This window comes from Chanos chanos, chromosome 5, assembly GCF_902362185.1.
Source record: "Chanos chanos chromosome 5, fChaCha1.1, whole genome shotgun sequence".
Taxonomy (NCBI): Eukaryota; Metazoa; Chordata; class Actinopteri; order Gonorynchiformes; family Chanidae; genus Chanos; species Chanos chanos.
Window position 1 is genome coordinate 16,127,958 of NC_044499.1, and position 288,358 is coordinate 16,416,315.

The window sequence follows — 288,358 nt, forward strand, 5'->3', positions numbered from 1 at the left end:
ATTAGCGGCTCAATAAGAAGGGTGATTTCCCTTTTAATCGTTGCTTTTGCAACATCCTATGCAGTTTAACATAAGTAATTCACTAACCAGCATTAGGCTATGCGGTGGAAATTCAGTTACTTGTGAAATCCTGATGGTTTTGAAGTGTGTGTGTGTCACTGCTAAGTAGAGAAAAAAAACCAAACAAACTGTGATTCACGTGTCTTCAGGTGTCATGATCTGTCTGCACTTGGATGTCAACTCACATCTGTCTGTTTATTCTCTCTTAAGACTTTAATTGTAACAGCTTGTCTCACATATTATCAGAGATGATTGAAGGTGGGGAAGCAGGGTAGATAGCAGCTTGCTCTCTTCCTGACACTTTGATAATTGGATCATTTTAACCTCGTTGTGCTTAGACATCAACTGTGCCAAGGCCTCGCGGTCGGCAGGAAACCTTTCTCTCCGAAAGACGTTCGTGTCATTGAGGAAAGCAGACGATCTGTTAGATTACGTTTTTAAAGTTATTACCACAGTGTGAACTCTCTTTGTGGTTTTAGGAAAGACGTCCGTGTTATTGAAGAAAACAAATGATCTGTTAGATGATATTTTTTAAAGGTTTTACCACAGTGTAAACTCTCTATGTGGCTTAGGAGCGTGTTTTGTTTTTTTTCAAAGTAGGATTAGAGTGCAGTAGGATTGTGATGCCAGACTTTATTTAACTGTTAGGAACATAAAATCTTGACAGCTTTTGCTCAGCTGCTCTGTTCTGTCATATTTGAGCTTTGCCTAGTTCTCTTTTTCTCATTGTGTGAGTCTGGATCCTGGGGCAGAATACAGACAAGCAGAGGAAGCCTGACGGGTGGCCCCTGTCCCAGATGGATGAAACAGTCCTTAAGCTTTTTCAACCAACCAATCTTTTTTCTTTTTTTCTTTTTTTTTCCCATGTGTGACACTGACCAGCTGGTCACCATTACGCCACAGAGCTCACCAGTAATAACGCCTCACTCTTAAGCTCCCTGCCTGTTCTGTTTTTTTGGGAGTTTTTTTAATGAGTGCATTTGTATGTATGTGTATTGTGTGTGTGTGTGTGTGTGTGTTTTTATGAGAGCAGTATTGCATTGTGCAGTTCCACACACTTGGAAACAAAGCTGATGGGCTACATTCTCCAGGCAACTCCTCTTAACCTGTTCCATGTTATGATGATCTTTTGGGGAATTATAGTTATTTTGAAGCCAGTCAGATTTTAGTAGAAAGAGGCAACGGGGAACTTTAAAGTTATATCTAGAAGCCTTAAAAACACCACCATGGTTATCCTGCCTGCTTTCCTCCTTTTGAGTGTAATGTTGTTTGCTTTAAAGTGAGAGCAGTCTACCTTTAATGGGCATGTTATTTAGATTTGTCCGCTGTCGTGTCTCAGCATCTGTAACTGAGCCAAAGGCAAGTTGGTATCTGTTCCACGGGTCACATGACAGAGGGCACAGTTTTGGAAACAGTGTTTTGTTCTGTGAAGTTGTTGCGAAGATAGACATCTGTTCAGGCCTCCCTGAAAGGAGAACTCCACGTACCATATCAGAAAGAGAGAGAGAGCTGAGATAGTGCCAACTTGGCAGCGCCTTGGACGTATTGTATTTGGATTAGACGTCGAACTGCTGGTGCTGAGCACAGTTTTTTTTGTTAACGGTTAACAGTAGACGTCCTCTTTGCAGCGTGCTCCATCTTACTGAGAGCCCGTGGCGAGCTCCTGATATTTGAGGAGACGTTATTGCCTGCAGGCACTTAACGCCGCTCCGTGGCCTTCGGCGTGCCGGTTCGCTCCGACATGTCCTGCCACACACTCCCGTCCTTTGATCTCTCCAGATCGGCTTGCGGACTCTTAATGATACCGACCCGTGATCTAATGACAAAACAGCGTCCTGCTGCGTGTGACGGGTATTTTTGGAAGAAAGTGTGTGCAGTGGGGAAGCCGTGTGTCAGAGAGGGCTTTAAATGTCATTTGTGAACTTTAGACGCTAAAGGCCTGATGAGGGACTTCCACGGTTAGTTTTTGAATCACGTGCCCTTCACTCCAGCATTTGACTCAACAGGCAGAGTACATCAGCAGAAACACTAGGGGCAAAGATGAAGGGAGAGAGAGAGAGGGAGAGAGAGAGAGGGAGAGAGGGTGCTGGGTTGTAGACACTTGTAAGTAATGGATTATAGCTGCAGAGTGAGTATTTTGGAGTCTGCTTTGATGTCTGTGGCTCTCCAAAAGGTCTAACCGTATTAGGTAGTGTTGCTTAGGGTTATTTTTGTTCAGTCTTGGCCTTTATAGGCAAAATAATACCATATCATGGCATCTTTAGACCTTTATCAATCCCCAGTATCTCCATGATTCAGTGAAAAGCCCTGCTTGTGAGAATTTTGAATCTTGAGTCAGCATAGCACTAGCATAATTGTGTGTGTTCATTGTATTTTATCTGCCTGTTCAAGCAAGAATCTTAGACAGGAATACAACTCAGTTGTAATTACAAGGTAACACTCATAATGAGGAGCCCTTTTTTGTAAAAAGAAAGAAAGAAAAAAACATTGGAAAGGACTGGTTTTATTTATATACACCTATGACCACACACTGTCTTAGCTATGCAAAAAATCCTTCCTTTTTGTGGGTTTTCTCCTCTCCATAGTTATATTTATGCTTTGACTTAGCGTGAAAATATGGCCACGGTAAATGGCACTCTTATACATTATTTACGCCGTCAGCTGTGAAAACACCAATTATGTCAGACAACATCTGTCCCTCTGCCAGCGCAGGCTTGGCGTCTCTCTGCATGAGCATTTGGAGCGACAAAGAGAATTTTTAAGTCTGAACGGGGGAAAAAAAAAAAAAGAAAACCCCGAACAAACAGAAATTAGGCTAGATGTTTAACTTACAAACCAAAAAAAAATAAGAAAGAAAAACCCTGAAATAGACTCAGCCCTCTTCATCAGAGCTGCTCATTTTAGTCTCTCCATTCCACTCAGAGTGATCTGGCTCTCCTACTGAGTTTACTCCCCTCCGCTCCCCTCCCCTCCCCTCCCCTCTCCCTCAATCTCCATTTTGTGAAGGACTGCAGCGAGGCAGCCATGACTGCTGCTGGGACGTGACAATACAACAAAAGCACTTCTCTTCTTCTTCTTCCCCTGTTGGCTGTCACCAGCGTGGCTGTGGAAACTCCCTGCCTGCACGCTCTTAAAAAGGTGACATTGGAACAGGGGGGGCAGGAGGGAGTCAGGGAAATGATGTAAAAGAGTATGGGAAGTTGGAATAAGGGGTGAGGGTTTTTTTTTTGTTTTTTTTTTTTGCCTTGCTTATGATGAAGCAGTAAAAACAGAGCACAGTGCTTGCTTGCTTCGTTAAATCCCATTTCCCAATGGTGCTGCCTCACCACTGGTTGTTACCTTAGTCTTCTACATCCAGCACCAGCTGCTGCCCCATAGCTCCACACAGAAAAAGAGAGAAAGAAAGAAAGAAGGGGAGAGGGAGGAAAGAAATGAAATAAATGAATAAAAAAAGGAAGGAGACAAGAGAACAAGACTCTGCATCTGTCACTTTTAGTGCACTGCTAAAAGAATGACATGTCTTTTAATGCACTGCAAAAAGAATGACATGTCTTTTAGTGCACTGCTAAAAGAATGACATGTCTTTTAATGCACTGCAAAAAGAATGACATGTCTTTTAGTGCACTGCTAAAAGAATGCTATGTCTTTTAGTGCACTGCTAAAAGAATGCTATGTCTTTTAGTGCACTGCTAAAAGAATGACATGTCTTTTTGTGCACTGCTAAAGGAATGCTATGTCTTTTAGTGCACTGGCAAAAGGAATGACATGTCTTTTAGTGCACTGCAAAAAGAATGACATGTCTTTTAGTGCACTGCTAAAAGAATGCTATGTCTTTTAGTGCACTGCTAAAAGAATGACATGTCTTTTAGTGCACTGCTAAAAGAATGACATGTCTTTTAGTGCACTGCTAAAAGAATGCTATGTCTTTTAGTGCACTGCAAAAAAAATGCTATGTCTTTTAGTGCACTGCTAAAAGAATGACATGTCTTTTTGTGCACTGCTAAAGGAATGCTATGTCTTTTAGTGCACTGGCAAAAGGAATGACATGTCTTTTAGTGCACTGCTAAAAGAATGCTATGTCTTTTAGTGCACTGCTAAAAGAATGCTATTTCACCACTAATATGTCCACTCTCATACTTCTGGCTAGACACGCATGAAAAGTAAAGCTGGAAGGAAATCAGTGTCTACACCAACAGCCAGGCAGTTTTAAATGAATTCAATCTCCTCCTTAGAGCCCTAATAGACTTTTACTCAGCCGTCGTTTGTCTGGTTAATGACAGACGGCTCTGTTCACCGTCTACCTGTAATTGCACTTTCACTGAATGAATCCAAACGATCTTGATTATGGTAAACGTCTTAATGTCTTTTCTCTGTTTGTGCTGTGGTGTACACATGAGGGGAGATGGAAGAGTGCAGCATTGTGCTGTAATTTAACTGATTCTCGCATAAAATGCATCATCCTCTCAGCGTTAGATGTTTCTCTGGTTTTCCTCTGTTGCCACAGGTGTGAGTGACTTAACTCATTAATATGGTGCTGTTCAAGTCTGGATGAGCACCGAAATATCGTTTATAATGATTTTTGTCTCCCTTGCCCGACTGTTCTTATTAATCACAGAGACTACCGAATGTAATTGATTGAAAGTTTGCACGTGGGTCATTTAATGTGTAAAGTGTTCACTCATTTTCACAGTAGAGATTAAGTCACAGTGACAAAACATGTTTGAGGTGTTTATTTAGTTATTTGGTTAATGTGTGATCTCTAACATAGAGAAATAACTATAATTTACACTAGAAAGTCATGTCAGCTAAATGACTGAAATCAAATTGCTCCAAATAAATGCTGTATTAGAGCTGGCATTTAGCATATGTACATATATATATATATATATATATATGGAATATGATTTTATATGATTTTATATAACAGAGAGAAGAGACTGAGATGTAATCCCTGAGTATGTTGTGATGGTGTGTGCAGTGTGGTGTGTGAGTACTGAGGTAAAAGTCGTGGGATCTCTTACTTCTGCTGTCAGTTTCAGTCATATTGGGGAAGAGTCAGTAAGGGCCATCCTTAAATGTCATCTTAGCTTAGGTTAGGCTTTGTCCATTGTCGGCGTTGGATATATTCATTAGTCATGTGGTGTCCTCTTCCTGTCACTGCACAATTAGATTTTATCACAACTTGCTTCTCAGGCAGGGCGCGATTTTTTTTTTTTTTTATAGAAGCGATAATAAAACAGATGGACAACCTCTATGGACGGCTCAGTCTCACTTCACTGCTGTTTATGAATTTTTAGAACATACATCCCACTCAACATGATCAAAGCTGAAAAATTCTCAATGGGCAGTTATAATGAATCAGTCGCGGTGACTAAAGCAAGCACTGTTATCAAGCTCTCTGCAAGTCAGCTTTCACCCTCACCTGTTTGGAGATTTTGTGTGAATTCGTTTACAGAGGGCTTTTTTTCCCGAAAGGAGCAGAAACGGCTCCTTTGCAAACATGTTGAATAAAAAATGAGAAGTGAAAATATTGTAATAGGCCCTACATTTTGTGAACCATGCTTCTCTTCTCTTCTCTTCTCTTCTCTTCTCTTCTCTTCTCTTCTCTTCTCTTCTCTTCTCTTCTCTTCTCTTCTCTAGTGTCTACCCGTGTGTGTGTGTGTGTGTGTGTGTGTGTGTGTGTGTGTGTGCGCGCACGTGTGCAGATTTACTCTTGTCTGCCTAGCTGTCTTACTCTTACTCTTGTCAGCCCCTCCCTTTCCTGCTTCCTGTGGTATTCTTTTCTCACAGGTAAATGGGCCTTTATATCTCCATGTCCAACTCACAGCCTACTTATTCAAACACAGCCCAGTGTTCTCTCCTGTTTACACTCTCTCTTATAAACTAAGTCCACAGATGACATACTGTAAACTGACTCAGTCAGACCTGTGGTTCTGTCTTACACAAACAAGGTCTCTGCAGTTGTGAATCTGAAGGTTTTTCTGATAAGTAAATTAATCTAATTATGTTAAAAAGCAAAAAGAATGTGCCAGTGTAAATGTATGTGGTTCTGGCCAGATGGAAAAATAAAATGAATTTAAAACCATAAAGAAATTGTGGTCATATGTTGTCAAGTGTTGTATTTGATGAATGGGAGGTTTCAGATCATGTTTATTGGCACTTTACAGAGAAGAAAATAAACAGTCTATTATAATGGAGTCATGTGTTCATATAAATGATAATAAGCAATGTGTTAGATTATAATTATTATAATTATAGTAATGTGTTATATTATCGTGTCACTTGCACCTTGATCTAAGTGATGCATCTTGATCTTAGTGATCTTAGACTGTATTGTGCTACAAGAAAAACAAACACAGGAGATGTTTCCCCTGTTATTAGACTGGGAACAGAAAAACTCATTTTTTTATGGTTTAATAATGGGTACTTCTTTGTTTGTGTAGGTGGTCTCAAGGTTCAGATATCCAACTCTCTTCTGCAGTTTGAGAACACCATGTTATACAACCCATAATAACCCAAAATATCCATCTGTATTTCTCTCCCTCAGTATTCGGGGACTTTTCAGGATGTTACATTTTACCATCATTTGAAAACATTGTTTTGCGTTTTAGTTTGAGCCAAAGTGTCTTCTTTTTTTTTTTTTTTTCTTCCATACTTAGAATTTGTTTCAGTAATACTTTTTATCTGATGATAACACCGGTGCGAGATCACAGGAACTGTGCCACGTATGTGTATGCGGAGATGAAACACGGGTGTATTTTTACTGTCTCTCTAAGCTCCTCTAGGGGAGAACACTAATGAGTGACTTGTGTTTGTGAGGAGGTAGAAAGGTTAGTGCTGCTTCATTGTCCTTTTCCTCTCGCTCAGTCGACGTGTTTTTCACCATGGCTTTGCTGTTGGCAGACCAGTCCTACACAGACCACAGTTAAATGATGTGATCAGTTTTTTTTTTTCTTTTTTCCCTTGAGCACCGCTCTTCTCTCACACTCAGCTGATTGGTTTTTAATGGGTGCTCTCTCAGTGCCAAGGCTGTGTGATTGCTGCAGTTAAGACGGACCAATCCCAGGAGACCTGTGAGCCTCTCCAAGTGCGACTGTACAACCAAATCTATCAGCCAGCAGTGGACTCAACACACACACACACACACACACACACACACAAAAAGCCCCGGATGGGTGGAAATGGTTGTAATAACAGTTATGTTAGGAAAAGACGGTGGCGTAGAGGTGTGGAGTGACATGCCTTGTGTTTAATCTGTAACGTTATAATTGTGAATCTCCTCTGTTTTGTCTAAATGGCCAAGATGAGATTTGTTTCGTTCATCCCATGATGAAACTTTTTTTTTTTTTTTTTGGTGAAATATTTGATTTGCTTATTCAGTCCTTTATATCAGGCTACATTTTCATCCCGTTCAATTCCACATCCTCACAGTAATGCACTTACCTGTGGTTAGGTAAGATTTGTTCATGGTTCATCTGGACACAAAATGATATTTGAACTTCAGTATTCTTTAATTGAAATTTTTGAAAATTTTATCTTATGAGCACGCACCATTTAGGCTACATGTCTTTTGACTGTGAGTGAATAAATGTCACCCCGTCCGTCTTTACAAATGACATTTTAAAGAAGGAGTTTGATTGTGTTGAGGATCTTAGCTTCAGATATCACATTTGAATATATGAATATAGTTCTGCTTTGGCTTAAATTTTAACGTGTAACTGACAGCAAGGCTCAGCCCACCAGGAAGGTTCTAATGTCGGATTCGTTAAATAAAAAACTCAGACCAGATTTTATTTTAATGAAATGAATCCAAATTTTCCAAATTTCACAGTAGCATTAGCAACATTAGCATTTCTAGGAGGGCGTGTTGTTTGCAGTCCTGATTTTTGCTATGGCTGCTCTGTTTGTTTTTGCTTAAATCCTGTTAGTGGGTCATATAATAGTCTGGTGTGTGTGTTTGTGTGTGTGTGGATTACGGAAGAAACTGTAAATGCATCCAGAGAAGCTTATGCCCTTCAGCAAGGCTATTGTGCAATACATGTGGTGCACAGAGGTTGAGCAGTACACGCCTGTGTCTTAAATAAATGATGTTAGCATACATAGATCAGTGTGTCATAGGCTCTCTCATGACAACCTCACAAAACAATCTATTTGTAATGTTCAGTTTACATTTACAACCCTCATTCATGCCTGTTCCACATTAGTCCATCTGTGGCCAGCAGATTAATTGTGCGCGCGCGTGTGTGTCTGTTTCTGTGTCTGTGTTTGTGTGTGTGGGAGAGAGAGACAGACAGAATGAGAATGAATGTAAGTGTGGTCTGCGTTTGCGCATGTGTCGCCTACTGTAAGGCACTTAACATGCATGACATGTATTCCAGAAGGCAGGCGTTGCCATGGCAACTCCTGTAGGTCATAAGCTCCATTTTGATTTGATTGGCTGAGTATAGACACATGCACACGGGAGAGATCAGTAAGCACACAGGCCTGTGTTTTACATTGCCAAGGAATGGTGTTTATCTGCAGGATGTCTTGCCTTGATCTGACCATTTTTTCTCAGATTTTTAAGACCAATGAATTATAGTGTCGGTATTACAGAGGGCTCATTGCCTTCCTTTGCCTAAACTACATGTTTCATAATAGCACTTAGGAACCTATTCAATAATGTGTGCCATTGTATGTGGAAGCACTTAGCTTAAAATGAATGAATTCTCACCAATACCATTGAAATCTCTCTTAGATGTTAGATTTTTTTTTCAATAATATCTGAAATGTATTTTTAACAAATTTGAGAATAAAAGATAAAGGCAATAGAAAAAGAGAAATATTTTTCTGTTGCCTGTGAAAATATTTCAGGCGTAGCAGAGAATTTCATTCAGGTACATATTCACTCTCAGCAGAGTTGACCTCGGAGTTCTTCGGGTTCATGTTTGTCTGTCAGAACTGAATGCTGAAAAGAACATTATTTGTTTGTATATTATGCACCAATCTTGTTTTGACATCAGTCATGTCTAGAGTGATAGAGATCTAAGTATAATCTCAAGAGTGTAAGCAAAAAGTTTTCATGTGTATTATTAACCTAACTTGTAACATTCTCTACCGGAGCAGCCTTTCTCATTTTTTGTGTGAATGGAAGAGTACATTTGGACACCACTCCAAATAATTTATGACCTCATAGCCACAGCTGAGTTATGGAGAGTGTGTGACTGTGTTTGAGATGTACTATAAAGATGCGCATGCAGACACACACACACACACACACACAGAGTTGAAAACTCCAGGCTTACATGAATATTCTCATTTGCAGTGAGGCGTAGCAGCCAAGGATAGAGACCATACTTGTCTTGTTATTGAACACCATTCCACCCCCACTCTCTGTCTCTATGCTCTCATCTTCTGTTCAGTTTGACAGTTAAGGAGCCAGATACAGGAGAAGTGATGTGTTTCTAATGAAATACATATGCCGGTGTGATCACAAACATTTTGCCCAAACCCCTAAGTCCTTCTCATTAAAATTTCATGTTTCACTTGTGAAATAATCTCAAAGTGAGATCAGAAGTACTTAGTGTATCACCAGGGCACTAATCTCACTGTTTTCTTCCAACCCTTTTCATAATCGTTCCTATTTATACGGGTGTTGATGCAGGACATATGAGTGAGTTTCTAATATAAGAAAGCTTTGTGGTGAAGTGAGATTTGGGATGAAAATGTGAGCTGAGATGTAGATACATCAAGGGTCTGTGTCTTATTATAAAAATCCACAGCCTCGCAGGCCATTCCCTGAAGGAAACTCTCTTTCTGCCTCTTCGTTGTGTTACAACTTTGAATAAAGTGCTGGTTACGCTGTATGGTGTCATGCCTTGAAGTGTGGTGAACTGGATAACTGTAAAATTTTCAGATATAACGGCTTGATCCACCACTAAGGCATATCTATGGGTGTTTACATCCTTTTTGGGTTTGTTTGTTTGTTTTCCCCATTGAACAGTTTAAGGTTGAAATTTTGTTTCCTGCCGGTTTCTTAAAAGTAGACGCAAAGAGCTCTCACAATAATTCTTCAGAAAACAACGCACTTCACCAGGTGTCTCGTCGCCTCAGCTGTTCAGACGGGCGTAAAGTCAGTTTCCGGCGGCGCGCCGAGCGTTTTTCTCTCCAGCATTAGTGGCGGCCTGAGGAGATGTTGAGCATACTAACGGTTCCGCTGCACCTGTCGTGACACAATGCAAAACATCCGTCTCTTCCCCCCTTTTTTTTAAATTTTTTTTTTTATTTTTGAATCTCGTTTGTTCAGTACTTGAGATACTGAGTGATAGGCCATCAGCAGTCACCATTCTCCCGAGTGTTCTGGCATCAGCCGTCCAGTAGGTCAGGGATGTGAGTCAGGTTTCTGAAGCACAGCCCATCAGTAGTGCTGTAAGGGCAAAAGAGCATAAGGAAAATAGTCTGTTTATTGAAGATGACTGTATTAGTCCCTTAGTTAAGGCCTAATGGTGGCGGACAGATGTCAGACTCAGCCTAAGAAGTCAGTGGTATTCATTTCACTTATTGAGCTGCTGAGTGGCTATCGTATCAGGAAGCTCTCACTGCTTTGCTTTCTGCATTTTGATTGAGGTTTCCACATTTGATTGAAGGATTTTAAAGATTGGAATTCAGTTTATGGCTGATAATATTGTCTGCTCTTGGCCGGGCAGTCGTTTAATGCTGGCAGGGAGTATATCATTGGAAAAGGGCAACGAGAGAGTTTTTCCTTTAAGAGAGTGAGGCTGTTCTATCACACAGTACTAGTCAATTCCATTATACTGTTGTTCAAAGCTATTACACACTAACAATGTCTCATGTTTGATTTACAGGAATTCATAATGTACGTGCTGACAAAATAAACCGTTTATAATTTTGCCAGTCCAAATATTTGTGATACTCCTTGGTCTTTGGCCAGCGCAGTACGTCATTTGGTTCTTTATATTGTTCAGAGCAGTACTAGCAGTGCCGTATGAATGAATGGGGATTTAACTGATCAGGGGGGGACCATGCATTGGATTTGATGAGGATTAAAGGTAGTAATAGGAGTGTGAGGTTCATATGAAGAGCTGTCTCAGGGTGAATATTGGCAATGAGACTTCGCTCCCAGAGAGTAGTGTCTGCTCTCCTCTCTAAATGTCTCCATCAATCATATGTACTAGTTACTCTCAACACCATGAGGAACGGTTATGTGTGAAAGATGATCTACACTGAATTATTCACCTGCATTAATGTTGCTTAATTTTCTTCGTAATTTAAAATATTACGCAGATGTAACTGTATTTTCAGATCAGTAATTTGCATCTTGTTGCCGAAGATTTGTGGAATCAGTGATTGTTTTACATGAGCACAAACATTGTGCCATATTTATACCTATATATATCGATCCATTAGAACTTTTATGGGATCATGTGAGATGACTCATCTTCATGATGATGTAGTCAACCCAGAAACTCTATGACAACAACAAGAAATCAATAAAACACAAGCCCTGACTCAGATACACTTCTGGAAATAGGACTGAACTCTGGGACCTCTGTTTATTTCATGCCTTCCTGGCAATCGAGAGCAAACATTTTTGTGTGAAACTGAAGTGTGAGGGGGGAAAAAAAACAGGAACAGAAAAACACACGTTTGTCATGATTGTACCGGACCATTACCACAAATGACCCCCCGTTCAATGTAAGCTTCAAACCACCGCTGCCAGAGATGAAAGCATTTGCATAACTCAGTCAGCCGCAAATGTTTGCGTCAGCAAAACAAACTGATAAGTAAGGGCAGTCATAGAGATAAGCCTGCATGTTTATAGCGCGGACTAACTGTCATACGTGTTGGCTCTGGGGACAGCTAGGACCAGTGCAGCGCTTTGATATGAGGTGGGGGAGGGGAGAGATGAGAAAGTGAGACAGAGGTCATTCAATAGAGAGCAGCCCCTGTCTGTCACAGCCCAGAGGACAGGGTGACAGGGTTACCTCAGCCTGCCTCTGCCCTTTGTAATCCTTTGGCAAAGAGAGAGAGAGGGAGACGCTGTATTGAGCTGTAGATCTCTGCTTTTCAGTTTGAACTGAACAAACAGATCCTGCTCTCACACACTCTGTCTTTTTTTCCCTCTTTTTTCAGAGCGCATGCTTCTTCATAAGACAGTGGACTTGCATTCTGCTTGTGCTCTACACTTCAGTTGCTGTGTGTGTGTGTGTGTACGTGTGTGTGAGAGAGAGTGAGAGGGAGAGGGAGAAAGAGAGAGAGAGAGTGTGAGAGGGTCATTAATATTCCATGGTTGTGTGTCGGAGGCAGAGTAGCCTCTGTACCTGTGGGGCTAAGTACTCCAAACTTATTCACCTACCGTGTACAGCCATCTAGTGGCAGGCTATAGGGGCTAGGCTCCAACTCACCTTCTGAGGCCAGACAAAGTATCTCTTCATCCTTTGAAGTACAGTCCTCATGGGTGAAAAAAAAGAACCGCTCTATCATTCCTCTCAGAGTTCATTTAAACTCACTCACTGTGTAGGCCAGTTCATGTTTAGGTTTCTGAGTTTGGGTCAGTCTTCACTCTGTCTAAGTCTGCATTATCATCACTAATATTTCATGAGTACATTTTAAAACTTGTCCTCATATTTTCCATTTCTGTAGCAGACAGAGTTTATGCTGATGTATACTACTGTAATAAAACTTGGTAGTGACATATTTCTTCCCTAAATCTCTCCCTAAGTCTAAGTGAAAGGATAACATTTTAATGAAAACTTTCTTAGCCTGCCCCCTACTGTTGCCCAAGCACTGCCTTAGCTGCAATGAAAATCTCCAGTTTCCCAGAATGAAAATACTGACTTAAATCTATACTCTTGTGCGCAAAATTGCCTACCAGGCTTATTGACTATTTAAACCGTAATTTAAATCTGCCATTTACATACCACAAGTGCATGTTAATGATCACATTATCAAGTCACTCAGTTTCAAATACTTCATGGTTCATAGTGCCCCTAGTGGCAATGTGAAAAACTATGGTATTCAGCTGCCCAACGTGAAAAACTTCATTATCCTAAATAGTACCAGAGGCTTTTTATTATGCAATATAATACAATCTGTCATCTGTCCCTTATTCTAGATTTCTACTACAACTGATGAGTTGTGTTATAAAGCTATAATGATGAAATTATGACTTGCTGTAAACTTTGTATAATTTATTAAGTATTATTTACCCTGTGCAGTTTTTTACTGTAATGATTTATGATATTAGTGTTGTAAATTTGATACAATGCATACGATTTACACCAAATTTACAGTGCTTACACACATGTAGCTGACTGAGACCTTTGTAAGACATAAAGCGCATATTAAAACCTTGCTGTGTAATTTATGGATGTAGTAATGTGTCATGTGCAGTAATTGCTTTCATTGTCTTTTCTATTGTCTATGGGTACATGAGTTGATGTGATTCTTAATGTGGTGTTGCAGTTCACAAAATGGCCAGTTGGTGTCTCCATCTGTCTTTTTATTATTTCATTACCAGCCCTTTGCATTCTGGAATGTGGCTATATTTTCAGATTCTGTGCATACCTGTTTATTTTGTCATATTTATATCATTATGAGCCAAATTATAATCTCTTCCAAGTCTGGTGTGCTTCTGTAGGGTTTGAAGAACTGCCATTACCAATATCCGGAAGAAGGACAAATGTTTAGGTCTCTTTTTTTTCTCTTTTCCTCTCTTTCAGGGACATGTCTTATCTGAGGGTACTCTGTCAGTGTGCCTCGTCATCCTCACATCAACACTGAGGAAAAAAAGAGTGAGAGAGAGAGAGAGAGAGAGGCCTGGCCATAGCAGGCACAGTGTATATTAGAAGAGCTGACATACACAGTGCTACTGTGAACCCTCTCAGAGATCCACAGACAGTGTCCTTCTCTGCCAACACACCATGATCACCTCGGAGCTCCCTGTCCTACAGTCAGTTTCATGTTCTGACACGTTAAGTGTTTACCAGTCTATAGAGCGCACAGCGGATGTTTGTGGGCTGTGTGTTTTTGTCTTTGTCCTCTTCCATCACTGACTTGTTTATGTCACCCACAGGGACTCATCTAATGAGTCTGGCCAGGCTGACTCTGTCAATCTGAACATGAGTGTCAGCGAACTGGATGAAACAGGAGAAGGCAGGGCCAAGAAGAAAAGAGGAAGGCCTGCCAGACCAACCGTACGTCTGGGAAGAAAAAAAAATGCTCCGAATTTGTTTGAAAAATAAACAGAGTCCTTATTTGTTTGCTTTGACATCTAAACACATTAGAATGGGTGAACTTGCCCGTTGTTTACATCCTGTCTTAATTGGAACAATCTGGTTTGTCTCCAGACGGCCAATAAGAAGCCACGCAAGTCTCCTACAGACAAGGGCTCAGTGGTAGTAGCGCGGGGAAGGAAAGCCAATGGAATGGCCCAACAGAATGGGGAGGGAGACCCCGTTACTCTTTTTGAGGTGGTCAAACTGGGCAAGAGCGCCATGCAGGTATTCACCACAGATGACATTGTCAAGCAGTTTGTCAGATATTAAACTCACTTTAAACAGACAACGGCAGTTTGGAGCTTATTTGTGTGTGTTTTGTTCAGTCAGTAGTAGATGACTGGATAGAGTCTTACAAGCAGGACAGAGACATAGCACTTCTGGACCTAATCAACTTCTTCATCCAGTGCTCTGGTTGCAAAGGTACCTGTTTCGAATGACATGTATCAGAAAAACTCGTTTTTCATTTCACAGACTTGTCAGGATGTAAAAATTGGGACTATCCCTTATCCAATATGTGATTTTCTTCCTCATCACAGGCACAGTAAGGATTGAAATGTTTCGCAACATGCAAAATGCCGAAATTATCCGGAAAATGACAGAGGAGTTTGATGAGGTAGTTAATCCTGTCTCTGGTATGAATCAGTCAGAACAGTAAAACACTGTCACTCTGAAGTGAACATAATGAATGAATGCATGGATACATTTACATTTTGATGATTCCTCATTCCTGAATTGCTCACACTTTTCAAGACATAAACACGATCCTGTACTCATGTAATGCAGGACAGCGGAGACTACCCTCTCACCATGCCTGGCCCCCTGTGGAAGAAATTTCGCTATAACTTCTGTGAGTTCATCAGCGTTCTGATTCGTCAGTGCCAGTACAGCATCATCTACGATGAATACATGATGGACACGGTCATCTCTCTGCTCACCGGCCTCTCCGACTCACAAGTCCGGGCCTTCAGACATACCAGCACGCTAGCAGGCAAGCACCATTCTGGAAATGACTCCCCCTTAACCACCCTGCCCCCCCCCCCCACTGAAAGACAGAGGAACAGTTTCCTAAAAAACCAAATGCGTTGTTTTTCTATTTATGTGATGGGAGGTCTTTAGAATGGTTCCCAGAAAGGGACCCATCCTGTCTAAACCCCTCTTCCCCTGTATTTCTCCCTCACGTAGCTATGAAGCTCATGACAGCGCTGGTGAACGTGGCGTTGAACCTGAGCATCCACCAGGACAACACACAGAGACAGTACGAGGCAGAGCGGAACAAGATGGCAGGCAAGAGGGCCAACGAGAAACTGGAGCTTCTCCTGCAGAAGAGGAAAGAGGTAGTTTGGCAGGCTGAGTTTGGCAGGCTGTGTAAAGCCCTTGCAGTAACATGCCGGCCCAAGTTTATGAAACAGTTTTTCTCTGTTGTGCCATTCTGTTTATCTCTGGTTCATTCGGCGGTTTATCTGTTTGGTCTGCCTCCTGAAATCCGAGCCTCATTTCCACTCATTAATGAGCGCATGTATCCAAGTGACCTTCTAATATAAAACCTTCATGTTCTCTGTGATGTATCTTTTTGTCTCTTTTACTCACTATGGAATTATGGTTTGATAATTCCCTAGCTTCAGGAAAACCAGGATGAAATTGAAAACATGATGAACTCCATCTTCAAGGGTATTTTTGTTCACCGTTACAGGTAAACGCTTATTCCCTATTGATAAACAGTGTGAAATTTATCAGTGAATTGTGATTATAAACTGCTATGCTTTTTACAGGGATGCCATTGCTGAGATCAGAGCCATATGCATTGAAGAAATCGGAGTTTGGATGAAGATGTACAGTGATGCCTTTCTCAATGACAGTTACCTTAAATATGTGGGATGGACCTTACATGACCGAGTATGTTTTGAATCAGTATTTTTTGGGACTATCATTCAATACCATGCTGATGTTTGTTTTTTTTTTTTGATGATTTCTTTGTGTAAATAATCATCTGTTTTCCTCACAGCAAGGCGAAGTGCGATTGAAGTGCTTAAAAGCGCTTCAGAACCTCTACACTAACCGGGAACTCTTCCCCAAACTGGAACTCTTCACAAACAGGTTCAAGGTATGAAAGGCCGGACTAGTCATAAAGCAGGGATGAACCGTGAGAGACCTTGTCTCCATTCTTTGACATTGCTTTAAGTGCCATGATAGAAATGTACTGTCTTCAATCAAATACACGATAACTGCAAGGGAAGTGATGGTCTCGTTTTAAGATATAATTTGATTACTTTTTAAGTCAGATCTTACAGCTGTAGCATAAACAGGGTAAATCGAAGAGAATTTTGCTCATACTAAGTAGTCCCTAATGTCTGCCTCTTGCAGGATCGCATCGTGTCAATGACTCTGGATAAAGAGTATGATGTGGCGGTGGAAGCTATCCGGCTGGTTACGTTAATCCTTCAGTGAGTATTGCTGAGATAAAACCACAGCGCAGCAAGAAAATAAAAGAACATTTTTTTTTTTTAATCCGTTCTCTTTGTCCCTGCCAAAATCACTGCCTTCGTGTCTGTGTACCCCCTCTTCATTAGTTTAACTGATGTTCTCGTCGTGTCTGCTCATTCAGAGGCAGCGAGGATGCTCTGTCTAATGAGGACTGTGAGAACGTTTATCACCTGGTCTACTCAGCACACAGGCCTGTTGCCGTGGCAGCAGGGGAGTTTCTCCATCGAAAGTGAGTCAGCGCTCTGCCTCACAGTAACACGTAGTGCTCTCTTCACACCTCTTAAAAAACTGTAAAGTCCTGGTGTCTCTGTAGTATTGTTATTACCTTTGCAGTGCTAATGTCTCGTCTCATCTTTTGTGCCATTGTAACAGTGAAGTTTATAGAACGTTAAGTAAGTGAATCATTTGAAATAAATACAGCCGTGTATTTTGTGCAGTCATGTGGTCCAGTAGTGCGTTCAGAATGTCGTTGTTTTTTTTTCCCTCACTTACTGAATTTGATAAGGTGAAAAGACAAGTTTTTCATGGAACGGAGGTGTAAACTCTAGACTGGTTGAGGTTGTGTGCGGTGTGTGAGGGTAGCCTTAAGCAGGGCTTTGTGCTGGATTTGTATGCAGGTTGTTCAGCAGACACGACCCCCAGGCCGAGGAGGCTCTGGCTAAACGCAGGGGAAGGAGCAGCCCCAACGGAAACCTCATCAGGATGCTGGTGCTCTTCTTCTTAGAGAGCGAGGTTAGGAAATATTCTTCACATCATTCTCCTGTGAGAAGTGACTGTTCCAACACACTTCGGTAACCCCACCAAGCTCAAAATACCACACTTCATGTGTAATGAAATATTTTGTGCTAGGTATGATATTTGGGTGCTGAAACATTCAATGTGTGGTTTCAGTACACACGTTGTATTATGAACTTAATTTTATATTTACATAATGCTTTACTTTTGTTGATGCTGAGTTTGTGTGTGTGTGTGTGTGTACTGCCAGCTACACGAGCATGCGGCGTACCTGGTGGACAGCCTGTGGGAGAGTTCTCAGGAGTTACTGAAGGACTGGGAGTGTATGACGGAGCTGCTGCTAGAGGAGCCAGTGCAGGGAGAGGAAGGTACTGAATCACTTCCAACTAGCTACTCCAGTCTGTTGGAGCTCAGGTTCTGTCCTTGTTGTTCTGTGCCTCATTACTTTCTGAATCATCTCTCCTCCTCCTTCGTCGTTTTGCTCTGTGCAGTGCTCTCGGACAGGCAGGAGAGTGCCCTGATTGAGCTGACAGTGTGTACCATTCGCCAAGCTGCTGAGGCCCATCCACCTGTGGGGAGAGGAACGGGCAAAAGAGTAAGAAGCCTGTCCCTCCTCCCTCGTCCAAACAGAACAAAGCCTTTTAGCAAATTAGCATGTACCGTAAGATTTTCAAAACGCCATATGTGGGGGTTGTGAAGCAGTTTGAGAGGTGCAAGTGACGTTAAACCGTAGAAGCTGTCAGATTTCATTTTCATGGCCTAACCCATGATTCCAAAATGATGGCAGACACTTTTTTTTTTTTTTTAAACACCGTCAGGTTTTAACTGCAAAAGAGAGAAAGACACAAATTGATGACAAAAACAAGCTGACAGAGCACTTCATCATGGCTCTACCCATGCTACTTTCGAAGGTAAAAGCCCTTCTCATTCGGACGTACACATGCTTATTTTGGTTTTAACCACAGAGATTGAGCAAACCCTTGATTGTCAGGTGGAATAACATTTCCTCTTGTTTGTGTTCTATGTTTTCCATTGACAGTACCAAACTGACTCTGAGAAAGTTGCCAACCTTCTGCAGATTCCACAGTACTTTGACCTAGACGTCTACAGTGCTGGACGGATGGAAAAAGTAAGAATGGAATCATTTGAAGAACCATATTATACCAAGACTCTATCATAGTTCTTTTTCACCATTATGAAAATATTCTTTGTGTTTGTGTGCGTATGCAGCATCTGGACGCCCTGCTGAAGCAGATTAAGTTTGTGGTGGAGAAGCACACAGAGATGGAGGTGTTGGAGGCATGCAGTAAGACGTACAGTATCCTGTGCAGCGAAGAGTACACCATCATGAATCGTGTGGACATTGCCCGGAGCCAGCTCATCGATGAGATGGCTGACCGCTTCAGCCATTCTGTGGAGGACCTCCTGCAGGAGGTAGGTCTGGCCCTGGGACGTGAGGAGGGAGAGAGCTCTGAATAACATTTCCAAAACAGCACTGACCTGAAGGATTATGCCTGATATGTGAGCTACTTTTTCTGCTACTTCGTGACAGCAAAATTGACTTTTCAACCCATTGAATTCCTATTGAAGAAACCATACCTCCCTCTTCATAAATTCCAGTCCCTTATTACTGTCTTTGGAGATATTTGTCAACCATAAAGACAGTAAGAGCAAGCCTGTCATGTCATATCAGTATAGAAGCACAAGAGTCCTTTGAGTGAGTCTTCGTGCGGGCTGATTTGGCAGACAGGAACAGGTTGTTTTGAAGAAGCTCCAGACAGTGGCTCATTCATAAACACATGAGCATGTGGTGCTAGATGACTCATCCACGCTGAGATCCCTCACTAAACTTTCTCGCTCGCTCTTGTGAATTTTCTGAATGGCCTGTGTGCAGTTGGATCAAAGCCACTCTTTCAAACTGCTTCTCTTTTTCTCTAGGGCGAGGAAGCGGATGATGATGACATCTACAACGTGCTCTCCACGCTCAAAAGACTCACTGCCTTCCACAAGTATGTTTTGGTCCTCATTTATTGATAGAATAATGGACTCTATCTGCCTTTCCTTTCTTGCAAAGTAATGACTTTGTCTCTCTGTTCTGTCAGTGCTCATGATTTGACTCGATGGGACTTGTTTGGGAACTGTTACCGACTGCTCAGGACTGGCATAGAACAAGGCTCCATGCCAGAGCAAGTGAGTTTTATTCAACAGAAATCTTTTTGAGACATGCCATATCTTTAGAGGTGGTATGTTTTAACAAGTCAGAGAAGTTGTTTTATTTGTCACACCTTGTTTTCTATCTGAGGTTTTCCTGGCAGGTTTTGGTGTTCGTGTCTGATATGAGAATGTCTTTGTCGTGACTTGTCTAGATTGCGGTTCAGGCACTGCAGTGTTCTCATTACTCTATCTTGTGGCAGCTGGTGAAGATAACGGAAGGCTCTCCATCCAAGGTTTGACACACACAACCTATTCATTCATTCCTCTGTTTGATATGCTAGACACGCAAACATGTCCTCAGACATTTAACAAACAGCCAGAGCAGCCGTGAAGAGTGAAAGTGGATTTAGTTTTCATGTAGGGCAAATCTGAAAAGAGGGAGTGTCTTAATCCCACGTAAAACACTCAATGCGTGTAGAAGGATCACTAGTCATATTATCTCTGTTCTTTGTCTCTTTGTAGGATGATCTTGTTGCGCTAAGGAGAGTGGTCAAGTCATTTCTTGCTGTCTGCCAACAGTGTTTATCAAACGTCAACACTCCAGTCAAAGAGCAGGTACATTACTTGGCCTTTTTTAATGTGTGCAGAGGAGGATGCTTGTGCAACGAGAGTAACAAATTTGAAAAAAATACCTTCAACCCACCCCCCCCCCCCTTTGCTTCTCTTTATTAAGGCATTCATGTTGCTGTGTGACCTGCTGATGATCTTCAGTCACCAGCTGACCACGGGAAGCAGAGAGGGGCTACAGCCTTTGGTATTTAACCCAGACAGCACTTTACAGAATGAACTGCTCAACTTTGTCCTGGACCATGTCTTCATCGACCAGGACGACGAGAACCAGAGCATGGGTGAGTTTACACAAAGTCATAAAAGTCCCACCGAGACAGTCAGGCGAAATCAGAGAAAACGAGACAAAACCTTGTCAACAGCAAACGCTCTGAACTGCAGATTTCATAACCGTCTGTGACCACTCAGGGGCGTTGCTGCTCTTTGTATTTTGCAAACAGAGGGTGATGAGGAAGATGAAGCCAATAAGATTGAGGCCTTACACAAGAGGAGGAATCTGCTGGCTGCCTTCTGCAAACTCATTGTGTATGACATTGTGGACATGCCTGCAGCTGCAGATATATTCAAGCACTACATGAAGGTGAGATACTTAGGGGGCCACCCCACCACAAATAATCTAAATAAAATGGTCTTTTCAAAGCTCAGTCGCTCTTTTGAGGTTGGTGTAAATTGCTTTGTTGATGTGTTCACACCTCTTTTTAGTACTATAATGATTATGGAGACATCATTAAAGAGACTCTAAGCAAGACCAGGCAGACAGACAAGATCCTGTGTGCCAAGACGCTCATCCTCAGCTTACAACAAGTAAGGCCCAGAGGACATTTTATGCTCATTTTTTAATGAGGTTTTTGCACAGTTCTACCTGTAACGCCTTCTTAAATACGAGGAGTGTTTCTTGTTTCTTCAGTGTTGAAATTCTGTTGTTTGTCTTCTGCTGTGTTGCCAAGCTCTTTAACGAGCTGCTTCAGGATCAGGGGCCTAATTTGGACAGGACCTCCTCGCACGTCAGCGGCATTAAGGAGCTGGCTCGCCGTTTTGCTCTCACCTTTGGCCTCGACCAGATCAAAACCAGGGAGGCTGTGGCCACACTGCACAAGTATGCATAGCACTGTAGTTTCCCAGTTTTGTTGTGAGTTGAATTGACTTGCGATATTGTTAACTGTGGGCTTGACTGATCGCATGCTTGCTGTGCGTAGGGATGGAATTGAATTTGCTTTCAAGTATCAGAATCCCAAAGGACCAGAGTATCCTCCTACAAATCTGGCGTTCCTCGAAGTACTCTGTGAATTCTCATCCAAGCTCCTTCGACAAGACAAGAAAACAGTGTAGGTTACCCCAGTCTTTTTTTTCTTTTTCTTTTTTTTTGAGGAGAAAGGGCATCTCAGACACAATCCACTGCACACTGTGCCATCATGCATTGATTTGCAGCAGTTTGTTTTGTGACAGTTTGATTTATATATTTCTGGGTCACGCATTTATATGTTGTTACGAGCCCTGATGTATAGTTCCACTTTCCTGCTTGCGTTTGCGTTTGACTCTGCGCCGTGCTCTTTGCAGCCACGCGTATCTGGAGAAGTTTATGACGGAGCAGATGATGGAGAGGAGAGAGGACATCTGGCTGCCACTCATCTCCTATAGAAACTCTCTGCTGACAGGTGGAGACGAGGACCGCATGTCTGTGACCAGCGGGAGCAGCAGCAGTAAGGCAGGCTCGGTACGCAGCAAGAAGGGCCGACCGTCCGTACACAAGAAACGCATCGAAGGTGAGCCTGACACCCACGGTTATCCGCTGAAACATTTCTCAACCAATGAGAAACAGCCGTTCATGGGACGTTTGAATGTCGTTGTAGAGGAGAGTGTGGAAGGCTCATGGATGATGAGGAACGACACGCTACAGACCCCTGGAGCTCTTCAAACTCCTCAACTCACCTCCACCGTGCTCAGAGAGAATCCCCGCCAAGCCGCAGAACACATCCCAGATCAGGACTCTGAGCCTGGCTCTGAATCCGACTACGTCCACAAGTGAGAACCTCTGTCACACAAGATCTTTGTTTGGAAACTGGCAGTTACGCTTACTCAGTCTCTCACTCTCTCTCTCTCTCTCTCTTTCTTTCAGCCCCCAGATGCAGATGTCTTGGCTTGGACAGCAGAAAATGGATGAGGTGAACAGAAAAGAACGCACGTCCATGAATTACATGAAGGCCAGAAGCGGTGGAGTGCGACAGACTGTGTAAGTGTCTACCACAGCCCAAAACGCTTCTGCGTCTCGGGCCAGCATGTCCTCCGTCTGTGAAGACCAGGCTAACAGTTTCATGAATATGACAGTAGACAGAGATCAGGCATCGGTGGATGTTTTGCCGGATAAATACCAAAAGCCCAATCTTGTTTGGTTTTTAAGAGATTCAGTTTGTGTGCTCTAGGCGCGGGCTTATGGAGGATGATGCAGAACCAATCTTTGAGGATGTGATGATGTCATCTCGTGGACAGCTAGAGGACATGAGTGAGGAGTTTGAAGACACTATGGTCATTGACCTCGTGAGTATCACGCTCTTTACCTAAGGGATTGTTTTATGGCATAGGTACAGTAAAGGTAATATATTAATTTTTCCTCAACAGCTGGACTTCAGATCTCACTTGCATGTAAAGAATATTGTAATAAGGCAGTTGGGTTGGAGAAACTGGATAAGAGCCATGGGAGGATGTTTTCATGGCGATCAGTCAGTTTAGTCAGACCTCTGTGAAGGAATAATAGTTTAGGCCAGTGCACTGGGACAAAGGTCAGTAAATGGTCGCGTTTTACTGCACTGACTCACCTCGCCCCGGCGTTTGTCCTAATAATAACATTTTATCTTCTGCCCCTTTTGTATTACCTCCCTGTGAGGCAGTTGGCTTAAAGGCCATCACTATGCAGTTAGGATTGGCTTATAGTATGTCTTGGAGAAGTATCCATGGAAACAAGAACAAAGTTACAGAAGCTGTTGTGACTCCAAGAACTTGATGTTCTCATTCTGTCTAATGTGATATATTTTAAATGTTGGGCAAGAGATTTCAAGTCTCAGCAGTACTAGTATGGAGAGGACAGTGTCCACTTCCATACTTAGTGTCTTCATCTCACGCACTGCTCACATGATCAGCTTCTCCTCTGACTCCTGCCGAGACCCAAGTGGAATGTAGAGAGGGAGAGACAGAGAGAGAGACACACAGAAAAGAAAAAGAGAAATAAAAATAATATTCATGCTCAAAAAAGAGTGAAGTCAGATATACTGAATAATTAGTTAAAATGGTCCGTCTTAAAAAGGATTTTTAGCATAGCAGACTTCCACACTGTCTTGCTACGTAAACATGTCATATTCTGAAACTCAAAATCATTGTTGTATTTGTAAAAACACACCCCCCCTCCCCCCACCCCCCTTATCCTTGCTCTATAGCCTCCATCAAGGAACAGACGTGAGAGAGCAGAGCTTAGACCAGACTTCTTTGATTCTGCAGCCATGATTGAAGATGAATCTGTGAGTAGACTGCTCCAATCAGTGCCACAGCTTTCTCCTCTCATTATCTTCACTCTGTTTATCTAGGGTTCACACTCCACTCCTGCCTAACTGCAGTCTACATTATTGAAGCCATGGTTACATTAGAGATAATAACTTCAGTCTTTATCCGACTCACTTTTCAGGGCTTCACCATGCCTATGTTCTGAGCTGCATGGATTAAGGAAGAAACGCGTATGAAGTACGGTGTGGAGTAAAGGGCTTCTTAGCGACGGATGCTTGCGAGATCCTCACAGAAGAACAACCATTGCTCTTTATCAAAAAAAAGTGTCGGCGTTCAGCTGATATGGTGACAGAGACAAGCCCACCCCTTTTATCGCCGGAAGATTGGTTTTTACTTCTTCGTAACAGTATTTTACCCAACAGGTTGCAAGAAATCCAGATCTGATCGGGTCACAAAAGTGAAGTGTTGCTACACTGCCTGTCAGCACCATTACTCAAGTCAGCTCAAGTGAATTCACACTGGATTGGGTTTACATTGTGGTACGTTTTTATCATGGTGGAATGTATGGTCCAACGTTTTAAAGATGTACATATTTGTGTTTATGCCCCTCACTATGTAAGTGCACTGTACAGTTACACTATAGTGTGTTTTTAATCTGGTCAGCAAATTCCTCTTTCACCTGAAATGCATTATCATCACTAACTGAAATAAACCTCAATTCTTTTGAAATCTTTCACTTCAGTGGGGACAGTTCTCTTGTGTTTTCTTTACATGTGGACTGGACCAAAGAGAGGAAAATAAGGTTTTTTTTTTTGTAGGATTGATGCAAAGTTATTGTCATCATTTGATTACAAAGCCCAAAAGAAGCGTATAAGGAGTGGATCAGAATTAGGGAATCTAGAAATACAACAGGCATAACTCTTTTTTTTTTTTTAATGAGACACACATGGTTAAAACGTCAGAGTGCTACACACTTGTTTTTCAAACTGCATAACATGTGTTGGCCTTTTAAACAATTGCGTTAATACGTACCCTCCTTAACACCGTAGATTCGAGTAGCTTTAGTATCAAGTTTTTAATCAAGTGAAAGATTTTGTCAAATGTTTTGTACAGGTCTGTTTGAAGATTGCCAAATTGAGGAACCGATTTTCACTGCATTCGAGGCTCCTCCCATACTGGAGGAATAGAAGAGCTAAGCTTGTAACGTTGGTCACGTAGTCGAACAGCCAGCCACAAAAAGAGGGCGATTCAAGCATAGTGTTACTTCAATGAAATACTTCCTAGTTTAAGTGAATTATGCTTGTGTGTTTTTATATTAAAAAAAAGTAAATAAATGAATAAATAAATGTTGAACTGTCAAGCAACACAACATGAGTGTCATATCAGAGTAACTCCATGATTGTCATTGAAGGTTTTGACTTCTTTCTATCCCATGTGCCCCCGGTTGGTTTTGCTAGTTCTCCTGTATATTGTACATTTTCAATATAAAAAAAAAATGGTTTTCTTTTGTACAATCTAGAGCTGATGTATTTCTTTCCCTTTTAATGGAAAACTGTTCTAAAACTTTTTTTCTGTGAACTTATGGAGATTCTCCTTTTTTAAAATAAAACCAGTAATCATGTCTTTATTTATCATCAGACTCTTTTAATGCTTTCATTTACACATTGAGTATCTCACATTTTAATTGGTATAAGGCACAGTCAATCATGCTTATCACATGATTTCTCTCTCGGTGGAAGGGGAGTGTAATTAACTCTATAACTAAAAGCAAATGTTCTAGTAAAATGTCTCCAAAAAAAAAAATCCATTCGGATGAAAATTTACAAGGGAATATTGGCATGTTTCTTCCAGGGGTTTGTCTGCTTCTTACTGGCCAGGACTTCCAAGTCCCTGCAGATCCTCTTCCGTGTGGTAGAAGGCTGAATGATGTCATCCACAAAGCCTATAAAACACCAACAACGTGGTGAAATCACCAGACATGCCTGTCTTAATTGTGCGTTTTAACAATGTTTTAGTTTCCTTAGACCCTTCACATAAGGGTTTGAGAAAACACTACACGAATAATTACATCCCATTTGAATATTTCTAACAGTAGAGCCCTGGTACTGCACAACACCATCATACAGTTGAACAAAAATCATATTCAATGATCATAATCAAATCCTGGATAGACATGAGTTATGATCTTGAACAGTCAAATGAATCTATTAAGTCATTCACTTAGCCAATGGTGGTGTCAGTGATAACTGACATTACACCTTAAATTGATTAAAAGCACATTTATGCTTTTTTTAATTGTGGTTTTCCGGCGTATAGAACTATACCTCTGACAGCGGCAGGAAAGGGGTTGGCAAATTTTTCCACATATTCTGCTTCAGCCTCTGCCTGGTTCTCCTTACCCCTAAAAATGATCTGAACAGCCCCCTGGAAAAAAAGGGCAAGAATTCATCCACAAAAAGCCAGATTTACATTGTCTTAAGCAGGCAAACTTATTGAATGGAAAAAAGAAAAATAATGATTCAATCACTGATCTGTCAAAAAACTAAACCTGCAACTTAGCACTGGTCTCCCACTAGAGAGATACAGGCTATATTACACCTGTAGTGGAGATTTACCTTGGCACCCATAACGGCCACTTCAGCTGAGGGCCAAGCATAGTTCACATCTCCTCTGAGGTGTTTGGAGCTCATCACATCATAAGCACCTCCATACGCCTTCAAGGCAAGAGACAGAGCTTTAGACAACAGAAAGTCCACACGCTTAGATATCAAAAACATCAGCAAAAAAAAAACAAACAAAAAACATCAGCAACGTAATTACCTTTCTTGTGATTACAGTGATCTTTGGTACAGTTGCCTCAGCAAATGCGAAAAGCAGTTTGGCTCCATGTCTAATGATACCACCGTACTCTTGGGCTGTGCCTGTGATGTCACAGAGATTGTTAACTCCCCTTGTTAGGCATTGGCTTCATTAAATGATAAAAATAACTGGCATCAGATAAGAGACCTATCCAATGTATCAATAATGTCAAGGAGGACATCTGTTCATCTGACACTTGTAAACCAACTGTCACATTCATCTCCATAGTGAGAAGTGACTTGTGCATGAAGGATGGTTGAGGACAAGGAAAAAAAAAAAATCCAAATAGTATCCAATAATAAATCAGTCAGTACCAGGCAGGAATCCAGGCACATCCACAAATGTAATGATGGGAATGTTGAAGGCATCACAAAAACGGACAAAGCGTGCCCCTTTCACTGAGGAGTTGATGTCCAAGCAGCCTGAGTATGGCAAGGAAAAGACAACAAAGACAGTTATATATAAATGTTACTTGTTTATAATAAGCAGCTACAATATATGCTTGAAAAATTATGGCTCATCAACCTTAAACAAGAATTACCGAAGATCAAGACATCAAGGTTTTTAAACTGCTTACCAGATGCCACTTTCGGCTGGTTACCCACAATGCCTACAGTGCGTCCATTCATCCTAGCAAACCCCACCACGATATTTTTAGCATAGTTTGGCATGATTTCAAAAAATTCCCTCTCATCTACTATCTGTGGGAGAAAGGTAAGCATTATGTTAAATAAAACAGTAGATCAGCATGTATCTCGGCATACTGAGTCTCTCTGAATAGGTTCATGGTACATACACCATGAATGATGTCCAGCATGTCATAGGCTTTGGTGCTTTCAAATGGAACCAGCGTATCCAGACCAGGTACCAGCCGATCGCTTGTGGAGAGTGAAAAGACACAAGTTAGTCAGTTAATCTGACCAGTTCCTGAAATAAAAGGACATTAGTCAGTAAGTCAACCAAATTCCTTAGTGCCTGATGAAAAGGAAGGGGACTGTATGTTAACACATTGACACCATCTGAAGGCCTTGCTTGTGTGGAGACACCTTGGTAATTGTTCATTGGGCGACTTCCCTATATAATCAACTCTCCCTTACCTGGGATCATGACACTCAGTGACAGGGGCTGGGTCTTTGTTACTCAAAGGAAGGAAGTTGAAAAAGTCTCTGAGGTTCAGGAGGGCGTCAACATCATTCTCAAAGGCCCGGTGAGCTACGCCTGTGAGAGAGAAAAGAAAGAAATAAAGATGAGCTGAGATTTAAAATATAAAGTCTTTCATCACCAAGACAAATATAGGGTGAAACTGCTTTAGTTATGAATTTGTTTGATATACATTTGATACATTAGTACTTTTGAGTGTGACAATGAATAAACAATGTCTGTAAAATTCACACTGAAGACACAAGCAATATAACAATCAGTATATAAATATTCATCAACATCTTCCGATCAATCAAATGTACCATTGGGTTACCCTGATCACACAGGATGCCTCGTACTAATCTGTTTGCATCTTGCTCGTTAATCCTTCAGCATTGGAAAATTCCCTTACCTGACACAGCAGTGTGAGTCTTTGCTCCTCCAAGTTCCTCCTGGGTCACATCCTCATTTGTGACGGACTTCACAACATCTGGCCCAGTGATGAACAGATAGGAGGTGTCCTGTAAACACAGATTAGTTTATCAGTCTGGAACCGGAAAATATATGTGTCATCCTAAACATATTCTGAGTTTATGTCAAATCATGACCTACAAGCAAGTAACATGAATAGGAGCAGTTCTGGGAGCTTCGGTGCAGTTCTGACCTTAACCATGAAGGTGAAGTCTGTTAGGGCAGGTGAGTACACAGCTCCTCCTGCACATGGGCCCATGATGAGAGAGATCTGTGGCACTACTCCAGAAGCCATCACGTTCCGCTGGGATCAAATAATAGCCAAGGTAAGAATCAAACCAAAATGCTCTTGATGTAAAAAAACAATTCTGTTGGACCAAAAGCTACTTTCATCCAGACAAACACATTTCCATTTACCAAAAAAATGTCAGCGTATCCTGCGAGGGATTCAACTCCTTCCTGAATACGGGCTCCTCCGGAATCATTAAGACCGATAACTGGGGCACCCACCATCATTGCTTGGTCCATAATCTACAAGACAAAACTAGAGGTTCATGATGGTCTTGGTCTATCACACAGTTTGATAGCCCAGTGTCATCTCTAGTGAACGGAATAGGCCATTTCTTGTGAATGTGCAAAGACCTTACCGCTCTGACTCTACTTAAAAACATCCATGCTCAGTTGGAAAGTGGAAATATGAACCTTAAAAATCATTCACCTGGAGAGCCTTACCCAGGTATTATGCAGACGTATTAAACAGAGCAATTCAAACTGCTTCTAGAACATATGCTAATACAGGAAACACACACAGCCTGTGAATAACTGATAAATCAATTGTGGGCTTACCTTACAAATCTTCTGAGCATGGGCTCCAGACAAACTACCTCCAAAAACAGTGAAATCCTATGGAGAGGCAAGGAATGCAATTAAACAGCCATGCAGCTGGTCGACAACAAATATATTTGACAGCGCATGCTGGGAAAATGAAAATCTGAACATACCTGACTGAAAACATACACCAATCTGCCATTTATCCTGCCCTGTCCAGTCACCACACTGTCACCAGGATACTGGGCATGTGCAAAGAGAGAAATGTGAGAAAGCTAAATACTACATTGCTTTAAACTATGAACTTCTGTCAAAGGAAGTAGTAGTTTATCCTTTTGCTGTCAGTAAGTAAACCTCTTATTAACATGCATTAGTACATAAATCTCTTATTAACATGCAGAAGGGTTTAGTTTTAGTTTAAGAGTTTATTTGTCATATGTAGGTTAACACAGGGTCAACGGTACAATGAAATGTGTGAGACGAGAGAAACAGGTCAACTCAGCAATAAGAGCACACTAGTCGTAAGAATAAAAGCACAGTAAGGGATTTAAATAAATAAAGAGTAAGACACTAAGGAGTAGAAGAGCAAAATAGGGGATTAAAAAAATAAGAGTATGAGAATAAGGGAATAAGGAGTTAACCAAGAAAAAAAAAAAAAAAAAAAATATATATATATATATATATATATATATATATATATATAAAAGAGAGGTATGAGCAATGAACAATAAGGTACAAGAGGGGTGCGCAATAAATATAACAGAATATGGAATAGAATATGAAATATACACTATATACATGTGAAGGAGGCTTAAAATTAAAGTTTTAAGTGGCGAGAGTGAACAACGGTATTGCACATGGGGGATGTACAGCTTTTGTACCAGTGTAGTGTCAGTGCAGTATCATGTAAACATTGTGAATCATAGTAGCCTGTGTAGGTAAACAGTGCAGTGCAAGTTAGTAGTTGAGTAACAGTGCACTTGAGCAGTGGACAGTGCAACAAGCAGGTAGTCCAGTCTCCAATGGGGAGGGGGGGGGGGGGGGGGGGGGTACTGCGTGGACTGGTGTTTTCAACTATGAAAGAAAGGTATTTTATCTAGATGTTAAAGGTGACACACACACACACACACACATACATACACACACATATATATGTATGTATATATATATATGTATGTATGTATGTATGTGTGTGTGTGTGTGTGTGTGTATGTGTATATATATATATATAAGACAGAGATTACATAAGACTGCCCTCCTCTGACAAAAGAGAAACGGCATTCGCATACCTTATTATGGTCTGCCTCCATACCAAAATCTGAACACCGGTGTTCAACAAACATGTCATACTCGACAAAGCTGTCTGGATCCAGCAGCAGCTCCACTCTCTCTCTTGCAGTCAGTTTTCCCTGAGGAGAAAACACCGTTCGCAATAACAACCAGTTTAGTTGGGTTCAAAACACTTTTTGTATGAACGAAACGCATAATTTAAAACGTGTAACAGGTTTATCTACGCAATTTTGCATATGCTTACCCTTTTATGTTGTGCATCTATCCTCTTTTGACCACCTCCAACAAGCGCTGCTTGTCGTTTCTTCTCAATTCGTTCTTGTACAGTGAGGTGACCAAGAGAATAACACCTTGCATTTTGCAGCAACCGCGATTGTGCAACTACAGAAGCGGTAGTTCCTCGATTAATTTGTGTTAGCCCCTTCACTGAACATTTTAGGACATTTAAAATTCCACAATTAGTTCTCAACAACGCGGACGCCGCCATCTTTCTTTGCACCCGCCTACTGGACACAGAAAGCGGCTAATGTCCCAAGCCAATCGCCGCTATGTGACGACTTTGGATATCCAATCGCTAAGACGGAACTCTGAGGGTGTGAATATGGAAACCAATAAAGTCAGAGATGTGCAGTTTCAAGCAAACTTTAGAAGTGTAGTTCTTCGGTTGTCGTCTGAATGTCACTGATCAAAGACTACACTTCCCATATATTCCTTTCAAAGAGGTATTTATCATTTCATTTTATTTCCCCAAAATTAACAGAACACTTTTGTTTTACCATATTCATAATGTAATTTTGTACAACACAGATATAAATGTTTGCAAACACTTAAGGACAGCACCACCCAAAAGGATAATATGTTAATATACATAAATGGTTTAAAGGTGTGATTAGAAATATTTTTTTAGTATAAAATCGATTAAATATTCAGTGAAATGGAGAGACATTTTGGAATTTTACCACAGGATACCCCAAGATTACTCTTTTGCGACCTTGTAAATTTTGCTACGAACGTAATAATTATATTTTACCAGTAGGGGGCAATCGCCTCCTCAAGAGTGGGTCTGTGAGGTTGGTATTTGAATCCAAATCAGGAAAACAAGTGGTTCTGAGATAGCAAAGACGTCCGTATCCCATCGGCAGTGGCATTCTAGTCTCGACTGGAGAATAAACTAATTCACAGTTTAAAGGCACATGCATTCCTGAAGTCGGAGCCGCTGGGCCACAAGAGGAGGAAAAGAACCTCTACAAACTAGAAGACTAAGCCAGTCTTCACAGCACGAAATTGTTAGAGAGGGAGAACAGTGGTCCGCTTTATTTCAAGATATACATGTCCACGGAATGTTGTTTGGAAAGATTTAATTTAGTTAATGTTTATATTTTGGTATACTTCGCGAATAACGTGTCGCTGTTGCTTACTAATAACAGTTTGATTTTCCTTGTCGCGAATAACAAAGCTAACGCTAGCTTTCCTCATTTTCATGAATTGGTTGTGCACAGCTGGGTTAGCAAAGTTAGCTAGTTAGCCGAAACGGGGCCTGCTTTGTTTTTGCACCAGGCCAGCTTGAGGAAATATTTGGGAAAAAACAGAATTCCCCTTTTTTTACTTTTCCAAAGGCAAAGAGAAGTGCCGTTGAACGACCATTGCAGGATTCAAAGAACAGATATGAAGGGAGTTCTCACCTAGCTACTTGATTTTGACTTCAACTTGAAAATGCTAAGTTAGCCAATATGCTATATTGATTAGCAACTTGGGGCGCACTAGCTACAATTTGAATTTCATGCAGGGAGAGATGAAGGAACAACAGCAACAATGGAGCCTGTTACTATTGTTGGCCGTCACGTCTGTGAATGGTTATCAGGAAGCGACTGACACGTGTCCCTCCGCTCATATTTTGCGCTGAGGCACCTAATTAACCAAGTTGGTAATCTGCCTAATTTTCACTGCTACGTGGTGCAAATTTGCTGAGATGAACCCGGTGAATGCAACCACTCTCTACCTGTCAGCGTGTCGCTCCACGTTTAAGTGCGATCCACAGGATCCAGAGACATACTCAGAATTGTTCACCGTCCTACCGTTCTTCAGAGATTCACTATCCTGCCGTGTATGTGGTGAGTAAGAAAGCAGTTTTAAATTCGGTTCATCGTACGATGCTCTATTTGCTGTTGTGTTGTGTAAGATTAAATGAATGTAAGGAATGTTGTCGCAGATTTGCTACAGCTGTTTTGCAACGATTTAACGGGAGATTTTAGGCTGCAGTGTTTGAAAATCCGTTAATTTCCTTCATGATAGAAGCTGAGACATAGACGGAAGAGCAAACAAGATGTGAAATTGTCTACACATCCCTACATTTTTGATAATGTCTACAATTAATGCCAGTTATCGACTCGTGCCATGTGTCATATGTAGTACAGTGTTTCATCAGTCAGTTAAAATCGGTTAACATTTCTTTAATTTTTCACCCACTGTCTCCTTCTCTTCGTCAGATCATTTGCTTCAAAATCCAGTATCCCCAGCTAATTCGAGTTGCCTGCACTACGTGTGCAAGGATTGCAGAGGTAAAAGGATGTTATTGAAGCGAGCGTGCAGCTGGTGTAAGGACTTTGAACGGTTTGAAGAGAACAAACAGCTTTCAATTTTGGTGGAATGTTACAGAAAACTATGCGAGTATATTTCAGCGTCGCTCTCAGTGGAACAGGCTGCGTCTACAGTCAGAGGTTACCCCGAAGTCATGAGAATGTTGCAAGAGGTACTGGATTTAAAAGAGAAACCAGAGGGACTCTGTAATGCAGACACATCAAATGTGACGCAGAATCAAGCTCTATCCACTTCAGAGAGCCACAGTGTCTCTTGGCTTAAAACTGTGACAGATCCTCCTCAGTGTTCCTCAAACAAGAGCTCAAATGACATAGATATTTTATCTGTTGACAAAGTAACGGTGTGTGCACCGTCGTCTTTGGACACAGTGGTTGATTTGGAACCGCCCCGGTCAGAGATGGCTCCTGTCCATGAACCGCTGACCGTGGAAGAGTTCTATAGTGACACTGTGGCAATAAAAGTTTTAAATGACAACAGCAAAACAGAGAAAGAAAACGGTTCAAAAGCAGTTTGTGCTCAGGAAGTTCTTGAGACCCCTGACACACTGCAGCACAAGTCTGAAGCTTCAGGCAGACAGGACAGAACATTAGCTGTGCCCAGTCAGCAGTTTTCACATCCCCAGAACTCTGAATCTCTCCCGTCAAATCACCCTCAGCAACCGTCAACCGGGATCACCGCGGCAACGCACAGGAAAGTACGGCTGAGCCGAAAACGCTCTCGTTCAGAGAGCGACAGCGAGACAGTGCAGCCTCTGCCTCTCACGTGCTTCATTCAGGGACCACCTGTGGCTGCCACGGCCCCCCCTAAAGTAGCATGTGAACCGAACCCCCCCGCTCAGCCCGCTGCAGCGGTTCCTAATGGGGGGGTACTCAAGGTCAACAAGGCTCTGCTGGATTCCTGCAAGAACATCCAGAAAAGCGTCGACACTCACAGCAGTAAGAAGGGTCACGCAAAGAGTAAACCCAGCGTCGCCAAACCCAAGGTCAAAACAAAGAGCCGGGTTATCGCAGGGGGAGAGACCCCGGGACAACCCCCCAAAACCGTGTACAAAAAGTCTCAAGAGAAGAAGGGCTGCAAGTGCGGCCGAGCGACCCAGAATCCAAGTGTTCTTACGTGCAGGGGCCAACGGTGTCCGTGCTACTCCAACCGTAAAGCCTGTCTGGACTGTATCTGCAGAGGCTGCCAGAACTCGTACATGGCCAACGGGGAAAAGAAACTGGAAGCCTTCGCCGTTCCAGAGAAAGCCCTGGAACAGACACGCCTGACGCTGGGCATCAACGTGACCAGTATATCGGTCCGAAACGCAGGCGCGAACGCAGGGGTTCTCAGTCTTACCACCGGATCTCCCATGGCATCATTTCTTGACACCAGCCCACACGAGGACCAAAACTTTGAAGACTCCTTAGAAATGCAGTTTGATTGTTGAGTGTGTTTCTTTTCTTTTGTGTGTGTTTTTTTTTTTTTTTTTTCTCCTGCTGATGTTGCTCTTGGAACGGTTATAACTAAAAGGCAGCTACAGTTCTGTTCCTATGTAGTTGGTTTGCCAAAGCTTGTGCCCTTACATTTGTTGTACCGTTTGTGTTTTCTTACACACACTGCTGTATTTTTAAGTTACTGTAATATTGAGTATTAACATCTTTTACAACTTTTATTTAGAGGGCACCAGTATATGGTTCATATATGTGTGTATATGGTTTTGGGAACATTAACAAATCAGTGCTCGTTCCTTTGGCAATACATTACTTGACATATTGGCACCTGTAAAGGCCAAAGGAGAATTTTTTTTTGTTTTAACTTCTGTCTCTCACAAATCTGTTTAACAAACATCTGTTTTTACATCCTTTAACAGTTAATGCCAACCAACAACACTTTCTTTTTTTCATAGTTAAAAAAAAAAAAAAATCAGGTTTTTTCTTATCAACACGACCTAGGTTGGATTAGAAAAGTTGCAGAGAGTAATAGCACTTAGAATGATGGGCTTTGCGAAATCTTTTCCCCTGTCCCTGTTTTGAGTCATAGTTTGTAGTGTTGTGAAACAACACAGGCTGTGAGGGAAATGTGAAGGCCTTTGAATAAACTGCCTGTGTGTCTGCATGAGGAGAGACTGACGTATGGAAGACTATCCGTAAAGTCTACTGAGACTCCCATAGTTAGCCCCGAAAATGGCTAAAGCAGATGGAAGCAGCAACAAGATGTTGTAAATTAATTTTCAATGTAGCAGCAATGACTAAACGTTTTTTTTAACGGAATAAAATAAAGAAAATAACATCATTACATAAGCTAATGGATCCTCATTGATCTCTGCTGGTTTTCACTTTGGAGCCTGTTTAATTTGGCGTGTGTCATGCCAGTCTGAGGTCCACGTGTACAAGAACAAATGAATGTAAAGCATTGACAGATAGAGGCCACAGCACACCCAGGTTGACTTTACTTGTGAATTGGTCCCAACAGTGTTTTTTCTTTGTTTCTTTTTTCCCTAGTAGTAGTTGTAGTAAATTGGTAAAGCATCAGCTGTGTCATGATTTGTCAGTTTATTATACCTGCTACATCTAAATTCTGGTGCGTACTTTATATACATGTTTTTGTTTTGTTTTTTTTTTTTGTTTTGGTTAATGTTGCAAAAATGGTATTTTCATTTTTTGAAAAGCACCTTTTTTGGGTCCCAGTGTTACCTCAATATGTTCATTTCCAGTAATGGTACAGTTTTGCAGTTGTACTCTTAGTCCTGTTTTAGTGACCAAAACAAAACAAAAAAAAAATCGTGTGAGATGAAAAAGAATTCTGAAACTTAACAGTAATCTGTTTACAGCCACACTGTGCTTCTTTCACTTCTAATATGAGCAGTGTAGGTATCAGCTCTTTAACCATTAGTTTAAAATGCTTGAAAACACTGTTATTAGGGCTTTGACCAAATATCCAAGATGTTTTCTGTAGTTCAATCTAGATGAAGTAAAATGTGTTATATTTTGCCAGTAGATTATTAGAACAGCTTTGTTCCTGTCTCTTTTTTTTTTTTCCTTGGTCATACTTGAACTCTCATTCTAGTATCTTTACTCTGAACTGAGCACCTCCTGTTGTTGCTGGTGTATTCACTGCCACATTTGAATAATGTAATGCTACAATAAATAAATTATAGTTTTCTACTTCCTATTTTTCAACTGGTGTATGCCTGACTTCCATGATTGAACTCCAGTGTGGGAAGGGCCTGAGGAATGAGGCATCAACTTACATTACCGTTTCCCCACAGTGAATTCAAGAAAGACAAGTATATATCCAGAATGTGAAATATGATACTGTTTTTGCATCTCTGTCTGGGTACTGATCATCTGGAGGTTGCTGATTCTGATGAAGGATAATTTAGATGCAAGTCCCAGAAAGACTTTATTCACAATCACCACAAGGGGGCACAATAACCTTATGTTCATGTACCATAAGAAGACAGATGGGTTTACAGACAGTACACTCTGTGAGCCATCAAGGGGGTTAAGGAAACAACAACAAAATCCCATTCAAAATTCATTTTACTCTTGCATATTAATACAAGAGCTGTGCGTTACCCACAATATTATCGACTACGTTGGCATGTATTGCGTTTCAACGTCCAATCATGTATTTCTAGAGCTCTTTCCCTCTGCTGACTGCTAACACTTGGTTAATAGATAGAAATAGATGTTCTTCTGTCACCAATGTTCTACATTTACAATTTATCTTTTTGAACAGGTTTAATGATCTGGGATTTAAAACAATGTGAAGGTTAAAAAATTCCCAATTTTATTGTTATATGTAATACTGCACTTGAGCACACATAGTTTAACCGCAACAACAATAATAATAATAAAAGACAACCATGTTGTTCCTCTTGTTGGTCAACACTACCTTTGGCTGGATTCTAAACTGAGTATATTAGATTTACTAATGTAAGACCAATGGACGCAATTGTTGTGTAATTGGGTCTCTGTCAAAGTTCATTTCTCCCTGCCCACAAATGAAGTTTAACAGGAATGACTAATTTGTCTTCTCTGTGTGTCTATAAGAGTCTGGGTGGGACCTGTAACACCAGTCAGGTTACAAGAAGTTAAGTTTCCAGTTTTTTTCCAGGTGCCTGAGACTGAAATTCCATCGGGAGATGCATGTTAAACTGATTTTGTAAATCATAGACCATATTGACCATGGCAAAAATTACATTTTGGTTTGGTTAAGTTTGATGTTCTTTGACAGTAATCTCCAAAATAATTTTCTGTCTGAGCTCTTAGATTTTTCACAGTTTCCACAATTATTGTGGATGTTTATTATACTCACTACATTTTAACAGCTGTTTTGATCAGTGTTTTGAATGCTGAGTAATTTCATATTTGTTTTTTATATCAAAGAGCTATGTTAATTTTAGTAGCAAATGTATAGCATAAAGTCTAACACTATGTTCTTTAATAAAAGTTTATATATATATATATAAACATTTATCAGTGCATATCACACTACATTTCCCTGGAGTAATGAAATCATTGTTTGCACCAGATGACTGCTGTGCAAAACATAATTGTAAACATCCATTCATTCAACTTTTACAGGAAAATATTACAGAATGTACAATACAAATGCACATCACAGTGAACTGAGAGGACATTTTGCTTCACGTGGCACACCATCAAACACAGCTAACAGACTGCTAACAGTGTGACTTTTCATTACAGACAGGATGTTTGATATTTGGGTGCTTCAGCCACAGATGATGCAATCTACTCTCAGAAGTGAGTGTGTTTCTGCCTATAGGGCAAAAGGCGTTCCAGGCCCTGCCTTGTGCTGTAGTTCATCAGTGAATCAGTGTTCTGACTTGCTTTTCTCACCTCAATAGACACATTCTTTTGAAGCTTTTTAGGGAAACTTTACATTACAGCAATACACGTAATACATGTGAGTTATGCAAATAAAATTGCTTTATAGTAAATCATAAAGTGACTTAAGATACCAATATAAAATATATGTAAGTATTTTAATATGAAAACTGTGCAAAACTAATACTAAGTGTGTCTTAGTAGCGGTGGCACAGTATTTTTTTCTATGCTTTTTAAAGTAGTCATGTGACTTTTTGTTAAGCGTGCAGTTTGCCTTAGTGCATTTGGAATGCTTCATTAAGAGCTTAAAACAAAAGCTTGTAACTCCCTCTGTATGTACATATTCGTCTATGACTGAACAACTTTTTTCATATCAGTATTACTTTAAATACGAAATGTCAAATTGATGTTCAAAGAAACCAAGCAAGGGACCATTTTTGGTCTGTCTGTGGTCATGGCAAGTAGTGAAAGGTTTTAAAGATTTTCATCAAGCCAAGCTATGTAATTCTGCACGGCCCGTATTCCTACCGAGAAATAACATGGCCAGAAAGCAAAGCTCACACAGCCGTGAAAGCCATCCTGGAGGTGGTCGCTTGTGACGTGGACGCCGGCCTGTTCCAGTCTCCGCCCATACATGAGCCCATCGTCCCTCAGAACGTCATGTTCGCAGGTCAGGATGTAGGCACGTGGTGCCATCCTCAGCCTGTCCTCTTCAGCCAGCAGCGGAGCTGCCCTCACATCCAGTAAAGCCGGCAGCTTCTCCAGGATCTCAGGTGATCCGGTCTCCTTCACCACAGGCTTATAGTCTTTCTTTATGCTCTGAGGGAGTAAGGTGGTCCAGTCGAGCTTGGCACGGTGCGCTGATCCCCGTACGTGGTCTTTGGCCGTGTGGTTGTTGATCAGCATTGGGTGAACGTGATCGAGGTTGGCGCCGAGATACTCCAGCCAGAAGCGGGCCATGAGTCTGCGGTACAGAATAGGAACATCCTGGTTCTGCTGATAGGATGGAGTGTTAAAATCCAATGCCTGGAGCACCGGGTAGATCAAGACCTGAGCCTTAAATTTGACTGAGCTGTCATTGTCTACTCCAATCTGGTCAAAGAGAAGAAAGGCAAAGACAGTGCATGAATCCTTAGAAAAGGTTCTAATACGTGGTTGGTTAAATTCTTCTCACTGGACACAAACAGGTGAAAATTATTACACACAGTCGAGGTCTTAGCAACAAATAATGTAAGTGGACGATGCCCTTTACTGTTCAGCTGTACCTGCTGAGATACTGCTGCTGCTAGGTTGCCTCCTGCACTGTCTCCACATACAGCAACACGCTCAGGATCGACTGAATATTGGGCTAACACCTCTGGCTTCAGAAAATGCTGAGTGGCATGGAGACATTCTTCATACTGCACTGGGAAGTGTACCTCAGGGGCCATTCGATAACTGCAGAGTAAAAAGAGATATTTGTAGCTAATCAAAATTAAGGGTTACATTTTTTGAAAATGATTTGCAAATTACTAAAAACACTTACTCCACCGTCACGACAACTGCATTTAGATCACTTGCCATCTTCTTGCAAAGAAGATCGTAAGAGCCCAGCTCTGATAGTAAAGAGAAAGAGTGGTCACATAGAGAAACATATGTAAACACTGCTGCTCATGTCCACATTAGTGTTTATGTTCTGATTTCCGTTTAATTATGTATACGATTCAAACAGAAATTAAACAGATATTTGTGAAATACAGCTGAATATATACTTTAACTCTATGGCCATCAACAATACACACAAACAGCACTCACTTGGAGCACCTATCGACCATCCACCTCCATGGAAGAAGACCACCCCTCTCCTCAATTGGTTCTTTTCTTTTTGACTTGGCTGGTAAACACGGACCTGGACTCCATCAAAGTGAGTGTCCTGGACCTGAATTCCCTCACAGGACACTGGGACCAGCATTTCTACGCCATTAATAGCATAGTTCAAAACATGGATACGATGGGTGAGACCCAAGTGATGAGCCATGTCTCCCTAAGAAGAGATAGCATAGATGATTGCCCATGAATGTGAACCTTTGTCTCCAAGTAGCTATGGGATACACCCTGAGGATTTCTGCAATTCATTTGTCACAATGAATTTTGAAACAAATTGCATCAGGCCCGTGCAAATGTGTGAAATCAGGGTGAAGTGCATGCTAGGAGAAAGGAACACACTGAGTGAGTTTATTAGGGTAGTGGATTCTATATTTATGCCAAGTTGAACAAAGTTCATAAACACCGATCAGAACTCGTGACAGTCACATATATAAACCAAATGAGCTTTTGCTTAGATTGTGGTTCACTTTGAATGTCCCTTAGCGGTGGCACTTATGCAACAGACTGCTCCTTCTGACTATATGTTTGTTTGTATGCTGCCTCTCTTTGTATATATGTGTCTGCTAAATGAATAAATGTAGTGTAAATGCAATTAAACAGACAGTGAAATGTGACAGAACGTTAACATCTCAGAGAAACTGTTCATCAGAATCCTGTAAAACCAGAGGAAGTGCGACATGCACATTAAAATAAGTGAGAATCCAGAAAATGCTCTAGAAAAACAGGCTGTACCAGACTGACTGTACAGTAACACATTGAAACTTGACTTAAACAAAGAGAAAGCAACATGTTCCAATTAGGCTTTGTATTGAGGCAGAGCAACTGAAAACACTCCACGGATGATCGTTCTTGATAATCACTGCGGGAACGGCGTGATATTTGTTCTTATCATTTGAGATTAACCGTACAGACATTGGTATACCTTAGATATCGTGCACTGTTAGTCACCTGCAACTGTCAAGTACCTGCTCTGAGTGAGACGGCGTGTACAGCAGCAGTACAGAGACAGAAAAGACAACGGAAGAAAAACATTTCATTTTCGAATCACTAATATTTGCATTTGGCGTGTCATTAGGATTAAATGCCCATTCTTACCAACTGTGTGACACAGCGGAAGGCAGCATCTAACAGCATGAGTTTCCATGGTTCTGAAATCGTCCTAGGCAGTGGAATATAAATGTGATAGGCAACAGTAACGACAAGTAACAGACTGATGCCACAAAGTAGCTTCATCACGGAACGTTGTGTATATTCCTGAAGAGCTTTCACACCAGCTGAGTAGGACAGAATAACCTCGAGACATTACTTAAACTATCCCTTTATTTACTTAGTTAGCCTGTCACAATGAGGAAGGTCAAGTCTGGAAACGTAGTCTTACTGAAACGCCCACTTTTGTAAGGGAGACAATAGTGGACCATTTTGATCAGATCCTCGCGATCACGCTTTCATCCTTTTTCCCCTGTGTAATTTGTCCCCCAGTGTCCTTTTGACACTGATCGTATGTTAGTGTAACCTGTTAAAAACAACATCCAAAAAATAAATAAATGAATAAAGCGCATCTATGAAACTGAAACATGAGATTAGTGATGGTTTTCGGGGAAGGAACACTTGATGTCACTGTTGTACGTATGTTAGACGCACACTTGTCACAGTAGTCAACTAGCCATCGGCTGCACAATCAGCAACCGGGAAAGCAAAAGTTAAACAAGAATTGCAGTAGTCTGTCGCAAACACCATTCAGATTTGCAAAAGATATTTGTACTCCAGTTACAACAAACACAAGCGTTGACACGTAAAGAAGTAAACAAACAAAACCTTTTATGAGCCTGACTTGTCATTTACCATCAAGGAGTTAAACATCAGGTTGGTGTCAAGAGCGATCCACCAGAGGGCAGTGTTGTCATGCGTGATCCGTTTAAACCTGTGACAAGTTGCAAACATATTTAGCACAGAAACGATGAGGGGGGAAACAAATGAGGAGAAAATCTAAACGTACACTCACTCAGTATAGTGCATTTATTGAAGAAAAACTACGATGTTTAAGAACACGAAAACGAGCTAATCAACCCTGTATGTTTCATATTATTTAGGAGTTCTTGACGTAATCTTCACATTTTTGTGGATATTGCTACGAGATCAGTGCTCAGCTTTCTGATGTGGGTGTACTGTACATAGGTCGTATGTCAGGTCATTACGCGTGCAGCCTTGACATGGATCAGAATTTCCCCGAGGCCGCAAATATCCGTCTTATTTGAAATTCATGTCATGAGTCTGTAGTCTCACTCATAAAATCTAATAACAGATCAGTTACGCCATTCATTTCCATTTCTGAATTTGCATCATGGTTGTCGGCGTTTAATAATTCAGGTGGCCGTTCCTGATTTTTTAGCTTGGTTCTTGTACATACGACAATGTCGCATATGAGGACAGCATGTTGCCTTGCAAACGAAGAAGCGTGTCCATCATATCCCTGCCTAATTCCTATATCTTGCAGACTCGCATTCCTTGGAAATTAATTCTCGAGTATGCCTACTTTCCCACTTCCTTCCTCCTTCCTCCATATTCTCTGTTCATATGATTTTCTTGGAATAGAAATCCACCTCTTTCAGGCACGTGTGAGGTAAACCTTTGCTGACGTCATACTGAGCTGTTGATGTGTGCTGAATTTTCAGTTGGTCCGATAACTGAATGAATGAAAAAGGTATGACTGTTGCAAGCCAGCGTTGTCAATGAAATCCTATTTCATCACTACCTTGTGTAAATGGCTTTCTAAGTCTCTGCTATTGTATTTAGAGCACAGTTTATTGGGTTAGGTTAATGCACAATTAGAACATCGGTCTAGTTCCCTATAAATGATTTGGCGTTAACAGCAATCATTCAACGTAAGTGAATGCAAGACCCTGTCACATTTAATAAATGCAGCAGCCTGAATGGTGGGTCAGTTAGTCGGGGTTACCTCTGGTGGTTTGGGGTTTTTCTTACCTCTCCACAGTAATAACTATAATTTGAAAGAGACTGTGGCTAGTGCACAACAGAATGCCAAGTCCTGCAGCAAAAGGGAAAGGACAACGAGAGTTTTTCTTTCCCTATTTCATGTGTTTGGCTGTGTTACGCTGGGCCATAAGCGCCGTTTCTGCATTATCAATCAACCTCTCTCCCACATAATGAGACAAAATGAGACTTTATGCCTCAGAGCTCTTTGCTTTTGTCAGAGGACCATGATTATGGCAGAATTAAAAATATCTGACCAAACTCACAGAGGGGATTCAGTATTCAAAATGGGCACTGCTATATATATATGGCTTAAAAAAAATGAGAATAGTATAGTTATAGAATATTAGGTTTGCAGTCATATTAAAGCAACATGCATCTTCACTATTCCTATAATGTTTTATTCATCATTTTGTAACCAAAGCAATAGTGGCTAGAAAATTGCAGTTTTTCTTAGGGGCCCCCTCCCCTTTGTGACACATTCAAAAACATTCAAATTTGCTGAAATGAAAGCACCTTGACATCCAAGATATTATGAATAATATTTTGGTGTAGCAATACCCTTATGAAATTTTTTATTTACTTTTTTTTGGCTGTGCCAACACTGAAAATGTAGTACTACTGGACTCTGGTCCATGTTTCTGAGGAAAGCAGACAAAGGCATGTATCACAGTGAAAACCATCTGCAGTGTGGAATCATTGACTTCCTGGGTGAAAGATATTTGGAAGCTTTTTACCACTTAGGGAGAAGAATAATACAGAACACGAGCTACCCAGTTATGACAGCAACCACTCACCACACATTGTCTCAGAGAAATACTCCTAATGCCAGCCACAGAAAAGGCCTGTAATAAAGTATTCATGAATGTAATTCTTACACCACTGAAGCAAAAGACAGCATAGCTTTTCAGACTAGTCTTATGGTAGACTAGCCTGTGTTTATTTTCTGATGTCTTTTGTAGAATTAAGAGTAAAATACCCATAACTCTCTAAGTCCAAATTTACAGCAACTGTTTCTTCCTTCTAAAACGCAAATTAATCAAAGGGCCATTGTTAGGGGTGTGAGCAGTGAGACAGGTCACAAGTAGCTATATGAAACAAGGAGGAGACCATATGCCTATGCCCACACATGTTTCCGTAATTCAACATAATCGCTTGGTTATCTACCCAAGGAACAATATGTAGTTGCTGTTATGTGTCAGCATAGGCTGTGTAATGACAATGTGCCATTAGACTAAGGCTGGCTGCTAGAGGATCAGTGATATTCATTCAGTTCATTTCTGTTTTCGCTTGGAAGTTGGTTTATTATGTTCATAGAATATTAGGCTATGTTCATTTTTTTTCACCTGATACTAAAAGGATTATACAAAAATATGACATGGATGTTTGTCTCTGCTGGTGACATTCAGAGAATTAGAGAGGAATCACATTCACAATAATGTTCTAGAGAATGTATAACTTGAAGTAACAAGGTCAATGAGGATATCCTGCACATTCTTCTCAAAGCTCTCTCAGGTCTGTAGAATAGGGCTTATGAACCAACGGAAAAGATGTTGTAAGAGATGTTTTGATGGTTACTCAGATCACCTTTGACCTCCACACATGGTAGCAAGTTCTATGTTGGAGAAACAAGCAGCAAGAAGACATAGAGATGGTGCTTCTGGGGTCATAGGTGGCTCCAAAATTTGCCCTGGCACTGACAGGATGAGCGATTTGACTCCCGCCACGTCAGACGGGAGCGTCAAATCTTGAAGCTTTACATCAGGATTTGAAATATGGCGAGGTTAAACTCTGAGCTCCTCCATGACTCCCAAAGCCCTTGCCTGAAATAACGACCATCTGAAACAGACATTTCACTAGTACATGTTCAAATCCAACACCCTTAGTGCGGCTCCCTTGTTTTTCCAACATAAAAAGTTTGAGTGAGTAGTCTTGGATAAGTCTTAAATAAGTATCATATTTAATAATAACATATTTAACACATAACCATTGGAGTCAGTCCTTGAACGTTCTTTGTTGAGCGAGCCCATGAGAAAAGATAAAGACATGCACTTTTTACTGCATGCACCTCATGGTTGAAAAATTTGAATGAATTAACGTGGTGCAAAGAGGTCAGAATCCCCGTAACCCTCTTGATGGTTTTAATGGCTTAAAGATGTGAAAATGGACTTGTTTTCTGATTTTTCTTCTTTAGATTTTCGTACCTCAAGCCCATATAATCCACAAACAAATCTCGGCTCTGGAATCTCATATGCTTTGAAGTAACCTTAGCTTTGCTCATTTGTACTCTAATGATTAAAGGCACAGCTGATGAAGGAGTTTTCCCGCTGAGAATGTCCTTTTCCTTTGGGGGGGGTGGTAAAGAGAGGGGGGAGAAAGCATGTTTTAGAAATCAACTGACAATCACTTCAGTATTTGTATAATTACTCTGTTGCTGTAACGCCCTTTTTTTTGGCTTTTTATCATTAAAAAAAGTCCCTAAAACCACATATGAGTCTGGAGAGGAGACAGAAATCACAGTCAAATAGCAAACCCTGGCTTTCATAATCTCTCGTAATGTCATTTGGAAAAGGGTGTGTAAAGGAACTGAAGGGAAACAAGAGAGGAGAAAGCAAGAGAAAAAGAAATCTCTTGGCTAAGTAATTTAATGCACATGGCGCTACTTGGATCAAGAGACACCAGTTCTGAACAGCTGGGAGCAGCCTGCAGAACTAACAGGAGGCTGACCCCCCCATCCAAGCCCCCCCCCCCCCCCCCCCCCCCCCCCACCACCATACAGACCATCTTTTAAACGCCGTGGCTTGCTTCTCAGACAGTCTTGCTCTGGTGACCTCATCCCTCATCATGTTCCTCGGAGCTGAATCTGAACTGGGCTTTATCGCAATGGAAAGCGGCCCCTTGTTTTCCAACTCTAATTTACTGAAGCCATATTTGGTGGGAGAAACAAAAGTCAAGAGTGAGACCTCAAAAACTCAAACAGTCTTTTGTTTTTACCCCATCTCGCCTTACAGTAAATATGGAAAACGCAAACCCTTTGATTTATGAGTTTTGCCATTGTATTAGAGCGTCGCATGTGATATATTCTTTTTTAAGTGTGTGATGACAGCTTAAGGTTGAAGGCTGCTTCCATTGTTAAATAGGAATTTCAAATGTTTGAGGAATATTAGGATCAATTAGAGCTACAGTGAATTTAACTGAAGCCACTGAGGCTCTGGCCAAAAGACACCAGGACCAGGGTTTTCAAGCTCTGGGCAATGGAATGACAGATATGAGGGCTGATTGCTAAAAATAATCAAGACAAAAATGAACTGTGTTCTCGTCCGTTGGCTATTCACATGTTGACCCTGTGACCAATATCAACATCTACATTTTGACGTGGATGGTGTGCCTAAATCTGTGTACCAGTTTTATACATGGAGCAGTGTTATGGTACCCTATGTATAAGATATCTAAGATGTCAATTAAAAATGTACTTAGAAAAACATCTTTACATTAAGAAAATGTTTACACTTAGAATGTATGTAAGTGTGCACTCACTAAACACAAAATGAAACATACAGAACTGGAGAGTTTGTTACTGAGCATAATGTCTCTTTGCTGATGAGCCCTTGATGTCCACATGATACGATATCAAAAATAATCTGAAGTTGCTCCGCAGAAGTATTGCAGCTATATGAATAGATACCAGTATTTTATAACATTTTCTAACGTAAATACTTTACTCTCTACAAAACAAGCTTATAGATATTTTGAAGATACAGACAAATGAAAGTCAGTTTATTTGCACTTTTTTTTTTAATGTGGACTAATTTCTGGGGCAGTGATTTTCAGCATATTCTGGGATAATCTGCTGTTGTTGCTGTTTTTTTTTAGATAAAGGGATGTCACTATCAAGAGAGTTCTATTTTGGTTAATTATCCAAAGCTTTGACTACCAGAGAAAAACTGCTTTCCCATCTCAGCAGTGGTTTTGTTGAGTGAAACAGAGGTTCATTTGTTTAGGTTTAAAAGGGAAGACATTTAGCACTATTAAGGTTCATGTTCATTTGAAACATTCTTGTGCTTTTTGCTATAGTTTCAGAATTTCAAGTTTATTTAGAGCCCAGCATCACTGTTTAAAGTCTCAAAGGGCTTAACATGCCCACAGCAAACAAAACAGGATGGCACCCCCATGACTTAATCCTCTAGAGATGTTCCATTTCACAGCTGTATTTTTCTTCATACAACAGCGCAGAACCCTTGTCTTCTAAGAGAATTTAAAAGTGAAATTGGTTGAACTGGGTTGAACTACGATACTACACATCATTCTTCATAACCTTTTAAAAGAGAGCCTTTGGGTATCTAACAGACGCCACGCTACACCTGCCATTACTGTCATTAGCAACATGTCCGTACAAACCTGTGTTTGCATTCCATTTGAGAGTCCAATATCAACGTCGAATGTTGAGTTACCTAATCATGGCTTTGAATTAGGTCAAGATTAAGAAAGTTCACAGGTCAATTTTGCAACATTGTTATTCAAAAACTTAAAAATCAAGAAGGGCAACTATCTAGCACCATCTTATAACCTGATTCTTGTTCATTCACAATAGTGTCCGTTACATTTAATACACATCACTAAATAAGCTGGAGAGGCATGCCTGCTACATCTCTCTACCATACAGAAACTGCTAAGAGAAACATTATTAAGGGTTACTTTGTGTAAAAAAACACACACACACACAAGCATGGATGTCTGATGGGGAAATTGGCATCTGTCATGTGTTGCACTCATAGTGACGTGTGACTGAAAATTCATAAATATCCAAAAGTTTTTATGATGATAAGATTGATTATTGGCTTTGATGTATGAAGCCATAATTCACCCCAAAAATTCCGCATAAAACTAAACCGTCAGATCAGGGTGGTGATGTAAGCACTGACGGAGGCACACATCTGCTGCTGTTTACCAGAGAAGGCGCTGTCTTGTCTGGGCTGCACTGACTTCCTGCTCCACCTCAGGAGCTGACAATTACATCTGCTGTGGTCAAAGTGCCTACATACATGTAAACGCACCTTTTACTTCTAACTTCTTTTAGCTTATCTACCAAACAAGGAGTTGCCCATGCAATGATCTGTCTTTAAAAAAAAAAAAAAAAAAAAAGGAGAAGGGTTAGAGTTTGAAAGTTTACAAATTTCAAAATACACCCCATCACCCATCCACACATCCACCTACTCACACCCTTCTTGAGGATTCACCATGTGACAGATCTTGAATCCTGTCCCTTTTATTATAGTGCACATTGTTCCTGAATGGGCAGGACAGCCACTGATGAGCACATCTCTCTTCCCCTCTTCCACAGCAACTCTTTGATCCGATGGCAGAGAGGGTTAAGTGAGGGAAGGAGAGGCATAGAATACTTGTTAGGTGCATGTTGCCCCATCTGTTTTGGGACTACGCCAGCTAATGCCACTGTAGCTTTGCTCTACGTTAGATCCACACAAAAGAGTGTTTCATGAAAGCAAAGGTGATCTTGTATATGCTCATTCATATCAGATTCCAGCACATTCCACGCCGACGCTCCCTTTGGCAAGCCGGCCTCATTGTGCCTCACGTCTCAGTGTAATCAAAGGTTTGATGAGAAAAAAGACAAGTGCATGACTTTCAGGTTTTCTGTACTTCAAAGGCGGTTTTGATGTTGTCATGTAAAATATGTCATTTTCTTTTTTTAAAAAAACAAAAAAACAAAAAAACAATTGTGATATCAAATGAAACGTTTCCCTTAGATTTTTAGCCTCAACTATTACTTTAAAATTTAACACAGCCTTCTATTGTAATAAGCAGTATTATAAAAAAAAATCACAGCAAACCTGTTTTATCAAAAAAACAAAAAACAACAAAAAAAAAAACAACAACAACCTTTTGATTGTTGATTGTGTTCTTTTTTCTTTTCTTTTGTCCCCCCCCCCCCCCCCCCCCCGTTTGTTTTTTGATGTTGTTGTGATGGGTCTCTGCAGTAAGTGTTTGAGGTTTTAACTGAGGGAAAGAGTGTTAAAGCTGCAGTAGTAAGAGTGGCGGTTCCAGCAGAGGCTTCAGTGTGTGCATTCTGCAGAGACAGAGAGAGAGAGAGAGAGAGAGTATTTATGAGTGTGGGAGCTGGGAGTAGTCTGGCTCTGGGCCTCGCACACATCACTGTAGACATTCATCAGCAAAGCACAGACGCTCCACTCGCAAACCACCTATATCTGCCAGCTGCCCTTTCCTCAATCACTCCTTCAGCACTCCCTTTAACTCTGGCCCTTTATCTCTTCTCTGTCTACTTCTCTGTCTGCCTCTCTCTTCCTTTCTCTCTCTATTTCTCTCTCTCTCTCTCTCTCTCTCTCTCTCTCCTTTTAATACCTCTGAATATCGCCTTCTATGTTTTTTTTTTTTTTTCGTCTCCTTGGTTTTCACCTGTTTTGAGTTTCACTGAGTTTGTCCTTGTTCACCCACATTATTCTTGTTAGACAACTTTTCCACATTCGTTAACACTGTTGACGTTTCTACTGCATGAAATCAGCTTGTGCTGCATGAGGCACTGTTCATTTGTTGAGATGACTTCATGGTTTTCAGTGATAGTGGCAGTTGTGATTTAGCAGCCCCGAAACACTCCTTTCAGGTTGGTCTGCAGAAGGAGACAGCTCGGCTGCAAGACCTTCAACTCGGAGCTGCAAGCCCAAAGTCAATGATTTATGCTTATGTACTCTGGCTCCAAATTGGGTTACACTCTACAGTGTGGGATAAGAAGCTGCATGGGTCTTTCCAGGTCATGTGGAGTGGAACTTTAAAGAATTACAGTTTTCCCTGTGATAATTACACAGTGCCATTTCAATATAGAGCTGTTATATGAAACAAAAGCCAGAGCCTAATTTATAGAAGTGCAATAAGAAAGAAAGAGTTAGCTGTCACATTCGCTAAGCTGTGAAACAAGTGAAGCTCTACAGAGCGGAAGAGCAGTCTTCACTTTTTAAAACCTAATCAAAATGAATACTGAAATGCAGCGTGTTTTATTCTTCATTTTTTTTCTGTATTCAACTTCTGTTTTACTATAGCGACGTCCTTCTCCGTCTGATGTTTTCCTGGTTCCTCCAGTGTCGTCCGTAGTCTAGTCACAACATACTCAATACCTACATGTCATAAATGTCATACACCACAAACCTCTTCATCTAAACGGGGTTCTGGGGCATTCGGTGCAGAAGGACAGTATGTCTACGTCTGTTTTATGGACATTTCAATATCACATAACTACCTGACAGACTGACATGCTTGACAGAAGACATCATTTGATGCCATTCATTCTGAACTGTGCTCTGAGCAGTAGCTCTCTCCACTTTAGTCATATGTTCACACGTCAGGATCAAGGGCTTTTTATACACAGGAGCTGCAGACAGTCATGAAGTGCATTACATAAGCATACTGTATACCAACATGAATGTGGCCTTCAAATAGGTCCATAGTTTCCATTCTCCTTGTACTCCGTCTGTCCCTCTTTATGGTGAACATTCCCACCACTGGATTTGGAGCAATTTTATATGCATGTTGTCAGGGTTTTATTAATAAGCCTCAAAGTCGGAATGTGTCGGAGCAGCTACTGCTCGGGGCTTTGACCAGAGCTATGTCTCTAACACTTTTGCATGGAAAGACAATGTGTTCCTCATTCTCTGATTTGTCTAGCAGATGTTTTCAGGGGCATTATGGCTATGAATCAGGATGCTTTGATTAAAATAGTAGTCTCTGGCTTTCAGATGGAAATCCTGGCTGGTGTCTCTAAGCAGACTGCTAAAGACAGACCAGAAAAAGTCATCCTGTGTTTAAAGAAGCTGAGTCACCGTCGAGGTTTAACCCAGACTGCGGTGGAACATTCTGTGTGTACCTTATATTAGCAACTACTGACTTACACGCGTGGTTAATAACAGGGCATAAAGAGGGATCTGCTTTTATTTGATGAGATTTATTGTTTCAAGACTAAGAAGAGTATGTATTAAGATTTTCAAAAAATGTGTGTAGAATCAGTGCCACCAGAAACAATAGAATTAATAGAATAAAAATGTTACTATTCTGAGACAGGATCGCTATAATGATGATGGCTACATGATAACGGCTGTGGGCTGGGAGGACCAAACAAACACACACACACACACACACACACACACACACACTGAAAAGGAAAACACACTGAAAAGGAAAAAAAACCCAAACCCAATTCATTTGTCCATTATTATAAAAACATGTAACTGGAGAACAGTCTATACCTGCTTTGGATGACCTTTGGCTTTGTTTCTGAGGAATATTAAAAGAATTTTTTATAACCACCACTCAGTGCACACAGGCACAAGGCTGTTTGTTCAGCTTTCCACTTTACTGTCAAAGTTTAAAAGCTAATGGTGGCAAGATGTGAAGCACTCAGGACAGAAAGTCAGCAGCTAAGAACTTTCCACTGAAAAACACTTCTCACTTCTCATTTGCTGTTGTGAAAAATATGCTCTTGAGGGTCAAGAATGAAAAACGTTTTGGAGCTTTAACATACTGACTTAAAAGAGATTGAATAATGCTTTTGCTCTCCAATAATTAAGGAATATCACAAGAATATACCTCGTTTGAATTTCATACTATAGAGCATGCTCATTTTTCAGCCAGATAATATCAAAAGAACAGGTGCAGTGCACAGAGACAGTCAAGTATGAGAGGAACTCTGACAGCCTGAAAGCCTCCATCTAAACCCTCTGCCACACTCTCCAAATCTCAGACATTTTAACCCTCAGGGGGCTTAAGCTTCACCTTCGCCCAATTTGAACAACAGTTAGTGTGACTGTACCACCTGATCACTAAAGAAGTGAAGGCAATTGTATAAGGAAACCAGCTCAAAGTCATTTTCGATGCTTTTATTCACTTTCCTCTTTTAATGGAAATGCCGTGGATTTATCCACTCTATATCCCATTACTAATCAAAGTCTGCAGTGAAAGGCCACTATCAAACTTTAAGCAATAGCTGCGAAATGGAGAAATTTCTCTACTTAAATATATAATTTCATCGAGTCGGACTACCCTGAGACTCAATTTGTCTCAAGAGAAATGAGGAGAGGGTGTGAAAGAGGTAAATTAATGGACTGATAACTATTATTTCAGGAATTCAGTTAGGCTTAGAGCAGGGTGTAAAAAAAAAAAAAGATTTTAACCCTCACACTTAAAACGTGATGTCTGTTTCATCCCTCTCAGGAAAAACATTGGCAAAAGTCACATCGCAACGCTGACACTTTTAAACACTTGGTAAAATAAAAGTCAGCTTGGAGTGAGTACCACTGTCAGGGCGTTATATGTACCAGTTTTCCTGGTAAATGTCAGGTTTGTGTCTGCACAACTGATCCTTTCAAACTTCTCTACACACCTTTTAACAGATACATCGGAATGCAGATCATCAGCGGCCACAATAAATTAGCCTCCAAACTCGTCTAGACCGCACTATTCTTCACACCTAAGTGTGCTTTCCACTGTTGTTTTTCACCCATCACTCACACTTGACAGAGGAGATCAAATGCTACAACACTATCTTATTGGTAATGTCCTCTTCTACTCAAATGGTCCCTTTTAACAAGTTCCAGTCTTGAGTATTTTGTGTGAAGAGCTCATTTTATACAAGCGCAGTAATCAGCAGGGAGGAGGGGAAACCTCTTTGTAGAACATAGCTCATTAAAAGGCCGTAGGCAGAATAGCTCCTGTTCATTAGCCAACTTCACAGAGCACTGTGTGGAACCCAGTAGTTTTTTAACCAGAGGATATTTTGGGGTAGAGGGGTCGTGTCATTTCTTTTTTTTTTTTTTTTTTTTTTTTGGGAGTCCAAATCCTCCGCTCTGATCTGGATGAACTCATGCCGCCGTGCTAACCCCTGACCTTGCCCCTACAAAGGCCGCTGTGTTTCTTTGCCAGTGGGTTGCAAAAGTCCAGTGGCTTGACTCTGGCCTTGTTGCATAGAACACAACACTGAAGAGGCAGTGTTCCAGATTCTTGACATTTACTCCTGTCCCTGAGAGAGAGAAAGAGACCTCTCACTTCCTCCCCTCTCTCAATCTCCCCCAGATGATGTGTCTCTTTTTTGGCCGCTTCCAACAAGCTCCTCCAGGGCTTAATTGAAGCCTGATGTTTGGGGCCGTTCCCCTCTTCAGCCCAGCTCCAGGCTGATGGGCCCCCTTCCCCTGCTGAAAATGTGGCTTTTACCAAGGGGCTCACGCCCCACCCCAGCTGGCACGTTGAAGAGCAAAGAACAGGCAGCTGCTGCAAAAAGAAAGCTGGGTCGGGGGAATTCGGTAAGGAGATCTTGGAGAGCAAAAAAAAAAAAAAAAAAAAGAGCCTTGGAAGACAAACAAGGTCATGAAAAGACATGGAAAAGAAAGTGAAAAAATATGACTGGTTTTATTTCCTTCCACACTGCGGAGAGAGATTAAAAATATATCTATATCCATCTAAGACAGTTGGTGTTAATAGAAACAACACATCTGACATGGAATGTAAACCTATGACTTTTGTTTTGATATGTTTCAATGTAAAATCCATTTACATTGCTCTTATCGTACAACATCTGAGTTCTGTATTAAGAGAGTACATTTACTGATTATAGCAGAAGTTGCAGCTGTGATAACAAATGTTAAACTGTGGCTGGACACTATAATTGTCCAGAGGGTGATATTTGTTAGATGAAAGGCCAAAACCTGTCTTGTCAGACAGCAATCCCCTGATTTGATTTGACAGCATATTACGTCTGATGCTCACAAAACCAAGTCATGTTAGTTTAATTAAAGCTAGACAGCCTAATTGGAATCATCCTGCTGAAGGTTGGAGTTACCCCGCAGAGTGGTGCGAGTTCCTCCTCTCCCCTGCTGCAGATGGTGTTTGTGGGTGATGGGCTGACCTCATAACCCATCACTCACTGTTTTCTGCCTGAAAGGAAGATTCTGAAGTCTGTTCACTGCTCTACTCCTCTCTACTCATTTCCATTTTATTTCACTTTTCAGAAAGATCCAGATCATTATGCATTGTTGCATACTGCTCTGCCCAGCATCACTGAGATATTAATATTACTGGCTACTGCTTTATGGATGTTCACAATAAATGTATTATATGTATCTTATTATATAAGACCAAACACGTGCTCAGGTCTCAAGCTTTGTACAGATGTGGTTACATGGCTATTAAATGCTGGGAAGGCTGACATGTTAACAGTATTATGGACATCGCAGGATGACACTGTCTGACCAGTTTTAGGAACTTATGTTTTACCTCCAATGTGTCATTTGTACAGACATCAAAATTCAAGCTAATTGGAATTAGTAACATTAAAATGTCAGGGCCTATAGTAACATGCCCAGATATGACAGATGACTTGAACTTCAACTTTGTACCGATGAACTATGCCTTGAAATATGACATATGAATATAAAAGTATTTGCAAGGTGAATAGGCAATTCCCCCCCAGTTTCCAGAAACATGCATGATAATGGACAGGCCTGTCTGACAGACGATAGAATGTCATTATCATGCCACAGAAATTGTACGTAATACAGAATTGTACATAATATACAGGCCTGACAGGGGGTCTGGTTGCCTAACCTAATTAAAACTTCCACTCTGAAGAAGAAGAAATACAGGTTTAGGGAGGAAATTAAGCCATGAAGGTAGAGGAAATGGACTTGACCTTTGGTTGACCTTACAGGGAGTATACAGTTCTCTCTTTTGACTAGTCATTAAAGAACAGCAAATAATGTTCGGTGTGAACACTCAAGTGCTTTCACACTACTTTGCACGCATACACACACACACACACACACACATATTCAAACACTACTTAATTACAAGAGAAAACATTACTTTAAACGAAGTAGTGAAAAACATGGTATTTTGATAATTAAAATTTCAGAGCTGCTATCTTTGTTGGAGAGTAAATGATCATGTTAGATGTTGAGAGTAAGGAATGGTACAAAGAGACTTCTAAAATAAGATGTTTGGATTTTTCCTCCCAAGTCGTCCCTGAAGTCATATGTGCCACTGAATATCTGGGTAGGCTCCCGGTCTGAAGTGGCTATGACACTGGCGTCCTTGTTTTGCAACTGACAGTGTGTGAGGCCGTGTTTTTGGCATGCCACGATGTGTTCAAGGGCTCAGATGCTAATACTGTGGCTTGTGCCTGGAGGTAGACGGCGTTAGACTGGGCCCTGAGAATGCCCGACGCTGGCTGATGTCTGATCCGTCTGGAAACATCCTGTCTCGTCGCGTCTGTGCGACAATGTGCAGAGAGCAGCAAGGGCACCGAGGTGCTGAGAGACAGGAGCTCTCCTCCTCCATCAACAGCAGGGCGTGTAAGTGTCAACCACAGCTGGGACCTGATCCTCCTCTCTCCACCATTCCTTTTCTCATTTGAGTGTCTCACCTGTAACTGAAACCTAAGGGCTGAGCTAGTTTCAGTGAACTTAAAGGCCTCCTAAACTGAAAAGAATCCAACTCACCTTGACACATGACTGTTTAGCAATGATTCTCTGTCAAAAGACACAGCAGAGGACAGACAAATGGACTTTCATTTAATTATTTCAGTTTTTCCTTCACCATAATTCTTGACTAGTTCGTCATTTGCTTATTATGCTGTTAATGAGTGATTATGTACTTTTTAAAGATACTATGCGTTAGTTTGGATCTATTTTGACTGCATGTGTTTTTTTTTTGGTAATAAGATCATTGAGATAATATCACACTCACTCCAGTTGTCCACTCACCGCTATCCACTTATGAAATGCTTTCCCATCCTAAGAGGAATGACTGGCCTGTCAACGCAATGACGGTTTTAGCCACAGCGCGGCAGACAGGGCAATTAAATATCACCTCAGCATACAGATCCCACAACTTTGTCTAAAGCTATGATTAATGCGCTTTGTCCAGAGACATATGTAATGTGCTTTGTCTATAGCTAAGCCTAACGCTCTTTGTCTAGAGCTATGGCTGAAGTATGGGAGCTGAAACACTATAGGTCCCTGAGGGATTGCAAGACGAAGAAGGATATGGATGAATGTGAGTAAGTGTGAAATTCAGGGTACACAGCACTGTTCTAATTCTCTGTTTCACACTAACCCTGGTAATGAATAATGCAGTTCTAAGGAATAGTTCTTAGGAGATGCTGTATTTGCTTCTGTTCCTGTTTCTCTCTACTGCTGCCATCGTTACAGTCACAGAATGTAATAGAGTGTAATTGGAAGCCTTGCAGTGGTGCCCTGTGAGTTCTTCTCTGACAAAAAGCATTTATGGGTGCCTCGCTAATGACTGCCTCTACTCTCCATACAGAATTAGTGTAGGATTAACGAATGTGATGTGAAGTATAATTACCATCTAATTAGGTTAGTCTACTTAACATTTTATGAGTAGGATGCTGAGAATCATTTGATATTTTAAATACTTGTATTCTGATACTTAAATTCACTTAACGCATTACTGACAATATTTTTTGGGGAGTCCCGTGAAAGGTTACAATGTAAGTCTTTACATTTTGAGGTTGCAATGGGGAGCATCTTGGTTATATTTCATTCATTGCCTCTGTAGTGAAATATCACTGGGGATCAGAAAACCTAAATGATGCATAACTGTGAAAACATCGGAGAAAAAAAAAATTGCATTGGTATAAGGTCATTACTTGTCTTCAGCCATGTTTACACAGTTCCACTTGGATAGATAAAATAAATATTATATGATGCTAAGTGCTCAGAGAAAAGGCTCAAAATAAACACCAGGACACTTATTTTAGAGCTAGCTTTCAGTTCTGTCTGGCTAGAGCGTCAGACTAATCAAACAGGCCAGGTGCCAAAAAGTTTAAACACATCTCAAGCGTCATGTGATGCCGAGCGTCTTGTGACCCCTGATGTTGTTATGGGAGCCACATTCCTGCAGGGATAGGCGAGGGATCTGAGGCATGCTCTAAATCACAGACCCTGCACATTGTCCATCAGCAGGACCAGGTCGTGCTCATCTGTGTGAAACCTCACACCACACTCCCTACAGCTCTGGATGAACAGGGGTGGAACACGCACAGGCTTATGGGGTGTTGGATCCCGGCAGTAACTTCTTCAAGATGTTAATTTTAAACACTCTATCAACTAATACACAGTTGTATCAATTAAAAGCCTATCTCCCCTAATATCAGCCACGAACAACGTCTGATTAATATTTACTGACTATGCAAACTGGATGTTAAACTAATTTATTTAAATATGTATGTATTTATGTATCCTCTATCTTTCATGAAAAATACGCACGAACGCACACACACGCACGCACTCACAATACAAACACACAGACACACATACACACTCACACAGCACACACGCACGCTTACAAAAAACATCAGTTTGGAGCTATGGTATGTTTTTTTAAATGAACATTTTTACACATTCGAGGAAAAAGCTTCGATTCCAGCATAACACCATCGCCAAAATGCTTTTTGTACTTTCCACACAAAATAATTAACATATTGTTTACTTTAGGTAGCTAATTTGACTGTACCGGTATCCAAAATGTCATCGTTTAGAAATTCCCGCCCCAATTTGGTTGTCAGATACTCCCCCTCGGGTTCCCGGTCGCTTTTCATTTTCTCCTCAGGTTGTCAGCACTCAGTGTAGCAGCTCATTCTCGACGGAGGGGCGTTTCGTTGTCGCTTCAGAAAACACCCTTACTCGAGCTCGCTGACATTCTAGAAATAAAACTATCACACCGAATGGATATTTGACTGCCTCTACTAGCCTTAACTCGTCCTCAGGTCGGAGAGAAAAGGTATGTGTGGTAGAGCGAGTTTCTTACTCCTCACTCTTTTGGATTATTACAGCTGTAAGTGTACGTTATGTAGCGTATGGTTCTCAAATGTAAACGTATTCTGCTGTTGAAGGCAAAACTTTCCTTATAGATCTGTACTTGTGGAGGGGGTAACGCAAACATTCAGTGGAAGTATTTAATTCTCTCTGTCACGGTGTCTTCGGAAAGGCGTGAGAGTCTCGTACTTTGAATGCAGCACATAGATTTACATTGACAGCGCGAGTCGGATGGACTCATTGTGCTTACGCACTGCCGTGTCTGTTACATTGTATAAAACTCGCTTTTATATTTGTGTGTTGCATTGACACAATAGGAACCTCCCTTCAGCCAGTTCACAGCCTTTGAAATGGTTATGTTGTACAGGTTCAATACAACGTGACAGCGTACTGGAATAAAAAAAACAATACAGCAGTGAAAACCTTAACGTCTTCCACGGCACTCGCTCTAAACTTTTTTTGTTTGTTTATTTTGGGTTGTGGGAAGTTTATTTTCATTTCGCTCTAAAATGTCTGATTTTCATGTTACCTTTATCATGTTGCCACGTTAACTTAATATCAATGTATATCCCGAGACAATGTGTAAGTTGTACACACGGTAAATCAAGATTGTCTGGCTGAGTTTAGGCTCTTCAGCTGTTTAATTTAGAATAATGAATACTTCCTATAACAGAGATGGTGTTTAGCTCATCTCCGTCTTCACAGCAGGCAGTGGCACACTCCTCAAGTCTTTTACATCCCAGGAAGATCAGATCTCTGTCATGCTGTCTTTATAAATACATCGGTGGGGGTCTCTCTCCTGTAGGCGTAATTGGGCATCCCGCCGGCACAAAATGCCTGCCTGTCTTCCCCAAGTGGAACCTTGGGCTCTGTTCTGCTCTGTCTCACCGCTCTGATAACTTGACAGATATTGAGCGGCTGGTTAGTCATTGGATCGTTTCCTCTGTAATTATGCCAATATAGAACCAGATCCAAGCAATGAGGTCTTTCAAGCTAATCACCTCTTTGGAGCAGCATTGATCCGTTTGATTTGGTTCAGTTAAAGATGCTTGTTTTCTACACAAACAGTTTTTTTGTACTGAGTAACATCCATGAGATTACATCTTCCAGTCGTTGAATAATGGAGTGAAAGACTTTCAGACAAGGATTGTGCGATTATCTCATACACAGGGTAGTTGATCACCCTATCTGATTATCCCTAAAAGTGTTCCCCTAATGATTGCACTGACTCAGTGAGCTGCCAGTTAGTCACAGCGGAGTGCTTTAGTCAGTCTGTGGTCAGCCACAGATTCTAGTGTTTCCCAGTGTAGCCCATCCTCCCTCATATTGTCAGGGAGGGTTTTTAAGGGTTTAAAAGAGTGACTCCTCTGCATTTCTTAGTGTTTCTTTGATACATGTGTAGGGTATTTTTTTCAGACTGGATTTTTATTCTAAGACAGAATTATACATTCATGAAAGATTTCACACTATGGGACACTTTTACTGAAATAATTCCTCATGTGACTCACCTTTCACCTACAGTCTGACTGGGAGGGATACTGAACGCAACGCAAATAAATTAACATAAATATTCACCCTACTATCTGTTACTTAACCTCTGGGTTATCTGCATAATTTTCCACAGGTTTCCACAGAAACCGAGCCTGTTTAAGTGAAAAGGATGAAATGTGTTTCATGTGTTTCAAACTTATCAATCTTATGTGTGTCAAGTGTTTCAAAACTTATCATTCAGAATTTATGCTCCTTTGTGAGAATAGTGCATCCTTAATTATGAGTTGGATAATTATAAATCAAAATAAATGTTTTAGTAAAACATATTTTGGTCACTGTGTTACTGTTCTCCTAGGCATGTGTTAGGAAACACAGAAACTCATGCAAGACTCATGCATACCAATTTTGGAGACATGCTGTTATGCTGTTTACATGGTCAAGCTGTTTCCTCCTGTCCTTGTTTTATTCCAGTAAAGCAAACCTCCTAATTTTTAGAAACACTGTGTTTGCCCATGTAGTTTATTTCTGACTTTACTACTTACAGTTTTACTCTTTGTTCAAGTGCTTAGTTTAGACAGCCCGTCAGTGGAAGGCGGGCCACAATAAGCGAGGCATTCACTGTCAGATCAGTATAAACCATAGTGGATCTCCTTTTAGACCATGTAAACTGTTTGGTTGAGAGTGTTAGGAAATTGGCCAGTACTTGAAGCACACTCTCTCCGTAATCGCAGTATAGAATTATCCACCGAGTGAATTCAAACCGTGTTACTATGTGGATTCCACATGGTTTTCCAAGGACAGACGAGAGCAGATGGAATGTGATAACCCCCATGTTGTCCATACCTGGACAAGATCTTCAGGAAGACCAGACAGCTCTGTGCAACATTCACGCACTCACAGACACACACATGCCTGCAGGCAGGCTGCTGCTAAAAATTCACCACAACACAATCTGGTAAACCTGAGGAAGATACAAAAATGGCCATTTTTTTTGTATGATAGAGAAGACATTTGAAAAACTCACTCTCATAAAAGTTCACGACCATTTGTTGGAAAGGAGTAGTAAAACTGGACAGACTATATGAGTAGCTTTTTCAAATCACTGTTGAAACAGTCATCTAAAACGTAGTGCACGAAAATGGGTATGCTGTAGCCTCGAAGACCGACTTTTGTTGTGGAGTTGACACATATTGTATGCGATACACTCCGAGGAAACAGATTGCCAAGGAGTTGCATAATGTGTGTCAAATTACTGTAACTCATTTCAGCTTTAATGAAAACCTTAAGGTTATAGCAAAATATTAAACAACCCCCCCCCCCCCCCCCCCATTTCCATCACGAAACATTTGCTCTTCCAGCCTATCCCCCTTACTTTCCTTCATTTTTTTTTTACAGAATTAAAAGCTGCAATTCATCTCATTTTAGAATATATTTTATTTTATTGTTGTTTAGAAAGCTTTTAAATTCCTCTGATAATCAATCAGAAAAATGACCGATTTAAATGAAGGCACTTGGTTGTATTCTGTTCAGTTCGGTGCCCTACATAGACACTGAGGCCTGAGTTTCATGTGCGTGGCAGAGACTGCATATCATCCAGGATCTGAGGTAAACAGAACAAGATATGACAGATCTCCAATAATGTTCAGTTCAGCTGCAGTCGAGCAGTTATGGCCCAGTTTTTGACAGAGTCATGCATAAGCCATAACATCCTCAGAGACTCCGAAACCTCCTAAATTATTGCAGTAAGAGACTGTTTCTGTAGTTTGTTCTCTGGAGAACCGAATAGCACATGGCAGAAAAGGTGTGGTTCGGGAATGTGTGTCAGTGGCGTGAACTGGGTCATGGTTGTCTGTGTTTTCGTGATGACTGAGATATTCTTCTCACACTGCTTTACAGATTTCTCTCTTTTTGCAAGTTCTCTTGGCTCCATGAAAAAGGGAGGATGTTTTTTTGTATCCTTGTTGGTTAGTATGCAGACTGTTTGGGTTGGAGTTGGTCCACCATCTCACCCTCATGTCAAAGAAAGGCCAGAGGCCTACTTGAGGTTTTAAAATGTACAATCTGCTTCAGTCCTTTTGGTTAAATTATAATCTCCTTTGACACAGAAAGGTTTTTCTTTCTTATTTTTTAGCCATGGTGCGTGGACGTCACTGATGGACTTACATATAATGTGTATCATTTTACATTTAATTTCTTCAATCAAATACTCCAATTCCATTTACTAAAAAAAACAAAAAACGCCAAAACTTTGATTCATGCTTTTCATTGCTCTAAGTAATACGTTGCCATGACGAAGATGTGATTTTTTTGAGATTAACAGTGTTTGTCTTTATGTGGGAAGTGTTCACCTACAGTACAAGGTGTTTTTGACACACAGTCAAACTCTTCTGCTTTTAAGACTAGATACAGACCTGTATATTGCAGTTCCTCCCTCCCATAACTCAAATCCTGTCATTGCGTCTTATCTTTTAAATCAGAGGTGGCTTGGAAAGAATCCCTCTCGGCACAGGGGGATGTACTGAAGGCATTTAGAGTGCTTTACGGACGAGAAGAATACCTGCATAAAGTGAGCGCTGCTGTTTGGAACTTATTTCAAACTGAGTCATTGCCATAGTAACTGCCTGTCTGTTCTGAACCAGCGAACATCTATAAGTGGAACTCACATTACCTGTGATTGAGCTGGATATTTTTTGAAGACACGAAATGTCTCAAGTCATGATTCTAGTGCTTTTGTCAAATGGCACTTCATCACAATTATTGTACTCACTTATATATAGCAGCATTATTTTTTAGAGACATTAGAATGGTGGCAACTGTTTGAGAGCTACCGTCTCATGTTACAGCAATATTGTAGAGCAAAAAAACATCTAAGGGCATCATCTTTTTTCTAATTTGCATCACTTTAAGAAGTGACTGTTGTATCATGTTCCCACTGTCTACTTAACCAGATTCTGCTCTCTAGTACAAGCCAAGCTGCTAACAGGACTGTTAATGGAGGAGTTTGTCTCTGGGGCATAGTGTGCTTCTTCAGGAAGATACAAAGCTGTAACAACAATAGAAAGAGTGATATCCATTCCTCTCGAGCAGTAAATTACAATGGTTACTAACAGAGTGCTTGAGGTTTATTGGCCGATGCATAGCGTCATGTTAAATTGCTGTTTTGCTTTTGCTGCCGCTCCCTTCTCCTCCCCTAGTATGTACACACACACACACACACACACACACGCACACACACACACACACACCCTCTCTCTCTCTCTCTCTGTCTCTCTATCTCTCTCTCCCTCTCTCTATCTCTCTCTCCCTCTCACACACACACACACACACACACACACTCTCTCTCTCTCTGTCTCTCTACCCCCCCCCCGTCTCTCTATCTCTCTCTCTCGACACACACACTCACACTCTCTCTCTCTCTCTCTCTCTCACACACACACACACACACACTCTCTCTCTCTCCCTCTCTCTCTCTCTATCTCACACACACACACACACACACACACACACACATACACATACTATAAGATAAAGTAATGACCATAGGGGCAGTGATATCCTGGCAGTGCCCTGCACTCCACTAACAGTGTGTTTTCTTCTGTCCTTCACTGGAATAACACAAAAGGCTTTATGGCCACACCTGTAAATATCTTATTATGAAGTCTTTCCTTATCAACCCCTCTGATAACTTTGAACCCCACACCCTCTTTCATACTGGACCCTACACCCTCTGACTGACATGTTCTGAGTTCATGACCTTGACTGTAACCCTTATACAGACATGTAAGATGTGGACTTTGGTAGTTTCTTATTTTCCCACAGCGTCATCCAAACTGTCTTTTTCGCTGCGAGGCCGTGTTGAGAGAATAGTTAATGCTGACCTGAAGAAAACCGCTTTTGGCTGTTACCCGTCTTTCATTGGGTTATTATGCTGTTTTCCTTCCTGAAGAGGTGAGATATTTGCTTTTAGTGTTACTTTGTCCTTTTGGAAAATGTCCCATGTGTAGGGAATGAAAAAACTTGGACAGATTCTTTCAACGAAGAATAGCTGGGTGAATGCAAGCTCAGTTATTGTGAAGACGTGAGTTCTGAACGCATGTCTTATCCCATCTACAGTGGTGACACATCTGTTTGTTTCACATTTGAACAAAAGGCACCTTTGTATTTTGTTTGTAATGTTGTGCAGTTTCTGTATCCAGTCTATCCAAGAAAGCTCACTGACAAAACAGCTCAAATCCAGCTACGCCTCTCTCCCCGTTCCTCTGGGGTGGTCGTTTTGACAGTGGTCCCATTTTCTAAAAATCAACTTTATTGCGTGTGCATTTGTTGTACAAACACAGACTCTCTTTTGAAGGACTAGTTTGCAACTCTGTGAAATGGGTGGTCTCTCTCTGCAGATAATATGTGTATGTACGATTTCATTTTGCAAAAGAAGAAATGTGCGGAGCAGAGCCTGTTTTCTGAGGTTCCCTAAACACCCCCCCCCCCCCCCCCCCCGGTACGGTGCGGTGCGGTGCGGTGGGGAGTCGTGGTTGGTGTGTAAGTCCCGGGTTAGCCTGAGTGTCACAGCACTGCATGGTGAGTGTGTGGAATGCGGCTGGATGAGTAAATGGCTATCCAGTGAGTGGTCGATTGTTGTCCCCTGCCTCAACACTGGCCCTCTTTGTGTGACTTGCTCAGGCACAGAAGCACAGGCATTCTTCCAGTGCCAGGAGCACTGCCAAGTGCAGCAGAGGAAAATTATAAAGGAAGGAGAGAGGGGGAAAAAAATAAAGGGATAAGAACAAAGCTATTGTGTAGCCTCGGTTATATACTTCCCGTATTGGCCCCGTTGCTGTATATGAATGAGAAAATAATTCATGGGCTTTATTTTTAATTTGTATTTAAAGGCTTTTATAGCAGCGAATTTTGTACAATGACTGTTAATGAAACTTGGCATGGTTTAGGCCTGTTATATATACTAAGCTAAATAAAGAGACCAAAACTATAACCGGTTGTCAAACAGTTTAATTGATAGGGTGTTTGTGATTTTTTTTTCTCTTTTTAAATGAAGGAGCACATATGACTTCTAAGCGTATGGAATAGCAATTCCAGAGAGAGAGAGAGAGAGAGAGAAAAGGGTTACCGCCCCATTTCCTTGTTTATTTTCTTTCCTAGCGTCACTGCTGCAGCAAAACACAATGAGCGGCAGATGTCTGTGTTAAACTCTTTAGCACATGTAAGAGAAACCACCACCTCTTGTTCCAAAATATGAATCTTTTCCATCCAGCTCTCCACACCTCCCGTGTCGGGGTGGGGCAGGACCGGTGACTTTCCCTACAGTCATTGCTAACCTCCACTCTCTTTTTCCTTCTCTCCCCTCCTCCCTTTTCTCAATCTATTCCTACACCATCTTTTTCCACCTTGTTTTCATGGAAACTGCTTAAAGGAAAATAGTGAAGACATGCGAAAGTCCTGTTGTTCAGAGCTCCTTAACAGCTGTGCATGTGTGTGTGTGTGTATGTCTGTGTGTGGTGGTGGGAGGGAGGGGGTTTGGGGGGGGGGGCAAAATGCGGCCCTCTTGCTCCAGCGGGGAAACTATGCTCTCTGTGTAAGTCCATTCTGTTTAGCCTAAATGGCCTCCCCTTTTGGGAAAGGGAGATGGAGCAAAGATCATAAATTAGTCAATTCCCAAAGGTCCGACAGAAAAACAAGCGAAAAAAAACCCTCTTTATCGCTTTCCATAAATACAGGCCATGTCAGCTTCAGGACTGTTTATAAACACTACTTTAGCCTGAAATGGATATCTCAGAAAATGAGAAGGATCAGCAACAGTCGTTGTCTAGTGATCGTAGGGTTTTATTGGCTGCGGAGAATGCTCTGACGTGTCGTGTTTAGGATCGTACTGTGGTGGCAGCGGCTTGAGAGATGGAGGGGTGAAGGGGAGCAGAGCTGTGGACCACTCAGCCTCAAAGGCTCGTGAACAAACCACCGGCCCGGCTTTCTGCCAAGGCCAAATGCCACAGCCTGGCCTCCATTCAGTAATGGTACCCATGGGAAGGAGAGGTGATACAGCACCTAGAGGGATCTGTAATACTCTGTTTGTTATGGCCCTCGCAGTGGACTAGCCTAACAGTTACTTTTTGGAACAGAATGCCTATATTTGGAAGTGGAGTGGACCTCTCTTTTATTTTTTTTTTTTTTACTTTTTTTTTCTTGCTTAGGAAAATGACAAAAGCTATTTATAAAACAATCAACTTTACGAAATCCTCCGAGGACCGGTCTTAAAAGCTACGGCATTTCCTGTGAAAGTTAATGTCGCATATCCTGCTGATTTCTAAACACTTTCAACTTTTCAAAATTTCAATGATCCATTAACAGTCTTCCAGAGATTTTGAAAGATTTTTGAATAATGTTACAGTCTGTTTAATCTGTGAAGGAGAGAAGGCACAGTGAGGACAGAGATTTCGTTTTTTTTAAGGCACGGAGACAGTCATCACATCTAATTGCAGCGTGAGAGAAAAAAAAAAAAGCCCTCCCTGTTTGGAACTGACATCGTTAGAGGGAACACTGTGTTACTGGGAGTACAAGGGAAACTTGAAACATGTTTGCATCACCGTCTCACACACGAATTCATAGGCTGACCTAGTGTAGCATTGAGTAGCGTTCAAAGAGCTCACCTGTGAACAGGAGAGTGAAGTAGACAGGGTTTCGACTGTTCTCTGAGAATACATTATCGGTCTATTCCTGCTTGAAACAAAAGACCCTCCCGATTTACTGCAAGCTTTATTTCTGTGACCTCAGAGCCCCTCTTGGTCAAGACTGGTCTGTATTTTGCTGCCAGAGTTTTTTTTTTTTTCTTGTTCTCTCATTAAGTATGAATAAAATACAACACTGACACACTTCCCTCAGGCAGCGTTTAAGTAGTTTCCATGGCTACAAACGCGCTTGCAGCTGGATGGGTAAGTATGAAATGAGCAGAGAGCTCAGGAGGCAGTGTGTCCATGCTGAAGCAGCAGAGAAGTATTTCAATAGCTCTCTCCCTCTCTCTCACTCTCCCTCCTCTCTCGCTCTCTCATTCATATACCGTCTCAGTTTCTTGGCAAGGATATGCATTCTGTACAAAGCTGTACATGTGGCATGGTAGGGAACACATTGGAGCCATACACTATAAAGGTAAGAGCAAGGAAACTTGAAACATGAATCACACTAGAGGATTTTAATACAAGCTAACATAATGAGATCATTTGTCAACGAGTAGTTTCTTTTAACTTTAGACTCGTGTGACGTAATGTGTGAAAACTATCGGAATGGCTTTAGAGGATGTAGCAAGCTTGATTTATGATGGCTCTATGATAGTAATGTAATACGAAATCAGCTGGTGTAGGAAGAATGATTTTAGCTTAGTTGCCTATTTGTATCATGGTTGGTGAAAATGCAGCCTTTGAAAATCTGAATGTCACACTTATGGTAGCCTACAAAATGGGATTAATATGAAACGTGCCTCATTCAATTTGATTTTCAATTCGATTTTCATTTTTCAAAGATTTCTGAAGATGCCTATGTTCCTATATAATTAGTGCAACCTTTCATGTCATATCTCCTTAGTCTTAAGATTATTCTGATACCTGTGATCAAACAGCCATAAAAAGACCCTTTCAGCTGAAATTCTTAAAGTGTCAATAAAGGCAACAAAGCAACCACCTCGAAACAGAAACCACAAGGACATGAGTGCAAACATCTGAACAGAAGAAAATACCTTCTGGTCTTTGATTAATGATTGTTGAGTAGTTGCATGGAAACAACCCTCTCAGCCAGCCCTCAGTCTTTCTTTGGTTTACAGTTTATAAGTGTATCCTGTTTTATTAGTGATTTGGTGGACAATAGAACTAGAATTTAAGGGTATTATTTACAAGTAGAAATGTGGTTAAAGGTCTGTCTGGAGAGCTTAATTAATCACAGCTTAGCGGTCACAAATAAGAAAGAGATGCGGTTTGTCTTCTGTCAAGCCCAATTAAAATAGAGTGAAACCAAACAGTGATTTTCTTCAGAAATTTCAGCTGCATGTCTGTGATAACAGAAAAGAAGAAGAGACAGAGCTTGACTTTGTTACTTTCACTTTTTCTTGAACAGCTATGTGTTCTGTGTATGAGCAGCACTGTACTTGGATGAGGGCACATTTGTAAATGTGCATGTATGTGCATGTGCAGTAAGAGACACTCCTGTAATGACCACACCTAGGATATAATTTTGTTTTGTAATGGGTAGATTAAAGAGATGACGATTAACACCTGCCTAATTGCCCTTGTTAACCAAGCTGGGATGTGGTCTTTGTCAACACTCATGCTATAGTTGTTGGGTGTACCCAAAACCCCTGACCAATACAATGACGAATCATCCCTTTTGTGGTTTGGAACAGGTTTTTTCAAGTTGCTGGTGCCAGTCTTGGTGTATTTATTTATCATAATGTCTGCTTAAAAAACTCAAGAGACATGTATTAGCAAAGAAGTCTGCATACTTGTGATAGCTTGCCGTGGATTGCCTGAGAGGGGTAACCTATAGGTGTATGGTTACCAATGGCCATATCAACCTCAGCCCATTTCTCATGTCACTCGGAATCACTAATGAGGTTTTGCCAAAATGTGCTTAGATTCCTTCTCACATTTGTTACTTTTTTTGTTTATAATGATATTATTCTCTTTTTAACAAATTTCTAATTTCGAGAATATTTTTGCTTCATTTCAGTCATTTAAGAATACTTTGTTTATACGTATAAGATATCTTGCATTTTTCTAATGAAACCCTAAATTTGCATGCTCACCTGTAGGTCAGGTAAACAACCTAGCACGTAGCACATTTGAACTTTGTACAGTAGCATCCCCACTGCGCCTCTGATCTTTACTTCTGTTTGGTCTCATGGGGAATGCTTACTCTTTTTGCAAACCCTCAAGGAGTATTGATGAATTTGGATTTACTTTTTCTACTGAACATTGTTACTGTTTAGAGCAGCAGGGGCTCAGATGCATAAACTCCCTTTTTTTTCTCTCTCTCTAAAGATCCTCAGATCCACTACTTGACCTTTGTTTATAAATGTGGCTTGTGATATACTGTGACACTGCATCTAGAACATTCAAAGTTATTTGGCCTTTAATGAGTTTTAGTCATAGTCTCGTTGGTGATAAATAAGACGTAGGGCTGCATGCCAAGTATAATAACCCCCCAAAGTTCTGAGGTTTGGACTCTGACCAATATAAATATATGAGTGGAACAGGGTAGTCTTACACCTACTCAGTCATGCTCTTTTTTCATGCTTTTGACTCATAGAGTCTGCCATGTCCTCTGCTATGACCACTGGAGCCAGTTGAAACTATCCCAGTTGAAATCAGGATATCCAAACCTAGTGCTAAATTTACTAACTGTGCACACAGAGATGTTCTCTGTCACCTTAACCAGAGCAGTAGAAACATTCCAGGAAGTCATGAACCACTTGAGCTTTCTTTCTTTTCTTTTTTTTTGTAGCCATGTTTTACGTTCTTATAATTTATCCGAGTACATAGGCAGGTCATAAACACATGAGTGCTCTCCTTATTTATATTCAAGACAAAGCTCTGGGGCTTATTCAGATGATTCAGATAAATGCACATTTTCGACGGTTTGTAAACAGATGGTTTCAAGATTAAACCTCGCATGACATTGAACATACCTGTTCTTAGAATGAAGTAAAATATGGACATTAGATGAGGGTAGTGTTTAAAATACAAAGAAGATAACATAAAGAACATTGTTTTAGTGATACATTTTAATTAATTAATTGTTTTGTGTTATATTTTAAAATATGTTTGAAATATTTATTTAGAATATTGATATCTATATTCATTAGGTGTGTATGCTAAGGTATTTTTTATTATCAGGAGCTTGTATGAAGTTATTGCTGAAAATATCTTAATAATGCTGCTATTTTGTTGCTTTTGCATGTAATGGTTTGATTTGTTTTTACAGTTATGGCTAGTTATGTAATTAATTATCAAGCCTCTCAATACATGCTTGTTATGTTGCATATGCTTCCAGGAAACAGAAACACTAATGAGAGGTGCTTCTGACCTCACTAGTGCTATGGTTTTGTTACATATTATGCACTAGGCTTTCTTCAACGTTTATACAAGGCTTTGGCACTGTGCTTGAGTTGCTGAAAGACAAAGATCCATAGATTATGCCACTTATCCTCATCCTTCTCTTTTTTTGTGTGCTCATAGAACTGAACGAGAAAACCCGCTGGAGCTGTGAGAGACTTATGGCGTCTGTGCACAACTGCCTCTAAACAAGCAGGTAACTAAAGACATGCTCTTAACACTGCTTAATGACCATTGTTTGATTTCCCTTTTAATTCAGCCAAGTCAGAGGCACATCTCTCTTTTCAGCTTAGTTGTTTATTATTTATTGCTGTGGTCACTGATGCAGCACATCTAAAATTCCTGCCGACATTTGAACCGTTGGCTTAGAAAAACCAAGCCCCTAAAGCATAATACCACACACCTGTGTGATTCCCCTCTGAGTAATAACCTATTTTGCCATCATTTTACACGATGGCGTACGTGAGACGTCAGACTCGGGTCCATTTAAATGGTGGTGAGTCAACTGAAACATGACCGTAATGACAAGGTCTATACTTCCCGACAGTATTTACTTTTAGCCTTTCCATTGAAAGCCTCTGTCAGATGAAAAAGAGAACTCTCTGAGGAGAGCTAAAACACAGCTATACGTTGCTCTGAACTTATAAATCAGACTGCTTTGTGTAAAACACCGTAGATCTGACTTGAATGTAGCCATCCTGCAGAACCGTGCGTGGGAGTTGCACGCGTTTTAACGGTAAAAGTCGAACAAGTTCTCTTCAGTCTCACGGGACATTCTTGAGGAGTGAGGTAAAGTCGACCCGGGAAACCTTTCTGCGTTTTATTCTTTGGAATATTTCTCCTAGTGGGAAATATAGTCACCACTCCCTTTCATCAAAGATCCCTTCGAGGGAAAGTGAAAGTCAACAAAAGGGGAGAGAGCAGAAGACTGAGTTTACCTGCTCTTTCCATTGCTTGGTCTACAGCAGTCTTGTTCTAATATATTTTTCTGCTTCAACCTTCAGAACTAATACGATTAAATCAACTCACCAAGCAGTCATGAAGCTCTTCATTACTCACATGAAATGTGTACAGCATATCTATGTAAACTCAGTATTCAGTAGATTTTGAGAAACTTTAGAGAGAGAGAGACGAAGTGTTGTGGTACAATGGCTATTGAGTTAATGAGATAAAATGATTTAGATATTAAGTGAATGAGTGATTTTTTTTTTTAGCATATTACAAATGTCTACAAAGTTTTTGATAAAAGCAATCAAATGGAAGTGGCCTATAGAATATTCTGTTCCTGCTGATATTTGCTTTAGTCAGCCCTTTTTCTTTCAGAGATATTTCATTGTGTGGTCAGCAAATATTTATTAGAAAGATTTTTTTCCCCACATGAATTCTCCAGATGGTCATAAGGACTCATGTGTTAGAATATGAAGTAGGCCTACTGGTCTAATCGATCGCTTTTGTGGTTTCTTTCACACATGTAGATTAATTTTTGTTCCCTTACTATAATATCCTTTGTCAAATGGAATGGAATCTGACTCTGATGTGCCTATGTTACAGCCACAATATGTAATATGTGGTTCCATATTGATAGTGTGAGTGATGTATGCTTTTCCTGCCAACAAAGAGTGGGCGGTATGGTTTTTGTGCCAATAGAACATTTGTAAAATGTTCATTTGATATATTGGGTAGTCTTCCTCTGAATTCCTTGTCATATTTTAAATCATAGCCAGCTTTGATGAGCCATAGTAAGTCAGACACTTTGATTCTTTTCCTACCTTGATTTTTGCCCTACTGATGTGATCAAAGGGTTACTATACAGCTTGCCTCAGGTCACCTGTATATTTTCATTCACCGAGAATTTTGTGTGGGGGAGTAGTCCATGGATCATATAACAACTTTTACAACTCCTAGAATCGTGCTTGTTCTTGCAGGAAGAAAGGATAAAGCTTTCTTGCCATGACTTTCTTTTGCTTACCCTTTGAAAAAATATTTTATAGATGGTCTTGTGACCTATTAGCTAAGACACGTGGAACTTTTTTTTCACTTTTTCACATAACATTTTAGGCGTCCTCACAAATCTTAACTTATGTACCTTCCGGATAGCCTCTGAGTATTGTGTAATATGTACACTGTGATAGGGGAAAGCCCCGCCAAAAGAATGAGCTCCATGACTATGAGTGAAAATCAAACTTTTTGTCCATCTGGTTAGAGGCTGGTCTTGTTGGACCGTCAGACTGTGAGGAAGAATATCTGGCAGTGAATTTGAGGCAGGCCTACTCACTGCCCCATGGGAATGTGGGGAAAGAAGAACAGTCTTTGTGTTCCGTTGGCATTATGTTTAATGGTTATATGTAAAAAGCCCATTGTCACCCAGATACCCATGATTCAGTGGATTTCAGTGAGACTGAATGCTTCTCATACTCTCCGGCACGGTACTCATGTCATATTTCCAGTCTTAGTGGACACGATGGCTGTGAGCCTAAGTCTGCATTTCTGCGGATGGAACAAGGGGGTTGTGGTACACACTGTCAAGCTAATAAATAACAGCTCTGTACTGAGTGTGCATGTTGTTCATCTGTGTGCTTCATTTCACCTCTCCTTAAATCACTCTAAATGTCTCAGCAGACAAACAGCCCATGGTGGGTGGGTGGGGGGGGGAGGTCAGACTCCAAAAGCACACAGTTCTGTCCTTCACCCCCTACCTGGTCTTATTACTGAACAGATTTAATGTACTCACTGCAGACGCTGATGGGCAGCTGCCCTCTGCAGCCACATACCACCTTAATGACTGAAACTGAAGCTGAGTACGATGTACCTTACATGACTCTGCGGTTTAGGAGCGTTGGTGAGGGACTAGGGAGACCGAGACTCTAAAGCAGTGTGCGTGATTGGGAGGGGGGATACAATAAAACTTGACCGCAGGTTTCTGTCTGGTGGGTTATAGCCTGAGGCCAGTGGAGCCAGTTTGTCTCCGTCAGCCAGCTAAGAAGGGAGTATGTGAAGCCCTTCTGCTCTTTCCTGAAGGGCCAAGTTCTCTGGACTTCAGCTGGGCATCACATGCATCAACACAACCCTAAGAATAGATTATAAACATTGTGGCTTTCGTTAAATGGTAGTGGTGATGGGGTGATATATACAAAAATAGCCACGTTGCTTTTTTTGGGTGAGAGTGCATTTAAAGTGGTAAGTGGTAAGTGGTATATTCCGATGTTTACAAGGACCCACAGGTCTCTCCCTCTCTCTCTCTCTCTCTCTCTCTCTCTCTCTCTCTCTCACACACACACACACACACACACACACAAACATCAAGGCTTCCTGACCAGAGTGCCACTGCAGATACTAGTGTCCTCAACCAGCCAGGCATGTAACTGAAAATATCGTTCTAACCTGTGTTATCGCTAATAATTGGCTTTTATTTCCAAAAATGTGTCGACTCTATCTGAAATATGGTTTTGTATTCATTTCTACTCTGTGTGTTATTGAAACCAGTAATAATTAGCCATCTCAGATTTTGCTTAGTTTAACTTTGAGGCATCTCGAAAGTATTTATTGTCCCCTTACAAACAAGCTTGTAAAACGAGCCCCGCCCCACATCGTCAGCGTGCTTACGTATTGGACGCCTGTGCGACATACATTCCGAGAGTGTCAGATCTCATAATAAAACATAACACTGGCACCGCGGTGAAGCCCTTCCTGTGCCTTCGCAGGAGCCCAGCCACATGTATGTGCTCCTGTTTAAATTAGCCTCATTACTGCTCTCATTAGAGCCCCTCACTGTGATTCAGAAAAGAGAAGCCTGCTGAGAGGCCTGTTCATGCACACCTCAGGAGCTACACTCAGAAGTCTATACGGCCTGGACACTGGAGATTATGGACACTTGATACTTTTTTAAATCTTTCTTGAAACAAACTTGTAGTTTTTCAAGTGCCGTGATGCTAATGGATGCTCATCCACATAGTTTGCTGTGGTACTTCATTCCCTAGGGTTTGATTTACAGTGACGTGATTTTGATTTACAATGAGATGATTTACATCATTTTTAGCAATTAGTTGAACATTTCTGTGCTCTGTGTTGTTTGATGCATACCGAACCATAAATAAGACTGAATTATGAAATGTAGCCCTACACTGTACAGTGAGTGGATCAGTCAAAGAATAAAGTAACTAAATGTCCTCATGGGAAAAGAGACCATTAGAGAAGATGTTGGACAATAATGAGTCCTTTCAAGAAAGGCCAGAGACTATGACATGTGTCTCTCATAAACTCATGGCAGTCTAAGGTCGGGTGAAGGAGTTTTATGGCTCCATGAGGACTCTAGCTGAGGGAAAAATTGCTATGGGCTGCCAGCTCTCCCCTTAGAACCCAAACCGAAAAATCATTTTACCTGCCAGCTGCCTTCAATCAACCATACTATAGACCATGGCAATATTGACGTTTACATTGGCAGGTTAAACCATTTTCAGAATAATGATCAGATTTGTGACATATCTTGTATAATCTTTCCAATGGAATTATAAGGTTAATCAGAAGAAGTCAATGTGAAGGAAATGGATGATTGAGAAAACCTTTGGTCGACATAAATCTGTTCACTTCCTCTGCTCAATGTACTTTTGCCAGGCCAATTAGATTTATGATTCGTGACTGTTCATGTAGCTATTGCCTTGACTCTAAACCTTTGATATACACGTATACAGAGTTATAAATCTACAGAGCTATCTGATGTATTTCTCAAGGGCACCCTACATCAGTCCTGCTCTACCAACCTAATAGCGTTCAGTGGGACTCAGCTAAAGTGTCTTTTCTCCCCTTGGTTCCAGCCCTGTGTCAGAGTCATTACTGTTAGCCTTAATTACACGTGAAAACCATAGCAATCCTTCAAGACCACTGTCCTGTCTCATTAAATGCACTGCGGTACAGCCAAAGCCCATAGGTCCTTGCAAGGGAAAGCAATTCGATTGAAATTGTAACGATTGCCACCGCCTCTGCGTCCCTGCAGAAGGGCAGACACAGATTGAATTTTGGGTGCGAGACTCTTAACTCTTATCTTCTCCATGGAGAGACACTTAGAATAGCATTAAGGAGATGCTCTGCTTGTACTATGGCGCTCAGAGAAAGACCCTACGTAGACATGGCTGGCATTGGAATTGGAGATGAGTCAAAGTGTCTGGGCAAGGCACCAGGGCTGTCACTGGGTCAGGAGGAGGCGTGCGACGCCCCAGAAGTGTTTCAGGAGTCAAGCATCTTTTTCATTTACCTATTACTCCCTATGTCTGGCTGGTCTGGTTACATGATTACAGACAGAGACAGTCTCTCTCTCTCTCTCTCTCTCTCTCTCTCTCTCCTTCTCTCTTCTCTTCTCCTCTCTCAGCTTCACTCCCCTGCTGAGTTACGGGATGCATGTTAATGTTTTTTAATACTAAGACTCAGATGGATTTACAGCCAGTCTCATCTTATGTCACTCCTCACATGCCAAAGCAGGGCTGGAGCAGAGAACCATGCTGGGACGCTGTCTTTGAGTGTGACAAACACCTGTCACACATGCCACGCCTTAGTCTCACACTTTACACACACATAGCTTGACTCCAGCGGTGTGATCTGCATCAGAGCTGTTAATATTGCTTCCAGTATTTGTCATTATGCATGTGGATTTGGTTAAAGGTTCGCCCAGTGGACTTACCCTTATTACAATGAGAATTTTTAGTCTTTTTCTGGAAGGTACACCAAGTTATGCCTGAACCAGGGTGTAATTCATGGGCACTGCTATAGAAACAAAGAATGTAGCATATATGAGAGCAGAAGTAATTATCTGACTGAGCATTGTTGAACAACTTGAAGAATGGGAGAAATACTCAATATCCAAGTGAAGGTGATATGTTTAACTTTGCCATGACTACATATTCTGTATATATTCTGCTGTAAAAATATTTTGAGTTGTAGGGGACCACTGATATATCTATCAGACAATGGAAGTAAGATAAAGGCTTTTTTCATGAACCGTCCAGAGCAGTATGGATAGCTGCATTTAAGGAAATGTGCTAATTTATTATCTAGCCAAAGCCTTCAAGGAAGAGAGAAAAATAAACCAGATGTCATGCAATCCAATCACTGGCTCATTTTTGTCTTTTAAGGCAGGTGTTTCCTGAGGCCCTGCAGCCCTTCCATTCTGCAGCTGTTTCAATCAGAAAGAGAGAATTTTTCTCTATGTAATTAAATTCTTAGTCAACCATCTAATGTATGTTGTTTTGGGTTGTTAATGGGGTCAGTGGCTGTATTTTGAAGTCATGTAATGGGACCTGTTAATTATGACACATTCAGAATGATAGACTCTCACCTTCCAGAAAAGACTAATTGTGACAGATTTTGTTCAGTTTATGAGAGTGCATTTACGAGACAGAAAACCCTGGAGTTAAACCTCAGGTCTTTTCAGAGAAGCATATTTCCAACTTGTCTGAAAGCTCAAGCTAATTATTCAGTCTGAATTACTAACGGGATGTAAAAAGCTTGGATGTTTTTTTTTTTGACTGAATTATTCCATTTATTGTGGTGTTTGTGTTTTATCGTTTCATGTGTGTTTTAATGGAGGTCTCCTGAGTGTTGCTCTAACGTTGTTTACAAAAATGCTCTATCCAGAGAGGAGACTGTCTGGTGTCGAATGTTTGTTTTTTGTTTTCTGCATGATATGATAAAAAAAAAAATCAGACCTGGGAAAAGCAACAGAAAATAAATAAATAACTCAATACATTCACTCTAAGTTCCCAAGCAAAGCCAGGAGTGATGGTTGTGTATTCCACATTTGCTAAATACAGTCAGATCCATTTAATGTTTAGGAGAATGTTACAACAGGAATCTGTTTAATTGCTTCTATCATTCATTTTAAAACGCTATTATCTGTTGTGCAGTGAATTTTCAGTAATATTACCCTGAAGCATAGTTTAAGTAAATCTGATGAGGCCAGCTCTTGATATTTCCTTTTAACATTACTTTAATTGTCTCTGTATTTTCAGCTTTGTGAAACTGAAGTCGTACAACATGCAATTCCTCTCTGTTTTGTTGGCCCTAGAGAGCTGAATGGAATTGCATCAGGTCTCTCCAATCCCTATGGCAGATTGGTGAGATCTAGCACTGGCCTAGATCCCTGGAGATGACAGGAATTGATCTCTAATGGGCTCTCACGGTCGCACAGTAATGTGGCTGTAAATAAACCGGGTCTCTTGAAGACAGTTTTAGAGACCTGGCTTTTATCTGCCTTTACCCCAGCCAATGTGTCGTCAATCAGGGATCCATAGATAGTCTTCATTGCCATCACTCTGCTTCCCATCAGTGCACTGAGGAATTCTGTTTTGGGTATCCACTTTAATGAACTAAGGACTTACTTTGCCACTCAATGGGGCAGACGTCAAGGAGCAGAATTTACACACCTGTATTATTGATACCTTGAGATTTCCTATGTTATAAAACTGTATTGGCATTAATTACATGGTATAAATAGCAATCAAGGAACCAATGCTTTTTTGGGAGGGATGAAGACTCCTAAAGTGGGAACCAAGCCCAGTTTACATGAATCTGTGACTCTCGTGTTGCCTTCCCTGAAGTCTCCTGCATGGCGGGACACGTCAGCCCCTTTCTGTGGTTAGAATGCTAAATGTGACGAGCGTGGGGGGGGGGGGGGGGGGCAGCCACAGTGGCTGTCACTCCAGATGAGGAGACGAGAGGCGTCCGAGGAGATGTCTGCTTCTCATGTGATCCTGTGGAAGTGCCCTTGGAGGCTCGGCTGATGGATGGGAACAGCCGCGCTAGACCTTAAGCACCCTCCACACTCTCTCAAAAATGACCATTTTGGGAGCCCCCCCTCCCCCCCCACTTCTTCCATATTCCCTGTGAGTCTTAACACTGGACATAATAGAATGCTGTAGTGAAACTTAAATGGCAGGGTATGTTAAAAAAATATCATGCTACAACATAGGAACCATATTTAGTCAAATATATGATTCAGCATGGCAATGAGCAAGTTAAAATAAACTAACTGCACTTATAAGATACACTATTGGATTTATAGGCTTACTTTATGGAAAATGTGCGTCTAGTTGGATTTTACAGTAGCTTGAACACTGTCAGCAAGTCCAAAGTAAGCTCTAGGAAGACATAAAAACATTTTTAGAATAGGCATGATGTACAATCTCAGTATAAGCATAACTGATGAGAGAGGACACGTAGTTTTAAAATATTTATATATGTATACATGTATGTATGTGTGAGAGGTAAGATGGATAGAGCCAGTAGCAAAGAAATGCCAGACTTATTAACTCCGTGTGTGTGTGTGTGTGGGTGGGTGTGTTTGTGTGTGTGTGAGAGAGAGAAAATAAAAGAGGAGACTGGATTTAGTACTTTTGGTGTGAGTCGGTACAAACCGAGGAGAGAGATTGATTCTAGGAGACTGAGGTCATTTGCCGGTCACAAAGTCTGTATTCAATTCCTGTCTCTTGAAATGCTCTGCTGCATGAGGAGACTTCGCTCTGAGGGAAAATTCAGATGTGTTTATTTGCTGTTTGGATGAGGAAGAGGAACTCAGCTTAAGAGCTGTCAGCAGTTTTTACTGCCATCTCCGCCGCTCCTCAGTTACTGGAATGAACGCTTTTATCAGACTGCTCCTCAGTCACTGGAATGAACGCTTTTATCAGACTGCTCCTCAGTCACTGGAATGAACGCTTTTATCAGACTGCTCCTCAGGAGATCACCAGAACTGATGATAGTGCTGTAAAGTTCAGCTCAACAAAAAAGTTCATTTTTCTTTGCCATCGCAAGATGGTAGATCACTTCTAAACCAAATGAATTCATGTGCGCTGCATTAATATCTACTCCCGTATGTGGAAGGACTGTGAGCTGAGCTCCTTGTGGAATTTGGAGCTGGTCATGAAGAGGTTAAGGCCCTGATGCACGCTTGCTACAAATCTGAAGTGATCCAGACAAATTCAGGTCAGCTGTCGGACAAGATTATGACTGAGAAAGGGGAGAAAAGCTCCTGCTTGCTGGAAATTTCACTTCTGCGCATTGCTCCCTGTTGTCTTCATGCACGTACATACACACATTCACACGTGCACACACACACACACACACACACACATGCATACCCTTAGACACATGCTAACAAATTCTCACTCAAAGGCTGATTCTCTCTCTCCTTCTGTCTCCCTCTTTCTGCTATGTTGTCCTGAGACTGTAGTGAAGGAAGCATTCTCTACTCTTGTATTGCTTTTGTCCTGTGTGTGTTTGTGTGTGTGTGTGTGTGTGTGTGTGTGTGTGTGTGTGTGTGTGTGTGTGCGTGTGTGTGTGTGTGTGTGTGCGTGCGTGTGTGTGTATGTTTGTGCATGTGTGTGAGAGTGTGTGTGTGTGTGTGTGTGTGAGAGTGTGTGTGTGTGTGTGCGGGTGTGTGTATGTGTCTCTCTGTGTGTGGATCTCTGCAGTACTCTTGCCCTGTGTGTTTTTATTGTCCCTCCTTCCTGTCTCATAAAGCAGTGTGGTGCTGGTTGGTCAGGGAGAGAGCTGTGAGTGAAGGAGCTGCTTTTATGAGTGCTGTAGGTTTTCTCAACCCACCCTGCTGCAGGTGGCTGCTGAAGTAGAACATCCACACATGTGAAAGTAGTCTCTTACTTCAGACTAAAGTACTTCATTTACATTTACTGTGTAAGTAACCTGAAAAGGGAAATCAAAACATCCAAATGAATGTGATTAGAACTCTGAGTGCCGGTCCCTTTAAAAGATAATTCGCCACAATATGAATGAATGAACATAGAGCCATTCATACCAGCAGTGTTCTGGCCTCTCGGTATCTCTCTGGCTTTTTTTTTTTCAGAGACAAGTTGACAGTGAGCGTCTGCTGTGAAAAGTAATGACTTCAATGACCCTGCTGCCTGGGGAAGGAAGTCACGCAAAACCACAGAGATAAATATGTATTTTTAACCCTTCTGTTTTTCTCTTGACCTGTGATGGCTTTGGTCCCTTATCTGCCGGCTCTCAAAAATTCAAATTGTGCATTGACTCGAACTCCTCCTTGAAAGCACTACAACACAATGCTGAAAATATGAAGAATTTAAAGTCTTCAAACCCAGTTAAAGTGGAAGTGGTGTTGAACTCTGTTTGGCAGTGTTGATGTTTCTGTGGTTTATAATGGGACCTCACTGATTTTCAGTGACTGTGTTTTGTAGGGATATTTAGAACGCTGGAGCGAGCAGCGGAGGGAAGCAAAGACAGAGAGTTTTTTGTGCAGCTGATGTAAAGTTAAATGGGGCCTGCTCTTACGTGTCCAAAGAGGACAGTTATTTATGAAGGCACTGTTTTGTTGGATTTTTTTTTTTGTCCTTGGAGAAGGAAGGAAGAGTGATTCCCGTAGACCTTATAAGGTTGAACTCTTTTGTAGACTTCAGGAAAGACTGGATAAGAAAAGATGTGACTCACTCTCTAGTTGTGAACAGAAACAAAGCCAAAATAAATCAGACATTGTTTGCACAGGATAAAGCTGTTGCACTTCGTTTGCATAGTCAATCATCTAGTGTATGCTCTTTCAGAATAACAGGGCATTTCACCCCTCACTCACGAGCGTCTCAGGGATGAAAGTGTCCGCTTCTTTGTGTACTCATGTTACATCCAGCATGACTGTAATATGACTATAATTTTTTTTTTTTTTGGCATCTCTGATGTTCCAAACAGGCTATAAAATCCATCAGTCAGCCTCTTCTTTTCGCTCAACCCTCTATTTTAGGCAACGTAATTCCTACAGTTTCATTTCTACAAGTGGAAAAATACGTTTGAAATAATAATAAACCATAGCCTCATATCTGCAGAATAGATTAATGAGGTTCTGTGCTGGTCAGCATTGGAGGGGCAATGAGGGAAACCATGCTTAAACTTTCTTCATGCTTCTAGAAAAAGCTTCCATTTCCCTTTGCCATGCATTTGGCTTAGCTGTTTTTTATGATTGTGAAACATACTCACTGACTATACATAAAGACTGTCAGACTCTGTCTTGACTTTTTCTTTTCTTTTTCTTTCTTTTTTTTTTTTACGGGATTTTACTACTTCAATTGAAAGCATTAAAAAAAATCATTAATTGGTCATGGACTTGAGCAATGATGACATTGTAGCGGACACAGTTTTTTTTTTACCCTCCTCCTCCTGTTTTTGGCTGGTAGGTTTTTTAACTAGTATTGGCCTGTCCTTTGGCCTTCTCCAGACTTGCTGCTCTTGAGACTCAAAACCTTTTAAATCGGCTATTTCTATTTCTATGTCTGGCACAGCTGGAAGAGCAGCCGTGTGACGTGAGCTCTGGTACATGTTCAGAACAGATGGAAAGATATTGCCATGCTCTAATAGAGCAGGAAATGCTCAAACTAATCCAAGGCCCAGCTTTTGAACCAAGAGTTACTACCCAAACTGGAACATAGTCAGTTACAATGAACAGTTGGACATTTGAACTACTCCCTCTGTCTCTTACCTGTTGCCTTTCATTCATGACAAGATGTCTGACATGACTGGATGAGTGAAAGCAATATTGAGGAAGCCCAACCCATCACCAAGTGCTATCACCAATACAGCTCTCTCCACCAATGCAGCCATTAAGAAGGTACAAATATATATTTGACCAAAGTCGGCTTTCAGTAGAGGAACTGACACCGTGGCGGACTCTGAGAGAGACTTCATGGCCTGGGGCCGGGTAAAGTGTGAGAGAAGAATTAGTGTGCCATTACACTCACTCTTCACAGTGGGGCTGTGAAAGGGCCTCAGAGATGCTGGTATGTTAATGATTGGCGCTCACAGTAAACATGAGAGTGAGAGGATCAAAGCCAGACTACAGTATTAAGCCTCACTTCACATGGAGGTGAAATAGGCCATGACAGCAGCAGGGTTTTCTCCCCTCTTCTCAGTACAGACATGGCAGCCAACCAGCATTGCCCTGACTGCTAACATTCCTGTCACTCTGACTTACGAGCCGCCGCGAAGCTTCAAAAAGACACATAGCAAAGCTTCAGACTAGGCCTCACGCATTCAACATTACTTCTTCTGGTTTTCGCTCTCCATTCTCTCTCTCTCTCTCTCTCTCTCTCTCTCTCTCTCATTCTCTCTCTCTCTCTCTCCCTCTCTGTCTCTCTCCTCACAGAAAAACATTTTCTGCTCTTAAGTTGTAGTGTTGTGGGCTTTGCCTACATTTATAAGTTGGTGACTTAAGTTAGCCAGAAATAAGAGGTTCTGCATAGTTCTCAATGGAAAGTGGTTACATCATGGAGAATTTCTTTGTCTGTGTGCCTATGTACAGCTGTTTGCAGCTGTCTGTATGGAGGTCTGCTGAGTTTGAGGGAAATGAAGTTCTCTGTCTGGCCACATTGTCTGACCAAGTATACCAAACTGAGTGTTTTGGGTGACGCCCAATACATTTCTCACCACAAATCACCCTTGTCTTAGCATCTCTCATCAGACTGTTGGCAGAGACTGTTGACTCAACATCCCTTTAAACTTGTTGTAAGGACCACCTACCCATTGCCATTTCCAACAATGACTTCTTTGGACCGTTAATGTAGATCTGGGTGGTGTTTGTTTCAGAACATCTTTCTGCTCATTCTCCATCATAACTGTGAGGGCAGGATATATAGTATTTAGGCTCTGGGCCTGGTGCAGGTTTAGTGTGGTTATGTATTGCCACATAAACCTTCATAATTGAATGTCCATGAAACTCTAGAGGAGCCCAGAACTAAGGGGAAATGCCTGTGGAGACTGGTGTGTTTGTGAAAGCATAGACTGTAATCAGCTGATAATTGCAAGGCTAAAGTCCACTGGAAAATATAGTTTACAGAGTAAGTCATTTTTCCTTAGTCTTATATACTCCTGTTTGACTGAGCAATTGCTGTCTCTTGGCTAGAAAAGTGATTATTTTCATTGGTTTACACAACACTCCCATGTGATAGGTCCTATGTAGACATTGTCTCAGTGCTTAGAGTTTCACTCTTACAGTGTGACTATATCACTGCTGACAAGATTTATGAATAGTCTAATTTCCTCCTCGAGCAGGTTGACAGAACTCCTTGGAGGAGAGTGTAATAGAGGCCAGTTTTAACCCATACCTTAAGAAATTCCCTTAAAAAGGAGGTGGACACCATGTCGATACCTTATAGGGAGTTGTGTCTGAAATCATGAGTCCTGGACAACCACAGAAGAGACATGAATTATCCTGACTTGTCACTGACACTCTTTGCTCTCTTTTTGTCATTATAAATGGCTGTGGTAAGCCTACCTTCTGTGTATTTTGGTTAAGCTAAGTGGTTTGTGGGGCAAGTATTTATGGGCTGTCATACTATTGGAGCTCACATTTGTTAACCACATGAATGCATAAACCTCCGAACAAGACTTTAAAGAAAAATGGAGTACTTTTAGGTTATTAAGGGGCTACTGTAGTACACTTTTCAAACAATTCTCTGCAACTTTGTTTTTTTTTTCCCTCAGCTGAAAGTATGAATCATTTATCATTTCAATACATCACTTTTTGGAATTTGAGAACATTTAAATGATTTATTTTATAATTATTATTTTTTTAGGTAACTGTTTTGGGATCTATAACTGCCTGTATGTATGTTACAGCTACAACTTAATGTAACAGAAGACATAAACTGCAGGCAACTAAGACTAATTACCATCTCATATGTGTGCGCCTTGCTGTCGAATTCTCATCCCCCGATATGTCATACAATCGATATCCGATCCCAGCTCTGAGAAGTAACGGGCCTGCTCATGCAGGTGCCAAGTTTCTCAGCGCACTGGAGCGGTGCCCTGCTGTGAAGCTCATTGCACCTGGCCCCTCTAACAAGGAGCGAAGCTGTTATTGCCCAGCCTTAGCTAGCAGCATGAGCTAAAGGAGTCCATGATTCACCCAGGGGATGAGACACCCCTAAGCCTTGTGAAGAAGTCAAGGTTGTTGTTTTTTTTCTAGGTGTTGGGAATGTGGCAGATTGGGGGCAAAGATGTCCAGCTCATTCTGAGTCGGCCCCTTTTTTCCCATCAGGGGAGAGTCACCGTGAATAATGAGGAAAGGATTTGGACAGCTGCAGGACTGACACCCACCCACAGATCCCCCCCTCCTCCAATTTAGGCTCAGCTTGTGGGAAATATCCAGCAGATCTAGCTCACCTCTAGGCCTTCTGCCTCTCACTTCATGCTCCTTATTGGCCCAGAAGGGAGTGTCTCTCAAATGGCATGTTTTCAGGGCAAGAGCTGAGGATGGGTTCAGGCCCAGGGTGAGTCAGCAATGCTCTGCATTCCCAGCCTGGACACTGATGTGTCTATGCGGTTAGGCTGTGTCATCAGAGCAACGCTCTGCTGTGGTTGTCCATCAGCCCAAACTGACGCCTGGACCATACTGTCACCAGGGTGGCAAGGCGCTAGGGCACTGGGAGCCAAGCTCAGGTTACTGACTGTTAGGCGCCAGCCTCTCCTCTGGCTTTTCATTGCCTCCTTCTTCTAGCTGATGGCCATTAGATCCGTGATATATTTAAGCACAGTACTGCTTGAAGCGAGCATGAAGACATGAGGCGGTCATGCGACAAGATGGTCTGCATATCGCGCCGGCACATCTAAATGCATAAGTACACGTAGATCATTTCGAGGTGGCTGCCAGTTTATTGATAGATGATGGAGACCAATGGGGCTTGTGGGAGGCTGACTTCATTTGGAAAGAGTCTCTTCCTGTTCCATTTTGAGAATACAGATTTGGACCTATCATGCATACATCAACAAACTCCTTGGTGACAACTCAAATGTCCCATCTGTGTTATGTAATAAAGTTGTGCTTTAATTTTCCAGTGCAGAGGTCAAGACACTGTGACGTGCACACAGGCACCGTTCTGTTCTCAAGGAAACATGAAACCAGCACCACAAATTCCATGTTCATACTTTTTTGCACGCTTACAAAGACGCCATTTGGATATTTCCTCACAATGGAGATGAATTAGATGAATTAGAAAGGAAGTGTATGTATGACAGATGGAATGTCATACCGTTCCTCGAGCATTGTCTTGGAGAGGAGAAATATGCCTGGTTTTGGAGGTCTGACCCACAAGCACTCCTTCAGTTAAAGCTGGAGGCCTAAAAGGAGGTCGGGGACTACACTGTTCCCAGGCTGCATGTTGTCTTTATCAAGAGGTTTTTTTTTTTTTTCAGCAGTAAGTGTCTACTCCTCTAAATCCCATAAGAGGCCTCTAGGAGAAAGGGAGGGGAAAAAAGAACAGAGCAGAGCCAGTCAAAAGGCTGAACAAGTGATCTGACACATCTGCTTTGGGGAAGCAGTCTAGATTTTTGATTTTTCAGATCAATGACGTGGGAATCCCCCAGACCACGACAATTTGTCTGCACACCATGATTAGACAATGGGTGTGTCTCTTTTCCTCTCTCTTCTTTTTTTCTTCTTGGTCTGTTCCCTATGTGTTCATGCTATGACTGTCCAAAAGAGGACTTTGTGTGCTCCAGGCAGTTTGTCAGAGGGCTCTTTGATGCACAGGCAGTCTGTGAAGGATATGAGGGCCTGAGCTTGATAAGATAGCATGAAGGTGCACAATGAGCACAGCCTCTCTGCAGATACACTACGTATGTGTCATATCTATATCATGGCTAGGAATATTTCTACAGCATTACATTTCCATTGAGGTCCATTGCTGATTGTCTCTTCTGACATAGATGTTTTCACAAGAGCTATTTAAGGGTGTGAATTTGATTATCAGAGAGGTCTAAACAACCTGGTGATAATGTGGAAAAAGAATCTAATAACATTATAGTTAAGTCAGAATATTTTCCGTTTGACAGACGAAGCAAAGTGGAATATAATTCTGTGTTTTGTTGTCGTGACTGACGGATGAAAATATTGGCACAGATTCAATGCGCGATGCATTATCTTCTCTTTTCTTAGGAAACACTTTTGTAGTGTTGTGTCTTGTGTTAACAGAACTTGATCATTTTTTTTTCAAGGGTGCAATTATGAATATCAGTCCTCCACCACAGTCAGCTGTTTTGTTGCACCCATGCTATAGATTCTGTGGTTGCAATCCTAGGTTTTTATGGTATATTTAGTATGTTTATCCATTGCAGATCCTGCTTTAACCATCTGTGCTGTTTATAATTTGGTTTTGTTTTTCTCAGTGGCTCAGTCTGCTTTCTCATTTTTCAGCCTTCAAGGCACTGAAGGGTTAAGGATGCATCCTGAGTGAGGAGGGAAGTATCCAGAGATCATGTAATCCCTCTTTTATTAACTTATTGTTGTTGCACAGGCCAAGTTCCCCCCTCAAAGTGAGGGCTTTTAAAAGTCATTACTCAAGCTGAGACAAACGAAGTCATTGGCTAGCCCCAGTTTGGCAGACTGAGCACAAAAACAAGACTGGGCATGACGACTCACAAAAGAAGCCCTATACAAGTACCATCTCCCCCCCCCCCCCCTTTTTTCTTTCTTTCACATAAACAGATCTTTTTTCCAGAGGTCTACAAACCCCCTCCAAGGTTTCCGGCTGCACAGAATACACATTCAGGTCTACTTGACACTGTAGCTAGTTCTCCTCCCCCTCCAGTGCCCTCTGAATTATTGGGCCAAATATGACCAGATGACCATGTCGTGATTTATTGCTTCATGGGGCAAAAGTAACAAGATCTGCTTCCTTGCTGAGAACAGGGCGTTTGAGGCATGATTTCCCATTTTTGGGTGTGAGAGAGATTTGCCCTGTCTGAGCAGCCAGCATTTTCTAGCCCAGGGTCATTGATTCAGTGAATGGAAACCAAATACCTCAAGGTAAAAACATTTCTTTAGCTGGGTAATGTAACTGTGTAATTAAATGTGAGACAAATGTGGAGGAGGCTTGAGAGCGATGTAGACTAAGATATTACATCTGCCAACGAGTCCCACTACAACCACAGACTCTAACATTTATCTCCTTTGACTTAAATGCATCATACACAGATTTTTTCCTCGTTTAGTTTATGTTTTTGTGTCGGTCTAACACAAAGACTATGAGCCATTATGTGCAGTCTGATAGTCAAATAACTCGCTTTGCTGATCATGCTTGCTATGCTAATAATGCTTGCTATGCTGATAATTGCAGGGTTTTCTACCAAGAGCAGCCATCCCTTCATACAGTGCTTGTCATACCTCTAATTCACTTTGAAATCATGTCTATCCAGAGTAATTGTTCTCATGTGGCTCTCTTATGTATATGGCTCGACTAAACTGTAGACCAACAGCTTTGGTCCCTTTCTGGGAATACAACCGCCCCCCCCCAACCAACGAGACACAACAGGTTAATAGAGCCATGACACTCATATGTTGAACAGCTCATTAAAAACTTTGATAAAGCGATAAAGCTATGGCTTAGCTAATCGTTGCACTCCTCTTACAATGTGAATTCAGTGATGTTGTGTTTGACTGGTCACCAGAGAGTTTGTTACATGGGGCTATAGATAGTACTCGAAATCCTGTTGTTATCCTGTATCATAAACAGTCATAACATCATGTAGGAAGCTGCATCTGGGTAAACTCATGCTGGGCAAGGGCAAACAAGGTTTTATGGGAGGTTAAATGGGAGCACAGGTCCCAGGCCCCGTTCTATACACCGCTAGTCCTCTCTCTGGAATATACAGTAGCGGTAAGTTTGAACAACCACTCTCAAAATGTTAGAGCATCCTTTTCCTATAACATTGACTATTTTAGGGTTGGCCCAGAATAAAGCTGAACATGTAATGCTCTTTAGAGTAAGGTTTACTGGGAGGATAGAATCAGTCACTTTAACCTATTAGTTTGTACTGAGTGGGGAACAGAAAAAACCTCCCCCTGAAAACGCCATGACTTCTTAAGGTGTTAGCTTCTTGTAAGAAAGAGGCACTCAATTTGCCAGTGAAAATTAGTATATTCCTAGAAAAGGACAGGCCTGGAGCACATGGGCAGTACCTCTGAGGTAAAGTGTTATCCTCTCAGTCCTGTTTCAGGTAGACTGATTTTTCTATGTATGTTTTATGCTGTATCATTTGCCTTGTAGCAAAAGGCCTGAACATGTTAGCTTTTTCCAGCAGGCCAGAACAGTGCTAATGTCTCTCCTTGGGCCTCTGGAGAGGTGTTTCCAAATGAGTTTGCTGGTGCAGTCAGTTCTGCACAGCTTGGTCTTTCCATTTTTTCTGCTGTTTCAGAGTGTGGAGGGAACAGCAGACACTTCCCATAAAACGTTTTTGCAGGTACTACCTCTCTTGGGCCTCACTGTAAAACACCACTCTGAAAAAACACTTACTTTTTTCATTTCAGAAATTTCCTGTAAATATTTAAAACTGTATTTGTTAAATAAAGTGATGTGATTGGTGTGAATCCCCCATTTAACTATTATTGCATTGCCTCTCTCCATTCACCTTGGATGACTTCCCATGGATATTTTACTCAGAGAATATTTTTTTATTTGTTATCTAAGTGTTAGAATTGTTGCACCCCTGTGAATGTCACAGTTAATGGCCATTTGCTGGGTTCATATAAGGTGAAGTTTAGAGAGGAGCACAAACCTCAAAGAAATGGGATCCAACTCCTACACTGTTTTGTGGCAACAACAGAGAAAATAGACAACAATTAATGAGTCCAGACATGTGAAAGAGAAGAAGAACAGAGTTAATACAGGAGCTTGGAACAAAGTGAGAGAAAAGGAGAAAATGGTGTGTGAGATAGAGAGAGAGAGAGAGAGAGAGACAGAGAGAGAGCAGAGCAGAGAGGAGAGTACTTTGAGTGTGAGTGAATGAACATTTCTTCAATAACCATTCTCTCTCTCTCTCTCTCTCTCTCTCTCTCTTTCTCTCTCTCTCTCTCTCTCTCTCTCTCTCTCCTCTCTCTCTCTCTCTCTCTCTCTCTCTCTCCTCTCTCTCTCTCTCTGTCTGTGCATCCTGAATTGATGTTTGTGGTCTTACAGTGACTCATCAGTTTGTTCAGTTATCATTAGTGTGAAAGAGGCAGAAAGTCTCAATGGACCAGAAACATCCAAAATGTGCTTATGTAGTCTGTCTAAATCCTAAGCAGGCTTTCCCTCACGGAGGCATATTTCTGCCTTGATCAAATTTTGATCAAGCGAGCAAGTTCTTTGAAAGTTTCATTCAAAAGCATTATATTCATGAGCAAAAGGTAGGTGGATAAAGTAATGTGACTCAATTTTTTCTCTCTCTCTTTTCTTTGGTCTCTGCAGAAGTTAATAGTCTTGTGATAGGGGTGAATGTAGAAAAGACAGACATCTACCGTATGATACATGGAATGACTTAAGCGGTCAGAGAATAAAAATGTATATATGTGAATAGAACTATTTGTACTCGTGACAGCGTGTACTCCAGCAAGTGTGTGCATGTTAAAATGTGTGCGTTCTTAGGACTTTTATATGTACATGTATAATGTGAGTGTTTTTGCTCTATGGAGTGTGCTTGTTTTTGTCATTTCCAGGCCTCTTTCACAGCTTAGAGTGTTTGACGATGGCTTAGAGGCCACATTTTGATAACACAGGAGACTTGTGATAACTTTATCAGTTTTAAGTGTCTTTTTAACCACAAGGCAGTCTTCAGCTTGAGCTAAGGTATTATTCTACAGCACTTTGTTCTGTTTTTCAATCCTTCTTTGATGGCTGATGTGTCTTTTTCTGCCTCACTGCTTTTTCTCTTTGTAGTATTCATTACGTACCAGCATTCTCTTTCATCTTGCTCAGATAGACTGGCAAGATGTTAAGAAGGTTAAGAGGACTCCTATTGAGATGGGGGGGGAAAGGCAGTTAATTGTGCAGGTGTTTGCTTTTGAAAATAAATGAATATGTATGTCCATTAAAAAAATGATTCAATAATTGGAACCGTCGATAATCTGAAACACCGTTCATAGAAAAATATATGTGCCTCTCAGTTTGATGAGAGAGTGAGTAGGCCTCAGACTTTTTGTTACTCATACAACGATTTGACTATAAACAAAGCATCCCATGAGAGCTGGCATCTTGTCTACCACATTCTCTCTTTTTTCATGTCTTTTGATCTCTGATGAAGAGCTACATGTGTGTGGTTAGAGGCTATTTTGACATACCAGGGCAGGAAGTTCAGTGCAGTTTATAGCTTACATGATAAACGCTTAAGCTCCTTTTATATCTCCTGTCATCAGCTTGGTTGAGGGAGTGCTAACACAGTTTCTAGACACAGTGACCTGCTATATGACGATAAACTCTAAACAAATACTGTTTATCTCCCCCCCTCCTTCCTCTTTGTCTCTTGACCCACAGGTGGCGTTTTCATTGGATTCCCGAACATCTGACACACGATACAGAGAGAGAGAGAGAGAGAGAGAGAGAGAGAGAAAGAGTGGAAGGAACATCTGTGAAAGACATCAAGGCAGAGCTGTCACCAGGTGGGCTGTGTGTTCTGCAGGCCGAAGAGGGGTGTGGAGGACAACTTCATGCCCGCAGGCCTCCGCCATCCACAGGGGGGATGATCTTGGACACGGCACACAGGCCTTTCATTAGGCCATTGGGCCCTGTGCTCAGGAATGGATAGCCCTGCCACACTGCAATTACATTTTTAACTATGGGGCACCAACTGAAGATTGGTGGTTAGATTGTCTTTTCCTCCTCTTCTTTTTTCAAAACCACCAGAAGTAGCAGAAATTGGAGTCCCCCTTTATTATTGTTTGCCTCAGCAAAAGAATACTACTTTCATTTTTGTTTTGTTGTTTTTGAATATGGACTTAAAGCCCCTTACTGATCTTTTGGACAGTATTTATTGAACGAAGACTATGATTGCTTTTTAAGAGACTTAATTCTGGATTGTATGAACCGGCTTGAGGAATTGTAAAGAGACAAAGACTATGGCTGCCACATATCGCATTGTGGTAAGCAGTGTGAACTGCTATAACAGTGTAGTGATTGACCGCCGTGTCCAGCACACTGTACACTACTGTAATGGTCCATGTGGCGCACTCAAACATGGGCTAAACTGTACCGTGGCCCACCGGAGCACCTGCGCGGAGCTTCTGGAGGGTCCTATCACCCAGTCCTTCTCAGACCAGTCCATTAGCTTTCACGAGCCTGCCAGTAAGACGGTAGAGAATGGCATTGCTGCACCTGGAACCCTTTGTGAATATTACCACCAGGTGATCCCACGTGTCAAAAAAGGATCAGCCATCCAAAGCTCAGCCAGCCTCAAAGACATCACAGGAGAGGCAATCAACCTGGCTAGTGGCAAAATCAAAGAATTTTCTTTTGAGAAGATCAAGTACTCGTCCAGCCATGTGACCTTCAGGAAGGGTCGAAAGGTCAGGCCAGACTCCTTCAGCCGGAGGTCCACGGATCTGGACATCATTTATGGCCACTTTTCCGGGAATGACGAAAACTGTCCCCCATTTGGCATGTTGCAAAAATCCGTACTGGAAGAGCACAAGCTGAGTCGGAGTGCCTCCTTGGAGCAGAACCTCAACAACGTGGCTACGCATTACTTAAACAATTTGACAGAGGAGGGCCTGATTGCCCGCATACTGGAGAAGACCAAGACAGACAGCAACACCTCAGGGGAAGACATTAAAGCCTGTCTGGACATCCTGTTGAAGTGTTCTGAGGATTTGAAGAAGTGCACTGACATAATTAAACAGTGCATCAAGAGGAAGTCCATGGGGGGTGACAGTGAAAACTCAGGAAATCCTGAGGTTATCTACAAGAACGTGATGGCACGGCTTTCCAACTACCTGAAAAGGCTACCACTGGAACTAGAGCAAGGTCAGCCTGGGAAGCAGGAACACAGTGAACTGGCTGAGCTGGTCAACAGCCTTCATGGTCTGCAACAAAACTCCTTCTCCCCCATTTTTGGAAATGAGCAGCCTCCTCGCTATGAGGATGTTGTCCATTCCCCCCCTCTGGCTAAGCCTGTACCCAATTCCGCCCCCTCCCAGCCCGATTCTCATGAAAGTCCCAAGGAACTTACAGGCAATACAAAATCTACCCAGGGTCTCACTGGCATGCCAACCCGAGCATCTCAACCTGCTAATGGGTTGCAGCACAACAGCTTGCCCAATGTCTCCACCAGTAGTGTTGCAACTGGCAACTTGCATCACAGTGTTTCCACCAGTAGACATGATCCATTTTCCTCTGCAAACTCTCTGCTGTCTTGCAGCACTGACAGCCTTTGCAAAGATACCATGGAGGCATTGTACATAGAAGAGGAGGCTGATGTGTGTAGGGCACCGGACAGGACGGTAAAAGGGGATGGTAAACACAGTCTTGGCTTCTCAGAGGCCAAACACATCCCTAAGAAGCCCAGTGCCCACTCTGAGCCCTGTATCAATGTTAGTGCCACTATTTCAGACAAACTTCCGGAAATGAACAGGAATGGGATTGCATTCAAGAATAAACTGGAGCCTGGGGCCAACCAGATGTACACATCCCCAAAGAGCACGGAACCTCTCGTAAAACCAGCCCAACACATGAGCAGAGGAGGGGATGATGATATAGATAAACTTCTCATGGACCTTGAGTGCCTCTCCCAAAAAATGGAGAAGGAACCACCTCTGCCACCTAAGATGAAAAGTTCAGAACTGAGGAACTGTGCTCAACAGACAGGCTCCCCTCAGAATGTGAGTGGTGACTCAGGAGCCAACATCTTGTCAACATTAGACACTCCTATCTCTTCTCAGGCCAAGCCGTCAGAAGGTGCAGTCGAGGAAGTTACTGAAGAAGATGATGGAGCACTGCTGCTCAGGATTCTGGAGAGCATTGAGAGTTTTGCTCAGGAGCTGGTCGAGAGCGGGACCGGCACTGGCACCGGCACCCAGTCTAAAGAGCGGGAGGTGATGCGTCTCCTCCAGGACACACTGGCTAGCACCAAAACAGAGACAACACCAGAGACTGTTCCTGTTCCCATGCCCATGCCCATGCCCATGCCCATGCCCACACCTTTGCCTGCAGCAATGCCATTACTTGCATTGACTCCCACACCCGCCTCCACGCCTGCAGCGAGCCCTTGTCCAGTTCCTACAATGGGTGACCCAGGGTCCACCCTGCTGATCCAGCAGACACCTGAAGTCATCAGGGTGAGTTTTATAGTTGTATTATTAAGTAGAGACAAAAATAAGTCACTTCTCTGCATTGCACTAATAGGTCAAGGAACTAATGTTTGTGTAAGTTAAAGTGTGGCTATGAGACAAAAGGGTTCTGTTTGTCAATGGAGAAAGAGATTTATGAGACAGTGAATAGACTTGTTTCATTTTGGTGGTGACTGTGTGGAACATTGATGGTATGATGCATTGGCCCATACTGAATAAATTAATAGATTAATGTGTCGGTGAATTAATAAAGTAAATTAATGGATGGATGGAAGAGTGAATAATAGCAGTATTATCTATTATTTATAATGTTATGTAGTTTCCCTGAGGTGTATTTACAATGTGTCTTTAGGTTTTCTGTCAAACTGTCAGGGAGTTTTTGTGCTTTGTGGAATAGAGGCAAATGTAATTGAGGTGGAAAATTAATTTCACCATCCACTGAGGCGCAAAATGTAGGTGTTCACAGTTAACTGGCATAGGATCAAACTCATCTAAAGAAAATGCATAGCATTACACACTTCTGAAAATTAGGGCAAGTGTGCCTTGAGGGGTGGGTTGAAGGTCTATTATCCACCAAAGCAAAGCTGATTGTTGAATGGTGGTTAAATAATTGTTTTGGAGTATGCACTTAGCTGAAATGTTGGACTGTGTTACTGTACTGTATATTTGAACTGTTGTTTCAGTATACAGTAGTATTATAGTGTGCAGTAATGAAGAAAGGTGACTGTTAACTGCTGACTAGCATGCAGAATGGCCTTGTTTTTGTAAAAGCTGACATGTTTATTGAATGATTGAAACAAAACAAAACAACTCTTGCCAAAAATGTCTAGCTAAAAATATGTATGTATCTAATGTGAAAGCATGCATCAGGGTTGTACCTCAGGTTAGTGCTCCACCCCATGCACAAGATTGCAGAGTAATACTTGACAGTTAGAAGTTGAATCAAGGTTAGTGTGTATTTCTCAATAGCCTGTCAACATTTGGCCATTTTCCTGAACTTTACCACTGAAGCAGGTGGGAAGGACAATTGCAATTTGATTATGTTGATATAGTTTGAACAAATCAGTGCTCATCCTTCACTATTATATTGTGTATCTACATATTTTAATTCCCAAAGTAAGATCAGTTTTAATCTCTATGGCAACTCGTCTCATGTCACCAATGTGGCAGAGTGTGTTTCCAGTGGTGGTTGTCCTGTCTCATATTTATCTCTCACTTTCCCTCTATATCACAGCCCTCTCTCACTCTTTCTTTCTTTTCTCTCCTGAGCTAAATCCTCACGTTTATTTACCAGGCTTTGTAAACCAACACCAGCATACCAGTTATCTAGGGCACTCTATTTATGACGTTGCCATGACACCTGTCAAGAGTGGAACCCCCCGGTGATGGCAGCTCCTCCTGCCTCCCTATATCTGTTCACATGGATAACCAAACATAACCAAGAACTCTTTAGCAGATCAGCCTTACTATAGACAAACACATACACACGCGCACACACACACACACACACACACACACACACACACACACACACAGGCTGTGACGTGGTTGCTATTGCAGTCATTTGGATGTGTATGACTCAGAGGACAGTGGTGATATTGTCACATTGACAGGATCACCATCCCTATAGTCTTTGTCCTGCTTTTCTGACTAATGATAAATGTACACATTTCCATCACACTGTGCAGGTGTCATCCATGTGTGTTTTCAAGCTGACTGCTTTAGTGGACAATATTAAAGTGCAATTTGTCAGCATTAAGTAAACTCTGTGGTTCTTCCTCAAGAAAGGAACTCACAAGAGAAATATCAGAGCAGGGGGAGTAGTCATATGACTTAAGAGGCAGCATACCATGCATACTCTATGTCTCAATGATTAAGCAGTTCCTTATTGGAAAAAAAATAATCTGCATTTCATAACAAAAAGTTTGTCGCTCCTCAGTAAGGTCACTCATTGGTTCATGTGTTATTTTAGGACTGGCCCAGGCTGTTGTAACCATGCAGTTGTTGTGCTGGAGGCAGAGTCCCTCTGCAGAGTCCCGATAGGTCAAAGCATGAGCGGGTAGCCAGTCTGTTGGCACTGGGTCTGTTAATGGTGTCGCTTTGCCCTGGGCACCCACCTCCTTGTCGTCTGCAGACAAAGGTGTCAGAGGGGCCCTAAATCGGTTTACTCCCACCCCTCCAATCCCCCCACCCCTTCTCCCCTACTATGGCATTCTGCTAAGAGACTCACTGTCGCCACAGGGAAAACGGACCCAGCAGTGCTGCAGGGGTCACAGCTAAGTTTGGTAGTAGCTCTCCGTTAACCTGATCTCCCCTCTGGCACCTAGGGGAGCTATACAAATAAGAGACCCACGCCAAACGCCTTGCTCAATGCCCCTAATTAAACACAAAGCTGCCAATCACAGGGGGTAAACAAGGTGGCAGAGACATGCTGCCATGCATGTTCACACTTAAAAGTTGTTTTGTTAGGTCTGTTTTCTGTTAATGACTGGAGACTGAAAGTAGCTGCATCTGTAGGGCACAGCTGAGCACAAAGCTGGAGCTGATTGGTGTTTTTCTGTCACTGGTCTTCCGGTTAGTGTCATCACAAACACACACAAGAAGCATTGAGTGGATCAAGCTGTGCCCCATCTGTCAGCTCTCGTCTTGTTGAATCACTGCCTAAACTGATGGTTGGTTGTCTCTGTGTGGCTGTGGTCTTGAGCAAGGCCTATGTTTCTGAAGGCCTCTGTTCTCCTCTGATTGCTAGTCTAAACAGTAGGTGAAGTTTAAAAAAGAAGGTCAGCAGGATTGGGCCTCCATGCTGCTGTTGTTTAGCGCTGACAGGGTAACCCTGGAGGCTAAGGACCAAAACAGTCTTCAGAGATCAGTCTTGTGTTGGTCTCACACAAACAGAATGGTAGCAACACTGAACAAGTATATTAATTAGTAATTTAACGCTGACGGGAGAATCGAGAGATGTGGGAGGATATTTAAAATGCAGAAGTTTATGATATACAGCGCTGTTGGGAAGCTTCCGGAAAAAAGCCGAGCGTGAATCTATGAGTTGCGTCTTCTTTGTTGGACGGAAGACCCTGTCCTGTTGGTTTTACTGTGAGGTGCTGACAAGGCAATATGTCCTTCTCCTGCACCTGTCAGGAAGTACCATTAATCTCCATGGTGACAGTGAACCCCTGGTGGGCAGTAGAGGAATTGCAGTTAACATAAATCAGCTAGATTTCTTCCAAGCCCAGATTGCTGGCCGGCTAATGCACAGTTGCAGATGGAGAAACTGAAAGTTAACTCACTGATGTTTTCCTACTAAAGCCTGAAAAATACAGTGAAACAATGATGATGACTTAATCGAGAGATGCTATTCCCTGAGGAAAGTGCAATCTATGTCAGTATTCTCATGCAAAAGAAGGAAATAAAGTAAAATGAAATAATAATTAAGATTTTTTTAAAAAAGGGTTCCACAAGTAGCTTTTATACAGATGGAAATGCATACCATATTATAGCTTTTGCACAGACAGATATCTTACCACGCTGCAATGTTTTGATGCATTTGTTTGAACAACCAGATACACAGACACTCAATGAAGAAAAAGACTCTTCCTTTTTCATTTATTGGTGTTGCTTTATTGTCCTCTACTCAATACGGTTTTCTTTGAGGCTATGTAGAATAGGGGGCTTTTTGCATTCTATTTATGCCCTCATTAGACTGACTGATCTGACTGATGAATCTCCTCTGTGGGTTAGAAGACACTAGTAGTAGTAGTAATAGTAGTAGTAGTAGTAATAGTAGTAGTAGTAGTAATAATAATAATAATAATAATAATAATAATAATAATAATAATAATAATAATAATAATAATAATAATAATAACAACAACAACAACAACAATAATAATAATAGCAATAACAACAACAATAATAATAATAATAATAATCAGCATGTGAGTACCCATAGCAGTCAGTGCACCTGTACCCTACAGCTGAAGTCTAAAGAATACATCAGTAATTGGTGGTATGAAGAAACACAGCTGGTTAATGAATGTAAGTCAATGCCTGAGTAGCAGTAAATGAGAGACAGAGATGGTGTCATTAGAGTATATATTTTGGTTTTCAATTAACAGTATGAATCAATGCAGAAAACAGCTGCACTCCAGTGTATGTTAATTGGTCTCTGTTAATAATCAAATCCCTTTCATCTAAGTAGCTTTTCCATTGTACCACTGCATATACAGCACTGTGCCACATGTTTTCAAAACACTTTTCATCTTTGTACAGCCAATGAATCATTCATGAGACTCTTCGCCTGCTCATGACTGTAGGGTTTCTTCGCCTGATTTCTGAGGTGCAGTGAAAGTGGGGTGTGGAAGGGTTTGCAATGCTTGGTACACCTCCTGTGTTTGCCCTTTTTTTTCCCAGAGTTGTTTACTCAGGGTCAACAGAGAATTACATCACCATTGCTGCTGCCTCACTCTGAGAGGAAATGAAGTCACACCAGCAAGCTGCGCCAAGGTCTGCAAGAAACCCCCTCGCACAACACCCCACTGAGCAGGAGGGCCTGTTGCTATTTGTGAAGGGTTTCCAATACAAAAATCTAAAGGCAAGGGCCGGACTTCCATAATAAAGCGATGTGTAACTACATGGCAACTGGACAACAACCTGCACTAAACAGAGAAAAGTGTAATATGTAACAGCCTATAGACAGAGACGAACCCCAGAATGACGTCGGAAGGTTTCCCTTGTGCTTTCTGGGAGTCTGGCTTGTAGTCATTTTTCCCAGCGTTTGAGTTGCCAGTAGCATTGTAGTGCTATAGAAGTGTCCCTCCCATGGCTTCTGAAATCCTTTTTTTTGGCACACTGAGCTGGCACAAGGAGAATGGACAGCCTCAGTGTTGTTCTTTGCCCTATGACCATCAACCCTGCATGGAATAGCGCTTCCCATTTTGTTACAATGTAACTAAGTTCCCATTCAGCTCATTCATACATCTCAGCTCCTCTTTGGTTAAAGGATTGTCAACAGGGAAAGAATCAAAACTCATATCCACTGTAGATTTTTTTTTTACATAAATATAGCATTATGCTTTGAACAGGGCGTGTACACATTTTGTGAGACAGTAAACAGAATAAACATTAAATTAGGAAAGGAAAATAATCAAGAGGCCTTAAGCAGTCAATTTGAGGAACTCTGTAGGAGAATTTCTGAAAATTTGGATAGTCTTCAAAAGAAATGTCAGACTGTTGTCAGTGTGAGCTTCAAAGCTGAATGTGTGACATGCAAAATGAAATAGACGGTAAAGCGGGTAAGGCAGCTTTCAAAGGGCTTGATTGGAGTTTGGGGGTAGCCTGAAAGAGGTTTGTTTGAGGTTGTTGTGGGGCTTGGAAGATGTTAGTCTGTGTTTATACATCTGTGGATGAAGTGTTAGTCAGCTGTGGCCCCACTCCCAGCTCCGCTGGGCTGCCTGTCAGACGCAGTCTGGCTTTCCAGTATGAGCCAAGTGGTGCAGAGGCCCGCAGCTTTGATTCTGTTTCACCACTTATCCCGTTTTCCTTCAAATGAGTTTGAGAGAAAATGAGCATGTTCAGGTATTTAAAATGAGAAAGCCAGAGAGTAGTGTTTCTGGGTTGTTGGGTATTGATTTGACTTAAAAGGGGATGAAGTCAGGATAGCAATAACTTAATCTAAAATGGTCGGCATGCCAAATTGTTCCTCAAAAGGTCACTGGAAAGTGTAAAATTCCGTTAAAAATGTTTTTTGATTAGTCATTAACATTTTTTAACCTTTTCCACACATTTTTAACCAGTGGCTCAGACACTTTGGCAAGGATTTTTGTCTCATAGCATCCTCTCCTGACATTTCGTTAATTATTCCTCAGTACAGTGTGTATGTGACATTCTCCTAGAGCCTGGAAAATGGAACAAAAAGATGTTCATGGAGCATTTGCTCATAACATTCTCAACATTCCAGAAATCTTTAGGGAAGCCATGTTGTTCTCTGGACTGGTTGGGTTTTGCTGTTGAACTGATATGCCATATCCTAGCTTCTTTTTATTAATGGACCAGGCTAATGATATTTCAACATCCATTACAGTTTGACATAGTGTGGGATTCATGTTAAATGTTCTAGAAATGCTGATGTTGCTGCCATGATAGTAACCTCAGTTATTATGTATCATTATATTATATAAAATTACATTGCAGTCGTGTAATTAATGGTATTTGATGTGAGTAGATGATTACTTTTTGCTGCAATATTTAAGCACCATTAACATGTTCTTGCTTTGTACTGTCTAGACACACTTCTCTCTGTTAGGTTGCACGGATGAACCAATGCCATGCCTCTTGTGCTGTGGAAAAATGGAAAGGTGTGTCTTTTAGACAGGGTGGGCCTCTGACTAAGACACAGTCTGCAAGTCTTTATCCAAGAGATTACCCATTTTACCGTGAGCTGAGACAGAAAGGATGCCAGAAATCACACCGAGGGAGAAATCTCAGTTGGGAAAGCTTCTTGTTTATCCAATCAGAGCATCGATACGTGGAGCTTCTTTCACTGAAGCCCAGCTCAGACTAGAACAGTCAAAAGGGCCAAGATTTTGCTGGCCAGTTTTCAGTTGAGTTTTATGCCTGAGTGAACACCTTTCTTTTGAGTCAAAGAGTCCACAGACACTCTTATCTGCTGTAGAATGATCAGTTTTTTTTTTCTCAAACCATTCACTAGCTGATGAGTTTTTATATATACCATAAGTTTCAATCGTTGAGTCGAGTCATTAGGTTACTGAATTAGTCATAGTTTTTTGTCTCTTCCTGTATTAGCCAGTGACACCTCATGGTCAAGTTGACTTGTCTGTTACTTTTCTTTATCTCACGGAAGTATTTGAAGTGAATAGGCCTACTTGTGAAAAGGGAATTCGTCATACACTCGAAGGTACCATAACTTCTGAACAACAAATACTCCTAGTAATTTCTGCATGGTTAATAAAGCAATAATTTCCCCACAGCTGTGAAGATATGTCTTAACACAACATTGGGCTATTAGTAATATTTCAACAAGTTGATTTATGACCTATATCCAGACAGAGAACACAAGGCTCTGGCATAATTCTGTTTTAAGGATTGGTTGCCAGTGGCTCTGACAGATCCATGTCAGGTTGCTCTCTAACTAGGTGCATTTGTTGTTCCAGCTGGTTCTGCTGGTGGGAGTGTCCGACTTAGTCAAGACTCATGGAGGAGGGGAAAAGAAAGGGGGAGGGCTGGGTGCAGACTGAAAAACAAAGTCTTAAGATGAAATTTGGTCCCTGTAACTGGTTTTGGAAACTCAATACTTTGCAAACGTCAGAGAGTGTTGACAGTGAGGTAGACAGTGGATAGCCCCCCATATAATAGACAGACAGTCTCATACATTTCCATAACTCAATTCCCTATGGGCTGACTAGCCACTTCTGGTCTAGGGAGGAGAAAAAAAAAACATCTGAGTGAAGCTATTATTCAACATGACCAATTTATTATGACTCAGCTTTGAAACGAACAAATGTTCATGCATCTCAGGCCTCTGAAAACTGTGTGCATTCAACAATATACCTGTAAACCTACCTCACCGTGAACGTAATACGCAATTCACAAAATTTATGTTTAATCATTTAAGGATGAAGTGCCTTGATAACATCTTTAGGTATTGGTGGTTTTATAACGGAAGAAAAATTTGGAAGGAAAAATCTCATTAGTACTAGTTTGACTTGTAGAATTAAGGATGAAAGTCTGCCATCTAGTGTTCCAATTAGAGAGAAGATATTTGTACAAAAAATTCATAACAACTCATTTTTGGAAAATTACACATTCCCTTACCAAGCCTTTCTGAGTAAGCTTTATTTGCACTGCTTTGTACCTGGCCATATTTTCCATTTGTGCCCCAGTTCAGGGGAGACATAATGAACTCAGTCTATGAGAGCTTTGTCCTTGTCACAAATCTCACCTCACACCTTACTTTGTGCCTCATAGCCCTCTCATCGCTAAGTGGACCAGAGTTTCTGTCAGGGGCTAAGTGGGGCAGGAAGTGTGAGACGTGACCCGTCGCATTTTGGAAACACTTGAGCCCAAACTAATGCTTTCTCCCCCTCTCCAAATCAAAGTCCTGACAAACTAAAGGGCTCCACAATGACCCTGATGAGCTACAATGCCTCTGGCCTCAATCTGTCCCAACAACAAGAGCAATTGGTTGAGGGTAAGATGTGGGCAGGGTGTGAGATGGGTGAGATGGCTCTTTTCCCTCAAGGTCGTGACCTTGTTGCTTTCCCGGGCAGGAAATAGCATGGCTTTGAGTAGGGTGAGACAGGTCTGACCTCCACTTCCAGTATAACACTGAATCCAACAGGTGTGTGTGGAGTGGGATGACCCTCTGAGTCTTATTTCAAAGGCCCGCTCTAAACGCCCATCATGCGCAGCCCTCTGCCTGCTTGACAGGAGGCATGTTTGACATTCTGTCACATGCTTTGTCAAATTTATTATTTGTTGCTTCTTCTATGTGTGTTACCGCATGTGGGGCACTTTTGAATTTTTGATATGGGAAAGGCTTTGTGGCCTCTTTGAAATTCTGAGAGACTGCTTACTCATAAGTATAGTCAGTAATGGCAGACATCTGTTTCTGTTGATCAGGTTCAAGATGGGTGTCCTTATTGTGTCATACTTTCATGGTCTTAATTTTAAGTTATCTACCTCCATCTGCTGGCTAAAAATGAGTATTGCAAGTCTTATTCTGACAGTTGTACATGGTCACCCTCATGAATAGATTACCAAGTGCCACTGAACAGCGTTAGATGATTTCATTAACAGGTCCACTGCTGATTTTTGTAGCTCTAACTTGTAACCAACTGCCACTAAATTTGGTTAGTTTTTCAAAATGACCAAAGATTGCAAAGGAATGACTGATGATCCATTTGTTTGTTAGATTAACAACCAACCAAATACTCAGAGAGAGAGAGAGAGAGAGGGAGAGAGAGAGAGAGAGAGAGAGAGAGAGAGAGAGAAAGAGAGAGGGAGTGGAGGGGGAGGGTCTCTCAGCCCAAATAGAGATTGGAGAGAATCGTAATCTGCTTTTCAGGGCACTCTGCTTTTTGGGTCTTAAAACGTTAGACAGCACGGCCAAGAGCCAAGTCCAGCGCCATGATGTGCTCTGAATAGATATTAGCAAAAGGGTAAACAAGAACATGTGGATATCGCATTGAGCAAGAGAAGGGGAGGGGAGGAAGACACTGACAGACAGCACAACTAGGGGTGTAATTAATTACGACAATCCACACATACCCTTTCCTTGCTGTCTTTTATGGGAATCCTCCGGGCATTTTGCTGCCTCAAGCTCATCCAGTACGTTACACATTTTATTAATTCAGCGCCCAGAGATGGTACAATTTTGCTGATTAATCATTAAAGTGAAAATGATGACACATTAAGCAATAGATTTGTATCATTTTATTTGATGGTGCGCCGTTCGTAACTGAAACGGAATGAGTCTCAGTTTGCTCCCTCTCTTTTACTTCAAAAGCGCACACGCGGTGAGGCAGACTGAGAATGTTAATTAAATAGAAAGGTGATCAGTTCCTAGACACTAGCAGTCTGTTCCATGGCATTTGGAGAACTCTGAGTGCAAAGTAAATAGACCGACTTCGTAACAGCCTCGCTGTCCTCCGCGGCCTTCGTTGCATTTACGAGCTGTAATTGAATGGTGGAGTCTTTGGTAGCTTTGCTGTTTGCCTTTTCATAGAGGGGGTCCAGCCTGGAATAGAATAGGCCCTCATAAAATCGACTTCCTCATGCTGGCTCAAAGCAGCATGTGTGGAAATAAGGCGTCTTTCGTAGCCAAACATTCCAAAGTGCCTCTTTCAGTCCAGGTAAAGGGTTATCGCCATGGTGATGGTATTTGGCGTTTCTATTTTCAAACGGACTGGAAGCATAGTGTGTGTGTGTGTGTGCACACGCGCACGTATATGTTTGTGTGTGTGTGTTTCGTGTGTGTTCCGTGTGTGTATTTTGGAGTGTTTCTAAAGTCTGCCTGGTGCCTGTTGCAGAAATAAACTGCAAATTAGAAGCTTTATCTGCAGGGATCATTTTACACACATGGCAGAGGCTTCTGCAGAGTGTCTGTGTGTGTGTGTGTGTGTGTGTATTGGGGGGGCAGGGCTGGGGCGGGAAGATGGATGGTTTGTCCTGCCCGGCCCACTCTGAGAACCTGCCGGGATGTACGCGGCTATGTGTCTCAGTTACTTTCTTGCTCGTGGTGCATGCTACAATGATATAACACCCTGTACGTGTGGTGCTCCTTTAGACCAGCAGCAGGCAATCTGCTTTCTGGGGAGTTTGCAAGATTTTATTTAAACCATATACCAACACACCTGGTGCTGCTTGTTAAGGCCTCCATGAGCCTCTGAATATTAAATTCACATGTACTACATTTGGACGAGAGCAAATCCAGCAAATGGTTATCCCTACCCCGGGAATTTCTACGATTTCTTTAATCAGTAGATCTGTACAAGATCTCTGCATTATAGACCAGCAGAACAATGTGATAATATTGCCATAACAGGCATCTCCAACAATCATAGCAGTTAGTGTCAACAAAAACTATCTATACAAAAATTATCAAAGCACATTCATGTACACTATGTTGTGGAAGAGTAACAAAGGCCATGATAGCATGTGAAGAAGTGATGTTTAATTACATTTGATCGCAGATTTTGAAATTGAAACTTTGTCATGACCAGGCTATTCAAACCCTGGTTGGTCATGAGATCATGAGAATCTGATGCATACACTGCTTTAGTAGTGGAGGTATGGGGTGTTCACATTGCTTATTGCTTCCTTGAAAGTTGCTTAAAAGTGCATTGAAGGCAGGGAGCAGTGTTCCTGGACATGCATAGTACTCGGAGGCTCTAGGCATCCTTAACCTGCTGGAGACGCAACATTATAATCACTAGATTACCATCATATTAAACCAGCTCAGGCTCAAGGCTGGAGCAGCTGAGGGGTATAAATTATACCTCTATCACCCCTCCTCTCTCTCTCTCTCCCTCTCTTTCCCTCCCCCTCTCTCTGTCTGTCTGTCTGTCTGCCCCAGTACTCAATATTCAGAGAGCCGAGTATTCTGGGGTCCTTTTTACAGTCAGAGGAGGTTGATGACACTGCCGAGGCGGAAACAGCGGACTCAGAATAACCCCAGAGCCCGCCTGTACCCGCACGGCTCTGTCGGACCAAGCTTTAACCCAGCTCTAATGTCACAATGATCCTCTGATCTGGACCCTCAAACCTCCTAGGCCTAAACTGCACTTGTTCCAGCATAAATCAAAATGTTAAGTGCAGCTTGAAAAGGTGAAATGAAAGCCTAAACAGCTGGTACTAGGCAGCCGTGTACTTTCTCTCATGTCTTTTTTGGGATGGCAGGAAAAACTGTGGGATAGATCAGGCCTGAAGTGCATCTTAATGTGACTATATGACTGCCGGAAAGGGACAGTGGGGTTGGGCCAGGGTGGGACGGTGGCATTTTGGGGTTATGATGTTGGAGGCATCCCAGTACTGTGCAACTGAATCCTAAAGGAAATTAATGGAATGAAAACATTGTTATTCCCTCAAATTCTGGAGGTGCCATGGCTCGTTTTGTCCATGTAGGACCGATAACGTGTTTGATTTTTTTTTTCCACATGCAAAACAACACATCAGAACAGCTAAGGTCACACAGAAAGGTCACTGGAAAAGAAATCATGGAAAATGAAATTAAGGCCCTCAGAGAGCACAGATTCTCCACGGTGCTCGTTGAGTAGTCAGTGTTAATTGAAAATGGAGGCTAAGGATTGGTTATTGGCTCAGCGGTGATGAGATGAGTTAGAGACAGGTGGTCAGTCATCTCCATTAGCCTGTCTCAATGTGGGAACAGAACTCCAGCCACTCCAGAGCCAGTTACAGCACGTCCCGGAACCGTCCGACCTACGCAGGCCAGTGCAGACAGGTGTGCTGCTGACGCTGAAGAGAGCAGGGTGTAAACGGAGTTCTGGGTATTAACTGTCCCTACTCATAGGGTTTCCCAGCACAGCGTCTACATTGCTTATCTCAGCGAATGCACTCACACCCCAGCAGTGACAAGCCCCCTGCCCCGACTCCACCTACAGACACCTCGCAACTATTTCATAACATGGAAAACTAATTAGCCTGAAACGGTGAACAGACTTATGCGGGGCAGGATTTGCGCATGCAGACAGGTGTCTCTCTTTGACTCTAAGGTCTGCTTTAACTTTACCAAGACTAATGGTAAAGACACTCATGCCAGATCTTCAAATTTATTTACACTCAGACACTTTTTTACACTTAAGTATTTCTTCACTGCGTTGGATTAACAGAGGGAAAGTCATGCTTGATGGCAAGCTCTTTAAAAAATAAGATATAAACATCGTCAATGGGGGTTAGATCTTTGTTACTGTGCTTTAGTGCTTTTCTTAAATCGGGAGGAAGTACATGGGCTAGTTCTTTCAACAGAAGCTTGCGCTCTCAATCCAATTTTCAATCCAGTACTACTGCAAATGCAGTTACACAACAAAATGAAAAACGATTGGTTAATGCATAAGGGTTGCCACATGAAATGCAATTAAGTCTATCAATATGAGCTATTACTGATTATATCAGATCATATCTGACTTCAGTATCTCCCCAGTTACATGCTTCAGCTGTTAAAATACTATCGTTATCCTTTTTTTTTTCACAAATTGCACAGGTTTTTCTGGCCACGCTGAGAGATATCCCCACATATTACACAACAGTAAGAGTCATGGAGACATTTTTGTGGTATTGCAGCCTCCAGTAACAGATGTGAGGCTGTGGGGTCATTTCTGAGAACGGCAGGCGTTTCATACAGCAAAGGTGTTAAGAATGTAACCTTGGTTCCAACGCAAGCTACACTTGTTTTCCAAAGAATCCACACACATGCAAGGTGACTTAGTCGTGATATTGTTGTGGAGTGAGTGATACCAAGTCCAGGCCCAGGCTAGTGTTTCTTGGCTCACTGCCTTAGTGTTTTAGACAGCAACATCAGCAGGAGATCTAATCAGCCTAAAAATACACAGACCTCAGGATTGCACTCTTCCTCATACAATGCGTGCTTCATCTTCCTGTAATAATTCACATGCTTAGCTTGACCTGTCAATTGCCAACAACAGTGCCTTGTAAAACGTGCTCCTTTTAGAGGTCGCCCAAGTCATGCATGCATGCTGTGCGTTGTCTTAATTGAGAATGTAGATTAGAGCCTTTCTGTCAGCTGTCAAATGTGTCCAACACTGTATCATTCTCAGTTTATGGTCTCTCATGCATGTACATGTAAAGACAGAGACAGAGAGAGAAGCATAATTAGTGGAGAATGTATGCCATTTCTATTTATAACATATTCAATTACAAATACTACATCAATACAACTTTGTACGGGAAAGTGCAGCTGAGGTTGATAGTGGAATGGTCAGAACACGTCTGTTCCATTCAGAGCTCTCGTCAGACACTCTCAACACCTCTCACTGATACCTTGCTGAAGCTGCAATACAGTCTGTATTGAATTTGCCATCAAAAAAAAAAAAAAAAGATTGTCATCAAAATATGCAAGCCTATTATAATTAAACACAGCATTCATTAAGAAGAGAAATGTAGCATAGCCTGTTCAGTCAAATCGAAATTTATTTTAGTACAACTCTAATGCTGAAAAGAAAGATGGGAGGCTAAGATTACTTTGTACCAGTGTAGGGTTCAATGCTGAGCTGATTTGGGACATAATAGTTATTTTTAGTTCACTTCTTTGAAACTGAATTGGAATTGAAATTGATACTCCTTTCTGGGGTTGCAGGATTGGAACTGAATTGAATTTACAGGTGAATTACAACTGAATACATTAACATGAAATCCCATAAAATGACACATCCTAGATGGGATATTGTCTGTAATTGCTAAACCTAAATTACGTCAAGTAAGAGGCCATCAAATAAGATCTAATGCATTTTTAAAGCAGCCCTTTAAAGGCTGTTTGTGCGATGGCTAAAAAAACAACTAAAGAAGTATGAACATTACTGGATATCAGTTAAGCAGAAGCACAAGAAAATTGAAACATTGTGACAAAAATGAGATTTTGCTGTAATTTAATGGTAATCTATGCGTTCTTTGAGAATTGTGCTGTAATTTATTGAGAGTTCAAAAATGTTCTTTTTTACTTTTTTTTCACATACTACACTGCTGGAATGCCTCCCCTCTTGGCTTGCTAACATGAATTTAACAATGTGTATTTGCACTTCTTTTTCCCTTAAGCTCTAATGTAGCTAAGTGGAAACCAATGACTATTTAATCTCAGAAATTAGTCCAGGGACCTGTCCAAATAATAAAGATAGTCAATCAAGCCCTGATTCATTTTGTTAAATTGATAAAAGATAATTAAATGATTCCGTTATGAAGAGATTTAAAAAAAAAAAAGAAACAAAAAAAACCCCAAATTAGAATGCACAGAATGTTTAATGGTTACTTTTTTTCTTCTTTTTGATTGGTACGGATTTAATGTTCAGTAAAAATAAAAACACTTTCAGAAATCTAAATTTACCACGTAGAAGACAAATAACAAAACTGGTTCAAAATGTGGGAGCTGTACTCCTGATTCCAAGTGGAATGACCTGATTCCAAATGGAATGGAATTTAGTTCAGTGACTGTACTTGAAATTAATTTATAAATATGATTTTTAATTTTTTTTCCTTGTCTCAATTCAAAATTCAAACCACTTGTTTGAATTATAATTGAAGGAATTTACCACAATGTTGCTAAATACACGGTCTATTTGCAATGCATACTTTCTTTTTGCCTCTAAAGGGTTGATCAGTTAGAGGGGGCTGGCGGACGATAGGGCTCTTAATGTCCCCTCAGCCCTGCCCAATGTGGAATCTTGATGTGTTTGATATTCTCCCAACAGCTGCCAGAGACAGGGCAGGGAATTCTGGGATTGCAATGTGCAGCTGAAATGTCAGGAGGCCTCCTCTGTGGTGGGGGGTTATTTATAAGGGTGATACTGTGGGGGGTTTCAGAGGTGGGGAGGTGTGTGTGTGTGTGTGTGTGTGTGTGTGTGTGTGTGTGTGGGGAGGAGGGTGTTGTGCGAGAGTTTAGTTATGCATCAGCATGTGCTTCCGTCATATTTCTGGTTTGTATAATGTTTGAAAGTTATCAGCCTCATATCCAAATACAACATGAAAAGAAAGTAGAACCACTGTGAAAATTGGTTGTTCCGTTATACTTGGCACCATTAAGATCCTAGTAGTCTCAGCCATCAGGTAATGAGTATATTTAGACACTAGATGTCACTCTACCTTTCTCCACAGTTTTTTTTTATCTAGATAAAATTTGTGAACTTCAACATGGTAAAATTTAATTCTTGGATTATCTCTACCTGTTCAGCCTCAAATTACACATTACACATATCAAATTACGCATTACAAATATTGGATAAATGTTGTATTTCTGGCCTTTCCACTCTTCACTACTTTTTCTGGCGTTTTCAATAAGAAAAAGATTCAATCCTGTTGTCTTGTTTACTACAGCCACAACATCCATTCACTATTTTCTTCCACTGAGTCAGTGAACTAAGGTACTAAGGTTAACACTTTAGGGATAGCTCTGCTTTCCTAGAGGTCTTCTCTCGTTATGGATGGATAGTTGTTTGACCAATGAGAGCCCTTTCGCCTGTTGAGGTGCCAGTGTTGTGAGCATTATAATTAGATTGTGGACAGCACTACAAAGTAGCCAGGGGGCCTCTCGGCATTCTTCCCATATATACCCTTCAGTGCTGGAGATCTTTCATTCAGCTTGTTTGTGGCTAAATCTGTAACTTGAGCATCAGGGGTGGAAAAGCACATAGGCTTCATTGGATTTGTCACAAGACAGCTTTGTGAATACTGCACTATAATGTCCCTGTTTGGACTCTGTGTTACAGCCTGGATGCAGTGTTGGTGTAATTTCACTTTGACTCCTCTCTCCAACCCCACAGTGCACCCTGTGAACCTTCTGGCTCAATGTTATGCCAAGTTGTGAGACGATCTGCTCAATCTCTTCATTCTCTTCATTCTCTCTCTCTCTCTCTCTCTCTCTCGCTTTCTCTCTCTTCCTGACATTCTCCCACAATTTCTCTCTCTCTCCGTCTCTCTGTCTCTCTCCCTGATGCTCTCTTTACTCTCTCTCTCTCTCTCTCTCGCTTTCTCTCTCTTCCTGACATTCTCCCACAATTTCTCTCTCTCTCCGTCTCTCTGTCTCTCTCCCTGATGCTCTCTTTACTCTCTCTCTCTCTCTCTCTCTCGCTTTCTCTCTCTTCCTGACATTCTCCCACAATTTCTCTCTCTCTCTGTCTCTCTGTCTCTCTCCCTGATGCTCTCTCCACTCTCTCTCTCTCTCTGTTTCTCTCTCTCCCTCTCTCTTGCTCTCTGGGCCATGTGTAAACAAAGTCATGATCACCAGCAATTTGCACTTCATCTGTGCAGCATCTAACTTTAACTGCCCTGTTGAGAGGTAGGAGGGGGCTACCTTTCCCACAATGCTCCCTAAACATTTGGGCACACACACACACACACACACACATAGACATTTGACACATCTAACCCCCCTTCTCTGCCCACATTTTCGTTCAGCCCCCTGCCTGTCAGGACAGTGGCAGAGTGGTGACTTGTCCGGGAGGCAGACCCCAGTGTGGGTCATGTTTCGGTGAGCTGGGAGCCAGTGGCTGTGGAGCTGAGATTTGTTTTGTAGTTTTTGAAAGCCGGCTGGGAGACTCACCGCTGGGCCTCTCTTTTACAATGCTCCAGCACACAGGGCTTCTCACTAGCAGACACTACTCTGGGAATCCTTCTATGCACCAAGACATAACTGGTTTACTTCTCTGGACAGAAACCTCCAAGTGAGAGTTTTTTGCAAGTTTTGTGTGTGTGCGTCTGTATGTGTGTGTGTGTGTGTATATGAGAAAGAGAGAGAAGATATTGAGGAACGAAGATTAAGAAAGAGGGCCATTGGCTACACAAGGACCACAGGAGTTCCTTGCAGCCTCTTTGTGGAAGGGTTGGAGAAGGTTGGAGTATCTCGTATACACTCGTGTTCTCTTTTCTGCTTACTGACGTTTTCTGAGGCCTGATTTCAACTATGATGATCAAGGAGACCTCGCTGAGGGGGGATCCCGATTTACGTGGGGAGCTGGCTTTTCTAGCCAGAGGATGTGACTTTGTCCTCCCTTCACGATTTAAGAAGAGGCTTAAGTCTTTCCAGCAAGCCCAGGTCAGTAGCCATAGCTTTGAGTCGGGGCTTCACTGGGTCTACAGAGCTTTGTGGCTAGGTTTCACATGCCAGGGAAGACAAACTATTCACAGTCAGATACCAACAAGTCTATTAATAGTGGTGTAAGGGGGAGGGGTGCTGGGTTGGGGGGGACAGGAATACAGTGTCAGAATGAATGTTGCGTACAGAAGTATAGAGAGCTGGTGGGGGTGGTCGGTTGGGGGGGGGGGGTGGTTGAGGTTCACTGGGGGGGGGGGGGGGGGGTTCACTGCCACAGCTGTTCTGTTCAATACATACTGTATGCTAGCTCACTTTGTCCTTAGGCCAAAATTCTACAGAGGCTCGGTGCTGCCACCCATTTCACAAACATCTAGAATATGCCATAGAGCTTGAGGAGTAGGACGGTAAAATCTTGAGAATATAGCATCAAAACCGCGGAGCACGTAATACTCTGTGTGTGCTATATACATGACTGAGGAATGTTGAACCTTCGGCTGGAGCTGCCACTGCTTTGGTGGGAGAATGTGTTTGAAGTCAGACTTTAGTACTCTTTCATGAGTGCTGTCAGTGACCTGAGGCGTCCAGTGTGTAAATTAGGCCGTATGCATGCAATGTGTAAGATTAAAATGGCACATTGTGTTCCCAACTCTGGCTGTCAAAGCCAAAGGGAGACAGAGAGAGAGAGTGTACTATGATTGTCACCATGGATAAACCTTTAACAGGGCCAGTTGAAAATTCCCCTGCTGACAAGTGCTTTGCTATGTGGGATATCGCTAAGAAATACACTCAGAAGAACAAAAATAACCCACCCCCTCAAATAAAGACACTCTATCTGTAAGTTATTATGGGATAACCTGTCAGGAAGGCCTCCCTCATTTGTGCAGAGGAGCTCTTGTCAGTGCATCTTTAGGAAAGCTGGTGCTGCAACCTATGGCTTTGCCTGTAATCCACTGTAGCCCATTCTTATGAATATGATAGTGGAATGGAATAGCTCAGTAAGCCAGGAGCCGTGTACCAAGTACAGCTGGAAATAACTCGTAAACTTCACACAAACCTATTTATCTCCAAAGTCATCATCACTAGGCTTCAGGCACTGACAGGTAGGCTTATAGCCTGGAGCGATGGGTATGGCACTTGTTGCTGATAGTGATACAGAGGTTCAGATTGTATACATCCACTCAGGCTCCTACAGATCTCCTTTCACTGCATTTCAGCAAAAAGCTGGTACCACCAAAATATTGTTTCTGTTCGGGATTTCTGTTTTGTTTTCGTTTCAACAGTAATTGTTTCACTCCTTTTTTCTCATTAATTGTATTGTATTTTAATTCGTTTAAATGTTTTCTGATAATTTTATCTGTCTCTCTATAACCAGAAATCCCATATAGGCATCGCGATATTTAGATGGACTTGAATGTGTTAGGGCTCTGGATAGCAGTATAACTACTGAATTACACTGAATTGTGTTGCTTATGTTACAAGCCTTTTTTTGATGTTCTTCTGAATGCCTGTCTCTATGACTTCCATCCTGTCCTCACATACACCTCTCATACACCATCACTTTCATGAGCTTTCATGAGCTTGGTGTTGACTTATGTCCTAGCTACTGAGGAAAATTAGAAGAGTTATATCCTTCATTTCTGTCAGTTTCCAATATGTGTGAATGAGAGTAGGTAGTAATCCCTATGAATGGTCTCATATGCAAAAGATCAACCTGAATACAAATATTAACCTTAATACACATATCTAAATTAAGGGCAATGCCACATTCATAAACCTTTGAGATAATAGATAGAACTTTTCATTTACTCTCTTCAGATACAAAACAAACCTGAGAAAAAACCTGGAACCCCCCCTCTGACTCCTGCGCCTGCACCTTCCACACCAACTCCACGACCTCCAACCCCTCCGCCAGAAAAAGTGGTGGACACGCCCCCTCCTGCCTCCATAAACATTCCACGCTTCTACTTCCCCAGAGGGTTTCCAAACTGCGCTGCCAACTATGACGAGGCCATTGCCAAAATCGAGGCAGCCTTCACTGAGTTCGAGGAGGAGAAAGCTGACATTTATGAAATGGGGAAGATTGCAAAGGTGCACATGGAATGAATTATGTTGTTGTGTCTCTAGGAAACCTTTCACATGGCTGTGGTCCTTAAGTTTTCACAAAACCTTGGCTTTGGCCTTCATTCAGTCGATATCACAAAACTCTCTAGTGGGATTATTCTACAGTGTGCCAAATATTTTTCATTTCTTCCATGGAATGACAGAAAGTGACTACAGCTTGGTAATTAGAAAAAGAAAATGAAGGGGACAAAATCCAATATAATTAATTACACGAAAAGCATTCTTATCAGTTTAATTTCTTCTTACCTACACTACCTGGAACATAGAATTTTTACATTTTCAAAGCCTGAATTTTTATAAAATACCTGTATGGTATATAATCCTTAAAGCTCTTTTATAGTAGTTATTGGTTACGTACAATATGTAAATTTAATGTATAGGTAAATGAATAGGTCTTAAGGATATCTGATATCATCTGTTTTCCATTATGAGCGTGCAAGTGTGAAAACTTTTTTTTTTTTTCCTTTGCAGGCTTGTGGGTGTCCTCTTTACTGGAAGGCCCCGATGTTTAATTGCGCTGGGGGGGAAAGGACTGGCTTTGTGTCTGTTCACTCATTCATTGCAACATGGAGAAAGTAAGCTTTCTAACGTCAACAGCAGCTCCAAATACCTTTTCACAAACAGTCTTTTCAGCATGCTGTTTCTAGTCTTAAGTCACTTTGATTTTTTTATATGTTCCCTCAATTTTTCTCCACAGGTTGTTGCACAGCTGCTATGATGACGCATCCAAGTTTGTTTACTTGTTAGCCAAGCCTGGCTGCAGTTACCTGGAACAAGAAGATTTTATCCCTCTATTACAGGTTAAGACAATACCCTTAGGTGCTTTTCATCCATTTAAATCATCTGTCATATCTGAAACATATCTGTGATAGGTATAACAGTGTGTTCTTCAGTGTCTACATAGGGGCAAACTGTACTGACAAGTACAGACTATTGTATTGGCAGCTTGAAAGCATTTTTGAATTTCTAAAGTTGTCATGCTAGACTAAGGCTTGTAAGTATATCTCATCTGGTAATGATCTGTATGTACAGGACATTGTGGACACTCATCCAGGGCTTACATTTTTGAAGGATGCCCCAGAATTCCATTCCCGCTACATCACAACAGTAAGTGACCTTTCTGTCTAAGCCTCTGTGTTGGCAGTCTAATGAAAGATTTCTGGCAGAGTGCTAGTAAATCCTGCCACAAATTTCTGAACCGATTTCAGTTTGAAGAAGTGATTTATGAATAGAATTTTAATCAATCATTACACATGATAGCAGTGGGATTGTAGCGGGAACATCATCTTTGGAACTAATATGCTGTAGCTAATTGAAAAGTGTATAAAAAGCAGAAGTCAGAGTTGTGCAGGAGTTTAAACTGGTAGAGAGTACCCACAGCATGGCATGCCATCTGTCCGTCTCTGTAAGGGGACAGCTGTAACACGTGTTGGAGTGGGTACTGGGGGCGGGGTAATGAGTTGGCGTCAGTAGGCCTGACATCACGGAAAGACTGATACCACTAAGCAGTCCGACGGCTGAGGCCGCGTACACGCCCATATTTAGGCACTTCCTCTAGCTTTGACCATCACGCCCTTTTACCCATCTCCTCTGGGACTAATACATGTTAATCCACATTACGCCAGCTCCGTTTCTGCATGAAACCTGAGACAAGGGCTATTGTTACCACTTCAGGCATTTTCTTTCTTTGATTCCCTTTAGAGCACAGTAGCCTGATGTAGAGGGCACAGACCTCACACATACACACACACACACACACACACACACACACACTGCCCTCTGAGAGCCTGACATCAAGAGCCTTAATTCTGAGTCACGTAGTCTTTGTATAGATTCAAAGGGGCTCCAGACTTTGAATGTACGTGTGCAAACCTGTAATAGACATGGCCTAAAGTTGCCTGCACAGCCTTGTGAAGAACTTGTCCTGATCAAAGAGTCCTAATAAAAGTGGTGTACTTACCTATTTTACTTACTTGTCTCAGTCGGTCTGTTTGATTTATAGCTATTTCATTATTACATCAAATAAACAATCTTGCTTTTACAAGTGATGCTATTAGCGAAATCCTGAAAAACTCTGTCACAAACTTTTCTTGTAATAGGAGGAATATATATTCATATGGTCAAAACAAGGCAAAGTTTCTTGAACAGACTAATGGAAATCTACTTTTCCACAGAAAAACTTATCTCTTTCCATGACACTTATCTCTTTCTATGTAAGTATAGCAGTGCTACATAGAGGAGACTAGTTCTAACTTTAGATTTAATGGAACTCGAGAGTATTACTAAACTAAGATCCTCTCAGAGGGACTCTGGCTCCTATGTTTCAAAATCTCTCCTCACAAGCTTGTCACTGTTGCCTAGGTGATTCAGCGGATATTCTACACAGTCAACCGCTCCTGGACCGGAAAAATCACCATGACAGAGCTGAGAAGAAGCAACTTCCTACAGGTCTGCCTTCAAACACCCCCCCCCCCCCCCCCCCCCCCGATTCCTCCCCTCACTTTAGTTTACTGTTTACACGCAGAATAATGTTATATATGATACAATACCATAACGTCAGTGATAAAGCTTGAAGTAGTAACAACAACGATAAAAAAGAGGAAAATCAGAAGACTTAAAGTGAACCGTTACCACATTTGAAAGACGAGCTAGAGGTTATTGGATAAATATTTGTAACTAAATGAACTAAATAAACATATGCCTTCTCATTACACCTTTAGAAACTGGCACTGCTGTGTCTCAACAAACTCTTCTAACATTCTCACTTACGGTCTCTTTCTCTGCCTCTTCTCTCTCAGACTCTTGCCCTCCTGGAGGAGGAGGATGACATCAACCAGATCACAGACTATTTCTCCTACGAGCACTTCTATGTCATTTACTGTAAGTTCTGGGAGCTGGACACTGACCATGACCTCTTCATTGACCCTAAGGACTTGGCCAGGTACAACGATCATGGTAAGTGCAAAATGATAAGAACTCAGCTGAAATTACATGGAAACATGTACCCTTACTCTTTCTACTTTATGAATTGTTGTGAATTACAGTGTAATTTTTTTTTTGGTTGCATAAGTTTTTAATGTTGTTTTTCCTTGTCTTATCTTCCAGCATCATCCAATAGAATTATCGACAGGCTGTTCTCAGGGGCTGTCACAAGGTAAAGTCCAAGTACTGAAATTAAATTCACAACCCCATTGCAGTACATATAGTATTCTTTCAAATGTTTTATGCATTATAGCATTTTTTGTTTGTTTAACTGAGCAATGTTTTTTTTATATATATGTCTGAATGAACAGGAGATGTAAAAAGCCCTTCTGAAGATTACTGTATGACTAATCACTCTTGGGGCTTTGGTTTTCTTTATGCTTGTCATTCCTTGGATTACTTCCCAAACTTTTGTAATACCTTAGCTTTTTATGTATGTATTTATTTAAAGGCTTTATGCTTGACTTTGGCTTGACATTTCTACAAAAGATGAGCCATGTTTTCATTTTTTTGTTCAGTAATTGGAAACTTAAAAGACTAAAAGTTCCTTTTCTCTCTCTCTCTCTCTCTCTCTCTCTCTCTCTCGTTTCTCAGAGGGAATTCTGTGCAGCGAGAAGGGAGGATGAGCTACGCTGAGTTTGTATGGTTCCTCATCTCTGAAGAGGATAAAAAGAATCCAACCAGGTAATGAATGGCCAAATCACAGGCGCTCCAGTTTCACCTTTCCCTGAATAATCTGTTCAAGTTAAGTTATTTGTGTGTTGAAGCCCTGTGAGTTGGTCTAAGAAAACTTTTTAAACCAACAGGTTCAGGGTGAGCTGAAGCCATCATAAATTTTACTGTGTTTGTAAAGGTTGTGTGAAATTCACAGGCTCTCTGACATGTCCCCTCTCTTTAGTGTGGAGTACTGGTTCCGCTGCATGGATCTGGATGGAGATGGCGTTCTCTCCATGTATGAGCTGGAATACTTCTATGAGGAACAGTGTGAGCGTATGGAGGGCATGGGCATTGAGCCTCTGCCCTTTCAGGACTTGCTGTGTCAAATGCTGGACCTGGTCAAGCCAGAATGCCCAGGTGAGTGCCACCATCTCTCTTTAGCCTTCTTATTTCACTCTAAATCTTCTAAAGCTCCTATTTTACTCACGCATGGTCTTTTGGCATCTTACAGTTAAAATCAGGCAAAGCCAGGATTTTTAGCAGAGTTCTTTTTTGCTGTATATATTTTGGCTGTGTATCTGTATACTCATGTGATATCTACTGGGGGTTTTTTTGCCCTTAGCGTGCTGTTGCTTATGATCATGATAACTCTTGACAGGTAAAATTACTCTTCGTGACTTGAAACGCTGCAGGATGGCACACATATTTTTTGACACGTTCTTCAACCTGGAAAAATACCTGGACCATGAGCAGAGAGATCCATTTGCAGTGCAAAAGGTCAGATAATTCATCTTTTAAGATCTCAGTGAGAATAGAACAGAAATGAATTATTCTTTAAATGCACATGTCGGTAAATGCCCCACTGATTTTAAACCCAGATCTCACTTCATCAGCTTCTTAAGGACCACCTACATATGCGCTCACTATAACCCAAGCTGTGTATTGATGCGTTCCAGGATGTGGACAGTGATGGTCCAGAGCCTTCAGACTGGGATAAATACGCTGCAGAGGAGTATGAAATCCTGGTAGCGGAAGAAACAGCCAATGAACAGCTACAGGAAGGGTAAATTTGAATGTTAATTTGTTTACGTGCTTCAGAGATCTGCCAGAATTGATGAGAAAAGCATCTCATGCATTTCGCCAACTTTTCTCATCAGGTCTTTCGAGGATGACTACGAGTCAGATGAACTCACTGTTTCCTCAGAAATGGGAAATAAAATGGACAAGCTGGTCATCTCTGACTTGTCTGCTTGAGACTCCACCACCCTTCCATCATTTTGCTCCACACCTGCAGGAACAGAGGGACATTACTCCACTCTACCCATTTTCTGCCCCATCCACTAAAGGGAATAATTTTTTTTTCCTACATTGCAAAAAGAACACTTTGTGTGTCTGTGTGTGTGAGTGCAATAGAGTTGTTTCTAAACCAAAAGGTTTTCTCGCTTTCAAAAAGGCTTTAAGTGCAATATGTCTTAACATGAAAATTGAATTAAATTTCCACTCTTAATAGCAACAACTACTCCAACAATGTTTAACTGCCGGCAGGTTCCACAAATCCTTTTTGAAACTTGTTCAAAATAATGCGGACGTTTTGAGACAGCTTACGTGTTTTATGTTTGATATTGCTGCCATATTTTCACTTAGATTCTGAAGAAGAGTTAGAAGAAGAAAAAGATAAAAGAAGAGGTAGACACATATCACTGGTGTGACAGGTATCTCATAAGGATTTTCAACTTTGAAAACAACCAGAAATCAACAGTGGATCATGCTGAGTTGTGCTCTTAAAACTGCCATTAAGTGGTTCCCTCACCTCAGTTTCACTCAATCTCTGTACAGCTTCATCTGAAGAGGGAGGATTAGGTATTGTAAAATAGACAATGAAAAATGGTCTGTTTAGTTTCACTTATACACAGAGCATATTTCCACATGGGCCCATGCATTTAAGTGGCTTACCGTTTGGATAAATAATTTTTTTGAGATTTATAGCGCCTTTTTGTGGTCCCTAGTGATATTGCATGTTGAGACTGAAAGCCATTCACTGGCTGTTTAAGCAGCAGAATGAAGTGCTGTGAAATTGTGGTGACCTTTTGAGGAGCTGAACTTGATTACAAACTTCAAACCTTCACTAAACATTTCCATAACGCCATACTGATGTCGGCTGTAAGCTGTCCCGTGTCGAGTTTGAACTTAGCAGGGCAACCTTAAACAAACTTTTTGAAGATAACATTAGGAATGATTTCTCTTTCGGGCCATTAGACCTTTGTGTAACAGGTCATCCTCTTCCAGGATTGTGTGAGGATGAGACATGGGCGCAGAAACCCTTTGATCCTCATATATAGAGTCAATTCAAATTCAAGCCATTGTGAAAAATGACTTAACATATTCTATATATTTTAAATTGTTCTAAATGAATTAATCAGCTATTATTATTGCACAAAGTTCTGTATGTAAATAAGGACAAGGTTAAAATGACCAGTCATCTCTAAAGGCACTAAGCCGAAACTCAGTTAGAACAGTACATAGTCACTCTTCACACAGCTCCGCAAATAACAGTCATATATACAATTCTCCAACCACACATTTTCCTCTGTGTCCTGTAAGATTTTCTTCTGGCTCTGATTTGCCAGTCTCAGCAATCAAATCTGTCTTTACTCATGTTCATATGCTCAGCACCATACCAATAGACTCATGCAGATTGTAACACACTTGGCCCTCATCCACATGTGGTGGTTCTCTGAGTGGGAATGTGGAAGGGGAGTGCTTGTGTGGTCCCTCTGGATCCCTACAAACACCTTTCCACCTGCGGATTCATGAGTTTCCACATCAACCATCCAATCTCTCCTCAGATTCGTTCTGTTCTGGATGGACATACCTCCCACACCCAACACCTTTTTACTGTATAGATGTTTTAGCTCAATGTAATTAGTGTAACATATTTATATATGTGAAGTGTGTAGTTTTTTCAAGGCATTGTCACGTGTGACAAATAGTGCTTTGTGTACTGTAGTCCAGCTATTTTTGACCTTACAGTAGGACATTTATTTTCTATAGTCACTGTAAATGTCTTTGTAATGTATGTTTCCCATGTGATCAGCTCTGCCACTGAGTGGTGGAGAAAATTTAAATTATAATATAACTTGACTGCCAGTGTTACATTATGTGCATTAAGCTGAGGGGATGGGGTTTAAATGAAGGAATTCGACATGAATTCACTGTAAGATGACAATCAACTGGATGTATTTATCAGATAACAAATGTGTAAGTAGCACCTCTTTTTAGTCAACACAACCTTCTGAGCAATAAAAACTGCTGTAGTGTTATACCTTTTTAGACTTAAGCTAAAAACAAATAAAAATAACTATGCCTAAATTTAGGATTAATATTGAAAACACGGTCACTTTTGCCACTAACACTACTTGCTCTATGCAGATTTGATTCTTTGTACAGATTTAGAATGGCAGCTACTGAAGCTGTTTAACAACAAACCTGCCAGTGTGCAACACTTTTTTTTTTTCGTTTGTTTTATATCCATTTTTCCACGTGTACTTTTCTGTCATCTGGTGAATGTCTTGCTTGCAGACAATGAAATGACTTGAGTAGGCTTCAATCTCCAAGTGTTCTGATGACACGGTTCTTATTTTCGCATGACTTTTTTTTTTTCTTTCCTCTTCCTTTTTTTTTCTTTCAAAATTCTGAAATTAAATAAAGAATTTGTTCATAGATTTGACTAATGTTTTGAACCTTCAATACGTGCAAGTTTTGCATTCCATTTTGTTGCAGTAAGTAATTTGTCTTTCAACAAAATTCAAATGCAATGTTTAAACCCACGAAATAAAATATGATACTAGATTTCAAATTTGTAAAATATGATACTAGATTTCACATATACATGTTGGATTTGCAAGGAATCATCTGACAAAATATGCGTTGAATTTGATTGTGGAGTTCATGATAAGAGCAGGGAGGGGCTCAATTAAAACTAGTGGAGAGAAGAGGATACAGCGTAACATAGGAAAAGCTTGGACTTTCCAAAAGGGGTGCAAAGGCAAACAAAGATACAAACTATTACACTGGAGCTGATACTTCAGTAGACAAATTTTATATGACATTGCAAAGTTTATCCCAATTTCATCATTTTCATTGGAATGACCTTTAAATGTATAATTATGCTACCTCTCCAGAGATAGTCGTGTCCACCTCACGAATCAACCCTCATTCTCATTTTTGTTAAATTTAAAATTAGATTTAGGGCTGGAGTGGGCAAAATTGTGAAGTACTGAAATACTCTACAGTGGCCTCTTGCAGATGCAAATCTATTCATTTTCATGATAAACTGCAGTCATACAAGGACAAAAACAACTTGAACAGGCGATTTTGAACTTGTCACTAAAACCAATATTTACTTTTTGCTTGGAGGCCAAAAGTACTCAAACTGCTCTTTGAAGTAACCTAAATTGCTCAAGAAACTTGGAAGTTTTTCTGAAGAAACCTCGCCTTAATTGATAAGATAAATATTAAGTTCCAAGACCTGTAATTTTCAAAGCATTTTAGTACTCAGAATAGCTCTCAAGTGATAAAAACAGCCTTGAATTTCTCAAATTTATCCTATGAATAATATATTATTATAGGATATATATTAAAAATTAGAGTCTCAGAGACCAGTAAATATCTGAGAGCAGTTACAGGGTTTTTGCTCAGCTGTCTAATTTTAATCAATGATGTACCAAAAGACGTAACACCAATATGAAATTGCTCATTCAGCCATGAATCGACAATAATAAAAAAAAAAACAACAACAACAACAAAAAATGATGAATAAAACATTATCTTAGTTTTTCACAAAATATTGCAGACCTTAAATTTTAAGTGAGCAGAATTGGATTTCTAATGAGTACACATTTTCTCAAACCTTAAAATGCTGGATCATTGTAAATAATTGGATTTTGTGACAGCATGTCAACTGTATCAAGACGAAATTATGTCTGAGATATATTAGACAACAATATAATACAATTATTCAATTACATTATACAATTTTAACAACAATACTGAGATGATAACGCATTTAAAACATTTTCATAAATTGTTATAATTTCAGGTATTGAAATATTGCTTTGTTTTGTTTTTCTCCTGTGAGTAAATGTACATGTTGAAACCCTTCCAGAAGGGTTTTCTGAGGCACACAACAGCATCACAACCCCTCCATCTGCACCACAACCTGGGGCCCCACCCCTAACTCCAGCAACGGCAATAGTGGGCACTGCAGGTGACCCATTCAGTGCATGATCAGGTCATGCAGCCAATGTGGTTGCAGCCTGAAAGGACTTATATGCCTCCCTTGCCTTATATGCCTTATATGCCTTCAGGATTGAACAGGGAGCTAAAGTAAAAAGACAGTCTCAGGGCACACCGTTGGGAACTTGATTTCGCAGTAAGAGAAGTGTCAGTAGTGTGCGCATGCAAGACAGAAACCACACAAATCAAAAGGTAATGTGAGGAGAAATGAATGTGTGTGTGGTGTAGCAATAGATTCATTTCTGGACTTCTGCCTCTGCCCTGCCTCTAACCAGACATACACAGTAATTACCAACTGCAAGAACACTCAAGAGATTTTATCAGTGAGATAAATGTCTAGCTCCTTCTCAGCTCATCAGCATTACAAGACCTATCAGATTCATTTATATTTTGCCTGTGATCTACTACTTATTTTCACTGGGCATGTGCTAGTGCTCTGTGATATGAAACAGTTATTAAGACTGATCTTAAGCTGAATCTGTAATGTGTCGTGTCATTTGTCATTTGTTTCATGTGTCATTTCTCATGTGTCAGTAACTATTACTGAGATCTCCATATATTTAAGATCAAAGTCTCAGAGACCATTAAATATCTGAGAGCAGTTACAGTTTTTGCCCAGTAGTCTAATTTTAACCAATGATGTACCAATCTACCAAAAGACATAACACCAATATGAAATTGCTCATTCAGCCATGCGTCGGCAATAACTATATATACATATATATACACACACACACACATATTAATTAATTAATAGCTGACTTTGCTTATGTGGCTCTGTCTAATTGTTGTGTTATATCACAGTGTGTAATTTAAATGCTGAATTTTACTTATGACATAATGTCAGTATCATCAAGAGCATTATCATGCCTGATATACAGTTTTGAGCCAATAATTTTGAACAGTCTACTTGTTCAATGCAATTCTGATAATGAATGTGGCATGAAACCAAAACTGCAGCAGGACGCAAGTGTGCAACACAGGATTTTATTAACACAAAGGCAGAGGAAAACAAGGAACTGGAGAATACGACAAGGTCCTGTCTCACAAAGTCCGTACAAACGGGGTTCATCTCACAAGTTAGTTCAAACTGGGTTTGTCTCACAAGTTAGTTCAAACTGGGTTCGTCTCACAAGAGTATCAGACAAAGGTCCGTGGTTCTAAACCAAGAGTAGACTTCGCAAAGAATGTGCACAACTAAGGCGTTTAAACAAGGAGGAAACTTAATGAAATTAAAGTGCAAACAGGTGAAGGTGGTGAGTGGTGATCAGACCGGTGATCAGTAGACCGGCAACGCTGAACGCTGAGTGGCTGAAGCAGACAAGGGGGGAGGTGAGGTCGTTACAACACTCAAAATTAATACAAACGCTAAAGACAAAATAGTAAAAAGACTCATTATCTTGCTATTTAGATGTATTAGCTTATGAAAAATAAACATGACATTTAAATTTAAAATAAATTTGAGTAATAATTAGAATAATTTGCTTTTAACATTAACTTTATATAAATTTAAATAATAACTTCAAGTGCAACATGCTTTAGTTTACAGGGCACATTTGTAAACTGTTATAAGTTCTGGTTTTAGTCTGGCCATCTTTCAGCTCCTTCTTGTATAGAGAAGTAAGTGACTTACTGGGCTTCTCAGCTATGTTTGCTCCTCTTAGTGGGATTTGTATTGTGAACTTGATTAATGGCTCTCTTCCGGAAGATTCCAGGATTGGTCTGTTCTTTTCCTCTCTGGCTCCTCTGGGCCTTGGGGCTTTGCCCTCAGATGCACAAGAGGGCTGTGCTGAGAAGTGGTCCTAAGTGGTACAACAGTTCTGGAGGCAACTAGATCTGAAGCAATGGAGGTGAGGAGCAGATACACTAGAGCTCACCATGCCCCTTTCCCAAGATCTTTAAAAGTCATGGACAGCAGCTTGGCCATCTATTGACGGAGCAGTGTGCAAACCTGAGGCCTGAACTTTATCAGGGAGGATCTAATCCTGTCCCTGAAATGGCTGTAGCTTAACTTGTGAGTAACAAATGAAAACCATATTCATAACAGAGGGAATTCCATCTCTACTAAAAGTTTGTGGATTCCCACAGAGACTTGAATATATAACGATGTAGATGAAAATGATTAGATGCTGAAGCTGTTGCGTTTTGTGTGGATTTTATCAGTTAACTGTGGTATGTATGAACCCTGTGGGTGTTTCCTTCTACCACCTCAGCTCTTGTCACCTATTTGTCAGTAAACACAGAGGGCTCAGCCTATTAATCTTATCATGGACTCCCTGTGTACATAGTGACCTCTCTGTGTGTGTGTGTGTGTGTGTGTGTGTGTGTGTGTGTGTGTGTGGATGGATGTATCTGTTTGTCATTGATGTGTGAGCACACATTTTTACAAATATGCATGCACTGAAAACTGTTGCTGTGGAGGAGTGACAATAAAGAAAGACTCCAGGCTTATACCTAGCTTATTCAATCTGGAGATTTAGAGCAAAGGAGAGAAACAAACATGGTGGGTAGATTTGATTGTATTGGATTCGGTCAGTTGAGCAGTGGCCTTGTTAGTGTCATATCTGGCATACTGGCATTCTTCCCCGTGGGCAGCAACAAGCTCTGGTACATAAACTGGGGGACCAAATTCTCTGCCCCCATCTGGACTGGAGTCCTGGTATGTATTTGTAAACCTCAGTCTGTCTGCCTTACATGTGAAGAATGATTCCTGTTGTTTTTTCAGGTATGAATATGAGGAACAAGGTGTTAAACTAGCAAAACAGAACAGTTTCTGGAATAATGTGTTTTTTCAGGCAGCAGTGGCTGGCACTTTTGTGGTTATGGCAAACAGAAACCAAACAAGAAAATTTATGGTAACCACTGTCTTTTTTAATGCAAATTTCTGCAAAGTTTTGCTCCATTGTGCTCCTGAGGCACAGTTTAGGCACCGTCTCATGTAAATACATGATTATTGTGCTTATGTTTGCATTTCAGTGGGAGGTGAGCTACATTTTCTCTGTTTTGTGCACTGTGGCCTCACCAGTCCAATTTACCATTGCTGTGCTGTCCATCTTACTGGGTCCCTACTGTTACTACACCTTCTCTGGAGCAGTGGGCACTGGTTACCTTGCCTATGCTGTCAGCTACCCTTACCCTTATCTGTCATTTCCTGGCCTGTGTCTTGAACCCAGACACTATGAGTGGTACCACTTGTCACTACAAACACTTGATCTCGTCACAAGTTTGGTTACCTTTGTCCTGTCTCTCATCATCATTATCTTGCTAACCCAAAGAATGCTACGTTCTGGACTTGTAAATGTAAGTGTGTTTACCTTTTAAACATATCCATGTCCATCTGAAGTCTATCATTAACATTTCTGAAAGTCACAGTACCATGAAAGTATAGGTAGCAATTTGTTTCTCTAAAAAGAAGAATAAGTGATTTACAAACCAGTGATTTTCCTATGGGTATGGATAGGTATGGATGTGGATATGAACGTGTTTTAAATGCATAAAAGTCTTCTCTACTCTCACAGGGATCCAGACAGCGTGGGAGTTAAGAGACAGTTGTCTCAAATTAACGTAAGATCAGCAGATTCCCAATATCCTTCAATGGAATTAGGATAATATACTTGCCAAGTATTTGACATATGACTTCTTATTAAAAATTATGGGGCAAAGTTAGATTTCACAATTAAATTTCCACACAAGACCAGAGAATAAAAATCAGATGGAATGTTGCACATGGGGGGAAAATGTCGAATGAAGCATTACTAATTTATCTCTTAATGTGGACCTGTTTGTGATTTCCAATAATTTAATACAGTAAACCTAGAAAAAACTAAATAAGCATTTCAAAACAATTTCAGAAATCTGGACAGGAAGTCTAGACTCAAATGAATTTCAACACAACTCCAGGCTATGGAGGACCTTATCTCTGTTTTTTCTTTGTCTGTGATTTAGTTTTTCCTATGCATTATACTCTGAAGACAGCTACTCAGAAACAAATACCCCTGGATATTTCTTTGTTTGTCCAGATTTCGAAAAGCCACTTTTGGAAAAATATCCCAATTGTCCATACACATGTGCAATGTTTCAAACTCGCGCTCAAAGCCAAAAAATATGCAATCTCTTCTAAATGCATGTGAAAACAAATGTGTATTTGTATGCGTATTTGTATGTGAGTTTTGATTAAACATTGATTTCTGTCTATTTCTGCTCTGGCATACTAGAGGAGATCTCTCTGGTTTGACTACAAACATGTGTGATAACTGTTTCAGAGTGATGACTGTGTCATAATCTAATGGAAAGCATTCAGTCTAAGAAAAGAAAAAAAAGGAGTGTAATAGTCTTACATATATTAGGCCAAATCTTCAACCCAGTCAATCATTCCAGAGTCACTACTGGATATTCCAACAAATAATGGAAACACATCATAGTGTTCATCCAATGAAATAATACGTTTACCTGATAGTCCTTCATCTGATCTATTCAGTGAATATGGTGGTGTAGACAGTAGTAGACCGAGATGAGGAGCCGTCGCTGCTCCCAGTATAACTAGATCACATGATCACCTTTTCAGGGTGGGGATTTTAGTCTGGGGAGGATCAGCGGCTTCACCCCTTGGCCTGCCACAGTAGTAGGAGTGAAACAGGGTTTACCTTCTTTGCAGATACTCCACTAAAGTGTAGCTTGGTAAGAGAGCACTGGTCTGTGATACTTTAGCCAACACAACATACTTAAATGAAGCTGTAGGACAGCTGGGAATAACTATTGGCACTCCTCCACACATACTCAGCTGTTCTATCATCATACTCTGCTTTTCCTCTGCTCCGTCTGTGTGTGTATGTATGTGGCATACGTACATTTACATTAAAATCAACAGAAAGAGAGTGAGTGAGAGAGAGAGAGAGAGAGAGAGAGAGAGAGAGAGAGAGAGAGAGAGAGAGAGAGAAAGAGAGAAAGATCTGACTTTTACATTTCCAATTACGGAGCATGCTATTTCTTGTCTGTGTTTATAGTGAAACACCTTTGACATTCAGACAAGAGGAATTCCAAAGGTTGTCTTTGTTCTGCTGTAGAACTGTTTTTCATGTCTGGCTGACAAGGACTTTGATAGTGCACTTAGGCTCCTACTTCATCTGTGAAGAAAAGCTAAGGCCCTTAGCAAGTATGGAACTAGAGGGTTACCAACCATTCTCTCTTTGAGAGCATAATGTAAAGGACTGGGGTCTAAAATAAGTATTTATGTGTAACATCCATGGTGTCCCGTTTCTTTCTCCAAGCAGAACATACATTGTAGTTAGCAAAATGGGGTGCCCCTATCCCAGTCCTCTACATGGTAGAGGAGCAGGCAGTAGGCTGAAGACATCGATGGTAATGGGAGGTCTGATTCAGGGATTTAAATCTGCTGCTTTAGCATGAATAACTAAGCTAATGTCATCAGTGTGGATAACTTCTCTAGACATAGTTTCAGCGAGATAACTTCTCAAGAGGCTGAATAGGGTAGATATAAGCTCTGTGTCATTTGGAATGACACCGGTTTGCCCCTTCCAAACACTTTTGAACTGAAGATGAATGGAACCTCCAGCTGGTAAGGTTCTGGCTTGGGGTTCTTGAGACAGTTTCAGCAGGTGACTATTGTGCTAGACTACATTAAGGTCACAGAATACAGTGCTTGCTCTTAGTCTGTTCTGAAAGCAAAATCCTGTGTAGGTTATCAGGGCTAAAACTTGCTTCCCGTGCCTCAGTCCAAATGGAAGCCATTAGTGATGCACGGGTCGACCCATAACCCCTGGGTCGGGCCGGTTCGGGTAAGCTTACTAGAAAATATCACGGGTTTGGGTGGGACGGGTCAAAGAGTGACAAAGCAGTGTTACAAATAACTTACAGAAAGTTTGTGTGCAATAGGCTTTGCATTACAGGCTCTCCAAATTGTGTGCAAAAGGCTATGCTGTGATTACTCGTCCACCTTCCACCTTCTCTTCCTCTCTCTCTCTCTCTCTCTCTCTCTGTCTCAAACACACACACATGCATGCACCGGAGGGTGTGGGTCCTCTTATGCCCTGCCTGTCAATAATCTGCATTACCGAACTATAAAGTAACCTACATCTATCACACATCTCTCTGCACCGAGACTATAATTTAGAATGCATTAGGACAGGCCATAATTTACAATTATAGCCTGGCATAATAGCCTATCAGCAGCTTTATCATCAATTTGCGATTGTGATTTTGGTCAATGCATGTGTTCTAGAGTGCTGATAAAAGACTTCACCCACGAGTTTTTTTTTTCCCTAAGTGGTATCCATAGCTTTTGTTTAGATTATACACCGCCAGTTGGTCAGTTTGGTCAGACTGTATTGTAGAATAAGCCATTCAAGAACCTTGAGGGTGATGCACAGCAATTATTTAGGTGCTATTTGTTTGAGTGTTTAGGGTCTCTTCTAGGTTACGGTATGGCAATGAATTTTTCTCCATACCTCTGTTGTAGATTTTGGATGCGTGGCCTTGTCATAGAATTTGGCCAACCAGGGCAGTTCCTAGGGACCCCAGTATACTAAATCTCTGGAGAGATGTAGTCCTATTCTGCTGCTTCCCAGCACTTCAGACCCTGTGGCTGTCTGTTTAAGACAGCAACCACAAAAAGTTAAGAGTGGATTTCCTTTCTTAACTGCTAATGTTTCCTTAGTTCCATCAACATTTCTGTTCTAACATTTATTTCCTGAGCTGCCACTGTTGTGGCTTCTAAGTAGCTGGAGATCTAGTTGGGTATAACAGTGAGCTGACAACAAGTGGATGTTTTTTTAGTGCAGAACCAAAGCAAAAGATCAGACTTCAGACATTCTGCCTGGGCTGAGTGAAACTGAAGTCCACCAAAGTCTCTTCTCATTTTTATGGCAGGCCTATGTTTGTAAGGTTGCTTGTCATCACTTGGTCCCCTGCAATTTTACGTCTTCGGGAGGGGGACTCTGTCTCTATCAAACCATGGGATGTACAGGAGTTGACGTCCTTTAGGCAACAGGCTCTTAGGATGGCATGAAAAAGGTATTCCTTGGCCAATATGATGTTACAGAGTGGGACTCAACTCTGGTCCCTATTTTTGCCACACTTCATCCAGTTGGTTTTCCAGATGTTTGATCTTGTAATCCTTGGGCTGGTGGTCACTAGCGTCATAGGCCATTATTGATGACAAAAGAATGGTGTCAGCCAAGTGGGAAGTCAACAGAGACAAGGCGGAGTGGAGAACTCCTTATAGAGGCACAACCTAGGTCAGGAGCATAGTCTCTGTGTCACCTGGCTGAGTGAACTGTCCATTTTGTTAATGTTCAAGGCACAGTCATTTCTGTATACCTAACCAGTGAGTGCCTCACCCAGTATGTCCACTCCAACGTGGCCTCAGTTTGGAAGCTGATGGTTGAAGTCTCTCACAAAGACAGATGAGGTAGAGCAAACAGAACTCGGTGGTTCCAAATGGCATTTGCACACATTCCTTCACATTTACAGTGTGGTAACTACCAGTGGCTAAAGATTCAGCAAGGGTAGAGGGTGGTCATTTTGGAGTACATGTAGGTGGTGCACCAAGGTTCAGCACAGGGTGAATAACAGAGGAGGTCATAACCATTAATGGAGAAATGGATAACTGCCCCTGTGGCAATGTGAGTTTTCTGAATGCAGATAATAATTGAGTGCTGGTGGGGGGGGGGGGGGGGGGGGGGGGGGGCAGTGATAGTTCAAGCAGAAGGCAACCTTCAACATTGAGCTGTAAAATTTCAAGGTTCTCCTGCTTTATGCTCATAGGGTTCCTTGTTGCAACTTCAGGCTTGGCAATCACAGTCTTGGTTCTTGGAGTGCAACATCATTGGGTTATCTTAGAATTGATCCCACTGGTAAGATTGTTGGTTTCCACAGACAAGCCTGGGTACAGACAGGGGGTGTGACATGAACTGTGATTCATTGCCCTCCAGGCTCTGTACATACATGAGTGTGGTAACCAAGGAGAGAGAAATGCGAACACAAAGACTCAGCTTTCCCTCTGTAGCTCAGCACTTTTTCCGGAATCAACCGCATGGCACTTTTTGAAAATTGCGTAAGCAACCATGACCCAACCTCTTAACAATTAAGAGGGATTCATTTTCCAGTGTGAAATCAAATTAGGGTGCTGAGTTGTGAGCTGCAGGCAGCTGTCCAGGAAAAATAAGGCACACACAGAGCTCCCTGCAAGGACATGCTGCCTAGAGTTGCTCGTTAAAAATGCCCACAGTGAAATCACACAGCCTAGTCATTTTCCACTTATCAGAGATCAAAGTCTTTCAGCTGGGTGTAAATGATTTTGCACTGAGATAAGTTCTGTTTTGATGGCAAGAACAGCCGTGTTATGTGAAAAAAAAAAACCTTTTAAATCTATACACACATGGTTTTTGTAAAAGGTCCAGTGCTGAAGTCAACAGTCCTGCCAAAAACTATAAGGATGAAAAAATTAAGCGTGGCAATGATCTTTACCTCCCACAGTCCTCCACTTCCCACTATTGAATATTATATTACAGGTTCATACAAACCAAGTACAGTGACATAGATCAGTAAAGATAATGAAGAAATAGAGCAGTAAGTCCTAGTTCATGGACACATAATGTTAGACAAGTGGGAAACATTTCTTTTCTGATTGCATCTGGACCCTATTTACTCTACAAGGGCATCTGGACAAATAACTTTTCAGGGGCATCTTAAAATGAAAACAACATTTGTTCTAGTTTCTTTAGTCATGATGATTTTTTTTTAGTTTTCTTTCAAGCTGTAGTTTCACCTGGTGTTTTAAGGTTTTTCCTTTTAGGTAACATGTAAAACAAAAACTTGTAGAATAAAGCTCAGAATACAAACATATACCACTGCCGGAGCAACCTGTATATGAGCCATGTTACAGTTCCAGCCCTGTTGGTGGCAGCAGACACATTCAGAGTTCCTCATCTAAGTGCCACTCTTGTTGGTGATAAATGTGGGACAAGGGGCACAGAGTTTGTTCAGTTGGGCACTGTTTTTAAAATACCTCATTCACAAGCATCTTGATGTAAACAGAGTAAGGAAGTCATTAATTACTGCTATGAGCAGTGTCACAAATGGTTCAGATGTTTGTGATAAACTCCATTTAATTTATCTAATAGTTTGGATGATTTGCAAGATTTACACATCTGAAGATAAGAGATATTTAACAGCAGTGCATTGCATCACTTCCCCCTTCAAACTATTTTAAGTACACACACACACACACACGCACACACACGCACATATGCATACACACGCATGTACATGCACACACATACACACACTAATAGACGTGTGTACTACACACACTCACCCAGATGAACATCATGTACGCATGCACATACACGTACAAACACATGCACAGACTCACAGCACCACACATTCATTACACTCACATAGTGTCCTTGGAATATAATGAACCACAACCAGAACTATTTTGGGTTGCTCAGCCAGAGCAAGCCTGACCCCTTATTGCTTGCTGTTAGCCCTCTGTGCTTGTCAAAAACATCAAACCACAGGAAACAGTAATTATTCCCTAAAAGCTCAGGGTTACATGACTTTACTCCTTAGTGTGAGAGTGTGTGCGTGCGTGTGTGTGTGCGTGTGTGTGTGTGTGTGTGCATGCGTGCGTGCATGTGAGTGTGTGACTGCTCAAATAGGGCACAATGACGCTCAGATTTGCAATGGAAAGTTACACACTTTGACTACTATGTTATAAACTGGCAATTTGCATATATGATAACCTTTCCATTTGCTGCCTTCAGGAAATTGTTCTCTGATGCTTTATGATTTCACACAGTAAAAACAGACCATTGTCTTCCTTCAGCAGTAATTCACAATTTAAGAGAAGGTTTACAAGTACTTTACCACAACTCAGTGATGCTTTGGGAATCCTTCCCCCCAAATGACTCATCACTGTAGGGTTATGATCCATGTTCACCTGATTCAAATCGATTAATACAACATGCTGAGCATGTTAACCAAACAACCTAATCTATCATTCAGAAAACCTTAATGAGCTGAACCTGGTGTGTTTGAAGCAAAAGTGTTCATTTTCTTCAGCCCTCCAACAGAGGGCTTGCCTTATTTTGTTGATCAAAGTGGATTACAACTTAAGTTTAGATGAAACACCATGTTTAGATGAATTGGTATTTGCTGTATTATTTCTCTTCATCTGCCACAGTTAACTGATATGAAAGGTAAGAGACAAACCTTTTGAAATTCAGGTTTCACATATTAAAAGTCTGATAAATAAATAAAGCCTTGCACTAGAATTGCTCTTCCAAGGTGTCACAGATACCGTGGATGGATTATACCATTTTGAGGTTCTCAGCACAGTTCTTGTTAGGCTCTCCTACGCTTACTGATAACCCCCAGTCCAATGGGGGCTCCCATCTCACTCACAATATCTGAGTGATATACCTCTCGCCTCAGTGACCGCTATGACGGCTTTCTTCATTCCATGGGTAAAATGTGAGCAATTTTTATGTGTGCAAGCATTTTGTCTGCTTAAATATTACCAATTCATTTTTGTAGTTGTCTTTGATTTATTGTTTATTTTATCCTCTTACAGGATTCGTTTGTATTTCATCTTCTGATGTTATTTCTGCAATTTTAAAAATATTTGGGATGTAATAAAAATAGATGTATAAACTACACCTGAATTATGACTGAGAAATATTTACTCTGGGCTACGGTTCTGCACCGATGTGTTTTACCTGAAACATTCAGAACGCCTCATCGCATCGAAACCAACAATTCTCCATTATCACCTCGTTATTACTCTGTTATAAGCTAAGTAGGTTCTCATTTTAACAAATATAGACAATACTTGAATTTGCAGGTACGAAGAGGAGCTACCGGTCGTTTACACGGTATTTTACGGTAAAAGTGGGCAGGATTTGGACTCGCATGTGAGTTGAGACATAATTGACATGGCGGCGGAATCTCCCCCCTTGATTGCACTGTGGTAGGCAGACTAGCTGAGGATTGCCAAAGTTGTATCTGGGGTAAAAGTGGAGCGCTGGAATTTTTTGAAGATAATTTTATTGCAGAAAGGTGAGTACATGTTGTATCTTATATAACTTAAGATCGTGGAACACCTTTTATCTTGACGGCCTCTTATCAAAAAGATTATTTTATAAGTAAAGTTTGTGATTTTTTTTCGGTTTGGACCGCACTGGCTCCGGGATTCTTGCTTGGTTGGCAAGTCAAGAGGAAAAGCGAAAACAACTTAAGGGAGAAACCTAAACTTTGGTAAACTTTTGAAAATGCTGCAGTTATCCTGTGCATATTAATATAGTCTTTTCTTGTCATTTTGTTATGTTGGAGTTTTTAACGATTTGGAGATTGTTGGCTGCACGGTGGAAATCCGGCTTTGAGAAAGAAAATATTTTGCGCTGAATACTTCTTACAAAAAAGGCTGCGCAGTGTTTCCGAACGGGGTGCAACATCTGTCAGTGAAAGAAAGAATAACGGTATTGTGGATCTAATGATCTGGATAGTTTTGATCGCGGTGTTGAGGATGCTGTGATTGAACAGTTTCAGGTGTTCACGCTGACGTGTAAGGACCGATACTTTGTTTACATAACATACCAACTCTACTAACGGGTTTTACAAAAAGAGTGAACACGTAGATAAGTGATTTATTGTGATGATGTGTACTCCCCTGATTTGTCTGATGAATGCCACGGTTTGGATGAACCGGAGGTGGTAAACTCCATCATACCCTAGTATTCCAGAGAGTCTATTTCAAGTTACAGCTGGAAAGAACGACGTGTCACTTTTCAGATGGAAGACTGATTTTGCTGCCTTTCAGAGGTGAACAAGGCGCATAATTTTTGCTCTTTTGTAATTCACGCCTTAGAATTAGCCAATTTATTTTCTCATTTTGGAAAAGTTTTGTAAAGCTAGCATCGCTGCATTTGTATTATAAGTCGCGCGAAGAATGTATAGAAATGACAAAATAAACATCTTACGGAGTTATTTATTTATTTATTTTTCTGCAACATCAAAAATTCTTCCAAATACACCAGGATAACGTACCTAGGGGCATAGGCAAGATATCTGCCTGGGTCCAGAGGGCTCATTGGAGAAAATGCAGTAGGCTACATTATTGGACAGAAAAGCAATCCGATCCCAAATATATGACGTCATATGTACATTCCCAGACTAAAAGGCAAAATAGTTGTGGGATATGTGATTTATTTAAAAAAATTTATTTGTATTTTTTTGTTTGTTCGTGTTATGTTGGACATTTTCTAAACGTTAAGTTAAAACAACATTTTAACCGAGTACATTTTAAATGATGACATTGTCGCACATCACGCCATTATTAACAATGTTATCAGTCGACTATAAAGTAACAATATATATACACCGTGTAATTATTAATTAGCTTTCGCTATCCGAATTTTACACCACGTGTTATAGTTATATTTGATTATATGCAATAGGCATAAATATACACACACACAGAGAGATAGATAGATAGGTAGATAGATAGATAGATAGATAGATAGATAGATAGATAGATAGATAGATAGATAGATGTATCTATGTATGTATGTATATTGTATAAACACACTTTAATTGCATAAAATGGGTCAAACCCAGAAAGACCTCATCTAGTAATCTCATGGATTTTTTCATCTCAACCATAGAATGATATCACCTCCTGATGCATTTAATCAGCATTAAGGAGTCTATTGGTATGCTATGGCTGAAAGTATTCCTAACTATATCCATTCTGTTGCCTTTTACTGCATGTCATGTCAATAAGGTGACCTCATCAGCATTACCTAGAATGTACCATCAGCAGGAGCAGCTGATTTTTTTGGTAATATTATGATGCTGGCCTGATTGGTAACTGTATGTCCATTTAAGTGCTGTGATTAGTGACTTGGCAACAGCCTGCTTTCTTGAAGAGGCACTTCCTGATTGGTCATGGTTGGTGAAGCAAGGTCTTCCTCTGAGGTCATAGAGTTTGCACCTGGTATGGATATCTTCCTGTAGGTGCCTGTAACTCTGCCCAGCACCCCTCCCCATGTCCCCCTCCATTCCTCCTCACCCCAACCCCCTCCCCCCTCCCCTTCCCAAATCCACCAACCCCTCCCCCGGTATCCCTGCCCGCCATGGGAGGGGCTCTTTCCTTTGAAGTGTGCTGATATTATGCAGAGCAGTGTGATAAAATCTGTTTTGATTGCTGCTAATTGCCACAGACAGCCAACTGTTTGCCTGTTCTCCCCTTAGTGGAGCTTGGTAAGCATGAAGACATATTGTGTGCCTCTGCTCACTTGCATATTGTAAGCTTTGTCACAGTGTATGATGTATATAACTGGCTGCTACATGAAGCAACAATAAGGATTAAGTATGATGCCGCTAGGTTCTTCCCTTTCTGTGGTTTATGACATCTGATTACTTATGGAGCATCTTCAAATTCGCAGTCACAGTTTTCCTTTCCTCTTCAAAAAAAGACAAAGCTCCAAAAACAGAGTTCTGTGGCTTTCATTTGCATTTTTTTGTTGCAGCTTTTGCAGTTTGCCACCTGCAAACTCCACCATGATTAAAGAGTGCTCTATGATAAGGTCCCCCTAATCACGTCACGTTTTAATTGCTTTGACTGGGCCTCAGAACTCCGCTGGATGGGAAAATACTAGACTTATCACCTTCTTCTCCCTCCCTCTGCTCCTCACACAGTTTCAGCTCTCTCTATCTCTTTCTCTTCCTTTGTCTCTCTCTCTTTCTCTCTCACTGCAGTTATCAAGGACATGGGACCCTGATCCTTATGGTTTGCAGAGCACAATAATGAACAATTTTGATTTTTTAGCCTTGCTTTTAATGGGCCTTTTATACTTCTTCATAAAGGAGAAGCATGGACTCTCAGGCCCTTGACAATATAAAAATCACATTGAGATTTAAGACAACAGTATGTGTAACACAACCAGAAATTAGCAAAGTAATGGAATACTTCTTCATGTGCCATGTCAAATGAATGAATGACTGATGATGCAAAGAGAGGAAGAAATGTGTTAGTCAGCATGCTGAGGCAACGTATGATGTACTTGTGAATCAAATGACAAATCTGTAACCTTTGGTCCTGTGTCTTATCAGCGCATTTTCAACTTTTGTTCTTATCAAAAATCACAAAACACAGAGGCTTAAGTTAAAGAGTGTGGGAAGCTGGAGAAAAAGTGTCTCTATGAGGAAACACAGCATGTATGTTAAGATAATGTTTATATATGATGCAGATAAAGATGATGTTAAGCTTGTACTTTCACCATAACTGCCTTTAGTAACATCCAGAATAACTGCTTCTTAGATTCTGCATCTTACTCATTTTACTTGTCAGCCCAGGACAAAATTTCCTGACTTACTGTATTTTTCAGGTACTTTTACATGTAATTGCACACGTTTGAGAGACACTCCATATTACTTTTCCTCAAGGTAGAACCATCTATATGAATGCTGTATAGTGGAGACTAACCTCTGATAATGTCATTGCCTAGCAGACACAGATTCTCAGGCCCTTAGTGTTGTTAAACATCCTGTAGAAATGTGTTTGCATGGCACCGTACTGTTATGTTTACATGCCAAGCTTCTCTGTCTTTTTGCTGATTTACTCTATTGTTGACATTCGATTCAGGCTAAGATAAAAGAAGCCTTTCAACTCTTCTTTCCCACCGACATCCCCAGACAGCACCCCTCCCCCCCTTCTCTCCACCCTCGACACTCAAACGATGAGCTGTAAAAAAGCTTTACCAACGTGTAATAACAAACCTCCTGAAGAAGCATCATATTGCTCCACTGTTTTTATACTAGTTGAGATGGACAAGGGCCTCCACTGAGATGCCAGTGTGAGTTGTTGCTTTTCATTCAAGACTCAAGCCTTCACAACACAGCTACTTGGTCATGCCAATACATTATTCAAGCAGCCAGGCCTGCACATTAGCTAAAAACAGAGCGGAAAAACACTGAATGTTTGGTCAGGTGGCCCCTGGTGCACGTTCGTGCTTGTATTAGCATGCAGAGTCCACAGACGGTACTTGCTAGTTGGGTGATGGAAAGTTCTGATGCCACTGCAGCTTGTTAATGGTGCTTTTATTTCACTATGCTGGGGACTGTTTTAGTTCTGGTGGTAGGCATGCAAGCACAATGATTGGGTTAAGGGGCTTGCAGCAGAGGAAGCATTTATTTTGGTGCAGCAGCTCTTCATTGGCTATTCCCATCCCCCTGTCTCATTCCAAAAGAGCTTTCTAAAACTTCGTGATGTCCCCTTAAGGGCACAGAAATGCACTGCCCTCCTCCCCATCACCCACCTATCATGCAACTGGCACTGTAACCTCTCTTGTTGTTCTAAGCTTCCTGTTTGCCTGTGCCCCTCTTGGCTTTTCAGCAAAGACCTCCCACCAAACATCCACCCCTTGCTCTGTTCTGCTTCCCCCACCACCCCCCCCTTCCCAGCGCTCCCCTCACCCAGTGTGTGAAATCTGGAGGCCTGATTGAGGGTGAGGAATTTGACCCCTTGACCTCTGAAAGCAAGGAAGGGGGGCTATCCATTCTCACCGTTAAGATCTGTTTTAGCCTGTTGGATTTTTTCAGCTAATTCATATTATTCTTTAGGATTAGAAGCACTGATCTCCCTTTGTTCGATGCCAGTGTTTTGGATGTGTGAAGTTACCAAAATAAAGTACATGCAAGGGTCGTGGGAATTGCTGAGATGATCAATGTGGGGAGTGGCACAGTGCACTGTGGTGGTGGAAGGCTTCCAAACTGAAATACACTTTTGTTTGCCTCCTGCACTTCACGCTGATTTAAAAATCGAAATTCCTCTCCTATTCATTGGAAACTGTAATTTGTATCCAATTTGTGCCTATGGTGCAGTTTTTGAGGTTTACTGTTAGGGGAAGAATAGAAATGCTTCACGCAGACATAACTAGGTGACAACTTACAAAGTTTATGTTGAAGCTCTTGTCAGCAGTTAACTGCAGTTTTCTTTTCGCAAAACATTCTTGGATCTTTTTGCTGCAATCTCAGCACTGACTGTTTGACCATGATGCAACAGATTTTCCTTGTGACTCTTTTGTTTATGTTTGCAAGACTATAAGGGCGAGTGATGATGATAAGGATTTAAGGATTCAGAATTCAAGGCAACAGCTGAGTCCCATTCTTGTAGTACATGCTGGCTTTTCAGCCAAGTTTGGCATCATAAAGAAATGAATGCAGAAGCCTATTTATTTGCTGCTGTGTGAAGGTACTGTGTCCTTGTTAGAGGTGTTCTGCGAGAACTGGGCGAGGTGGAGAGGTATGTCCAGGTCCCTGGCCTTTCCGTGGTTGCCGGCAGACGTCGAGACAGAGAAACTTGTGTTTTGGCGGGTCTCTTGTCTTTTCCCCGAATGACCCTAGGAGAAGGGATGGGGCTCTGTTTAAAGGCTTTGTGTGCAGCGAGGAGGAAGTCATTATGTTTGTTTAAACTTAGCTGCCCTCTTTGAGAGCGCCCAACCATGTGGGACAATTTAGCTGGAACAAGCTAAGCCTGTCCCAGCCCCCACATACCCCCCTCAATGCCCAGACTCTCACCACGGACACACACCCAACCACCTTGGTGAACTTCTGAGCTTTGGTGGCTGTAGGCACGGCAGGGGAATGGCCTGTGATTGAGTGCTGCCAGCAGCTTGAACTGTGGTCTTACAGAAGAGTTCCCAAAGCATGTGACCTTTGATTGAGAGTTCAGATTACATACCCATGGCTGAAAAGGTAGATTGACAAAATGGTCCTGGTTTACAACTCAAAAGTCAGTGTTGCTTTGTTGCATTCTACTGAATATGTCATTGTTTGGCAGTTAGGCCTATTACTTTGTCAGTGACATTGAAATCCTGATGAAGTGGAGATGTTTATGGAAAACTTGCTTGATTTCATTTAGGCTTTTGATGTTCTGGAGGCATTTATAAATGGCTCACAGTTTGAAATGTTAAGATCACGGAGATTTTATTGTGGTGCAAGAAAGCTCCGTGCTTAAAGTTAATTTTGAGTAATGGGTTCGGATTGTGTACAGCAAAATCAAACTTCTCTGCCAAAGCTTTCTCCAAACATTTTACGGGAGTAAAACAGAAAAAGGGGTTTTATCATGTCTTTCTTAGAGATTAGACAGAATTTGTTTTGAGATATCATGTATTCTGACATTGTTTGTTTTAGGAATTAGTGACTCATTCGTGTGTCCCTATAGATGGAGTCCCTCTCTTCCAAAACAACCTTAACCAATTTTAGAGGGCTAAAATAAGATGTCCTGTTGCTTTTATGGAGCAGGCACAGAACTACTAAATATGTCACTGTCCTCAATGTGTGAATCATATGTCAGCACATTGAATACAAAGGAGGTGTCTGATGGCCTCTGGTAATGCTTATCTCAGTGTATGCTGCTGTCCGTCTGACTGTAAAAGCCCTTTAGAAAGAAAAAAATGGGGTTTTTTGGGCTTAGTAGAAATGTCTTCTTCATCTCTATTTGAGCCTTAATACCATAAAGCCTATTCAGTGTTTCTCTCTGTCATCTTAGCTCTGAATCTATTGCCCCTAGTGCCATCTGATGGGGTACTGGAACCGGAGGCTTGTCTCACCAGGCACTTTTTGTAGGTTCAGTCTTAACTCAGAAGTTCCAGAAAGCAGTATTTTTTCTTGGCAAATGTGTGCGGAGTAGTTTCAAAGAAGTATGTTTAATTTATTTTGTTGTGATTGTACACAGTGAAATTACAGTCAGAGGAAAAGTTGAACCATATAACACCAACTGACAAGGTTTGTTAGTAATTAGTTAGTAAAGTAGTTTGAGGTGAGGGACTAGCTCTTAAATGCTTTCAGAATGGAGAACCCATATCACTGACAGTGCCTATTGAAAGCCATGAGGATCCATCCTCTATGCTTTTGCATGCATAACTGTGTTTCCAAGTCACAGCAAGCAAAAAAAAAAAAAGGAAAAAGAGAAGAAAAATCTGGAACTTAGGCCATGGATATGGAGTGAGTCATTTTCATGTGGGAGTTAGGCAGCTTCCTCTCAGCCTGGTCTAAACACAAGGTCAGCTGGCCAAAAAAAGCTGTAGAGAGATGGAATCCAAGTGTTGTGGAGTGACCTGAGTGTTTACAGTCTCAGCAAAGGCAAGGTGCATGGCCTCTTTAGGGAGAGTATTTGAAACATGGATGTTTTTTCCTGTTCATTGATCAAATGAGTTGGATGGGACTTTTGAACGTTCCCGTATTGTAGAGATCTGTCAATGTTTGCTGTTCGTGTTGTTCTAGTTCCCCCTTCCTTTTTTGTAGGGTTAAAAGCCTCGAGTTATGGGGACGAGATCTCATCATCTCATTAGTGCAGATGTAGCTCTCATGGATGTTGTGTAACGTAACACCGGCCATACACTGTGAATTATCTAAATGTGCTAAGGATGCAGAAACGCTTTTGAGTTTTGCTGAATTAACAGCTTCAGTAGTGTAGTTTAAGGTGAGTGTGTTGTGCTGACAGCTGTACTGAGGTGCTGCCACGGCCCGGTGAGAAAGCGTGGCAGTCGGAGCTGCAGACTCTTCTGTTCTCTGCCTATATTAACAGCGACGTGGCAGTTGCACATCGGTCAGGGACTCAGAGTAGGTTTTACTGCCTTCTGGCCCTAAGCCTAGTCCACATCCAGATGGTTGGATGAGATTTTCCCTCCTCCTTGCTCCCATTCTCTTTCCTTCTCTCTCTCTCTCTGGCAATGTCATATCAGATCCTTTGGTGTTGTTTATCATCTTGCTGTTGAGAGGAAGCCTTGTTGAGCTCTGCTTGGTGCCTTTTTGGTTGCTCTTCATCATATTTACTGTAGTGCTTGTCATTTTAGTTTCTGAATATACCTACTCAGTAACTTTTAATTATAATAGCTTTTCACTGACTCTACACAAGTCTCTTTTTTCGCATGGGTGGATTGCATAGCATAATTTTCTCCTCTACCGCATCAACTTGGTATTGCTTCTTCTTTAACTCCTTAGGTCAAGCACTGGAAAAAGGCTATAAACTTAGCAGCTTGTAGCTATGGAGGTGTTTTTGTTGAGTAACAGGGCACTAGGGATTCTAAATCCAAAGGGTGACAGCTGCAAGTATTCAGAAGGAAGATGTCCTCCTTGTCTATATTTGCTAGTGTGTTGAGGGACAAATGTATAGAAGTGAACGAAGCCTGTAGGCCACATTGGTGGTAAAATTTGTAGACAAAATGAAATAAACAGTGTATTGAAACTTTGTGATTGTAGGAGATCCATATTAGAACATGGTCATCAGGAGCAAGATGGATTGCATACAATAGAGCCTTTATTTCTTTAAACTTTGTGTTGAAGTATTTTGGGGACAGAGTTGCTCAAAATCTGCATAGGATTTACATTCTTTTTAGTTTGCTCGTTGTGAAAGAGATCACTTATACTTTCCCCCAGTTTCTCAGCCTTTTTTAATGTTCCTTTATTGGAGACTGGAGGTCGTTCTCACCCCAGCGGTGCTGGAAAGCCAGTTAGGGGAGTGTAGAAAAAAAAAAAAAAGACAAGGGCTCTGTTTGAGCTTATGATGATGTTTGGATGACTGCCACAGTGGGAGCACAATGGCTGAGTCCATGCCCACTTTCCTGCCAAAGTGCCCTCGGAGCAAAGTCAGCCTGCCGCTCCCAGGGCTCGTCTGATTTCCCCCCCTGAAAGAATGGCGTAGTTCATAACCGCCATTCCCTCATTTTCATACAAAGGTTCTGTGCACGCGTATGTCTCACCAGACGTTTCCAAAGAGTACCCTGTCTTCTTCTCCATGAAGACAAGTTGCCTGGCACCTTGACTATAAGGCTTTGATTCAGTTTGTAAGCGCCATGAAGTTATTCTTGTGATGTGTCGAGACACAAAAAGTGTTCCTGGCTGCTGGTATCTTTAGGCTAGCAAGCTTACTCTATTGCCATGACAAACAACATTTTGAGGTTTGACAAGTTGGGCCCCTTGATTAAGACTAAGGGTGTCTTGTTGACCTTAGTGCTTACTCAAGCCATTTGGATAATTTCTCACAAGATCAACAATAGTGGTTTGGAAGTGGGGCAAGATGGATGCAGTGCAGAGGGAGACATTCAAAGCACAGTGTGGGACAGCACCAAGGGTCCAGAGGTTTCACAACTGCGTGATCTTGTAGTCCATGGAGGATTAGGAGACATGTAATCAGAGATAAGCAACAAGTAATAATTGTGTTTATTTCCAGAAGAATTTGCAGTTGCACAGGGCTCAGCTTCATGTGAATGTGAATGAACTGAAGGTCAGACATGGGGGTGTGAGTCAGATGGGACTTCGGTAAATCACACGGTGGAATGTTTAACCAAAATCAAACACAATAATGATGAAAATATGGCACTAGTTTTAGAAACAACAAGTTTCAACCTGCTAGAGAAATGTTGCACAGCTTATGTTATTAGTGGAAAGAACTCATGTCATGATCCGCGATAGCAACTCACCCTAAAGGCTTTTATACATTATACTGCCTACAGTGCAAACCAAATAACAGGAGAATTAAAAAACCCCACGAACGGAAAGGTTAATTATTACTGGTTTTGTGTCATGGCCTTAAGGGGTCTGAAAAGGTTATCTGTTTCACTTTGGGAAGATGGGGGTTCCCCTTTGTGGATAAATTCTTAGATACCAGCCATAGGCAAAAGACTACCCACCCAAAGTAACTCCCTCTGTGAACAAAGGCCTTGTTGGAGGCAAATGTGAGAGACTCAGGGTGGGGGGTATGGGGGGGGGGGTGGCTTCAGACTTCTGAATGACGTACTGTAGGCTGAACCCTCTTCCCTGGCTACCAAAAACAGAGGGCCCAGTGTTGCCGCTGGCCGCACTGCACGTAAGCCGAGAGTGTGTCTTTCTGTGTGTTTCTGCACATCGGCTGTTACAGTGACTTTTTGACAGCAGGGTGGTGGTGTAGGGGCTGCCTTCACTATGCAGCTCACTCTTCCACAGGCTGCAGTGTTTCCGGTGGGGATCTGAGTCTCAAAGTCCTCCAAGATAAACCAAAATTCATTTGACTCCTCAGGCCCCCTGCTTTTCACCCCCCTCCAACCCCCCATGGGGCAAGTGCCTGTCCAGAATGTTGGCCGCCAATGACTCAACATTGACTTTCCAGAAATGTCTGACCCTCGCTGTGTAACCGTATCTGTTTGACACTGGACACAAAGCTCGGTCAGTAAAGTTCTTTGGCTCAAAAGCAAATATCTTTTTTTTTTCTCTCAGAAGAATTGTAAGAGGCATTGTCATGCTTGTCTGGTGTTATGCAATGTGCTACTTTTCTTGTTCTTGTGCTACCTTTTTGCTATTGTAAGGTTCTCTGTCCTAAAGTCCAGTTAAAAGTATGCATAGAGCATTTAAAAACAAACAACCAAACAAAGAAACATTGATATATGAGGGATCTGATTGATCAAAATGCTAGAAATTTAACCAATTTGTCTATGGGATCTTCTTAAGTAACAGTTGTATTCTTTATCTTAACCAGTCATGACGCTGGCTTAAACAGTTCATCTATTATGAAGTACAGCATCTCTTTATATATATATATATATATATATATATATATATATATATATATATATATATATATATATATATATATATATATATATATATTTAAAGCTTCACTTTTGTTGTTTCTTTCTTTGTAATTTGAACAACTTCACTTACGAAGTTAGTTTGGGACTTCTCTTGCTCTTGTTTAGGGCAGATGTAGAGTGACCTAGTTCTGATATGGAACTCAGTTGCACCGGATGGAGCTCTGGATCTGTCTGTCCTTGACTTATAAAGCTCTGCTCTGTACACTGGTCATGCAGCTGTTTATCCTCATGCAAACACCTGCTGGCTCTGACGCTGGGCCTTGTCTGTTTCTGTGTGTGGCTCTGTCTGAGAGCCTCCCCGTTCAGTATCGCTGACAATTTCATTAGCGCTACAGTGCGCAAGCTAGAGCAGAATAAGAAATCTACCCACGAGAGGTGCCTCACAATGCCCCTTAGTTCAAAGTAAAGCCATCTAAGTTGCAGTCAGAATGATTACACATGTGCCTTTTGAAATGCCATTAGCCTTTGAAAAGTTAAGTCGGTCTGTGTTTTTGTTTTTGTTTTTGTTTTTAAATTTTGGGAAGCTGAGCTTTAAGTGTAATGGCAGTTCGCTTGGTTCCCAACATCTGCTGTTGCCAGATGGGCTGCTGGAATGTGGGAGGGGATTCTAGAGCTGTGAGAGGAGAAAACAAGAGTGGATTACTGTAATAGAGAGTCTGTTGGCTGGTCCAGCTCAGTCCATGACCAGACACGGTCTGGCATTGTTCTGCCATCACTGCTATAAAACTCTGGCCTAGTTAGACATGTGAGAGTTTGGGTGGGAGGCGATGACCAGCAGAAAAGACATAAGGAAAGGAGCAGGAGATTTGTAGCATCAAGCTCAGTTGTTTTTTAGCACAGTGCAGGGGACAGTAGTGTCAGTTGATGGTTAAAAACAGATGTTTTCATTCCTCCTGGAAAATAACTCACGGCAGCGCTCTCTCTCTGTCTCTCTCTGTCTCTCTCTGTCTCTCTCTGTCTCTCACTTGCTCCCTCTCTCTCGTTCTCTCTCTATGATTTCTTTCTCTCTCATATTTCTCAGGATATGAATGTTGCTGCTGAAGAACATTAACACTGAATTATTTTTAAAACTTTTAACTTTGCACTTTGCAAGCTCATTCTGTTGCCTGCTGCAATACGGGCTGTAACTCTCTTCTGAGTGTCTGTAAGTCTATGCACCGCCTGGTCCCACACAGTGGAGATGATACATGGTGTAGGCATAGCCAGCCTTGGCTCTTTCCCACAGCAACAGAGCAGAGGTCCTGCTGCATAAGCTCAGATGGCCCTTACCCTGCTGGAGTCTGTCACTGGGTAATTATGGATGGAGCTTTGTGTGCTATGCTGACAGGGTGTACATAATGCACTGGCTCTGCCTCTTCGCTGTAATGACCTGGAGGGCAGCTGCTGCATGCTCTCATCCTCAATACCTCTGCCAACCTTACTCTCTCTCACACTTCTTCTCTCCTCCTTCCTTCTTTCCATCCCCTTCCATCTCTCTCTCTCTCTCACTCTCTCTCGCTCTCTCTCTCTCTCTCTCTCTCACACACACACACCCACACACACAAACACACATATATATGCAGAAGTCTTGGGAGCCCTGTCGGAAAGATTGAATATTTCCTTTCTGCATTACTGTGTGATTTCACGATGATTTGAAATCTTACTGGTTCTCCTCAGGCATTCTTCTCTCCATAGGCAAAAACAAAGCTCAGCTGCCGCTTAACTCCATCTGCCATTCTCACAGTTGGCAGGCCTCACCACACTTGAGATTTAACACAGGCACACACATCCTTGTATCTCTGCACCCTGCTGCTGTGTTTCTTTGGAACCACATGTAAAATGAGTTGACCACTGATGTTCCACTTGCCTCTAGGGAAAAACTGTTCTCCTCTGAAATGTGCTTTTGGAAAGTTTGCAGAACATTGGCTGGGTTCCCTTTTTGGGAGGGAAGAATTTTTCTCCTACTGAAGTGTGGTTTATGCAAATTACTGCAAAATGTGGACATCAGTTTGCTATTACCTATAAAAGTTGTCCTGAAATTCCTATTGTTTTCTTTGCCTTAAAAGACAGAATTTGAAGGAAGTCGGTAACTGTCTGACGTGCTTAGCTATTGCTATGGAGAAAAATGCATTGCCTCTTAGGAAAAGAAGCAGAGAAATGCTGATCCTGCCATTTGTCAGGGCTAAGTCTTGACACGTTGGAGGACAGGCACTCAGGAAAAATTTCTGTAGAATGATTGGCATTCACTTGGAGATAGATGAGTGACATCCGCTATTAGGTGTTGTGTTTGCTGAAGCGAATGCAGTGCTCTTTCCCACATAGTTCGTTCCTTTCCCAGGGCAGTGAGGGTTGCTACTCTGGACAGAAGTCAAGACAAGTCTTCTGTCTGTTAGCAAATGGGATCACTGAGCTCTGACTTAGAGACGCATGCACTTCTGCAGAGACGACCTGCAGTAAGGGTAGTCTGACTGTATATTGTACCATCCAGTTTAAAAAAAAAACACTCAGATCTCACTCAGGGGCCAGGGTTTTAACTTAACCATGCCAGTAAAATGACAGCTCTTCTTTTATCTCTTGTCCTGTTAGACATGCAGGGCTTTTCCCGAAAATTGGACTGCCCTGACCACGTCAGTAATGTTCCTCAGCAATTCTTGAGATGTCCTCTTGTTCATCAGTTTAGATACCTCGTAAGAAAGCTCCATTGTTTCAGGTTGGCTTGCTGGACAGACAAGCCTCTGTCCTTTTGGGCTCTCCAGCTCGGGCCAGCACACTCAATACCTTATGGGAAAGCCCTCACATTTCAGATAGTTTCTGTGGACAAGCAAACCTCTGTCTTATCTCTCAGAGGCAGCAAAGGTGCTGACTCTGTTTCGGTTGTGATTAATTTGAAGTTCACAGACAGGTTGTCTCGGTATCTTGCTAAAGGGTTTGTTTTACCAGCCACAAAGTGGAGAGGATGCTATATGGAAATGTTGGCAGAAATCCAGGGAAAGAAACCAACTAGCCGATTAACAGAGCTTTCGCTGATGTGAAAGTGTAGAAACCTCTGGACTTGGATGGCACCAAAGGGCTTCCCACACATCAATAAAAACTCTCTCCAGCTGGTCGAGCCATGCTGAGGAAACTCCTGTTCCTGAGAATTGCTCACAGAGAGGAGGAGCCCTGGTAGTTGTTCACCATTAGGTGTGAAACACCTCCATTGTATATACAGCATGGTTTCCTTGCCTGTAAAAAAAAATTACAGTTGAATGCAGGGTGTGAGCATCCTCAAATTCCCTCCCTAAGATATGGGGATATAAAAGTGGCCCATATCCGCCCTGCCTCTCTCACCACCTTTCTAGAAAAGACATGCCCTGGGGCTTCGTTTTTTTTTGTTTTTTTTTTTTTTCCACCAGTGAAACCTGTCGAGGCAGGTTAAGAGGGAGCAGAGGCATGCTTTTTCTTTCAAGGAGCGTAGCAGAGCAGAGAGAAATTCCAGCACGGGACGAAGTTCCTCTTCACATAGGACGTGTCATTACTTCAATTACAGGGAGCGGAGCAGACTTCACTCCCTTCCTTTGAGCGGGCCACCATGAAACAAAGCTTCGTCTCTCTCTTTTCTCTGTGTCTGCTACGTCTCCAATGTGGTTTTAGAGATGTCAGGTGGGAAAAAAAAAGGGACATAAGACGTACGTTACACAGATGCCTAAACACACAGGCATGCATGTGTATGCAGGTATGCAACTGTGCCACCACGTCTGAACTCACTGAACCCGGCCGCTGCCGTTTACTCCCAGCTGAATGACTGCACTGATTTTTTTTCTTTTAGGTGGAATTAGAGTGGCTTTATGAGACATCTCTCTCTCTCTCTCTCTCTCCCTCTCTCCCCGTCTTTCTCTCTCTGCTCAAGCGAGCAACTGTTATGTACTAATCAGAAGTTAACAAAAGTCCTGCATTCCTCCTGATTCAACCCCCCCCCCCCCCCCCCACTCCTCTGCTCCAGCTTCAAACCTAGTTCCACACCCTCACCCCACCTCGCTCTCAGAACTGCACAAAGGTGCTCCAATCTTTGCCTACACTGCCTTCTCCCCCTGTGAATACCCATTGTTGAGAGCAGGGAACTGAATGGGAGATGTGTGCAAGGCTGTTTCCCACCACATTTGAGTACGCTCCTCTTTGCCAGTAAAGAGCCGGTTGGGGCTCAAGTTTAGCATGGGAGAGGGGGACTTTTCGAGACCCGGCAGGTGCCTTGTCCATTCAGCCATGAAGGATCTGGCTGGATGGCTCAGGGTTTGAAGATTGCCTGCCAGAGTCAGAGCACTTGTGTAAGCCAAACCCCCTGGTTGAGGGGTGTAGGGAATTGCATTGTAGGCTAACTTGTAATTAGGGTGCTTGCTACAGTACGTCTCTGGGGGTTGCATGGCTTGCATGATCCGCAATGGTCTTTTTAAGCAAAGGCTTTGGCTGCAGTATCAGCAGTGGTCATTTAATACAGTTTTTCAGATTCTTTGAGCGTCTCCAAAGAAAGTCATTGAGTCCTGCCTGCATTGTTCTGTGACACCTGAGAGCATTCCTGGGTCTTTTTAAATGTTGGGAGGAAGATAAATAAAGAGATGTGTTTTTTTTCTCATATCACAATACCAGCTTTGGGAGGTCTGTGCGTGTGAAAAACCGAAAAGAGATACCCCAGTGATTTCCTGACACCTTTTCTGCACCTCACCTCTGAGAATTCAGCCACGCTATTTCAGTATTCTTCAAGACTGGGTGGGAAAAGTGTGTTTTTGACTCTGAAGGCAAAGTGCGCTGAAATGTCACAATCCCACTTCGTCTATGTGCTCTGGCTCTTAGTTATTTTGTTAGTTTGTGTAAAAGTTTATTGGAAAAGGAGTATTTTTTTTTTTTTTGTATTCGGATTTTCACTCCACTCTTTTCTCGAGCTTGTCTATCTGTCAGCGCCCTCCCATGCTGGAGCATACATCTGCAGCCGTGCCGCTGTTGACACACTGCGTCTCTTCGCGCGGCGTCACAGCATGCACTGTGGGCACTTATAAAATTTGAATTCCCCTGGTGCGGGCGTGCAATGTGCATGCAGTTAGAAATGGGAATGTGTGTGTGTGTGTGTGAGACACCCTAAGAGATGCCTGTGGTCAGCAGCGTGTTGTTGTTCCACTTCCCGTTTATGTCCTAACGCCCCCACTCCTGCATAAAGGGAAATATTCAGAGCTGTGGCCCAGACGCTGCCTAGACGACACAGAACAAATGATCTTAATTGGTTCTCGGTTATTTGTTTGGCTGTTAGAAACACTTGTTTCATAAATGCCAGAGTAAGAGCGAGATGGAATTAAAATTGATATGGACCGTTGAGTGTTTTTTTTTTTTTTAATTTAACTGGTACACTGATTGTGCACTAATAATGTGGTAAAGTAGGCCACATGTACTATTACAGTGTTAGTACTTTTGAAAGGTTTTTTCTTTTTGCTTTGCTCTCAGCCTCAGTCCCCAATACTTTCTACTGAAACTGACTACTGACCTGAAAAAGGTGAGCTGATACTTGAAAAGATACTGTTACCAAGGGAGACAACTGTTGCCATGGTGTTTTTCTTCAATCCTGGGAAACTGTTAGTCGTCAGCCCTGTCCCCTACGCTGTGTGCTTGCTGTTAGAGAGGGGAGGACCATGGCTTGGAAGTTCCTAACAAAATACATATTAGGTTTCAGGCGAGACACAGGCATAAACATCAAAACACACCTGCACACACACACACACACACACATACACACTGTTGTCACCTGTGGCACACTGTACCGGCATAGGCCGGAACCCACAATGCACGTGAGTGAGGGTGGTCTAATATACAAGACTCAGTGGATTATCTTCTAGCAGGGCTTGGTTTCCATTTATGAGCACTAATAAGAGCAGGAGACTTAGGTTTAGCATGCAGTAATGATGCAGTAATGATGGGTAGCAAGTTTAGCCCCAAGCAGCTTCACCTTAAACAGTGAAAACGGGGTAAAAGGGAAACATTTTTTATATGTGAGCAAATGTCTGCCTCTTTCCTTGGCATATGCATTTGTTGAGATTGTGTTCTGTTCCTGCTGTACTCAACAAAAGTGCGAGACATGGAGTAAAGACCAGGAGGGTCGAGCCAAAAATAAAATGCCCAATAAAGGCTTGTTATCAGATTAGCCCTTAGTTCGTCTCTGAATATCACAATTTGTTCGTAATGACGTCTGTCTTGTTTTTTTCTGCGCCGATCTCTGTCTTGCTGTATTTTGAAAATGTGAAAATGTGTGTTGCTGTTTAGTTGGAGCCATATGAAATGATACTTTAAACCACAGCAAGCCAAACACATAATTCCCTTTCCCTAGCGTAGCCAAATTCAGCTCTGATGGATACAGAGAGACTGAATGATCATTCTGCTGTGTTCAAATCAAATTATAGCCGTCTCTCTTTGAATATGCAGACTTAATGCCAACTGTCCTTCTACAGTTATTCTGCTCTGTTATTGTGACCCGACCTACGTTTATGTATATAGTTGTTAAGCAGGCAGAGAAACCATAAAGCATTCCTTCACAGATATGTGAAATTATTGACAAATAGGCTTCAATCTTTGTATTGTTGGGGGGTTTTTGTTCATCTAGAGTACTCTGGAACCCATTTAGATGAAGTTTAAGTGAATTCCAGTGCAACATTTCTGAACACATAACTATTTGAACACATAACTGTCATCCACGGTATGTAACTGTAGAGTATTTACCTCAGAGACTGTTTTGTTCTGTGGACTATTCCACCGGATGTCAGAGTCAGTGTTTTGTGTTGCTTTGCTTGACAGTGCTCTTTTTTTTTTTTCTCTCTCTCTCCCTTCCGAGCTTTTGGTCGTGTCCACAGAGGCAGACAAAGCCCGCTAATCCGTTTAAGGGAGCGTTTGATTTCCTTAGAGAGTAGCTCATTAATGGGCAGCGTGTCTTAATGTGTAATTGCCGCGGGGGCCGGCTTGCTGGCTGGCTGACTGGAGGAACCCTTAGACAGGGGTCAGACTGGGCCTGCAGACAGCCTGTGATTAAGCAGTACTAATAAGCAGATATCAGGAAAGCTTGACACTGTGTCTGCAGCCAGCTTGGTGCATACCTACAGGTAAAGCTCATGTCTCCCCTTTCCTTTCCCCTTCTTCCTCTGCTTTGTATGCTTCACTCCTCGTTTGGTGACCCGTTTTCTTTCTCTCTGTTTGCGTTCAGACCGTTCAGTGACTGTCTCTCTCTTTACACAGCGTCACGGGCCGCTCTGTGGTCACTGAGTTTTCTCCCACGCTTGCCCTGCGCCCGTGCTCTCTGTTAGCTAAGCTTGGCTTTTCTCTTTTAGGCTGTAAATCCTATTTTCTTTGTTTTTATGAACAAGAAAGATGATGTGGTAATAGTGATGTTGTCACTGATGGTCTTTATCCACTTAGGTGCTGTGGTTTGTAATGATAAACGCTGTCGTGAAGCAGAATCCGTATTTCTGTAAGTTCAGAGTTGTGCTGGGGTTTTTTTTTACGTCAACCAAACAGTGTCTGATGGGATGAGTAGTGCAAACATCTATTTCCATGGTGATTTATAAACAAACAAACAAAGAAACAGTCTGATGATATGAGGTTAAGGCAAACATTAGCCAGTCTCCTTGCCTGCAGGACAAGATTTTAGGTGCCATGGTATAAATCTATCATCTAAGTTTCTTTTAGAAGACTTTTCATCTCTTAACATGACAAAAAGTCATCCTTGAGTATACCTTTGAGTATACTTAAGTGTTCTTATTTTTATTCCACGGTTCTTTTTCTGGAATCAAAGCCCTTTTGGTTTCTATGCAAATGGACGGCTCTGTTTGTTTTCCATACATGTTTAGATCTGCCCTATTCTTTAGTAAGGATTTACTTCTCTGTGCAGCGCCGCCACCTCAGACTCACCTCGGAGGGCTTTCAGGTACATATTGCCATTAGAGACTGTACTCAGATCACATGACTCAGTCTCATATCTATCAAAATTACCACTCAGTGCTTCCCTGGTGTTTTCTTTTTGTTGATTTCTTTCAAAGGGCTGTGAGCACTGAAGTACACACTTCCAAATAAATGCCCCTGCGACACCCAGAGAAATGCACACAAAACAAAACAAAACAAAAACAACAAAACAAATAAAGCCCACACATCAAAGGGGACACTTCATCATGCCCACATGTTAGCTGGCAGCTATTTTAGATGATTCAGGTCATCAAAGCATGTTGAGAATGTGTAGCTGGTTGTGAACCGTGGTCCTTTTTTGTATTAAGGGAAGGGTAGGTCAGATTCTCTTGAAACAGCATTGACAGATTCAAGCTTTTGGGCTAAATAATAGGTTTTGGCTCTGGAAAGTTTGCTTCTTCAGAAACGAAGGGAGGGCTAGAGAGAGGACTCCGCCATCTGTAAACTTGGCTGTGCTATCCTGGCCCAATGCACAACTCTCTGCTTCTAATCAGTACCTTACTCTGCATGTCTGAGAACAACAGACAAATGGCTTACAGAGCATGCTCCTATCTTTTTTTTTTTTTTTTTTTTTTTTTTTTACACTTTTGTCAGCTTTATCGTTTGCCTTCTCTGCCCTGTGATATGGCGTATTCGCCCCGTCGGTTCCCAAAGGGACGGCAGCGTTCTATTTCAAACCAGGTTTTTTTCACCCCATTGTTCTCAGAGCTCTAAAGAAACAGACATGGTTAATGGTAAAACGGTTGCCTAAATATTTGCTTGGCAATCCGTGATGTGGTTGACCTTACTGCTCAGCCATTTCTTCAGAAAACATTTATTTTCTTTTTTGCCTTTTTTTTTTTTTTTTTTTACGCCAGTCTTGCCCACAAAAACAGGCATGTGACAGGAAGCACTGACCAACAGACAGAGAGAGAGAGAGACAGCAAAAGACAGACACAGAGAGAGAGAGAGAGAGAGAGAGAGAGACAGAAAGACAGAGAGAGGAGGCAGTCTCCTCGCCTTGCTGCCTAAACTAAACTCCAGGATTTAATTAGCCTCTCTGATATTTATGCATAAATAAGAAGTGGGAGATGCCATATTTGTTCAGTCTGGCAGACCACAGGCCTCTTGCTGTGCTGCATCTCTCCAGCCAAGCCGTCAGGCTCTCTGATGGAGAGCTGGAACACCGAGTGCTATGACTCCCCACTGGCTGAGCCAGCATCATGCCTTGGTTCTGCAGAACAAGCTTAAAGTCTCTTAGTCCAAAACAAATGACACTACCTCTCCAGATGACACATCATGGGAATCTTTTCTCATGTCACTTGGGGATTCTTTCTTCAGTTTTGTTAAAAAAAAAATCTTTGGAAAGTCTTTACGGAGTGCGATCCAGAGCTCTTGGCAGTTTGCTGTCTGTGTTTATTCTTAAACACTTGTGAGACATTTGCGTGTTTGCAAACACTTCATCGTTTTTGTTGTCTTCCCTTTTACTTGTTGTTTTTTTTCTCTGGAAATGGTTATGGTGGATATGGATGCCTGCACATGGTTTGTGAAAAAGGAAGAGTAAAGCTGGACTTGGCATTTTAGGTGTTTTGACTCTTTATCTGGGCTAGGATCTTAGCATATGAAGAGGGAGAGAGAATGTGTGTGTGTGTGTGTGTGTGTGTGTGCACGCATGTGTGCGCGTGTGTATGTGTGTGTGTTTTTGTCATGACAGTAGGACCATTGGCAGGCTCCAGCTGCGTGGTGTTTGCAGCGTTTTGCAATCACGACACACAGCTGGCCCTTCCCAGATCCGACGGACGGGAAACAGGAAATTGAGGGTGTGCATGACCAGTTTCTCTCTGTACGGAAAGGGGTCTGAAAACGCTGTGGCATATGACTCATGATTAAAGCAATGGTCACACCAACGGAAGAGTCTCTCTGCATGTGGCCTCTGCTCTTCTCAGTGTTGTACTTCACAGCATTACATCCTGAACTGGATCCAAGCTGCCTTGTGACCCTGATGTTGCTGAATGCAGAGTCTCACAATGATAGCGATCTGCATTTCATTTTGCCCTCCAGAGAAATCGTACATTCGACATAACTTAGACTGCCATTCATAGTTTGATAGTTTCTCTGAGAACACGGCCAGTCAGCGACTGTAGAGAGAGATAGCGGTAGAGAGCGAAGGAAGACACAACAAAGTCATGACTGTGCTACAGTGTTGCACAGGTTTTTTGTCTAAAGAATCCTGTCTTTAATCCTAAGAGAGAGAGAAAAAAAAAGCTAAACAAACTAAAGAAAAAACTCAACAGATTCTCGCCATCACCTGTTTGTCTCTCTGTGCTTTTCAACAAACCTTTATGGTATTCTCTGTGTTTCTCTCTGTGCATCTGTGTGTGTGTGTGTGTGTGTGTGTGTGTGTGTGTGTGTGTGTGTATGTGTGTGTGAGTGGGTCTGTGTTTGTGTGTATGTATTGTGGGTGGTACAAGAGCTGTGGACCACCAGCTGTAAAAGCCACTGGGGACCTGAGGATTCCCCTCCTCCTTACACACACACACACGCGCGCGCACACAAACACACACTCTCTCTCTGGCTCTCTCTCTCTCTCTCTCTCTCTCTCTCTCTCTCTCTCTCTCTCTCTCTCTCAGTTGAATTAATAGTTATGAGATGTCAGTAGGCCTTGAAAATGTCCTAACTTACCCTGAAGTGTGGGTGGAGATGGCAAAGCATTTGAGCCAAATCTAACCGAACCCTCCTCTGTCTGTCTGGAGAACTGGAATACTCCTCATCTGTTCTCAAGGATGGGCTCTCTCCCTAATCCACCATATGTGGAAAAGTGATTTCAGTGGAGAAGGCATTTAAAATACTGCCATTGGCATGTGGCTTCGTACTAAGGTAAAATATCTGAAATCTAACAATAATTAAGTTAATGTCAATGTACAATGCCAATGCTGGAGGAGGTTCAGAGTTTGATCAGAGAAGTTGCTCAACAACTTAAACAACTTTCCTGTTGTTTATTATCATAAGCACCAACTGATGGGACTTGGGAGTGAAAAGGAGAGCAAGAGAGAGGAGGAGAGTGAGAAAGAGACAGATAAAGAATGAGAGTTCAGCCTCTGGAATAATAATTTGTTTTGGATGAGGTTCAGGGTTGTCAGTGGCATGGCCGTGTGTGTAAGAATGTGTGTGTCTGTGTGTGTGAGATGGGTGTGAGGGAAAATATTGCAGACAGGGACTCTTTTTGTTTCTTGGGGCAGGGAGGGAAATTGCCGTGAAAATGAGATAATGAGTAGAGAAGGGCCTGGGTGCTGGCAATTTATTCACAAATCAATCTAAATCTCACACTGCCACAATATTGCTATTGACACAGTTTAGAGAGGGAGGAGGGAGAGAGAGAGAGAGAGAGAGAGTGAAAGAGAGAGAGAGAGAGAGAGAGTATGTGTGTGTGTGTCAGTGTTTGAGTTTGTGTGTGTGTGAGAGAGACAAAAGCAGTATGGAAGTAGAGCAGACAGTCTGTCAGGGAGGTGTGAAGAGTCCATGCTGGCTTAGATGAATGGTGAGTGAGCATTTGGCTCAAAGAACCCGCAGCTCCAAACGTGAGCCATGCTGGGCCTCTTGGCCCAAGCAAGCAACTGAGATGACACCTCAGTGAATTATCCTCTTGTACGTCCTATGTTAGATTTGAGAGGCGCTGCTCAGTTTTGGCATCCCAGAGCATCTCCTTGTCCTCCACACAAGGGCCTCAGTCATCTCCCATACTTCTCTCCTCCACTCTGAAACAAGCGCCCGATTGTTGTGGCGTATCCTTGAAGGAATTTTCCAATTTAACTTTCTGTCATCCTCTGGAATCGACACCTTATTAAATGATTTAAGATACATTCTTTTGGAGTAGAAGAAACCTCAAGGATCCTAGTACGAGAGTAATTTGGAGAACATTCCAGAAATGAATTCAGACACTTAGGACAAGTTTATCAAACGGAAAACAAAAAATAAAAGGAGAAATACTTCTAAATAATTGCATAAATGCCTCCACAAAGTTTGTTAAAAAGAACCATATTTTCACTAAATCAAGACAGTGCTTGAGTTTTTGTTATGATTCATTCCCGCCTGCATTGTTGAATTGGGAAGAAGATGTATCTCTCTCTTTTTCTTTTAAGAGTTTCCATGACAAGTTTGACAAATCCTTAAATAGAAATCCTAATTATAGCAGTTGGTGGGGGAGGGGCTGAGGGCTTAGGCAGAGGTCTTAGTGGAGTCTCCATTAGTCACTAAAGCAGGGGGGATATAGTCATCAAAGGAACACAGAGTCAACTCTTTTCACTCGCTTAATCTCACCTCAGCGGCTCAGTGTTTTAACCTCTTTTACATAACTGTGACCTCATCATGACTTCAGTATAATGTTTGCTGAGGACCCGCAGGCCAATACGGGCTACACTCCAGCAACCACCCTCTGGTCTTTTAAAGAAATATAGGCTATTTCATTTATCCTCTCTCTCTCTCTCTCTCTCTCTCTCTCTCTCTCTCTCTCTCGTTTTGTTTTCCGATCTCTGTTCCTCTATTTCTCCCTATCTCTCATTCTCTGGTCTGCTTGGCAGTTCTTGAGAGGTCATTAATTACTTCTGGTTAGCTCTGGAGCTGTACTGCTCTCTGTGTATCTGTGTTTGCCGCTGTGTGTGGGCGCCAGTCTCTCTCTCTCTCTCTTTCTCCCACACTTACACTCTTCAGTGGTACTGGCCTCTGTAGAAGCCTGTGACTTTCAACCCTGCGCCTATCTTTTTTTTTTCCACTCCCTAATTCCGTCCTTGTATTCTGTCAGTTTCCTCCATAATCCTTTTTGCATTTCGCTGTCCAACACCAAAAGTAACTGTTGACCTGTTTCCTCCTCCTCTCTATCCTATTTTTTTTCCATGCTATTCTTATGCTCTGCTTTTCTCCATGTCTGGCTAAAAAAAACAACACACACACACACACACACACCTGATAAATAAGCAATCTATCTTTCACCAGTACGGCATCTGTAATGAATATTCACATGTAACAGAGGAGCATCAGTATTTCGATCAGGCAACACTGCCCCAAGACAGGGTCCAGCTGGGTCTCTGGATTTCCCTGGTGGCAAAGGCCTTGGCCAGAGCACAGACGCTGGACTGTCGTTCCACACTGATGCCTCTGCAGTCCTTCAGTCCTTGGCCAGTGTTGGCCTCTCCCTGCTGCAATTGAGAACATGTGTCCCACAGTCAGGAGCATAGGGGAAGCCTGGGAGTGTGGCTGGGCCTTCGAGAGCACTCGTCCCAGCCCGTGATGGATAGCTTGCAGTCTGAGAGAAAGTTGGAGAGCGAGAGAGAGAGAGAGAGACAGAGAGAAGAAGGTCTGGTCAGCAGCTGTGTGTTCTTTTAACCCTTGATGTACTGTGTCATTCTGCCTAAGGCTCTGTGTACACATTGAGCTGTAAGCTGAGAGGTCAAACAGTTGGGGAGCAGGAAAGGAAAGTCAAATAGTGGTGAGACTGGAGGGTGGGGGCTGGGAGGGTGTTGGGTTGGAAGGGGAAATGGGCAGCTGTCCCAAATACAGGAGTATATAGATTCCAGCACAGTGAAGACTTCCAATTTTAGCTCTGGTTCTGACCGCAGACATGCTTAATGATTGTTGCGGGTCTTTGGCTTTGTCCTTTCAAAGAATAAAACAGCAAAAATTGCCCAGCTGGGGCACACTGTCAACTCATCACTTTCTTGTTCTCTTTCCCTTTGCCTTATTGTTTGTCTGGCTGCACTGCGTTTCATGGCAGTATGATGTTAGCTTGGAGAGAGAGCTTATTACATTACTGTTTACCTTAAAAGCCCTTGCAACTGTCCTACAGCCAGTTTTCTTTTGGTGTCTCCTTCACTTCATAGCAATATGTCCTCATTGTTCCCTGTGACTTGCAGTGACTTTCCATAGCTGATGTGGACTGAAGGCCCACTTTGTGTCATAGTCACTCATGTTATAGTGAGTCATACAGTATGGAGCCATGGGATGTGAGTCCTGGCTGGGAGTGAGTGAAATTCCCCCTCCCTCTCTGATGACTCTCTGGGGAGAGTGAGATGGATGGATGGGTGGATGGATTTAGGAGGCTGTGGTGAGGTCCTGCTGGCTCTGCCACACGCTCCGTCAAGCCCCTCTGCTTTCCCCAACATTCATTTCCTGTGGTGACTACTGATACTGTGTGTGTGTGTGTGTGTGTGTGTGTGTGTATGGTACAGTGGGGACTGTCTGACCAGCTCCTCTCAGAAGATTAGCAGTTAGCTCAAGGCAGGCCAGGAGTTGCTGACAGCATTTGAACAGGAGAAAGCAGAGAGCCCCTCTCATGAGTCATTCTCTGTCTGTTTTCCCTTCCTTTCTTCCTGCTCTCCTCCCTCTCCCTCCCTCTAAGACCAGGTCATTCAGCACTTCATTTGAGACTCATTACTTTCTGACGTGAGAGAAAAGCTAATGCTTCTGTGCTCAGTGGATCATTTAAAGCTTGCTTGAGCGCTGACGTCATATTGTTGAAGTAGTAGTTTGAGGGGTGGGGACAGTGGGTTTTTGATGATTACAGCAGTGTAAGTCTTATTTGATTGAATGCAGAGGCATTAATTAAGCATTAGTTTAGTTGCACTGCACCCACTCAAGGTCACTTCATTGCTCTCTGACACACACCTGTCTGCATCTGCTTTTTTTGGGAGGTAAATATAGTTATTAGAAAAAGCCCATGAAAATGTCTACTGCAGAGTCACTATACGGAGCTAATTTTTTTGTGTTGCCATGGAAATGGCTGAATTTCATATGTCCGTTTGAAACTGACCTTAACTGTCTCCTCACTTGCCTTGAATATTTATGACTGATGAGAACCATTCATGTATTGACTGTTTTCTCTCTCTCTCTCTCTCTCTCTCTCTCTCACAGAGAGGCAGTCTAGGAAAGTTCTCCATGAATGTACGTCACAATGATGATGACAGACCAGATTCCACTGGACCTGCCGCCGCCATTACTGAACGGGGAGGTCGCCATGATGCCGCACATGGTTAACGGAGATGCATCACAACAGGTCAGTGATAAGGACAGAAATAACACAAGAGACCCGAAGAGATCTCCAAAAGCCTCCTGTCTGTTTACCAATGTGCAAGTACTGATCCAAAATGAACCGGATTTAACTGAATCAACACAGCAGTAATGCCATGCTGTGGTGCTTTCACATTCAAATCTTTTTTAAATCAGTGATTACAAAGGAGAAGAAGGCAAACATCAAAGTAAAAAACAAAAAACAAACAAAAAAAAAAACGAAGGGAAAGTTGGAATGATTTAACATGGCTTAGTTTTGATGACTTAAACTGTAACTAAAGCTTTTCTCTCTCCAAACACTTATTGGCTGCTTCACCTCAACAAGTTGTCTGTCATGAGGTGATTTACTTAGAATGAGTGAATAAAAGGTTTGCAAAGTTAGAAGATTACCTCCTTAGAATATGCCATTCAACATAGATCAACAGGTAGTAAGAAGAACGCTAACTTCCCATCAGGCCGGACTGGCCTGGTGAGTATGGAAAAGTAATGGTGGTTGGAAAGGAAAGAGAGACAGCTAAGAGCACAGGGTTCTTTTCAGGTGTGCCTCCTTTGATGTTTGGTCATGTTGCTAGCCTCAAGCAGCACTTTACAGATGATTTTCTGTGGTTCTAAGAGGAGATGTCTTATGTGGGCTTCAGACCTTCAGTCACGGTTATTCTCTCTCTCTCTCAGACATCTCTCCGTTCATCTATGATATCACTTCACATCATTCTGTCTCTCTAAACAAGGACAGGCATTCAGCCTGGGGCAGGGTATGTTCTGGCTGCAGGGCGAAGTGACACAGGGCCGGGAGAGATAAAAGAAAGTCACTCTGATGGTGATTATTACGGTTAAGTGCCGTGATAGACAGGCACTGTCACATCCACTCGCCTCCCCACATCCGAAGAGCATGTTACCCCTTGCCTCCTGTAAAGGCAAGGTTGTCAAGGGAGATTTGTCCACAAAGCATATAGGAGACATGGATGCAGGATCTTGCTCTTTGGTGCATTAGTACAGTAAATCACAGTCACTTTCCTTTTCTTAGATTGTATGGAGTCTCTTATTATAATGAGATAGACGTTATGGGACTCCATTTGTAGCCGTTATTAGAAAGGGTCTAAACTTGGATAAGGGCGTGCAAATGCATGTTCACCATACGGGCACATTATACAGCATAAGCTGCATGTCAGTGTGTGGTGCAAGTCTTTTGTGTTCGTGTGCCTGTTGGGATTAGGGATGGATGGGTTTTTCCCTTTTTCCCTCTGTAAACCTCAGTTGACTATCTGTGGTACACTCTGGGGTTCCCATGGCAACTGCAACAGCAGCACTAGCAGCAGTAGCAGCAGTCTGTTCGCCAGTAGGAAGTAGATACCCAGATCTCCCGGGCTGGATCGCTGAGATGGGAGGACTGCGTGCTGCTCTGCAGAGAGGAGAGGGACGATGAGGAGAACCCTCCTCCTCCTCTATATTAACTCCACTTATCACGCTCAGTGCACACAGCCAAATCATGGCTGGACAACTTTTCCATGTCTACAGGCACATGTGTACTGTGAACAACCTGTATGCTGATAACATGATGGTAAGTGGCTCTAAGCTGAGGGGAGAGAGGTTTTTTTTTTTCTTTTTCTAGACGGCTCAGCTGTTACAGAGACTATTAGCAGGTGTTGGCGTCTGAGATTCTCAGCTTGGCCGAAAGGAGAGCATTTTGCTCACTCATGCACATATACTTTTTTTAGCGGAGAACCGACTATCTTACTACACAGCCATCCACTTCAGTGTTATGATTAGTGATCCGCTGTCTGCCTTTAAACCTTGTTGTCCAAATGCTGTGTCATTTGTACAGAATGTGATTTATGCAGCGCCGTTTGTGTCGTGGGGAATGAAGGCTTAATTTATGTAACTCGTCAAGGAGACACCTGTTGCGTCATGTGTACGGCTATCATTTAGCTGTGTCAGGTCTTGTTCCACAGTTTCCCCCTCTTCACACTCAGACGACCACAGATATCTGACTGATGTTTCTTCCTCTTCGCATAGGTCATCCTGGTACAAGTCAACCCTGGGGAAACTTTCACCATAAGGGCTGAGGATGGCTCTCTACAATGTATTCAAGGTACGTGTGAAGAAAAAAAAAAACGTATTTTGTTTCTCTTTGTCCTGAGCATACTGCTGCCAAGTGGAGCCATCTCACTCTTTCATCTCAAACGTCAATAATACGTGTGTCCTAGTGTCCACTGCTGCACTTTTTGTGGCCTCAGTATGTGGAGGATGGATGAAGGTGCTTATTAAGTGGTCTGGATGTTTTTTGTTTTTGTTTTTTCTTCTTTTTTTTTTTTGTTGCAGCAGAACCTGAAAATTTTGGCCAGTGCTGTTGTTTCCCTGTCTCTTTCGAACTTTGGATTGTAGGTTAGTACGTTTTGGCCAGTGAAAATCAGTTGGGCATGCATATTACTGGCAATAGAAAGTATGAAATTTGATAAACAGGCTGTCTGTGGCTTGCAGTCATGTATTGGCCCTGAAATACTGTTTTATAAAGACTTTCACTGAAGTTGCACATTGTAGGACGGTAAGGCTGTAGACATACAATACCATCAACATGTATTAACTACACTTAAAGAAGGGACCCAAGGTTCAGCTTTTGGAATTTTGATATTTTGGGGGTATTTTTTAATACTCGGTTCTTTAAATGCTCAGTTATGTCCTGAACTGAACCACAGAGGTGTCAAAGTGCGACCCAGGGGGGAAAAAAGGCGAAAGTGAATGAGGAGTTAACATGCCACTGTGGCACACTCCTGGCAGAGGAGACAGACTTTTGGAATGCTTTGAAGGACGTAATCCCATCTCTTGCTCTCCAGTGGTGTCTCTGTGTGTTTTCGAGCATCTGTTGGAGCCCGGGGGGATGCCAGAGTACCTCACCCCACCAACATATCTGTCTGCTGCAAGATCTGGGCATGTCTCAACAGTGTGTGGGCTGCCCTCTTTCTAAAGGTCAGAGGAGAAGTGGAGTGATTCATGGCGGTTAGGGGTTCACCATGAAAAGTATTAGAATGCTACGGGATCTTTGCAGACTATGCAGAGGGCTTTTGGGATGGTACCAGTGCCGCTGTCTGCCAGACCTCTGCTGTTGCTAAGGAAGAGAAAGTTGGTACGGGGGAAGAAAACTTCGTTTGGCACTGGAAAATAAATGAGAGTGCATTGGCATGCTATCTGAATGGCCTTGGGACACAGTGTTATGATAAGGGTTTGAACGGTTGGGTGGAATCTGCTTTAGGAGCCCTGGCAACCGCATGTGTTGACACAAGAAAAGAACAACAGGTAGCATATCCACCACATTTTTTGCACTGACAGCACCACAGACATTATGCATGAACATAATTTCCACATGTAGCTAAATCTAAAAAAGTTCAAAATCAATGCTAGTGCTAGCATAAGAATCATACTCTCTTTCACATCTTTTCAGTTGTGTGTTGTTTTTTTTGTTTTTTGTTTTTTAACCAATAGACATCCGGCACATTAATAAACCCCTCGTAATAAAACTCTCGTGCCATTATTGTGTGTGTGTGGTGGGGGGTAGGGTAGAGAGTAATGCAATGACGGAGAGTAATGCAGTGATGAAATGATGACAAGAAGGTATGGAATGGGGAGAAAGAAAGGACCATCTCAAACACACACATGTGTTTACAGAAAAGGTCATTGGGTTTAATTAAAAGTGTCGACTGAAGCGGCAGCGCTGGAGGAGCTGCTTTTTAGAGAGAGGCTTCTTTGTCATTATACAAACCTCAGGGTAGAAACCCTAGCTTTAAGATTTTATATAAAGTAACCACTGTTTAGCCTGTGGACCGCTGGCTGCACAGAGCTCACATAGAACACTTCTCTTGGTAGGCCGGTGCCAAAAAAGCCAAACTGTAGACCAAAGTTTCAGTTAAATGTGACGCTTTATTTCCAAGGCACATTTTCAAATGCTCCTTATTTCACTAATGAGTAGAGTTTGAAAAGTACACGCTGTTTGCAGTTTTGACATAAGGTACCTACATGTAGTAACAACAACAACAACAACAAAAAGATAAATTAATAAACAGAGATTTTTTAACCATTACGGTCCTGACCCGCTGTCCCTCAGAGCTCATTAACTAAATAGCTAACTGTAGGAAAAGATAGCAGAAATGGCTTTGTTAGCAAAACAACAACAACAAAAAAAGGCTGTAGGCTAGCATGCTACTGCTCTCTGGCTGAGTGATGACCCATTACTGTGCCTCGACGCCTGTGTTTACTTGGGTCTGGGCTGGACGTATCTCTCTGCTAATTAGAGTGGAAGCAGGCAAACTGTAATCTTTGTCCTGTTTAAACACGGTGACCCCCTTTTTTTTTTTTGGGACTGGTTAACAGCCTTACACCACAATCCTTCCCCACCAATAAGGCCACTCTGCGAAGCTTTCCCACACTCGGATCAAAGGGAGGGCCTCGCACGGCTGTTTTGGTTCACCGTGTACTGTGTTTGGGATTCCTTTCACCGTTTGTTTTGTGTTTTTCCATTAGATCTTTTTTTAATTGTTGTCTTTGAGATTAGTGCAAGGTGCAAAGGAGATAGTTCATCTGATCTCTGCTAGAGACCACAGACAATTATCACTGATACAAACAAGTTTGAACTGTCTCTCACAATAAGACAAAGTCTGGCATGAGTTTAGTCTAGTCTGCAGGGTGTGAGTCTGGCTGAGGATATGCGGTACAGCTGAGGTAAATGCTGATGTTAGCTGATGGAGGTGGCTTTAGGGTGAGAAGTTACAGAACTGAGGTATTGCCTGAGACGTGTTGGCTAATTGAAACTTCTGACGCTGGACCCATTGATGTGGTGATCTGCCAGCTGTGCGCTGTTTCCTGTTTGTCATCTGGTTCGGGTCCGGCAAGATCAGCGAGTCAGAGAGCTCCTTTCATGTCTAATGCTTTTGGACAGATGTGGATGACTTTCATTTGTTTTGTTCCTTTCTCTTCTGTAGAATATTTGCTGATATGGCACTAACTGTTCTCTCTCTCTCTCTTTTTGACTTTCTGCTGTTCTTTTGTCTCAGCACACTGGTGAGCTGATGTCTTGTGACTTTATTAAAATAGACATGGAACTGACTCAGAGACTGATTTGGAGCTCTCTGACAGTGAAATGTATGTCATCTATGGAAACTGGTGTTTACATTTTTTTTTTACGGGTGATTTAGGTCGAAAGACAACCTAATTCTATTGCGCTGCTCTTTTAAAAGGGAGAAATTACTCTAAATCTTGATGCTGATGAAAATTTAATGGATCTTTATTTTTTGATGTGAATGTATACATAATCTTGTGGATTTGGTTGGTTTTTTTTTTTGTGTGTGTGTGTGTGTGTGTGTCTGTGCCTGTGTGTGTGTGTGTGTGTGTGTGTGTGTGTGTGAGTGTGTGTGTGAGGAGAGACAGGGAGAGAATGGGCTTCGCTGCTGTAATTACATGTTCTGCAGAGAGGGCATTATTCTCATCTGCAAACAGTAATTTAGCAATGATGTGCAGCACTGCAAACCACCACAGCTGCCAAGCACCAAATCTGATTTTCTCCTTTTTGAAAGTCATGACGATTTTATTTGGATCCCAGAGTGCTGAATTTCCTCAAAATTTATATGCTTGAATTTGGCACATTGCAGTAGATATGCCACTGGATATTTGTAGAAATCAAATCAATTTTTTTGCAAAAATCAGATTTTTTTTTTAACATGAACTAGTGGAAGACATTAATCACTAAATCTAACATTGACCAAAATGGGGCTAAAGCTTTTTTGACTTTGCTATTGAACAATTTTTCATGCCCTGAAGCTCACCTGAGTTTACCTCTGAATAGTCACTTCAGTGACCATTGTAGCATGACGTGAATGTCCCACCTCACCTAACCATTATGAGCACAAAGCAGATATTCTCACGTAAGCAGTTCTTACATCACAGCCTATAACAGTTTATCTTAAATTCATTCAGTATGTAGGGTGAATGTGTGTACCCTGATTGTCAAACCATATTTAATTTGCCTCGGTATGTCAAAGCTTTAGATGCTAATTCTCTCCAAGCCTTCACCAACTGATATACACCCAGAGGCATGGAGTGTCAAGGTCCACACTCACATTTACTTATTTGCCCTGACACAGACCTCAGAAGATTAACAAGAATTTGGCAGTCAGGTCCAGTCATGTCGACCCATAGCCAGGTCACTGGCCTCCATTTGGAGAATTTCTCAGAAGGTGTTGAGGGTCAAGGCTACAAGCGGATACCCCTTCAGTTCAGTTTCAGATGATGTTCTTACTGTAAATCTGGACATCCGCAACAGCTGTTCCAGCACTGTTTTCGTTTGCGAAAAACATGGTCACCTAGAAACTGCAGAGGCTTCCCAGGTGGTTTGTGCTGATACTTGGGCCTCTTGAATATTGAGGGGCAAAGAGACATGTTATAAACTTCCATACGTGACTGTTCCACAGACTCAAGTGTCACAAACACTTGAAAAATGTCTTATCCTGCCTTCCAGGTATGTTGGACCGAAGCCTGTGGATAGATTGCTTTGCTATGGATTGGTGTCACTTTCAGTGATATATAAGTAACAACTTGTAGTGTAAAAATCTGAGCTTTTGCAGTGAGACTGTGTAGTATGTCTAGGAAAGTGTCTTTACCCGTGTAAATCTAATGTTTGTATGAACGGTTGAGGGTAGAGGATGGTGTATGTTGTGTGAGAGTAAGAGAGAGATGTCACGTGAAGGGAGAGAAAAAAGAGAGATGATTTGTGTGAGTTTGTTCGTTGATTTTAGGAGCCTACCAGAACTCCACTGGAGCCCCGGGACCCAAAGTATACATAGCATTCAGTCAGAAGAGAGAGAGGGAGAGAGAGAGAGAGAGAGAGAGAGAGAGAGAGAGAGGGCACATCCACATACATTCCACCTCTTGGGTTAGTTCAGAGTGTAAATGAACAAACTTCTGTTTCTCTCTGGGGCTTTTGGGCTTCACCTTAGCGCAGTCTGCCTTCATTTAAGTCAGTCAGAGGAGCACAAGGAATGTGTGTGTACTGTAAGGCTCTGTATTGGAATGCCCCAATTCTGCAGTGAATGTCAGACATCACAGAAAGTGCAAAGGGTTATGTTTGTCATCGAATGGAAACAGCATAGAAGAAATGCAGGGTTTTTTTTTTCTTTACTGATAGGTGAAGAGAAAGACCTCTCAAAACACAGGGAGTTAGAGCATAGTGACTGCTTGGGAAAGGAAAAGCTCCACCACCACTAGGTTCTGTGGAGTCTGGAACACTGATACAGTTATGCTCACCTCTCCAATCCAAACTGCACTGCTAAAAACACTACACAGTCTGTGTGCCTGGACTCAACAGCTCACAGTAGGTCACTCGGGAAAATAAAGATAGAAATGAGAAAATACAGAGAGAGAGGCAGAATGAATGAGAGTTAGTGAGAGAGAGAGAGACAGAGAGAGAGAGAGAATTCCTTCTGTCTACTGGCCTGAGCTCAAGTGAAGAGAGGAGAGTGGGGTGAGAGAGTGCATTTGGACAGGGTTTGGTGACCGTGGCCAGAGAGGCATGGCCAAGTGAGTTTTTCTTGTGCCCGGTTTAGTCCAGATGTGCCTCATAGTCCAGGCAGCAGATGAAAGAAATTGTCCTATGCCTGTTCCTCAACCATGCCCTATCATCACAGCAGTGTGTGAGGGAAACAGAGAGAGAGAGAGAGAGAGAGAAAGAGCGAGAGCAGAGGGAGCGAGAGAGAGAGAGAGCTTTTTGCCACCTCCGCTGATTTTACTGTGTTAATCCACTCTCATTCACACACTGTACCAGCCTGTAGTCCTTACAGACCATACAAGGCAATGACCTATACAGTGTAGAGAGCCCGAAAGTGAGACATGTGGCCGGCTGTCCAGCCTTCAGCCCTCCTGCCCTGTTACCAGTCTCAGCGCAGCTTTTGATGACGGAGATAATGGCATTGTCTGGGTTGAAACAAGAGCATTCCAGAGGGCCTGAGGCAATGAATGGTATTTAAATGCCATGTCAAAATGACTTTTAGGGATCAAAGGTATGTATATCAAAGAGTGTGAAACAAACTGACTTTCTTTGAGAAAAAGACACTATCCCTCTGAAGTACCTATCTCGGTCAGGGGAGCAGGGGAGAGAGGGTAATGGGGGAGCAAGGCAGGAAGAGTAAATGAGAGAGAGAGAGAGAGAGTGAGAGAGAGAGGCAGACAATTCATGTCTGGTCCCGTCTTCAGCCCCAGCATACCAGGACTGGTTCAGCTTGCTAGTCCCCTCTGCCTCCTTCATAACCCACCAGATACAATCTCTTGAATCCCACCGGCTCAGGCCAGAACAAGCTTCCAGGGAAGACTTAGTCACTGTTTGGACATGATCACCGTGCACAGGGGACAGGGGATATTTATCTGGTCTAATTAATTTTCTTCAAATATACATCTGTTTCAGAGCTTTAAGAATCCAAATATCCTAAACTTCCAGGACTGAAATCCCCATTTTCCTTGTAAAGTCCAGCGCATGAACAAAACGCTGACTTTTTTTTTTTTAACCGACTGTATCCAACTTTCTGCATCCGTCAGCGATTTTAAGCAACTCCCTGCTTACCTTTTCAAAACATTCCTCGTCTATTCTCTCCCTCTGACACACATCTCTTCTGTTTTCAATCTCAGTTCTTGACTCCTCTTGGATTCTCTCTCGCTCTACAGGAGTCAAACTCTGTCTCTTTTAGATTTTTTCCTCTCTTTCTCTCTTGCTCCCTCCTTCTTTTTCTGCTCAGTTTACCCTCACACCCCCGCTTTCCCTCCACATTCTCCTGTTCCCCTCTCTCTCTCTCTCCCTCTCTCTCTCTCTCTCTCTCTCTCTCTCTGTCTCTGTAAGCAGGCTGCTCCAGACAGTCCGAATGCGACCTGGCAGCAGCTCTGTTTCCTGCTGACGTGGCTCTGCTATATCAGGGCTGCTAAAGACCAAAGTCTCTCTCTCCCTCCTCTCTCTCTCTCTCTCTCTCTCTCTCGCTTTCCAATTTCTCTCTCTCTCTCTCTATCTCACACACACACACACATACACACACACACACACACACTTCCTGTTTCAGTTGCTGGCAGACCCTACTTTGTTTTCACAAAAGAGTCAGTATTCAAGTATCCCACAGCCATCAAATATTGACCAGCTCAGTCACTCTTATTTAAAGGGGGTTGTCTTTTTCCCTCCTGGTGGTGTCAAATGCCTGGTGGTTGAGACTGACATGGTGCCTTGCCATGTCTGTTCCTACCATACTCCAGCTGAGGAGCCTGTGGTTTGTGTCAGAGCCAGTTACAAACATGGAACATTCTGGCCATGTCAGCTCGGCCCGGGCAAATTGATCTGATTGGTCAGTTAAAAGAAGAAAGAGATGACAGACCTTGCCTTTCACCTGCATCCTATTTTTATTTTGGCCAAATCTCGTTCAAGACAGCAAAGAACTTTTTTTTGTTTTTTTTCCTTTTGAAACCTTAGAATTTTCACCCGTCAAGGTCACGTAATAGAGGAGGGTGTCAAGATGTTTTCATAAAGGGACAGTATAGTCTAACACAGCTGTCACATGTTTGAGCCATGACTTGACTCTACACAACACAGCTCTCTGATTGGCATTGATTAAGTTCATCAAATGCTGATCTCAGACTGTTCCGTCAGCGGCTGCTGTTGATCTAAATACGAGTAGTCCCGCTGTATGGTGAGTTTGATTGATCGTTCAGTGAGCCATGGCGGTACGTCAGTGGTCTGTTTACCATGCGTCATCAGTGGAGTTCCAGTATCTCAGATAAGAGATACTCCATTAGCTTAAATTAAACCTCAGCACATGTTCTGAAACCTGACACAAGAACAGAGCGACAAAAACAAAGTTTCTCCACGTGGATCGATGTTGCGTGTCAGGCCTTGGACACACGTGTCAGCCTGGAGATCAGAAACCTGTCATTTTCCCCTTTTCTTTTCAGCACAATCCTCGTTACGTAAAAACCTTATCCAGTTTCGCTCTCGCTACAGAGGGCGTCTATTATATCGTAAAGGGACAGAGTCAAAAGGTTCGAGGAGCTTTGAGTTCGCATGCACTTTTTTTTTTTCCAGAGTATCCTTCTCTCTCTGATGATTACTGATCCTTGTGAACTGCAGGCTCCATTTTAACAGTTCTTTTAATCTCTTCCTGCTGGAGGCCATTAGTGGTGTTGATACTGCTGATCGACTCAGTAAGGTCCTCATAACTCTCACTTCCTCCAGTTTTCTGGGCTCAGCTGAATGATTGCTCTGTGTGTGTGTGTGTGTGTGTGTGTGTGTGTGTGTGTGTGTGTGCGCGCGCCTTTGTTAGTGTGTGTGTTTAAAAGCGGCACTCTGCTTCCCTTTTAACTTAGACAATTTGAGACAGTTAAACATTTGAATGGAGGAGAGGAAGACACAAGGGGAAGATGGATCTCTGATCTCTGATGTGACTTCTCTAAAGACATCCACTGTCAGTGTTTTTGTTTATGTGTGTGTTTGTGTGTGTTGTTCAGAGTCATCAGCCCAAGACATAACTTCCTAAATTTACTACCGCCCACCCATAGTCCCCAACTCTCATTCAGGTCATCGACTACAGGGTACATGAGTGTATTCTTAGGCACCTAATGTGAAGTTTATGAATGTGAGCACAGTATGATCACCATAACCAGGGCTATGCTTCAAACCAAGTCTGTTCCGCTTAGGCAACATGCTTTTGTCGACTGTCTTGAACCCCCCCCCATCACGGCTATGTTTAGTTAAACACTTTTGTTTCCAATTTATTTCTTTATCACATACTTAGAGTTTTCAAGACAGTAGATTAGCACAAAGAATTTGAAACTAATCTCTGATAAAGAGCTTTTTTCACTTCAGCTATGGAAAGAATGGTCTTATCCTCATCCTTAAGCCCGGATGGTATTCCTGCATTCCATGTCCCGTCCTTTCAAAGCTGGCCGGAGCGGGCATCGGACATACCTCTGAAACAGCTCCTAATGAGCTCATCTGACCGACGCTCCGCAAGCTTTTCCCAGCAGGGCACACGGAAGATAGAATCTGTCCTCTGATGTTCTTCCTGATGCCGGGACTTTCCCTCAATCTGTCCATGTCATTCAAGTTTGTTCTTTACCTCAGTGCTAGCTAGACGTGGAGAGGACAGAGAAAGCTGATTATAGCTTTAGAGAGAGAATGTTTTTAGAGAGGAGAAAAAGAGTGCGGTAACATTTTGGTGGGGGGTGGGGGGGGGGTGATGAAAGAGTGTTATAAAGTGGTAATAGCAAGTATCGTAAGTTGTTGTAAGCCTATAATGGCATGTTTAAATCTCAATAATGTTAGAACTCAAGTCAACAGAAATGCAATTCTTCAGTGCACCGTTGTCTTGGGTATTGTAATATGTACTCTGTGCCAGCCTTTTAATGGAGTCTTCTAGAAAATGATGTCTGGACATATATGGATATTTTAAGAACAACATTATAAATAAAGGGCTGTGCGTTTGTATCTCGGACATAAACACGTGAGTATAGACGATACACACTGCGGCAGTAAATCAGCTGTCCAGACTCAGTCCTTCTTGTACACAACCTATTTATACTGTTTATGTGTGTATGCTCTTGTTTATTTATGGGTGTGTTTAGTTAGAGAGTGGACTATTTGTAAAGCATATGCACTTGGCTGAAAACATGAGATTCTTAAAAATGGAATCTTATGAAAGATAATTGTTCCTCCTCATCTGGGAGTTAAGTCTTAGAGCCAAAAATTAGCATTCACCCAGGTCTGGAGCAAGCACGTCCATCAAATATCTTTCATTCCCTTGTCAGGGTGAATAGATGTATGGTCTGAGATGTTTACAGAATGCTTCTGGAGGAACACATCTGCTCAGGATTGAACCTCATCCAGAACATGAGTGAAGAGGAGGAGAGATAGAGAGCAGGAGGAGAAGGGAGCCTCTTCTCATGCACTATATCACTCCTTTCCCTCCCTTTCTCGCTGTCCTCTCTCCATCCCCCTTTCCCTCTCCTTTCTCTCTTCTTCAGTGCAGTGCTTTGCTGGCATGACACAGTGATTATTGTATTGCCAAAGCATAAACAAACAATACAGAGTTACTTAACTAAATCTTTCTCCATATTCCTCACATTTATCTCTTCTTTCTACTTCTGACTTCTCCTCTGTCCCATTTGCTCTTGGTTTCTTCTTTTTAAACACACACACACACACACACACACACACTGAAACACACTACTGCTCTATGTGTCTTCCCTTGAAGGCTTGATAAATCAAATGTGGGCTCCCAGGTATGAGTGGGGGAAATGGAAGCATTGCTTTTCACTGTTGTTGTAACTTTAAGGAGGGAGTTTAGTGTAAGACACAGCAGCGTTTCAGCAGATGGTTTGAGACTCTAGAGGGCCAGCCCCCCCCCCCCCCCCCCCCCCCCAGGTGGCTTTAGAATTTGTTCTGATTCACTGATAAAGAGGAAGACTAGCCTCTAGACCAGAGTCTCTCTGGAGTCCACACAGGTCCTGTGCCAGACACAAATCTTAGGATGTGAATTGAGTGAAGGAGAGACAGGGTGGGGGAGAGAGAGAGAGAGAGAAGTTGCTGGGTGTTAGACCACATGGCATTCATTGACTCTTGAGCTGAACTGTGCATTCTCATTACTGGGCCCTATCAATGTTTGTAGAAGTGGAATTGCAATTATATTTTGATATGTGCATTAATCACCTCTCCATTGAAACATTAGCATTTGGAAAAATAAACATAGGGTTGTTCTTATCGTCATTATTATTATCTGAATTTGAGTTTGATTACTAGTAATAAGGCAACCATGTAATCACTTTATTTACAGTTCGGGAGAGTTTAGCCCTAGCATCTGGAAACATGTATACTAAAGGTTAATTAATAATAGAATAGCTAATGTTATGATACTGATGCTACAGTGAATTGGACTTGGCTCTTGGACAGGAGCTGATTGGTCTCAGTGGTTCTGCATTAGTTCACTCCCCATAAGGTGTACATTCATTCTGTGTGTTTAGATTTCTTGCATATATGTATCAATACACACACACACACACACACCAGTTCTCCGTTTCACCAGGCTTCTTACCAGATTTCCTCATTATTTTCATATTAAATGCAAAGTAGCAGCTGCTGCTGTTCCAAGGTGGCTAGAGGGTCATGATATTAGTAGCAGGAATATTTCTGGCTCTCCCTGTCTTGGCTGCGTACATTTTTAACTGTTCCTGTTGGTCAGTCAAGGAACAGCCCTGAAAATAAGGAGGAAATGGAGTCAGTGCACAAGGCCAAGATGGGCAAAACATCTTCCAGGACGTGATAGGTTTTGTTTACAGGATAGAGGGCAAAGAATGATCTCTATGGTGACTAATACAGAGCAGAAGAATAACTCTGAGAGATGGCTATTTTAAGAGCATTTTATCTGAAGGGCAAAGCAGGACAAACTGTAGTCTCGCCCTCCACATTCCAGTCACATGACCTCAGTCTATCTCTAACTCATCCCCCGAGGGCATGTTAAAGTGTCTTTGCATTCCGTTAACAGACAGAGAGAGAGGGGAGACGAGATAGGGAAAGAGTGAGAGAGAGAGAGAGAAAGACAGAGAGTGGGACAGAGATATAGAGGGAGAAAGAGAGAGAAGGAGAGATAGGGACAGAGACAGACAGAGAGAGAGAGACAGACAGACAGACATACCGAGAGAAAGCAGATGCTATGCAAGTATGTGCACTTGCTTTAAGTGTAACATATGCATTGTTGCTGGTTCCAGGTGTTTGATGGGAGATCTGGAAAAGATTGGGAAGGGTGAGTGGGGAGGCTGTCCTACAGGCTGTAAACACAGCTGTCAAGACACCCTGCCGGCCTTTCTTTTCTTCAAACAAGCCCTTCCCTTTTCTGTTTTAATTGTAAATAGTTAGAATTTACTCACAGCAATAGGTTGCCTTTCCCCCTTGGTCATATAGAGGTACTGGCAGCTCTCTGTGTGCTCAGGCTAATGAGATTGTCAACAGGACCTGGAATAACATGACCTGAGGGGCTCTGTTTACTTCCGTTTGTTATGCTGGGAACCGCTCATTTACAAGGCTCATCTGTAGGCCATCTGATCTCGGACATTCCTCTCTTTCTAACACGTATACACACACACACACACAGACACTCACCTACACACACACGCGTGCATGCATGCATGCCTGCACACACACACACACACACACACACACACACACACACACACACACACACACACACACACACACACGCATACACCTGTGGATATAAGGAAATATTTACAGATGTGCACATGGGGGTAAGGTTATGTTTCTGTTTTGTTTTCTTTGAAGCTCATCAAAACCAGTCACATCCTCAGATAGCTGTTTTCTGTGTGTGTGTGTGTGTGTGTGTGTGTGTGTGTGTGTTTGAGATGGCATGTATGCTTATGTGTCAATTCTGAACTTGGGAAATATATGCATACAAAAATACAGTGTGGCTGTGTAAAATATTTCTGTCAAAAAACAGAAGAGGCTCACTGTATGATGTGTCTATAAGTGTGTGTGAGTTTCCACATGCATGCACTCATGCATATGTGTGTGTTTTCAACTAGGTGATATAGAAAAAACAGACCACCGTCCTTTTGATTGGGGGGTTGCTAAGGTGACATAGAGACCTGTGTGCTGTCATTAGTGAGCCCTTCTGTTCTGGTCTGTTGCGAGGTTAAGGTTACCATGGGAATACCTCTGCTCACTTGTCAATCAGTAGTCCCCCCCCACACCCCCCCAAAAAAAGTCTGTAAAGTAACTGTCAGAGCATCAGCGCTGAACTGGAGACTCCCCTGAAACTCCGTCAGGGGCTACGGTCTGCCCAGGGCCGTGAAAACAGCCCATCACATTTAACATTAGCACAGATCTGAGACATGGTGCTTCAATTTGAGCTCATAATGACTTAAGCATTAACACTGGGGGAAACAGAGTGAAACGCGATTAGACATGGTACTGTGGCACAATGCCAGCATCTGGAGTGTTTGCTTTTGAGGGCTCAAGCTCGTACCATGTCAGGACACAGCAGCGCAAAGACTGGACTCCGCCTGGGGGAGAACTTTTTCTCCTTTACGCCAATTTGATTGGAGTAGAGATGAAAGGCAAGGGTGAGGAAGAGAGGAAGGAAGGGAGGGAAGGAAGTAAGGAAGGAAGGAGGGAAGAGAGAAAGTGTCTTATCAAAATGCTGGGTAAGCTTAACTGATTTCACATCGGCCCAGACAGTACACAGAGCACAATCTCTGCATCTCTACCAACAGAGAGACAGAGAGAGCAAGAGAGAGAGAGAGGCAGGGAGGGAGGGGGGGGAGGGAGGGAGGAACTGCCTCATTTCTCTGGAGCCCTACAGCACAGCCAGTCTCCGTTTAGTAAAGTTTCCAGCAGGAGGGGCCAAATTGCTCTCACTTCCTGTCTCCTCTGGTGGGCATGTTGTGGCAGTCCTCCCCCACTGTTTTGAGGAGGAACCAAAAGGAAAGAATGAGAGAGAGAGAGAGAGAGAGAGAAAGAGAAAGAGAGAGAGAGACCTTTATTCAGTGGATTTCTTCTGCAGGTTGACCTAGATTAAAATGAATCAGATTTTCTATCTGCTTCTCCCCTCGTACCATGTCTGAGGTTCTTGTTTGGATCCCTGAACTTCTCCCAGAAAACACAGATGCAGCATGACTTGGTGTCTGCACAGTGACTAATGTCTGCAGTGTTCAGTGCATAAGGTGCTTTCTGTAAACACACCTTTGGATTGATCTTGTCTCTCGAACTCTTTGAAGTATATAAAAGTAGAGCGCATTGCAGTGATACTGTCAGGTATCAGCGCTGTTTTATTCCAGCAGCCAGCATATTTTTTTTTAATAATGCCATTCGTTTTCACTAAGAGAAAGTTTACGTATATAATAGGTGTATTAATAATATGTCACTAATAATTCATGTTTCTAATTCCAACGTCTCATACCAAGTGATGCACGCTCGCTCTGGCAAAGGGATTTTTTTGTCTGCTCTTTTTCTCACCTCAGTTAACATCACCCTTTCCCTCCCTCTTTTTTTCTGTCTCCCCCTTCTAATTCTTGTCCTACTAGCCTAACACCCATCAGACAACTGAGCAACCGAACAAGCTCAAACACTGTTTAAAACAGACAGTGATATCTCCTCTCTCTCTCTCTCTCTCTCTCTCTCTTTTCTGGCATCCCACACATCTTAATCATGGAGACATTCTTTGCCTTTGAGTCACTGACTGTGCTGCAGTACATTGTTGCATGCATGGTGACCACGAGGAAGGAAATGACACCAGTTAAAAACAGGGAGAGAGAGAGAGAAAGAGAGATGCTGTTTTATGAGCTGACGTATCCATCTACAGTTTGCTCCTCAAGCCCCTCCGCTGGTACCGTCTGCTGTTGTTACATTAGTCGTGTCTTGGGATAGGGAGAGTAAGTTTGCCACAGTTTTACTGTGTGGAGGAAGCAGCCTAAACTCACACCCGTAGTTATTATTAATGACCCCTTGGCCTGTTTACACATTAACAGCTGTGCCTTCTCCCTGTGTGTGTGTGTGTGTGTGTGTGTGTGTGTGTGTGTGTGTGTGTGTGTGTGTGTGTGAGTCTGCGTATGTGTGTGTGTGAGTCTGCGTGTGTGTTTGTGTGACTCTTACTGGGAACAATGAGTCACCAGGATTTGGGTTATTAGACCGTGACGAAATGCCTCTCCATAATTAAAACCAATCTGGCAGCTGCAGATCTCTCTCTCTCTCCCTCTCTCTCTCTCTTTTTCCCTCTCTCTTTTTCTCTCTCTCTCCTTCTCCCTCTCTCTATATTTCTCTTAAAGGCATGGGAGAATGACCACATGCTTTGGCCTCAAGTCTCTTATCAGAAATCTTTATGTGGCAAGTTATTTTTCACTGCAGGGCACTTGCTCTCTTCTAAACCTCAGACAACACCAACTAATGTTTTGACATGTGCATTGTCTACATTCACAAGTGTATACATTTGTTTTTACTTACTTTCTCCTAAATACATTTTGCCCAAGAGGTTTTAACATGTAAAAGCCCTGTGCTGAAAACTCACTGTCACATTACTCCTGTTGTTTTGGGCAGGGCTCCATTTGTTCTTTTTTTTTTTTTTTTATATCTGACTCTTGTTTGGCTTTTCTTTTCATGTCCTGGGCAGACTCCAGTAACCACTGGTAACGTTTAATCGTTTTAACCACACAAATTCATTTTTCAACATTGCAATCAATGCTAACAAGACTTTTTTTTAAACTCTCATTTATGGTAATTATGTCAAGACAACAAGGACCGCCTCTTTTCTTCTCCACGCCTCTTTTCATGAATTAACTCATAGTGGCTGTAACAGCAGTCCTGTGTAGGTGAATATGAGGCACTGGGGTAGGGAGTTTGCTTGACCTGTAAGGCCACTGGAGGGTCTGTCCGTGCTCCGCCCTGGGGCAGGGGTGTGAGGCAGAACAAAGACAGATCTCAATTCCCATTGAGACATTACGTTAGCGCTGCCTCTCTGGAAAGCCTCCAGTCATGGAAATAGGTCAGTCAAGTAAAAATAGGGCCTGGGACGGGGAGGGTCTGCTAGTCAGACTCGGTGTTCACTCACGGAGCCCGCAAGTTTTTTAAACATCCTACCACTGTTTGCAGTAGTCTTTTACAGTGGTTTGCGAGGGTCCTCTCGCTCTCTCTCTCTCTCTCTCTCTCTCTCTCTCTCTCTCAGTTAAGCTTTATCTGTGAGTTTTAGCATTAGGAGAGAATGAATATGAGCATGCAATCCATGTTTGTTCAGGTAGAATAGGATAGATAATGATAGTACTGATATGTTGTGGGTTCTCTTTTTCCTTTTTTTAAATAAGGACTTAAATGGAATTTTTTACGGAAAGTTTTATCTCAGTGGCTATTCACATTTCTCCCCAGAACGTCCTAGTATTGTTAAACTCCTGTGCACTTTCCTCCAAATGACTCAACACAATCACACTCATACATACGTAAAAGTGATGTTGGATTCCTCCACAGGAAATTAAGCGTTGTTACACATTTTGTTTGGACTCACCCCTCTGACGTGCCTTTCAAGAGGAAACACAAAGCATGAAGTCAGAGGCTGTGCGTGTGTGAAAGGTTTGACTCAGCATTGTTCTTAGATGTCAGCATTCAAAGAGTCCAAATATCTACTGGAAAGCTTTCCTCTTTACTCCACTCTACTGTATGGCTGTGTTTTGGGCTGTATAGTTCTTTTGGTTTGATCATCTTGTAGTATGTTCTGTTCCACTCTTCTTAAATGGTTCTTTAAATTTTCCACTTTTTCGCTGATTTGTGCTACCCTATGCTCTGCTTCGTGCTGATACGCATGACATGTCAGACGGCAGCTCCTGAAGCATGTCTCGCTCTCTGCCCGACAGACAGTTGTCTCTCACACGCAGAGAGAAGAAGATGGGGAGCTGCAGCAGTTGCCAAGCAACATTGTAACAATGGGCAAAGTTGGCAAAGTTCACACACACACACACACAGACACACAGATACACACACACACACACACACACACACACACACACACACACACAGAAACACATACTGCACATGGAACAATACACGGTTAGATTTCAGTGAAATATATTTGTTTATTTACTTTTTTTTATTTTTCATACAAATTATCACACAGCAGATATATCTAAAGCAACCCTGAGTCTCACTGTCATATGGTCCTTTACTTCCATTCAGGTTCTGTTGCAAAGTGATGAGCTGAGCTGTAATTATGAAGAAAGACTGGTTATTTTCTCAGGAATGTAAATCATATGGTATGCTTAGGCTGGCTTTGAAGTGATCTTGTCTAGAGACAACTCTTTTTTTTTTTAACCATTTCACAATACACATATATGCCTTTCCCTACCTATATATTTTTGTTGTTGTTGTTGTTTGTTTATGAAAATGGAAGTTCAGACAAGAGAGTGGTGTTTAAGTTCCAAACGAGTGACAGAGGAGAGAAAAAGATGTGTTGGTTTGAGAGCCAGGGCAGGAAGACTGGAAGTTGCATCAGTGAAAATGGGAAGGCAGTCAAGGAGATTTGATGATCTGTGGGTCAACAGCTGGAAATGGGTCAGACTCAGAGCAAAACGTCCCCACACCCTGTTCCACACACACACACACACACACACACAGACACACACACACACACACACACGCACACGCACACGCACACACAGCAGAGCCGCTTCCGTCTGGTGTGCCAGAGCTTTTCTGACATGCAGGAGACAACAGAGAGAGAGTGTTTTAGGTTAAAAGATAATAGCTGTCACATGCAAACCAGTGGGCACACAGAACAAACACGCACACCCACGCACGTACATACAGTATATCCAAACACGCCACGCCATGTTCCCCTCTCGGTATGAAGGTCTGCTGTTTGTTTGTGGTTCTGTGGTTGGTATGGTATTTGACTGTTTGCTATTTGGCTTTGGTCCACAGTGTATTGACAGGGCTCTGAGCCCCAGCGTGTTAGAACAAAGTTAAACAGAGTATCAGTGTTAATACATTCAGTCTGATAGAAAGAGCAACTACTCAGGGCCACAGAGAAGAGGAAAGGACTGGTATGACCCAGACTGATTTCTAATGAAAGTAACCGTCCAGATCTGAGTTTGTTGATTCTGCTTGTGTGTTTTGCCATTCTCCTCCTCTGAGGAAACATTTATAGATTGTTCACATCTAGTTAGTAAATTAAGGTAGAAGACCAACAACAACAACAAAAAAAAACTCAGCCTGAGAAGGAAATGTGTTTGTACGTACATGCTTGCAAGCGGGCGAGCGTGCAGTGCAGTGTGCAGTGTGCAGTGTGCGCGTATGCGTGCATATGTCTGTGTATTTGTTATTGCGTGGTAGCAGATCTGGCACAGGCTGTGTTCTGTCTGCTGCTGTTGCTATTTCAGCGTCGTGGCCTGTCTCAGCCAGTTCCTGCATTGCCTTCATCCCCCCCCCCCCTCTCTCTCTCTCTCTCTCTCTCTCTCTCTCTCTCTCTCTCTCTCTCTCCCTCTCTCTCTCTCTCTGTCTCTCGAGGTAGAGGACATATAGAGGAACTGAGGGTCAGTGGAGAGGAAGCTGGAGGTGTGGCTGGCTAACAGAGCACATGAGAGATAAAACTGCCCTACCCAAGCTTGCATAACCCCTCTCTGTCTCCCCCTCTTTCTCTCTTCTTTTCTCCCCCTCTTGCCTAATGCCAGTCAAATGGAGTGATTGACTGAAACTGATGGTAGCCAAAATGGATCCAGCATTACTGAAATCTCTCTTTGTCCCTTTCTGTCTGTCTGTCTCTCTCTCCTTCTCTACTCTGTTTCATTCAGGTCAGTTCCCAAAACAAGACTGAAGTCCTTTGATATAGGCTGTTGCTCTGGAGGCTTGGTGTTTCCTCTCCATGTGGTGACCACATGTGTGCAGTTTGCCTGAAAGAAAGAAAGAAAAAAAGAAAAGGAAAGAAAGACAGAAAGAAAGAAAGAAAGAAAGAAAGAAAGAAAGAAAGAAAGAAAGAAAGAAAGAAAGAAAGAAAGAGTCTAAGTGCAGTTCTTGTATATATTTTTTTTTATTCCAGCACCTGGGTCAGTTAGTTAGTTGGTCTCTCTTTTTTTTTTTCAAAATAAAAGAAGGCATGTTCTTCAATTTCAACCAAACTCATGACACAGTTACCACCTTTGTCTGTTGTTTGTTGTTGGAAACATGTCTTGAATAGTGCATATTTGACATTAGTAAAGGGGTTCATGTGGGGCTACAATCAGCCGGAGAAAACTCAAGCAAAAAGAAGATATTGGAAGGTTATATTTGCCTGGTTAGAGAAGCTGTCACTGTGTAAGTGTATGCCCAGCTGACTGCACTTCTGGAGGAGGAGGAGTGCTTAGTGGGAAACTGTGTCAAGGCCCTCCTACGTCCTCCAATTACCAAACCACATTTCATCAAGCCATTGTGTGTGTGAGAAAAATAACAGAGAAAGAGATAAAGAGAGAGAGACGGATGGACGGACGGACTGGGGGGGGGGGGTGTTCTCTTCTCCTCACAGAGTCTTTTTTCTTTTTTTTTTCACAGAGCATGTGGAATCTCTAAATTTGATTTAACAGTACTGAGACATCTGTCACTGTTCCCTAAGTGTGTTTTGGAAATACCTCTCCTTTTCTCTCTTTCTCTCTCTCTCCCTCTCTGTCTTTTGCTTTCTTTTGGTTCTTCTTGATATGAACTGTTTAACTTCTCTAGAGCAAAGTGGAGTGTCATAAGACCCTCTGTGTCATTCTGAAGGGGCTCACCCACATTCTGGTTTAGTATAAAGCACAGACTGATGGATTGAACACAAAGTGGTCTGAGGTCCAGGTCCAGTTTATGTTATGCTGAAGCACCGGGGCCGAGAGCTTAGGACCACCCGTGTGAGGACCCTTCAGTTTCTCACTGTCTACCACACTCGTCTGGCCCTTGACAGGAATATACACTCTCTTGGACAGAAACACACAAACTCACACAGACATCCTATTCTACTCTAAACCTCCTTTGTGTGTGAAGTGTATGTTAGGGAAAAAGACAGGGGCAGTGAGAAATCTTAATATAGATACTAGTACTTAGTAATTAGTAACTAGTAATCAGAACCAGAGGAAGATCTAATTCTGCAATTCTAATTCAATCAAGATATAAAACACAGGCTTGACTCAGATCTGTCATTAGTTTAAGAAAAAGGGAGATGAGAGGGATATTTGACCTGAAAGAGTGGGGATAAAGCTACTTTTATCACAGGCATCATGTGGAGTCACTGGGGAACAGGAGGTGAAAGTGGAAACTGGAGCTGAGGACTTGTGGCAGGGATTTGCTGAGTGAATAGATTGTCTTCCTCCAGGCTGTTTGGTCTCAAAGGTTTATCCGCTCCCAAGGTTTTACCCTTACAGCACACCAGAGCTCCGCACGCAGCTGTTGGAGCGGCTAGAGACCAGCTCTCAGTAATAGTAGGGGAGTGGGCTCCAGCATTCACTTCATACAACACAAGGCTGACGTGGCACCTTGCTCCTGCTCCACACAAGACGCTGGGATATCAAACGCACATTTGCTTCTGGGATTTTTTGTAATGGTATTTATTGACATATTATTGGAACTATGAGGACAGAAACATTTCTACAGATTTTTATTTGAACCCTGTAGCACCAAAGGAATGTTGTCAGCTTCACTAGAGCATAGACTGTAAGTTTAGACTGTAGGGTTTTTTTTTTCTTTTCTTCCTCCCTTCCTGCATCTGTCCACCTTAACCTCCTTAGCAGGAGGTTAAACCTCGTGAGAGGAGTGAAGGAAGAGCGGATAGTGTCTCTTTTCACAGCGTGACCCTTTACTGGACCACTCATTTGTTACGTCGAAAAGAGCCCCAACCAAGACAAGGGAAAGGGGCTTATTCTGCAGAGAGCTATAGAAGAGTAGAACTGCTCTTTACTCATCACTGCAGACACTGTAGAGCTGTGTGGAGTTATGATGTGGAAGAATGTGTTGCTGCTGGGTTGGTTAGAGAGAGAGAGAGCGAAGGGGTGGAGAGAGCAAGAGAGAGAGAGAATGCTCACTGTCTGCATCCACAGGTGTCTGTCCTGTCATGACACAGTCTAAGGAATCCATATCCCATATTGAGGGGGTGAGGGGTTGTCACGTAAGCATAGTTTGTCTGGAAGATGTGCAGGTGTCTGCTGTATGTGAGTGTGTGTGTGTGTGTGTATGAGTGTGATATTGCATACTACTGTCTCAGGCCTCAGGCTAGAAATTTTAACTGCATGAGTTATGGGACATGTAGAAAACTTTTGGGAGAAAATATGCCATTAAGTACCATTTCTTGATCTACAAATATGTAATAATAAATAATTATTTTTTGTAATGATACGATTTCTTTCACCAAACATCTCTTCGACACTTTCTCTGGTATTTTACTTCACAATTGGTTCTCTTCAGCATTAACTAGGCTTGCACAGGCAAGGACAGATCGTTAAATACCTATTGTAATTTTCTCACCAAAAATAATAGCTTTCCAGTTTATCTCCGATCTTTCTGCCAGAGGTGCTGTTGTTTAAACATCAGAGGTCAAAAGTCAATTTGCCCCTTCCTGTCTGTGATGGATATCCTGATCAAGGATGGAGGAGAGGAATTAAATTGTCGACAGCCCCTGGAGATGAGCATGTTTCACACTCATTGACCAATTTCCCTTCACAATTACTCAGAATATCAAACTCACCAAGGGGGGGGGGGGGGGGGGGGGGGTCTCTGGTTTTAACTCCTTTCATTTGGTCTCAGAGACTTGTCTGTGTTCATGTGGAGCATGTGTACTGGAATGCTGTGGAAGCCTGGTTGTCTAGTGCTGTTGGTTTGAACATGCCGAGACTCGCATACTCAGATGTGACAGATGCCGTGTGGTAAGCTCACTGCTCCTTGCTCGAGGATATGTATGTGTGTCTGGCTTTGATTAACAAGATGTGCGCATTGGGCAGGGCTGGTGAATGTCTGCTCTAACTTTCACCGCTGTCCTGAGCTCAGAATTTTCTCCTGTGACCTTCCTCACAAACACCTCTAGCCATTAGACTAATTTACGAACGTTTCGTCAACATGGCTTGTGACGTGTTAAATTCTGCTGAGTTAAAATCATTGTTGAGTGTCCTTAATGAACCATTGTGTGAGTATCTGTAAAATAGCATTTGTCTGCTAACCGAAACATAAAAATACAATTTTGGAAGAAGTTTAAATATTATTTATTTATTGTTGAATATTATTTATTTATTTCTCATTTCTAATTAGGTTTATTCCAAATATCTACATTTTAATGATTTGTTTCTGGCACAACTCAAGATAAAAAAAATCCCTTCATTATGAGTAAATGATATTGAGAAGAGGCCAACTCAGAAGGACAACCCACTCTCCTCTGTAATTTCGGGAAGAGTTATAAAGGCTGCTATAATCTGCACTGTTCAGAACAGTGCAGATTATTTTTTAACGATTTTAATGATTCATGTTTTCATCTCACCCATTAGACCCATTCTTTTATGAGAAGACTTTTGCAGCGATGGAGAGTCTATCTCCGTGGGTAGATAAAGGGGCAGGAGAAAGTACATCCACAAAGTTAAGGAACTTTTGGAACAACAAGGTTAAGTGTTTAATGCTGTTCATTGTTTCATATCTAAATCATTGTTCTTCCACTTCTTACAGACTTGGCCCTGACTGTTATTAGGCAGACTCTTAAATAAGTGTGACAGATGAGCCAGACTCAACAGCGTGTGGTCTTTGGCTAAAGTTTCCTGGTGCTGATGTGATTGTTATTGTGGAAAGCGTGGGCCTGTGGACTCTCCCCGCAGACTACAGCTGTGCCGGAGCTTCCTGTCCGATCCCTGCGCGCGTGCCCCGTATCCAGTTCTCCTTATCAGTCACCCTGAGCTATAAACACATCTTCTCTCCACATGGCTCCATTCAACAGGTTGTCTCAGTGTGTGTGTGTGCGTGCGTGTGCGTGTGTGTGCGTGTGCGCGCGTGTGCGCGTGTGTGCGGGTGTGTGTATGCATGTAGGTATGTGTGTATGTGTGACATCCACAGTCTGCATCTACAGTATGGGCATCAGCAGCCCAGTTGCAAGCAGATGCTTCATGATACACACAGAAAGGATTTCTAACTATTTCCAGTGCTTCCAAACTACATTCATTCTGATTGTTACAAATGGGAATTCCTTATATGTGTGTAGCACTGAGCATTAAGGTAGTACATTCCCACAAAGATTCACATTTAGACAAGTCTTTGGTCACTCTTTTTGTGGAAGAATGCTTTATATTTTGTCATGGTATCAGCTTTACAGTGACAAGTGAACACTATGTCATTTAAAGGAGTAGTTAACAAAAGGACAGCTTAAAGGAATCAGTCCTGTGAGTCTTAGCACTGGACTTGACGCTGGCACTGGCCCTCCTCTGAAGCACTCAGAGAAAGTGCTCTTTTGTTGGACCAAGGAGACAGACGTCTCCCTGTCTGGCCAAACCATGCCACAGCAAAGCCCCAAACCTGATTGGTGGATTTGTTGCAAAGCAGAAAATTACATTACTACTCAAAATATGCTCTTTTTTTTTTTTTTTGCTTGAATATGCATGTATACACTTAAAATGATTGACTTTAATGTAATTTAAACTTAAATTTAAGATATTGATACAGGTTTACTCCTGGATGCCAACTACTGAATTAGACTCTGCGCTATGAGAAGTTCCAAAGTTCAGAGAGGTCCTCCAACTTAAACAGAAGTTAAGGAAATTGTTTATTACTCCTGCGTTGTTTTAGGTACGGATGACGCATTCTCTGTCTCCTCAGGCAAGAGCATTGAAGTGTATGTTTTCTAGTCAAGGGGCCCTCACACACTGATAGGCAGAACCACATGGCTTGAGCATTGGTCTCCTACCTGTTTCATAATCGTCTGTTCTAGTTCTGTCCCAGCACTCTACTAATCTGTGGCTAAGGTTAAGGTAGCTCTAGCTCTACCCTAGATCCTCTTTGAACTAATAGAAGGCTATTTAGTAAGAGAAGCAAGTCTCAGGACTCAAAACACCACGGTTTCCTCTGCTTGCTGAGTCTACTGTCTGCTACTCACTACACATTCCACACAGAGAGATGTATGAGTGGATGGAGTAAACATTCACTGCTCAGGCCTGAATCTCACGGCTGTAGCCAGAGCCGAGCTCCAACATTAGGACTGATGGAGGACCTCGGCGGGCCGGCCGCTGGAGATCAACAGCTGGTCATGACTCAAGTCAAATATGATATTAAAGATGCTTCTGTGAGGTGCCATAAAGATTCCATTAGCGTCCGTAGGACTACTGAAAAAGTAAACAGAGGTGTTGAATGTGTTTTATTTAATGTGTTTCCAACTTGTTTTATTTTTGGAAAATTAATCTGTTTGCCATGTATAAATGTTTAAGAGATTTATTGGATTACTGAGATTTAAAAGTCTGTTTCTAAATGGAAAAAAAAAAAAAAATCCCTTTCCAGAAGGAGCTCCTGTCTCCTGCTCTCCAACTCTCCCTTTCTCTCCACACAGCTCCACCTATGCTGTGGCTTTCCTCTAATACAACACCAAGAGTCTGTCTGGGTATGGTTTGGAGAGAATGTGTGTTTGTGTGCCAGTGTGCATGCTTTGTAGTAACTCTGTGCCAGTGGCTACGTGTGTGTGTGTCTGTGGGGGGGGAGAGAGAGAGAGAGAGAAAGAGAGAGAGAGAGAGAGAGGGAGAGAGGGAAAGGGAGATTGCATGAGCATCCTCTCATTTCTCTGTAGTGTTTCTGTTATCTTGTGTATTTTTTCCAATATGAGGCCTTGGCTTACTGAGTGCTAACCGGGCTGTCTTTTCACATCCTGCACATCCTGTCCATTTTATCATTCAGTTTCTACTCTGTCCACATCACTGATCAGTCTATGTACAATGGTCATTGTTCTCAACCTCTCTGAGGCACAAAGACAGAGAAAGAAAGAAAGAAAGAAAGAAAGAAAGAAAGAAAGAAAGAAAGAAAGAAAGAAAGAAAAAGAAAAAAAAGAAAGAACGAAAGAAAAAAACTTTTCTGGTGCTGTGGCTGTACTCCACACTATGCTGAGCATGACCTAAGCTGTATATTGATAAAAAGAATGGCGTTTAAGCATAGAGTAGAGCCGTCTGGGGATTTTAATGTCCTGTGAAAGCCTAGACCCTCTGCACCACCCGCAGAAAGGCAGCAGCTTGTCAGGGTGGGGTTGGTGGAGAGGACAAAGAGTGTCTTGTTTTTTTCTTTCTTCTTTTTTCTTTTTTGGGGGGGCTCTGGTCCTGTTGGGTCCTGGAGGCTCGGTGTGGGAATGTGCCGTCTGTCTCCCCTGGCTATGGAGCTGGAGGAATGCTGATGTTTGCTGAGCAGAGAGGGCCACAGGGACTGTCCAAACACACACTCTGTTTGCCAACTGGGAGCATATTACTGTCTCTGTGGGCACTGAATGGGCCTGTTGTGTGGAGGGAGGGGAGGGGAGAGGAGATTGGGGTGGGGGGGGGGGGGGGGTGGATCAGGCACAGAGGGTGGGGGAGTGCTAAGATTGAAAAGATAACAGAGCTAAATGCCAGTGCCCTCTGGAGTTCCCCTGGAAGCGTTACAGCCACATACAGTCAGCTACAACCCCCCCCCCCCCCCCCCCCCCCCACTGTGCGCACACACACACACACAGAAAACACCCCATCCCAGCATCAAGCCAACTAATCAGTTCACCCCCCCCCCCCCTTTACATTCTCCATCCTCTGTCCTGCAGACAAACATACAGATTCTGTATTTAGACAGTGATAAGCAGACTGTGCGGCCTTGAGGATGTACGTGTTTTGTATGTTTGTGTACACACATGCATGTACAGGTGTGTTTGTCAGTGGGCAAGGTGCAGAAAGTGCTGACGTTGCGTGCATTGTCAGAACGCTCACTGGCCTGACAAAAGGGTTATGCGATGTGTGGGCCACACAGAAGAGAGCCCTTGTGGTACATTCCTCTGAAGATTTAGGGTCAGACCCTCTTGACCCCGCTCTCAAAAGCCCATCACACCCTTCTTTAACTCCCTGTTTCTTTGAATGAGAATGCATCTCTCTCTCCCCAGAGCTCTAAGTCGAAAGCATCTGTATTCTAGACCATTCTCAGGCCCTAGCTCCCCACTCTATACTAAATGCAACACAATAAATTATTTTGTTTTATAGGAACTTACTTGCAGATAAAGGTCAAGTCTGACACTTTTGAAATGCCAGACTTTCACAACGATGTGGCAGATTCTGATCTTATAAAGAGTCATATTAGGACAAAGTGAAGCACCTCAGGTTTTCTGTACTGAGTTAGAACAACAACAGTGTTTCATAAATCATGGAGTTTTAATTTTTTCCAGACAGTGTATCTGGGCTTCAAGGCTTTTATTCTCACTGTCAGATGCTACAAATCCACATCTTAGACAGATGATGAAAAGTCTAAGTGGCTTTTAGATGTTTTAGAGCTCTATTTCTTCACTAGCAGTTGCCGTGCCACTGACTCGTCATAGGGCAGTGTGTGTGCTGAAAGCCTTTGGGCTGTTTACCATGGACTAAATGGATATTTGCGGTATTAGACAGAGATGTTGCATGACTTTTTACCAAAGCTGTCCACTGTTGTGTTTACATCTGTCTCATCTGGACCTTCTCTTTGCGACCCCTGTGTGTATGTGTCTGTGTGTGCGTGCGTGCGTGCGTGTGAGTGTGTGTGTGAGTGTGTGTGTGAGTGTGTGTGTGTGCGTGTGCTTGTGCCGCAGAGGAAGCTTGAGTGAGAAAAACCTCTTTTGTGCAACCAGCACACCATCCAGCTATGCAGCAGGGACAGCAACAGTAGGCAGGACTCACCTTCACTTCCAGTCTTCTAATGTCCCATGTAAACTGATGGCCACTCCTTTTCTCTCACAGGAGTTAACTTATTTCCACTGTGGAGGAAAGAAGAAATGAATAATAGATTTGCAGTGAAAGGGATGGGCCTCTCTCTCTCTCTCTCTCTCTATCTCTGTCCTCCTGCTGGGCACTCATATGATAGGTATAATCGTATGGTGTGTTATACAGTTCCCTCTCTTTGCAGATGCTTTTACCGGATTGAATCTATTTTGCTGATATTATCCACACAGTCACTGCTTCTCTAAGACAATAACAGAGCAGACACTGTCCAATGGCAACATACTCCCTTTCTCAGATGCTATTTGACATTACCATTTTGGGTTCAGTTCTCATCCAAGCCCAAGGATAAAAAAGACTAGGATCAGCATGATTTTCATTTTTCCACAAGTATTTGCCCAATCCTGCCTTCATAAAGGGACAGTGCCATGTGCCTGTGGCTCAGAAAGAGAGAAAATTATATTATTTATTTATTAGTTCAAGATGTTCATCTACTCACATATAAACACACACGCACACACGCACACACACACACACACACACTCACACAAAGGAGCCTCTGGGTCCCACTGAATCCCTCTCTAAGCCCACTCTTCCTCCTCCTCCTCTTACAGGAGCAGAAGTTGATGAGGCTGCATTTCAGCCCTGTCTGACTGTCCTCAGACTGTTTTTCATCTCTACATGTTAATCTATTTCTCTCATTTATCTTTTCAGATTCTAGACGTTTTGTACATCGTGTATGTGTCTGTGTTCTCTAAGACCTTGATATTTCACCTGGTTTAGTGAGAAAGGTTAAACACACAGGGCACACTACCCCTCACACCCACTCATTCGACTTTGCTCTCTGTGTCGAGCTGTTTATGTTTACCGTTAGATACTAATGGGTTTACTCTATGAGCAAGGCCACCCGTCCTTATTGAGTAGTACACACACACACACACACACACACAAACACACACACACACACACATGCTTCCACACACACAAACACACATAGTCTTCCAGTAAAGACTCCACCTCCACTCTCTCCAGTCAACCCAAAAAAGGCCCTTTGAAGACTGCTGGAGTTTAGCAGTTAGCAGAGAAATCATTTCGTTCACACAACTGTGTCTGTCCCATCCCCCAAATATTTATCCAGCCTCATTAGTTTTGTTCATTTTCACTTCTAGTTATGGGGACCACCCATATTCTGACAGAACAGTTCTTTGATCTTTTTTTTTTTTTTTAAACACATATTTGTGGGGAAAAATCGTCATAAACTAGCTACACATAGTCAAAAAACATACAGAAAAAGTTTTTCTCACCACATAGCATCGGAAGTTGTCTGTTGGAACATATCTTCACATTATTGTCAACACTGCGACATCTGTTGAAATCACTTTACCTTGGAAGTCTGGTTCAGTCTCTGCTGTGTTTTGTGGCACGTTCATTGTCAGTAATGCAGGGGAAAAGGGAAAAGTGTATGCGATTGAGGAGTGAGTCTTAAATAACGTGGAGAAAGATTCATTTGGCCGCTGCGTTCTCTCTGTCCACAACAGTGATTTGTCTATGAAAAAGCGTGGCCCGGGCAGCTGGAATGTTACTTGAGGATATTACATAGTAACTCTGTTACTGCAAAGAGGGGGGGGGGGGGGGGGGGGGGGGGGGGGGGGGTTGTGCCTTTTGCAGTTAATGAAGCATCAACTGTAGAATTCATTATGGCCCATCCTATGATTTATACTGGCCAGTGCAACCCAGACTTGACTCCTGCCGTCTCTGGGGGAGCAAATGCATTTAGCAGGCCTAGACCTACACTACTGTAGGCCTCCATAACAGAGAGAGAGAGAGAGAGACAGAGAGTGAGAAATGGAAAAGTCAACAGTGGTGGCTGGTCGTTGATTGTAATACTGCTTATTTTTTCAGTTGATCTATAAATGGTCTGAATGAGATTGTGAGGGAGGCCGTGTGAAGAGGAGAGTGTGTCTGGTTAGTGTTAGTGTATTTCAAACAGATGCATTAACGCCACAGCCTTACAGTCTCTCAGCATTAGCCGCTGGAGAGGTTCACAGTAGGACGCCCGGTCAAGAATGGGGCCACGCTCAGTTAGTATCTGTGAATTTGCTGAGACAACAGCCGCAGCATTCGACAAGAGGGTAAAATTGTTCAGTTGTTTTTGAACAGAACGTAGAGCGCAACAGGAAAAAGAGAAAGAGATACATGTTGGAAAACCGTAGAAAAGTGTTTACTTACAGTAAAGCGTCGGCGTGGGGCTTCAGGAGGTGGAGGAGCTGCTCAGATGGGGATAACAGGGAGAAAGCTGCCAGCAGAGAGGCACATGATTTGTCATGCATGGCTATTCCATCAGGCAGGAGGGGAAAAGGGAAGAATAGAGAGGGAATGCTGGAGCATCGGTGGTGTTTGGCCATGCTGTATATCAGTCCTGATGAGTCGCACTCCAGAGGCCCAAATAGTTTCCACACGGTTATGGGCCTCTCTGTACAGGAGCCGACTGGCCTGCCGGTTTCATCACCCACAGAGTAAGGCAACCCCGCCAAGCTGATACAAAACTCTGGCACCTGGGCCTCAGTGTTTTTCCCCCCCTTCAGCTTACATTTGTGTCCGTTTTTCCTGAGAGATGAGGAAAAACTCTAAAGATAATCTCTCCTTTGACTGGATCAGACTCCATGATGAACTGCCTGAAGTTTGGCAGCAAAACATATGGCGGAGATAAGCCTTCTATGTGCCCTGCTCGATTGGATGTCAGTCAGTTTGATGTTGTATTGGTTGCTAAACCGTGGGGTAACAGTCAGAAATGTACCTGGGTTCACTATCTTAGTGCTTAACTGTAATCCTTGTTCCTGTAGAGGCCTATCTTCTGGAATCTGAAGAATCTCAACCAGCCGTCAGAACATGTCCATTTAAATCCAAACAATTTAAGAAGCATTTCCAGTTTGTGTATGCTTGTATACAAACATCCAAACTCAACAGAGGAGACTTGTCTTAGAGGCTCTGTATTTTTCTTGTCGGGGATTCTGTTTTTACATTCACTCCTGCCCTGGCACAATGCCGTTGTAACGTATGAGTGATTGGGAGTTTTGGTGTTGATTGGGGGGGGGTGGGGGTGGGGAGGTGACACTGAAAAGTTGCAAAAACAAATGCTATTGATGCATGGAATGTTTCTGTTGGCTGCAGTGAGCTCGCTGGACTATGTTTTAAGTGTTTGACAGTTGGCCTTTTCTCCTCCGCAGGGCCTGCCGAAGTTCCGATGATGTCACCCAATGGCTCCATTCCGCCCATCCATGTACCCCCTGGCTATATCTCCCAGGTTAGTGAGAGTGGCAGAGAGTCAGTGTATGGATGTGTGTGTGTAAATGAAGTAACTCGCACGTGTGTGTTTGTGTGTGTGTGTGTGTGTGTTTCTAATTTGGTTTTTTTTTATGTGACAAAAACAGAGGCAGTAGGAAAGAAAGGTAATGTTTTGATAGGTGCATTTAGCATTCCTGGTCAGTGTTTCAGTGTTAAGTGTAACCGTTGTATTTGTTACTGTCTAATGGATCCCTCATGGTGCTTGGATGGAACCTGATTATTCAGCACCGAAGATCTGGCCGCACGTATGTGTTTGTGTGTGTGTGTGTGTGTGTGTGTGTGTGTGAGCACATATGGTCCAGATTACCTGTGTGCTTGATCACTCCTCATTCACTTGTATCTCTGAAGGTAAAGGGATGTTCCCCAACTTTGTGGGTCACCAGTAAGACAGAGCACCCTTGTCTGGGTAATCTTTATCCTTTAGAGTGTAGGAGTTTGGGTGCAAAGTGTTTGTTTGTGTGTGTGCTCATTTTATGTGTGAATGTGTTACTGGTGTTGTGGTTAAAGCTTGAATCCATCTTCAAATAAAGCACTTTCCTTTTTCTCTGACTGGACTCCAGGGACTCTCCCTTCCTTAACTCTACTGAATGAGCCAAGAGATCTGGGGAGTATCCAAGTACGTGGTTTGGTGACTAACCCAGATAAGTTAACACAGAGTAAGTAGTAAACCTCCTAATAGAAGAGCCCTATGGCTTCATTCTCCTAGCAAAACAAAGCCATAGGGCTCTTCTAGTAGGAGGTTTACTACTTTGAGATAACTTAACCAGGTTAGTCACTCAACCATGTATTCGGAATACCCCCCTGCTGGATGCTCAGGTGCTTGATATATTAGACTACATAATACTGGCCCTGATTCATTACGTTTATGAAGTCATCAGTAGGTTCAAATTTAGGTATTGTGTTATTGGTATGAGGAAGTATCCATATGCCACTTTGTCCTACACCTAAATGTTGTTCTCAAGTTATGCCATATTAAAAAGATCAGTCCAGTTCATCCACTTATTTAAGAGGTGTTGCTCATTAATTGGACCTAAATTGTTGGTTTAAATCTGCAAAGAGATACTTCTTAACCTACCATCCCTACCACTGTCAGCCTTTATAACATATCCTCCTCTAGTCCACAAACACTTGTCTGGTTTATATTTAGACAGACTGACAATGAGATAATTGTTGATGCCAAGCATCAAGTACTAATCCAGGATAAGATTCCCTGTAGTTCTTTAACTTCGATCACTCTCTGAATGCGTGACCTAAATATCAAATAGTGTCTCAAGCAGAAAAAGAAAGAGAGATGTGGAACAGTGTTAGCAGGGGCCTGGGCCAGATGCCTGGTGTGCCCATTATGCCCAAGTAATAGTCTGGAGCAAAAGCAGAGTCATCATATCATTCAGCTGAGCAATAAGCCACCACTGGTTCTCTCTGTTTCAGTACCCTTTCACATACTTCCATTTGGCCTCTGCCCTTACGTTGTTATGGAAGAAAAAATAAATGATGTTTTGAATCATGTTTTCAGAGCAGCCACTGAATATATTCTTCATGAACCTCAGTTGAAAATGATTTTGTTTTCTGAGGGGAAGGTTGATGCTTCATGGTGCAATTTCCTGGCAAGGTCAAACAGCAAAAAAAACACAAACAGATAGAGTCCATGTTTACACACAAAAAAATTTCCTAACACTTCACCCACCACTGTACTCAGCTCTGAGTGGGAAAACAGAGATGGTGAAAGCGAGTTCAACCAAACCTTGTTTTTGACTCAACCTTGAATGACTAGTGTCCCTCCCTTCCTTCTCTGTAGAGGAGACTGCAAGCTCTAACCGTGTCTCTGCATTTGTGACTAATCAGACTAATTAGGCTAAGAGCAGGAAGCACAGTCACTCTTACGTTAACATGTTAATTGTCACAAGATCAACAACAGACAAGGCCCAGGGAGAGAGAGAGAAAGAGAGAGAGAGACGTCATGAAAGACAGAAGAAAAGGGAGAATGAGTGTAACATATACCAGAAATTCAAGAGAAACTGGTCTTCATCTTTCTTCTTCAAAAAAAAATCTTCTTGTAAAGTTCCCTCTGATGACCATGATGTGGTCCTCACACGAGTTGGCTGATACAGAGCAGCACTTCTGTGGAACTGATCTCATTCTCTCACAGGATCCAGCTGACAGTGATTGTCTCCTCATTTTCGTGTCATTGCTAGAAGCTTTAAGTTTCTTGTTTTGGGGAGGTAGGACCAAGAAGGGCTTATTTTATGTTCTGGCAAAGATTCACTCTTAAAGTCTCTTTTGTTGACAGCCTCCATCTTTACGTAGGGTGAATCTCATGTAAATAACAACACATGGCTCTAGCTACGGGTGGTAAAATAAGTTTAAAATTGAATCGGTGTTATGGCCAAAAGGAAGAGGAGAGGATAGGTGGAGGCTTTTGTTTATTTGCTCTTGAGTGCATTTAGTCTCTTCCCACCGTGGTCCGGGATCTGTGATATTCACTTGAGATATTACCATATAACCCAAACTCATACATATTCCTCTGACCAGATTGTTAATCCGATTCCTTTTGAGACAAAAATGACAAATTAGTGCCTTTCCATCTCCTTGAAAGTGCTGTGATCTTTTAGCAGGTCTGAACATGATCTAAGCCCTGATGATTAGCGCTGACATCCTCCAAGTGCTGCTCACTGCTGATTGATAGGGCTGTCAAAGATGCAGGGTCACCAGTTCAAACAGATGGTGTGGTTCTGTGGGTTCTTCCTAATATGAACATTCATTTTAGGTATCCGAAAGAATTTTACGGGGCTGTTAAAATTTCCCACCAAAACTGATCATTGTGTCTTTTGTGGATAATGGAGTGGAAAGGATTTCCTCATTTTGATATATGTCCTCTGTTCTCTTACCCTCCCCTTCCTTCCTGCTTTGTATTCTCCCTCATCACACTTTCTCTTCCTATCTTTTCTTCTTGTCCTCTCCTTCTCCTTCCTTTTCTTTGTTTTGCTCCTCCGTTCGTACTTCTCATACCACTCTCTTGTCATAGGTGTTGGAGGACAACACAGGGGTTCGACGGGTGGTGGTTACGCCTCAGTCTCCCGAGTGCTATCCTCCTAGCTACTCCCCGGCCATCTCCCCCACTCACCATTTACCCCCCTACATGGCCCATCCCCACTTCATCCCCAACTCCCACACAGCCTTCTACCCACCTGTCAGCCCAGGGGACATGCCCCCTCACCAGTACTACCAGCACCACCTCCCACCCATGTATAGTGAAGGTAAGAATCCCACTCGCCGCCAGAGAGGAAAACATGCAATCAACCACCCCATATAATAAGCTGAATAAGATTCAGGTCTGACTTCTCAGAACTGTTATGCTTACACACTCATATTCTCCCCTAATCATGAGTGTGATCGAACCAGATATGACCCCCTCCCTGTAATTATGTTTAATAATAATAAGACTAGCTGAATGAATGTATCTCTGTATGTGCAGAAATAATCCCTCTGTATGGAATGAACTACATTGGACGGGATGACCAGTACAAACCACAGCCCAAGAAGGTGAAGGACAGATTGGATCGGCAAAACCGCCTCAATAGCCCTCCTTCATCCATCTACAAGAGCAACATGGGCTGTAACAACATGTATAACGGCTACGGCAAGAGCCACGGCAGCATAGGGGGCAGCGAGGGCAGCAGTGGCGGAAGCCCCGGTACAAAGAAGACGGGCCGCGGAGCACGCAGCAGTCCCAGAACCAGCGAGCCAGACCTCCAGGGTGAGTCCGTTGTTCTTGACAAGCTTTGGACTCTTAATAACTTCTCTGAGGATCTGTGCCTTTGAAAGGGATGTAATTGTAATGATTCCCTCTCTTTTGGCCACTAAAATCTGTCTTTGAACAGAGAGCAAAGGGCTGATTGTCTCAGTATTAATGGGTTTTGTAGATGTTACTATGGTTTTCCCCTGTTATGGACATGTATTTTCATGAAGTTTAAGTTGTAATTGTCCATGAGTTTCAGCAGACATCTGTAGAACACATTCACCCTGCCTCCTTTTCTCTCTTTTCCCCTCATCTTCTGTTAAGCCATGAGAAGAAAAAAGGTGAGTGCAGTAGTAATTGTGGTGGATGGGCTCAGTTTGCGTTGGAAACTGCATAGTTTAAAATCGCCAAGGTGCTATCATTTTTCCAGCACCCACAATGTGGCCCTTGTTGTCCAGGTTGGGCCTCAACTGAAAGACGGCCTACAAACCTGTGCAGTCACGTTTTCCCGATGAAGGGGCCCTTTGAGTCTGCCCACGAATCCCACATGTGCCTTATCAAGCCCCCTGCAGTGACATTTTAACTGGTGCCTCATCTTGTCTCCCTTAAAATGTGATTCTCAGTACTTCAGAGGTTTTTCTCTCTTTTTTTCTTTCATTCTTTCTTTATTTCTTTCTTTTTATTTTGAAGATTTTTTTTCCACCACATCCCATTTTTGATACTATCACTCATTACTGGTATCCATAACGGCATGGAATTATTAAGCCACTTACCTGTTCTACAGAACCACCAAATGTTTGTGTCTAACTGGACAGACTTTTCTCCCTCATTTTTCTTCTCTGTGAAACCATAGCGCTGTAAATTTTGTCCATCACTTGAAATGTCACGGAGACCAGATGTGTCACAAAGCGATGAGAACTTATGATGACTTCTATGTTTGTTTGATCTTGGAGTGCTGCCCCTTAAATTTTACTCCTTCAAACACATTCTTTTTCCAGGTTTCAATTCTGTCAAATTCTCCGTTGTCCTTAAACTAGAGTATTTTCTATTGTATGCAGGTGTTTCACTATGCTCTGACATCATGGAAATAGCATGTTTTAAAGTGCCTGCAGAGCAAAGCATGTTGTCCAGGCTTCGATCAGTTCATGATCATCCGAGCGAATCTAACAAGCCAAACAGTAATTTTTTTCCCTATCCTTCCATATGGCGCTTAAATGTACACATGCACATACACACGCACATACATACTGAAGTGTATCCAGGATCAAAGACAGGGTCTGGACTCTGTCAGATCTTTTAAGAGACAGGACTATTCTTTCATAAAGTTAGACACTGGTCAGCTTGTAGAATTCAAAGTCACTCACTGTTTGTGTGAGAATTCATGTCACTGATCAGTTCTGAAGGTAGCTCTGTATGGTTTTATCCTGTGCTTTTTCATATCATACTCTTTCCTTGCCCCAAAGGAGCAGACAATATGAATCCATATGGATGAACTTTTCAGTGAAATACCCTGGGGTCATACACTGAGTGGTTTGGTCTTGAGCACTGCGGTGTTTTATCACTCCTGTGTGTGGTTGACCAAATAGATAATATGAATTTAAAAAAAAAAAAAAAAAAAAAAAATAAAAATGTATGTGTATATATGTGTATGTATGTATATATATATATATATGCATGCTTGATGCTGAAGGTCAGAAATCCACACTGCGGCACACCACTGCCATTACCAATCTCTGTCATGGTCATTAAAACAGGTGGAACTCCCCTTGGATCCTCTGGGTCTCCTTGTGCGTGTGCCTGAGGTGAAGCAGCAGAAAACAGATGGGTTCATCTTTTTTACTCTTGGCTTTGAGTGCTTCCTCCAATGGTGCAGTTTCACTCTGTCAGTGTAACTGAGAAGCAGCAGATGTTTTCTAGTCCTCTGTTCCTGGCTGAGCATCAGTGCAACAGTGGTACTGTGACGATATCTCATACTCACACACTATGTCCCTCTCAGAGTAGCAAGTGAGTCACTGGGTGGGCTACCTCCTGCCTTAGTGACTGTGCTTATTTTGTAGATAAGTACACTTTGCTTAACAAAGCCACATCATGGACCAATAATGCGAAATGATGCAAGTGTGGAAATCAAAGAGGATGGGAGGGTGATGTTGAGGTTTAGATGGTAATGTGACACCGTTTTTCCAGTCAGTTACAGCTACCCTTTAGATGGTTGAATGCTGTTTGTTGGAACGTGAACAGTTTGGCATGTCAGTTCCAGTACATGCAGGAGCTGGACTTGTCTCACCCCACCTCCCTAAACAGAGATCACCAAAGAAACGATTACCTCTTTCCACAACTTTTGGGTCTAGCTTAACACCAGGCCAAGAACAACATGCTTTCTGGGAAGGCACTACACAACACACAATCTGTGTTTGTTTCAGTGAAACTGAGGGTGATGTTTGAGTTGGATGACTGCATCCTCAGTAAGTTGTCCCAGTGTAAGGTAGGTGTCAGTAGAAGCATCTGTGTTGGATTTAATGGGATAATTCATGGTACGTAGGACATTAAGGCTTTGTTACATCTGACCTTCACTCACATTCACCCCTTTCTCCATGGCCTGTTTTTTCAAGATACCGAAAGTTCTTAGGTTGTGAATACTTGTCCTGATTGAACATTTGAACCTGTGGAAATGTCTTACTACATGTTAAACAAAAGGAAATAACAACGCCGCCTTTTTCTTTGTTACTGGTCTTCTCTTCTTGTGTCTTGACTTGCTGCGCTGTGTCTAGGGCTCTCACTGATTATTTGGGTTGAGGCTCCTGCTGTTCACTGCTCTTCTTCTCCTTGCATCACCAGCCAGCTCCCTTCATTCTTTCCATTTTCCTGGAAGTGCTGGCGTGTCACTGTCCCTTGGCAGATGTAGCTGTACACTGTGCTATTCTGTACGAGTGCCACTGAGTCTCACTTGAGATAGCTGGAGAAAGTTGGCTAGCACAGTAGTGCAATGATAGTGCCCAGACTTAAGAATGTTGGGAGTTTGGAAAGAAACTTGCTGTTTCTGAAAATCATGATGTGGCTTAATGGTTAGTATTGACCATATGTGACGAGACACAAGTCAAGTGCCCTGCCACTACGTTAATGATTTTGGGGTACTGTAGTCCCTAGGTCTTGAACTGTAGGTGTAAATACTGAACTGATTAGTCTCTAGTTCAGGTGAAGGCACACCTGCTCTCCCTTTGCCTTTGATAGGATATCAAAGAGTACATGAGGAAGACTTTGAACATCTGGAGCTGTGGTTGCCTTGTAATGCTCCTGTCTCAACTTGCTGTGCACCTACTGCAAGGTCTTACGAGTTTACAACTCTGCAATCGCACAAGCTTCACTGAGCGGTGAGAAACAACGAAGTGATTGAGTATGTCTTACAGAAATGATGTCACTGCTGATATTCCAATGCACTGGGCAAAAAAAAAAAAAAACTGTTTTCTTGGATTTTTACTTAATTTTCTCCCAGTTTCCAATTCCCTTTGGACTATCATAAATCCCTTTCATTGCATAAGCCCTACACCAGTGCAGGTGGGTAAGGCTTTGTGCATCTGTCAAGCACTACTCCTTTTCACCTGCCAGTTTACAGACATCTCTCCAGTAATACAGTGCATGTGGAGGCCCATGGTATTCCTCTAGATTCAGCTGCGACTGCGCAAGTGCCCCACTGACACAATCACTGAATCACACCCTGTCCAGCTGACTGTCCCAGCTGATGGCAACGCAAGGATTCAGACTTTATGGTCCTTATCCAATCTTTTGCCTATGCATCTTTTTATGTCTATGCCATCCACATGCCACGTTCTTTTTAGCAGTCAGTGATCAGGCTCTGAAGTGGAAGGGGGGTGGGGGGGTGTGGAGGGGGTTGTGACAGTTTGGTTCTCAGGGAGAGGGGGCCACAGGTTTTTGCGAGAAAGGGATTAAACAGCCAGCTGTTGAGCAGATGGAATGTGTGCTATGTGGAGATGAAAATGCTCTGGAGCCTGCTGCTCTCTCTCTCTCTCTCTCCCCCCTCCTATTTTTCTTCTAGTCTCCCCCCCCCCACCCCACCCTCTCTGCGTCCTTCTTTCTCCTTCTTCTTTTTACTTGGCCAACTGACTGTTGGCAGCGGTGTTGCTGGACAGAGCTGACACAATATGTTCTTCTATTTCAAGTTAGTTGGACATCTGAGAAGCAGCACACATGTTATTTGTATATTTTGAAATACAGGGTTCAGAACAGCATCTGCATTCAACTAAATAATGACCTTAAAAAGCTGAAACAGTTCAGTGTGTGAATGATAGATTTAAGTGTCAGAACATATGACAGTAGCATAGGTTTGATGTATGAATCAGACCTGATATTTCAAATCAAATGGGGAGGTTTAAAATCTACGTCTCTGTGATTTCTGATGTCTGATGTGGTTTCATAACTGTGACCTCACATAATGATTTTGTAGTTGAATAAGCTGCGCTTATTGAGACAGACTATTATTGCTGCAAATGTCTTCTGATGCATTTTTCACATTCCTTTTCAGCCCCACAAAAGTCTTTCACTTCTCTGGCCCTAAGGGTAAGGGATGAGGGGTTGGGGGGGTGGAGTGGTTGAGAGAGCGTCACTAATCAAGAATGTGTAATTTTCACTTTTGTCCACTGGGCGGCAAAGCTAAGCACATGTAGTGATTTAGTTTTGCCAAGTGATGCATTGGCTGCCTGTGTAAGAGAGAGAGAGAGAGAGAGCAAATATGAATGAGTTTGCTCTTACAAAAGCTCTCTTTATTTTCAGCAGGAGGCCTTTGGATACCTTGAGGAATCGTTGATCTAAAAACAAACAAACCAACCATCTCCCCTAACAGAATTCATGACCGTGAAACCTGTTTATGTCCCTCAGATCAGGTTTTTTCTCTGGGCTTCAACACACTCACACAGAAACACACACACACACATACAACTCAGACTGATGCAGCCATTGATGGAGATAGTACATCATCCTATCATTTGGGGTTATTTTGGGGTTTTCTTGGAAATTGTTTTTCCAGTCGGTGGTAACTTTCCTCACACTTCACTCAGGTGCTGTTAGACTTTTTAGAGCAGTGGCCATGTTTACATGGGCATTAATATCCCATCATTGCTTAGTTTATTTACATTGTAGTTTTGATAGATAAAATGCTTTACCAGTTTTCACATTTAACATACATATAAACAGTCGTTTTGAATTCTTTTAGAGCGATGAAAGATTCTGTATGTTATTGTAGCAACTGACAGCCAGTTGTCTTTACGTCCACTTCAAAGTTAAACAGAGAGTTAGGCTTATTAGAACACCCATCATATACTCCATGCAGAGTTCTTTTGACCCAGCTAGACACTGCAGAACTACCTCTTGGTCTTCAGAGGAAAAAAACACACCTTCAGAGGAAATGGAAGGAAACAGTGACGTATTCAGGGTCGTGCTGGCAAACCTGTGACCTTCCGATTAGCATTGTTCAAATGTACAGAAATGATGTGACTTAGAATAAAGCACGCTCAAAGGGCTTGTTTTTATCTTACTGTCCACTGTCACATCTTTTTTTCCCTTTTCTTCTTTTACCGTAGACTACCTTTGGCACACTCATTCACACTCATGTTTTTATCCCTTCTCACATTTCTGTTTATTTCTCTCCCTCTCCATCTAGAGCTGAAAGCTCTAATTCTTGCTCTCTCTTGATTTGGACAGCTCTGCTCTCTCCTCCACTTTACTCCTCTTTTCACATGGCTTTCTTTTTCTTGTTTTCCCCTTCTGTTTTGCACCATTCTCACTGTCTGTGACCTCCCTCTTAATTAAATACAGACGCTCTGTGCTCCTCTCCAGACATCCAAATGAGAGAGATAAGAAAAAAAGAAGCATTGGGAAGGGGGGGGGGGGTGCTGCTGTGGCCAGCAAATAAACACCAGCTTTTCCAAAAGAGTCAGGGGAGTGGGGGAATGGAGGGGGGGGGGTTCCATTCCTCTTTCATTTCTTTTTTTCCTCTGCGCCCTGTTTCATTCGTCCATAGTGAGCATCTAGCTTGGACCGCAGGTTCTGTAGTCAGTCAGTCAGTATGTGGTAAGAGAGGCTTGAGGCTAGCGGTGGAGGAGAACGGCATTCCCAGCCTCTCAGTCCCCTACGGAACAGCTTGCATGAGAACCAAGCGGAAGGTTCTGGAAGGTTACACAGTGTGTTTGGCCTTAGAGGTGCATGCAATACAGGGTCCCTGAGGGCAGGAGAGGAAACAGTGTGAGGGGAAGGGAGGGGAAGGATAGAGAGAGAGAGAGAGAAAGTAGGGAGAACAGAGTGAAGAGACAGAGAGAGAGAGGGAGAGAGAAAGAGAGAGAGAGAGAGAAGTATGGAAAAAGAGGAAGGGTCTATTCTGTGAAAGCCCGGTGAGACGCTGAGGACCTTCAGGGCTGAAATTCTGCTCCTGTGGAGGGGGCTAAAAGCTGTCATGATCTAGCAGGCAGGAGAAAGAAGGGATGAAGAGGAGAGAAAGAGAGAGAGAGAGAGAGAGAGGGGGGGGGGGCGGATTACATGCTAGCCTGTAATTTAGTGGGCTCCATTAGCTAAAGGTGCAGTAAATGCCCCAGCAGGCTCTGGAGATGGGGTGCAGAAGATTTTTCACCATGTTCTGACATGAAGGCATACACACACATACTCAGTCTCGTTATTTGTTTTTCCACTGCAGGCTGATTCCTGCTGGAGGTACCGTATTTATACAGTTTTAATATACACTCTCTCTTTCTTTGGTTCTCATCGCAAGCCATGACTGGACCAGAGCACAAAGAAAACATTTTGGCTTGAAACTAAAAGTGACTGGATGTAGAGTCTGTAGACTTCCTCCTGAACCCAGTTCAATACAGTGAAACTGGATTTGCCCCATTCCCTTTGTACTCTGGTAATGCAATAGATCTGTGTATTTTGATTATGTTAATAGTAAGAATGACTGAGAATAGGTTACACAGATTAACATATTTGTGATAGCTCATTACCTAAGACTAACAACCAGACTAGCTACCCACAGACACATACATATCACTTGAGTGTGTGCTGCTGATGGAAAACCCTCACTGCTCATCCCCTGAGGTCAGTTGAGAGTTGTGTGATTTCGTATGACATCATCGTTGCCATTACTCATAGAGGCCCCCAGGCAGTACTTAACTCCAAACCTCTCCCCCACGTATAATAGCACCCACCAGGAAAAACAGTCGAGATAGGGATTAAAGAAGTGTAGTGTTTGTTTTCTTTTAGCTGCATGATATCACACCACTAAAACATATTTCAGTCTGCTGACTACTGAAATCACCATCCTGCATTCTGACTGCTTTGAGTAGTTTATTACATTTAAAATGCAGACCATTTTTAAGTCCTGTATCTTTTTTTTCTCTAGTTCTGTTGGGTATGTGTTGATCGTGTCTTCAAAACTTTTACGTATCAGATCTCAGAACTGTGAGAGGTTAAGACATATGTACGGTTGAGTTATAGAATCAGATCTCCAACTGACACTCAAATTCAGTCAGGAAGAATAACAGACAGCATCACAGTATGTGACCTAAGTCTTCGTCGTAGCCCTTTATCCCCATCCCAAGGTTTTTACGGTGGATTTACAACAATTAGAGAGTGAGAGAGAAAGAAAGGCCTCTTCTCCTTAATGAGGAAAGCAGACGCGTTTGGAAGAAGCTCCACGTTTGGCCTCGCACAGTGGGGAAGGCTTCCGTTAAGAATTGTTTTGGAAATCCTCCATCATGCTGAGATGCTGTTGTGGCTAGCACCTGCGAGGGAAGAGGAGGCCGTGCTGGAGACTAACAGGCAGGTGGAGGTTGTGGCAAAAGGGCCCCAAGCAGTGCTGGCCAACTCCCTGTCTCTGATTCAGTAGTAATACAGACAGAGCAGGCACAAGCATGCAATGGAAGCATGTCAGTATGCATCAGTGCACGTGCATTCACACCATATTCACATTCATATTTCCGTAGTGACTACCTCTTTCATTGCAGAACTTCACCATTACATAGCTACAGTGGAGACCTAGAAGAGTGTGTGTGTGTGTGTACGTGTGTGTGGTCATCTGTGTGTGCGTACGTCCATGTGTGTGTGGTCTTCTGTGTCTCTGTGTGTGTACGTCTGTGTGCGTACATGTGTGAGTCTGTGTTTGTGCGCTCGTCTGTGTGTGTGAGTACGTCTGTGTGTGTACATGGGTGCGTGTGTGTGTGTGTGTGTGTGTGTACACACACGCACACGCAGCAGCATGCTGAGCATTAATGATTTAGTGGTAGTCTACATGGTTCACAACTCTGTCAGACTGTCCGTTCGGTGAATGTCTGGTTGCTTAATCCCTTCTCAGGAATGCTTAGGTAATTCTGTGTTGTTTTCCTATGGCCTGTTGAACAGTTGCTGTTGGCAGTTCAGTATAGACATGAATCGTTCAGTTCACACATGGGTTGAATCATCATTAAGATTTCTGTAGAAGCAGAGAAGTCCAGAAATCAGTGATTCACCACTAGCCTCTTGTCACTCTGATGAATGATGAATGGTCTCTGATCCTTGTGCCGTTTACCTCACCACATTCTTACTGTGTGGTTAACATGTTTGAAATGTTTTCCATTTCCATGTACTTTAGTAGACCTGAGTCACTGAGAGATTTACAATTCTGATAAATCCACTTACTCAATTTTATTTTGGATGATGTTACTGATGTAACTTTTTTTCTTCCCAAAACCTGAGCTTAGATTTGATTTTTAAGAGTTATTGGATTTGATTTTTATTAGGCTGTGTTGGTTTCCTGTTTGTGAATCTTATTTCTTTCTGTCTTTATTTATTTGTTTTTTATAGCTCGTATTGTTGTGGTGTTGTCCACAAGGGTTTGAAGTAATACTATAGACTAAAGCTGCCATCTGCTGAGCTTTTGCTGAAGTAACATTGACTCTCTCCCTCTCTCTCTCCCTCTCTCTCTCTCTCTCTCTCTCTCTCTCTCTCTCTCTCTCTCTCTCTCTCTCTCTCTCTCTCTCTCTCCCTCTCTCTCTGAGGCATATCTAGGATGTTAATGGACTTTCAGTTTTATAAAGGGATGAGTGATGCAGACATTTAGCTTGGTAAACAGTGGTTGTGGTGGTGTTTTCTGTTCAACGGTAGATGGGCAGTTACAGTTTATAACTGCGTGGAAGAAAACTTTTCATGAAGGAATCACAATTATCCAATTATTTTTTTATAATAAATTTATTTATGGTAATATATGAGTATTTAGCTATTTTTGCAGTGCTCTTATATTTTTGTTTCATTTGTCTCTTTCTGTATCATTTGCTTTGATGTCAAATAAAAAATTCCTCTCTCTCTTTCTCTCTCTCTTTCTCTCTCATCAGATCATGATACAGAGGCAAAAAGAGTTCAAGACATGCTTTCAGGAATGGACAAACCACAGGTCAGTTCAAATCATTCATATGGGGAAGGCACTGGCAAACTTTACAATTAGATTTAATACAGTTTGGTGTGTTTCTCACACCTTTAATACCAACATATTATGGGAACATCCACAAGGTGGCAGCATTTTGTCTTACATTTGACCTTCCGTAGCACTTCCATTCAGGAGAGTAAAGTCATCCAATTGCAGTGAATTCTCCAGGCTAGTTTTTCTTATTAGATCAGGCTCTTTTAGGGCTGGCTGGATTTTTTTTTGTCTGTCCAGCAGCTCAAACAATTTAATTTTACTGCATTTATATGCCAGCCAGTGAACATGCTCTCTTTTATTTATTTATTATTTTATTAACGTGTGTGTGTGTGCGTGCGCACATACATTTGTGTGTGTTTTCCTGTCACATTAGGTACATTGTCAGTACTACATGAATGCGCACACAGGTTTCCATTCATTGTACCTGCATTTCTCTGAATGTACTGTATGTGAAAGAAACCATTATCAAGACGCAATATACATCATATTTGACCAAGATGAAACACAATGAATTATGCACACATACACGATTTGTATAACACTCATTAAATTAAATATAAAATCATCCTACTGAAAGTGAGAACTACTTTCTAGGAGAGAACAACAAGTAGAGAAGAGAGAGAATAGGGTGTAGTTTTGATTAATCTGCTGATAAAGACAGAAAGAAAGAAATTTGAGACTTGACAAATACTACCAAAAAGAGAGTTGTTTGGAGAGAGAGAACTAGTCAGTGTCATTGTTACTGGGTGGCATCATACCTCAGGTCATAGTTAAAGCCTCATATCAAGCAGTCTCTAGTACCCTCTGGTGTTTGATCTGAACCCTAGGATGGTGTCCCATTTTATGTCTCAAATACAAGAAGAGCTGTTTAGAGACTAGACATAGAAAAGTCTTCAAATGGCCTGACCACTGATGGACCAATGCATGCTCTTAGGAGATTTTTCTACACAAGGTTTTATTTATTTATTCTGATCTTTTTTTAATATGAGAACTTGCATATTGTGGAACTGGTACTTTTTCATTTTTATATCTGGAACTAACTTTCCCTGTGACTAGACCATCTTATCAAGTCTATCGGACTGGTAAAGTCCTCTGTTTATCTAATTCACAAAGTGTATTTGGAGTCTCAGCTTACTCACTTCAAAAGAGCAATCTGAAGTCTCTGGAAGTGCTTACCTTGCACATCTGAGGAGCAACAACCATAGATTACACATACGCGCACACACACCCAAACTCATACCATCAGACTTTTTGTTATTAAGAACCTCAGCAGGACAGATGGTGTTTGGGGGTAAGTTGGCTGGCTGTCCAGTTCTGTTAAATGGTCTCTCTCCCTCTCTCTCTCTCTCTCGCCCTCATGCCGGGCCCATTCATGGCAGCTTTATTTTCTCATTCATAGATACTGGCGTTGCGCTTAAATCACTTCCCCTCCTCTAGAATCCCTCTCAGCCCGTCTGTCTCGTGCTTAACTTGTATGCCTTAAAAAATCTAGTTTGTTGGGAATGAGAGTAAGCTGTGAGGCTGTCAATAAAGCAGTTTTATACAACCTACATGTGTCTGGTTTAGTCAGTAAAATCCAGATGTTTCTTATCCCTTTATATATCATTCTCAAAGGGCAGGTACTTGTAATGTACCGAACCATAAGTCTCTCAACTATATATGTCTTGTTTATTTAACAAGACCTTTGGAGTAGATTTATATGTTTTTGGGGTCCTTTAAGATTACTGTGCGGTTTGCGCCTTACCTTTACCTGACCGCGTGACCTCTGGTGTCCATAGGAATTTCATCATTGCATGTAAGATTCCTTCAGTTGCTTTGGTCTGTCTAAAAGCACAATTGTTATAGATTTGTGTGTGCCTCCTTAATGACTTTCTTCTTATTATTATTGAATTTCATAGACTCTTTCATGTGATTTGTTACATGACTGAAACATGCCAGTCTAATCTTACATCTCAAAAGCTTTCTGTACACTTATACTCAAAGTAGTCGAGTCAATAAAGAATTTGAAATGAGCGCGTTTTCAGAGAGATGACTTTACACTGACCCCTATATTTCTTCATGGAATTGTAACTTGCATGCTATCTCTGGAAATACTTGGGGTTTTTTTTCTTTCATTTCTGACCTCAAATTAGATTTTCAAAGCTCTCTCTTTATGATAAAGGACTTGTGATCTCCTGTCCTGCTCCTATTTGGAATATCCAGACTGATGGGTATCCTACAGTGTACTGCGTCTACTGGAAACCTGCTGATGTGCTAATGCTAATGCAGTGAGGATATCTCTTCTTGCGTGTTTTTCATAGGTGTCTAACGTCCAGGCTAGGACCGCACGGCTTACCTGGGCTCCCCCAGCAGGCCTCCTGAACAGAGACAGGCACAGTAACGGACACCCGTATTCATGTAGCTATGAGGTGACATTGTCGGACAAGGGCCGGGATGGAAAATACCGCGTTATCTACAGGTATGAAAGAAAAACTTTGTGAATTCAAGAATATTCTACAAAAACTCTAGAAATGACTTCATGGGCCGGCATAAGCTTCTTCTAGTTTCACGACTTGAAGTTATTAAATGGTATATTGTATTGCCTTGAGAAGAAAAGTTGATCTATGTTTGATACTTTCACATACTATGCATACTTACATTACTCAGAGAATACATTATAAGTGTGAATATTTCTTCATAATGTAAATCGAAAGGTAATCTGTTCTGTTTTCTTTCTGTTTCAGTGGAGAGGAATTGGAGTGCAATTTAAAAGACCTTAGACCAGCAACAGACTACCATGTTAGGTAGGATCACAAAGACGTGTCCTTTCTCTTCAGAGTTTTTACAGCTGTATAAAATATCTGGAGACACAAGTAATACATGTTAATATGAAGGGTTGTTTAATATGTATTTAGGATTTATTGACAAGTGCGTGTGTTTTTCCATCACCCCTAGAAAATTGACCATAATTTCTGTTAAACTCCATCTCATTGGCATGTCTTGCCCCCAACGTTTTTCATTACCCCTTCACATGTGATTAATCTAGCTTTGCATTATTGCTGTCCTCATTGTAATTATGTTACTACTGGCCAGCTGACATTTGTTTTGATGTAGTGTATGTCACATCAAAAAGGTCAACATTAAATATGATGCATTATGTGCCAGCCAGCACTATTAGAGAAGTGTCTCTTAAAGACATTTGTGAAAAGTGGAGAGCAGCTGGTTCACTGAAATGGACCACGTGGGTCTGATAATGAAAGGTGCCACAGAAATTAGAGTCATTGATGTTCATCTAGACCATGTGGACCAGCACCGGCAAGTCGATTCGCCATTCAGAAAAACATTTACAGAATGAGAGGAATCTCTCAGAGTCGTGATTGTGTCCAGACCTCCGTCGTCATTTTACAGAATCAATAATGGATCTTGTAGGATTATCCATGGCCCTTACCTCTGCAAGTTTAGCAACCAGTGAAATTAGGAGCCTGTCTGTTTTTGGAGCTTTGGACAATGTAATCGTACATTCTGTAGCTCTGTGCTCAGTAGGATTTGACACAGTGAAAGTTAAGCTCTGCATAGAAGCCCTCAGCATCATTTATGAGCTGTGTACATTATTTACATCTGTGTGTGTGTATGTGTGTGTGACAGGCCCCTACAGTGAGTCCACCCCTTGCAGCTCTAAGAGGGATATAAAAATGAATTTTTTCCTCTCCTACAGGAACAACTGACCACACTCATCTTTGTTCTTTTGTGTCACCAGGGAACCTTTGAGCGCACCTTATAAATCTGTGGGACCTTCTGGAAAATGTCATGTGTTAGAACACGCGCCCTTGCTCCCGCTCCCTAGAATATTAAAAAAAAAAAAAATTAAGCCCTAGGGGTGTCGTCTGTCATGAAACTGTACAGGATTTCAAAAGCACAGGTCTTAAATTGTGCTCTTGTTTTGTGTGTGTGTGTGTGTGTGTGTGTGTGTGTATTGTTTCTCCAGAGTGAACGCCGTGTGTAATTCAGTGAAGGGCTCATGCTCAGAGGCGGGCACTTTCACCACCCACAGCAGTGCGCCCGACTGCCCCTTCCCCCCCAAACTGTCCCACCGCACCAAGAGCTCCCTCACCCTGCAGTGGAAGGTAAGGCCAGGATACCACTCATCTCTCACTGAACAACCCATAACCTCTATCTCACTTAACACTGCTGCACATAACCCCCACCTGTCTGGACTAGACAGGCCATCAAAGTTTTAGCTCAGTGCTCTCGCATATGTTTTCAACCTAATGTACAGCTGGTTGTCCTTACTGAATTCTCTTATAGTTCGTTGTTTAGTATTTAAGTCAGCATAATTACACAAACATGCTTTAAAATATGAGAGATGAAACGGTGTGACATTGTGCGAGATGACCTTAGGTGATGTGAAAGTGACCTGCGATGACGTGATGTGACATGACATGATTTGTGAAATTGATTTGAAAACTTAACACAATTTCACCACCACCAGAGAAGATAGCGAGCAGAGAGATTGCTTCAGTTATAGCTCATTATCTTGGTAATGATGGGACTTTTATCTTCTCATTAGGATGTGTGTCACTGTGGCAGCGTGAATGACATGCTTCAGTAGTTCTCTGAGACATACCTGTGCTCTTTCACTTTTCTGAAAGGAAATGAGGTGCTCAATGAGAACGAAGCCTTTTTAACTCCACTCTCACATGACATCTGACAGTTCATTTCTTCATTTTCTTCTTCCAGCCACCAGTCGACAACGGATCTAAAATCACCAGTTATCTTCTCGAGTGGGATGAGGTAATACTCCAACCCCATGGCTCTTAGTTAAAGAACTTGGTGTGGCTTGAGCTATGCGTATGTGTGTGTGGTGTACGTTTGCTAGCGTAGCGCGCTTAAGGCCCTCAGAGTAAAAGTTCATTTGGTGTCGTGCACATGTGCTCTACATCCTTTGTTTAAGTTGTGTAACTGTTCGCAGTGAGCAGATGGCTTGGCTGTGCTCTGTGGTGACCCAGTGTTTGTCTCAAGTCTTTGAGCAGAGTGATAAATATCCGCTTAACTAGCACAGATACCCTAAAAGACCCTCTTAGTCCAAACAAAGAGGGACAGGATCAAGGTACCCTCAGAGCTGACAGGATCTGCTCTGGTTTTGGTGGCTAACTTTGAGTTGGGTTCCCTTGTTCAAATTTGAGTCTGCACAAAGTGTTGGATTGAAACCAAGATTTACATCTCTCTGTTTAGAGAGGGTTATGACATAAAAAAAAAATCCAGGCTAAAGTCACATTTGGGTGCTTGCTAGATGTAAACACATATAATTCCTCTGAAAACTAAATGTCTTTTCTCTTAGTAGACACCAAGTACTGGCAGAGGCCACCAAGTCCTTTTTATGAACACTTTAAACTGAGCCTTGTAAAAAATAAATAAATAAATAAAATAAACAACAAAAAAAAAACCCTCATATGAACCTTTTGTCCTGCTGTCCTCTTTCAGTGCTGTTTACTGCTGTGATATCTGCCTTGGCATTTTTGCCCAGCAATGCCGTTAAAAGAGTCTGTAACTCTGAAATGAATCTATCCTTTCGCTCAGCCTAAAATATAGTACAAACGATTAATAATACTATATTTGAATATTTATATTTGACTCATTTTCACATATCTCCAGCAAATTGCTTTGCTGCTTGACTTATTTTTCACGGATTTCTCATCTCCTCTGAGGGTTTTTTTTTTTTCCTCAACCAATTCATCTCAGTTCTTATTTGTACACCCCATTTGACTTACCTCTGGTTGTCACTCAGAGCTCTACACTTTGTATCAGACGACATACCTGCAAAGGTCACTGAGAGGTCCATGTATGTAACTGTTTTTCTGGGGTTTTTTTTCCTTTCCACAGGGAAAAAGAAACAACATTTTCAGAGAATGTTATTTTGGGAGCCAAAGGCACTATAAACTGACTCGTCTGTGTCCAGCCATGGCGTACACGTTTCGACTGGCAGCACGGAATGATATAGGCATCAGGTACGTGTGGATGGTCTTGCATGGACCTGAGCATTAGATCACAATAACACATGCAGTCAGTGACTGCGGCAGCATAGATTATATCAGGGGACCTGTGTGTGTTGACTATTACACCATTATTATTGGACTCTCCGTTCTGAGTCGCTTTGAATAATGTATTTAGTCAGCTCATCTGTGAGAAGGAAACCATTATCAGTTCCCTGTAATCTGATAATGTCATCATCCCTCATTTCTTAATGGAGAAGTAGAAGAATGAAGTCACCTTGATGTAGAAGGAGAGGCAGGTGCTGCAGCAAAGACTCTCACTTTCTCTACTTTTCTTGTGCCTCCAAAGTTAAAGTCTAATTTTTCTTTAAACACACTTTAATTCATACACACTCTTTCATTCATGCTCAAACTCAGCACCTTCTCCTGTTTCTTTACATATAAACATACACACCGCCATGTGTGCACACGCACGCGCCCGCGCGCACACACACACACACACACACACACAGACGTACTCACACACACAGAGACAAACACTGAAACAGCTATCAAATTGAGCAATGTTATGTTTGGCCTCCCTCCTCAGACAGCAGGGTTGTTACTGGGAGACACATGTCTGGCTGCTTTCATTATTCTGAATGTGCAGCCTGCCCTCATCTCCTCCTTCCTCCGTCGTTAAAGAGAGAACAGATTTTGAGTGTGTGTGTGTGTGTGTGTGTTTGCTGAAGGTGAAATGCCACAACCGATAAATAAGAGGAAACAACTTCACCATTTTTTTCTTCTTTTTTTATCAGCTCTGTAAATGAGAGAGGTTCAATTAAACGTATCTGAGAGCTGTCCAGACAGTGTCATTTCAAATATAGTAGGCAGTGTTCATTTGTAAACATCCCTCATCTAGTGAACGAGACCCCTAATGCTGAAAAATTGGGTTCAAGCCACATTTTCTAGAATAGAATGAAATTGTCAGTTTGACTAGGTTGCTTTTTGATACCATAATTCTGTATTTTTATGGCCTTATGCATACGCTTCACCATATTGCATGTCTGTGCAGCCATCAACTCAATCATACCAGAGTCAAACTGACTCAAACACCAATATGCAGGAGGTGTATAATCCTCTGAAATTGATTTCAGTGCCTGGAGCCAGAGGAGGAAAAAAAAGAAAATCCTCAGCCATTCAAATACATTTACGTTTTCTAATCCAATTCATAAAAGTGTGGCTCTAGAATCTTGATGCATGTGTTTATGAGCCATGAATATTATTATAAGTTTTTGCGATCGTTGTTGCTGTCGCTTGCATGTCAAATAGCTTTGTTATGTCAAATGTTTTTGACTGTTCTCCTCTGGTCTATCAGTGGCTTTAGCCCAGAAGTGGTCTTCTACACGACTGGAAGTCTCCCCCACTTGCCACTGGCACCCCGACTGGTGCGAGCTGGAATCACCTGGATAACGCTGGAGTGGAGCAGGCCTGACGGCTGTAGCGCGGAGGAGCCCGTCACCTACACGCTGGAGATCCAGGAAGAAAACAATGTGAGTTAGGACCGCTTTCTGTTGGCCAAAGTTACCATCAGTTAAACGATAGTCTCAATTCATTGTACATTAATCAGTCAAACAGGATTATAGTTGAATGTATCACATGAGACAGACAGTTCAATCAATTTTTATGCCATGGCACCTTGCTTGATTAATACTGCCAGTCCAGAACACAGTGCCTTTATGACTCAGGGCGTTGTAGATTAAGACATTAAACACAGAGACCAAATTTATGTTTAGCCTACATTAAATGACCAAACCGGTACGATCAGTGCTCGCATTGTTAGTTTGGCATCAGAATGTACGCTTAGCCAAAAGGCCAAAGCCAATCATCACCAAAGCCCACAAATGGAACTCTTATTTTTCTCTTTTTTTTTTTTTGCTATGTTTTGATAATATGCACATCCGCCGCCATCCCATTTGTACCAACATAACATCTTCTAACATGTACTTTGTGAAAAAAGCAAAACACAAAATGTGTGTTTCTTGACGTGGTAGTGGCGAATGAATGTGAAGAGAAAAACGGTGGCTAACAGAACGCTGTGATGTGTTTTGTCTCTTTGGCAGGGAACGGAATTTCACCCAAAGTACACTGGAGAAAACTTGACATGTACTGTAGAGGGCTTGAAGAGGAGCACACAGTATAAATTCAGGGTTAGTGCATCATAAAAACACCGACGTCTCTTCAAAAACATCATTTTAGCATGTGCTGGAGAAGCAGTTAGCCGTGTATTGTCTCTGTGGTTCCTGAAGAACTAAAAGCTGTCCCTCCTGTCTTTTATCTGTCAAGCTCAAATGACAGGCGTTGGTGCAGTGTATAGCTGTTTCCTGTGGGCCTAGTGTTTGTGCTAAGATTAGAGAATGGGGAAATGTTTTAAATTAAGCGTTAAGCATGTCCTGTGTTAAGGATCACACTACATTCACTCCAAAGCAGTAAACTGGCTATGCTGCATTCTTCCGGCCTCTTTCACTTGTTTTCCCACATTTCATAAACCTTTACCTTACAGCAGTGTTGGACACACTTAGTCATGAAAGAATGTCCCCCTTTTTTCCTCTTCACTTCATAGAAATTATTGATAAAGGAGAAAGGCACCTTTCTTCAAACACTACACCAATATTTTGCTTCTAATGTACCCATTAGTCGTTTTTAAAAGAGAGAGTCTGTTTCAACATGCCAATAGCACCAGTTACTATGTGTGTTCTGTGGTTTCCAGCAGCAGAAAATACATACAAGATTAAGCCCATAACAAGTACATAGTGACTATTTTCATCTGTGTGTGTGTGTGTGTGTGTGTGTGTGTGTGTGTGTCCTAAGAACAGATACTTGGATCACTGTGTAGTGATGTAGTCTGTACAAATCAGAACACTGCATTCTGTACCAATCAACAATTTTATTTAAAACATTCAGCAAAACTCAATGTTCAATTTAAGTAAATGTACACAAACATGAATCGAACATACATATCTACATATAGATATAGAGAGCCATCTACAGTCCCTGTAGTGTGTGTGTGTGTGTGTGTGTGTGTGTGTGTGTGTGTTTACAGGCAGAGGGGGGTAGATAAACAGATATCTATAGATATAGATATAAATGCTGCATATGGCCCGAAATGCACAATGTCTCTTGAAATTCTGCTTTTGCAATTAGACCTGAAACTGGAGTCTAGTTACGGCAGCAAAGGAAGGAAAAAGTGTATTTTACAACCATTTGCAAACAAAGTATAACTGTTTTCATTATTTGTTTACACCTTTGTGAGAACACCCTTGTGTAATTTACATTTGTTGTTCATGCTAAACATGAACATACTAACAAATCATTTGTGGCTATTGAACTATTTACAAACATTTACAAATGAGTAACAGCTATGAATTTACAAATGACTCATCAATAGTTGTTATCATCAAGTGTTACCATATTTTTATGTCAGTAAACTGTCAGAACATCAGTGCAGAATTCTATTGGTTGTAGTAAAGCGCAAAGCGCTATGAGTTTAGCACCAGCAACAGCATCACCACTAATGTTCCTATATGGCCTCTGGAATTCACTGTTTATCAAAAAAAGGATCAAATGAATGAATGCTCATAACTGAAGGAAAAGACTTCAATTACTGCATGGGCACATTGTGTTTTGTTTACCTGAGCGTGGAGCGACGAGGGCACTTTACGATGCACTGAGTTTGTGTGTCGCGTGTGCATGTGCTTGCGCGCGCGCGTGTGTGTCACTCTGACATTTCAGTCACAGTTGAAGCCCCATACATCAAATCCTGCTTGAAATAACAAACTGACTAGAATGTTCCATGTGCTAGTGATTCATCAGTAATTTTTTTCACTCTTTCTTCGAGCCCATTGAGTACTGTCATTCCTAATTGAGGGTGGGCCACAGCCCACGTTTCTCACTGAGTGCCTCTCAGTGAAGTGTTTTCATGATTAACTGTGACCCCTCTTATTAGAGCTCGCCATTATTAGCTGTGTACATTTTCGGTTTAAAACGTTCACTAATGTCAGCTCTGAATGTGATAGAAACCTTTAAATGTGTGCAACAACAATCACTGTCTCATGCCATTACAAAAGATGTGACAAATTTAGAGGTGCATAAAAGCCTCAAATTACTTACTCTCATTTCAAGGCAATACAATAAAATGGTTTTACTGACACATTTAAAACAGAGATATTTTATCAGAATTGTTTAAAATTCTCTAACAGAGTGCATTTTCTGTCTTTTTTTTTCAGACCTAGTTCTGGAATGTGTTTGAGTAGGGATAAAAACATTTCATCACAGTATACCCAAAAACCGTATCCATACAACCTCATAGCCCCTCATCAGTTACTGCTTTTGGTCTGTCTCCCTCTCTCACATGTCGTCTCTCTGGTTATTTCTCCTTTAGCTCATAGCCTCTAACATGGAGGGCAGGAGCAACCCCAGTGAAGTCCTCGTGTGCAACACAAGTCCAGACAAGCCCGGACCCCCCTCCAGACCCTGTGTCAAGGGAGCCATCAGTCCCTACAGCTTCAGTGTGACATGGGGTAAGGCAAGGGAGAGAAGGAGGGAGACGGAGAAAGAGAGTGAGAGAGAGAGAGAGAGAGAGAGAGAGCGAGATATTTAATGTTCTTTCAGTAAATGTTTAGGGTATCTGTCTGAGTCATTTTGGTTGTTTGAGGAGTTTTTTTTCTTTCCTGTTTTCCTGTGTAATTTAGTAAAATTGGACCCTTAGTAAATGAGTGTTTTGGAGTGTATGAAGGGAAGTGTGGTAAACACTGTTCACGTTGACGACTTTTTTCTTTTTTTTGAACAGTAACAGGTGATTTTTTTGTGCGTTGAAATAAAGCGTGACGTGTGTGTGTGTGTGTGTGTGTGTGTGTGTGTGTGTGTGGTCCTGTCCTTACTTTATTCCAGACCCTCCACAAGACAATGGCGGTTCAGAAATCTTGACATACCTCTTGGAGATTTCAGAAGGAAACTCTGACGGTACATTTGTGTTTACACGCGTGTATGAGAGTGTACAGTAATCTGTGTGTAAATATGATGGTGTGTCTATATCATACCATTTTTGTCTCTTTGCTTAAACATGCCCATCTGTCTTTTTTTTTTTTGTCTAATTTCATAAATCTGTGTATTCTGTCCTCTCTTTAAACAATTACAAAACCGAAGACTTTTAAATCCCTCACCAAAGACCTCTGGGAGAGCTCTGAGGGTTATAAATGATTCCGTCTTCAATCGCCGTGTAGTTTTTTCAGTGTCCTCAGTGTCCCTCCTTCTTCTCTCACTATTGTCTCTTGCTTTTTACATTGAGGCGTCCTTTCAGCGCTGGGGTGTAATTTAGCACACTGGCTGCTATCTCCTAAGACATTTTCTTACCATGAATATTAATTTCTTATATAACAGAAAATTCAACATTTTTTGTGTATTTACGACTCAGTTAATCTGTCAAACTCAAACAAACTCGTTATGTGAATGGAACCCACTTTATTCATATGCTGCACTCACACAGAAAAATTGACATTTGTCCTTTAGAGAAAGCACATCATCTTTTCATTTGTTGGGTAATTAATCATTTTCACACCTCATTTTGTGAGATATCACCATCTGAAGCTTACTGAAAGTCCATGTTTGTGATTTATATTGCAGCCAATCAGTGGGACATTGCCTACAGTGGGCCAGCCACTGAGTGTGTGTGTGATCATTTGAAACCTGGCACTTTGTACAGACTGCGCATCTGCTGCATCAGCACTGGTGGACACAGTCAGGTAGCATAGTCATTTTTCTCTCTGTCACACCTCCCTCAAAGAGGGTTTGAAAACTTCAAAAATGTTTGTGTTCTGACCGATCTCCGGTCCGTTTTTCAGTGTTCGGAGAGCCTGCCAGTCCGCACGTTAAGTGTGGCCCCCGGCCCCTGCCAGCCCCCCAGAGTCGTAGGCAAAGCCAAACATAAAGAAGTGCATTTACAGTGGGGTAAGGTTTTGCTTCACACACAGTCATCCCTAACACACATACACGCACACACTCTCTCTCTCTCTCTCTCTCTCTCTCTCTCTCTCCCACACACACACACACACACACACACACACACACACACAGACTCATTCACTCACAAAATCACTTTCTTTCCCTCTTCATCAAGCTCTTGTTCTCCTTTTAAATAGTGGGCGGATCGGTTGGTAGATCGCTGCACATTCAGAGAGGCGTTGTGTAATTGTTTGTGTTTGTCATTTGTTTTCGAATGATCGGACGTGTTATCTAACCGCTAATTAAACTTCATTCCGTGACGTCATGCCTTTAATGTGTCATCGCCTTTCCACTACTTACAGTATGACAATGAAATGAAGATTAAAGTGGCTCTCGCAAGTCATGGGAGGGTTTTAATAAATGCTTTCATATTTTTGTATAACCTGATTGATGAAACAATCAAACAGAGCTTGGTCAATCTGTTGTAGTTTTTATATAGAAATGTGACACACAGGCACCTCAGTTCTGTGGCCAGTTCTGTTCTCTTTTCCTAGCCTGGGTGCTTGTAATAAGTACTTCATTCCCAAATAAAGTGCCTAACAGCTGAAAGAAAGCATCTTGCCTCAGCCTCAGAGGAAATGAACCCCATAACTGTAGGCAGAGTAAACCCATTCAAATCAAACAAAAAAAAAGAGTGTAGGTTCAGAAGTTTACTGCGCTACCTCTTGAGAAGATGAAGAAAAAACGGCTTTTCAATCAAGCTGTTTCATCTTTTTTTTTTTCCTTTCATCTTCTTTTTTCAACTCTAATGCGTTTACCTTTTTCCGCCAAAGGAGTGAGTCAGATACTGTTTCCGGAGGGCAAATGGCTTTCTGCTTTTTTTTTCTTTTTTTTTTTTTGAAGCTGATGGAACTTTAAACAACCGATGAGTGGAGATAATTTGAAAAAGCGCCTTGACAGCAGCAGGACACGGAGATGGCCAAAAACACATTACAGAAATGATTGCCAGTGCTATTACTGTACCGTGTAGAGGTAGGAGGAGTTTCTCAGGTTATGGGTTTGCCTGGAGAACGGTAGCCTCCGGTAAGGATTACAGCTTGACAGAAGACCAACAGGCTGCAATTATTAGACTTGAACTCTCGTTACACGGGAGCCCATGCTGTCTTAATTGGGTGCTAAGAGCAGTTCTCAGAAAGATTCGTGTTCTGATTCGACACACTGTTCGATCCATACCATTAGATATATGGTACAGGCACAGTACAAAGCTGTACATATCTCCATAATCTTGGTAGTCATTGTAAAATCCTCTCTCTCCCGTTCTCTGTTCAGATTGTCCCTCCACCGAGGGAGCGTGTGAGGTGACGGAGTATAGTCTGGAGATGAGTGGAGGAGATGCTGAGCCTGCTGAGGTCTATCATGGGTCTGATCTGGAGTGCACTGTGAGCAGCCTGCTCCCCGGTGCCACCTACAGCTTCCGTCTCCGCGCCGCCAACGAAGCAGGGGTTGGTGACACCTGCCAAGTTCTGTTTCCCCCTCACAATACATAATGCCAGTCTACCCTCTTAGAGCAGACTGGCACGTCCTATCTGTCTGAATGTTTCCACTTTCCACCCAGCACACAAAAAAAGAATAACCAAAAATGCCCCACAGCTGTGCAATCCCAAATCACTTGGTGAAAATCTACATTTTTCTGATATTTATAGAAGTATTCATTTGTAATGCACTGTTGTCTGAGTCTATGGAATTCGATTAAGCGTGAGTCATTATGGTTTTTATTCAAATGTTTTGACACAACAGCCCCAGGTTTTAATAACAAAGAAGAGTGAAGTGAATTAATTTTATATTTCATTCAGGTTTCTATTTATGAAAGCTAAAATATTCTTAAGGAAGATAGGAGCGGGTTTTGATTACCTTCTGAGCCTTCCACTTTGGTTTCTGTCGCAGTTTTTGTGTTTACAGATGTAATGTATCCGCTAGCTGTGGAGCAGCTAGCCAGCCATGATGCTGCATTCAAAACAGGCCCAATGCCCTGTCACAGCAGCTCAGTTTTAGACAGACTGTGTGTTTACCCTTTTTTTTGTTGTTTTGTTTACCCAAAAGATCTCAAACATTTGATACTGATAGGAAACTTTGAGTCCCAAGCCGCAGCCTTGACGATATTGAGGACCGGCAGCAAATTAGAATTGAGAGGGGTTTTTTTTTTTCATTTGATTAGATTTTTCAGAGCCTGTTCATTTTCTGCATGTCCCCTGGTTTCTGCCATGACTTAGCTTGTCTGTAGTCACAGTCAAATTCATTCTGTAAAGCATTTTCTGAATGTCATTTTAGCTAGAGAGTGTACAAACAGAGATAAATTTGTCATAGACAATTTGTCTTTTTTACTGCTATGTCTATATGCATCGCTGTTAAAAACCGCCCTTCCTTATTTCTCACCTGCAGTATGGAACCTACTCTGAACCGGCTGATGTCACGACCGCCGCAGGACCTCCAGGCCAATGTGGGGCACCCTCACTTACCCTGACGTCTAATACCTGTGTACTGGTCAGCTGGGAGGTACAAGAAATATCTTATAAATGTGAAAGAAAATATCCGTTGAATTATAAAGAGGTCATGTTGCAATGCCTTCTCTCAAAACGTTATCTTTTAGAAGTCCCAAAATAATCTGAAGGGGTAGTAAATGAACGTTGTAATCAACTAAAAGCTTTGTTTTAACTGCTAATTAAATGATCTTGTATAGCATTAGTGTGTTTTATATCTACAGAGGTCATTTGACATGCTATTCATTTACTGAGGACATAATGAGCTCCCTCGGCGGTCTTGCTGCCGTCTTGTAGATAATAGTGGAAGTGAGTCAGAAACAGTGAGGACATAGAGAAGGCTAGAGCGGTTTGCTATTAGGAACCCAGCAGAGTCAGTCAGTGAATGCTAATGATTGGTTCTGCTCCTGGCCTCTCCCAGAGCCCAGAAAACTCAGGGGCAGACATCTCTGAGTACCGCCTGGAGTGGGGGAAGGAAGACGAGCCGTTGGAGCTCATCTACTGCGGCACTGACACCCAGTGTGAAGTCTCGGACCTGACGCCCGCCTCACGTTACTGCTGCAGATTGCAGGTAAGATAAGCCCCAACTGACCGAAACCGCAGGTCACAGTGCCATCGCCTCCCGCTGATCTCTGCCATAGTAATGAAAGAGAACAGTATTACATCCCTAAACGGCCAGTTAAACCACTTTTATGATACTAATAGCACATAACTGATTTAGTTTTTATCTTCAAACTGAAGCCATGAAGCTACGACTGCTGCACCCTCAGACATACCGACATGTTGTTTCCTATGGTCAGATTGCACATCTCTGCGGGTAGATTAGGTGCAGCAGCAGGACTAGTAATATAAACACTGTGGGAGATAGTGATTTTATAATAGAGCCAGAGACACTGTGAACACACACACACACACACACACACACACACAGACACACACACACACACAAATCTAATAAATATCCGCCTTAAGCCAGTGCATGCACCCCTGTACCTGCATGTCAACCAGTTAAAAAACATATCACATCACAGCTAATGGATTACTGAGTCCAAGGGCGTGGATAGTCACTATATTAGAAAGAAAAACACATTCTTTGTAAAGTTATGATTGGTAGGCCATTATTCAGGAAAGATGAATGCATGTATTTTTGTGTTTGTTTGTTTTTTTAATTGAAGGTCATGTTGGTGGGAAACAGTTTCAAATCATTCTGAAGAGGACAGTGTATAGCCTCTTAATATGAACAGTCAGCAAACATTTGCAAACTCATCACTGACTATTTATTAAACCTTTCAAAATTGTTTTTAGAGAATGGTGTTGCTATTGTACCTATGAGAAAGTATGAGAGGGTGAACAATTTTAGCCACTCGTAAATCTTGGCTTTGTTTTTTACTGCTTCCATTTGTAGAGTTTTATGTCCTTGTAGATCTAGCTGAGGAAGTCTCATTGACTGATGTATAAAAGAACTTGTATTAGCCCCAGTGGGCATTTTCTTGTCATCTTTGAGAGGAACTCGCGTAACACCTTAATATTTATCTCTCACCATGTCCTTTCCTGATACACCGCCTGTCTGAACAGAGCACAACATGGTTAAATAAGTGGAGTCAAAATGAGCAAATCATCCTACACAGAGGGTGCCAAAAAAGGCATATTTCACTTTTTCTCTCTTTCTGTTCTTTTTGCCAGAAATGGCATTGAAGTGAATGGTAAATGGAATGTTCTGTCTGTACTCAAACATACAAGTATGTGATTCATGCTGGTATATTGTATCATGGGTGCTTTGAGATAAGTGGATTTTTTGTACCAGATGCTAACTCAACACCGATGTAACGATGTAATGCACAACGAGTGCTCATGCACTGATAATCATGCATTCGGTTCATTTTCAGATGCTACCGTTTTTTTGGGGTTTTTTTTCTAAGTACATTAGTTACAGCTCACATATTTCATCAAGCCAAATATGCTTGAACCCACGTAACCCACCAAGGCATAACCTAAGCTGGCTGCAAAAGCTATGAGACTTGTTTGCCATAGAGGCAATGTCCAAGTTTTCTGCCGAGTGAAAGGAGCTGAGAGGAGCGGTATAGAACTAATGAGCTGAACTTTGATGTGGCAGGTAAATGCAGGAGCGAGTAAAGGTGATGACCTTTGTATAAGCTTTTTCACGGCTCTTTTAGAATATGTTTCAACTGGATCTCATGCCTCATTAAGTCTTACACTGTCTGTTCCTGAACGGTGGGTCTTTAAACCACTCTAATTATACCAGACCATTTCACACACTAAAATAGCAATGCTTTTCTACATTAGGGACACAACTGCCATCCTTAAAAAAGCAGTCACACAATTTAATAAATTCTGTTAATGTGTTTCCATCTCGCTCTTATGCAACCTTTAATAACACCATATGTTTGGCTGTGCAAAAGTGATTGCAAATGTCAGATATTATGTGTAAAGTTCAGCTCAGTATATGTAGTGTGGTAGTTAACCAAGAGGTGACTAATTAAAATGTATTCAATATGGTGAATGTGTTCTCCTTAAATTCTTGGTTTTCTAATCTCCCATCCCTTTCCCTTTCCCCCTTTTTATCTACCTAGGCAGCCAATCAGGCAGGAGCAGGGCCGTACAGTGAGCAAGTGAACTGTCAGACACCCGCCACAGTGCCAGACCCTGTATCTGTTTTCTATGTGCCAGAACACGACCCCACAGACGCAGAGTTCTTCTCTCCCTCCACCTGCCTGGCGCTCAAATGGGAGGAGCCAAGCTGTAACGGGTCTGACATCACCTCTTACATCATCACTCTGGGAGAACAGGTCATCAGCCTTGACAACAGCACCTGCTATGTTATTAAAGACCTACAGCCTGATAGCGAACACAGGTAAACACAGAAAACTAATTACTACCACATTCTCTGCATTCTTATCTAAGACACAGAACCATCTAGCACTCTCTTTCCCTTATTCCCTGTTGAATTCTGAGCCCTCACGCCGCCCAGTCTCAGCGCTGATAATCATGCGGCACATTAGGTGCCATTCATCTCAGGAGAGCTTCCTGTCGAATGACATTGATGGCGAATTCCCGTCACCGGCCATCTCCTTCTCCGTCTCCTTCCCTTTCCTATTCTCTCGCTCAATAACAGTAAGTTAATGACGCTCGTCGGCGGACTAATGAAAAGAAAAGGCCAGAGGGGATAGCACGCATTCAGAGCGCTGCAGTGGGAAACCAGCGTGATGCCCGTTCTCCCTCTCTCTCTTGCTCTCTCTCTCTCTCTTTTACATAACGCGTGTTGTTGTCGTCTCATCTCGGCGTCTTTTTAAATCCCCCTCTCACTCGTCCACATCCATGTGCAAGTTTGCGTGTGTGGCCGATAGAGGAGGAGGACATGGTGTGATGCTGGCAATACTAATTCAGTTCTGTGGTAACCTTCTCAGCTCGATTTGGTTGTATGCTATGCCACAAGGTTTGAGGACCTGATTCAGTTTCACTCAAATAGTCACCCGCAGGAAGAAAAAAAATCTTATTTATCGAACCATTATCTGTTCTTTTCATCTGATTTATCTGAACCATTATCTGTTCTTCTTTGTTCAGTTTGGCTTGTACGGATCAGTAGTTTAAATTTTTTTTTTTTCCGTGTTTATTCCTATGTCTAGTTAGTTTTAGTCAATTTTCATAGTACTCTAAGCTCTGCTAGCTTGAATAACCAATCAACACTCGACATTTATCACACACAGTCTGTTGCTGATAATATAAAAGTCATTCTGTGTCTTTTTTTTTTTTTGGATGGGGGAGGGGTTCTTCACAAAAGGAAAATGAATGAGCATATTTGACAGTGCTATCTAAATAATCTGTCTTTTATGATTGCTGAGGTTTGTTGTAATTTTTTATCCTCTTCCTTAAATGGGTGGAGCTAAAGGTATTGAGACTGACTGTGTATGAATTATGACTCTCTTTTTTTGGCCGCTTTTATTTCCACCAAACCCCTCAAAACTCAAAGATATTCATACTAGACCAAGATACATTGCATTTTATAACGGCATTAGAAATTCAGTGGTTGCATGTCTAGACGATGAACTCTGACCTTGATGAGACTGTTCACAGTACTTGATCCAGTTACAGTGTAAACTCTACAACATAACCCTGTCTTGTTAGCAAAGTTTTACCTAAGGCAACATCGTAACATGTCAAACAATGATCCATCACATCACCACTTGCTCTCATATAAAACGATGTGGGTTGTTCAACCCACGTCACAGAAGCGGCATGGAAAACTGATGCCTTAGAATAACATAAGACATCTTAGTAGAAAAGTCAGCAAGTACCAAGGCAGTAGCCCAGAGCAGTATAGACCAGTGTTAGGCTGTCCGGCACGGTTCTTTTTTTTTTTTTTTTTAGGTCCTGGATCGATCCATAACGCACACTGTCGCTCAGGCATCACAGTCTAATTACATTTTCCAAAAGGTTAAGGTATGTTTTTGTTGTTAGTTGAAATGTCAGCCAGAAAACTACGCTGTATTCAGCCTCCCTAATAATGTATACTTTTTTCCTTATTGTTGCTGTTGCATTGATCGTTAGAGGTCTTGAGAATATGTATTCTGTTTTGTTGGTGTATGTATTGACAATATGAATGATGTCTTCTCTGAGCTTTACAGTTCCATGAACTTCTTCATTACTTTATTAAGCTGTTTATCTTCGCAAGGTTAAGATGATTTATTTCATTAAGAGACACTTGGGGACTTGGCGAGTTAATCTCTGTGAAGCCACTGTGTAGTCACCTCTTTAGGCTGCCCTCACAAACTTGTTGTTGTTGTCCTGGGAGTAAGAGCTGGCTGTAGCTCATCACGCTCTGATCCTGTCTGTACTGATGCCAAGCAAATTATGACAGCAAGAAATAATAGTAGAGAAGCAGAAAAACAGGCTGGTGTTGTACTTTCTATGTAACAAAAAAAAAGTGCACATTACTTTAGAAAAAAAACCCCATCTCTGATTGATGAAAACAGCTTGTGCCATATGTTCGAAGCGCGTGTGTGTGTATGTGCGTGTGTGTGTGTGTGTGTGTGTGTGTGTGAGGAAACCCTTGCTGTGTTATGCATGGTTAACTGTAAACCCTGAGCTCATCCATCTGCTGGGTCATGTATAATCAGTGAGGGATGTCACGACCCAACGCATTCCCTCATTCATAATCAGGACTTCACAAACACAACCCTGAGCGCACTGCCGTCAGCCGCTGCCATGTAGTCAGGGGATATTTCTGTTCATACATACACACTGACACGCACAGGCATGGAGGATTTCTTTGATGCGACCGGTCAAAAAAGATTTACTTTTCGAATGATTTTTTGAAGTTAGAGTAGGTTTTTGCATTCTGTGGTTACTGATGTATTTTTTTTTTTCCACATTAAGCACATGTAATATGCACTCAGTAATAAAATATAAGCTTGAAAAAGTGGGTAGTTATAAATCTTTTAAATAAATCTGCCAAGAATGTGTCTATACAGTAGATAAATTAAAACATTTGGCTTACTTGGCCTCTCACCATGCATGTATACAAAACCTGGAACTCTGATGTTTCATATTCAGTAGCTTTTAGGGGTTTTTTTTAGTGTTGAATATAAACATAAATGTATGTGCTTTCACTTTTATAGAGTACCTGTTTTCTGTTTTTCATTTTTGTGTGACTGCTGTTTTGCTGAAGGTGTAGTCATAAAATGATTCATCTGGTTTTGTTTTGTTTAGTTTAGTTGTGGGCTTAATTAATTGTGTTCAAGGGAAGAGAGGTGTTAATACAATTAGCTGAGCAATTAATTTAAGGGATTCCGTGAAGGTAATATGACCTTTGAGGATTGTAACTTTTAATGAGCTATTGATTCAGACCTTAAGAAGCCTTTGTTTTACAGCAGGTATCTAGTGTTAGAGGCAAGATAAAAGCCTTTTGTATTCTCATTCTTTTCTTCCGTACACAAAGTGCCAAACAGACATGATACTTCTCATAGTGTGGCCACCTCTGCATTAATGCGGTTAGCCAGCTATTGCAGTGCAATAGTCTTCTTGTCTCTCACACACACTACTTTGTTATCTGTGTCACACTTTCTCACACCCAAACACACAGTCACACGTAATTACACCTCAGTTATTCAGGCTAATCATGTTACATTGACTTACCCCTGTAGTCTGTTTTCTCGCTGTAGATTTACTGAATCGTCTGTAAGATATGGATTTATCATAAGAAACTGGTGTTCTACAGTACTGGTCTAAGTGAATGTATTTGAAAGTCAAAAGCTAATGTCCTGAGAGAAAAACAAGCTTAGATACACCATATGATTGATGTAACATTAAAATGTTGTTGAGAACTGATTGAATGGGTTTTGACCACTGTGTTGTCCTGTGTTAGTCTGCAGATCCAGGCTGTGAATGCCATTGGTGCTGGCCCTCTCTGTCTCCCCCTGTTGGCTCGTACCAGACCGTTGCCCCCAGCGCCACCTCGTCTGGAGTGTGCTGCTGCCGGACCCCAGAGTCTCAAACTGAAATGGGGAGACAGCAACAACACCAAGATCCTACTCAGTGATGAGATGGCCTACAACTTACAGATGGAGGACAAGAATAGAAGGTAAAGAGGACCTGATTGTCAGTTTGATCTGAGAATTGGAGAGCATAGTGAGGTTCTGGAGGACATTGTGACATCTGTCATTTCATGTAACTGATGTTTTTGCTCCCAGTGCACTGTGATCTTTTCCATTCCTCTCTGTTCTTCATGTCTCATCCTATCGTAGGCATCATCTGAAAGATCCAGGACCAAGGAAAGCCGCTGTTAGATTTGATAAAGCATTGAATGTTTTATATTCACTGTCTATTGCTTTACATTCTCATTCAGTCAAGTGTTGTTTCAATAAAGCCGTAGATAAAAGGTTCAGTGACTGCGGTTAAAGTCTTATGATAGGTCAAGCGTTACTAATCAATCATTTTCCTGTCTTGTGGTCAAAGTGCTCATAGGCTTAGCTTATGTCAACACCTTTCCAGAACAAACCAGAAAAACTATCTTGGCACTACATCTTAACCTGCTCCTGTGCCTGTGTTAGCTTGAATCATAATTTAATTGCAGTGGTTTTCTGTGTCAAAGGAGTCTGTTGGCAGCTGTAGCGAGACTGCATGGGGCTAGACAGATGGACAGCTAATGAGAAGGAAATTAGCGTCCAGCCAACAGTGTCAGAAAGTCTCCCAATCTCATTAGCCTCCTCTAAACGGCTCTATAGGGTCTGTAAGGTATAAACTAGGTCTCAGCATCTGTCAGTGACCTGTGTCCTCAGAACAGTAACACGTGACAATTAACCTAATCTTAGAGGAATTCAGGTGCTCTACACACTCTCATGCAGGTGTGTGTATAGGAGTGCCCAAGTCCAATCATGCAGGCCCTCATAATTAGGAGTTAATTTTTACTCAGAGAACAGGTGTGTGTGTGTGCACTTTTGAGTCAGTTCGATAGAAACAGTTTTCGGTAATAGCGAGACTGATTTTTTTTTTTTTTTTTAGCATAAAGCCCTCATTTCTAGGCAATTTTCAAGTTTTTGTATCACTCTGCCCTGCTCATTGAACAGAATGATTTTTGGAAAGTTAAGTTACCCAGATACACGCATTTGCCTCAATATGGCTTATGAGATAAAGCCAAACAAATTCACAACAACGAAAGTGTGTCTTCCATTGGTCTGGAGCACCAGTTTCAGCTTAGGTTAGTGTGTACTTGCAGTTTATAAACATTTTTTCTGGGTTTTTTTTTTTTTTGGAATCATCTGTTTTACTGACATTAATTGATTGTCATAATATGACTAGTTAATCAAAATGAAATTGTGGCAGATGCTACGACGCCAGACCCAGTTGCCATTGCTCTGAAATGAACTCTGAACAAGGTAGAATTACACCCAGAATTGCGTTAGTGTGCCCATCACTATAGTAACCACAGATGTATGATCCATCAGGCCAATGTCCAGGGGATGCGAAGATAAACAGTAATAGATATTGTTTCTAACCTCTCTCTATTTCCTCCTGCTGTTTTTCTCAGTCAGTACATCAGAGTGAATAAATGTCGTGTCCATTCGCACCATGGTTATAGATCAGGGATTAGCTTTGTCTGCAGAGCTTGTCTTTCTGTGTCTCTTTCTTACCCAGCATGTCTGTACTGCTGAGTTCTGAGATGAGAGCAGCGCTGGAACGCTGTGCTCTGGTTTGAACCGTACTCTCTGTGTACATGTCCAAACCCTGAGCTTAACTTCGGGAGCTTTCTTTCATATCCACCATAAAAGAGGACATGGATTATCCCTCACTTAATTTTTTATGTCTGAAACCCCCGTAGTTCACTGTCCACTGTTTCAAAGAGCCTGTGCTGGATACAGGTGCCATGGCAACATGTGTAGAGGATAAGGTGTTCTCTCTGCATGCTTTGCAAGAGTGGGAGCAACAGTGTGTTTTTTGACAATACTTTGTCCTCATGTCATAAAACTTTGTTAATTATAGAATCTGACCTCTCGATACACTTTAATAAATGTGAACTTCATTTTGTTTCGCATCAATCTGTTGGTAATTTTTAGAGACATGGCAAAATGCCTCGTAAACACATCATTAAATGGCATCTGTCCCTGTTTTGTCGTTTTGTAGGTGTGTTTGTGTTTTTGTTTGTATGTGTGTATGTGTGTGTGTGTGTGTGTGTGTGTGTGCCAGAGCAGAACAGGGCCATTACTCATGATAAGAGAGTTGGCTCTCTCCATGCTGCTGTGACAGATTTGGTACCAATCTTACAGTACCGTCGCACCCACCAGCATTTTAATGTATTTTTCCTCAATTGATTTAAAAGTAAAAAAAAAAATGTATCAAATATTATTGAAATACCAAGGGTCAGATCATACTGCTGTAATATCAAACATCATCTCCTTTTTTTCCTCTAGAGGGATTTATCGGTAAAAACTAAACATAGATTTGAAACAACTTTCTCTCCTAGATCTAAAAAGCCTGAGTAAAAGTCTGTATGTTTTATTTCAGGTTTGTCACAATCTACCGAGGGCCGAGCCACACATATAAGGTACAGAGACTAACCGAATCCAGCAGCTACTGCTTCAGGATCCAGGCTGTGAGTGAGGCAGGAGAGGGTCCTTTCTCAGACACCTATACTTTCAACACCACCAAATCTATGCCTCCAGCACTCAAAGGTGAACAACTGTCTCCAACACACACACACACACACACACTCTCACTGCAGACTGGCCTTTCGTGGCGTTCGCGTCGTCATGTATCGTAGCTTGCCGTGTCTACATTCAGTGAAATGCTATGTGAACCTCGGGTATGTGTTTGGAAATGGTTCCTCTTTCTTTTTACAGCCCCCAAGGTCATCCAACTGGAGGGCAACATGTGTGAGGTTACATGGGAGAGCATTCCACCAATAAGAGGAGATCCCATCAGCTACATCCTCCAAGTGCTGGTGGGGAGGGAATCTGAATACAAACAGGTGAGCCTGTTGAAAAATAATATTGGTGCAAATTTATATGTCAGAAAAGATTGAGGTTTTGCCTGTTGTGGAAGGCATGTGTACCCTCTATTTGAGACCTAATTGCAATTCTAACTCTGTAAAGGTTTCACCAACATTTTTCTTTGAAATTATTCAAACGTGTCATAATATCATCTTTAAAAATTGGATTTCCAATATGGCAAAGGTTCAGAGCGCCCTCACCAGCCGTGAAATTCCTTTTCCACTAAATGTGTCAGATATTTTACACTACTTGATTCCAGCTTAATCTTCATAGTTCAAGCATGTCAAATATGGATTTAGATTTTACAACCTGACAAACTTATAGCCTACAATGCAAATTTACTTTAAACGGAAGTGCTTCCTTATCTATTCTGAGCTCCGCGCAGCCCAGCGCTCAGGTTTCCTCAGAAAAAGATATGATCTGCAGGGTGTTAGATCAGGACAGGACAGTCCATCCATCAGCTCTGGCTTTGGCCATTAGCATTCAGAGTCTAAGGCTGCTCAGTACTGTGGCAGGGTGGTGGTCCTGCAGTATCACGGGGTAAATAGCATGAGCTTCACGTCAGTTTCACCGCCGTTACCGCAGCTAATGACTCAGTGACACAGCACTGAACAGCAATAAAAAGAAAAAAAGCAAACGTCTCCGCCTTCTCATTAACAAACAAGAATTTCTCTAATTGTTCTTCATTAGAAATTGAGAAAATGGTTCTACAGCTATTCTACACTGTGAGCGATGAAATGTATTTGACTTGACTAAAATTAAAATGCCTATTGTTTTACAGAAAGAAAGACGAAACAGATAGATGACAATCTGGCAGCATTGCCCTTCAGTGCTAAATTGACATTTAATGCTCATATAAAAAATGCTACTTTGACTTGAATTATGAGGACATTAAGATTAAGGGAGTCTCTAATCTGCAATAAAATCAGACTTCAGAGTTTCTCATTGTTAAGACTCTAAGGGTGATTAAGGAATTCACATAGAGATGCATGGCCTTTCTGAGCAAGTTCATGGCTAAGGCTAATCCTTCACATTAATGTTAGTCTGTGGAGGCTATTCATCATTCTGGGACATTTCCAGTGTAGGCATGCAGTCTGTGTTAGAAAAGGCTACTGGCAGGGTTTCTTTGAGTACACACAGCTTTGGCAGCTCTCAGAATAAATGTGAGTAGAAAGGGACGTCTTAAATGTGTGCATGACTGTGTGCTAATGTGCGATGGAGTGAGACACTGAATGTATTCAGGAGTCTGTTTGCCAGGTCAGCTATAATGGTTTCAGTGGCCATCTTCTGTTTGCCGTTCCTTTGGAATGTCTGAGTATACACTGCAGAAAGATTCACAGCTGAAACTTGACTGTTATAGTCCTCCACTGCACGGCTGCATATACAGACACACACACACACACACACACACACACACACACACACACACACACACACACACACAGAGGGTGATGCTTTTGGCAGTTTACATGTATATTTGGATTGGCTAAAACTGATTAATAGTTGTTTTATTTTCACTTATTCAGTAAAAACATGAAATAATAGCCGCTAATGTGCATTAACTGCTGAACAGTTGAAGCTCATCTGATCTAATCTAGTCCTGCTACCTTGAAAGATTACTCTGTTCGGCAGTAATGGAACCATCATAGACTTGTTTGCTCGCTTCCATCAGACAAACAGGTCCAAAAATGAGCATCCTCCATGTGGACTAAAATTGGCCTTTTTGGGGGAATTGCATGATTGTCTCTCACCAGCTGTTGAGCTAGAGTCTTTTTAATGAAGACTGTCACATTCATGACCAGCATAGACACAGCCCCCTAAGGACACGGATTAGCCCTCTCTGTCTTCCCCCTGGCTCTAACACACTCTCTCTCCAGTAGCAACAATCTCAAACCAATGGAAAAGAACAGAAAAACGAGGTGCCATGCAGAGCAGCCTGAAGCCACTGCAGTTTATTTTTTTATGAGACCAATATAGTCAGTCAGCTCCCTGTTATTTTCTAACACGGTATTTGAGAGCGGATGCCTGCTCTGTTGATAGTTTACCATTTTGTAAGGTTTCTATTTTTATGGAAAGGGAGAAAGGACTAGTACTAGTAGACTGATAAGCTTGCTTACAATATGAGACAGAGAATGGATTGCCGGACGATGCAGTCTATATTAATGGAACTTTACCATTTCGAGTGAGAGTGAGAATTCTTCAGCTGTTAGAATAGCTTTTGTCCTCAAGTTTTAATTGAGAACCAAGAAAAAAATGTATTTTCTTGGGTCCATTTATTTTACTTATTATAAGGTTTCCATGTGTATCCACAGTTTGGCTTCTTGAAGCTGCTGAGTGGATGAGGCAAACTGAATAGGCAAATTGCTTCTTGGAACTATTTTTCATCTGCCATGCTTTCAAAGATGAATTCATCTGACTTAAATTCAATGAAATGCAGATTTCTATCTGAAATGGGATTTTCTTTGTTTATGTTTTTCTTTGCTGAGGTTAATATTGGAGTTTGTCTCCAACTGTTCTTTCTGAATTACTTGCACTGCAGCAAATGCCTCAGTCCAGTACAAATTGACAAAGGAAATAGAATATTGAGCTTGATGTGACTTAACCCTGGTGTTAAACCAAATATATTGGCACACAGGGCACACTGTGGGAGTGCCAGATAAATTGCCCTGGCCTGAGGCTTGAGAACAGTGACACTAAGTCTTAACAAAAGAAATCTTTGCATCATTCTAACGGTGACTGCTGAAAGATGTAAATGGAAGCAGTGACTTGACAGCATGCCCCCTGGTTGCCAGCCCAGGTGTCAGAGCGTGTGATCACTGCTTTGGTTTCTGCGACTGTAAATTGATCAGCGCTCAAGCGTGTCTCGTTTAACTTCAGTGACTCTAATTAGATGTGGGACTGCTCAATGAGAAGATCTGAAGGGCAAGGTCTGAGACATTTTTCAAGCCTCTCCTCTGGTTCCTCATGCTGAAATTAATTCAGGGAACACGATGTGGTTCATTGTTTATTTGTTTGTTTGTTTGTTTGTTTGTCTGTACTATTAGCGCCGAGACGATCTTTCAGTGGTTTGCAGACTGAACAGCTTTTGTTGAAATTGTTCAGAAAACAAGTGCCAAAATATCCCATAGTTGTTTTAGATAGGGATTGTACTACACTGTTATGACATGGGAGTAAGATGATGATGATGTTGATGATCATGACTCGCACAGCTTGATCTCATAGGAATCGTCATATCTGGCTTCATATGAAAAGGCTATCGGTTAATTTTCAGCACCACGGGACGTGACACTGATTGTGTTGGGGGGTGCACCAGACTTGGCTTTAGCATGGCTTTAGATCAAAATCTTGTCTACTGTGGGAGCTTCATGTTTCTAGGATTTTCTCGTAAGACAAGCATGTGAAGGAGTTTATTTTCCCAAATGTTCTGCTAAAAGCAAGAATATCTGTCATATTGGTGTCACTGACTATCGGCTGCACCCGTGACAGTTCATGGCAGATGTATAAACTTTATGGCATAAAATAAACCACAGACACCAATAGCTATTCTCAAAATGGCTAAAAACGCTTTTTTTTCCCCCCCTTCTCTCCATGCAGGTATATAAGGGGGAGGGTTCTTCGTTCCAGATCTCGGGTCTACAGATCAACACAGAATACCGTTTCCGTGTGTGCGTTTGCCGTCGATGCCAGGACAGTACTCAGGAGCTGTGTGGCCCCCTCAGTCCCTCTTCTCTGTTCACCATGCGCCGTACTGAGCTGGCAATGCCCGGGGAGGCGGCCACCAGCACTACAGCGAACGCCATGGGCATCCTCTCCACTGACGAACGCTTTGCCGCGGCCCTCGTCGGCGCTTTTGCCGCCCTCTCGTTCCTTATTGCCTTCATAGTGGAATACTTTTTCATGGAGTGAGGGAAGAGCATGGCACCTAGCCAAGAAAGAGAACATTTATAGGGGAAAACAAAACGAAACAAAAAAAACAGAAAAACAAAACAAAGAACACTTGAGGTATACATCTGACACTACGCATTGTAGTTTGAGTATGTATTCATTCTCTTCTCCTCTCTTTCTTTTGTGTCGTCTGTATCCATTCTTCCTCTCCAACTGCTCTCTCACTCATTCATGATACGATGTCTGGATTTTGCTCGACAGAAAGCTGAAGTCTTTGCCGCACCTTGGGAAAAGCAAATTCAGATTATCATGGCCTTACGTGTGTTCACTAGGCAGTCTGATTTGCATGGTTTTTTTTTTTGTTTTGTTTTTTGTTTTGTTTTTTTATCCCTTTACATGTACGTACGTATACAAAAAGAAAAAAAAATGTTTTGATGGCCTTACTATGTTCAATGTTTTAGCCAAGTGTGTTTCAGTGCATCTTTTTTTTTACAGCCATATTCAAAATATAGGCATCATAGCTTTAACATGATACACTTTTCATACTCTGCAATTTTTACCTGTTCATGCACAGTTTTATGTAATGTTTCTATTGAGATCAACCAGTATCACAATGCTGAAAACAAACACTAAAATCGCATTTCAACAGTAAGGCTAGTCTAAAGCCCCTGCATTAAGCTGCCAAAGCAAATTGCAATCCAAGTGTGGTTTTAGTGATGCTGCTATTGTGTGTTTTTTTTTTTTTTTTTCCTAAGAAAGAATGGAACCAGTTATCTAATATATACATGTATATGAAAATATCTAAAAAAAAAAAAAAAAATCTATAGAGGTAATGTAATATAAATGACTTTGGGTTTGAAGTGGATCTCTCTAATGGAGTATGAGTCAACTCACATTTTATGGTGCTTTTCAAATCTGTGGTCAGTAGTGGTGTAGGAAAGGTTTTGGGACAGTATTCTATACCACATGGATTTGGTAGAAGTCTCTCAGACACCACACACCCTCCCAATGAAGAAAATCGGTTGTCATTGGACGCTGTAAAAATCTTGGACCTTTGATTGGTCGTCTTGCCTTGGGTCTCTTATCCTAAGGTTCTGGCCACAGTCTTTGGCCAATCCCCACTCTTCCCCCATTCAGCTGCCATTCTTGTCTGTACTAACAGTGAGCGGCTGTGTCTCTGTTCTCTCCTTGCTCCCACGTTTCTCTACATTGCCCTCCATGTAGACTCATACACCCAGGGACCAGGAAATGTCACTATGCTCAGTTAAGTGTTGGCCGGCTAAAGCCACAAAAAACCCAGTGCATTTCTGTGAATCACAACTAGTGTGTGTACTGCTAATCACTGTGTGAATGTCTCAATACCTTTATCACTAAAAGCCTCATATATATCTGCCTGTAGCTCTGTTATCTGGCCCCGTGTAATCCTTTTCTCTTCTCTCTGTCCTTAAAATCTCATTTGGAATTTCTGAGGTGCTTTACTGATGTGATCAAAGCAGCGATGAATTCCTCATCTCTCTCTTTACCGAACAACAGTGTATGAACAATGCCAAACATAATGGGAAAAGGGCACTTACAATGCATCTTAAGCCACGTAAAGGTACAAACCAGCAGATCCCATTGATCCAAAGAATTTTTTTTTCAATGTTCCACATTTGCAGATGACTTTGGATATTTTTTATGATAGGGGGAAAAAAGAGAGAAGGGCCAATGGGGGGTGGGGCTGTGGTAGTCAGCAAGCCCCGTCCCCTGCCCTGACTGACAGCCTGTATTGTACCTCAGGGACATGGACATTTCAGAGGTGAAGAAATCAATTCAATGTTTCCAAGAGGGTGCTGCAAACACTACGTTCTTGAGTATGATTATGTCATTGCTGTCGTCACTATTGTAGCCTCTCTGTCATCTGCCTTTGCAATTTTTATGCATTTCTACTTTTATTTCTTTCTTGCTTAAGCTGTGCCTTGCTCAAATGTGCCCGTACGCAGAATCGTTTACTAGCTCAAAATACCTTTGCCAAAGTTAATGGGAAAGTAAGGTATCATTCTTTTTAGGTTTATTTATACTATATATTGCATTCAGTACTTTAAATGCCAATTTCAGTGCAATCTTCATTTATTTATTTTTTAAAAATTAAGAGACAAGTGTAGTTATATACTAATTTTTTTTCTCCTGTAGCATGTCATTTTTTTCTGTTTTGTTCATTTTTTATGGTAGATTTATAATTAAGGCCAGCATTCCTAATATTAATAACCCTGAATTTATTTTCTTTCAGTAATTGGGAACATGTAGCACATACAGTGGTGTAATCAGTTACATTTTCATATAACCAAATGCCTACTCATCTCCTCTCAAAGAAGTGCTGAACCTACAGCCCAGCATATTTGCATAGAGACTTGTAGCGAGTGTTTAACCAGGTCTTTGGTTTTTGTAATGGGATATAAATAGCTACATTTGGCATTGCTATAGTGTTATGAAGCTTATGTTATCATACTGTTTGCCAAAGCTGAGGCTTGTCCACTTTATTTTACTTTTGTTTATTTAAGGGGATATGTGAGAAATCCGTTTTAACACTAGAGCATTCTTATCTTGAAAAGGAAGATGTTAACTTGATCTGTGATTACACTTTATCTTTTGTAGAGAATATTGTGCCATTTATATGTGTAACTCCTTTGAGGTGAAATTCTACACGTTATTTCTCACTCAAAGGTAAGAAAAACAATCAAACTATGTTTTGAGACAAATGATCTTTTTTTTTTTTCTTTTTTTTTCCATACATGTCCTAGCGCAATAGTGAACTTATCCAGTATTTTTTTTTTTTTTTTGCTAGGAATTTATATAGAGAGTTATAGAGGTATATAGTATGACAACTAACAGAAATGAAGCACTTTTTTAAAGCAAAACAGTCTTTATTAGATTTATCATGATCAACCTGTAATGCTTAATTCAGTCATTGTCTCTATTGTATTCAAATTAATTGTATCCGTACAGTTTAAATTATAATGAAGATGTCTATTCAGCTGTTTGGTAGACATGATCACATTTGACATGAGGTCAAATAAGTCCATTTGTTGGCCTGTACTGTCAGCCCAAAGGTCTCTGTCGGGTCCTGACCTGTCTGCAGGTTGGCACGGAGCCCAGGTCCACTGTTTTCTCAAAATCTTGGTCCTTCAATACGCTGAGTGGTTTCAAAAAAAAAAAAAAAAAAAAAAGCTTAAGTTCTGTTATTCAACTACAAGTATGTATTTTTTATATTATGTTTTCTTTTTTTCTTTTTCTTTTTGGAAATTAATATGGATTTGAGATTGAGCAGTACAATTCCCAGAGTGACCCCTGAAAAATGTATAGAAACGTAAATGTTTTCAACTATTTTCCAAAAAAGTCTATTTTTACCTCACAGTTTGAAAAACATTTAAAAACATTCCAAGCTTGTCATGATCTACAATTTTTCAGAATCATACTTTTTTTTTTCTTGTAATGTAAATGTTAGACAAGTTCATATGCATTATATAAATGAAACTGCCATATCAATGTTAATGTATAGATTTTTGCAAATACTACCCTATGTATGTAAGACTTAACTGTATCTGTAGCTTATATGTAATATATTTATACCCAATAAATGTTTTAATTTTTTCTGATATTGGGACTGTATTTGACTGTTTTTATGTTGTTCATTGATGTTTTATTTAATAGCAGTAATTGATCTGTAATGCTTCTTAGGCAGCATTCACTCATTACTTGTGTAAGGGACATGAGCACTATGTTTTGCAAAGGACGGATGAAAAACTATAATAGTGCATCATTTATATTTATTTCACTATTTTATCATTACTTTTTTTTTTTAATCACAGAGGTTCTTCTTAAATGTAAAATAATTCCTGTGTCCAGGAAACTTCTCAAAAATATTGTGTTATTTCAGCTAAAACTAAAGTTTCAGTACTGCAGTTCACTTCTGAAGCAGCTCCAATAGGAATGTATTCCCGCCGCCCGCTGAACCTGGTTTACCTCAGAGCATTCATCGAAAACCTGTAAAAGTCAAGTTGCATTGTGCTGGGGCCAAATGAGCATTCCTCCAGTTTCTTTTTGTTCATTTCCCTCACTCAACCCCTTGCTCTTTTTTCTGACTTTTTTTTTTTTTGCCAGAGCCAGCTGATCTTCTGCCAGCTCAGGATTTACTCAAGGTTCAATACAGCCCTGGGTAGATTACAATCATTTGTAAATCTAAAGGCCATTTCTCTTTGCTTTCATCAGGAAAAGCCACGTGTTAGCGCATCGCTGTGTCAGCTTTGTCCTTAGCACAGGTTTTATTGAACAGGTCAGACTTTTTCATGGCCACTGCCTCATAAACAGTCCTGTTATGGTAACCAGCACCTCCATCAGTATTTTAGTATTACAACACAAAGGACACACTTCATTTAAATAGATCTAAATAAATCAGTCGGCCAGGTTTTTACCCAGTCAACGTTGATTATGCTACTAATGCTCCATATAGAGGCACAAACATCCACACAGATAACCATTAGCAGCACTATTGTCGTGACACACGAGAATTTGCACCCCATCTTTTGTGCTATCTATTGTTCCTGCATGTACAATTACAAGACATATTGCTTTCTTTGAGCTCTCACTGTGCATTTGTGGTGTGTCAATGTTCTTTCTCATCCAGATAGGGTTTAGATTATTGCACCAACTGAACCTGTCAGTCTCTCGCTGACAACATCTATAGTCCTGTTCTTCCTTTGATTGAATCTCGGAAAACAGCAGCCTTAAGGCTTAACTTGGATGTTGCAGAGGTGGAGCTTTGTTATTTTCTATGTCATCCATTTAGGTTCAAGGACACAATCATTTTACATAGATAGAGCTTCTTTTTTCTCTCTCAGAGAATCGGCTAATTAGTCTCTCTAACGCAGCTGTTGAACATTCTATCAAAGAGCAGTTGCTCTGTTGAAGACTTTTTTTTGTATACTGAAATCAATATTTAATCAATTCAAATTATTTTAGCTGAACACCAACTGTTGGTGTTGTTGCAGTCAACTCTCATTTTCATCATAAGGGCACACTGCTGAGTTACCAGAATATAGCGCTTCAGTAACTGGTAATTTCTGGGGGCAAGAAAACTAACTGATCAGATTAGTGCCAGAGTAGACTGATGGATGCTTAAAAAGAGCCTGGCACTTGTTTGTCTTCATCGCAGGAAAATTGCAAAGTGAAAAAAGATCCCAAAGAATATTTGTAACGGCATCAATGGAGAATTTCATCAAATAGTTTACACTTTAAAGTATTCGTGTTTCCGTATGATCTGCAATTTACCTGCAGGTTCTAAATGCTATTAATAATATTCATACACCAAACCATTTATCATTCAAAAGAGTAAACAGCTAAATGAGACATTAAAATTACTTAAAAGACATATTTCTTTCAAACTCATGTTTCATCCATGAGAAATGGCCATTACTCGTGTTTTTTGTTTTTTGGGGGGGTTTTTTGTCAGGCAAGCAAAAATTTGTGATGACCAATAACGTTCTCAAAATATAAAATTCATCATAAAACATCACTATGTTTAAGATGGTGTCTAATTCTGTGTGTAAATTCTTGGCTCATACGTAAGCATGGTTTGTTTCTGCCTGGCAGTTGGAGATTGCACTGTCAGGGCTGCAGATGTTTTCAGCTTTGATTTGCAGCATCATTGTCAGCTACCTGAGGAATGATGTCACTGCACGGCGTTTGGTTGACGTGGCGACCTTGATGTGACTTGCAGTAAGGGTTTTTATAGGCTCTAAGAACTGATAGTCGATTTCTGTATCAAATCACAAATCTATTAATTCTACCGAGTCTGTGATGACATGGTATGAACCAGTTAAACTAGTTCAATAAAAATAAAGGGACCATTAAAAGAGCCCATGCTGTTATTAAATTGATACAGTGTCTCATCAGTTCATCTTTCTTCAGTACAGGGCAATGTATATGGAATAATAAAATTATGTGCACATTACTGGCCAAGCCACATATAAAACCACCATGTCCAGGACTGATAACTTCTCTTCCTGTTCTCACAAGAATTTTTCACTGAGTGTCCAAGACCAAGCAAAACACCTATTTATTTTTTCAAGCGCATCTGATATCCATTGATGTAATACCATAGACATTGCATGATCATTGGAATTCACAATTTTCCTTCAATCAGTTTTACCCTGAATTTTTCAACAACAAAATAACTTCAGAAATATGATGAACAAATGTATATTTACATATTTTCTCTATTTACATATGTGTGTGTGTATATATATACATAATTACAGAATACATAATACATACATTACAGGAACATAGGCTTGCAATTGTTTTGTTTTTTTTTACATTCAGTTGCATTGATGATTGGTGAAAATTGATTAGGCACACAGACAACATCATGCATGACTCACAAGATGTACGAACAAATGTACCTTAAGTTAAATGCAGTGCTATATCAGTCAGTGCATACATTGAGAAAGTAAGATAACGATGAATATTTCAGTATCATCTTCTGTTTTTCTGTATTTGAACAGGCACACAAAAACATTAATGAGCAACAACTAGATAGAAAGAGACCATGACATTAGAATTAATGTTGCTAAGTTCATCATTGCCAAGTGTTCTTTTAAGGCTTTTGTATTAGAGGGAAACGCAAAGCTCTTGTGCTCCATGCATCGGTATTGCTTTTCAATGCAGTGCAGTGCTGAATCCTGTGTGCTCATATACAGTAAGCTCGGGAAGCAGACTCTATGCTTGATTAAGAAATGATGGAATTTTGTTGATCAGGCACACAGTCAAAATGAAAGGCAGCACTTCTGCATCACCTAAGGAAGGCTGCAGAAGGATGCTGCAGTATCTACAGTGCTCATTTTGTCATCCAGAATTGTGTTATTTTTAAGGCATTATCTCTCTCTCTCTCTCTCTCTCTCTCTCACAAACACACACACACACACACACTCAGACCACATTCTAAATTTACATTTTTGTACATTGTTAGACAAATGAAATGGCCTAAGATTGCAGTTACTATTGGTAAATGATGGGAAAAGAGAGATGGGTCCAATTAAGATGATTTTTAGGGAGTACAGGTGCATCAAAGACACTCCCTGAAAGTTTTCTGAGAGGACCTGCTAAATATTTCGATATTCATCCACCTTGCCTCCTACGCAGACATACTTTACTGTACACAGATATTTTCAAGCTATACACACATTAATTTTCATGCCCAGTTTCAGCTTGTATTGTAATGCATGTACCTTTCTTTTTTCTAAATATTTGTTTCATCACCTGCTTCCAAACTGTTGCTGATGTTTCAAAGAATGAAAATATACTGGACAGTCAAGTTCAGTAAAAGCGTATGATATAAAAAAATAGTTGCGTTTCTTGCAAAACTGCAGACCGAACGGTTACTGTTTACAGCTGAGTGGTGTCAGTCACAAGCTCACGCTTGACTCTGTCCAACCTGGAGAACTCTCGCCTTTGATTGAAGAAGCAGTGCGTCGCTGAGTCCTGTTAAGCCCAAAAAGTTTGCAAGCCGCACTCCTGTACTTCTTAGACATAATGTTGTAGAGAATCGGGTTGATCGCAGCACTGAGGTAAAAGAGTACGAAAGAAATGAGGTTGCAGTATTGGCTGATGAGAGACAACACAGGAGAGCCGACCTCTGATGACTTGGAGATCAAGTAGCGACCGACGTGAAAGGGAAGCCAGCAGAGCACGAAAGCGAACACCACCACCGCTGTGATAGAAACAAAAAAAAAAAAGAAAAAGAAAAAAATAGAGTTGACCGTAATTTTAAGATTTTAAATTAAATACTTTCGCATAAAACATGAAGTAATGCAATGTCCCCCAGAGAGGTGGAGTCAATGTGTGTATCATGGCCTTCGTTCGGTGTCGTTTATTTCTGATACAGGGCGACCATTTTCAATTGTCTTACCTATAAAAGATCTAGCTTTTGTACTTGTGGGCATGAATGAAATGTCCACTTTGAGGTAGTATGTTCATTTTGATAATGAACATATTTGTGTCTATATACCTCTATATCTTCCTTCTATAGTTACTTAGTCACTGCTACAGTCTATTTTGGATCGTCATATGACAGTCAAGTAATATAAGGGAAGGCATATAATAATAATAATAATAATAATAATAATAATAATAATAATAATAACAATAATAATAACATGGCGTTGTTATACAGGCACCTCTGTCACGATGATTACTTATCAGAGCTGATGAGAAGTTAAGCTATAATCTTAATATATTTGAATCACTTAAAAGAATGATCTGTAACAGTGTGGAACGTCACCAACTCCTTAAAAATGAAATTCCGAACCACCACAGTGATATGCACGATTGTATGTGTGTTATTCTATTCTAGCTTTAATATCAGTGCATATTTATATACTGTTAATAGATTTTCAAACAAAGGCACCTTTCGTTTTACGTATAACAGCTCTGGTGATAAATTTCTTTGAAATAAAGATACGGCTGAATCTTTCCTGAGACATTTGACGTGTGCGACACGGACCTCGTGGACATACGAAGCACACAGGTAGCACGATATTAGCATACGCTTCCATAATGACAACTTCTGAAAAACAAGTTGCACAACAGAGCCGATGACAAGTGAGACCGGTGTGCGTAAAATCTGTGCGCCCGTGCGTAATAGCAATTGCACGTAGCATATTTAACACTTGATTAGAGGTGTCTGATGAAATCATTCTTGGAAAAAGGACGCTTACCTAACATTTTCACCGTTTGCCTGTTGTTCTTTTCTCGATTTGAAATGTTTGGTCCAATGGTCTCTCTTTTTCTTTTCCACAGTTTTCGCCCTATTAGACTGTACAGCACAGTTAAGCAGAACACTGGCAGAAAGAAAAAGATGCTTGATACCCACACCATAATTGTTAAGAGTCCGGACCTAATGGCATATTCCGTTGCTTTACATTCACTCGTATCCCATGAATTAGTTCCGTTTTCGTGTTCAACACCAACGAGGACGAATATAGGTCCTGCGCTGAAGAAAGATACTATCCATAGAACGAGGATAACTCCTCGGACACGACCTTTGGTCACCACCACTTTAGCCCTAAGAGGAAAACAAATAGCAAAGTACCTCTCTACACTAAGAGCAGTGATGTTTAGAATAGTAGAGTAGGTGCAACATTCACTGACAAACTGAAAGAGCTTGCAAAGTATATCGCCCAAATTCCACGGTCGATACCTCCAGATCCTGTACAAGTCCAAGGGCATGCAAAGAAAAATGAGTAAATCTGAGAAGGCCATGCTGGATAAGTAGAGATTGGTGGTTGTTCGCATGTCCTTGTACCTGGTGACCACCAAAATTGTCATCAAGTTCCCCATGACTCCCACGACGAAGAAAAAGACACAGGTGACAGTCACCCCAATAAGGATCGGAATGGGGAAAATGGTAACCGGGGGCTCGACTCCCCAGTAAGTTGTGTTCTCATCCCAGCTGCAGTTTAAAGAACAGTTGGAATGATTGACCCAGCCCTGCATGCTGAGAGCTCATCCACTCGCTGTGAAAGCACCAGACTTCTGTTCTCCACTGTGTGACACCTTGGGGAGACAGTCGCGCCACTGACTCCTCATCGCTGTTATCCCCAGGGTACATCAGCGTGTAAAACCAAACATAAGGCACTTCTCTGTGAATTCCTTCCTGATAAATAAGAAAGTGTAAAAACAGCCGTCTGGATGCATTAGGCGGTTTCTCGCTTTTTAAAGCATTTTTGGGGCATTAAAAGACATTGAAAAACGTGTCTCTCGAGCACAGCTATTTTAGGAACGGGAACAATTTAAAGAAAACTTCATGAAGCGTCTCAGCTTGCCGTCTGGCATAAAACCATGTAAGTCTGAACCATTCCGAAATACAGTTTCCTTATGAATGATGAAATTGTTTGAGGACGTGCTCTGAGTGGGAAGAGCGAAAGGCATGGCAGATGAGATGCTCAGAGGGATGTCATGTTATTGCGCCTGTTTGATTAGTTGAGCGTGATGTCTGATGCGTATAGCTAGTTAATGAATACGCGCAAGCACGCATGCATTTTGTAACTGAGTTACTTTGTCACAAGAAACTGTGACTGTCTATGCCATATGTGAAACAATTGTGGTGAATATGCTATGCTAACCTTCATACCTCCATTGAAAACTAAACCTGAAAAGCGTCATTAAAAAATACTCGAGATATGTAGTGTTCCGGTGCTGAGACTAAGGTGAGTAGTAGTATCAGTCTCGTGATACCATCTAGTGGCAAGATTGAGAACGTTTCAAAGGACGTTACCCAGGCATTTTAACAAGCCAGTCCTGAAGTGACATTCAACTTTTTGCCGACTAACAGTAGTGCATTTAATAGGGGAAAGACTAGATAAGACTAATTAAATGTACTGATTTTAAGGGTCTACATTTGTAACAGATTAAAAGGTAAGACCAGATGACCGCATACCACATCGTTCCTTTAGTTAGTTAATGGCTTTGTATAGTCCTGCTCTTGACTGAGACGATATATTTCAATAATATTTCAGAACATACAAATATTCGACATTTTTGTCTCAATTTATCATATACACATAAATCGGATTTTTTTACGTTGAACGTCTCTAAAAAGCATCCCAAGCGACATGTGTCTTGACCACTGTTTGCGTACAATGACTCAATTACGCAATGACTGAACTTGATTCACAGTTAGGACAGCCATATGTCATCAGCAATGGCATTTGAATGTATGCAGCAGCATCAGGTGGCCTAAAGTTGCTGTGTTACACTGGTACGATCACGTGGTGAGAGAGTGTGTGATCATCTCTGCTAAGACCTGATAAGACAGCTCGCACTTAGACCTCAGAGAGGAGACGCCAGATCCAGGTTCTGTGATCAAGAATCGTACATGGCGGATACACCTGTCGGATTCAGCGACAAGCACCTAAAGAATACACAAAGTCATCATTGAAAGAGGCGAGTAATAAGTCAGTGCTGTGTGGGTTAAGCATTGTAAAACGAAACTCAGTTGCAAATGATATTCAGGTACAATGTTCAAAAAGGCAGATGAATGTACTGGCAAATGTTAGAAAAATAAGCTCGTGTGTCGTCTCTTAGCATACCACACTCCGCTGTTTTCGAAAAACAGTTTTAAAATTATTAAATGCTTACTGTGAATCATCCTAATATTATATGTTCTCTGTTCAGATCCTGCTTTTGTGACTGTTGCAGAGCTTTCTGTTAAGAGGGTAGTGTGTTGAGCCAATACATCTTTGAACTTAGTGGTGATTTTGAATTCATGTTATTAAGAAAAACTTTTTTGTTGTTCAGATCTTAGCACTTAGTTTAGGGCGTGGGGTTAATCATATCCGGTTCAAAGTCTTCAGTCATAAACGTGTTTTCAGCAGATGATCCGCTCATAAAGTAATAGGCTATTTTACCTGTAATGACAGATGAGCTGCTGAATCTTTGCATTTATACTGGCGTTAATACACAAATATTATGTCATGTCATGGTTCCAAATGTATTCTCTGTGTTTATCTTAACCTGTTTATGTCTGTTTTACTGACATGTCACTGTTTCTATGTGGTAGGCCTGTAGAGAGGCAGTGCTTAGAACCTGCTTATACTGATAGTTATAATTTGCTCCTCCACAATCAGCCCTCTTCCCCAGTTGAGTAAATAACAGCTGCTAAATGCCATAAACGTCAGCATTGAAGCAATCATGCACATAGACCATCTGAAACATCAGTGGATAGTGGAACACTGCTCAAGCTCAAAGGGCGTTTCATTTGTTACCCTGGAGAGAAGATATATATATATATATAATTAAAAAAATGAAATTAATGCATGACTTATATATGAGGTTGATATGTGACCAAAGATATGAATTTTGGAACCGTCCCAAGAATGGAAGAGTTGAACAGAGACACGTGGCCAAATAATTCAAGCAGTGTTAAGAATGTGTAAAATAGATAAACAAACTAACAAATAAATAAATAAATGCTAATAAATCTTCTCCATTACAAGCACTTATAAGACAAATACCCTGTATTCAAAATAGATAGTAGTGGTTCTGCATAGTAGTAAATGTACAATTGCTGCATTTTGGTCAGTAGTACATCTATGATAGCTCCACACAGTGGGAAGAGAAGGGATCTGCAAGGTGTAATGTGTAAATTAAACCACTGGAGGGAGAACTTGTTATTTTGTAGAGCCCGGAGTTTGTACTTAAAAACAGAACTGTAGTAAATCAACAATTACAATGTCAGAATTAACACTAAGTGACTAAAACTCATCTTCAGCAAAGAACTGCATGTGTTTACAGAGCACAAATTCAAACTGAAAAGTGTGTTCTGCAACATCTTCTAAAGAGGATAAAAATGTCATGCCAAGTAGCTACTGAGTCAGACATTTTACCTGTTATATACCACGTATAACTAGTAGAGCCTTTAATTACGGTTTGTAGCCTGTATTTGTGATTGCATCTATCTCACCTGATCTGTGAGGCTGACTCTGGTTTACAGGATCCATGTGTGCAAGAGTATGCCTCAACATATACTGTTTCCTTGTATATATACTTGTATATAAGTGCACATCACAAAACATTCCATTTCCATTTGTGCATGTGGAGACACAATAACACAGATCTGCCCATTTACACATCTTAGAGACATACCCTTCATTAATGCATATGGAAATTGCCTTTCTGTATTGAACTGTGCACAGCCCATCAAAATTGTTTATAATTGTGACATAAAGCATCATATTTTCCTGTAAAAGATGTCATTAAGGCTTTATTCTGTGCACTAACAAAATTGTTGGTTCTGCTGAGACAGTATCATTGCACTATTTATCATTTGCTGTGTGTGTTTGTATGGGTGTGTTTTTGTCTGTTGCCTTCATTGTTCAGGCACAGGCAACATGAAGACTGTCATGGCAGGAGATGGGTGTTTCGTGGTATGGCTGAGATTAAGTGAGCTCCATGGCATATATCAGTTTAGAGGCACGTCTAAGACAAAAGGACCTAGTGGGGTAATTATTACCCACTCTGTAGTCCAAGGGGCTCCGTGTCAGACAGGGCAGATAATTGAAAATACAAGTGATTTATAGTCTCTGAAGTCTATCTTCTCTTCTCCTTTGTCCTTTGTTGTTGGGGCCACTGGGAGTCAAATAGAGTGCAGCTGTCCTTTCCAGTAGCATGGAGCTTGTCATTCTCAGTGATGAATCTGTTTAGACACACTAGAGTTGAGAGATTACATGAGTCACCACCAAGGTGTTGCAAATGAATGAAATAATGGGAGAGTTAGGTGAGAGCTCCAAAGAACTTGCAGAATTCTGCACACCACAGTGCGACTGGGTCCATACCACAGTGACTGCTATGGTTAAGGGTAGTTTTGTATTTGCGTTGGGGAAGCAGAATTTAAGTATAAGTAAAGATAATGTTATCAGGTGACATTCCATGAACCACTCTTGCATTACACTCTTTTACTTGTAAAAAGGTGTCATAAATTAATTTGGGGCAGGGGCACTAAGTAGCTATCCATACCGTCATTTGACACACGCTGCTAATCAGTTTGTGGCTTTGTCTCAGTCGAGGAAGCTCACGTTGTAAATTCACTCCACCAATTACGGGAAAGAGGTACAGGTGGGATTTCACAGTAATAGATTAAACTATGTCCATATATAATACAACAGACACTACATAGATCAGACAGTTTACCTAAAACTCATCAAAAGTCAGTTTACACCTTGCAAGGGATCATTAAAAATAAAAGATACGAGATTTTTCTTCCATTTTGATCACTTCAGTAGACTACCAGGCTTATAAAAACTGACAGAGAATTTGAATGTACTCTGTATGTTGGACAAATGCCTTCTCCTCTGTAGCCAAACTGAGTATTTAGAATTAATAAGATGCATTTGGAGAACATGACTTGGTGAAATGGTTCTTAAAGTGAAACACGATGGAGTTGCATGTGCTAGGATAGTTATTTACAAGTCAAAACATTCAACACATGCGCATCAGTAAAAAGACTTGGAGCATAAACACGGAATAAGACGAGAGTGACGTTCGTGTCACTGCTCCCGATACGCGCCTCTGCATAAACCTATGTACTCTGCAGCGAAGGTCAATATAGGAGCGTACCGTCTCCGTAAAACGGATTACCAAACAGTTGGCAGTTTACTCGTTGCCCTCGCTGCTGTCTCTATACTCCCTGCCCAACATCAGAAAAAGTTGTACAGTGGAAACTAGCAGAGATGCAAGGGGGGTGGAGTTTGGAACTTGACCGTAGTTGATTGGATGAGCATTTGGAATTGACAGAATTGCGAGCAGTTCCCTCCCCTCCGGAGGCATTGTCGTGTGAGTGATCACTGCTCTGTTCAGCTGTTAAGTCTGCGTATAGATGCACCAGGGAAAAGTTAGTGCGCCAGTGTTGTGCTCGAGTGTTTTGCTTTTAATTTTGTCGTGTGTGACCCGCCAGGAGTAAAAGAGCAGTAATAATGTGGAAGCCACGTCTGCAGCAGCAGGTTAGTTAAATCATTCTCTTTCACAGTGTTAGCCTCTGCTCGGCTGTTGTCGTTTCCCAAAGTTGTAATTCTAGACCCGTGGCCTGTGAAGGACGGGGTAGTGTTTGAAGAGTGTGTGTGTTTTCGTTTGTGTATAAAACTGTGCTGTGTGTTTGAAGCTGAGGGAACACAAGGGGTTGTTCTCTTTTTGTGTGTGTGTGTGTGGTGCCGGTGTGTCTTGGCTCCTCATCTCTGTCTCACCCCAGTGTGAAAGGCTTTTGTGTTAGTACTGGAATGTGTAACCAGTACTCAGAGGGAAAAGTCAAGTCACTTAGCTCAGCTCTGCCACCAGAATCCTGCCTTGTTTTTGCAGCTGTGTCCTAAGTGAGCGACACAGTCTTATCATGTTGCATTAAAAAAAAAAGGTTTGCCTTTAAAAAAAAAGTTTGTGTGTAGCACTACTCAGTAGGCATTTTGTTTCAACTTAGTTACTTCTATATTACCAAAAATATCATTTTTAGTGAATAAGTGTGTTTGGTACTGATGCCTCATTGACATTAATTGTATTCAATTTATTCTCAATATGTCAGAATTTCACCAGTGTTCAAGGTTAAAGTACAAAAAAAACTTTCACTTTCACTCAGTGGGGCTACAGCACATTTATTCATCATCTTTGTGTAGTACAGTACAGGTACAGAATGTGGTGTTGGAATGATGGCCAGAATCAGAGTGGATCTGGAGTAGTTACATTGGGATAAACATATACTCCAGCAGAGTGGTATTAGATATTGTACGATGGTTTTTTTTTTGTTTTTTTTGGAGAGGAACTGCTTTATCTTCACATATGTATTATGAGACATATGTGATGTCATCAGTACAATGTAAGGGCATGTGTCAGAGTGAGCAGACGCATTTTCCGTTTGTCTTGGACTGTTTGTCTCAGAATCATTAAAACGAAATTCCCACAATTGGTCTGCCTGGGCTTGTACAGACAGGTTTACCAGATTCCATTTTTTTTTCCTCCTTCAGACACGTCATATGCTGTCGAAACATCTGATTCACATGCATCTTCTACATGAGAGATTGTGTAACACTGTCTTCTCCCAAAATGCATGGGCTTGTTCTCCATGACGACCAGGAACTTGTTAGCAGGAAGGAACAGCTGATAGCCCATCATTTGTACAGAGGAAGCTGTGTGTGCCACAGCATTGTTCTCTCTCTCTCTCGCTTTCTTTCTCTTTCTCACTCTCTCTTCAACTCTTGTAGCAAGTGTCATAGTTGTATGCCCATCCAGTGACTGCTGGCCATACAAGGATGGGACAGGTTTCGATTCAAAATGTTGTTCTCAGCTTCACAGAGACAGGGTGGTGAGGGAAGAGCAGTGAATAGTTTGCGAGAAACTTTCCCTTATTTGTAATAGATACTTTTTAATAGCTGTGCTTTAGCTACCCCCAGTTCTCCCCCCTTTTATCTGTGTCTGTGACACACTGCGTCGTGTGAATCACTTGGCACGATTCTGTGCTTTCTTACGCGTTGCCTGAAAAGTCTGTAAATTTGTCTGTTATTTTAAAATATGGAATAAAATAGTGAAGGATCTGAACATTTTTAAAGAGCTTTTCACAAATGAAGCCTTCCATAAATATGCTTTATACCACTGCATGCTTTTTGTTTTGGGCCCTCTGCAGATTGTTAAGAGGAACCTCGTTTTCCATTTTAAATGAAGTAAGATATTACACAGGCTCTCTTAATGCCAGGAACCGCACTGAGTCTGCACAGGACCCCAAGATGTCTGTGCTGTATAGAATGGGGCTCCCAAAAATAAACTGGCCTCACTGAGCTCCATATTTTACCTCCATATTTTTAGCACCTCCCCTTCTGTTCAGGTTAGATGTTTAACATTTGTGCTCTAGAATGCTGGAAAGTTCCATTCTTGGACAGTCGATGGGGTGATTTGTTACGTATATCTGGACCTTTAGCAAGGAAAACCTGAGGAGTTAGAGAGAGTGCAGACTAATCTCCCAATCTTCAGCTATAATTGGTAGAATCCTCTGTGTTCTCTGAACTCCATGTCTGTTTTCTGTGCGGAACAGTATGGCTTTTTCCAAAGCTGGGAGTAACAGTTGTCACACTGGTGGGAGATACTACATTTGCATAAATTTCCCTCTGTGCAAGAATATATACCCTTTTGTTTGACGATGAAGTCAGAGACTTACTTTGAAAGTGGGGCATATCTGATATCTGATCCTCTCTACATTCCACTATGTTTGCAGTAAATATGGTTTTAGCGGAAAATGAGATGCATGAAACATCTTCCTTTTGGTCTTGTGTAAGACGCAGGCCTGTCCAGACAAGCTCTGAGCTCTCGAGTTTGGCAGAAATCTTCTATGAGGGGTGGGAACTAATAAAATGACATAAGGCAGCGTCTGGTTGCCAAGGGGCCACACCCCTCCGCTTGGCTTGCCTCAAGCCAGGAAATAGAAGCTTTTTAGTCCCTTTCAAGACTCACATATAGGAGGAATAAAAAGCAGTTTATAATATGACTCTTAAAAACCGGTAATGGTAATAAAAGCCCTGAGACAAGGCTTGTTATGGGTCATAGTGATGTGAGGTGGTATGGTGTATTAGATGTGTTAATTATAGAGATACATAGCGATTTGCTAAGTGCCTGAGCCCTGGTGTCCGTCATTAATGGAAGGGTGATATGAAGTCACTCTTTCTCAGGATGCTCTCTGTCTGTGCTATTAAAAGAACTCTTTTTTTTTTCCCCACCTAGCAGTCTACCAGCTTTTTTGGATAATGATTAAAGCAAGTCCTCGGCTAAATTTTCTTTTGAAAAGAGAGTCCAAGAATGTGTCCCGAGTTTTAAAGTGCACTTACTCAAGGGAAAAAGGTTGAGCTGCCATTTCTACAGAGTTTGCAGCACGTGAACATGAGTAAGTGTGCTATGTTTGTAATTAGAGGTTTCTCAAACGGTGTTTGCTATTCCAGCAGTTCATGTTTAGAACTTTGTTTTTCCGTTCTTGTTGCTGTATTATTATTGCAGAGGCTCTCTCTCCCTCTCTCTCTCTCTCTCTCTCTCTCTATCCCTCTCTCCCTCTCTCCCTTCCCCCTGCCCCCTCCACGTCTGTCTTTCACTGTTGTTATATGAATGCATAGCTCACTGGTTTTAGCTGCTGGTTGTAAAGCAGTGTTTTACAGTGGCCTCATTATTGACTGTGGCCAGTGATGATTGCCCAGTGTAAATGTAAAAGATCTGTAGGAGAGTGGCACATCCTGACACCGTTGTGATGTCAGCACCGCCTCTCTCTTCACTATCACGGCATTTTTTTTACAGCCTCACAGAAAACACATCTCACTCTCATACTACAATTAACTGTTTGTTTAATGGCTACATATTAATCCCTCTGTTAATGAATATTGTGGTATTACTTGCAGGATTAGTTTCATTGTCTCTGTCATTCTTTCTGTCGTTACCGCCTTAAGATAATACTGTTTTAAATTAATCAGTGAACGTGGCCTTGCCCGAAAATGTCATTTAACTTCGTCAGATATGTGAGAGAGCTTCAAGTGACATTCCTTCACACCCTCGCCCTCAGAAGGATGAGGGGGCTATCCCTTTTCATTGTACAAACTTTATCTGGTGAATAAATTGATTTTTTTTTTTCTGTCTATTTGCGCTGCACTTATCGCTGCCTGGGCTGTTGTGTTTGAACATGTCAGTGGGATGAAGCGGGATCTGTGAAGGGTTACTGTGGTCTGGTGGGAACGTGTGATAAACAGGATGTGTGACCTTTATTTCCATGTGGATCGAGATTACGTTCCATCGACATGAAAGTAGTAGACAGCCGTGTGCTATGGAGATTTTAATGACCGCACCACAACCCTCACCATTGACATTAAGGTCTAAAGAGAGGAAATGAGCCATAGGCAGTTTTCAGGGCTCTGTTCTGTATTGAGAACTTCAAACCTGCACAACTAGACTCTCAAACTCTTTGCACTGTGCTCCTAAGATCAGCCTTATTTTGCTTCCTGGTTGAAGTGAATATTTAACAGTTTGAGCAGCAGCGTGTTTAACGTAGGAGATGTGAAAGCTCACACAGTGACAATAACATGGATCCCTTCACTCTACATACAAGCTCTGTAACACACTACAGACAGCAAACTAGACATATAGACCAAACGGATGTATAGTAAGGCATATTGACATAGCAGATCCGTGTGACTGCAGCATGACTAGACTGTGTTCATCATAATGGCCTAAAGCTTTCACATGTTGTTCTGTGACAAGTCAGTCAGTGACTCTGTGTGTGTGTGTGTGTGTGTGTGTGTGTGTGTGTGTGTGTGTGTGCATGTTTGCGTGTGAAGTGAACTTGCTGTTAGGTTCTTAAAGGTTGATAGTTGTGTGTGTGTGTGTGTGTGTGTGTGTGTCTGTGCGTATGTGTGTCTGTGTGTGTGCGTGTGTGTGTGTGAAGTGAACTTGCTGTTAGGTTCTTAAGGGTTGATAGTTGTGTGTGTGTGTGTGTGTGTTTGTGTGTGTGTGTGTGTGTGTCTGTGCGTATGTGTGTCTGTGTGTGTGCGTGTGTGTGTGTGAAGTGAACTTGCTGTTAGGTTCTTAAGGGTTGATAGTTGTGTGTGTGTGTGTGTGTGTGTGTGTCCAGGTGGGGCCTGCTCTCCAGGCTTATTGCTAAACATGCTGCGGCAGCCAGATCCCAACAGCAGTAAACTGAACTTGGTCACCACAGAAATGAGTGACATAGCAGTGGAAAGCCTGGACACCCGAGAGCTGGGTTTCGGTGATGGGGAGGAGGTGGACTTTGATGCCAACGAGTCCAATCGCACAGGTGAATGACCACAGCTTTAAAACCCTAAAGAATTTGATATCTATGAGCTATTGAAATTCACAGCATGTCATAAATCTTATCACATTATGGAGGCTAAGAACAAGAATGGTCCTAAAACTAGAACAAAACTAAAAACTAGAAAAAAAAAAAAACAGAAAAAACTGAAACAAGCAACTCAGACATGGCTTAGACAAGGCTGCATTGAGAACTATTAAGTAAAAAGAAACAGTTTGTATGACAAATGAATTTAGTAATGTGGCCCGTGTTATGGATGTCGTTCTTTTTTTCTGTTTTAACGACTCTTCAGCTTTAATGAATGTAAGTCATAATGAGAAGTAAAAAGTGAGTGTAATGATCAGCTCTGATGAGTGAAACTCAGTGATTTAGGTTTTGGAATCTACTGGGAAGTTTTTTTCTTTAGCTCCCTTTGTTTTGGAAAAGGAAATGAAAGTGCTTGAAGGTGCAGAGCTGTGAACGGGTCTTTGTTGCCAAGTGTGTGAAGAGTAGGGAACCTTAAAGAGGAAAGAAATGAAAGGGATTTTACTGCAGTCATGTCAAAAAGACATCATATTTTGGACATCATATATGTGTATATATATATATATATATATATATATATATATATATATATATTACGTATTGCATGTATAATAAACATCATATAAAGAATTTTTAAGCCAAAAATTTCAAAAGAATAGGACTAGAAGAGTGTGTAAATGACTTCCAGATAGTGCTGACGGTTGTGACAAGGTGCTTTTCCAGTTCATGTTAGAATTTAGTTTGTTTACACTCAAAACAATTCCCCAGTAAAGGATAACCTCACTATCTCACCTGATCTCACATAAATCTCGTCCTATCCCACGTTTGTGTTTACAGGAGACTCCCGTATCCTGTTCTCGGCTGTGTATAACACCGTGGGTTTTAAAGAAGCAGATGCCACAGTCTACCTGGACACTGTACCTATCACAGCCAAAATCCTGGAGGTGGAGCGTTTTGCTGCTGCTCAGGATCGCTTTAGTAAAAGGAGTGCCTCCAAGGTCTGTGCCAAACACACGCCGAGAAACACACACCGATAAACAAACAGACATACTATAATAGACAGAGCACCACACAGACAGACAGATGCATGTTTAGACCATTGCCTTCGATGTTTAGATGGTGCTTGAATGTTAAAAAACCGTGGATAAATGTTTCGGCGTTTAATTTTTTTTTTAAGCGTTAATTCTATAATATTAATTCTGTAATATGAATTATATGATTGGCCTGGGAGTCATTTTAAGTTTCGTTGTCCCTTTAGAATCTTCCAGCGGTTTTTAAGATCGAGCTGAGGCATGGGAATTTCACGTGGGAGGTGAAACGGAAGGAGAAACACTTCCTGGAGCTGCACAGGGAACTCCTCCGGTATAAAACCTTCATGAGGATCCCTCTGCCCAGCCGCAGGTGAGACCGGTTCGAGTTAGACGGCCGACAGCGTGAGGGCCATCGCAACAGCTACATTTGAAAATATCATTTCCTCACTCTTACCCCTGTTCTATCCTCACTGTCTTTACAGCTTTGGTTAATCTAACGATCTGTTGTGCCATTCCCCCTCTCCCTCCCAACTCTCTTCTTCTTTCAATTTTGTCTGTCTTACTTTTCGACCTTTTGATCTCCTGTCCCTTCCTTCCACGCAACCTATTGAACTCTGCATTCTTCTTTTTTCTTCTCCCCTCATTTGATTCCCTCTTTTCCTCAGTCACACGGTGAGGAGGAAGAGCATGAAGAGAAGCGAAGTGAGGCAGATGCCCAGGCTTCCACGAGGAGGAGGAGATGAGCTGGCCAGAGAGGAGCAGGTGTCCAGCAGAAGGGTGAGTCAGTTAGACCAGTGCGTTAAAACTGGACACAATTATCGTTCACTGCATTTCTCTCAACTCACACTGAGCACATAGACTCATCGCATTTCTGTACAAGTTCTTCAAATGACCTCAACGATCAAGAAATGATACCTGTGATGTGTACATCACAGACTGCGAGGGAAGACAATGTAATCTTGATGATTTTGATACTTTCAAAGGAATAAAGGATTTCCGTTCATTCTATAGCTTTTAACTTATGCTTTTATCATATGAATTTTCAACTACTCACATTGCATCACATGAATCTCTCTCTCTCTTTCTCTCTCTCTCTCTCTCTCTCTCTCTCTCTCCCCCTCTCATATTATGAATCCTGAGTCATGCTGTTCTTTCATCTCTCATCCTTTTAATCTTTTCTCCTTCAAGAGTTTTTCTCCTTCAAGAGTTTTTTTAAATGAATCAAGAAATGTTGACATTTGCTTTGCTCATTCTCCAGAAACAATTGGAGGATTATCTGAACAAACTGTTGAGGATGTCAATGTACCGCAAGTACCATGCAACGGTAAGTCATAGTATGCTGTCTTTTTTTTTAATGCACACATTTTCTTACTTTTAATGCACACTTGTTTAATATTCTCCTGTCTTAAAGAACAGATGGAGTGTGTATTAAGCTATCTGTAATGTACCATCTGTCGGGAGAATCAGCGAACTAAATGAAGCCAGGGCTTATAGACGATAATAACATAACCTGATGTTGTCACTCAGCGCTAACAAAAGTAGGAATTTGTTCCAGCAGTTCTTATTAAGAAGCCCCCTTTTCCACCCTCATGCATCCAGCCCTCCAGTACCCAGGGGTTTCTGCTCATGCTGACAAAGTTTCAATCTCATTTGCACTCTCATATCAGTACCAGTTTGTCCACATTTTAAAGTGGATAACTTTTAATTGCAGCAGTTTCACTCTCGAATGTTTCTGCCCACTCTTTCTCTCTCTTTCTCTCTCTCTCTCTCTCTTATAGATGGAGTTTATTGATGTGAGCCAGATGTCTTTTATTCATGACTTGGGACCTAAAGGCTTGTGAGGCCACTTTCTCTATGTTTTGTTTTTGTGTTTTTATGTCTGTCTTGACTGACTAGTCATCAGAGTCAATGCATCATTAGTTTTACTGCGCGATTGTGTTTTTTGCGTCTTAGCTTCAAGCCTATGTGACACAGTTGCGTGTATGTTTCTTGGTACTTATTTTGTTTTGGATGAACACTTTTTATATTTATGGTCTGTTAAATGTAAGAAATGTTGTTCAACTAATACTCTTATCTTTGTGTCTGTCATACAGAGAAGGCATGGTCCAGAAAAGGTCAGGAGGTCATCGTATTCCAGGGATGAACTGCTGCGGTCAGAGCAAGGTCTGCTACCACTGGTCTAAGAGGTCAGTCTCTCTAATCCCTCTCAAATACTGTCCCTCACCACCATCATGATTTGATCCTGTTGGATTCTTACCAGCTACTGGCCCTCATTGGGAGGAGTCTTTCAGAAACAGTTGAATGCAGTTGGTCATTTTAACAATATATAGTTGTGTTCCTTATTTGGAACACCTAGAGTTGATAATGGCTTTTAAAATAAATGGTTATTTGTCACATGTTATCAGTAAGTGTAGGGTAAAGTTATCTTGTTCTCTCTCTTTCCCCTCTCTCTCTCTCTCTCTTTCTGATACGTGCTGTTATACTTAAAGACTGTTATTAGTATCACTTTGAAGTTTGCCAACTGTTTATCTCCCTCTTCTGCCTCTCTTGGACCGCCGATAGCATCCTCATCCGTCTCTTGGTTTGCTCTAGCTCATGTGCTTGTTGTATAAGGTAAAAGTACAGGGCTTGAGGGCTGTAATTTGATACTATATTTGGCTGGCTTTGTGTCTCATTTGAGCAGCATCAGCAATGGATGTTTAACTTGGCTTAACATCACTTAGTCTTCATTTATTAAAAAGACTTATTCATTTTTATTTTTAGGTGGCTGGTGGTTAAGGACTCTTTCCTGCTATATATGAAACCAGACACAGGGGCCATTTCTTTTGTCTTGCTGGTGGACAAAGAGTTCACAATCAAAATGGACTCCAAAGACACAGAAACGAAGCATGGGGTGAGAATCGACAGCCTGTCCAGGTGTGTTCTGTCAATAACAGATCTCCCTCTAAAGTTCAACGACGTGAGTCTGGGTTTGTGTGTGACTCAGGCATTTTTGACTTTCACTATATCTCATTCTCTATACTCTGTCACTAAACCCTCGCCACATAATGCAACATATACACACAAAGAGGTGGTTTCACACTCCATTGACTTTCTAAAATGTTCTACATGTGAAAGTGTTTTAGTGATGTGAAAAGAAAGTACACACTCTTTCAGTTCAAAAGTTGAATGTACGAGGATGTAACAAAACAATCATCTGGTCCTAAAATGAGGTAAATCTTACCTCAGCTTACAAACAACACGTTACAGATTTCACTATGTCATTCATTTATTTAACAAAAAAAAAGAAAAAATAAGCCAGCATTTCATAAGTCGTTTGTTTAAGTGAGTATACCCCATGATTCAGTAGCTTGTAGAACCACCATTAGCAGCAATATGTTGATGAAATCACTTTCATAATGAGTTTGTTGGTCTTTTGTGCTATTCCGAAGGGATTTTGGCCCACTCTTCTTTACAGCATTACTTTAATTTATTGATGTTTGAGGGCATTTATTTGTTCTCATTGGGGTTGAGGTCTGGATATTGACTTGGCTGTTGCAAAACCTCGATTCCTCTCTTTTTAAGCCATTCAGTTGTCGATTTTCTGTTGTGTTTGGGATCACTGTGCTGTTGCATGACCTAATTTTGGCCAAGATGAACTCACATTTTCCTTTAGAATACTCTGGTGTAAAGAGAAGTTCATGGTCAACCTTATGCAAAACAAGCCCACAAATGATACACTGTGTTAGGTTTTTGGCAAACATGGTATTGTGCGTTATGACCAGATATCTCCACTTTTGTCTCATCTCCCCAAAGAAACCTTGTGACACCTGAAATCTTTTGGGTTGTTCAGATGCACCTCTGCAAACCTAAGCTGTACTATCATGCTCTCTTTGGAGAGCAGGGGATTTCTCCTGGCTACCCTTTCATGAAAACTGTGCTTGTTCCTGTTTCTTGGTCTTTTTCTGAGTTTAGAGTCATGAACTGTATCATTTAACATCTTAACTGAGGCCTATAGATCCTTAGATGTGGCAATGGGGTTCTCTGCAGTTTTCCCAGAGCATTACATGGTCCGACCTTGCAGTAAATTTGCTGGGTCATCCAACCCTGTCAAGATCGACAACTGTCTTGAATGTTCCCCATTTGTAAATAACCCTGGCTTCTACTTACCTTCTTCAATCATGTGGAAACAGTTAAGGTATAATTACTTTTCCTGCAGGTCTCCTGCATTGTGGCTCCTTTTTGTTGAATAAATAATGACACAGTGAAATCTATTGTTGTCTCTTATCTGAGGGTTGATTTTAATTTTATAAGTTGGTGAGAACTAGACGATTGTTGTTTATGCCCTCAGATATAAAACCATAGAACTGAAAGAGTGTGCACTTTCTTTTTCACATCAGTGTTGCTCATCTGACATAAATGGATTCATTCAAATGAATTTACAATGAATACACTGAACTGCTTAGCACTCCTTAAGGGCTGAGAGACCTATTGTTTTCTCATGTGTATCTGGCTGTAGTCAAGCGACAATAGCCTGTTTGCAGCGGCCACAGGGACGATGCAGACATTGATACAGCATGTGTGCGGTTTGTTTCTGATGCAGGACGTTGGTGTTGAAGTGCAGCAGTTACAGGCATGCACGTTGGTGGGGTCAGGCCATTGAAAATTTCGTTCGCAGACATGGCAAAGCTTTCTTGAGGGACCACCGCTTTGGGTCCTTTGCTCGAGAAGAGGAGAACATCCCAGCTAAATGGTAACCGGTGATAAATCTGACCTCACCTTTTCCTTGTGTTTGATATTTCTTCTTCCGTGAGGTATTGAAATCAGGTGTTATTCAGCTGTCGTGGTTACTGGGCACCAGCCATTCCTATGTAAATATAATTTTTGCATTTGTATGATAACATCTCTTGGCTTTGGGGACCATGAGTTATCGATGCCTAACTAGTATCTGATCTTCTTCCCTGTTAGAGTCAAGAGCTCAGTAAGCTTTTTTTATGCAGAAATAAACTTCATATTTTTTAATCATTGCAGGTATGTGAATGGCAAAACATACATGGAAGATTTAGCTGATGCCTTAGAGGAAGCCAAAGAAGAGATCTTTATCACAGACTGGTGGTACGTTCACAACCTTGTCAATTATTCAACAGAACACAAACACATCATTGCTGATATAATGTCAGGGTTTGGTATGTGAGTGGATCATTTATCAGTGTAAGCTTATCAAAGGTACTGTAAAATATTAAAGAATTCTATGTCATTATGAGAAAATAGGCTTTCTAGGAAGTCTACACTATAGAGAGTTTATGGATACTGAGAAACAGCCTGTGGTAACTGCAGCAATGAACAGTAACAAAGTACATGAGATCTGTTACTGTACTTATGTACCTTTCCCAAGAATCTGTACTTCATTAAAGTGTTTCCATTTTTTGAGACGTGCTACTCTCACTCCACTACATTTCAAAGAATGTGTATATACAGTATAACAGCACTAGGACATTTCACGAGATTTATCACTCCTCTTTGCATTTGTTCTAATATGACCTGTATAACAAAACTCACCTAGTGACAGTGAAAATATGGACACCCTTATGAAAATAGCAAATTAGATGTTAGAAAATAATACACTCAAATTTCACTGGCTGCACAATCACTGAAAATATGCAGAAAAAAGGTATATGCTAATAGGCTCACCAGCTAGCCTGCAGAGGGGAAGCAGTTTGTGTCGCTTGATAACGTTTATTAGCTGATGGAATCCTAACAGAACTGTTTTTGTTGAAAGAGCCAAATAAACGATAAAAATCGATATCTCTTATCTCAAATTTCCATTTTGTGATATATAACCCAGAATTGTTGTTAGCCTTGAACTGTTGTATAAAAGCAGTATCACATGAGAGGATCTATATAAGCACAGCTGTGTTTATCTTTGGCACTCAGCAATGCTGATACTCAGTATAACAGCACTCCCTCCGATGTGATATTGCTTAATAGAATTTGGTGGTGCCTTTAGTTTTTTCAGCATGATTTGTACTATAGTTTTCAGTTTTGCGCACGCGCGCACACACACACACACACAGTGTTATTACTGGAAGTTTGTAATGTATGTCAGTTTTTTTTTACAAGTAAATCTTAAAAGGAAAGTTTTCCTATTCTCTTATTTCATGCCCACAGCCACTCAGGAAATTGTTCACCTATATGCTGACTGCTCACAATAATATAAATTAACATCAATGTCAGACTGATTTAACAAGCTTATACTAAAGGATCTGTGCACCCAGGATCATTAGAGCCCTCTCGCCTGAAATATTTAGATTAAGCAAAAAGAGGGAACATATCTAATTACAAAAATAATACAACATTATAACAATAATAAATTACAGTACTTTTACTTTTGTACTTGTGTGCATTGGAAAGGAAATACTTCTGTGCTTGAACTTAAGTGGAAGTTTTAATGATGGACTTGTATATAATTTGGAGTAATATATTAACAAGGGTATCTCTACTATCACTCAAGTACAGGATTTGTGTACTTTGTCTACCTTTTTAGTAATTGTGTTTTGTCTCATGCTCCTTGAGAAATAAATAGTAAAGCAATGTCTGTGGATGCATGGATTCAATCCTGAATGATGGTTAGGTATGGTGGATTCAGACCTGAATAATGGTTAGGAATGGAGGATTCAGACCTGAATAATGGTTAGGAATGGTGGATTCAGACCTAAATGCTCCAGACCACCAAAGTCACAAAGTCACAATCAACTTAATAAGGGCATTTAATGAGCAGCACCTGGCTGCTAATTACCATCTTAATTCCTGTGGAAGCAGCAAGGGTGTACTTTCCCCCATGGCTTCTACATTTTGGCTTTTTTGCTGAGTAAATCTGGGATGTATTGTGTATTATCTGAGGTTGTGTTGGGAAGCTGAGATTGGACAAATCATGAAACAGTGAAATCCATTATCTGTTATCTGAGGCTCTGTTGGGAAGATTGTTATGCAAGTGAAATATATGATATGAGGCAGATACATTAGCCCTCCACACAGGATCTGTTACATAGCTGGTGTAGTATTTCCTCTCCATCTCGTACCAAAAATAGTACACTTAACCAGTGGTCTGGCCTACTGACCCAGGGGTGCGTATGTATGTGCACACGTGCGCGCGCGCGTGTGTGTGTAAGGCAGCATATTGCTATGTTAATCTATGCACTTTGGTTTGAGGTTGCAAAGCCAATGTGATACTGACATCCTAAGGTTTAAAACTTGGAAAAAATGAAACACTCTGCTCTGGTTTTTGAACCCCATGATACTTACCAGGCCTGTTGATTCATAAGACTGAACACTGAAAAAGGATTTTATGATTATTTCTGAATCCTAGCCAAGACAATCAGACAGGGAACATTAAGGGAATCCAAATATCTCACCAGCTTCTCACGCAGATATAATAGGTATGAAGTGTTTCTCTCCAAGTGTTGAAAGTTGCCTTCTGAGGTCTCTCTCTCTCTCTCTCTCTCTCACTCTCTGATTGAGGTCCACACTGATGCCTTGTTTGTGTTACACAGGTTGAGTCCAGAGATCTTCTTGAAGAGGCCAGTGGTTGAGGGTAACCGCTGGCGACTAGATTGTCTCCTCAAACGCAAAGCAGTAAGTTAATGTGGGATTGCCTACTTCTGGCATGCTGCTCGCTGAGAATCCTGCATGTGTGAGAATAGATCTGTAGGTGGAATAGGAAGACGGCGGACATGGATATGACCTTTTCATGTATTTCAATACAAGAATATGTATTTCAGTACAAGTTGTCATGCAGCTATGTTTCTTTCTTTCTTTTATTTTTTTTTTATTTGTCATTACAATTTTCAGACAGAAAATAACAACACTGTGTCATCTTTGACTTGTAATTCCATATTATTCCATAGTGTAGTTGCATCTAAAGGATGATTTGTGCATTCAATCTGTAGCAACAAGGAGTACGGATCTTTGTCATGCTGTACAAAGAAGTGGAGCTGGCACTTGGCATCAACAGTGAATATAGCAAGAGAACACTAATGCACCTTCACCACAACATCAAAGTAAGGCTTGTTTGTGTGTGCATGTGTGTTTGTGTGAGGGTTTACGTGAATGTGAGTTAATGATTTTCATCTCCTCTCTGTGTTTTTGTGTCTCCAGGTAATGAGACATCCTGACCACGTTTCATCCTCAGTTTACCTCTGGGCACATCACGAGAAGATTGTGGTTATCGACCAATCGGTGGCCTTCGTTGGGGGCATTGATCTGGCATACGGGCGCTGGGATGACTGGGAGCATCGGCTGACAGATGTTGGGAGTGTGACCCGCTCTGTGGCTCAGGCCCTGGAGCAGGTTAGGGAATAGTCTCATTTAGTGACAGGACTTGACTGATACACCCACACTGGTACAACCAAGACCCCCAAATACTTACTGCTACTACACTGTTAAAAACACAGAACTAAACAAATCACATTTCCCATTATGTACCAATCGTTCAGCCTCCTTTGATTCTCTTTCTCGTCTCTAAAAGTTCTTTTACAGATCTTCTCATTTATTCTCTGTCTCTCTCTCTCTCTCTCTCTCTCTCTCTCTCTGTCTGTCTCTCTTCAACAGCAGTCAGGCAGTGCAGTCCCAATCTCTGATAAGGGCATTTCTTCCGCTGACGGCCCTGCCCAAAGCAACGGGAAGAGATCCGCAGAAGCTGACCCCGTAGACCTCCCAAAGCTGAAGGGCGTCGGCCGCACTCGCAAGGCCCGTTTCAGCCTGTACCGCCACCTCCACAAACACAGCGTCCATCATACAGATAGCGTGAACAGCTTGGACAGCACAGACGAGAGTAAGAGTCTGACAATAACTGCAGCATTTTATTTCCATTACAACCCTAGACGGTTGCTGCACTGATAGTGTCGAAGTCCTCCTGTCATGATTAGTTAGTAACTGGTAGGAGTTGAAATGTTTTGCATGATGCAAGCAGCGCACAGCAATAAGTACTCAGAAACGGCTGCATTGAAACACTTTCCCAGACGTAGAACTGACAAAGTTCTAATGGTTAGGTCCAACTCAGTGTTTTTTTTTTTTTTTCTTTGATTGTTTGGGGGGGGGGGGGGTTTATTTATTTATTTTTTTAACACTGTATTGGACCCTGGAGTTGCAAGGTTTTCAAATTGATTTTTTGGGGGGTTGAGAGAGCAGACCAGAGTGTCGACTCTTTCGTCTTTCTGTAATCACGTAAAAAATATTGTTGCTTAGTATCTGGTCATTTTTTTTTTTTGTGCTCTCTGCAGGTAGGTCTGGTTCCTCCTACACTGAGCCCATTGTAAAGACAAATAAAGCCTCAGACAGCTGTCTCTGCCTTGTGCGTAGGCTGATTCATAATGTGCAAGGAGAGTTTAGAAAGCTGTTCTCGGTGACCTTCTGGCTGTCTGATGGTCTGACTCTCTCCCCCTCACACAAGCTGCTGCCACTGAGAGACTTTCTTTCTTTTTTTTTTTTCTTTTTTCTTTTTTTTTACCCTTTATTCTCTTCCTCTATCTGCCCTGCTTGAAATGATGCCCTTTTAGATCTGAAGTTCTCACCTCTGACTGTGAGAGGCCAAAGCTGTTAGTCTGTGAGAGTCTGCAGACAAGGGGAGAGGATTATCTTTATTTCAGACCGGCTTTGGGACCTTACAGCTCCGTAGGCTTCTGTCAGAGATGTAATATAATGAAATTGCTTCGACGTTCAGTTAACACATCCAGCTTGGTTTGAGCTTAGCACAGTTTGAGTGTTTCTAAGATATCTCTGTGTGGTTTCTAAAACAGCCTAGGAATATAATGTGTTTTCCATGGCTCCCTTTTTAATGGTCCTGTCTGTGGCTGCTCAGGAATGACATCATAACAGATACACTCTTATTATAGCTAATTTGTTTGAACATACACAAACTGTGGAAGGAATGGATTTGTGTGGTGTGTGTGTGTGTGTGTGTGTGTTTGTGTGTGTGTGCATACGTGCGCGTCTGTCTGTCTGTCTGTCTGTCTGTCTATAGATAGATGTGACCTCTAGTGGCTTGGAGTACACAGCCATCTATGTTTTATATAGATTATATTAAATGGAAAGTGTTAAGCCAAAAAAAAAAGGATAAGCTGGTTTACAGGGAACTGTGTAAATTACACTGTAAAACTGACTGTGCTTTGGTCCAGCCACTGTAACATATCGGCTTAATGAGCTTGTTTTTGTCTTACTGACTGCTCCGCTTTGCTGCTCTCTGTGATTTGTGTAGGGAGCGGCTCTGTGCGTAGCCTACAGACGGGTGTAGGAGAACTGCAGGGGAATACACGTTTCTGGCATGGGAAGGACTACTGTAACTTTGTCTACAAAGACTGGGTTCAGCTGGATAAGCCTTTTGATGGTAAATCACACTCTCACACAGAGGAGATCATCTTACTGAGGCTGACATTTAGGACCAAAATCATCTTTGTTCTTCTTTAACCTGAAAAAAAGGTCACCATAGTATGCCATTTGCTCTCTGTCAACAGAAAGTCAGTTATGACCTGCGTTTAGGTTAACTGTGTTATAACCTTGGCCAAACGCCCACACGGAACAGCTTTTTGACCAATAGCTTGTCTCTGTAGATTTTATTGACAGGTATACAACTCCCAGAATGCCCTGGCATGACATAGCTTCAGTGGTTCATGGAAAAGCTGCCAGAGATGTAGCGAGACACTTCATCCAGCGCTGGAATTTCACAAAGGCAAGCTGTTTACAACCTTCAGACCGAGCATTTGATCAAACATTTTAAACCAGTAGTCTCCAAAACATATCAGTTTGTTAGGCTGAAATTTCAGCATGGTAACCTGGGAGTCCAAATAACTAAATACAACAGACTGTAACCACTGCAGATTAATAAGCTAAATATAAATATTTAGTATATTTAGAATGCCTGTGATGGTACTTGGTGTGAGAAAAATTCCTCAAAATATATCAAAAGTTACAGCTAAGAGAAAATGTGGTGTGTATTCCAAAAAAGGAAAACAACTTCAGAGCAAACTGACACCACATTAATGATGATATCTTGCATCACATTTATCAGATCCATAAATTCTTCCACCACTGAGCTTATCTTGATGTATCGTGCTGTGGTATTGCAACTGTGCATTATAGTCACGCAGCTCCCAACTGGGGTGTGGAAAAACAGGTTAAAGAAAAAATTGGATCTCACGAAAAGTGAGATGAACCCAACGTAACTGAAAGTGAAAGCCTTCTCCAGAAAGTGCACCTGAGTAAAGTATTGAAACATTGTTTTGTCAGCATGCTCAAGTCATAAAAATAAAGAAGGGAAGGTTATTCTTTTATGAGTATACAGTGGTAGTTTTCAAATATTAAGTAATAGACCACAAAACAGAGTAAATGGAAAATATTTACCTCCTCCCACAAAGCGTGTTTTGTTAGTGAACTTCTAATATAAATTGTTGTTTATTTACCAAGTTGTGAGAGTGTAAACCTGCTCTTCATGTTCTAAACATTTGTCCTGCCACATTGAACAGCCTTTCACAGTCAGCTGTAAGTGTTGTTGAGCCTGACGGAAAGTGAAGGGAATGAATTACACAAATCCTTAGTTTCTGCTGCGGTTTCCTTTCACAGTTTTCCAGTGTGCTTCTCTTGTGTGAGATTTCTTTAACGCATACGTGCACACACACACGCACACTTTGGACTACCCATTCCAACACATTTCTTCTTTTCAAATCAAAATCTCATACCTACAGAAGGTTTTTAAACCACACAAATAATTGTCATAGGAGTGGTGCTCATTCAGAAATATATATATATATATATATATATATATATATATATATATATATATATATATATATATATATATATATTTCTAAATGATAAATAAATATATGTTAAGTAAGTTGTTTTCTCCAAGTGGATAAATGCTTGAAAGTGTCATAGTCTCTGGAGAATTCTACCAAGAGGAATGCACATCTGTTACTTGCGCTAAAGAATCTGGCTGCAGGGAGCTTACTTAAAGAATGTGCTAAGTTTATTTTATACATATTCTTTCTCATTTCTTTCCTCCTTCTCTCCTTTCTCTCTCTCTGTCTCTCTCTCTCTCTCTGTCTCTCTCTCTCTCTGTCTCTCTCTCTCTCTCTCTCTCTCCCTCTCTCTCTCTCTCTCTCTCTCTCTGTCTCTGTCTCTGACTCTGTAGATCATGAAGCCAAAGTACAGGTCACTCTCCTACCCTTTCCTGCTGCCCAAATCTCACAGCACAGCCAATGAGCTGAGATACCAAGTGCCTGACTGCGTACATGCTAAAGTACAGGTAAGAGAGACTTCTGCCAACACCCAGACATGCGCGCGCACATACACACACACACATACACACACACACACACACACACACACACACACCCATTGGGCATTAATCAAGTCAGTTTAATTGCCCTTGTTCACTGGAGCATCGCTCTCTTGCAGATTCTGCGCTCATCTGCTGATTGGTCGGCAGGTATAAAATACCATGAGGAGTCCATCCACAATGCCTACATTCAGGTCATTGCCAAGAGCAAGCACTTCATCTACATTGAGGTAAATCAGTCAATTCAGTGCCCTCCAACAGCTGTCACAATTCTCCACGCATTCTCATCATATCAGATCAAACCCATTGCTATTGCTTGGAGCTCATCTCTTTTCTCACTTCTGTAAAATGTACGATTCAAATCCCAAAATGAGACAGCTGATTGTACTATTGTTTGGTTAAACAATTAGAAACATAGCGCAGTGACCTGCCTACCTAGTTTACTTTAACCAACGTTGCTGCACTCATACACATAACCAAGTGGAGTTTTTTTTTTCACTTTTTGTCCTCTGACATTCATATATACTACATCTTTTTTCCATCTTTCACTGTTTTTTAAAATCACTAATTACAGTGAGTGTGGGTTTTTTTAATACTAATATATGTCTTTTTTTCTCTTCTTTATTTGTCAGAACCAGTTTTTCATCAGCTGTTGTGATAACAGACAGGTTTATAATAAGATAGGAGATGCTCTTATAGAGAGGATCATCCGGGCTCATAAGTAAGTGTCACGGTCTTTAAAGACTTTCACATTAAAGAGACTTCTGACTTCAGTAAATCAGCATTAAAATAATGATACCATTTTTCAAGTTTGAAAGTTCTTGGAACTTGCTCAGTGGAATGACATGCACTAAATCTCTCCATATTTTATGCTATATTTTTCCTTCTTGGTGGGTTGGTTAGTAATCTAGTATATCAAGTGTGTTATCTTCAGTGTGGGCTGCCGTGTAGCCTTCAGCACACGCAAACACACACACACACACACACATACACACACACACAGTCTGAGTCACTGAGACATGGCCATCATGCCTAACACAGAGTGACAGCTGGAGAGATTGGGCCACCTGCTGATGCAGTGAAACAGGCCGCACCTGAGCCCCAGTGGCCCGGGCACCAACACCCCCTCGTTTAGCCTTTCACCATGCTCCCGCCTCTGGCCCGCGCGCATTCACATGCCTTAGTTTGTGTAAGAAACAGAGGCTCCCCCTGGCTGAAGAGTCACATCTAGTCTATAAAGCCGCGGGAAGAGGGAAAGGTTTATTTATAGCCCCGACTGACGGCACGGTCGATCACCCATTGTGAAGACATCACAACCGTTCCAAAGGTCATTAATCAGAAATGTATTATCTGCCAGCTAATTTTGTTCCAACTAATGATGACTCACCAAGTCTAAGGAGGAGTTTATGGCTAAATATGGTGAAAAGGAATGTGATGGTTGGTAACGTCTGCCCTGTGGGACTTGTCACAGAGAGAATAAGAAGTTCCGTGTCTACGTGGTGACTCCCTTGCTGCCGGGGTTTGAGGGAGACATCACCACAGGAGGTGGCAATGCCATCCAGGCTGTCATGCATTTCAACTACAGGTGAGGCTTGACTCATGGAACAGAGTGGTTAGACCTCACTAACGTACCACACCCTCAACTTCAACACCTACTATTAAGTTTCACATTGTTATTCTTCACTTGTACAGATAAGATAGTCCTCCTCAACGCTGTTGTGCTGCAACTAGAATCAGAATCAGTTTATCCACCAAATGTATAGGATACACAGGAATTTGACTTGACATTCAGCACAAGAAAATACAATATATGTGTAACCCCTTACAACATATTGCTACGGGTGAAGATTAGTAATGTAATTACGTAGAAAACTCATGATAGTGTTTGATGTGTTTTTCTCTGAAGTTCTCTATAGCCACTGGAACTTACCTTTTTTGTTGTGATCATTTTCTATGCCTCCACCAACAATGACAAAATACAACTTGTACAACACAGACCACAGCCATACTGCATACAGTCTACATACAGTATGTGACCATACAAAACGGTGCGATGACAACTAGAGTGGCATAGTGTGACTGAATGAGCATAATTAAGGTCGAGCAGGGTTATGTGACACAATCAGAGAGTGCCAGTAATTCAGAGTAGCTGTGTAGCCGGGTGATGTCTATGTCTGGGTTAATGTGTGAGTGCGTGTATGTGTGCATGTCTGTGCGTGCGTGCATGTGTGTGCATTGTGTGCAAGTGTGTACGTGTGCGTACGTGCGTTAGTATGTGTGTGTATGTGTGTGTGTGTGTGTGTGAGTAAAAGGGGAGGCAGTCAGGGTCATGCAGTAAAGTGACACCACCTGATGCTCAAGGGACGGCAATGACCCATCACAAGAAAGATGTAATTGAAAGAGGAAAGAAAGGTGAGCGAGGGAGATTAAAAAAAGAGGCAGGGAAAGCTAGAGTTTTAAATGAAGGAGTTTCTATGACTGAAGATCACCTTAATCCATGTGGAGAGAATAGTTTTTTCTTCTGTATGCCCTAAGCTATCACAGCGCTCTGTTGTACTCAGGGTAACACTTACTGTTTAGTAGGCTCAAACTTAAGCATAGCTCCCCAGTCTCTCATCCAACAACAGTGCTGTAATGAGACCGGAAACAACCCCTTTGAACTTTAATAAAGTGAAAATTTAGTGGACTAACATGTTTTTGTTTTTGGTTTTTTTTTGTTTTTCCATTTCACTTTCTGCTGCAGTAATGTGAATGCTAAAGCATACTAATTCAGATTTCAAAGATAATCTTTCAGTAACAACATTTGCATATCGTTTGGATTAAAGACACAAAAAAAAACTTAGCAGGAGAAAATTGCAAATGCTGCTAGCATGGAGTTAATTGCTTATGGTGAAAAGTGCCCTATTGTTGTTTAATAGTAACTCACAAATACATTCCATAGAGCAGTGGCAGGTATTTAAAGCTTATCTTGTTTTCCATTTGAACATATTAAATTGGTTAGAGATTGTGGAACAGAGCGCTAGAGTTGGGCTATTGGGATTTCAGACAAGCATTTTCAGAAAGTAGGGATGTGTTGTTTTTATCTTTCTTTATCTTGATGTCTGTTGTGCTGTTAGCTGTGTGCCAGTTTATTTGCAGTGTCTTTCTCTGGTGGATGAAATTTAGGTCATCCGACATGTTAGACAGACCTGGTTTCATTGGAAAGATAACTATGGTGACCAGAAAAACAAACAACGAAAAAATGTCTTAAAAGTCAGACTTGGTCGAGTGTAGTTTGAGGGTTGGAATTTTAGTCAAGTCTGCACAGACGAGAATAAATAGAGTTCTTGTGCCACATATATATAAAAACCTACTTCTGCTTTAGCCTGCTTATCTCTGTCATGCTCTCTAACTGTCAAAAAAGTAACTCATTTGAGTATTTTAGCCAAATCTGTGTCTGATAAGTGTAGCGTAACATGTGTTTGTTTTGTTTGTAACATAGTAGTGGAAAATGTGGTCTTGTCTTAGCTGTAACTACAGTTTACTTGTCTCACCTCAGAACCATGAACAGGGGAGAACACTCCATAATCTCCCAGCTGAAGAAAGAAAGTAAGTGACTCTATTTCACATCCTCTCTCTCTCTCTCTCTCTCTCTCTCTCTCTCTCTCTCTCTCTCTCTCAAACCCTCCCCTCCTTCCCTTGAGTCAGACTTTGTGCAAGTGACGGGATGGAATGCAGTTTGGATAATGTGACCATGACCTTATGGCAAAACAGGAATTACTATATGTGTGTGTGTTTGTGTGTGTGTTTGTCTCCCTTGTGCAACAGTATATCATGTCAGTGTTACAGTGTATCAGGAATACCAAGCCTGCATATATGACATCTGTCATTAAAGTGCATGTTAAATTTAGTTCAGTTACAGAGTAGGTTAAACTTCAGAGACAAGCCTATACTAACTTAAAGAGAAATCCTCCACATTAATGATTGTATTAAACAGCCGGATAACAGTTGTCTAAACCTGCAGCCAGTGAACATTTGTTTACTCTGCAGTTTGCACTAGACTTTGTAAAGAGAGTATTTCTGGTCAGGACAGTATAGTCTTGTGTAAAAACTGTTTGGAAGTTTTAATGGAAGTTTTATTGTCTTTGTACGAAAGCGGTGTTTCTGATTCCAGTACGTGGTTTCTCTCAGTAAGACCTCTAGGACAATCTCATTTAGACTCAATAAGACAAATAGACCATTTCACATAATGAGGCAGACCCTATTGGTCACATCCATTTGTCAGTTGAGTGCTGAGGTATGGAGCTGTTTGTACTATGGCCTGTCTGTTGATTGTGTGTGTGTGTGTGTTGGTTCTCCCTGCAGTGGATGACCAGTGGATGAACTACATCTCTTTCGGGGGGTTAAGGACTCACGCTGAGCTAGAGGGACGCCTGGTGACCGAACTCATCTACGTCCACAGCAAGATGCTCATCGCCGATGATAACACGGTCATCATCGGTAAGTGAGGTGATTCGCGACCAACATAAAAAGACAAGAGGGACAGAGCAGATGTCACGTACAATTAACTCCTCAGATCCGTACAGGCTGGAATTTTGCACATTTGCAGAACCAATTCAGTTTGTGAGAAAAACATTTGTCAATCAGGCTGCCATAAAATCATAGCAACCATAGCTTGTGAAACATGATGTAAATGCATGGAAGTAATTTATCTATTTACTGTTTATTTGACGTTAGACGGTAAAGCGTATGTTTGTTTGTTTGTGTGTTATATGGTGTTGTGTATTTTCAGTGTGCCTTAAATTTAGTTGTGCATTGTGGGTTGTAAAACTTGTGGTTGGTAAATTTCAGTATGAATTTGCCCCTGTAGGGAAAACAACTCCCTCTGGTGGCAAACTATTTAAATACAACCGCCTTGTTGATTACTAGCAAAAGGCACCAATACCTCATGCTAAAATTTTTTTACAAGCTGTGTTCAAAGGAATATCCGACCAAAGAACCTATGAGATGCTACTGAATGTACTATCCCTGATTTACTGCTCAAGAAAACTATACTGAGGTCAACCGACTGGTTAAAACCTTGTACACACAGTGGTGATCATACAGGTCATATGTGTGTCTTTGACACAGGTCTAAGTTCTGCATGTTGAGAATATTCATTTTAGATTAAAACTATACTGATTAGTCGTCAGGAGGCAGCGTGTATCTGTTATATTTTGACCATAAAAATGTCTTGGGCGGTTTGCAAAACTAGCTTGGAAAGCTAGCATCCAGCTATCATCTCTTGTATAACACACAGCAGAATCTGAGAGACCGAACCATCTCAGAGTGAGTGATGAGGAGCAGGCCACCCAACTGTCTGGCATTTTTGTAACGTTTAAAAGTGCCAGGGAGTAGATGCGTGAGTAAGGGGAGTGAGAAATCCTAAAAAGGCAAAGGGCAGCTGTCAGTTTCGATGTGCGCTCATGGTTTGATGAGGATAACGGAAATCAAATGTAAGCCATCGTAAGCCAGTGGAAGGCAGACATGAGTGTTTAGCCTTCCGCTGTAATTGAGTTAGCTCAGATCTCTTTAGGTGGAGGATTTGTGTATTATTGAATTAGCCACTTCAAGATTCAATCACTCATAGGGCAAATGAATTCAGTGGAATAGTAAAAGAATCGAATACAGGTTTGCTCGCAAGGGGGAGGATGTAGCATTTTATGCTTAAATGCCATTTCAGTTTGTCTAGCGGTGTCTAACCCTGTGGCTAAATTAATATCTCAGGAACAGTCTGTCAGAACCACAACCCTTTTCTTTTTTCTTTTTGTATAGCATGCTCTGCCATTCACCCCTGTATCTGTGTAGAAGAAATTAATTGCTTTTCAACTTTTGCTTTCCTCCCCCTTTTTTTCTCTCCCTCTCCTCTCTCTCTCCCTCTCTCTCCTCTCTCCTCTCTCCTCTCTCCTCTCTCTCTCCCTCTCCTCTCTCGCTCCTCTCTTTGTCTATCTGTCTCTCTTTCCCTCTCCCTCTCCCTCTCCTCTCTCCCTTCTCTCTCTCCTCTCTCTGTCTCTCTCTCCGTCTCCCTCTCCTCTCTTTCTCCTCTCTCTGCTCTCCTCTCTCTGTCCCTCTCCTCTCTTTCTCCTCTAGCTCTCTCTCGCTCTCTCTCTCTCACACACACACCATTTATGCTATGTTCTGGGACTTTCCATTGACTTCCATTATATATTTGATGTAAAAGTATAGAAGTGCCTCTCTGATTATGTAAAAGCAGTGAAGATTCACTTAATGTTTCTCTCTCTCTCTCTCTCTCTCTCCCTCTCAGGATCAGCCAACATCAATGACCGTAGTATGCTCGGGAAGAGGGACAGTGAGGTGGCTGTGATTGTGGAGGACTCAGAGACTGTGTCCTCAGTCATGGATGGACAGGAGTACCAGGCTGGAAAGTTTGCATTACAGCTGAGGCTGGAGTGCTTTAAGTGAGTCTCATCAAACCACAGAGACATGTCGTAGAATAGATCCTCTCCCTTCAGTCCTTCTGGACCTCCACCAGTCCTACTTCATCCTCTAGTAACAAAATGCCATCAGACCATAAATGACTTGATTATCTGACTGGTTGAATCAGACGTGCTGGGGCTGATGTTTAATCAATCAGTTGACTGGCCGTGGCATGGGATTGGTTTAAGATTGAATTGAGAAACTACAATCGCAGAATAGTCAGATGTATAGATCCACATAGTATTTAGATGTATGTGCTGATTTTTTTTTATAATGCGCTCTTTCAATCCAGGACTATCCTTGGTGCCTTTTCTGACCCCAGCATTGACGTGACTGATCCTATCAGTGATCGATTCTACAAAGAAGTCTGGATTTCCACAGCTGGCAGAAATGCAACAATCTATGAGAAGGTGTTTAGCGTTACTCTACCTCTGTCAGTGACAAGTTCTTTATGTCCTATGTGATAGATTGTGAGGATGCAATTGCCTTTCATGTTCTCATTATGTTGAGGATATCAATTATAATTTAGAGTTGTCACTCAGTCAACAGTTAAGCATGACTCTCAGTCTAGGCAGAGGGGCCAAGTGATGAGACTGAGTACCTCTCTGCTAGCTGGCACGTGGCACACCACACTAATGAGCTTTAATGAAGCGAGGCATTCATCTTCTGAAAAGCTATCAAAGTCTGACACCTCCAGTAATGTTCTTCTGGCAAGTCTGTGTCCATCGCAGATCAACCTCACACATGTGCTCACACACTCACACTTACACACACACGCACGCGCGCACACACACGTGCACAGAGACGTACACAGACACACAGATCCACTCTCAGAGAAACATCTTTTGCCCCGGTCCTTCACTAATATCCTGGTTTTTCTGTGTGTGTTTAACTTGTCAGCATCTAATTTTCATTTATGCCTGATTGAGATGCATCACATTGCTGGTCATATGGCACTGTCTGTCAGAAGTGTGATGTATTCACAGTGTAATGTGCTTAGTCCTTGCTCTCGTTCTGTTTTACAGGTGTTCCGCTGCTTGCCTACCAGCCTGGTGAGGAACAAGCAGGAGCTGCTAGATTACCAGTCCAAACCAGGACTGGACAAAGAAGACCCAGTACGAGCCCAGGAACATCTGAAGAAGATCAGGGGTTTCCTGGTGCAGTTCCCCCTGGAATTCCTCAGCGAGGAGAACCTCATGCCCTCAGTCGGCACCAAAGAGGCTATGGTGCCTACCGAAATCTGGACATGAGGCCGATACCAGCACCACCTGCACCCAGAACTGCAGGTCACTCAGACAGCTATTTACAGTTGCACATGTCATATACATGTGACATGAAGAAAGGCTGTATCGAAAAAGAGTGCCTTGGGAAACACAGACCATTAACTGTAATTTTGTAACTGGAATGAATGACATTCATTTTTTAATATAACATAATTATAAATTGATTAGATAAACTAACAGCGCCTCATAGATGTTGTAAAGAAATCCTAAGGGGACAAAAATACAAAAGCCTTTCATGGAGAACAATGCAAATCAAATGTATATAAATGGACTTGATTTTAATTCTTTGTTGAGGAACCACTCGCAACAAGGCAACAACAGAGCGGAGACCTTATAGACCTCTCCCTTAGTCACAGAAATCCTTGGGGTTTTTTTTTTTTGTTGTTTGTTTTTGTTTTGTTTTTTTCATGCTGTCTCTCCAGCGTGATGATACTTGTGACAGCTTGAGATCTGTGATATGCGTTTTCTGTCTGGTTTACCTTCACTCAGATGGTCTTTCAGAGATGGTAGGGAAAGATTTTCACCGTTACGTCCGCCCGGCTGTGTTTGAGTGTCTGTGCTCTGGAGAGGCCAGACAATCTGTCTGAACGTTCAGACGCTGAACATCAAAAAACAATCTCTGTCACTCAACACCAAACAACGCAACGCGCCGGAGAGCCGCTCAGAGCTCTCCTTCCCACAATCACAGTAACTCAGCTGTTCCCAAGTGTTCAACTGAACTTCTGGCCTTGTGTCTGACTGTGCTCTTCACGGCCCTGATCCAGTACAATTTCTCTCTTTACCCGTAGCCAACACTTCTTTTCAGCGTTTTTGCACAATCTGTATCTTTCGTGACTTTTTTTTTTTTCCACTGTTCACTCATGAATCAATAAGAAAAGTCTAACTATTGAAGCAATATTTGAATGTCGTAAAAATGGTTGCGTGGTTCTGCGTAACTGATTATTTAAACAATATCCTTTTTTTTTTTTTAACGATGATTTTATTCCTATTGCTTTTCTATTGTGTGTGAGTACATAGTCTCTTCTGTTTCCTCACCCACTCTCTTCTGTGAGTTGTCCGTCTCGGAGGCAGGCAAGCTAAATCTGACAGGAACTGTGGCAGCTCTGTTGCTTAGGGGGAAGAAAACAACTCATCTTTTATGAGACAGCTTCAGCCCAGTTTCATCATGCCCATGTCATCTGTATCTCTCACCGCACTGCCTGTCTTCCACAAAGCACAGAATCCTTAAGTTTCCGGGGGCTGGCTGATTATCGTCAAATGATTAACAAGAGCAGAGCAAATTCTCATTTTTCTAAACGGATAAGCTGCACATTTACCGTATCGACGGAAAGCCTAAGCCATCATCTAGTCTATACTAATAGAAAAAAAAACACCTGTTTGTCATATTAATTAGCAACATTTATTCCTCAGCTGATAATTACTGGTAATTCACTGTTCATCCTCTGGTTATATGCCTATGTGCTTTCTACAACTGTCATGAAATCTTTTAAAAGTCTCTGTTACTGGTACTGGATCATTTTGGTTTTCAGTGGAATTTGCCCCACTGATGTGCCAAGCCCAAACATTACCCTTTGAATACTGGGGCCAAAATGAAAGAAAAAAAGTGTGAAATAAATAAGCGTTTTGCCTCCTGTGGAACTGGTCAAATGTTAGTTTTTGTGATCAGGATTCTGTAAAGGAACCTCATCTGATCTTCAGGCACCCAGTCAAGTCTGGCTTGAGGAAAAGAAACAGAGCCATGATGAGGCAATTTAAATGCAAATCTGGCCAGTGGCTCATCTTCAGAAGCTCTTCATTGGAGGAGAGATCTGATAGGGAACCTCAGACATTAATGACGTCCTTTGAGCTGAATCATGTACAGACATTTTCAAATGAAGGGACATGTTGCTTTGATAGATTATCTCCATGACCTTAATAGCTGTAAATCTTTGATTGGCTAAATTCTCTTGCCCTTTAAATACCTTCAGACACCTTTACAAAGATGGCATATGTGCTGCTACATGCCTGTCGTACATTCTTTGAATATCGCTTTCAATTCAAGTTGACAGTTGCAGTGTTTTTGTCTCAAATGTGGGTTTTTTAAGGATTGGAACATTGTTTGAAATGTAATTTACAGTGAATCATAGCTACTTTGCCAAACCAGTTGGTGTCAGCTGGAGTGAGACACAGGGTTCAACAGGAAATTGTTGAACATGAAGAGTCACTATGCGGATATTAATTACCCATTGGTCATACACATAAACAGGCAAATATTCCGTATGCCGAATATTCTACAATTCTGCAATACTTTATCTTGCTGGAATTAGGCACTCACTTCAGAATAAAAAAGAATGTTCCTCCAGTTTTTTAACTGAACACACTCAAGTCTAATGTGCCATGAGAGAGGGGTGTTAGGAGTCAAAAGCTGGGAATAGCTACTGCGAAGGACATATTTTTGTCCTAATCTCAGTTTCAGTCTGGTGAGGTTTAACACACATGTTCGCATTCCCACAGACATTTACATGCATCGTCTAAATGAGGGGAGCCTGTCGGTCCTTTGATTTTCCATCTCTGGTACTTATTCACCAACGCCAACATATGTTTCAGTGCTCCCTCAAACTCTATGTATCTGAGATATCTGCTAAATCAGAGATTCATTTGTCTAAAGTCCATGATCTATCCAAGCTCACTTCTCATTAATGTTTGATTTCACCAGTTGAATTCAGTCAATAAAAATTTGCTCAGAACTCCGCACACAGCTGCAGTCTTTCATCTTTGCAAGAAACCAAATGTTTTGTGAGTTGTCCTTTTGATTTGTGTCTCATCTTTAAGGCATATTTTAATATGTTATAAACATATTAGCTCATAAGAGGCTTATTTTTTGTTTCTGTAGGAGTCTCTTCAATATGTAAACCATAACCCTCTGTGTTCCTTAATTAAGCGTGCAATGATTACTGATTTTCCCGGTGGCAGCCAGAGGGGGGAACTGTCTGCTTGTGTCTGAACTGGATGTCATCGGTAACTTTCTCAGTACAGGTTTGCAAGAATCTTTCTAATGTGGCACCATGGAAAGTTGTTCCACCTGCTTAGGACATTGTAAGACCAAAGCATGAATGTGTGAGATTTTGGATCCTTTACTCCCAATGCTGGAAATCAACCCAAATGGTTTTAGATATTTTTCCATTTGAATTTTGTTAGCTTGGCACTTACAATCATTTTCATGGGTGTGAGTGTATGGGCTTAACGTTTTGAGGTTTTTGTAAGGACAGCATGAAATATTAATGTGCAATGAACTTCCATCAAAAGATCAGAAGTTACTTTGATATTACTATTCAACATCGTCGGAAAATCTCTCTCAGTGTTGCTCTATGATTTTTAAAGGATAAATAAAAAAAAAAAAGTCCAGGGCTGTTTGCTTTTTTAAAATGCAGCACTTGCTGAATTTAAGTCTGAGCTGATCATTGTTAGTATTTGTTTTATTTATTTACTTAATTGCTTAATTACTCACTCTCATTCCTTACAGAGCCTCAGCAAACCAAATTCAACCAATCAAATTCAGCTGAAACCGTCCTAAAAGTGAAGCTACAATGAGGGAAATGCTCTGTGTTGATGTAATGCAATGGAAGCGCATAAAAAAAAACCAATGTAAATTTCATGGAGTGTATGTCTGACTCTGACTCTGGTGAACCCGATAAACCTCTGAAAGAGTCAGCTGTTTATTTCCTGTTGGACTGTTGTTGTGACACGTGAATGCATTAATGGTGAGAAACTTAGCCCATTTTACGCCCTGTGTGAGGACAGACGGCAAAGAAACAAAGCTGCAGTTTTCCTCCATTAATCATCTCCTAATTTAGTTTCACTGACAAGTTTTTACATGTGTATGTTCACACACGTGTCAGAGCGCACGTATGGTCAAACGAATGCTGTCCACTAAGTACCATGCAGTCTTATAGGTCATGTTCTCTTGTTGATAATTGAGTCCACACAGACTGTATTTTACAATCTTGCCTGCCCCAACTGATTGCTATTATTTGTGTTCATTAATGAAACTGAAATTTCAAATGGTGTAAAAAGTAAGTATAAGATAGTGGTATTACTTTGTTTAAGCCATGGTAATAAAGCCCATACACAGCGTTTTATGCTTTTGCAAACCACCCAGATATACAGTAGCGTGCATGATGTTAATGGGCAAAATCTGGAGAATTGTGCATCTGATATCCTAGAGATTTGTTGGGTATTGAATGAATGTTCAAGTTTGTATTTATTTCTTTTTGTCCTTGACCAAAATCAACAAAAATACACATGCCAGTGAGAGTATTCACATATTTTCCCACTGTGGGCTTCTCTCCTCTGAGATTTCAGAAATCCTTTTGATGGTTTTCCAAAGTAGGCTAGTCCCCAAAACAGAGGAAACGGATGTTAACCTAAAATGACAATGTGGTGTATGATATAAACAAAGCCAACAATCCCACCATGAATAAACAAAATTACAATGGTGACAAATTTAAATTTCCCAAAATGCCACTCAGACCTTAGACAAAAGATGACTCAGAGGAATGTGCTGTGTTGAAGAGAAATGCTCCAGCACATCTTCTTGGTTTCTTGGTGAAGAAGTTATTTTCATAGAAATCAGGTCAAATGTTGAAATGATGAAAAACATCACTTGTGCTTTTAAATTAATATTTTATCCGAAAACCTGCAAGCAAATATTCAACAAGACGTAACATTTTCATTCCAGAATTTTTGTTCCTCCTTTTTACTGGCCTTAACAATGTACATGATGGTATATATTTTAAAGCATATGGACTTGATGCAGCTCTCTCGGTTAGTGTTGACATTATTATTACTATTACTATTATTATTATTCTTATAATTATTATTATTATAACAATAGTTATAAGAATAATAATAGTAGTAGTATTGACTTTAAGATATACTAAGACGAAATGAATGATCACACCCCTGGCTTCTTCAGAAATTTACCATTATAAAATGAAGCATCAGAGGGCCTGATTTATCTGTTTTCTCAGGTAGTCCTACCCCTCTTTAATAACTAGACTTTCTGGTCTTATGAGCTGGTGTGATTTGTAAACACAATGATCAGTCTTAAAGAAATCTAGTCTAATGGCCTAATCCTCAGAACTATGCAACAGCACTCCACAATCAAATGCTGAAGCTTACAGGAGGACTTACAGGACTTAAGGTCTGAGAAAAGCTAATCGTTTCACTTAAATGTTGTGCCGCTTGAGTTTAATTCAAAATTTTCTCATGCATCTGAGTATAATAGAATCAGAAAACATTTTATTTTGAAAGGGCTTAAATCAACCAAACCAAACTGGTTTCACTGGAACTGTTATCTGCATGTGGAAACAGTGAGTTTAATGTTGGTGTTAATAATTGTTGCTCACCTGTAAAGCATCGTTCATGCAGAACAGGACCTACTTTGAATGGAAGTCATCTGTTGAGCCTGAGAAAATAACTGATGGTTATTTTTTCACACTGATGAATAACATAAAATGTCTAGAGAGGGAAAGTGGAGAATTTAAGCTTAGAACAGGGTACATTTTGGACACTCTGGATGGACGCATCCCCTAGAACCCATTGCCAAGACTGAAGTGATGCCTGTAACATTACTAAATAGGTCACTGAAGAAATGTAAAGCGTACATGCATTTATGCACTGAAGGTACTTCACACATTTGATGAATGAATGAGACTTTATATTGCGAGTTAATCGGCTTTGAAGTTTAACGACATCATTTTTGTGAACATTGGAGCTCTCTTAGTATGGGTTTCAGAGAGCTTTTTCTTCAAGTAAACTGCAAACTCACGGCTATTCAGTCCCCCTCACTACCAATTATGTAAGTGGAATTATTGTTCATCACACAAAGCAAGTTAGACACAACATATAGAACAAGGGAAAGCATCAGAAATGTAATTTGTTTGTGTGTGTGTGTATGTGTGTGTGTGTGTGTGCATGTGCCCGTGAAGTGAACTTGCTGTTAAGTTCTTAAGGGTTGATAGTTCTGTGCTTCTGCTAATGTAATACAAGGACAACTTAAAATTCAGTAAATTAATGTTTCAGCAGCTCACAATAAACTATTTTTCACTCTTTGTCATTAGTGCCTGGTGTCAGGGACATACAGAAAGTGAACCCTGTTTCTCTTTTCCTTCCTGGCAGATAATCTTGAAAATATCTGTTTCTCACTCAACCATGAAACCAAAGTTCAAATCCTTTGTCTGTGCCATCAGGAGAGGCATTGGTTGTTTGCACTAAATATGTATTCTGGGACAACAGGCCATGTTCATTAGGTCATGAATTCCTCTTGTAGTCTACCCCACATTACTCAAAGGCCTCATTGTGTGGGCCAGACAGATTGGTATTCTCTCTCTCTGCTCTTGGTTGATCCTTCAATCTCAAGGTTTTTTCCCTCCATCTTTCATCCTTGAAAGTCCATGCTATGTTTTTATTCCTCCATATGACAGAATACTTGGGGAAGGGGGAGGCACTAATAGCCATTAGTAATTAACCTTAAAAATACCTTCCACATCCTGGTGCAGTTATGACCTGTCACAAAATATCTGATGTTGTGCATTTCACAAAGCACAGCATCTGGCATGTGAGATGCATTAGAAAATATGCTACTCTTATTATTTGTCATACTCTTATTATTACATGTTCTTTGAGTTGGATAGCAGGTCAACTGGTCACAAATGATGGAACATTGTGTAAGGAAATGATTGTGTTTGTGTTTTCAATATTTGTATGAGTAAAGACAGATCCTCCCAGAGGAATAACATATCATACTGTCACATATATCTCATGAGAAAGAAGGTACTTGTATATAATTTCAAAAATTGCTTTATATGTATCAATGTGAATCACAAGCTTGTAAAAAATATTCAAATTTCTTTCATTTTAAGACACGTAGATAGCAGCTTTGGCAACATGATCTTAGTCCTCTTTGCATTCATGAAGACATAATTGCAAGGTGTTAGTGCCACAGAAATGTCCAGTAGCAGATTGCGTAAAATATCATATAGTTAAATTATGTAATGCTTGTTTATGTTAACGAGGCCAATCATAGTTGATCATTTTGGTTCATCTTAAACCAACAGAAATTGAATCAGTTCTACTAACAAACAAGCATTTGGCTTGAAAGAAAGAAAGAAAGAAAGAAAGAAAGAAAGAAAGAAAGAAAGAAAGAAAGAAAGAAAGAAAGAAAGAAAGAAGATATTAGTGAGTCTTACAAAAATAAATGTTATACACTGTATCTCATCATGGAGAAATGACCTAATATTTTTAAGAGGTGCATTGCTCAGAGGCAGTAACTGACTCGTTCACTGCACATGTGAACGTAAGCATGTAAGGCATTCTTTCATCATATTCCTGAGAATGTCAACTGACAGTTTCTTATCTTGAACCGGTGTTTTTTCCCCCGCAACAAAATTTCCTGGGGATATGTAAAGTTAATTTTAGAGTTACTTTACATCTATTATTTCCTGCAGCATTTCATCTGAAAGAGGATGAGCTTTTCTTGTGCATTCTCTGCATTTACCGTGCTGAGCGTTGACACATATTAACAGGGAAAAGATTACCCACTGAAAGTTTCACACTGACTTGGTTTGAACTGCTTTGACAGTTGTGTCCCTGTGGAAGAGAGTTACATAAAGACTCACATCATTAAAGAAAATCTCCTACCTTGTTCCCCTCAGAAGAGTTCAGGTTAGGGCTTGCTACCCTGATTACAGTTTCTACTACTGCTTCCCTTCATGATGACAAGAATTTTCATGATTGCCTCATGTATTGGTGTGACTGGCTTGGATCAGTCAAACTCAGGTGACTTCTGGTAATGGGTGAGGGACAAAACAGGACAGTTCAAATTTCTTAATTTGGAAAATGAAACCAACACCTGACAATGACTAAGTCATTGCTTAGAATGGAATTAGGATGATTTCCTGTTTGGGTAAGTATGTTATGTTTTGGCAGGTATTTTGCAATATTCAAATCTATACAGCAAGTGTCCTACACAAAAACAGTCAGCCACCACAGGACATACCAATCCTTTAGGGGAATTCGTTAATTGTTCAGGAAATAATCTAAGTACTAAGTACTTCGAGGACTGAAAACTTTGAATGCCACTTGTAAAAGCAACAGATTATTTTTCCTTGGTATTACACTCTAAGGAGCAGGTTACAGTAGTAGCAGACTACCATGAAAGATAATTGTACCAGGAAAATTATAAACATAGTGAGAGACGTTGCAATACCTGAGAAATTTCTATTCGGTATGAGGAGGAAGTACTTGCTATTATTCTTAAAAACAAATCAATACTTGTGTGACTTTAAAAGCATGACATAAATGAACTAGACTGAAATAATGACCCATGGTATTTATAATGAAAATGGGAGTTTCAGATGAAATTTCTCTTAATAGGCATTTTGGGGTCTTATTTTGATCTGTTAATGAGGGCCCATCTCCTGCAAATTGAGATTTTTTTTCTTCCCCCATGGTCATTAATGTTCTTTAGGCACGTGGATCAATAAGGTTTACTCATAGTGACCGAGGTCTATGAGCTACGGGAAAATGTAACACATCCTAAAGCTCTTACAATTCTTCTAAAGACTCGCTAGTTCGTGACTTTTCAGTACACTAGTAACGTTTTGACTGAAATAATGGTTTGCAAAATAAATGCAAACACAACAAAGTATCCAAAACCAAATCATGTTTTTTTTTTTAAAATTCAAAAGACTGAAATGTTTGCAGGGTAGCATTTATAAGTTGATTTATTTTCTTTCCAGATACACATTTCGGGAGTCTAGGACTTACGTACAGTTGTAGTGCTGCTACTTGACATACGCTGGAGCCAACAGATGGGCGGTTCCAGGGAAATGTGCCCGCCCATTGGATTTAACAACCCCCGGAGACCTGATTGACACTACTTTCAAGATCATCAGTAGCTTTCAGGTTAAAAGCAGAAGACAGTTCTGAGGACATTGAAGACTTAGCACTAATAACAACATGCTGTTGGTTGAGAACATTTTGTATCTTTTACCGTTTTCAAGTGTTCTGTAGCTTCATCATACCGTTACAGTTTATCCTTGTTGCAATATATGTTGCCGAAATAGGGGAAAAGCATAGGGTACATTTCATACAGAACTCAGGAACGTGACACAAAACGCTATTGAGGAAGACGACTCGTGACTTCTAACGTGGTTTCTCCGGCTTTATCCCCGATAGTAATTTTGCCCCTTAGTCCGAGTTTCATTCATTCGAAACATGGCGAGCGATTCTCCGGCTCGGAGTCTGGATGAAATAGACCTCTCCGCTCTAAGGGTAAGTTGTGAATTAAGCTTGATGATTTAAACAATGTGCACCTGACAGCGCAAGACTCTGAAGAAAATACAATGGATGGAAAAATCATGAAATGTGGTATAAAGAATTTGTCTTTGTGTCTGTATCTTCCCAACATGAGTGCAGATGTTGGGTTGCGGGAAATTAGAATATCAGAAATCTGGTTTCAATGTATTTTTCTGTAAAGCTTTTTGTCATTGCTTTGTCATTACTACTGCATTACTTCGTCACCATGGTAATCTACTAAAGAAATATTAAAAAACTGTCTTAATCCTCTGGTAATTATTTTTGAGTGTAAAGATTCTAGGATATTTAGCACCATTCGGTACAATCTTGGGTATTCGTTACTTAAGACTGTGTCGCTATTACTCTCAATTCTTTTGATCGGTTAGTGTAAATAACATTATTTTAGCTCTACGTCAGTCTGCAGCGCGTGCCGACTCAACTTGTGTGCAGCGTCTGTGCCTTCTTGGAGTAATTAGACAGTAATGAAATAATTCAAGTTTTCTTGCTTTAGGACATATTTTACTCTTCTTTACTAGTATAAAACATTTGAATTTGGATATCGGTAAAAACCAAAACAATGACCGGACACTGAGCTCTGTTATGTTTTGAGATGAACCCTGCTTTTTGTTCCGCTCTTAGTTTTAGATAGATAACATTCCGTCGTAGACAACAGTGTACGCTTCCATTTAAAAATACCATGTTCCTTATGATTGTGAATGTATCTGTTTATATGTGTTTGATGATCTTTGGGAAAGATTAAAAGGTGATGAGAAATGTGACTGTCAACCTGTGGCAGGCCTTTTGAATGAGCCAGTAATTTTTGGGGCTGTCTTGTCTTTTGGCGTTAGCAGCATTGTCCTGCTCTCAGAGAACTGTCCCCTGTTTAAACCAGTTAGTCTGTGGAGTGCTGTAAGACCTAATGGCTAAATGGAATGCTGGTGGAGTACGCTGTCTGCACAGACAGAGGAAGAAGTGTCAGACCAAATAGCACCAGATGATCACCCCTGATAGCTGTTTGAGTGCTTTTGATCTTGTAATCCATTGTATACACTGTATTACTAGGCTTCAGGCTGATGTACTCCTCTATTTGACCATATAAAACTGTATGCGCTTCTCTCTGTGTGTGTGTGTGTGTGTGTGTGTGTGTGTGTGTGTGAATGTTAATGTCTGTCTTTCCGCTTCAACATGTGATCTTCCCAGATGTGATCTATCAAAAAAGATTTTGGAATATGTTAATCTATCAATTTTTTTTTTTTTTAAAAAATACAGCATCCTGATAAAGCCTAATTGTTATCTCCATCCCTTATACAAAGAATCTCTGAGATGTGTGTAAGATGTGTGTGAATTTCAAAGGACATGCACGCCAGGTCTTTGTCACTGCTCGCTGTCAACAGTGTCTAACGCTCTTCAGACAAGAAGGCAGCCCCTTAAATTAGTCTAATCTGTACGATGGAATAGAAAAGATGCTCGTATTTTTTCTTGACCTTGCTCTGTGTCTCACGGCAGATTATGTGGTTTACTGTCACGCTGAATTTTGCTGAGAGCGACTCAAAAACTCTCATTTGATGAAAGCACTGATAATGTGTGAGACAAATGCACATTTTTTAAACATGGGTGCCTTGTCTTAAAATGTTTTTTGATGTACACATGGTTCTGAGTGCAGTTGTGCTGTTTGGATATACTGGTTGTTGTAAGCATGGATGGACTGTCTATAGTAATCAGGTTGTTTGGAATCCCAGAAGGGAAGAGGTTTCTGTTTTTTCTCATGTCGCCTATCCAGCGTTACTTGTTTTCCTGTGTTTTCCTTTCGAGATGTGTGGTGTATTAAAGATTTCTATCTTTTTTTCTTTTTAATCACTCTGACGAACTGACACAATGCAGTTCTACATTAGTCTGTGTGCGTGCGTGCGTGCGTGTGTGTGTGTTTGGTCGTTGGGTCGGGCAGTGGAAATAGGTCACCCATAAGCAGGGCTTTGACGTGTGCTTAGAGGGGGAGAATTTCACTGGAGCACACGCCCAGATGCACCATTCATAAACTTACCATTCGCACCATGTGTCTCTGTGTAGATTATGCCCCAGAAAAAAAAGCAGACGGGAGGAGAAAGGGGTAGGGGTAGGAGTAGGAGTTGGGTATGTCTGGAATGAGCTAGCCCACCTAGCATGCTCCGGATAGAGAATGAGCTTAAAATGAGACTGTGCTCCCTGTGACCACAAACCTTGAAATTAGATCCTTGCTTTTGTGTTTGTCGACTGGCCATTTTTAGCTCCACATGGCAGAGAAGACCTTGATGCTGTCTTGGGTCATCTTAACTAGGTAGCAGGGCTGTGTGTTGCTATCTGCCTGAACTCTGATGACATGGATCAAGGCTGCTCATATTAATGAGATGCAAAGTCATCTGGACTTTGTGTGAGACCCTGCTCACTGTACAGGGCTGTGATAGGCTTACTGTGCTTGTCAGATGAACCGTTTGATTGGTTGTATGCATAGGTGACAAGGTGATATGCAAAGGCAGATGCACCTGTTTAGATGAGAGGCACAGATCGGTGACCAAACCAAGACTGAGCTAGTAATGAAAACAGGCATGACAGGAGGGCAGAGAGAGGTGACAGGAGGGTGTATCTGTCTGTGTGTGTGTATGTGTGTGTGTGAGAGAGAGTGTGTGTGTAGCCACAACGGGGATCTACCTAGGTTTCTTCACACCCTTTAGATCTCTCTCTCTCTCTCTCTCTCTCTATTTCTCTCTCTCTCTCTCCCTCCCTCTCCCCTCCCTTTCTCTCATTCTCTCTGCTTCTCTCACTACTCTCTCTTTCCCTTTCTTTCTCTCACTCATTCTCTCTCTCTCATTCATCCTTATGGTCTGGCCTGGTTAGAGCTGTATTTCCTAAGGCTGCTCCCTCTGTTCATTGAGTAACCCTACAGGGTGAATTTTCAGTGTTGGGCCTGCCACTGTGGAAGCCAGCTGGTATACCGTCTGCCAGCCCCTCACCTGACTACTTTAGCCTGACACCCACCCCATCCCTCTGTGTTTGTGTGTGTGTGTGTTTGTGTGTGTGTGTGTGTGTGTGTGTGTGTGTGTGTGTGTGTGTGTGTGTGTGTGTGCAAAAATGCCCAGTCCTTGTGCATCCACTCTGAATCATTCCGTGGTAGAAGCATGTAACTGTTCCCTTATGTGTTTCTTTTTTAAAGCACTCGATGTAGCTTGGCTGAACTTACACCCATTTCATTACTTCACTGAGAAAGTGTCTTTATTGAGATAGAGTCTTTGGTTTCTCCAGCTGAATGTTTGCGCACAGACAGGAATTAAAAGTATCAGAACGAAGGCCAAAAAAAAAAAAAAAGTGCACACGTTAGCGTTTATAACCACATAAAAACACACAGTCAGATGAAAGATGAGAAGCATTGCAACCAGTTTCATTCCACATCCTGCGTGAACTACTCTATATGTCGGCTTGTGTGGGTTATGATGAAGAAGCTGGCTGGTCAGAATGCTTCAAGCTTTTATCTGTTGCCCCCCCCCCCCCCCCCCCCTCACATCCCCCTCTGTGACTGCAGCTCCACTACAGCTGCCTGCTGGCTTGCTTCCTGTATAGCAGCTCAAGTGTGAATGGAGTTTTTCTTTTCTTCTTCTTCTTCTTCTTCTTTTTTTTTTTAAATTGTCTTATCTATTTCCCTTTTTGGTCTGGTCTTGTTTATCTAATGTCTCTGGCCAAAAATTGCTTCATTGCAGTTGTTTGTTGGAGCTATGTTAAATCTGTGGTGAGGCTGAACCATAGAATGATAATTGAAACTCGCTGGATGCAGGTGACGAACGGGTGTGCTTTCCTGAGTTAATGTCAGAATGTTTTCTCTGTGTTTCCCTGTATGACTCAGATTAAAGACAGATGCACACAGATCAAACAGCAGGCTTACATATACAACTGACATTTAACAGTCTGACTGGCAGTAATAACAGTCTTTCTTTGCTGTTGTTTGTCTCAGTGGCTGCATGTTCGGAGAGTGTTTGGTTCTGTGCATGTCTGTTAGGAATTTAATATCATGCTGTGAGTATGAAGATCCTGCTATATTTTAATTTGTGTGTATATGTGTGTGTGTGGGTGTGTGCACACACATATACATGTGTTCATCAACAGTTGTTGTTTTTGTGTTTTTGATGATTAAAGGCTGATACATCAGCTTGCACCATTGTCAAATCTGGAGATGTGCATGCCATTTCACAGTTGAGCAATCCAAATTGTATTGTCATATCTGGTTGCATAGAAGTAAAGATAAACATAGTAAAAAACACGCTCAATTCATTCGAGGCATTAGAACAGACTTTGTCTGATTGAGAGAGATGTGTCTCTGACAGCTTGCATTCTATTTGACAGTACAGGAAATTAGCACAAGCAGATGCTTACTTCAATTTATTTGGAGCATGCTGTTTGAATCAGGAATGAGATCTTATTGCTGGAGTGTTATGTTATCATTGTGTTATTGATCAGTGTTTCAACACAAGCTGCCCTCCCAACGTGCTGGCTATTGATGTGTAAGCTCTTCTCTTCATTTGCCTTATACCCCACTCTCCCTGGCTGTTAATAAGAAGGGCTTTTAGCAGTTTGATTTTGCGTAGTTTTTTTTTAAATTATATTATCTATAACTCTTCCTGGTGTAAATTGTGCGAGTACTGTGGCTAGTCTCTGTGAGAATACTGTGATTTGTCTTGAGGAAGCACAGTTTGCGTGGGGCACCATTAGGTATCCCCCTGTTCCCTACTCTGTGAGAATACTGTGATCCCTTTTTTCCACATGCGCCATTGCAGCCAACAACTCTCTCTCTCTTCAGCTACAATCAGTCACCTATTTCAACTATTGGGACAGTATGTTTGCCACTCCGTTACAAAACTACAACAGTACCTGCGGCTGTGTTTTATGTTGCGACACAGGGTGCTAACATCCTTGGACTGGATTTATTCCATGCTCTAGGCTTCAAGCTGTCAGATTCAAATGGCGAACAGGTCCTTCACCTGTTTTCACCATGGGCCACCACTCATCCACAGATTTTTGAGGGGTAGGGATGCCTTTCAGGTTTTGTTCATCGCCCCTATGTCAACAAGCAGGTGAAGCCTGTCATTCAGCCATTAAGGAGAGTTCCACTGACCCTCTGGGAGCCAGTGGCATAAGCGTTGCAGCATCTCCTGGAGGACAACATTATTGAGCCCATTGACGCTTTGCCATGGGTTTCTAACTCGGTCATCACACACAAGAAAAATGGTGGATTGTGGCTTTGTGCCGATCTACGGGCCGCCAACAAAGCCGTTATCCCAGAGAGATACCCACTACCAACATTAGAGGAGCTAACCCCCCATGGACTTAGCTCTGCCCCTTCTTGTTTTCAAAAAATCATGACACTCCTTCTCACAGGAATACAAGGAGTTTCAATCTACTTAGATGACGTGGTGGTCCATGGCGTGACACAGACTCAGCATAACAGTCGTCTAAAATAGGTCTTCCAACAACTCTCAGAACATGGGGCAACTCTCAACACAGAACAATGTGTGTTCGGGGTCCTTGAAATTGAATTCTTAGGCTGCAGGCTGTCCAGCAAGGGGGTCACCCCTATCATGTCTCATGTGGAGGCCTTTCTTAACGTTCCTGGGCCGCAGTCTGTGGCGCAACTTGCATCATTTCTTGGCATGGCCAACTATCACTTATGCTTCTTGCCAAACTATGCTACTACAACTGCCCCACTCCTGCACTTGCTAAAAAAGGATACACCATGGACATGGGCACCGGACTGCTAGGAGGGAGTTCAGGTGATCAAGAGGCAGCTCACCTCACCCCCAACTTTAACCCATTTCAATCCAGCTACACAGACGATTGTCATGTGTGATACATCTGCTTTCGCCTTGGGAGCTGTGCTGTCACAGTTATATGAGGGAGTAGGACACCCTGTGGCCTTTGCCTCAAGGGCTTTGTCACCAGCTGAGCAGAAATACTGCATCAGAGAACGGGAGGCACTGGCCTGGATGTGGGCTTGCGAATGGTGGCATCTATATGTGTATGGCTGATCCTTCACACTACACACAGACCACCAAGCCCTCACAGCACTGCTGGGTCCAAAGGGTTCTAGTCACAAGCCATTGAGGCTGTTCAGGTGGTTTGACCGTCTAAACCAGTACAATTTTGTACCAGAGTTCACTCCAGGCCGTCATAACACAGTAGCGAACCTGTTGTCCAGGGCAATCATGCCCTCAACGGTGGTGCATCTGGCCAGTGATGATGAGAAGGATTGTGTTCGCATGCTACATGGCCCACTGCAATCAGCTGTGACCCTGCAGGAACTCAAGCAAGGATCACAGGATGATGAGTTGCTATCAAAGCTCTGTACATACTCCAGAGGAGGGTGGCCTGTTTCAGTGGAAAGCTCATTACTTCCATTCTACAGAGTGAGAGACGAGCTTTCATATTGGGAAGAGGTATGCATTGCGAGGGGCCACTACACACTGATTCCACAGGCCTTGAGAGCCAGAGTGCCTTGTATGGCTCATGAAGGGCATCTTGACGTGGTAAAACTAAAGCAGCCCTGCAGAGACTTGATCTGGTGGCCTAATATTGACCGTGACATAGACTCCCTTGTAGAGGACTGTGCAGCATGTCTTCTTAGTGGGAAGTCTGGCTCCCCTACTCCTGCACCCTCAAATCCGCTCCCCTGGCCCACAGCACCTTGGGAACACCTTGAAGTGGATCTCTGTGGTAAAATGCAAGGTGCACCAGGGCACATGCTTGTTTCCTCTTAGTCTTAGTCAAAGCCATACATTGGCTTCAACCACCACGCAAGCAATCCTTCACCAGCTGAGGAAGCTATTTTGGCAGTGGGGGTTGCCTGGCATTATCACTACTGAAAATGGACCTCAGTTTGTGTCTGCAGAATTCACCACTTACCTCCGAAACCAGTCAGTCAAGTACATCCGCACTTCCATCTACCATCCTCAAGCAAATGGACTTAACTGGACCCTAAAGGAAGGGATATGAGCTTACCTGACTGAAGGCAGACCTTTTGATATGGCTCTCCGCCTCTCCCTGCTACACATTTGGGCTGCTAAACACTCCACAACGGGTGTGTCCCCAGTTTCCCTGATGATGGTCAGGGAACTAAGACTTCCTCTTGACTGTCTCTGGCCAGAGCAGCAAGGTCGACCCAAGTCAACCATTCAAGCTCATGTGGATTCTGCCCAGCAGAAGAGGAAAAAACACTTTGATGCATCACATAGCCTGCTCTGAAGGTTAAAAGTGGGTGCGAGTGGAAGCTGACAGTCATCAGAACAAGCTGTCTTCATTCTGGTCCACACCCCTGCAGGTAGAATGACAGCTTGGCCCCGTTACATATCACTTCAGGATGCATCTCATTGACATCATCTTTATCGGGTCCCAGCACCCCAAACAACGCATGACCCAGGGCCTCCAACATTGCTCCATACAAAGCAACAGCAGAGCATGGAGACAAACAGGAAATCCTCCCCAACAAAAAGTCCTGTTAGGGGCCAGTCACACGCCACGGTTCAAACACCTGCACCAATCCAGACCCCAGTCATACTTCAGGAATTGGGGCGACCCCAACGCATTAGAGCACACCCCAGGTGGTTCCAAAATTATGTGGACTGACCAGAGGGGGGGGGGGGATGTTGTGTTCAGTGTTAAAAGTTGCTATACCTTTAGTGAAGTGTTATGTTATGTCTTTAAGGAGGTGTTACGTTCTGTATTATGGGACTGAAGGACAACCATGATCCTTGGGTAGTGTGTGGAGGATATGGAAATTAAAAGAGAAAACTTGAACTGAACCGATGTTCTCTGTGTATGAAACACCCCTGTTTCCTATTCTATGAGAATACTGTGATTTTTCTTAAGGAAGCACAGTTTGCATGGGGTGTCATTAGGTATCCTCTGTGTTAGAAACACAGGATTTTCCAGTGAAGAGTCTGAATGGTGTGCTTAGGCGTATAGCATTACTGAGGCGGAATAGAATCAAGGCCTCTGGGTATAAACATGTGATAAACAGGGAAAAGGACACTCTTAACTGCCTCACCAGCACAAACAACGCCACAACACGACAGTTGGTGACTCACAGTAGAGTTACACCTATAGGGATATCAATGTTTCCAATGTTGTGTCAACAAAATAGCGAGAAAAGGGCTGAGAAGGAAGTAGATTAGTGCATGAGAGCCTGCAGTGACCTACTCCTGAGAAGTCAAAACCCTTGTTTTCTGTCTCCAACATATCTTTAGACATAAATATTACAATCGAAAGAAAAACTGAAAATAAATATGTTTTTGAGCTATATCAGATCAAATCTGACACCTTCACCTTTTTGAAGAAAACTGACTAGGTTTGCATCCTGTAGACTGATCATATCAATCAGTTGAGATGAAGATAATGCTCTTTAGTGAAGCATATGGTTGTGAAATGAAATATGCTCATATGCGCCTCTGGTTGAGCTCCTATTTTTTTTTTTTTTTTTT

At 41.6% G+C, this 288,358-nt stretch overlaps 10 protein-coding genes across 12 annotated transcripts in view; 7 read left to right on the top strand and 3 right to left on the bottom strand.

Moving 5' to 3' along the window:
* The first annotated feature begins 13,982 nt into the window (after nt 1-13,982).
* stag1a (STAG1 cohesin complex component a) lies at nt 13,983-24,094 on the top strand. Its single transcript, XM_030773691.1, has 33 exons — nt 13,983-14,011; nt 14,135-14,255; nt 14,409-14,561; nt 14,663-14,759; nt 14,876-14,952; nt 15,123-15,327; nt 15,522-15,673; nt 15,956-16,029; nt 16,109-16,232; nt 16,342-16,440; nt 16,701-16,780; nt 16,942-17,049; nt 17,438-17,552; nt 17,806-17,923; nt 18,047-18,150; nt 18,374-18,466; nt 18,595-18,684; nt 18,786-18,989; nt 19,494-19,564; nt 19,658-19,745; nt 19,922-20,002; nt 20,232-20,324; nt 20,443-20,617; nt 20,777-20,916; nt 21,039-21,140; nt 21,284-21,432; nt 21,533-21,661; nt 21,894-22,099; nt 22,187-22,358; nt 22,453-22,566; nt 22,757-22,871; nt 23,765-23,845; nt 24,010-24,094. Exons 1-33 carry the CDS (start codon nt 13,983-13,985, stop codon nt 24,031-24,033), a joined length of 3,783 nt encoding a protein of 1,260 aa, XP_030629551.1. The 3' UTR covers nt 24,034-24,094.
* Nucleotides 24,095-25,455: 1,361 nt separating this feature from the next.
* On the bottom strand, nt 25,456-32,524 carry pccb (propionyl-CoA carboxylase subunit beta). Its single transcript, XM_030773684.1, has 16 exons — nt 32,416-32,524; nt 30,661-31,003; nt 30,416-30,535; nt 29,300-29,368; nt 29,145-29,201; nt 28,716-28,829; nt 28,492-28,602; nt 28,240-28,348; nt 27,785-27,905; nt 27,484-27,565; nt 27,265-27,388; nt 27,002-27,109; nt 26,649-26,749; nt 26,444-26,542; nt 26,153-26,252; nt 25,456-25,770 (listed from the first exon to the last, which is right to left on the bottom strand). Exons 2-16 carry the CDS (start codon nt 30,901-30,903, stop codon nt 25,649-25,651), a joined length of 1,680 nt encoding a protein of 559 aa, XP_030629544.1. The 5' UTR covers nt 30,904-31,003; nt 32,416-32,524; the 3' UTR covers nt 25,456-25,648.
* Nucleotides 32,234-35,616, top strand: msl2a (MSL complex subunit 2a). Its single transcript, XM_030773685.1, has 2 exons — nt 32,234-32,527; nt 32,903-35,616. The coding sequence occupies exons 1-2, from the start codon at nt 32,386-32,388 to the stop codon at nt 34,438-34,440; spliced, it is 1,680 nt and encodes a 559-aa protein (XP_030629545.1). The 5' UTR covers nt 32,234-32,385; the 3' UTR covers nt 34,441-35,616.
* A 1,887-nt stretch (nt 35,617-37,503) lies between these two features.
* Nucleotides 37,504-40,987, bottom strand: nceh1a (neutral cholesterol ester hydrolase 1a). Of its 2 annotated transcripts, XM_030774071.1 has the most exons (6): nt 40,812-40,987; nt 40,536-40,543; nt 39,641-39,865; nt 39,372-39,441; nt 39,112-39,283; nt 37,504-38,938 (listed from the first exon to the last, which is right to left on the bottom strand). In XM_030774071.1, the coding sequence occupies exons 1-6, from the start codon at nt 40,943-40,945 to the stop codon at nt 38,321-38,323; spliced, it is 1,227 nt and encodes a 408-aa protein (XP_030629931.1). In that variant the 5' UTR covers nt 40,946-40,987; the 3' UTR covers nt 37,504-38,320. The 2 variants fall into 2 exon arrangements, with proteins under 2 accessions (XP_030629931.1, XP_030629930.1); XM_030774070.1 differs by lacking the exon at nt 40,536-40,543 and having other exon boundaries at nt 39,641-39,869; nt 40,808-40,987.
* Nucleotides 40,988-90,014: 49,027 nt separating this feature from the next.
* On the top strand, nt 90,015-118,925 carry ppp2r3a (protein phosphatase 2, regulatory subunit B'', alpha). Of its 2 annotated transcripts, none has more exons than XM_030773643.1 (13): nt 90,015-92,229; nt 111,350-111,622; nt 112,127-112,230; nt 112,353-112,455; nt 112,688-112,762; nt 114,017-114,103; nt 114,454-114,610; nt 114,761-114,809; nt 115,232-115,321; nt 115,536-115,711; nt 115,953-116,071; nt 116,251-116,357; nt 116,452-118,925. In XM_030773643.1, exons 1-13 carry the CDS (start codon nt 90,016-90,018, stop codon nt 116,546-116,548), a joined length of 3,651 nt encoding a protein of 1,216 aa, XP_030629503.1. In that variant the 5' UTR covers nt 90,015; the 3' UTR covers nt 116,549-118,925. The 2 variants fall into 2 exon arrangements, with proteins under 2 accessions (XP_030629503.1, XP_030629504.1); XM_030773644.1 differs by lacking the exon at nt 90,015-92,229 and adding an exon at nt 109,403-109,534.
* Nucleotides 118,926-123,089: 4,164 nt separating this feature from the next.
* Nucleotides 123,090-124,131, top strand: LOC115812220 (transmembrane protein 212-like). The gene is made up of 3 exons (XM_030774703.1): nt 123,090-123,248; nt 123,566-123,889; nt 124,108-124,131. Exons 1-3 carry the CDS (start codon nt 123,090-123,092, stop codon nt 124,129-124,131), a joined length of 507 nt encoding a protein of 168 aa, XP_030630563.1.
* Nucleotides 124,132-131,593: 7,462 nt separating this feature from the next.
* fndc3ba (fibronectin type III domain containing 3Ba) lies at nt 131,594-230,401 on the top strand. Its single transcript, XM_030776075.1, has 26 exons — nt 131,594-131,668; nt 157,069-157,210; nt 159,238-159,313; nt 188,874-188,950; nt 192,014-192,245; nt 192,464-192,745; nt 202,093-202,151; nt 204,479-204,636; nt 204,902-204,961; nt 206,143-206,281; nt 206,895-206,948; nt 208,038-208,162; nt 209,505-209,679; nt 210,250-210,336; nt 212,568-212,706; nt 213,077-213,148; nt 213,809-213,927; nt 214,027-214,132; nt 215,456-215,628; nt 216,566-216,679; nt 217,085-217,234; nt 219,255-219,535; nt 223,046-223,261; nt 225,682-225,848; nt 226,017-226,144; nt 229,761-230,401. Exons 2-26 carry the CDS (start codon nt 157,097-157,099, stop codon nt 230,070-230,072), a joined length of 3,615 nt encoding a protein of 1,204 aa, XP_030631935.1. The 5' UTR covers nt 131,594-131,668; nt 157,069-157,096; the 3' UTR covers nt 230,073-230,401.
* Nucleotides 230,402-237,493: 7,092 nt separating this feature from the next.
* On the bottom strand, nt 237,494-239,582 carry ghsra (growth hormone secretagogue receptor a). The gene is made up of 2 exons (XM_030774531.1): nt 238,805-239,582; nt 237,494-237,798 (listed from the first exon to the last, which is right to left on the bottom strand). Exons 1-2 carry the CDS (start codon nt 239,580-239,582, stop codon nt 237,494-237,496), a joined length of 1,083 nt encoding a protein of 360 aa, XP_030630391.1.
* A 4,915-nt stretch (nt 239,583-244,497) lies between these two features.
* Nucleotides 244,498-270,558, top strand: pld1a (phospholipase D1a). The gene is made up of 26 exons (XM_030773296.1): nt 244,498-244,585; nt 249,223-249,405; nt 250,282-250,431; nt 250,713-250,845; nt 251,141-251,252; nt 251,734-251,799; nt 252,254-252,312; nt 252,569-252,661; nt 253,239-253,391; nt 255,058-255,207; nt 255,486-255,569; nt 258,005-258,086; nt 258,401-258,511; nt 258,609-258,800; nt 259,065-259,284; nt 260,707-260,835; nt 261,059-261,177; nt 262,639-262,752; nt 262,905-263,015; nt 263,418-263,506; nt 264,257-264,370; nt 266,324-266,373; nt 267,130-267,264; nt 269,069-269,222; nt 269,534-269,651; nt 270,267-270,558. The coding sequence occupies exons 2-26, from the start codon at nt 249,255-249,257 to the stop codon at nt 270,489-270,491; spliced, it is 3,114 nt and encodes a 1,037-aa protein (XP_030629156.1). The 5' UTR covers nt 244,498-244,585; nt 249,223-249,254; the 3' UTR covers nt 270,492-270,558.
* A 9,224-nt stretch (nt 270,559-279,782) lies between these two features.
* tnika (TRAF2 and NCK interacting kinase a) overlaps nt 279,783-288,358 on the top strand; it is a 70,883-nt gene continuing 62,307 nt past the window's right edge. The window contains exon 1 of the mRNA XM_030773113.1: nt 279,783-279,839. Within this exon, the coding sequence (XP_030628973.1) occupies nt 279,783-279,839 (57 nt within the window). The remainder of the gene's footprint in view (nt 279,840-288,358) is intronic.

Coding starts and splice junctions, on each gene's coding strand:
- stag1a (XM_030773691.1), top strand. CDS start 13,983: ATGATCACCTCGGAGCTCCCTGTCCTACA. Junction 15,674..15,955: donor TCCTGCAGAAGAGGAAAGAG/GTAGTTTGGCAG, acceptor ATAATTCCCTAG/CTTCAGGAAAACCAGGATGA. Junction 22,567..22,756: donor GGTGGAGTGCGACAGACTGT/GTAAGTGTCTAC, acceptor TGTGTGCTCTAG/GCGCGGGCTTATGGAGGATG.
- pccb (XM_030773684.1), bottom strand. CDS start 30,903: ATGGCGGCGTCCGCGTTGTTGAGAACTAATTGTGGAATTTTAAATGTC. Junction 30,536..30,660: donor TAGATGCACAACATAAAAGG/GTAAGCATATGC, acceptor TTTTCTCCTCAG/GGAAAACTGACTGCAAGAGA. Junction 29,369..30,415: donor TGGAGGCAGACCATAATAAG/GTATGCGAATGC, acceptor GCACATGCCCAG/TATCCTGGTGACAGTGTGGT.
- msl2a (XM_030773685.1), top strand. CDS start 32,386: ATGAACCCGGTGAATGCAACCACTCTCTACCTGTCAGCGTGTCGCTCC. Junction 32,528..32,902: donor ACTATCCTGCCGTGTATGTG/GTGAGTAAGAAA, acceptor TCTCTTCGTCAG/ATCATTTGCTTCAAAATCCA.
- nceh1a (XM_030774071.1), bottom strand. CDS start 40,945: ATGAAGCTACTTTGTGGCATCAGTCTGTTACTTGTCGTTACTGTTGCC. Junction 39,442..39,640: donor ATGGTCGATAGGTGCTCCAA/GTGAGTGCTGTT, acceptor CTTTACTATCAG/AGCTGGGCTCTTACGATCTT. Junction 39,284..39,371: donor GCAGTTGTCGTGACGGTGGA/GTAAGTGTTTTT, acceptor TTTACTCTGCAG/TTATCGAATGGCCCCTGAGG.
- ppp2r3a (XM_030773643.1), top strand. CDS start 90,016: ATGGCTGCCACATATCGCATTGTGGTAAGCAGTGTGAACTGCTATAAC. Junction 112,231..112,352: donor TTCATTGCAACATGGAGAAA/GTAAGCTTTCTA, acceptor TTTTCTCCACAG/GTTGTTGCACAGCTGCTATG. Junction 116,358..116,451: donor AATGAACAGCTACAGGAAGG/GTAAATTTGAAT, acceptor TTTTCTCATCAG/GTCTTTCGAGGATGACTACG.
- LOC115812220 (XM_030774703.1), top strand. CDS start 123,090: ATGGTGGGTAGATTTGATTGTATTGGATTCGGTCAGTTGAGCAGTGGC. Junction 123,249..123,565: donor CCATCTGGACTGGAGTCCTG/GTATGTATTTGT, acceptor TTTGCATTTCAG/TGGGAGGTGAGCTACATTTT. Junction 123,890..124,107: donor TACGTTCTGGACTTGTAAAT/GTAAGTGTGTTT, acceptor CTACTCTCACAG/GGATCCAGACAGCGTGGGAG.
- fndc3ba (XM_030776075.1), top strand. CDS start 157,097: ATGTACGTCACAATGATGATGACAGACCAGATTCCACTGGACCTGCCG. Junction 159,314..188,873: donor CTCTCTACAATGTATTCAAG/GTACGTGTGAAG, acceptor TCTCCTCCGCAG/GGCCTGCCGAAGTTCCGATG. Junction 212,707..213,076: donor CAGCTTCAGTGTGACATGGG/GTAAGGCAAGGG, acceptor ACTTTATTCCAG/ACCCTCCACAAGACAATGGC.
- ghsra (XM_030774531.1), bottom strand. CDS start 239,582: ATGCAGGGCTGGGTCAATCATTCCAACTGTTCTTTAAACTGCAGCTGG. Junction 237,799..238,804: donor GCAAACGGTGAAAATGTTAG/GTAAGCGTCCTT, acceptor TTTCTATCACAG/CGGTGGTGGTGTTCGCTTTC.
- pld1a (XM_030773296.1), top strand. CDS start 249,255: ATGCTGCGGCAGCCAGATCCCAACAGCAGTAAACTGAACTTGGTCACC. Junction 250,432..250,712: donor GGATCGCTTTAGTAAAAGGA/GTGCCTCCAAGG, acceptor AGAATCTTCCAG/CGGTTTTTAAGATCGAGCTG. Junction 250,846..251,140: donor ATCCCTCTGCCCAGCCGCAG/GTGAGACCGGTT, acceptor TCTTTTCCTCAG/TCACACGGTGAGGAGGAAGA.